The 288,358-nt window shown below is 39.6% G+C and overlaps 1 protein-coding gene and 1 pseudogene across 9 annotated transcripts; one reads left to right on the top strand and one right to left on the bottom strand.

The window, feature by feature from the left end:
• The first annotated feature begins 49,085 nt into the window (after positions 1 to 49,085).
• Positions 49,086 to 285,771, top strand: Ncoa1 (nuclear receptor coactivator 1). Of its 9 annotated transcripts, none has more exons than XM_038318463.1 (23): positions 49,086 to 49,451; positions 111,722 to 111,856; positions 184,457 to 184,615; positions 189,611 to 189,716; positions 195,441 to 195,607; positions 198,693 to 198,790; positions 201,566 to 201,743; positions 209,878 to 210,057; positions 212,982 to 213,077; positions 218,214 to 218,354; positions 228,549 to 228,696; positions 229,910 to 231,236; positions 238,503 to 238,683; positions 250,074 to 250,191; positions 252,259 to 252,427; positions 252,636 to 252,950; positions 256,490 to 256,591; positions 260,704 to 261,106; positions 268,140 to 268,314; positions 272,812 to 272,995; positions 279,420 to 279,509; positions 283,307 to 283,363; positions 283,448 to 283,589. In XM_038318463.1, exons 4-22 carry the CDS (start codon positions 189,628 to 189,630, stop codon positions 283,349 to 283,351), a joined length of 4,206 nt encoding a protein of 1,401 aa, XP_038174391.1. In that variant the 5' UTR covers positions 49,086 to 49,451; positions 111,722 to 111,856; positions 184,457 to 184,615; positions 189,611 to 189,627; the 3' UTR covers positions 283,352 to 283,363; positions 283,448 to 283,589. The 9 variants fall into 9 exon arrangements, with proteins under 9 accessions (XP_038174391.1, XP_038174392.1, XP_038174390.1 ...); XM_038318464.1 differs by having other exon boundaries at positions 283,451 to 283,587; XM_038318462.2 differs by lacking the exon at positions 283,307 to 283,363 and having other exon boundaries at positions 283,451 to 285,771.
• LOC119806638 lies at positions 171,714 to 172,588 on the bottom strand (annotated as a pseudogene).
• Positions 285,772 to 288,358: the final 2,587 nt, after the last annotated feature.

The following is a 288,358-nucleotide window of genomic DNA, read 5'->3' as shown; positions in this document are numbered from 1 at the left end:
TTGAGAGCCAGTACAGTCAAGCTTGGACCCAGCTCTCCAGGCAGATTCTATATTGTAACTGTACCTGATAAACATCCTTCAACTGCTCAGAGATCTGGGGAATATGGCATTTAAATATTTAATTATTAAAAGACTTTTCATAACAAAAAGAGACAGTTGGCTCCTAGCAGCAGCTCTCCACTTCCTCCAAAGGAGATAGAAGACAAATGGACAGACAGAACAACATCCTTCTACAGTTTGCTGCAACTTCCAAGCGCTGGCCACTGGGCAAAATTGCCTTCATCTAAACTGAAGATCTCCAGACAGTAGACAGAATCACTGGAATCGATAGCCTAGCTGCTCAGGTCAAGGTAGGCTTGTCTTCCTACAGACTTCTTAGCCCACAGAATCTTCTGGAGCCTGGCAGACCCTGCGCTAAATAGCAAAAGACAAATACGACTCTCAGCCACCAGGGAGGACCCTGAGGAGTAGCTCTAGGTGCCAATCAAGTAAGTTCTCTGTCGTTTTTAAATCAATAACTCAAGTAAAAGTTTATATTTCTCAAAGATCTCTATGCAGTTTGACAGCTAAGAGGTTTTGTCATTTAAAAGGACAACCTCACCAAACAAATTTCAACAAAATACAAATACAAGTTATTAAACCTACAAGTTATAAAGGAGTGAGGACAAATGCACACTATAAAAATTCTCTTTCACACTGCCTTCCACAGTCATAAAAATACTTTTCATTGTGCAAAAACATCTGTCACAATCATTCTGCTGCTGTCTCAAACTTCTGTTTTTACAAACCCAAAGAATTCTTATGAGTTCCAGGGAGCCAAATTTAAGTATCCACCTTAAACAGGTCAGATACACCCCTCTCAATACCCTGGTCCTAAGACATTTTTTTCCCTAAGCTTAACTTTTTCCTCTCTTCCGCCAATACCTTAAACAGGTGTAAGAGACACCAGACATTTCCATACCACAAAACTGAACAGGAAAAAAGAGACCAGCTACCCCAGGATGTGACCAGCACCCAGCTTTCTGAGGTTTCCCCCAAGATGACACCCACAAATAAGCAGGAAGCAGTCTTGAGAATCCACTGCCCCAATTCCTTTAACCTGTTGTGCCTAACCTCCTGCCTTTTTATTATATAAAAAAAGATGGGAATGTAATGATCTGTCCTGTCCTTTTAAGAGACAAACCACGCCCATCCCCATCTCCCACTCCCATCCACTGAGGCAAGCTGATCTTCAGCTTCAATCCTGAGCCTCTTCCTTTCCATCTCCCTTTCTCAAAGAAGCAGCTTCTGTCTCTCCCTTCTCTCTACTCCCCCCCCCACCCCATTTCTCTGCCCTTCCTCCTTCTCCCCTTCCCTTCCACAACCCACTAAATAAATATCCAACTTTACTCTGCATGGGATGCCTATCCATCTTGGTCTCTCACCTGCCATGTGGCTTCCTGCCTGGGACCCGGCTGCCTTCGTGGCCTGCCGTGGTCTTGGGACCCGCTGCTGTGCTGCCTGCCACTGCTCAGGGACCTTCGGCATGGTCTCACGGCCCCCTGCCCACTGCCACCTTTCTTTCGGGGACCTACAGCATTTTACTTAAGCTATTACAGTAACACCAGATGCACATGGCATAATCTGAGCACTTGTGGGTTGGGGTCAAGAGGATCAGGAATTCAAGGTCATCTTTGCCTGCGTAGTGAGTTTGAGGCTAGTCTTGGCTACAAAAACTCTGCCACCCCACTCCCCAAAATTAAAAAAAAACAGCATAAGTAATTATTTAAAAGTTTAGGTATCTATTGTAGGGAGCTATGAGTTCATACATGGGCTCAGTCCCCAACACTACAAAATAAACAATAAATAAATAAATAAATGTAAAAAATGTATCAATGAAAATGGCAGTTCCACTGGAGAATAGTAAGGCCTGAATCCTTGTCCTTTCTTATAATTGACCTTATGTTGGTCATTTGACCTCTTTGCGATTAATTTTTTTCAAGTATAACTCGGGAGCCTACAATAAATAAAATTAAGTGTTTTTCTATTCTAGGAATAAAAAATCCTTCCTTCAAAGCCTTGTGAATGGGCGGGGATCCTGCTCAGTGATGGAGCACATGTTTATCATATACAAGGCCCAGGCGCAGGAGCTGGGGATGGGGAGGTTGACAGGATGCTTGTGGAGCGATTAGGAGAACTCCTATGAACAGTTTCAACGTCAAATGCCTCGTGTACATTTATGATGGAAAAGAACTGTGGCTTATTCTCCAGCGTGAGCCTCCAAGTAGACGAGATCTGCTTCCCCAATTTATCCAAGAAAAGCACGTCTGCAGATTTGCCTTCAGCCTCCACCTCTCAAAGCCTACAGCTTGCGTGTAGTCTCCTTGACGACTTGAACCCTCATCGATTCCGTTTTCCTTCTTCAGACCGATCCCATGTTGCACCCATTTACCCAGTGAATTCATGCTCTTCTGGCTGCACACTGCGATTCACTGCACGTTTGACTTCCTTTTCCACGGCATTTGCCTGCCGTCTGCAGCTCTTCTTGCTGTCTCCATTTCCCCCCACTCTTCTCAAACACAACCCCAGCACTCACGGGGGCTCCACACACATTTATTAATAAGAAGTATTGTTGGAAAAAGGGGGAATGGTCCGGTTAAAGACTTCAGACCCTGCAGAATAGGCTGAGGCCAGAACTCCTTAACAGAGTGTTTCCCTGGCATGAGTTTGATTCCTCACAACCACAAAACACCAGTAGAAGTTCCCAGTTGTCGCTGGCACAGGGTGCCCTTGACAGTCTAGTCTATCTTGGCTCTAATAGACGATGAAATCGATTCCTTTTCCTTCTACTCCCTCGGGTCTCTCCCCAACCTGGCCCTGGGCGACGCTGACTCTGGAGTTGCATTTCTGTTGCTATCACTTCCTGGAACTGGACTCACGGTTTGAACCTCTCCTGGAAAAAGGATCATGAATCTCTCCTTACATGCTGGCTCCAGCTCACCTTCCTTGGGCCAGGCTCCGGTAATGAAGTCGTCCAGCGCACCTTCCTCGGGCCAGGCTCCGGTAATGAAGTCGGCCAGAGTACTATCTGGGCTATACGCTGGGCCTCTTGGCTGAGAAGGTCCAAACAGTCCCTGTTGGTTTCTTGTGCCCCCCAGAAACAGGGGAGAAAGGAGCACACGATGCCTCTCTAGCTGCCCTGTTTGGCTGGTCTCATCGGCCCACCTCCACTCCTCCCCCTCTCCCCCTCTCGCTATCCCCATTCTCCTCCTCTCTCTGGCCGAAGTCCCTGGCAGCTTGACTTTTCCTCCCTCTGTTAGCCGCCTCTGCTTCGTGCCCACCCAGCTGTAGCTCTCACCCACCTTTCTGATTCTGGTTAGTTCCTTTTCTGTTCTCTTCTTGGAGAGCAGATAGGGAACAGGGGCTGATTGTCACTCTTGTGACCCTGATGGCAAGATAGGAGATTCTATACACCCCCCCCCCCACATACACACACCCCATTTTGAGAGCTGGGCATTATTCTAATCATAAGGTGTGGGAAACAGAAGACTTATATCAAATCGCTCATTTAGAAGAAGTGCAGGATCCTGACAGGAATATCCCACACCCTGTGGCCCAGAAGTAGCCTGGAAGGGACTTGGTGGTGCTGGTGCTGGCTGCAATATTAGGGAGCAGTTGAAGCCCTCCCCCCACCAAAGTAGGCCACACACGCTTCACTGCACAGTTCTGAGAGCCCCCACCGGTCTTTCCTACCACACCGCCTCAAGCCGCACATCTAAAGTGAAATGTGGGTGTTTTAATCACTGAAGAGAATCTTAATCGTGCTCCTTCAGCACAGGGCTGCCTCCCCACTGCCAGGAACTGCGGGAAGCCTATTGCTTCCAGTCCTGAACTGGCTCCAGAAGCGTTAGGTGAGGCTCAGTACGATTTTCAGTTGTTATCATATGAGGCCCTTAGAGACGCTTCTCAATTCTAGCAATTAGCCACATAGGGGTCAACCAAGTGTTCGCAGCTCTAATTAACAGCTGTGTTGAATCTGGGACACATACAATTCCTCTGGGCATACACTCCTCCAACAGAAACAGAACCAGAATATCAGGCTCTTTCTTCCTTATCAGAGTCCATGAAGACTGAAAATTATTGCTCAGAGTATTTGCAATTAAAAAAGAAAGAAAGAAAGAAACCTCGGAAAACAGGAAGCAGAGGGGCTTCTGGGTGGAATGCATGGATTTAAAGGCAAAAAGTATATATGATAATCTCTGCCTAATTCTGAAATTACCCAGTGGGCCCAGGAGACTTCGGGAGTGCCGTGGGGGATTAGTTGCCTCTCAGCTCTGCGCCCAGAGCCCAGCTACACCCAGCAGGCTACATGATATCATCAGCACACAAATCAAAGGCTTCTCTCTGGCTTCAGAAGGAAAGGGAACAGGATCCTCTGTGTTGGGAGCTCCGCGCTGAGCGGGAACTACACCGGAGCCTGTTCGAGCTGCTCTCTGGGTATTCTGGCTTCGTGCCCTGCCTGACAGCTGCAGGGGTGCTGTAAGGAATCTGGGGGAGAATTTCCTCTGCAGCCATGACTGAGAACCCAGGATCAAGAGCTTTGCAGACAGAAAAGACATTCCCCCCCCACACACCCCCGCTCCGCCATCTCCACCCTGCAACTAGTCCATCGTTTACTAGGCTCAACAAATAACAGGCAAAATGCCGGACAGCTGGCCCTTTGGCCCTGGATGGAAAAAAAAAAATTATTTCACTGGGATCTAGCTAGCTGGCTTTTCTTTACTAAATGAGAGCAACTGCACAGCATTTAAAAATAAGTTGTTGTTTTAAAGCTAGGATATTTATAAAAACAAAACACAACACAACGTACAGAACAATACCCGTGGCCTCAGATCAGTTCACACTAACTTTGGGCTACACTTGTTTCATGTATTTTTTCTTCGGAGTTTTCATGAATACATTTGAAATGTCTCCTACTTCTCCTGGCCCCAGTCCCCATGCTGAGGTAGTTGATTTGGACTTTTTCCTTTCCTTTTCATCTCCTCCTCCTCCTCCTCCTCCTCCTCCTCCTCCTCCTCCTCCTCCTCCTCCTCCTCCTCCTCCCCCTCCCCCTCCCCCTCCTCCTCCTCCTCCTCCTCCTCCCCCTCCCCCTCCCCCTCCCCCTCCTCCTCCTCCTCCTCCTTCCTCATGCATGTGTTCCTGTGTGTGCATGCTTACACACATGTGGGTGGCGTGCGAGTGCTTGTGGAGACTGGAGGGGGACACCAAGTGGCTTCCTCAACAGCTCTTCACCTTTTTAATTGACACAGTGTCTCTTGCTGAGCTGAGAGCTCACAGTTTACTGATATAACTAGCTAGGATGTCTCCACATCCTCCAAGCTCGAATTATAGGTGGGAGCCACACCCACCCCGGTTACATGTGTTCTGGGGATCTGATTCAGTTCTCACATGTGTGGGGCAAGTGGCTTATCCATCTCCCCAAGCCAGGTTGGTTTGGACCTTCCCAGGTATTTGCAATGAAAGGCATATATCACAACTGTTTATGGGTGCATCCAGAAGCAATGACGTTAGACTCGGGTTTGGAAATGTCAACAAGTGTATACATTATTCTGTTCCTCTGCTTTTGTAACACATTTTTATTTCTCAGAATTAACCACATTAATCCAAGCAAACCTAGCACAATTATTCTAACTTAAAAAGCCACTTTTATTATATGACTGGAAGTATTTGTCCATTCTTTTATTGACATACATTCATAATGTTCTTGAAGAGGAATCACCAACATTGCTGCCAAGATTAGCCCTCCTCCCTGTCTCTCTTGGGGAGACAAATGAGAGATTTTTTTTATCTCTAGGGCAAAGAGTCTCAGAGTTTTTCTCCTGTGATCCCTCCACACTGTCAAAATTATTCAAGACTCCACATAGCTTTGTTTGTATAGATTGTGTCTGTTGGTTCAAAATCAAAACTGCGAAAGGAAACTATTTTAAAACCCACTGCCAAGTCACAATAAGAAAGTCCATGTTTATGAATGAAAAAGAGCTATCTTCCTTATCGAAAAATTAAGCGAAAAGAGGGGCATTGCTCTGCATTTTCACAAGTCTCTCCCTTGCAGAGTGAGAGTCAGAGGCTTCTCATCTCTGCGTCTGTGCCCAGGCTGTGGCAGCATGTTGTCTGACAGATGTGCAGCTGGAAAAGGGAGGCAGACCCTAACAGCCTCACTTCATTAGGGCTATTCTCCATCAAAGACTCTACATCCAAATTCAACAGATTACAGTTTCTAAAGGTTACCTTGCGCAGACTCTGAAATCACGCAAGCATCCCTACGTGTTGTCACATAAACCTGTTGGTCCTTCTGGCTCATCTGAAAACACTCATTTACTGATATACGTGTCTCTTAGGATGCCGACAGGCTTCGTTATGTAATGTCAGAGTGCACACTTATTTATATCACTTCTGATTTCATAATCAAAGTTATTTTAAAAAATTGTGAAGATCGTGGTGATGGATATAACTTTCCCGAAATTCCGGGTTTTGCCTGAAAGCTCAACATTCATGGTCGGCAACAGATGCAGCTGGTCTCCATCCCTGAGTAACAGGGCTCACTTTGTTCATTTTTTTTTTTTTTAAGAAATGCCTGCCAAATTCCCAAGTCTGAATAACCATGGTTTGTGAGTCTTTCTTTCAAGTGAAAATGGTATGCCCTGAAAAAAAAAAATTGTGGCAACTTCAGCTCATAGTTCAAAACAACTCTCAAGCGTTTTTCTTTGAAAGACCACTATCAAGCCTTGGCAGGCAGAAGTTCTATGCAGGTTTCCAATTTCATTAATCCTAATATTAAAAAGATGTGCATTCAAGACAATTCCTGAGACCTAATAATATTTATTAACAATCTTGTTGCTTTATTTCTAAACTGAATTATTATTGTTGTTGTTGTATTGCTTTGTGTGCAAGACAGTAAGAATATACTAATGCAGAAAACAGTTAGTGGCATGGCCTTGCTTTAAGGTCAAGTACTAACAGTATCAGCCACCATTTCTTTTGCATTGGAAGAACAGCTAAAAAGCACATTGAAAAAGGCAAATATTATAGAGTGGAATTCTTGCAGCCTAGGAGATGTATGTACATTCACAGAGACTTTCAGTGTTGGGGATTGAAGCCAGGGGCCCTTGCATGTTGTAGATGATTTCTCTATCACTCCACTGGATCCCTTGACGTGTGTGTGTGTGTGTGTGTGTGTGTGTGTGTGTGTGTGTGTGTGTGTGTGTGCATGTATGTGACAGCACCTGGCTGTGTAGCTCAGGCTAATCTTGAGTTTACTAGATAACCTATGCTGGTTGCAGATTTGCCTCTCTCCTGCATAAACTGCCAGCTGCAGGGATTACATGCATGTCCTTCCACACTTGGCTAGTTGGACTAGGTGACTGGTCTTTTAAAAGAAGACGTGAAGTTGGAAAGGGGACATGTAGGGTGGAGATAGGGGGAGTTGGAGAGGCAGTGGGGGAAGATATAATAATATACATTGTGAGCAGAAGGAGGGAGAACATGAGAAAGAAAGTCAGGACCGTGAGGGGTGCGTTCACCCATGGAGACGGTGGGACAGAACTAAAGAGAGATCACCAACTCCAGTTGGAATGGGACTGATGGAACATGCGACCAAACCGGACTCTCTGAATGTGGCCGACTGTGGGGGCTGACTGAGAAGCCAAGGACAATGGCACTGGGCTTTGATTCTTCTGCATGGACGGGCTCTGTGGGAGCCTTCTCAGCTTGGTTGATCATCTTCCTGGACCTGAGGGGAGTTGGGAGGACCTTGGTCTTAACATAGAGTAGGGAACCCTGATGGCTCCTTGGCCTGGAGAGGGAGGGGAGGTATGGGTGGAGAGGAGGGGAGGGAAGGGGGAGGAGGAGGGAAGGAGATGGAAATTTTTAAATATAAAAAAATAAACCATGAAAAAAAAACAAACAACAAAAAACCAAAAAAAATATACATTGTGTGCACATATGAAATCTTGAGGCGTAAATAGAAATATTTTAAAAAGTCTGTATTTTTCATACATATTTTTTGTCTTTTGTTAGATTGATACCTCAGAGGTTTCTTTCTACAGTTAATAGAATATTATATTTTATTAACTGCATTTTTCATTTGCTTGTTCTTTTTCTTATTGTTGTTTTGGTGGTTTGTTTTTGTTTTTGTTTTTGAGACAGGGTCTCTCTGTGTAGCCCTGGCTGTCCTGGAACTCACTCTGTAGACCAGGTTGGCCTCACACTCTGCCTGCCTCCACCTCTTGAGTGCTGGGATTGCAGGCATGCACCACCACTGCCTGGTTCATTTGCTTGTTCTTCATATACAATAATGCTATGAATTTTGTATATTTATATGTAGAAACTATACGGAACTCTCTTTTTAGTTTTAATAATGCATTGTCTTGGATTTTCTGTATAGATAATCACTTAGGTTATTACAGCTGGTTTCACGGGAGCTTTCTGGTTTCTGATCTGTTGTGTAAGGCTAGACGTTGTCACCCCTGGTGGGGATGAAGTTTAGTTTGTAAAATACTGGCCTGGCATGCCTGACATCCGGGATGTGATCCCTAGCATCGCATGAGCTAGATGTGGTAGCACTTGCCTATAATCCCAATACTCAGATGGAGGCTGAGTCAAGGTCACCACTGACTTCATAGGAAGCCTGGGCTATGTAATACTCTGTCTGTAATAAAATAAATAAAATAAAACAAGATAGAAAGTTATCACCCAAGTCCATAAGAGAAAAGGTCAATCAAGCTGAAAATTAAGTATATATAAACAGATATCAATATTAGTTAATTATTATATTCATATAATTAACATGAATTAACCAACACATCATTTTATAATCATATAATAATCAATTGCTTATACAATTGATATAACTAATATAAATATCAAGTATTGTAATAATATACATACTAATCCAACATAGAACTGAGGTCGCAGGGCAAACCAATCCCCTCTACATTGAGAACTAGAAAGCAGACTGAGAATGTTATAGCCTACCGAAGCAGAAGTCTAGAAACAGGAACTTCCCTAGGAACCAGCACTAGGGTTGGAATATCTAGGCTGAACTTGAGTTGTTGGGGGCTCGGTGTGTCAGAGAGTGCAGTTTTAGGGGCTTCTTTACACTTTCACGAGTTTTAACTTTCAGAACCCCCTACATTCACATTCTCATGGTGAATACTAGGGAAAACTCCCCATTTGCTTGAGGCTGGGAGAAATGGAAAGTAACCCTTTGTTTTTTTGTTTTGGTTTGGTTTTTTTGTTTGTTTCTCTTCCTCCTCCTCTTCTTCTTTTTAAAAGCCCACAGTATTTTGTTCTTCCTGCTCAAGGGAAACTGCTTTACTGGAAGCTATCTAGTGAAGACTTAACTAAAGACTATGTCGGGGTCTGGGAATTACTCTCAGCTTCTACAAGGGGAAGGATGGAGAGAGAAACACCTAAGTCCACTGCCTGTCACCTTCCTTTCTTACAAGAGTAGAGCAGGGTAACAACAAACAAAGAAAACAAATCCTCATGAAGGCCACAGCCCAGAGGTAAAGGTTTATTAAAAGCCAAATACCTTGATTTTCAAAAGTTTTTTTAAATTTATTTGTTCATCTAGTTCTCTCTCTCTCTCTCTCTCTCTCTCTCTCTCTCTGTGTGTGTGTGTGTGTGTGTGTGTCTGTCTCTGTGTGTGTGTGTGCGCGTGCGCCCGCGTGCACGTGTGTTTGTAGGAGGATGCTCTCACCCCATGGCTTGCATGTGGAGGTCAGAGGACAGCGTATGAAATCTGCTCTCTCCTTCCACTGCGGATATTACTCGGGTCCTCAGGCTCGCTTACACTCTTTACTTGTTAAGCCGTCTGTCTGCCCCTTCCTGGCAAATCTAACAGCCCTCTTCTCCTCTTTTTATCACTGTATCTCTTGGATCCCTTTCAAAGATTAGAGAAAATAAGTGAAGGAATTCACTTGTGTGTCTCAGACCTCATTTAAGGACCCTAGATTAGAGAAACCTCAAGCCAACAGGAGGCAGACACAAGGACACAAGAAGACATTTTAGTAGAAATACTGACAGCCACAGCCAACAGTAAATAGGGCCTAACCCCAACCAGATAATATAAAACCTAACTCGAGTGACCTATTAATTTCGGTTTCTTGTATCCAGTCTGTATCATGTCTGGTTTTCACCGAAAGGTTTCAAGGAATAGCAAAAGAATAAAACCACATTCCAGAGGGCCCCCCAAAACATCAAAACCAGGCTCTGCTAAGGCAGTGGTGGTGGTGGTCTCATCATCCTGGGGGTTTTCATCTTCAGCAGCTGGCTACCATGCCGTGATATCCTGGGATGATGTCATTACATAGCTTCTGTTTTCAGAGCAGTTGTAACTGGACCTTATGATAGTGGCCGCCTTTTCTCTCTGAACTTAAAAACGTTTCTAACATTTGACTATTGAGTCTATATCCCCACCCCCAGGCTCAGGAAAGTCTCTGTGTCTTTCCACTTAGCTAAGAGTTGTGTGTTTTCTAGAATCATGAATGGTTGTTAAATTTTATTGAATGCTCTTCCTGTATCCTCAGAGAAGGTCACATGGCTGGCTTCTTTTATTAATGTGCTGGGATGAGATTACAGAATTTTTTTTCCTTCTGGTAATTAATCATTGCATGATAAGTCCAAATTGGCTTGATTAAAAAGTCCCACATATCTGGATTTGAATTGTTTAGGACTTTTCCTTTATATACTTATGGCTTTGCCCATGATTGATTTATATTTTTCTTTCTTGTGCAGTCATTGCCTGGTTTTACTATTGAGGATATACTAGTCTCATAAAATGAATTTTCCATTTTTTAGTTCATTTTCTGGAAATGAACTTGACTGTAAAATCACATGAGCCTCGTGTTTTCTTTGTGGTAGATTTAACTATTATTCCTCTTTCGCTTATGATCATAGGTCTAGTATAGTTCCTGCTTCGTAGGTTAGATATTTGTGTGTAAATGTGTGTGTGTATGCTATATCAGTGAAAGAATTTTTATTGTGTTATAGCTTAATTTTTGTTTTCTTTACAGTATTGTTTATTTGAGCCTTCTCTTGTTTTGTTTTGTTTTTTAATCATAGATCAAGCTTATCATAGGCTGGTCTACTATGTTTAGATATCACCAATTATAAGTTATTTTGTGTACTTAAAGTATATAAGAGTGGCTAAAAATAGGTAAAATATAGTCCCTTAGTTTTGTCAAAGATCTGCATCGTTACATTTTCTGATTTTTATATAATGGATTTCTGTCATTTTCTTTCTTTTTTATTTTTATTTCTTAATTTTTAAAAAACTTTTTGAGATAGGGTTTCTCTGTGTAACTTTGGAGCCTATCCTGGAACTCACAGGGTCAGTCTGGCCTTGAACTCATAGAGATCTGCCTGTCTCTGCCTCCTGAGGACTTCTGTCATTTTCTTTATTGTTCCTTCTGCTTTTTAGCACCGCCATTCATTTTCTAATGCCTATAGTAGTGCATTAACTTGAATTTTTGATTTTACAGTCAAGTTCATTTCCAGAAAATTAAAACACCCATACCTGTGGATCGGTAGGTGCCCCTTCTCTACTCCCTGTTTCTGAACTGGTTAAGGCTGAATGATCAAAGCATGTTTTAAAATTTTCAAGCATTGTAAAAATGTTGTTGGGTGTGGGCCGAATACACTTTTATTCCCAGTCAGAAGCAAAGAATCTCTGAGTTCAAGGCCAACCTGATCTATTTAGCCAGTTCTAGGCCAGCCAAGGTTACATAGTGAGACCCTTTCTCAAAATAACCAAGAAAAACAATTGTTATTTATTTTTACCTTCTCCACATTATACTCCAGAAATATGATGTGTGGTTCTTAAATATTTGTGCAGAGTTCCTTTAAGAGGTGGGGCATAGTCCATGAACGTCCTTGTCTCTCTGCCTTCTCACAAATGATTTGAGAAATGAAGCCATTTGTGGTTGTTGGATGTAGGTGTGACGTTACTCAGAGACATAATCTCACAGCACCTCTCCCCCTTGCTCCAGCTCCTACAATCTTTACTCTCAGGACTCAGGAGACAGAGGCAGAAAGATCTCTGTGAGTTCAAGGCTACCCAGGGCTACACAAGATCAAATTTGTCTAAAAAAAGGAACAAGAGCTCACACAAAGGTGAGCCCAGCACTTGGGATGACAAGACTTTAATCCCAGCACTAGGGAGTTGGAGACAGAAGAGTCGTGGCTGGGCAGGGAGAGGAATATAAAGGGGAAGAGACAGGAACTCAATGGTGTGTGGAGTCTGAGGATTCCTGGAGACAGCATCTCTCTCTTTCGGTCTGAAGATTTGGTAGAGGTAAAAGATCTCTCTAGTGATTGGCTGCTTTGCTTTTCTGATCTTCAGCTTGAATCCCAATGTCTGTCTCTGGGTTCTTATTATTCGTGCTACACACCTCTAATTATTTTTTAAATATTATTACTGCTATTTATGTAAGTGATATTTGTATACATTTAATCTATTTGTTTGATAGCTTATCTCTTGGGGTTTTTTTCTATCACATAGTTTGGTAAGCTCAGAAGCAAAGCTACCATATTGTTTGGTCCCTGACATCAATATAATAGAACCAGTTGAAGAACAAGGATGGTGAATGGCAAGTGGCATAGAAGAAGCAAATAGGCCAACACAGATTCTGGAGAACTGTTAGCTCTTGAGAGGTCAATCTATAAATGGTTTACCATATTGTTATAAGCATGACTCAGTTAGACAAAGTTCATGGAAGGACCAAATGGCCAGTCCACCCCCTCAATTCCCAGCATGTTATTAATAGGAATCAGGACTCACATGAGTCCACCTCGTCCTTCTGAAGTTCACAGAGCAAACATGCCACTTACGGAGCTGCCTATTATGCAGGCCTGGTTTTCCTTCTATAAACCAGGCAACAGGATAGATGTGTTTCTAGTTGTACACCCAACTGTATCCCCAACCAGTTTTAAAAATAAACTTTTAATTTTAGAATAGGTTTAGATTTATAGAATAGTTGCAAAGCTAGTTTGGAGAGCTGCAATAGCTCCAGCTCCTTCCTGTTTTCTCTACCTACCTTTTTTTTTTTTTTTTTTAGATTGGGGCTTACTATGTAGCCATGGCTGTCCTGGAACTCACTATGTAGACCAGACTGGTCTTGAACTCACAGAGATTTGCCTGCCTCTGTCTCTGCCTCTGCTTCCCTCTACCCACTCTTAATACTTCCTATTGCCCCATGCCTTTATTTCTAAGATGGACTGATGCTTTTTTCATTTGAGTGGGATTTGAAGCTTCCACAGAGCACAGCATTGAGCCGTTCCCTTGCACCTACTCAGCTCCAAATGTGTTGAACTACTTAGGAAAATAAACTTTCTAAACGACTACATTTTCTGCAAAAACTCTTTCACGAACACTTATAATTTTCTCTAAGCAGCTTTTGTCGCTTTGAGCTAGAATCCTGAGCTAAGTTGAGTTTAACGTTCTTGAAAGTCATTGTTTCTGAATTATTTACCAGTGTTCTCATTAGAGCAAGCATAGGAAGCCAAGAACTGAATTGTTTCTTTTTTTTTTCCTTCCCTGGTTTCTTTTCTAAATCAGGTCACGAAAATGGATGCTATTTCTTTAAATAATATAACCAAGTTGATCCCTGGATTACAATTAGGTTACGTCACTTGCTTATGAGCTGCTTTTCATTAAGACTTGCAGTGGGCAATGGTGCTTTACCTCCTAAAGCAAAGCTGCAGAGAACAATCCTACTAAAAAGCCAGAACACATGGGGTGGCAGCGGCAGGGACCGCAATAATTTGGGCACGGGACTGAGTTCCATGTAGGAGGCTCCTTTTCTCTTTAAGTCCTTTAACCAGCCTTTGTCCTGCCACACCCCCTGGTTCTAAATACATTGGAAACACACATGCTGAGGGCCCACACCGAGAGGGAAGATTGGGGTGGCCGCTTCGCAGGAAGCCCAGCAACAAGAAGCTCCCCAGGGAGGGCACTATCAAGTTTCTGCAGAACTATGGCTCTGCTTCATTCCTTGCAGAACACAAATTACTAGGAAACATTTAAAAGTGTGGCCAAGGGAGGTCACAAGAATCCCAGCTCCTCCACATAGCTACATCTTTGCAAATAGACATCTTTGTTGCTACAGTAAGCAAAGCATCCACTGTCATCAGGTCAAGTACAAAACAAGAAGTTTCAGTCCATGGAATCTGAAGATTCTCCATCCTGATTCATCAAAACACATAGCCGTGTATTCTTAAAAATGGAGACGGGCCTGGGCAGTGTTGGTAATGGAGGCAGAAGCAGGAAGATCTCTGAGTTCCAGGCCAGCCTGGTCTACAAAGTGAGTTCCAGGATAGTCAGGGCTACACAGAGAAACCCTATCTAAAAAGGAGGGGAGGGGCAGGGAACTGAGGGAGATGCTCAGCGGATCAAGTGCTTTCTGCTCAAACCTGAGGACCTGAGTTGGGTCCCTATCCCCCACAGAAAACTCCTGGCAAACTGCAGTTGTAGGGCTGGTGCTGGGATGCAGAGGCTGGAGGATGTGAGTGTGGGAGCTTGCTGACCAACCAGTCTCGTGAGAGCCTGTCTCAGAACAAAGCAAAAACTATAGGCAGTTGTGGAGGAAGACAGTGGATACCCACTTATCAGCTACAAACACACACATGGGCACACCACGCACTTATGCACAACAAACAAATATAGACAGAAGACCCATGTTCTCATGTTGTGCATGGCTACTGTGCAGATACTCACTGTAGGATTAGGCCATTTTTCTTAAAACCACCTCAGGCCAGGTGTGAATGACTTATGTCTGTAATCCCAGCACTTGAGAGGGTGAGGCAGGAGGATTGTTGTGAGTTTGTGCTAGTTTAGGTGACACAGTGAAACCCTTCTTCAAACAAACACAAAGCAAATGAAACCCCACACTAACAAAGATCAAAAATTAAAGAGAAAAATAAATCACAATGTCACATAGAAAATCGTAAGAACCAGAATTTGAAGTTGTCTGAGAGTAATCCAGGTGGCCACCAGAAGGGACGAGACAAACAAAGAAAGACTCACGAGCCGGCAGTGAGAAGCAACATTCCACCAGATGCAAAACACTTCTTTGAAATGGGATAACATCACATAGCACTTAACATGGGAATCAAGAACAGTTCAATGAACGTGGGCCACTTAACGTCCTTAAAGGAACACCTATAATTTATTTTAGGAGAACAGCCACAAGAATTATTCCTCTAAGTGGATAAATCCATGCTTGCTTCTTAATTTTTGATAAATAGGAAATTTGAAAATTCCTAAAGCAGAGATGGATATTTTATACAGTTGTATAAGATGTGGGTGAAAGTTATTTCTTTTAACTCATGGCTAAGCTGAAAACTTACACCCATCATTTAACTACCCAATAAGCATCTTAATTTAAGAAGCAGACTTTAACAATCGGTACAACCAATGTAAATGCGAACTGAATGCTTGAATGCAAAGTAGTTCATTAATTCTAATGGTGTTTGCACATTAATCTTGGCCTCAACACTCCAAAACTTGCCTAGCCCCATTGGTTGCTGGGGAGTCTTTGATTCTTGTGTGTGTGTCCAATTTACTAATGAATCTTGGTGTCATTTTGGGGCTGAACCAAGTCCATCTGAACGGGTCCGGGCAGCTGGGGAAGGGCACCCACAGGATGCTGATTAGGGTTGGAAGGACACCAGCACAGAGATGACTCAGAAGAGCTCAAAGCGTGCAGTAAGTCAGAGCAAACGTCCCCTACCCTCCCCCAGCAGCAGAGAACAGGAAAGGAAGGGAAGAAGTAGAGGGAAGTTTAAGAGGGAAAAGTGTCAAAAGAACTCAACACACAGTCCCTCCCTGTGGTCCCTGGGACCCCAAATGCTGTGGTCCAAACCTGTTCCTGAAGAGGCCCAGTCCAGAGGCCACAGTCTAAGTGAGGGCCAGGGGAAAACCCAGAGAGTGTGAGCCCCAATTCTAACTTTAACATGATGAAAATCAAAAAATAGAGGGGCTAGCAGTTGACACTGTGGTCTGTAATCACCCGCAATGCAATTTGGGATATCTTTGGGTGATCACGAGAGCTCCAGGATGCATTGTGGAAAGAGCATGGGGTCTAAGGTTCCTGCAACTAAAGTTTAAATTTAAATCCTTTCTCTGTCCCTTGAGCGAGTGCTGTCACGGAGTATCCTTCCTTTACGTAGAGGGAAGAACTCCCTTCATCATCAGGGTAGTTTAGGCAGTTGCGGCGGGAGGGGAGGGAGGTTAGGTGGAGTACTGCAGATTGCTAAACCAGATTGCATGGTACAGCAGTCCCCCTCTATCAGCGGTTCCACTGTCTATGGTTTCAGGTACCCAAGGTCAATCTCAGTCCAAAACTTTAAGTAGAAGAATTCCAGAAATAAATTCATAAGTTTTAAATTGCATGCTGTTCTGAGTGGCATGGTGAAATTAGCACTGTGCCAGTCTATTACACACGGATGTGAATCAGTCTTTTGTTAACTTGTATCCACACTGTGTTTGTCACCTGCCTGTTGACTGGTCATTAACTTAGCCATTCCTGCGAGCAGATTGACTGTGGCGGTATCAAGAAACCGCTTCTATTCAAGAAGCCTTTATTTTACTTAATAATGAACAAAGTGCAAAACTGGAGTTGCTAGCATTTGAGTAGGCCGGAAAAAGTTGTAAAGTGTTTCCTTTAAGTAAAGGGTGAATGTTCTCAACCTTGTTGTAAGCTGGGGAGAAAGTTTACTATCTGGGCTTTCAGGTATTCATTGGGGGTCCTGGGACTGCTGATTTGCAGCTGATAGGAGGGTACCATAGTGTTGCTTACCTCAACAGTGGACCTGACATCGTTGGTAATTAGTAAAAAGTAAATATGAGTGACAATCCCACTAGACCATCCAGCAAGGGTTCCTCTTGGTGCCTGCTTGACATGTTTTCCAGGCACACTTTCTTTAGACTCCACCTGTCATCTTCCAGAGATCAAGAGAGTCTGTTTCTTAATCTGGGAATGGTTTATATCCAATGAAGGAAGATTAGGGTAGCTCACACTGGTAATCCTAGCACTTGGGAGGCTAAGCAGAAAAATCTGGAATTCAAAGCCAGGCCCAGTTATATAGTGAATTTGAGGTTGGACTGGACTACCCACACACACACACACACACACACACACACACACACTCACACACACACACACACAAAATCTCAATAAAATAAAATAAAATGCTAAAGGAGGCCAAGCCTATTGTCACGCACCTTTAATCCCAGCTCTCACATGACTGAGGTAGGAGGAGCTCTGAAAGTTTGAGGCCAGCCTGGACTACAGAGCGAGTCCCAAGCCAGCTATGAGTACATGGTAAAATCATGTCCCCAAAGGAAACAATAACAAAGGAGAAAGAAGAACAGCAGCAGAAATATCTAAGTGTTCAAAGGTCTCTTCAAGGGTAGGGATACAGCTTAGGGGTAAGGTGCTTAGCCAACACAGACAAAGCCCCAGGTTCAGTCCTTAGTACCACACACAAGATCACTCCAATACATACAACCTTCACAAAACTGCTTCTGCCAGCCAACACTCTACCACTGAAGATTAATGTCTTGGTGATGAGAAAGCCTAAGGCCTTGGGGTTCCATTTCAGTATGAGATCCTTTTCTCTAGAGAGGGAGGAAAAGCAAGCCCGCTCGGCATTCTTTTTGGCAAGTTTACGTTGAAAGCCCATCCTCTGCACCGCTTTGTTCTGGTTGACTCAACAGAAGACCGTTCAGCTCTGGCACAGATGCCCATCTCAAGCCTACTGTCACGCAGAAGGGAATGGCCACCCAGACGGTGTGGGTCACTAGGAAGAGAATTGTGAGGATAGGTGTCATGAGGCCATCTTGCTAATTTTTGCAATTCTCACAGGGCCTATTGTCCTGTCACACAAGAATGATGATAATAATAATGATAATGATGGCGGCAATAATGTAATTGCGACATCCTGAGTGCTTACAGTGTCCCCAACGCTGTGCTGAAGAGCTCTGTGCTTTCATACGCGGCTCCGTTTCACAACAGCTCTGTCTGGTTGCTTCTTTTATTAAACTAGATCACAGGCAGGGGACTGGAGGTGGAATTTTTCTCTGGTAGAGGCAGAAAACCTTTATTTGCTTGACTCTCTGAACTTCAGCATCATTTAAAAGTTGGAGCACCAAAAACGGAAGGGAAAAATTTGTCCCCAGATATTGCTAGATCCGGTTCAAAGGGGAAAGAAAAAAAGAAGAGTTGGGCATCTAACTGATATACTAAATACCTTAGCATACAGAATTTCATTTGGTCGCTTGTCATTTCACAGGTGAAGAAAAGGAAGGCCTAACTCTAAAGTCCTACCTTCTTTCCATCCCACGGAAGCTGCACTGGCTTTGCCGCTCAAATCATTTACAAACCTTAGGGTTCCTAACAGTAAAAAGGGATTAAGATGCCACTTTTGCCTCAGAATCATTGAAAAATCATGGGAAATGATTGAGGAGGTCTGCAAAATTGAAGCAGGCAGGTGGGAGCAATGAATCCAGTTCAAACGGAGTAGCACGAGGCAGCAATGGTTCAAAATCTCAATTGTCTTTGCATCTGTTTGAGCAAAATGCTGGGGAGACAGAGAAACGTTTGGTTATTGCCTGGGTGATCCATGGAAGAGTCTGTGGAGAAAATAGCACTTCAGCTAACTCTTTAGAACAAAGAGGATTTCATTAGGTTAAGAAAAAAAGGAGAGAGAAGTAGACTAGGGAAGAGGGTGTTGTAGGGGGGGGGCCAGCAGAGGCAAAAGGGTGGAGACATGAAGGGTTATGATAAATAAGTCCAAGACAATAGAAGAGGAAGAAAAAGACCAGAGACCCCATAGGCCCCTGGGACTGGCAGACAACAAGTCTGGGGTTACTGGACCAGACTGAGAAGGACCTTGAATGCTATGCTAAGTCCTTTGGACTCAATTCTGCAGGCACTTGGGAGCCACCAAGGGTGACTACCCCAAGTATCCATAAGGACAAAGAGTCTGAACAGGGCCCTTTGCCATTCTGTTCTTGTGATGATTGCAAAGTCCCATGTTCAGAACATCACAGTCTGTTGCCATGGAAATAGTAATGGGCCTCACTATGGGAATAAATTAGCCTCATCATTATACCTTTTTTTCCAAGGAACTCAGAGTGTTTGTTGTATGTGTTTTCTTTTTCTTCTTCTTCTTCTTTTCTTTTCTTTTCTTTCTTTTTTTTTTTTTTAAATAGAAGCACCAGATGGTGGTTAAGGGAAAGAAGAAAGCCTGAAGACTCTTGAATTAAAGGAGATTTCAAAGGAATGGAAGGAAAAACACAAGTTGAATTTCGAAAGGTTTAATCAAAACAGATGGCAGAATATCTCAGCCTGAGGGAAGGGGAAAAGTGTCTGGGAACCCATCTGATTCAGGAGCTTCCTTGTCCTGGCTTCCTGGGTCCCTGGCTGCTCCTCTCTGCAGGCTGAGTGACACTCAGGCTGGTTAATGAGGAAGGGAAGGGGTGTGTGTGTGTGTGTGTGTGTGTGTGTGTGTGTGTGTGTATACATAGATGCCAGATAACATATATGTGCCAGACTTAAGAATTAATGTTCTTGAAATGTATTCTAAATTAAAATGACAGTAAATATTGATCTGTTACGCATATTATTTTTACTTTCAAATTAACTTTAGGGAAAGTAACCAGGTACTGGAGAGACTGCTTAGCAATCGAGAGCACTGCCTACCGTTCTCAGAGGTTCCTGGTTCTATTCCCAGCACACACATGGTGGCTGACAACCGTTAGTCACTCCATTCCACGAGATCTGACATCCTCTTCTGGACCCCATGCATACTGCATGCATGCAATGCAGAGGCACACACACAGGCAAAACACCCATGCTCATAAAGATAAAATTTAAAAACCAGAAAAGAAAGATAACCAATAGAATATTTTATCACTGTCATATAATTATCTCTGCTGTGTCTACTCTGGGGGACAGAGAAGGGAACTATTGTGTTTATCTACTGCATATATACTTTTTTCTATGCCAACCGATTGTCATTCAGCCCCAGAATAGGCTATCCCTGTAAGGAAGACATCATTATCGTTGTTACAGAGGAAGATGAGGTCCACAGAGACCTCATACACTGTCTAGTAAGTGATGTGTATGTCTCAGAGCCCTGATGGAACTGACTCACTCAGCATCTTTCTAAAGTTCCTAAAGAATCTGGCTCTACCATTGCAAAACGGGAAGAACCTGGGTGAGTCGTTCTGCCTCCCTAGGCCCCGTGGATTGGAGAAAAGCAGCGTCTTCTCTGTTGGTCTTCCTTCAGAAGTGTGGGCATGGGTGGGGGATGAATACAAATACCGATAAGCTCTCTGTGGTGCAAACATTCCATGTGTCTTTTTCGAGGCCCCGGTCTTGCCAGGCTATCTGTATTATTTTGAAAGGCCAAATTAGTGTGTCAAAGACAAAACTAGTTGGTTTATAAGGAAGCGATCATAAAATATAAAATGTGGGGAGACGTTAGGGCACTGAGATGCCAGAGTGATTACATTCATACAACAAGGATTTAATGAATGTCTACTGAATGCGATGCACTGGAACAATTGGTAGGGATCTTAACATAAACATAACAGCCTAGCTATTGCATAGAAAATGTATAGTCAGGCAAGAATTTCTGTCTGGAAGTGACATTCGAAATGAGGTTTTAGCTGTCATCCTCTATGAAGGCTGCTTCCTAATTTTATATCTTAGAGCATTATATTGCTTTTAACCTGCTCCGACAAATGTATCTTAAGCATCTGTCTCCATTCTCAAGTCTTCTCCCTCCATATACTGCCTCTTGGCTTCCTGGAGACTTCTGAGGTTCAGATATGAACCCCAAAGTAGATTGCTCAGAGGGGAAAAATACTGCTTGAGTTTGAATCTTTTATCGTTCTGCCTTTTATGGGCTGCGCTACTTCATGGAAACGCGCTGTTGGCTGATAACCCAACTGTCTGCTGCAGATGGTGGAGCCACTGTGAGTGGGAAGGGAAAGCGAGAGGGCGAGCGAGGCAGCTGCAAAGCAAGGGAGAAGCAGAAAAGGCGGCTGCAGAGAGCCCAGCTCCCCATTTGTCTCTCTTTACCTTCGGGATGAGGAACTCTTCTCCAACCTGTCTCAGCATAAAAGGTCATTTTTTCCCCATAAGAAAAGCTGTACCTTTAGTTTTACACAAACACACACACACACACACACACACTCACTCACACACACACACACACATACACTTTCTCTTAAAATACTGGTTTAATTGGCTCACTGATTTGCCTTCTGCAGTTCTGGGCAAAACTAAATTCTACTAAAGCATAGTGACTCAGAAATCTGTTAGCCAGTGTCCTTGGGTGAGGGGCTTGGTGGGATGGAAGCTGAAATAGAAGTAGAAAGACACATCCCCAATAAGGCATAAGACCAGGGGGTTATAACAAAGACAAAACCATAAGCAAACAGGGCTGTGGAAACCTGGACAAAACAGAAGGAGTTGGGGGCAGGGAAGAAGGCGGTGGCTAGAAAGAAAGAAGACAGAGAAGGTTCTGTAGAGTTCATGGAGATCCTAGGTTTGTTTCAAGGTGTGGCTAAAAGAACGTAAGAAAGGAGAGCCATGGTGATGGAAAGAAGTACTTGCATTTGATGTTGGGTATTGCGGGAGATTTGTTTGCTCTACCCCCCGAAACTGTCGATAAACTGAGGCTTGATTCAGAGGATGGAGTCCACACTCAGCTGACCAGAATAAACTGTGGAGGGTTTTTTTTCCTCTTTTTTTTGGCAGACTCAGATGTGGAGAGGGACACAGCGAGGAAGGAGTTCAGGTTAGGAGTTTCGCTGGCCTTTTTGGATTTTGGAAAAGCAGAGAGGAGGCTCAGCTGGGCTTTTCTTTGGTGCTTTTTGCATCTACCAGGTTCCCACCCTGCTATCTGACTCCAGAGTTTTCATTAATAACAGAATAATTTAGATAATTGTTACAGTTGAGGCGAGGTCAAGGGAAAGGCGGGACCCAGAATGCCAATCATTGTATACAGTACATGGTCCACTCAGACAAGGGCCAGAGTCAAGGGGAACTAAAGAATTTCATTTGGTCTTTGTCAGGTTCGAGTTGTATTTGATTTCAGAAGTCTGAAATTCAGAGGAGAGGTTTGGGTGGAGTGATAAACTAGGGAGTTGTCCAAACCTTTTTTTTAAAAGGTCTATTTTAGTTTTAAATTGTGTGAGTGTGTGTGTGTTAGTATGTGAATGTTGGTGTGTGTGTGTATGTGTGTGTGTGCGTGCACACGTGCGCGTGCATCTGTATCTGTGTGTTAGGATCATGCTGTTAGCCAAGGCTGGTCTCAGACTTCAGATCCTTTGGCCTCAGCCCTGTAGAATGCTAAGGTTACAGTGGTGTACCTATATGCCTAGGTGCTACCACTACTAGTTTTTGTTACCGTTGTTGCTATTACTTCTTGCTGAGGTTAAAGGCTTGCTTCCATTCATTTATACTTGATCCAAGAAGTGATTGCTCCATTCATTTATGTAAAACCAGCTTAGCATCCTAAACAGCCTCATAAAAATCCCCTGTGATGATACTCCGGTGCCCTGGGAAAGCCCAGGGCGCTACCTCCCACCTGTCGCTGGAAACGGCTGGCTCTGTCCTACAAGCTCCAGCTCCTGTTCCTTTGCCCAGCACCTGCCTATTTCTGCTCTCTGCCCAGATCCTTTGGCCCCATTCTTCCGTGGGACTCTCTGTTTGTCACACCTCCCAGCTCTGCTCATGGATGCTATCTTTCCCTTGGCTCCATCAATTACACCCACAGGCCAATCTTGCCTCATCTCTGAGATTAGTCTTGGCTCCTGGGTCTCTAAAACAAGTATGAGTCCCTGGATACTCGCCTGTCTAAGAGGAGAGTTCAGGCAATATCCTGTTTCTGTCTATGTATGTATGTATGTATGTATGTATGTATGTGTATGTGTGTGTATTACTGTGTCCATTATGTATGTATGTATGTATGTATGTATGTATGTTTAGTATGTCCATGTTTGTATGTGTATATATAGTATCTCCTTTGCATCAAGCATCCTCTTTATGCTCTTCTCCTTCCTCCAGACTTGGGCTGACCCAGCTACTACATGATTTTCATTCCATTGACTTGTGGCCTCTAAGCTTTCTTTTCAGCTCTCTCTTTTAACTTTTCCTGTAGACTTTAATGCTATAGAGATGACCTGGTGGTTAAGAGCACTGGCTGCTTTTCCAGAGGGCCTGGGTTGGATTTTCAGCACACACATGGTAGTTTACAACTATACCTCCAGTCCCAGAAAATCTGAAGACATACATGCAGATAAAAGACCCGTACATATAAAAGCAATGTCAAAAGCCCACATTACTGCCTTCTTGTTTGCAGTGGTCCCTTTTCTCAAAGACTATTTGCATTTCATTTCTATGTATTGCTTTCTCCACACCATACCTAAGTTATCCCTAGTTTCAATGTTAAAGAAAAGTTTAAGGCTCACCATTAATCTTTTGACATCAAGGTGTCTTCCCAAAGCTCATAAATTCTAAGTCTGATGAGTGTCCGCAAATTTCGCAAATACTGCTGGCGGGAATCCTATTGTTCCTCTCTTGTCAAGTACATGTGACCTTCGGAAGAAATATATCTATTGGATTTTATTTGTTTGTTTTGTTTTGTTTTTAGACTCTCTGTAGCCCTGGCTGGTTTGGAGCTACCTGTCAATCTAGTATGTCCTCAAACTAGGGCTCCTCCTACAGCTCTTCCAGTTGTGGGGACTGTGGGCATTCACCGCTACACCCAGTTACCTATTGGCTATTGGTGGTCAGCCTTCATTCATAGTGCCCAGTATCCATGCTGACCAGACAGTTAATATTTTAAAGAGCTATTCTGGTTAAAATATCGATTTTTTTTTTATAGCAGATCCGCATTGGGAATGAGAGCCTTTTAACTCCAATAACCTGCCTGAAAATTCATAGAACCTAAACGTTGCTCCATAAAACTTTTGGTGGCCCACTGATCTCTGTCGTCTACCTAAAAACAGTGAGATGAGATTTAGGACAGCAGGGGGAAAAATTCCCAAACAGTATCCATATAGGTCTTCCTTGTTGAAGAGTTACGAAGCTTATACAAGTCGGGGGCTGGAGTTCTCTGTAGCTACGTCCAGTGATTTTTTTCAGTCAGGAAAACTGTGGACCTTGGGAAAAAAATAAGATTCAGGATCAGGGGAGTGGGCACTTTGAGAAAAACATATTTACTAGTAGAGCATACATTTGGAAAATAGTGAGGCTTTTTGTCTTCACGGTGTGAAATGTGAAATAAGGAAAGTAAAGCTGTCCACGTGTAGAAAATAAGTCCCAGCAGAGAAAAATTCTCAAGACGTGCCCTCTGAACCTCAGTGGGGAAAAAAAATGCAGTTTTCCTTCAGCATACATGTATGCGTGCCTATGATTAAGACAACAGCCTGCCCTAGTAAGTAATCTTATTTTTAAAAATGTTTTTATGACTATTTAAACTTACTTCTTTGAAAGCATTTCACTGAGGTGATGCAGCTGATAATGTTAGGGAGTTAAGTTTATCCCAAACCAAACTGTTGGTCCTGTTCTGGACGTTCAGACGCACTTCTCCGTAAGGTCGGGACGTTCAGACGCACTTCTCCATAAGGTCGGGACGTTCAGACGCACTTCTCCGTAAGGTCGGGACGTTCAGACGCACTTCTCCATAAGGACACTACCATCGCTTTGGTTTCTTGCGCTTTAGCTTGCAGGGGCAAGGAGGAAGCGGGCAGCACCATTCACAGCAGTGTGGGAATATTTGATTATGTACCACCCACAACAAATGGGAGGTGCACGATTCCAGCGCTCTAGTCTTCTCTTATTTATTTATCTTACTTTAGTTCTACCACCTACCCTCCAACAACCTCTTAAGGGCTGATGAGTCAATTGTTTATTCCTTTGTTTTCCTGTGGCTAGCCTTGACACCCTGTTGCTCACCTGCCTCCAAGAGAAGCTCAGTCCCCAACTTACTTGGGACCTCACCCTCCAAATTCAGGATGGGTCACATTCCATTCAGCCTTTTGAAATTCCGAGTTGATACCCTCCACCCATCAGCATCTCTTGCAACTATCCTCTTGCTGGCCTTCCTCTTAGCCTAGTTTTAAAGTAAATTCCCTTCTTAAAGCTTCTTTCTAATCTTTTCTCCTATGTCCTTATCACTCAGTCCCTTTATTCTTCTTGTCCTTTTCTTTTCTTCCTAGGAGGGTTGGAGGCCTGGGCAAGAAAGTCTGCTAAATCCATGAAACAATTACACAAGTCAAATTTTAACCTAATCTGATAGGTGATTGTTTTTTTTTTTTTTTTTCTGGCATAAGCCAATAAAATTCATTTCAGTATTTCGAACTGATGGGCAGAAGCAAGGTATATGTATCTTCTAGCCTCTTAATGGGCACAGTTGCTAAGTCTATGTATTCTAATTATTGGGGAAGGAAAAGCAGAACAAGGGTGTTCAGAGGACGGGTTGGAGTGTCGAAGCTAACACTCCACAGTGGCTTGTGACCTTGAGCCAGCTACTACCTCATTAGGTCTTAGATTCTCATCAGCCAATAATGCTGGCTTCACAGACACAGTGCAAATAAAAAAAAGGAAGAGTGTAGATAATAGAAAGCCTGGATCCCAGGAAGTGCTTAGTAAAGTGGCGCCATTGCTGGATACTATACCTCTGGGGTTGAGGCCCAGACAGGGTTCACACCTTCCAGGGTAGGGGTCTGAGAGTTAGAAATATTCGATAGGAGGAACAGAGATAAGAAAGAAATACAGAGCCATAGGATAGAACTGGAGGGCAATCCAGTGAATACTGAATTCACCTGCACTGATTTTCCATATGCTTTAAACCCCCATCCCAAAAACGGGAGGAGAAGGCAAAAGATTGCTTTAACATGACACAAAGGACAAACAGAGCAATCACTTGCTTCAGTACTTGAAACATCAAGCCACTATATTCTGAGTTAAGCATTCTGTTGTTTTAGGCAGGACATGCAGCCACTCCCTATGTCAAATGTCCTGTCATATCCTTGAAGGAGCAGCAGGAGTAGTCTTGAATTCTCTAACCTTTGGTCAAGGTGGAGCAGATTCATTTCTGTGGGTCATCTTAATATCCAAAACACCAAGTAACCACACCGTAGGTCAGGATATCTTGTTTGTAGCCAGACCTGAAGTCAGACCTCTTGTCAGTAACTTTGAAAGAGCAAGAGTAGGCGTAAACTCTTTGACCTTCAGCCAAGGTGGAGCAGACCCTCTTCTGTGGGCCCCTACAATGAAGCTGAAAATGGCAGGCTGTCTCTTTGGCACCAGAACACATCTTTTTTGGCTTATGACTTTGTGGCTTCTCTCTGCTCTCCTTTTTTTTCTCTACTGGCCATTTTCTTCTGCTTTATCATTTTCTCCCATGTCTCTTAAACTTTGGTTGGTAACTTAGCTTTCCTTCTGTTTAAGTCATGACTGTTGTGTTTCTTAGTCCAAAAAAATCCAAGGAATGGTTTTTTGATTTGCCTCATTCACCTGTCTGCATATGACTGTTCAGTTCTGGTCACACTCTTTCTTCAGCCCCTCTATATTTGGTTATTTTTTAATATTTATTTATTTATTTATTATGTATACAATATTCTGTCTGTGTGTGTCTGCAGACCAGAAGAGGGCAGCAGACCTCATTACAGATGGTTGCCATGTGGTTGCCGGGAAATGAACTCATGACCTTTGGAAGAGCAGGCAATGCTCTTAACCACCGAGCCATCTCTCCAGCCCCTTGGTTATGTTTGAAAAGAAATATGGTTTAACATCTCCAGTGAACACATTCAAAAAGAAATATTTGGGAGAGATGGTAAAAAAAAATGGTATTGAACCTCAACTTTGACATACCTGTAATGAGTCTGTCCTGTCCCTTTAAGAGACAAGCCCTGCCCACTCCCTCCCCCATCCACTGAGGCAAGCAGATCTTCCTTCCACTTCCAGCCTGAGCTCCTTTCCTTTCCATCTCTCTCCCGAAGAGGTAGCTTCTGCCTTTCTCCCTTCTCCCCTCAGCCCCGTTTCTCTTTCTCTCTCTCTGCTCTTCTCCCTTCTTCCTTTACCCCTTTCCTCTCCATAGCCCACCAAATAAATACCCACTTTCTCTGCATGGTGTGTCTCTATCTCTTAGCAGCCAAGAGGCTCCCACCCACTTTGTGGCTCCCTGCCTGGGTCTGGCTGCTTTTGTGGCCCACCATGGTCTTTTTTTTTTTTTAAATATTTATTTATTTATTATGTATACAATATTCTCTCTGCATGTATGCCTGAAGGCCAGAAGAGGGCACCAGACCTCATTATAGATGGTTGTGAGCCACCATGTGGTTGCTGGGAATTGAACTCAGGACCTTTGGAAGAGCAGGCGATGCTCTTAACCTCTGAGCCATCTCTCCAGCCCCCCCACCATGGTCTTGTGGCATGCTGCCCACTGCTGCCACTCAGGAACCTACAGCGTTTTATTGTTACCATAATATTTGGCGCTACAGCCACTCAAGGGACAGTGCCATTTTATTTTTGCCATAACATTGGTGCTGTGGCTTGGCCAGGCTCTGTCCACATTCTCTCCCACTCGCAGGTGGGTTGTTTGAGGAAACGCTGGACTCCAGAACCAGGTTTCTTCACAACATCTCTGTGTTGTATCTGCCTAAACACCAACCTCTACACACACCAGCAACTTCGATGGTAAGTTTTCCCGTTCCAGTAAGCTAACCACAGCCTTCATAGCTACGGCTGAGCCCTTCGCTGACATTCACCTCTGGTTGCTTTCCATAGTTAAAAACGTGACTGGACAACCCAGGGTTGGTCCTCCCGCACTAGCACTGCACATGCTGAGCAGTGTGTTCACTTTGGGGCCTGGGGGTTCCTTGAATTTTTCTTTCTCCTTTCATTTCTTTTTTTTTTTCTTTTCTTTCTTTTGGACCATTCATAAGTGGTCCCCACCGTGAGAGACTGCTTGGAGTGACCTCTAGCCTCTGGCTTCTGAGTCGCCCAGACCAGAGCCAGTCAGGCTTTAACACCCTGCCTGTAGAGAGAAGATATCCTTCTATTGGCCCTGTGATGTTTGTTCATTGTTTTTGCAGGTTTTCATGTTTCCAGCAATGGTATAAACCCTCAAACTATCAACCACCTGCCTGTGAATGCTCTGCCAGTGTCCCACAGGCTCCACTTTTCCTTAAACCGTCCCTGCCACCGCTACTGTGCCGACAAGATTAGTTGGATCCACAAGGCAGCTGTTTTCAGTTCCATTCTTTGCTCCCCACCATGGCTTGTGGCGCAGCAGCTTGGCAACATGGTGGGTCACACCTCTAGGTCTCTCTTGTCATCGTGTTTAAAACTCCCATGGCTCAAAAGAACATGGCTTCTCCATACAACATGTGACCACCACCATCTTGGCTGAGGTCAGGTGACCTTACCACCATCTTAACTGAGAACCAGGTCAGGTGACCAAGTTCCACCATCTTTACTGAGGTATTCCTGTCTGGTTCTCTGGTACTGAGTCTGTTTCATGTGTGTTTTGTGCAGTGGCATGCCTTTGGTAGGGCCCACTTCACTCAATTCCTGTTCACTCTGTGTGTGTGTATGTGTGTATACATGTAACTTAAATGCACCTATGTTTCCTGTTAAATGTTTTAATTGTCTGTTCATTGTATCTCATTTTAGACTACAAAAGCAGTAAGTCTCGTGTTTTAAACTGGTCTGTACTTCGAAGTCTCTTACAAAAATACTTTATATTTAATTCAACCCTGCTTTAAAATATATTGAGCTGTTCTCCACTATCGTCAGTTCCACTGTTAAGCTTTACTGCAAACAGCTGTTTCCTTCTTTGTCTTTCACAAGTACAAATATCACCTGTTAAGTTGAGAGCCAGTACAGTCAAGCTCGGACCCAGCTCTTCAGGCAGATTCTAAACTGTAGTTATAACTCATCTATACCCAGTAAACAGCCCTCAACTGCTCAGAGATCTGGGGAATATGGCATTTAAATGTTTAATTATTAAGACTTTTTATAACAAAAAGAGACAGGTTGGCTCCTAGTAGCAGCTCTCTACTTCCTCCAAAGAAGACAGAAGACAGGTGGGCACAAAACAACTTCCATCCACAATTCCCAGGAGCTATTAGTTGCCAATGTTTGATCAGAACCTTCAGCTTGCTCCTGCAGCTGAGAAGTCCCCATTCCTTTCTCTCCAAACCCCGCCTACACTGAGAATCTCCAAACAAAGAGAAGGCACCAAAAAGCCCAGTTCTGCATTCTTGGCAGCTACAGTGCTTCCTCCCCTGAAGTCGCTAGCAGACAAAGACCCTGCCTAAAGCAGTCAGTTGTGGTTGACAGTCATCACCCTCTGCCTACAAATTATATAATCTCCCTGCTTTCATTTTTAGGGGCAGATTCTCCAGTCTCTATCTCTGGGACTGGAGAACCCATCCAGGAATTGCTTTGCTCAAATAAACCTGTTGTTATACTTTTTCACTTCGGTGTAATCTGGTTTATTGTATCATCAGAGAAACCTATTATGGGTGGCGGGGGCTAGCCAATAGCTCCTCAGCTCGAGGTGGGACTTTGTGCCCACCTCCTGTCTCCATGCTGGGATCTGGTCTGGCTTGAGTCTACACAGGTCTTATGTATCTGCATTGCTTCTTAATTTCCCTTTTTATTCTTGGCTGTTTGAGTCAGTTTCTTCTCTGTGTAGCCCTGTACGTACTTTGTTTGTTTGTTTGTTTGTTTTTCGAGACAGGGTTTCCCTTTGTAACAGTCCTACACGTCTTGTTACTAGCTATTATAGTCCAGGCTGTCCTTGAATGCAGAGGTCTGCCTGCCTCAGCCTCCTGAGTGCTGGGATTAAAGACCACCACTGCCCAGTTGCTTTATCTTTTTCTATTTTTGCCTAATGCCATTATCACCATCAATTCAGTGTTACTTCCTTGGGCTGCTTCACGGTGTGTTGTTCTGCCAAACGTGCAAAGATCTTGATGAGTGAGACCCTAGCTGTACCCAAGTTTTCATTGCATAGGAAGAAAATCACTAAGACTGTTACTTGGGTGCCCTTGTATACCTACTCTACCATGCAAGTGCGTGCAAGCTTTGGTTCTGGTTTAGTCACATCCCAAATCATATCAGGAAGCTGAAGACCTGGCTCCTTAAAAATGTTTCCTTTATATACATCATGGTTCTGAGTCTTCCAGTTCGTGTTTCCTTTCCTACATCTCTGTTATCATCACATTCTTTGTGCTGGTAATCCAGCATTTTGGTGTATGTGCCATTATTTTTCCTGGATTCCTTGCTGACAGCGATGGTCCTGGTGAGCTGTGCTTTACTTTCTTGCATAGTATCTTATATGCTTGAGAAGCATAGGAAGGAGTTAAATAGAGGTACTTTACAAAAGAGGAAACTGAGTCAGAGGACAAGTGAGTTGCTCAAAGTGATGGGGACAGCCTTCTAGCCCTCATCCCAGTGCTTTAAGCTGGAGGTAGGACCCTGTGTTATGGTAAAAATAAAACGGCACCCTTCCCTGAGTGGCTGCAGCAAGCAGTGGCCATGGGGAGCTTCCTTGGTAAAACACCGCAGTTCCTGAGTGGCCCATGGGCCATGAGGGCCAGCGGGTCCCAGGCAGAGAGCTGTGAAGTAGGTGAGAGATAGAGCCATGCCATGTGGAGAAAGTGGGTATTTATTTAGTGGGTTATGGAAGGGAAAGTGGGTGAGAGGAGAAGGAGGAAGAGCAGAGAGAGAGAGAGAAAGAGAAACAGAGAGGGGGGAGAAGGAAGAGAGGCAGAAGCTGCCTCTTTGGGAGAAAGACTGAAAGGAAGGAACTCAGGCTGGAAATGGAAGGAAGATATGCTTGCTCCAGCAGATGGGGAAGGGAATGGGTGGAGCTGTCTCTTAAGGGACAGGACAGACCCTTACACCCTGTATCTCAAGTTTATAACATCATGATTGTTTCTGTCTTTTTTTTCCCATCATGCCCCATATCTAACCCATCCAAAGGTGCTCTGGATTTTTCTTCTACAAAGTCTCACCCTTGCCATTATCAAAGCAGTCAAAGAATGACCTTCTTGGTTCGGCTCCTCAAATTCTCATCCTTAGTCAACCTGAGTTCCTCTTGTTTCCCATATTTCTATTCTTTTCTGCTATAATTCATCCAGAAGGTGTGAGTTGCTCTATTTGGTCTATATTTCTCTTTTATGTTTCCTTCTCTCTTCTCCATGTACATGTCAGGGTATAACATTACCTCCCCATCAGGACATCCATGGGGCTCATACAGTAGCTCTGAGGATAGTTGGCACTCCCAGTGAACGGTAAATATCAAGAATAATTGGAAACAAAATGTGTAAATATGTTTCTTTTGTGATATCACTCCTTGGTGACCTATATCAGCTTCCTTTTGTGAAAAATTAAAGTTTCTCAGATCCTGTTTCCAAGACTGTCTATTAACTGAAAATGTTGACATTGTCCTGGTTATCAAGGCATTCCAGCATGTAAACTGTCCCAAGATTGCAAAATGCAAGTGTGCATATAGCCAGGGCACTCCTTTTAGGAGAACAGATGATGTATCTACCAACTTGGGTAATGGCAGAAGTGGCCCAACAGTTTCAAAGGAACAAACACTTATTGTATATCTCCTTGATACCATCAACAGTTCTGGGTTTTTTGTTTTAATTGAATGCCAGCATCAGCTCAGCAAAGACTAAAGGGTACAGTGGAATTCAGGCAATCTTGGCTCACCTGCCTAATCTTGATTTTTCTCAGGGTTCCTAAAGATCTAGAAATATATAGACAATTTGGGGGAGAATCTCTTTGCTTGAAGAATCAAGGGTGCCTCAAGAAAGAACTCATTCTAAGAACAATGGGGCAAATTTGCGCAAAAGCAGCAAGGCCGTGATGAATACTGGAAACTACAGTGTTTGTAGATTTCTACTTTAGTTTCGAGGGATTAAACAAAAGAATATATACAGGCATAAACCAAGCAATTGGAAAGCTATTAAAGAAAGTACTATGACCTGAGACACCCTTGTGGGGTAGCTTATGTGGCTGAGCGTAGACTGGGAAGCACTGGAGGGAGTGTGGAAGCAGAAAACCCCAGTGACTGAGAAGCACAAAGATAGTCTCAGCTGAGCTCTTGACCACTGGGCAACAGGCTTCACCCCAGGGTTCCAAAGACAGAAAACAGGAAAACGGCAGACTCCAACTGCCGGAGTCTAGCAGTTGCTTGGCTGAGTGTAGTTATGTAGGAATTTATAAAGTTTTTGAGGTGCCAAGGTGCCAATTTATAAAAGTTGAGGTACTCAAACGCAGGACCTCACTCAAAATAAGCAAATGCTCTATGACATTCAGCTCCAGCGTAAAGAGAGCAATCTAAAAACGAGAGAGAGAGAGAGAGAGAGAGAGAGAGAGAGAGAGAGAGAGAGAGAGAAACCGAGACCCAGAGAAAAGAGACAGATGCAGAGAGATGACAGAGATGGAGAACACAAACCACGGTTTCCCAGGTTGCTAGAACCCATTCTCAGAAACGTTTGGAAAGAAACCAAAGAGAAACATTTCACAAACACAGCAGAAGAGAAAGACAGAACAAGAGAAATGATTACTATTGCTATTTTGGTTGGAAAATTTTCAGCTGCTCCCCATCCTTGAACTTGGCACAGTCAGGGAAGCAGGTCACAACCAACATTATTTTCAGTGTATGCTGAGAAACAGGCCCAATGCTAAGTAACTTGTCTAAATTTATACAATTAGGAAATGGCAGGGCTGTAATTAAGATCTAGTTATGATAGTTTATTTAACAGGTGTGTGTGTAGTTTATATGTGTGTACGTGTGCTCATGTATGTGCTTCATACGGAAGCCAGAGGTTGACATCAGTGTGCTTCTCAGTTGCTTCCCCCCTCCCTTTTTTTGAGGCAAGGTCTCTCACTGAACACAGAACTCACTGATTTGACTCAACAAGATGGCCAGCTGGCTCCATGCCTACTTCTCCCTCCCCAGTGCTAGGATTACAGACACATGTAGCTATTCCTGGCATTTTGTATGGGTGCCAGACATCCAAACTCAGGTCTTCTTCACTTTACTGACTGAGCCATCTCCCAACAAACATCCCTGCTACATTTCTAGTGTAAGAGACAGTATGAATAGAAACTGTTTCTGCCCAAATAAACCTACCCCCATGGCAGAGACTGATAACTGTTCACCAAAATTCACAGTCTCCTGGACTACATTTCCCAGTTTCCCTTGCAGTTATATCCCCAGTGTGGAAATGATGACTGCAACTCTTTGGGTCTGGCCCATAGGAACCTCCCTCCCATGTCATGTTTTTGTGTGATGAGATTACCAATATAACCTTGGAAGCCACATGTGCAAACAGTGGGGTTGTTTCCTCTGGAAGCACATGGGTTTAGCTGTTCTGTGATCGAGAATCAAACTAAATTGTGTTTGGGAATTTTCGCATTTAGGCACATACGCTTTGCACAGCTAACTATAATTTCAAAAATTCTACCATGCGAATGCCCGCCCTCCTGGAATAATTGTTTTCTAACCAAAAGAATTAAAGGTAAAGTTTTGCTTCTGTTTAAACTGCTTTTTGGTAACAGTAAAAAGTGACACATTCGTCTGCTGGCCTGAATGGGCCACGCAAGCACAAGCAGCATTGCCCACTTGCCGGATAGAGTCCACAAAAGGGGTCATTCTCTGCAAATCTGATTCCATGTTAAACATCCCATTTTCAAAAGGCTTCACTAACACAGGCTATATCAATTATTGTGAAGTAGCATTTTAAATTTTCTCCATCAATTTTTTTGTATTTTTAATTTTTTCAGACTTTTTGGAAGATAGTTGCTAGTCATTGATCTCACTCAGAGACCTCAAAAATTAGTGTGATTTTTGGGCATCTAATATGGGCTTTTAATGGACTTTTCAATAACAAAATTCTACTGTCCACCTCCGACATAAAGGTTGTTCATGTATTGGTATTGGGTGGCCAATAACGTTGACTCCAGGAATATTCATGTTGAGTTGTAAAGAACAGATACAAGGCCAGGTGGTGGTGCAAACCTTTAATCCCAGAACTCGGGAGACAGAGAGAGATAGGTGGTTTTCTCTGAGTTCGAGGCCAGCCTGGACTACAGAGCAAGTTCCAATACAGGCTCCAAAGCTACAGAGAAACCTGTCTCGAAAGAACAAAAATAGAAGTAAAAGAACAGGTACAAGAAGTGAAGGTAGGGCCAAAGAGTTTGCATGTTGCTATGACTACGATCCTTGAAGTCACTTTGGTGCTGCCCCACAGAAGTCAAATGATCCACCAGATCTTTTATTCTCTCGTCTGCTCTGTGTCCTTCCAGTGAGTTATGTATGTGTGTACATATTCATGTGATTGGACATACATGCACGGGCAGCTGTGCATGTGCACATGTGTGTTTATATGTGATGATTAGAAGGTATCATTCCTTGAGTTCCTTCTACCTTTTGTTTGAGACGGGGTCTCTCAGTGGCCTGGAACTTCACCAAGCAGGCTTGACTAGCTGGTCGGACATATTCCAAGGACTATGTATCTCCACTTCCCATCTTGCCATTGTTGAGATTTCAAGTGCATACCACTGTGCCTGGCTTTTGTGTAGGTTTTGGAGATCTGAACTCAGATCGTCACACCTTTTAGGCAAATAATTTACCAACTGAGCCATTTCCCTAGCCTTCGTTTGTTTATTTGTTTTTTAGACAGGGTTTCACTATCATCCCAGGCTGGCTTTGAACTTACTATGAAGCTAAGGATGACTTTGAATGTCTGGTCCTCCTGCTGCCAACCATGTCTGGTTGCATGTAAGACCAGGGGCATATCTCAGGACTTTGTACATGCTAGGCAAGCACTCTATGAACTGAGCTACATCCCAAACCCAAGGTTGGTTTCTAAACCTCAGTAATCCTCCTGCCTCAGTCCTTCTAATGCTGCGATTTCAGGTATGTGCTACCATGCCTAGGTAATACACTATTTTTTAATTTCATTAATGAATTTGTTTTCATTGGTTTCCACCAAAGAATTCCACACTAGACTTTAAGCTTTCAAGATCAGAAATTCTGTTTTATTAGTTCATCAGGCATTACTGGGCTGTGTAAAAGTGACCTACATGGGCCATATTCAGAGGAATTTGATATATGAACCATGATATTCATTTGTTCCTTTATTCTAAGAGACAGTTGAAGGACAAAAGCACTTGTTTTTCAGAGGGCGTTTGCTTCATACTTACCATTTATTGAATAAACATTGCTTGTTAGACATTTTTGTGAACAAGGATAAATCAAAGTAGGTATTTCCAAAAACATCTTTCTAATTTCCAGATCATGTCTCAATATGCTAGTCCTATGGTGCCGCTTAGTTCACTTTTCTGAAAGACGATTTTGTTGGCCCGTGGTCAACAACCTTCACAGTGACCCTTCGTTATCAATGCATTGTCCAAAAGGCTTTTTTTTTTCTCTAATGCCATCCTCCTTGTCTCTAGCCAAGACATTTATGGAGGCTTTGGGATACATTCCAGGGTGTCGGGGGTGGCTCTGGGTATGACAGAGTATCAGTAAAGTGGCCCCCACTTTCCTGTTCTACACCAGCTCCTCTGAGTCTGACTAATTGCTTCGTCTCTAGTTCTGCCTGTTTCCTTTCCCCTGATCCTAGCCCTGCCCTAATTTGCTGTCTCAGTTATCCTCAACCCTCCATTTTGCAAATCCATCTGCCGGGCTTTCCTCACCTCCTCTTGCCCTGTCTCAGCTGCTGGATCAAGCTGGATAAACTCACCAAAGTTCCTTAGTTGCAGAAGGGAGTGAGGGACACGTGTCCTTGGAGCCTTTTCATCCCCGCATTTCTTCTCATTCCAGGGACTCCATCAGGGAGAGATGGGGTTGGTTCTTAGGGCAAGCATCCTTTTAGAGGCCTGTTCATGGAATGTAGTCACATGCTCAGATGCTGGAAGCTAGCTCTTCAACCTGGGGGAGGGCCTCTTTCCATTCTCTAATGGTATGGAACGCTGGTCCACTGTAGTCCTACAGGATAAACCCACATTCCCTGGAAGTCAAGATGGTTCTAGAATTACCTGTGAGTTTCTGAGAAACCCATTTCTGGATTTTCACAGGCCTACCTTAGAGATATTTTAAGTTTTATAACACAAAATATAATGTAGGCCCAGAGAGGTTCTTAATCTCACAAACCATTAAATAGAACTGTTTTATCTTTGCAGTTGGTTTCAGTCTTTCAAAAATAGAAATGGGGACAGAAAACTCAAATGATTGTACTCTTAGCTCCTAACGCTACTGTCAGTTTGCCATTTCTTTGTATTTTAATAAAAAAAGTTTGGATTTATGCGTATGAGTGTTTGGTCTGCATGGATGTGTGTGTGTGACATATGCATGCCTAGTGCCCTTGGAGGTCAAAAGACAGTATTGGAGCCCCTGGAACTGGAATTAGGGATGGTTGTAAACTACCACGTAGGTGTTGGGAACTGCTGACCCCAGGACCTCTGAAAGAGCAACAAGTACTATCAATCTCTGAGTCATCTCTCCAGCCCCAGTCCATTACGTCCTAAAGCTTAGTTTTTCCTCCAGTGTCCCTCCATGCCATGTGCATTTCTGACCTGTGGCTAAAAGTCTTTTTAAGAATTTGATCCATTAGGTACTTGTTTGGGATGGTTGGCTGATGGTGAGGATACTTGCAGGCTAGTGAAAATAACTGGCATTAATGAAGGTCAGACCTCGTACGGGTGCTTCTGGCTTAAGAGCCAGATGAGTCAAGGAAGACGGAGATTGGGCAAGCAGCCAGTTTGGGGGGCTGCCAGTGCCTGGAGGACAAAGCCAAAGGAATAGCGAGTCTCTTTTCTAATGGAGAGGGAAGCATTAGGCTAAGGTCTTGTGGGGAAGAAGTTCCTCTGCAGGCATGCAAGGTTTCTTTATACATTCTTTCTTTCACCCTGTAAAACCTTGTACTGGGTTTGCTGAGATAGCTTGATGACACAAGATTGATCCCCAGAACCTACATAAGGGAAGCTGGGTGTGGTGGAGCATGTTTGTATCCTAATCCTGGGGAGATGGAGATGGGACAGTTCCTGGGTTTGCTGGCCAACCAGCCAACCTGGCCTACATCCCGGCCAGTGAGAGACACTGTCTCAAATAAAACCCAAGGTTATCCTCTGGCTTCTATAAACACATGTGTGCACGCACAAGCACACACACACACACACACACACACACACACACATACACACACACCCCAAGTCTTCCACACTGTAAGTCTCTGAGCCTCAGCGTAATTAGCAGCCATGACCTGACACTTTAGGCAGATGCAGCTGCCTACACTGGTCAGTTTAGAGCTATTTTGCCGCCAGGCTTCTGGATCACACTAATCATTACATAATTTGAATATCATCCCTGTATCAAACACACATGCGGGGGGAGTTAACCTTTTTGTTAAGGTCACTAACTTCTGTTATACACATAAAGATTTGCATGATAGATTCCACTTCACATTTAGAACCCAGGATGATAAATAGCAGTATGCTGTAATGTACAGTTACCACTAACATCAGCACTGATGTCACCAGAACTGTCCATTTCTCTACATGACAGCCACTACTGACAGTTTGTCTTGGTTTCCTGGATGCCATCCAGGATATTGGCCAAGGAAGCCAAAGTAGGCATCTGCACGATAGTTCAGCCTCCTTTTCCTCTTGCCCCACCCTCTGCCCCTTCTTTAATTTAGGTCTAAATTTTTGCTACTGAGTGCATAGATACACCACTGGAACATTTCTTTTTCATTTGCTCAGTCATTTACTCATCCAAGAAATACGAAAGACTTCCTACTATGTGCCAAGGACCAAATGCAGTGTCAGGCAGATCCTGAAATGCTCCTTATCCTTATGGAGTTTTGAGTCAAAGGCGTTGCACATGGTAGAAAGGTCTAGAAGGTCCTGTTCCTACTTACAGTTTTTCTCCTATCTTCTTCTATTTCTTGAAGTCATTCTTTGGTGAATTCTCATTCTTGCAATTTGGGTTGTTTCTAGTATTTTCCCTCTGCCCTCCCACCTGCTCATGTTTTACACATACTACATGATAATCCTCTTGCCTCCATTTAACTTTTTAAAGGATTTATTTTATTTTACAGAATGAGTGTTTTGCTTGCATGTATGTATGTATAGCACATGTGTCCCGGGGCCCGCAGGGATCAGAAGAGGGCATCAGATTCCCTGGAACTGGAGTGTGTCTTAAGCCGTCTCACCATCTCCATTTCATCCTTGTTTATCATCTTTCCCCCATCAATGGACGTTACAAGGGACTCAGCCGGGGTTCCTCACTGCCTAGTCACTTTATTTTCGTTTGTTTGTTTGTTTGTTTGTTTGTTTTCTGAGACAAGGTTTCTCTGTAGCTTTGGGGCCTGTCCCGGAACTAGCTCTTGTAGACCAGGCTGGCCTCGAACTCACAGAGATCCGCCTGTCTCTGTCTCCTGAGTGCTGGGATTAAAGGCTCGCTGCCTGTTCACTTCTTAACCACTTGAAATCTTGCTGCCACACCTCTATCTCTGGTTGGCTGGTGGCACTTTTTGTGTATATACATTTGTGCTGATGGCAGGTATTTTCCGGTCACCTTAGTTCCACCTTAGCTACGGAGAAGGGGTCTTGTGCTCTATCTGAAGCCCCCTGCCTTACTTAGGCCTGCTGGTGAGCAAACTCCAGACATTTGCCTGTCTCAGTCTCCCTGTTCCTAGGGGTATAGGCATGCGCCACCACAGGCATGGCTGTTGACATGGATGCTGGGGATCCAAATTCGGGGCTTTAGGCTTGGGTAGCAAGCACTTCATTAACTGAGCCATCTTCTGGCCCCTGGCCTGGTGATTTTATTGCACTTGGGCTTGCCTTTGTTTAGTTAACTGAGGTTCTGGCTTTTCATTTTGATGGGGAGCAGCAGGTAAGCACCACATTTTAAGCTTGAAACATTGTCCCTGAAAGCCTTTCCCTAGATTCACCTTAGGGGCTGGGGAGTGGGGGACGTTTCTTGAGGAAGCAGCTAGCTAACTAGCCATTTGACACTGGATAACTTTCTAAGTTCTCTTAACATGAGTGAGCTGTAACAATAGGTCCTTCCAACCTTAAGTTTAGGAGCTTTTGTGAATATAGGAAGTACAATCCAATTAGATGAGGAAAGAATAAGGGAGCATGTGCCCTAGAGTCTTGAGATTCTGGAAATAGGAGAAAAGCAAAAAAGCGGGCAAACTCTGGCTTAGCTCATGGAGAAAAGATAATCAGGAGAGAAGAGACAGGGAGAACAAGGATAGGCAGTGTGAAAGGGCAGGAGAGTGAAACTAACTCTTCTTAGAACCGTTGCTGCACATCCTCATTTAATGAGAAGTCAGATGCAGGCTCTGTATTTGTGAACCCAGGATACACTGAGCTTGAGGCATATCCTTGATGGCTGCTTGCTTTGTGAGCGAAAACACAGACATCGCTCTCCTCCCTTCTTAAAAGCAGTTTAATGATCATTGACATCACAAAAAGGCTAGAACATCTGTCCGTAGCAACACCACTTGGCATTAAAAATATGACTCACTTACATTTAATTAATGCACAACATCGGGAACTGTGCATGGGTGAAATTAAGATTAGGATGGAGAGAAGAGAGGGGACGGGGGTGGACACAGGTAACAACAGCCTCATTCCCTAAGCATCTAGAGCTAAGAATCCCCAAATATTAGATGCAAGGCAAGGTGGAGGAGGCACCTTGGGTCAGGGGGCATAAGCAGTGAGGCTTTCTCCTCAAATAGCTAATTATTCCTAACTTGCTTCTCAGGCTGTATTTTATTAAATGGTGGCTGAGACTTTTAGATACAGATCAGCCTGAGGCTGCAAAATTCCCTCACCCTGCTCTCCACCACCCCAGCACCCAGGACTGTGGGCAGCAGTGCTTACAACCTGAGAAGTTGAGGCAATGGGCAGTGTATGTGCCTGGACAGAATGAAAAGACATCACACCGTGTACATAGGACATAACATGTACATGGTACATAACGCTTTGTACATTGGTACACAACACTTTGTATATAGTACATAACACCTTGTGCATGGTACATAACACCTGTGCATGGTACATAAAACACCTTGTGCATGGTACATTACACATTGTCCATGGTACATTACACATTGTCCATGATATATAACACCTTGTGCACAGCACATAACACCTTGTGCATGGTACCTAACACCTTGTGCATGGCACATAACACCTTGTGCATGGTCCATGAAATACCTTGTGCATGGTACCTAACACCTTGTGCATGGCACAACCACCAATCATTTGGTTAGTTGAATGCATCCGACTTCCCCACTCAAAGAAGAGAGCTCCTAGGGCAGATAAGCTCTCTTTTCAGTCTTCTTACTTTTCAACTTTTATTCTTATTTTACGTTTGTTGAGTGTTGTGCCTGCATGGCGTGTGTGCAGTGCCTGCAGAGGCCAGAAGAGGGCATCAGACCATCTGGGACTGGGTTACAGATGGTTGTGAGCCTTCATGTGGGTGCTAGGAATAGAGCCCAGGTGCTCTGGAAGAGCAGCCAGTTCTCATAACCACTATGCCATCTCTCCAGACCTCTCTTTCCACTTTTTAATCATAGGAATCAGGCATTTAGTCTGTGAAAAGGGAACTAAATAATATTATTAGATTTTATTCAGCTTAGGACTGGTGGGAAGTTCTGAGTAATTAACACATTGAATTTCGCTAGCACTATGTTTGTGCTTTATACATCCTGTTTTTCTGATGAATTTTCTTTATTTACTTTTTCAGTTATCCATTTCTCCTGTAGTATAAATTATTAAGGACAGAGATCTTGTCTATTGCATCTAACACTTAGAATAGTATTTGGAATAATTTTAGATTAGGTTTTAATAATGTTGATTGAATGGTCACATGACTGAATCTCTGGGTAAAATATCTACTTATAGTTATTAGGTTTCAAGACTCAGTGCCTGCCAGTGCCTTAGGGATTGGGGAATTAAAGCTAGCACAGCTGAGCTTCTCTGGTTTCTCATATCTTTTCTTTACCTAAATAGTACAGTTTGGGTAGCTCTGGTAGGGGAGAGAGAAAAGCATGCCTTCCCTTCCCTCACCACCCTAAGACAGCAAGCTTTTGCCAGCACACAGCTACCCACAAAGTCCCACTGCTGCCTGCTTGAATCTCATGCTGTCTGTATGTCAGGAGGGTCCCAGAAGTGTGGTCAGTCCTATGTAAGCGATGAGGGCTCTAATAGGGAGTACTAATGGGCATCACAGTGAGATCTCACACGTTCCAGTATCAGCAGCTGTTAGGTAGGCCCATCTTGGTGGAAAGCTCATAGTCATCCCTGATATGCAGAAACACAGAAGAACATATTGGCTTATCAGCACCACTTAGCAGCAGCAGTACAGAAAGGGCACAAGCATGGCTTCTCCTACAGAAAGCCAAGTCTAGTGGAGACAAGGCAGTTGGTTTTGTGCTGGATGCAGCAAGCCCTGCCCTCCAAGCTCTGCAGGCAGTGGTGAAAGAGGCATGGCTCCCAGCAACCACTCCTGTTGTTTTCAGGAAAGTTCCCTGAGCCCTCCCTGGTGGACTCTGCTTTTGTTTTGTGACACATTGCTTTCAGGATCCCCATCTCCACAAATTGGGAAGAAGCCATCCACTTGATTAAGTCCACGAGGAACTTAAGGCAGACAGGTCACTTTACCTTCTGGCTCAAATGAGTGATCGGTATATGACTTTATAACATCTTGGAAGAATACGTCCCAAGAATTCAGAAGCAAGAATGGAGGAGAAAGTATCTAAAATCAACAAAATAGAATATGACAACCCTTAGAAACTAAGAAGTTTGAGACAGATGTATATAACATATGTGTAGGTATGTGTGTGAAAAAAGAAGGTAGATAATAGAATAGTTAATACACAGACTACACGTTTGATCACTGACTTGTAGAATATATGCATATTTATGTACTGATAAAGGGTTCTCTAGTTCTAATCAGTGTTTATCTCAAGAACACTACTTGCATGTAATGGGTACTCAGTAATCTTTATTGAACAAAGGAAGGAGCCGGAAGTAAATTTAGAAAAATGCTTGGAATTCATACTCCTCAGATTTCCTTTACCATAAATCTGTTAAATGCAAAACAAATAACTTTCATAAAGAGATTAACTTTTTGATTTCAGGTTCAGGAAAGGAAAAAATCAAAACATTAACATGTGGTGTTTGGAGTCCTACAGGGAATTTCAATTTTCACTTATCAACTTAATGAATTTAGTTGCTCCCAATTTTCTTCAGTACCCAGGGAGGAATGATTTGTCTCAAAGATTACCCCAAGATAGCAGGTTACAAACTTAAGGGAATGAATCTTGTTGAAATTCCAGGCACTACGGTAAGGTTTGTGTCTGGGAGAGGGGGTATGCCTGGCATTTCCCAAAGCCCGCAACGCAGGCTGCTGCCAATCCGATCCTCCCACTTGTACAACTGACTTTGGCATCTAGACTTCAAATTTGAGCTGCAGCCACTACAGCAAGTCTGATTGAAGGCTGCATATGTTAAGGAGGTATGCTTGTGTTTCACATCACTAATACCCAGAAACACACTATCTTATAATCTCAGCAGAATGCAAGGAAACCACCCATTGCAGCACACTTTGAGTAATACAAAAATTAAAAAAAAACCCCAAATGTTCACCACAGAGAAGATAATCTCCACAAATCACGAGTAAAACCTGAAAAGAGGTTGATGTGGTATGACGTGCTTGTCATTTTAAGGTAGGAACGTTGCCAGGTCAAAGACAGCCTGGGCTACACAGAGAAAGATTCTGTCTCTTAATACCAGCTAGATATGGTGGTATATGCTTGAGATCCCAGATTCAAGAGGTGGATGGAGGCAGGAGGATTGCTGCAAATTTGTAGCTTGGTTACATGGCAAGAGGCTGTCTCAAACAACTAAAAAGAACAAAACCAAAGCAAACAGCAACAGCAAAAATCAAGGACTGAGGATTTGGCTCAGCGGTAGGCATATGCCTATCAAAGCATAAACACCACTGATGGCAGCCCCACATGAGTTTTATGGCTTCACTACCTTCTAAATTGAGATTTGTATGCAGGGATGAAGTCCTTCTTCAGAGAAACAAGACAGTTATTTAGACTAGAGAGGGGAAGAAGCCATTCAGTCAGCAAAGGAAGCCTGTCATTTAAACATGTGCCTGCCTACAGTGCTGCTGTGTTCAAGACTGAAGAGAGCTGTGCCACACACTGGGGGAGAATTCACTAGAATTCACCACACAGAGCAAGACAGTGTTGCTAATCACGTAGCCCTGGGAAGTGATTGGGCTACCACAGAACCCAAGAACATAAAAAAAAAAAAAAAAAAAATCAAAACTGCTGGATAACATACAGGAAGTTGTAATAGCTAACCACCAAGACGGGGGGTGGGTGGGGAATGGTCAGTGATCCTAGTTTTTGATAATAAGCATCGACACAGTAAGCTGTTTATCTGTCTTTTAAAGAAATCAACCTCAAGGGTAAATAACTTTACTGACCAAATATGATTAAGGTCATTCTAGAACTGAGAGAAACGCTAGGAAATGTACAAGAAAATGAGTTTCGGGTGAGGCCGAATCCGTTTGATTTACTAATGTTACCAAGTCAATCATTCAAACGGTCAAACCTTCCTAAGTGTCCAAATGAAATGCTACACATATGTAATATCTGATCTACTTAACAATATTAGAAATATAGCCCTTGGCAGAGTTTAGAAACAGGCCAAAAAAAAAAAAAAAAAAAAGCAGAGTATTGATAGGCTTAAAGTCAATCAAGCAAAGCAGTTTGTAAAAGGGTCAACTCCCCCACCGCCCCCAACATTGGACTATAAAGTAGATTCAGGGTCCTGTTGTTCAGAAATAATAAAGTTAAGATGAATGTATCTCAAAATCCTGTTTATAAAGTGCTGCACCTGGGTTGTACATCGAGGCTTTATCCCTGTCCAAAAAAAAAAAAAAAAAAAAAAAAAGCTGAGATACTGCTATAATTACAAACACCAAGGTTTTTGATATCTATGATTTTAGAGAACAATGTTTCTGAGTGAATAGGAAAGCAGCAGCCACTTGGGAAGGGAGTGATTATAACATATACAGCTGCAGTATGTCCTCAGAAGACACCACAGCCTGCTAACTCCGCAGCTGGCTTCATCTGTGCCCATTATCCCAGCCTGATGAGTAGCTGGGTAGACTTTCACCTTCTCTGTTGGAGCTAAATTTTACTTTCCCATGGCAATCCTAAATGCCAAACGCTGTATGAAGTATCTGGCAGATATTTCATTTAATCTTCACAACAGCCTTTGAAGTGAGAGCTAGCCTCCTATTTTACTGATGGGGACAACGAGGCTTGGAGACTCTGAAATGGTTACTCCGAGGTCACAAACTAGTGACTGCCATGGCCATCTCAAATCTGGATCTGTCCAGCTTTAACCACAGCCGTTCATCCTTCCTTTGTCCTCCTGCTTCTCCTCTTCCTTTTACTTAAAACATTTTCCCCTTCATTTTGTTTTTTTTTTCAGACAAGTTCTCACCTTATAGCTCAGGCTGGCCTAAAATTTGCTATGTAGCCCAGGTTGGCCTCAAATTTGGAATTTGTCAGCCTCTCAAGTGATATATTACAGGTGTTAGCAGCCACACGTATCTCTAAACCTACTCTTTTTAACAACTATACTTCAATCCAAGATAGAAATTAAAGATCATCTGATATAAAATAGATAAAATCCAGAGCAGGTTACCTGTGGGGAAGTAGAAGGCTCATGTACTATAAATCATAGTTGGGGATAATTTTTCTGGAGATCAGTTTGGCATATAATGAACATTTTTAATTTAGCAATTAACCTGTGAATTTAAGAAAATAATTTCTGAACTGTATAGAGGCACATAATTATAGAATTATTAAAAAAATAAGCACACAAACCCTGAAACATTGTAAACAAACTTTTGTAACATTGTGTAAATGCATCCCATTCAACCATTAATGATGAAATTATATTGTGCAGCAAAAGATACCAGAGCACCAATAAACATTTATAGTGTGATTTTATTTTTGTACATAAAATTGAATAATAAGAGTGGGGGATCTAGCTCAGTTGGTATATTGCTTGCCTTATATGCATGAGGTTCTGGCTCCATTCCCAGGATGTGGGGGGCAGGGCATGCAAAATCACCACAACAAAATTGAATAGATATACAGCATTTATATGTGTAAATATACTTAAGTATGCAAAATATGTGGAAAGGTATTCACTATAATTTTATTTGGCTCACCATTTTTTCCCTTTATTTCATTTGTTTACTTTTGTGTGTGGTGTACACGTAGATTTAAGCATGCAGGCATGCCTGTGTGTGCAGTGTGGAGGCCAGAACAAGAGTCAGGTGTTTTCCTCTGTAACTGTCTTATTGTCTTGAGACAGGTCTCTCAGTGATCCAGAAGCTCACCGTTTTGGTTAGACTGGCCAGACAGCAAGCTCCCGAGATCTGCTGATCTCTGTTCCCCAGTACTGAAGCTACAGGAACACAGTTTTTGTTTGTTTGTTGATTTTGTTTTGTTTATTTTTTTTGAGGAGGGGCAATGTTCTTATCTATTCAACCATCTCTCCAGTCCTCTTTAGTTTGGAAGTAAGCGCCCTTGGTGAGAGCAGATGGAGCCGGAGAGAAGCTGATTCGGACAAGAGAAAAGGCAAACATTCATAAGAGACCAGAGAAGACATAACTGTTAGCAAGTGATAACGAAGGGGCAAAGTCAGGGGGCTTGCTTAGTGATTTCACACCAGGGGAAGATTTGTCTTTAGCACCCGTGTATAACTATAGCAATATAAATACCACTTAAGTTACATTCATAATTCAGCAAAATCTCAGCACTTGCTGGACAAGGTGGCACACACCTGTGTTTCCAGAACTTGTGAGGCAGAGGCCAGAGGAGTCAGACTTTGAGACCAGTCTGTGCCATGTAGCAAGGTAATGTCTAAATAAACAAGAAAATAACTGTAAAACAAAACAAAACAAAATCACAAGGCTGTGTAGCCTGAAAATGACTTAAAGATATATATTTTAAAATTTTAATTTATTTTATGTAAATTAAAATATGCCTGCATCTATGTCTGTGTACCACACTTGTGCCTAGTGCCCAAAGAGGCAAGAAGAGGGTGTCAGATACCCTGGGAATAGAGTTATAGACAGCTGTGAGCAATCATATGGGTACTGAGAATTGAACCTGGGTCCTTTGGGAGAGCAATCAATGCTCTTAACCACTGAGTCTTTGCTCCAGCCTGACACACAAACCAAATCAACTTATATGAGAGAAGGGGAAGGAAAAACAATTTAAAAATTGAAGACAATGAGATTTGCAAGACTTTATGCCATTGTGTAAAAAAAAAAAAAAAAAAAAAAAGAAGGAACAGCTACCTGGGTGTGGTTGTAGCAGAGCAGGTGAATCTCTGTGAGTTTGAGGCCAACCTGATCTACAGATCAAGTTCCAGGATAGCCAGGGCTACACAGAGAAACCCTATCTCTTAAAACAAACCAAAACAAAAGAACAGCAAGGGGTTGGGAAGATGGATAAAATATCTAACACAAAGCCCAGGGGTAGGGTGGGGAATGGGCATGTGTGTGGGGGGGAGGTTGTGGCAGGGGCCTTTAATACCAGCTCTTCGGAGGAAGTGAGCTCAAGGCCAGCCTGGTTCCCCCCCCCCCCCCCAAATCTCAAAGTTGATTTGGTCTGTTCCAGGACAGGCACCAAAGCTACAAAAAACAAACCACCACCACCAACAACAACAACAAAACCTAACACATAAGCACTACAAGGACCTGAGTTCCAATCTCCAGGACCCATCTAAAAGCTGATTTCAATCTGTAACCCCACCTCTGTCAGATTTAAGGTTGGAGGCACAAACTGGTCGGTTTTCAGAACTCCATGGGGAGCCAGTCTAGCCAACTGGTGAGTTCCAGGTTCAATGAAAAATATCCTCAAAAAATAAGGTGGACCTACAAGAGCTTGCTGTCAACCAAACCTGACGGATCTCAGTTTGATCTCTGGGGCAAACAAACATGGTGGAAGAGAGAGAACCAGCTCCAGCAAGTTGTCACCTGGCCTCCACACGCATATGCATGAGCATGCGTCCTAGCTACACACACACACACACACACACACACACACACACACACACACTGTAATTTAAAATAAAAAAAACCCTAAGGTGAAGCAGCACTCTAGAGAAACATACCAGACGTTGGGGCACACTTGCACACACCCACATGAACAATACATGCCTCCACCACACACACAGGAGAAGACAAGAATAGTGCTAGAGGATCAAAGTTCAGAGAACAGGTGGAAAGAAGGATGATGAGCAAGACAGGAGAAGAGGAGGATAGAAAAAGGAGCGGCTAGAAGCAACCAGAAGAATAAAAGAAGAGAAGGCTGATCTATTCGTGGCATCTGCCTGCCAGCAGTTACTGGAGTACAGTGGAGATAGGGGTATTGCATACACTTGGCTCGTTGGTAAGCATCAGAGGCCAGGACAAGGCACTTTGCATAGTCTGGATTGTACTAGACCAGGAAACAGGCCCCATAGAAGGAGACGAGACTGATGGAGATCTTCAGGCATTTCAGCAACTACTGAGAATATGGATTGTGCAGGTGGCTAGAGATGAGGGCAAGAGCTAGTCAAATATGCTTGTCTTTGATAAGAATCAACCGAATGCATGCATAGAAGGATGACTGTATAAATGAAGGCAGAGTGTGGTCTAGGGGTTGCTTTATGAGCGTGACCAAGTCAGGAAGATGAAGGCAGCGTATGGCGTATGGCGGTACCTGCTTTATGTAAGCCATCACAGGCTGTCTCAGAGAGGTGCCAGGGAGGTAGGTGTGTTTAAACGCTGTCAGGTTTGAGTCAGGAGAAGGGACGAGGAGGACTTAAGGCTTTACAACAGGCTGCTTTGATGCGTCAAATGCAGGATGAGGAACAGCAGAAGAGGGTAGCTTAGTAGGTAAAGACTGCTAAATGAGGACAAGAACTCTGGAAAGGGAAGATAGCGCCCCTTTCACCCGCAGCACTTCTGCCGCCAGGGAGAGAGAAGTGTTACATTGATTACCAGGCTTGGGATAGGGGTCGCAAGGACCTGTTCTGTGGCTGCTTGATTCCTCTGGGGACAAGGTACACTACTTTTGAATGTAGCACTTCCATTGTAGAGTAAGATAGGGAGGTAGAAAAGAAGAAAGATGTGGGCCCCCTCGAGAGGAAAGATTTGTAGATGACAGACAGGCGTTTTAGTCAACTCAGGGAACTGCAGAGCCAGACAGTGTCAGTCAGATCTTTTCATATGAAAAAAAAATCTTTCTTTACCCTTGTCTAAGAAATCATCTAAGCAAACCACCTCTCAATTTTACAGAAAAATAAACAAACAAACAAACAATCAAAACAAAAAAAAAAAAACGAGGGATATCTCTCACTCAAAGTATTACAACCCACGAGTGGAGACAGGCCCAGGTCAGACTCCTCGCGATCCACAGGACCCCTGGTCGCTCCCCCAACCTTCCCGAAACGATAAAGAACAGCGGGAGGCTGCAGGTCCCGCGGCCCGCCTGGTGGCACCCTGGGGTTCGAGGCTTCCTGGCTGCGGGCAGAGGACCGCCCCGAGGGGAGGGTCCCTGCGGGAAGAGTTCGGGCCTCCTTTCTCACACTTCCTTAGGACACCGGCCCCGGTGCGCCTGCAGCCGGTAGAGGGCGCGGAGCGGCTCCACGCTGAGCGGTGCCAGCGGGGTCGCGCTGCCCGGGGCGCGCCGTCGGAGCCGGAGGGCAGCGGGGCTCGGGGCCGGGCCCGCAGAGGGGGCAGGGGCGAGGGCGGGGCCGCGAGTGGGTGGGGCGGGGCGCGAGGGCGGGGCGCCGCGGGCGGGGCCCGGGGGGCGGGGCCGCGAGCGGGGGGCGGCGGCGGCGGCGGCGGCGGCGGCGGCCGTGGAGGAGGAGAACATGGCGGCCGCGGAGAGCGGCTGAAATGCCTGTTCTTCAGGCCGGGCGAGCGGGAGACTGACGCGATTCACCTCGTCCTGTCGTCCGTCGGTTAGAGCGCGGCCTCAAACGCCTCGGTTGCAGTTCTCCGCCGTTCCCTCAGGCACAGCCTGCGCCGGGGTGGTTCTGCATCCCCCTGAAGTGGGGGGGGGGACTCCTGCTCCGGAGGAGGGGGCCGGAGAGCCGCTGCGGCGGCGGGCGGGCCGCCTGGGCCCCGGGGACTGGTGCCCGGCCGGAGGAGCGGCGGAGTCCACGGCGGCGGCGCCACAGTCGCGAGCGAGCGCGGCGCCAGGGAGCACGGCCCTGAGGCGGCGGCGGCGGAGGCAGGTGAGTGGCAGTGGCGGCGGCGGCGGCGGCGGCGGCGGCGGGAGCCTCGCGGTGGGTGCAGCTGTCACGAGCAGCGCGGCCGCGGCGGCCCTAGGGGGCGGGGAGCAGCTGGTGCCCTCCGCCCAGGCTCCCCTTTCTCTGGGACCCATCTCTCGCTGCCACTTTTCCCCGAGTTCCCCTGCTGGCCTGGCGCGGCTGCAGGGGGCGGAGGTCGCAGCTGTCACGGCACCAGCTGGGGGCTGCTCCCGGGCGGGCGGGCGGGCGGGCGGGCGACGCGCTGCAGAGCGCCGTCCCTGCGGCGCACTCCAGTTGCCCTAGTTAGCGGAGTGCGAGCATCCGCGGAGGGCGCGCGGCCGCGGGCCGGGTGGGGAGCGGGCGCCCCGAGCCGCCGCCGAAAGGGGGAGCCGGAAGTAGGCGCGGGCGCCCCTCGGCCCCGACCAGCAAGCACGGTGACCTTGGCCAGCCCGTCAGCCTCTCTGAGTCTTGTTCGCCCCGGGACAGAGAAATGGGGGCGACCTAGGCATGCCTTTCTGCGCGTGCAGCTTTCGACGGCCCCTTTGCCTAGCGCTGCTGCACTTGCCTTTCTCCTCCTGGAACTAGGGCTTCCGAGGTAGGAATGGGCGGATAAAGGAAATTTTCTTCTTGAGGCTGGGATTTGGTCCCCTTGCAGGGTTCTGCTGAAAGGACCTAGAAGGGGAACGAACACACGTTAGCCAAACGATTGGGGGTAGATCTGGTTAGTGGTCAGTGATGGAACTTGAGCTCTCCATAGTCGCTCGGAAAAGACCCAGAGAAACTGGACACCGGGGTCCCCAGTCCTTACTACTCCTCTGCGGTGACTCGATTTTATTTTATTTGTATATGCATTTTTTTTTTAAATCAGGCACTCCTATGGGCCAGGCACCCTCTAGTCTGACGATGATAGAGGGAGGCAGAGGGATTGACAATACACCCGTGTGTGACTAGCTGAGGTGCTGTGGCCAAAGAGTTTGATAGGGGAGGAAAACTTTAAGCTGGGGAGTTATCTGTTAACCTCTCTGGCTGGGCTGGTCGTCGTTCCTTATAGAGACACTCTAGAGGCGAGGCAGGTGTCCTTGTGGAAAAGGTGACTCCCCACCCCCCCTTTTGTCTTTTGAAACATTAAGTTTTTCGTGTGAAGGATGATGCTGGCCGGTAAGGAGTTCGTGGGTGAATCGCAGCCCCAGCACCCTGTGTGACTGACAAGAGGAATCTCTGGTGATGATTTTTGAGGCGTGATGCTTCCACTTCAACCATGAAGAAATCGTTTTAAGTGTCTGTGCAAGACAGGGCTGCAGTGAAGCCTAGGTTATGTTGTAGATTCCTAGGAGTGGAATTCAAGGGTTAAATTTGTTTGAGGTTTGCTTCCTCTTCTGGAATTGGTTGGAGGTTAGTCTTGGAGAGAAAAAAAGTTGGCCAAAGGGGCCTCTGCTCCAGCTTCACAGAAGCTATGAAGTAGGAAGGGGTCGGATTTCTTCACGTTGGGAATAAGGTGAAAAGAAAGGATTTGCGTATTTGCTTGGGTCTTTGGCTCTCGAGCTAGAAATAGTTTTGGGTTAAAGGTAGCCGTGGGATTTGATTCAGTTTCATAAATGGGCATTCCCGAGTTAATTTGTTGTAAAGTAGGCTTCTACTTCACCTCCCGTGCTTTGCAGCAAGATCCGAGTTGCTTCTGTGACCTGAAGTTGGCAAGGTTTTCTCTCCATTTCTTATTCAGACTTCAGGAGTTTGGAGAGGAGAGAGAGAGAGAGGCCTGTAACTTGTAAGCATCGGTATTTGGTTTGATTTTTGCAGACATTTTACGTTAATCTATTATACATATTTAATCCACACTGAACTTTGGTTTATAGATGCTAAGCTTGAATTTTTACATAATTTACAGTTAATCTCTTCCTTATTTCTGAGAAAATTTATAGGGCTATGTCTATAAAATTGCTTTTTTATGTGTGGTTTAAGCCAAGGGAATGTTTTTAGAGCTACAATTTTGGGTAAGCGGTTTTACTGAAAGAAAAAAGAAAAGCTCTATGGAACTAATGATGATTGTTCACTTAAACTGGGATTATATAGACAATGCATTTTTCTCCTTCTTTCTGCCAACATTTGTTTTCATTTCTCCCTCAATTCCAGGATTTCATTTCTAGAAATCTGGGCTGGAAACAGAAGCAGCAGTTTGTATAATCCCAAGAACTTGCTTATGCCAGGAAGCTTTGGGGCACCATGAAATAGGTGTGATGTAAAGGGGAAGACATTTGGTTGACTGCTTCAGGAGTCCAGGGCCACTCTGTATTTTTGCTGAATTTTCTGCAGATGTGTTGATCTTTTGGTGGGCAGAAGATTAGGTTGCTATGGTGCTGACTGGTGTATACTGTGAAAATGCTGGCAAAATTTCATGCTTCTAACTCTATAGGGAAGGATGGTAAACAAGTCTAAATAACTTAACAATGCTGTTCCCAGGATGGAATGTTCTCTGCATGTCCTCCTGATTCTGCTAATCCTGAGAGCCATCTTCAGCAGGACTAAATGTTGAGCGAGTGCTGAGGGTGCTGGAGAGGTGCTGAGAGGTGGAGTGGGAGAGAGACGATATCGGACATCCCTGGAAAAACCCTTTCTCCAGTCAGACTGTATTCCGGGTTGCAGTTCTGATCGTTTCCCAAGGATATGTAGCTCTCCTTGTTCAGCTGTCATCAGTTTCACACGCCTTTTCTGGGGCAACCCTGCCTCTGTTCTGTTTCCGTTTGCTTCAGAATCTTTAAGGAGTCCAGTTGTTGGATGTTGTGTTGCGTGTTTTACAGAGCTTAAGCTATGGCCATCTTGGGTTTCAGGACGAGTGTGGAAGGTCAGCCTGAGCACATAAGACTCAGTAGAATCTCTAAGTGATGGATTGAGGAGATCCCTAGGATGCTTATTATTGTCTTGGCATTGATAACCACAGTCACTCTCAGGGGCCAGCTATCACTTTTCTGGCAGAGGTCCACAGTCCTTGTGGTGGGTGCTTCTCCACATTCCCTGCAAATGCTAGCTGCTGTGAGATGGGCATGCGATCGGATAAAATACTCCAGTTTCAGGAGTTGGACGACAGAGCCCTGTACCGGGTGTGGATTACAGAACTGTACAGATTGTCTCTACTTTTATAATGCTCCTCATTCATATAGACTAGACCATAGGAATGAAGTTCTTTATTGCTTCTGTCACGTTAACCAATCAGTCACCCTTTTCCCACTGACCATTGAGGATAGGTCTTGTGATCTCTGGTTTTTTCTTACCCTTGGAAGTAATGTTGAGGCATTTTTAGTTAGACTGTGTTCCTATTCCTTATTATATGGTGTTGAGTCATACTGGCCTTGTGCCAGCTGGGCACTATATATTTACTTAATTTAAGGATATACAACTTTTCCCCCCATAACCTAGTATAGTTTTGGAAATGGTTTGTGAGTGTGTGGTATTTGAGTTACTACAGAGCATAGAAATAATTATCTTATACTGTCACTGGACATATAGCATAATACAGGAAGCCATTATTAAACACTTATGTCAGTGTGTAAATCTTGTTCTGCTAGTGCGAGTAAAGAAGGTAGCATCTCTGTTTCCTCCCTGAACCCACCCATGGCAGAATGTTTTTTATTTACTTTCTTATTTATTTTGTGATAAGGAGTGGTGAACCCAGGATTTTCTCAATGCTAGGCAAGCCATCTTCCACTCGGCTGAGCCCCCAATTCTTTCTCATCTTGACTGGGGCATTTGTGCTGAGTTGCCCAGACTGGTTTCAAACTTTGAATCCTCCTGCCTCAGCCTTGTAGTATTGGTATTATAGAGGTGTATCAGTGTGCTCAGCTCACAGAACAGTACTTCCGAGCGTCTTTGAAGTGACAGGCTTTCTTAGTGTACTTGTCATATTTAATGATAAGTGGCTTATACCAAAATAGACACGGTCATTCTGTAAAGTGTTTGGGAAGAAGACTTGAAACTAATCAGTCTAGTTACGCTCACCTTAGTTATAATCTGCCCTGTTGCCCCCACATACCATATTTCGGTGAGGAAGGGTGGGTATTGATATTATTGAGTGCCCTTGAGTCCTGCTGCTAGGAGCAGAGATGAACCTGATAAAATCAGGTGCCAGAATAGAGGTGTGATCCACCAGCAGAGTCAGAATCGTATTAACGCAGATTATCCAAGTTCCCACAGTGATGCCTTCAAAAACATTTATTTATTTGTGTGTGTGTGTGTGTGTGTGTGTGTGTGTGTGTGTGGTCACATTCATGCTGTGGCAAACATGTTTTAAGTCAGAGGACAACTTTTGGGAGTCAGTTCTGTCCTACCATGTGAGTCTCGGAGATTGAACCCAGGTCATCAGCCTTTTCAGCAAGCACCTTTACCCACCAAAAATTCTCACCAACAGCCCTGCTGCTTTATTTTTAATTTTTTTGTAGCTTTTCACCCATTGGTTTGTAACTTTGAGACAATTTTAAAGGTTGTTTTAGAAGTCGAACTTTGACTCTAGTCAGAGGCGGGGTTGGCTCATGGCTCTTCCAGATTCCTAGTTCATGTAACCTTAGGTATTTAATTAAATTAAACCCTAGGTTTTCATATTTAAAAATGTACTGATATCATTGTGCTTTTAAAATTAAGCTCCATAGCATTGTTCACTATGATCTGGCAGGTAGTAAGGCATTAACACTAGTTGGCAAATGGACATTCCACTCCTAACCCATCACCGTGTCTGATTCTTTTCTTCACTCTTTTTTTTTTGACTATTCTCTTTTTTTTTCTTGTTGAATAATCTGGTCCCTGGTCGTTTGTATGTGCAGTAATAGGAGTTGCTGTGAGGGTTCGAGTGAACTGTTGGTCAGATTTCACTTTTCCTTTTGTACTACAGTTCTAATCTGCAGATTTAGAGCTATTTGCCTGCATGCATTTGCTTCTCTAATTTATTCTACACATAGCTACTGAAAAAAAAACCCTTTCTAAATGTCATTTGGTGTTTTTAGTGAAGATTCTACAAATTTATCAAACCCTAAGACATTTAAATGGAGTCTCTTACTTCCCATTCCAGAAAATTTGCTGTAGATAGCATGCAGAAATGCTTTAGAACTGTGCAAATGCTGCCTGCGTGAAGACAGTATTAGATTCTTCCAGAGTCTCGTTCAGGGTTATAGAAAGACCTGATTTTAAACACAGTCATCCAGAGGCATCTTGCTTCTCAGCTTCCATGTTTCCTTTTCTTTTATGTTCTCATGATCTCCAGAAACAGTGTCAAAGCCAGTATAGTCTACAGTTGATTTCCACTCCCTTGGCCTCAGTGACTGTTCTATACACTCCATTCTTTCTTTCCCTGCCTCTCTCCACCTCCTTCATTCCCTCTTAATTGCTCTGGTAAATCCTTGAGATTGAATGAACCACAGCACTCAGAGTAGAAGATACTTAAGGGTTATTTAGAATAACCTCCTTAATATTATAGAGGAGATGACTAAGTCCAGGCCCCAGCTTCTGGCTACTGAGATTTACAATTTTAGGAATTCTAGTAAACTTTGAAGTAATCTATGAGGTAAGGAAGGAAGGAATATAGTTTGCCCACTGTTATTCTTGTGTCAGCCAGCCATTTATAGAGAATATTCAAAAGGGCTTAGTGGCAGAGTGCTTGTCTAGCTTACATGGGACCTATGTCCACTCCCCATTTCTGGTGGGGGTGAAGAGGGAAAATAAAAAAAAATTGTTTCTGTATTGACTATGTGCATATTTTTCTTGCCATTATTCTCTAAATAATACAGTATGATAAATCTAAAAGCCTTGATATTGTATAGGGTTCTATAAGTCATCTAGTAGTGCTTTAAAGAGAATAGGGTTAAGAGTAGAGGTTACATGAAAGCATTGTGCCATTTTATAGATGGCACTTGAACATGGATTTTGGTATCTCCACAGGTTTCTGGATTCAGTCTCTCACAAATATTGAGAGTCAAATTAATTTTAACCAGGAAGTAATTAATACCATTTCCCCTCAAAAATTTAAAAAAAAATATTTGGAGAGGAATACTTGCTTTTCTTGTATTGCTCATTCAGAATCAGCAAATATTTATTGAGTATTGTCTCTAAGCCAGGTATTATGCTAGCTCTACAAACTACATTTTATAAACGAGGAAATAAGGTTCAGGGAAGTTGAGTGGCTGGTGTAAGATCACACAGCTTGGGTGCTAAGAATGGCATTTGAGCCTAGGACAGCCAACTAGAAGTCACATTCATACCTTTAAACTGGCATCTACCCAAGAGTATTTGCCACACTCTGTAGCCCTCTTTCTGGATTTTCCTTGGGTTCTGTATAGATGCTGTAGAGACTCCTGCAGCTTTCTTTCTTTCTGGTAACCCTGCAGACAGCAGGCACTTAATAAAAGTGTCGCTTTAAGATTCTTGTGCTTTTGGTCTCACCTTTGTACTTTAGTAATGTTGATTCTTTTGTACTTCTGTCCAGGGAAGCTTATCTTTGAATGGCTGGTTTTGGAATCTTAGCAACAAAATTCTGCCTCTTAAGTTTTGATATTGTTTAAATAAAGCTTAAGGTATTTTCTTTCATGTGAAATAAATTGATCATTATTTGTGTTTGCAGTGTGTTTTGAATGGTCACTCTGACCATGTTAATATATTGTATCTTAAAATTTTGGTTTGCCTATATGGTTGAAATATTTATATATTTCTATTATCAATCATAGATTTCATTGTTTGTGTATATATATTTAAATATATCACACCATTTGATCAGATAGTTGAAGGATAAAATGTCCTTGGTTTTTGTAATGTATAATATTGACTTTACATTGGCAAGTTTGATTGGAGGAAATCAGGGAAAAGTTACTTGTTCTACAAATTTCCAGTTATACTCCTTTTCTACCTTAGATGGTTGAGGAAGTCTGTAATTGATTCTGAGTAGCTACTTGGCTATCCACTGAAGCTATAGTTACACGAGTACATTGTTCAAGGTGCTGTGCTGTTAAAAGATAAGGAAGTGAAACGATAAGATACAGATACTATTCTTAAGGCGATTATGACCTAGGAGAAGTGATAAGACAACACAAATACCTGTCACAGTTAAATGTGATGAGTGCTGTGAGAAGCTTGCTGGGAGAGTTGTGGACTGGGGGGTCCAGGAAGAGAGAGCAGTTCCCTTGTTTGAGAGCAGTTCAAGGCAGATTTAATGATGGACTTGGTGGTGAATGAGCACTGAAACCCTTGGACCTGATTTCCGTGAGGGTGGGATGAGGAGAGCATTGTATTTAGAAAGACTGAATTGAAGAGAAGCAAGGGCAGGAAAGCTTGGGTTTGATGGATGTAATGAAGGGAACTGTGTGAAGACGAGTGTCGGTGACCTGTGTGGGAGCAGGAAGTAGACATCAAGTCTTGTGATGCTGAATGGCTTTCAGTGGGAGGAGATAGTGGGGACAGTATGTAGTAAGTAAGATCTGGGTGAGAATGAGAAATGTCAATTTTCTGAATTTATGTGGATCTTTTCTTGGCACGTTTTTATTCCCCAAATTTTATATTTTCATAATTTTTGAAATGATTCCATATGTAAGGCTTATCACGCTGGGAACTTATTCACTAATTTTTATGTATATTAAAAAATGGATCATTTGGGGTTTTTGACTAGGAGTTAGAATAAAATCTTCATACTACCTTAAATTGTTTTTATTTTTTTTTAAAGCAGCAGCTATTCTTCCAGGTTGTGCATTATTATTTCACATTTTAAAAAATATTATTTTATTTTTTTGTATGTGGGCGTTTTTGCCTGCATGTATGTCTGTGTGCAGCCACCCAAAACATGCATGCCTGGGGCACTCAAAGGCTAGAAGGGGGTTGGAAATGGAGTTACCGATAGTTGGAAATGGAGTTACCGATAGTTTTTACCTGCTATGTGGGTACTGGGAATTGAACTAGGGTTCCTCTGGAAGATACCTCAGTGTTCTTAACCAATGATCTGAAGTCTCTCCAGCCCTTAGTTTACTGGTCTTCTCTTTTCTTTTTTCTTTTATTTTCCTTTCCTTTCATTTTTCCTGTCTGTCTGTCTGTCTGTCTATCTATGTACCTTTTTATTTTAGTGTTTTGAGACAGAGTCTCACTGTATAGTCCTGACTGGCCTGGAACTTAACTTTGTAGACCAAGCTGGCTTGAACTCAAGAGATTCTGATGTCTCTGCCTCCTGAGTGCTAGGACTAAAGGCCGTGCTACATAACACACTGGCTTCATTTGACACTTTTAAGCTTGTGCAGTAGTGTTTTTTTTAATTCAAAAATGACCTCTCCTTATATAAAGACACCTGACTGTATAAGTGATACTGGTCATACAAGTGAGAAACCCCCAGCTCTCAATATTTCATGATTTATACCCTACTGTGTTCCAAAAAGGATTTAAGAGTTAGGGTATATCATTAAGTTTTAGAACCTTGGTGCACTCAGAGGCCATCTTGGGTGGTTGAGATGATTCAGTAAGTAGATATGCTTGTTGTCAAACCTGATAACCTGAGTTCAGTCCCTGGGACCCACACAGTAGAAGAAGAGAACCAATTCTCCCAAATTATCTTCTGACCTCCACTTGATACTGTGACATAGACAAACACATACACACGTACATAAATACATGTAGTTTGAAATAAGAGGCTTGGACCTTGTTATAGCTCTGTGTACTCAGTTGATCAGTTGATGCCCTTAGCCAGGTGTACGTTGAGAGAATGGTGGTGAAGACAGCTGTGCTCACAGAATGTGCTGTGCTTTGTGTCTTTTGCCAAATTGGTATATTTTTTAGGTATGATTTCAGTGTAGTTGGAGTACCTTTAAAGGCAGTTGTCCCGGTGTAATCAGTTGTAAGGCACAGTGTCTCTAAAATCAGATCTGCAGCATATTGTTTGGGAGATGGGAGGAGCATTAGGGATCTGTGAGCAAGTTCTTTCACTTTTAGTCTTTTGTGATTTTGTGCAGTTTAGGGAGCTTGTGTAAAGAGAATCTTAGATTTTTTATTTTATGTGGTAGATAGACTCCTGACACCACTTTGAATTGCAGTAGAGAGTCACCATGCAGCTCTGTAGTTCATAGAGATTGACTGGTTACCTTAAAGCAAAAGATTTAAGAGTTGTCTAACTTAATAATGACTTTGTCCACAAAAAGACAAATACAATTTGCTGATTTTGTATCACATTTTCCATGATACATGGTTGTATGTGGTATGCAGTCCATCAAATAAGCACACTGAATCTGCTCCTTTTTGGTAGTGGCGCTTTCTTAACAGGGACTCAAAAACTAATTACTTTTTGGAAGGAAATAGAGTTCAGTGCTGTGGAGAGAGGATATTGAAGATGGTGTTTGGAAGCATTTCTAGCCTGTTGGAGTTAATTGCTGGTAATGATGAGTGTTAATTTGAAGAACTTTTTACACGAACCCTTGAATTCATGAACGAAGTTTTCTAACCTGTATAAAAACCTTGTAAAAAGAGACATTTCAGTGGGTTTGAGCCCATCTGCTGAAAATATAAAAAGGTAATTTCATCTGATTAGCTTGTAAGAACAACTGATTGCCATCAGGAAATATGGAAATGCAGTAGCTGATTTTCAGCAAAAAGCCTTTGCATAAATGGTGAGTGGAATTGCAATTGAATATCATGTTTTATTCAGTGAAGCCAGTAATGGAGTTCTTCTTTGGGTTTTTATTCATCTTTGCAAAGTATGTTTTTCAGCTGTGCTAACCATTAAAACCAAGCAAAATAGTTATTTATTACAAAAATGTACTGTATTTATGGCTAGATCCTCAAGCTGTAGTATTAAAGAAAGTACGAAAGCAAGACTAAAAACAACAACAACAAAAACCCATGTTTAGTTGTAGTACTGTCAAAAATTAGTGGAATTGATAATAGCATTTATTAGAAATGGTACATAGTTTATGACTCAATGAGTAAAGTAATTGTTTAAAAATTGGTAGATTGTTATAATTGAAGATTCTTAAATTCATATTTTGTATATATTTTATAAAGCACATAATTTATCAGTTTGCTATGTAGTATATATGTATCATAAATAGACATGTGATTTGCTATCAAAAATTTAAAGTCATGGCATATATGATAAAAATAGTTACTACATAGCAAAGGTTCTTAACTTGGAGTTCATGGGTTAATACTTTTAGATTGGTGTTAGTCTGTAAACACTTTATAAGTAGAACCTTGTGAGCTTATAATTTCTCTGGGAGAGGGTCTACAGATTTCACCAAATTCCAGAAAGTATCCATCATCTCCTCTAATGTTGAGGACAGGGGCCTCAATAACACCATTCATCCAGTTTTACCCTCTTGCCAAGTTTAATGGCTATATCTGATGTCATTATTCAAGCCCGCAGTATGACTGGTTTTGCAGTTTTTCCATTTTGCAATAGATGTGATTGCAAATGCCTTTGGCCTTTACAGGTGTTTGAGTTCTGTTTGTTGCACAACTGCCTGGCTCTACATTATTTGGTTTCTTTTATATATGATTTCCCCTTCAGGTCCTCCCCCAATTTTACAAAAGTATGGATGAGGCTCTAAGTGTGTGTGTGTGTGTGTGTGTGTGTTTGTGTGTTTGTGTGTGTGTGTGTGTGTCTGTGTGTGTGTGTGTCTGTGTGTGTGTGTGTGTGTGTCTGTGTGTGTGTGTGTGTCTGTGTGTGTGTATGAGTTGGGATCCATAATTGCTTCCTTGCTTCCTTAAATACCCATTAGCACCTGAATCTCAGCAATGTTAGACTCTGATTTTACACACTAAAAACTGAGTTCTGTGGGCTTATCTAGTTCCTTCTTTCCCACTCTAATTTTAATCCATGCTTAATTACTAAAGTAGTATTAAAGTGGTCCTGTAATCCATAGTGAATTCCTCCTTTGATTATTTCTTTATTTTCAGAATGTTTATTTAGGTCCAGAGAGATGGTTCAGCAGTTAAAAGCACTGGTTGCTCTTACAGAGGACTCAGGTTTGGTTCCCAGCACCTTCATGGTAGCTCACAGCTGTCTATAGCTCTTGTTCCTGGAAAATCAGTGCCTTCTCCTGGCCTCCACTAAGTACCGAACATGCACACAGTACACTTACTTGCAGGTAAAACACTCATACACATAAAATAAAACTAAATCTTAAATAAAAAGTTATTTTTGTGTTGTATGCCATATGTGTACATATGGTATATGTGGCACATTGTGCCTGTGCTTACATGTTGTAAGAGGAGGGCCCGCTTGTTCATTCTGGCTGCCCGGCTAGCTTAGCCCCGAAATAACCACACAGAAACTATATTAATTAAATTAGTTTCTTATTGGCTAACTCTTATATTTATTTAACCCATTTCTATTAATCTGTATATCGCCACATGGCAGTGGCTTACTGGGTAAAATTCCCAGCATCTATCTTCGGCAGATCTATGGCTTCTCTCACTCTGCCCTTCTTCATCCCAGCATATAGCCTAGCGCCCCCCTCCCCCCACCTAGTTCTGTTCTTCTCTGCCTTAGGCTCAAAGTAGTTCTTTATTAACCAATGAAAGCAACACATAGACAGAAGGACCTCCTACACCAACATGTGGTCAGAGGACTACATCTAGGAGTTGGTTTTCTCCAGGAATGGAACTCAGGTCATCAGACTCGGCAACAAGTACTTTTACTCAATGAGCCATCTTGCAGCCCCTCCTTTAGTTTTTGCTTAATTCTATTGTAAAATCACATCCTTATATTTTGGGGGCATGTGCTTAGTGTTCCTGTATGTGAGTATATGTATATGTGAACACATGCATCTATGCATGTGTGTGAGTGCAGTGTGTACATGTAGAGGCCAGAAGCCTGAAGTTGATGTCTGGTATTCTTCTTAATCAACCTCCATTTCCTTATAAATTGAGACAGGGTTTCTCAGAGTACTTGGCCAACCTAGCTTTCTTCGTAGGCCTCCATGCCAACCTGGTATTTACATGGGTGCTGAGGATTTTGGCATGGATGCTTGTGCTTTTACCTGCTGACCCATCTCCCTAGCCCCATCATGCTAATTTTTACTTTTGTTAGCTTTGCTAAAAGCCTTCCATGGTCCTCATTGTTGCACAGCCTAGCATTTGAAGCTTGCCATTGTGTGGCACCACTCTCTTCTCTGGCTTTATTGTCAGTCTCCACAATCGAATGTATGAAATGAAATTGTTGGCTTATTGTCCCCTCAATATGCTCTTTCTTTTTTGTTTTTGTACTATTTTCCCTCATTCTAATGTGTACTCCTGGAATTATACCTATTCTTTAGAACTTCACCCAGATTTATCAGTTCCTGTTAATTTAAAACATAAAAGTAATATATTTCTTCTGTGAACTCTTCTTATGCTTCTCACTCTTTTGATATTATATATGCAAACACACATATACTGTATGAATTTTTTGTCACTTATATGTTCTGTTATCCATATTATGGTATGAGTAAAAAGGTTCATGTTTTACATTTTGTCCCCTGTAATTCTTAGACTCAAAATTTTTAGCAAATGACATTGATTAACTCATAGTTCTACTTACAAATATATTCAAAGTGTGTGTGTGTTTCTGGAATACTCATAGATAATATATTCTCGGGATTCTTTTTATTGGTCTCAGGATATTTAGTAAATTGAAAATTGAATATTATTTGGAGAACATGTTTATGGTGTAGCCATTGACTATAAGGATGATGCTGAACTGTCTGGAAGAGCTGTATGTGGTAATTAACACATGCTGCTGCTTAGAAGACTGAGATGGGAGGATTTTAAGTTTGAGGCTAGTCTGGACAACTAAGCAAAACCTTATTTCAATATTTTATAAAAGGTGGCAATGGCTAGGGATATAGCTCACTGGCAGAGGACTTGCTTAAGCATGTGTTAGGCCTTGGGTTCAATAGCTAGAAGTGCTGTTCAAAACTTGAAAAGCTAAGAAAAAGAAATCTGAGATAGCCTGGTAAGTTAATATTCTTAGTATAGAGCTCCCCTGTCATAGACTGAACAAACAAACTCATGTTCCTTTCTGCCTCTGCTCTTAGAGATATGGGAGTAAAGTGCTCTAAGATCTTGATCATTACTGCTTTTTAGTTTGGTTTTAAACCACATTCTTCACACAAGAAGGAATCTTCTCATTGAACACCCGTTGGTGCTATGAGGAACCATAAAGTTATTCTCCAAGTTCATGTCCATCAAGAAGATTATCATCAGGCATGGCATGACCCAGTGGTTAAAAGTAAAGTGCTGGTTTCTCTTCCAGATGACCTGGGTTCAATTTCCAGTACTCATATGGTGACTTACAACCATATGGGACTCCAGCTCCAGTGGCTCTGATGCCTTCTTCTAGCCATCATGGGCACCAGACACATTCATGGTGCACAGACATAGATGCAGATAAGCAAATCTTTAAGGATAAAAAGATTATAATCTTTATAAGGCAGTCTCTTTTGTTTGAAATTTTACAGAAATGAAAAATAATATAAAACAGTGCAAAAGTGTTACATGGAAGTATATATTTCAACATACATTTTAAGCACTTCTTTGAAAATGATTATTGGGTTGTTTCTGTTTTAAGTTGTACCCTTTCTTTCTAACCCACTTGTAAATTTCACAGGGGAGAGATGATTTTCATACTATTTTGTACTTTAGTGCTTTCATAGTTCTCTACTCAAAGGTATGTTTATAAAGCTGTTACTGATGGTGTTTGGAGCCCAGCATTTTTTTTTGTTTGGATAGACATCCTGGAGGAGGTGGACTTATGTTAGAATATATAGAATCTGGAATGATGCTTTAAACATAGTTCCATGGTACATGAAAAGGGAGTTAAGCATATAATGGAGGTTTGGTATATTTCCTGAAACATGAAATAACTTCTTTAGTTATTGTGGCTTTTCCCAAAGTCACATGTTACCTCTCAAAGTAGTCATAGAGCCCTGTATAAGGGGCTAGGAAATAATGACAAAACCCATAAATGAACAGAACGTTGCTTTGCCTCACCATAGAACTAATTTTTCTTCCTTCCTTCCTTCCTTCCTTCCTTCCTTCCTTCCTTCCTTCCTTCCTTCCTTTCTTCTCTCTCTCTCTCTCTCTCTCTCTCTCTTCTCTTTCTTTCATTTTTTTTTGATTTTTTGAGATAGAGTTTCTCTGTGTAACAGCCCTAGCTATCTTGGAACTAGCTCTGTAGACCATGCTAGCCTCAAACTCCCAGAGGCCTGCCTGCCTCCCAAGTGGGATTAAAGACGTGCACCACAACTGCCTACTAAAGAACTAATTTTCTTTATTGAGGTGAATATCAAAATGGGGAGGCCCTGTTGGGAGTTATTGAACAACAGTCAGCCCTTTATATGTGGGTAAATTGAACTTTAAACAAAAGATTTATTTATTTTAATTTTATGTGTATGAGTGTTTTGCTTGTCTTGTGTGTATAGACACCTTGTGATTGCCTTGGTGCCTGCAGAGGCTAGAAAAGGTCATTGGATACCATGAAATTGGAGTTATAGATGGTTGGGAGCCATAATGTGGGTATTAGGAAAACCATCTGAGTGCTCTGGAAGAGAAACCAGTGCTGTTATCCTCTGAGCTCTTTCTACAGTTTCTAAATACAACTTTTTATTGTTAGATTTCTTTGTAATAGGAGTTTGTAGGTGCTGAATGATAATCTTCAGATCAATTAAAGGACAAATTTACTAGTGTCTCTATTATAGTGTTATATAAAATAATAAGCTTTAGTTTGTTGTTGTAGACTGAATATTTGAAACTTGCAGAAGGTGAATATTTGCTTTGGTATAAATGCTTCAAAACTTTCCTACTTAGAGGACTTGGTTGGTAAGATTATAGGATGAGAAAAACAAGAATAAAGGGCTTTGGGATACCAGTGGAGACTTTTTGATGTCTGAGAAGTTTTCTGTAGTATTTCTGGAGGTCTTCACTTACCTGCTATCAATACTGATAATTAATTTAAGTCTGTATTTCTTTTTTATTTGCCTTTCTAATGATTGCTTTGATAAGGAATCTTGGGGAGTTATTAAATTTAGCCCATGTATGTAGAACTAGATCACCACATCAGTTACTGTTCCAGTGCCAGGAAGAGACACCATGACCAAGATAACTTATAAAAAAAAAGACATTTTTTGGGGATCACAGTTCCAGAGAGTTAGTCCAGGACCATTATGGAGGGAGTATGGTGGCAGGCAGGTGGCAGGCAGGTGGCAGGCAGGCAGGTGGTCACTGGAGCAGTAGCTAAGAGCTTACATCTTTTCTGAAAGTTGGAGGCAGAGAGATGTTGTAGGAGACCTGTTGTTGGTTCCTGGCTGCTCAGCCCTGAAATAAACACACAGAAACTATATTATTCAAATCACTGCTAGGCCCATTAGCTCTAGCTTCTTATTGGCTAACTCATATATCTTAATTTAACCCATTCCTATTAATCTGTGTATTGCCATATGGCTGTGGCTTACCAGATAAAGTTCCATCTGTCTATCTCCATTAGGGGCTACATGGCTTCTCCCTGACTCAGCCCTTCTTCCTCCCAGCATTCTGTTTAGTTTTCCCTGCCTACCAAAGTTCTGCCCCATCAACAGACCAAGGCAGTTTCTTTATTCATTAATGGTAATCACAGCATATAGAGGGAAATCCCACATCAGAGAGAAAGCTAATTATAATGGCATGGGCTTTTGAAACCTCAAAACCCATTCTCGGTGATACACTTCCTCCAACAAGGCCACACCTCCTAATCCTTATCAAACAGTTCCACCAATTGGGGACTACGCATTCAAGTATGAGCCTAGAGGAGCCATCCTCATTCAAATCACCATGGACGCATAGATCTTTATAGGTGAGGAAACTATAAATATATTTTTTCATTAGTTGTATTTCTAAAGTTATCAGTCCTTCACTTTTTGGAACTTGGGCTTTATTTTTACCACATTATAATACTTTCTAACTTTTTTTTTTTTTTTTTTTTTGTTTTTCGAGACAGGGTTTCTCTGTAGCTTTGGAGCCTGTCCTGGAACTAGCTCTTGTAGACCAGGCTGGTCTCGAACTCACAGAGATCCGCCTGCCTCTGCCTCCCGAGTGCTGGGATTAAAGGCGTGCGCCACCGCCGCCCGGCTTACTTTCTAACCTTTTGAGCAAAAAAAGTAAGCTATGTATATATATAAATAATACTTGACTGCATTCTAATAGTAAGTTCAAATAAGTGAAAGTACATAGAATTAGGAAGTGAAATTGTAGTAAAATTACATAACATATGTTAATATATTCTCTTAGTACCTATTCTCTATTTTTTTATTTTAGGTGGTAACATGATCTTTCATAATATCCCATTCCCTTGGACATATTCATTGTTGCAGAATGGATGGCTATATGAGTAAAACAGTTTTAGTGTAATTGCCTGTGATTCAAAATCACTTAGGATGAGGGAGCCAGGCTTATTTCATTGGAGTTGCTGAACTGAACGAAGACAGACGAGTGCCATGAGGGTTACACTTCTGCTGTATGAAAGAATGAGGCTGTTAGTTTTCCATCATTTTGACAAAATAAAGGAGAATATCATCTCAAAGGAGGAAATGTTTAGTTTGACTTGTGGTGTTAGACCTTAGTCTTTTGTCTGTTCTTTCTAGGCTGCTGTGAGTCAGAGGGTCATGACCTCAGGGGTCATATAGCAGAGCAGAGCTGGACACTGAATGGCACCCAGAAAGCAGAAAAAGAGGAAGGGTCCTGGGACAAAGGCATGTCTCTTAGTGACCTGTCTCTTCCAACTAGGTTCTGCCTAACGTTGAACATTTCAGATCTGTACACTACAAGAGGCCAGCACACAGACTGACTGAACCAGAGATTCCCTCATACACACTCACCCTTTTATATACTTTTGTGTGCATAAGCATAGAGAATCTTTGGAGCCTTTGGATCCTGTAGAACCTTAAATAAGACTTACCCATTAAATTTTCAGTTAAATGAGCTATTTGGTTGCTTAATTTGCATGTGCTAGTGTGAATTGGGTGTCTGGCTTTTGGAATCAAAAGACTCTTGACTGCTCTAGATTCCTGTTGTTACATACGTTGCTCACATATTCACAAACACATACACATTCAGTCAGACACACAAAAAATACCTTATAAGTTATTGGCCTTTTTTTTTTACATCCATAAGTATTTTTGTATGCTAGAATATGGAGAAGTCATTTTATCTTTTCAATGACTACCTAACTTTACAATTGAATGTATATTATGTTATTATTTAACCAACACCCTTTTGATGAACAATAAGATAAAGTTTTGTTTTGAATACCTGCTTTTTAGAAATGTTTACTTAATTTGTATGCCTTTGTTATATGTGTTGGGCACATATGTGTGCTGGCATGCTCTTGGAAGTCAGAGGACAACTTGTTGGAGTCAGTTCTCTCCTTGTCAGTCTCCACCTGGAATATCAGGTCCTCAGGCTTGGCATCAGTCTCCTTTACCAGCTGAGCCATGTTGCCTTCCCAAGATAAACAGTGTTTCTGTTGCAAAATACATTTCAGTAAACTTGTATTTGTTTCATATGTATGAGAACATTCCCATGGGGCTATTGGATATATACATATAAAACCTGATGTTCATTCAAATTGTATCCCCAAAGGCTACATTAATTTACATTCCCACTCCCAAATGTAATAACAGCTGCTTTCCTCACCTCTGTTAGCTCTGCGTGTTATCAGCCATCTCTAGTTGTACATATCTGCTGGTTGAAAATGGTAGTTTGTAGTGCCTTGACCATTGGGAAAGCTGATAATCTTAGCAAATATTTATTGTATTTTGGGTTTTACCTAATAAAGTTCTACTATTCATATTTGTTCACTGTCCTCTTGACCTGTTTGCCCTTTTTAAAAATTGTTTCTTTCATAGCCTTAATATACTAATGTTGTAGTTATGCTTACACCAACTAGGGATGGCTTTGGAAGACGGCTATTTCGTTCTTTTAGAGGAAAATGAAATCTACTTCAAAGCTCTTATGAATTTTTACATACATCTCTGAATATTTAGTTAACATGTTTAATAGCTAGATATCTGCAGAAGTCAGTTAAATAGCCCATAGATGCTTTAACTGAGTTAATTTTACAGTTGTGCTGAATTTTTGAAACTCTTTGAAAATTTTCAGTGTCAAAATTTTATGACCATTCCAGCCAAACCTGGTAGTCTCAGGATTTAGGAGGCGAAAGCAGGGGAATTGCCAGGTGGAGGCTAGCCTGAGCTATACAGTGAGTTCAAGGCCACTCTACATAACTAATGAGAATCTGTCTTAAACATAAACCAAGGGTTAAGGATGTAGCCTAGTGGTAGAACATTTTCTAGTATGTACAAGGTCCTGTGTTCAATTCCTAGCAACACTTTGTGTTGTTGAATGTTGTGAATGAACTGATTGCTAGTTAATTGGTAACTACTCAGTCAGAATTGTTTTCAGAGGTGAGCTGCTGCCATTTACTTTCTTGGCTATCAGCTTTGAAAGGTAGATTGACTGACTGCTTTGATATGTTATTGATTTCTTAATTTTTATAAGGAAATATTATTCCTAACTTGATTGACTATGAAATACACACACACACACACACACACACACACACACGCGCGCGCGCGCGCACGCATGTGTGCTCATGTTATCAGTTAGCTTCGCTCAGCAAGTGTATATCTGCTTTCAGTGCTGTTACTTACTTTTTAAAAAATACTCCTAGTAATCAGAATTATCATTTCTTGGAGAATTACTGAAAACATACTCAATACATTGCTTTAAAGCCAATCAATTTTTGCCTGGATCAAATCAGAATATCTGAGAACTATTCATGTTGGCTACATTGTTTTAGAGGAGTAAAATTGCTCTTACAGACCTTTCTTTAGTATAATGCAATCAACATTTATTGAGAGTCATTAAAACAAACAGCATTGTGAAATTCACTACTCTTACTGTGGAGTTCTTGTGGAGGCATTATCTCCTTTATCACAGTGCCCTTGTTAGTGTTGTTACTACTGCTACTACGGGAACTATAAACAGCTGATCTGGAGGACTGACACTCAACACAAATGAGCTAATATTTGATAGACAAATAGTACTTCTAGATGAAGGCAGATGCTCATGTCATTGCCTTATTGGTGAGGATGAATGATTGAAGAGTTAGGCTGTGGTCTCTGGAGCTCGAGTTCCTGAACATGACTTCTGGCTCTGCTGCTTCCTGGTTACAGGTAGCTTCACCTGTTGGTGCTTTAGCTTTTCATCTATTGATGGTAATGGGAATTGTAACTGCTTCCACCAAGATGAGAGCATTTTCTGAGTTTCCATAGGAAAAGGCTTAACACAGGCCTGACTTGGGGGGGGGTGTCCAATGAAGATGAACTATTGTTTTTTCTTTCCCCTCTATTGCTTTTCAGTATCGCTAATATTAGAACCCTTGTAGAAAATTGGTGCCAGGAAAAGCTGTCTTTCCTTTGGTCAGCTTGTGTATATTACATAGTCATCACAACTCTTGAAACTGATGGTATTTCTCTCTAGAAGGGAGCCCAGGTATCCTATGGTCTGGGAATTTGGGACGCATGGTTTATATAGTAATTTTACTGTTGATTCAATCTTAATATTCTTCCTTCATTTTCTTTCTCTTTTCCCAATTTAATTTCTTTCTTTCTATTTATTAGATACCTTTGTGTAAATGTGACCAAATACCTGACAGAAGCCATTTTGATAAAGATTTATTTTGACTTATGATCTCATAGGTTCCATCCATGGTTGTTTGGCTATTGTGGCAGTGGGTATATGTGGCAGAGGAGAGTTACTCATCTCATGGCAGACAGTCAGCAGAGAGAGGAAAAAGACTAGGGACCCAGGGTGACTTTCAAAGTCATACCCCAGTGACCTGCTCCCTCCATCTATATCCACCCACAAAGTTTCCACAGCCTCGAAAAGCAGCACCACCAGCTGAAGACAAGTCATTTCCAACACCAGTCTGTTGCACACACTTCATATTGAAACCATCACAAATTGTAATGCACCCTGGGAGCTGTCTCAGATATCTGGGGGATAGTATGGAAATGACTGCTTTTATTATAATTCATGCCCATATTGAGATGTCACATTAATTTTCATTATTTTCTCCTTAAGATGACTACTTCTTGATAAGTAGGAAATTTCCATCTTCCATCACAGTGGATAGATAGACTGCTTCTAGATCAGTTCCTGTTATAGTTTATCCTGTAGAAAGGGTGAAGATTTTTAAGCTTCAGTTATGTACATGTTCCTTTGTGACTTCTCTTGTATTTTATTGTTTTATCCTTTGATCTTTACGTCAGCCATCTCTTACAGATTTGGGGGTGAGACTCATTTTAAAAACTTGTAAATCGCCAGGCAGTGGTGGCCTTTAATCCCAGCACTTAGAGGCAGAGGCTGGCAGTTGAAGGATAGCCTGGACTACAGAGCAAGTTCCAGGACAGCTAGGGCTATGCAGAGGAATCCTGTCTTCAAAAACCAAAACCAACCAACCAATTCAACAAACAAAATGACAACAACAACAAAAAAAACAACTTGTAAATCTTTGTAAATACTCTCTGGAAAAAGAATTTTATATTAGGTCATAGCATAGGCAGTATGAAGGTTACGTGCTGTTAATCTTTTTTTTTAAATGTCAATTTGTTGATTTACAAAGAAATTTTCTAAAGTCTAAATATTCCTAAATGTTCTGGTTATGTCACTAGTGTATTTGTTTCCTCGGGAAGATGAACATGAGGTTGCACTATCTCCTGGTTTTTGGGGAGAGTTAAGAACACTTAAATCCCTGTCCTCCTCCCTCACTTGTAGTTTTATCTTTTGAAGAACCTGGGTGATTTGTAGTCTGGGTTTTGATTTAGTTTACTGTGCTGCCGTGCCCCCTGAGTTTACCATGCTGCCGTGCCCCGTGAGTTTTATGTAAGTTGATATTTTGGTGTAAAAATATGGCTAAGGTTTAATTTAGGGGAGAGGGGTACAAGACATATTCTGGCTATCCTTTTATGTGTTAGCAGTTTTTACAATTGCTGTTGGTTTTGATTCTTAAGATACTAAAAAGATCACTATAGTGTTTAGCTGAAAAAGGGGGAGACAATGTATGGTAATGGTAGCATACATTGTAGAGATGGGAATGCCACGGACTGTTGGAGGGGAAAAGCAATGTTGTCAGGAATGGAAGAATACCTAGTTTGGTCTTGGCTTCCTGAGCAGAGCTGTTTGTCCTTGCATAATTAACACAAGGGTGGCAGCAGCTAATACTCACTAGTACGTACTTTATACCAGGTTCTGTGCAAAGTAATTTATGTATGTCATATAATCTCATTTTTAAACTACTTTACAAGTTAGACATTATCATCTTTTTTTGTTCTTCAGAAAGGTTAGGCAAAGTGTCCAAAGCCACGCCACTAAGAAGTTGGGTATCAGAGGCCTCCAGCCCTGCTCCACACCATCATGTGCTGGTGACCACTTTGTTCTTTCATGTTTACAAAATGGGTACAAGCATAGCTGCTGCATCGGCCTCGCGGAATTAATGGTATGTTGTTTGTGAAAATGCCTTGAAAAATGGGTTGATGTTAAAATGAGATGCAACTGAGCTGACAAGTAAAGGAAGATAGCCTTTGTCTCTAAGGGAATGAAGATTCTGGAAGAAAGAAAACCTCTAGTCATTTTCTAACATCTTTTCCCATAACTGTTGCTGTTGAAATATGGGAGAGTTTTTCTTTTGCTAAAAACAAGAATGGTAGAGATTTTATAGGTGGTAAACATCACATGTCAGGGGTTGCCTAAAACTCCCTTGTGAACTGTGGCACCAATTACTCCAGGAGCCAATTACATAGGCCCAATAAAGATATGCTTAAGAGAGAATGAGTAGAGTCACTATTAATCTCTTTTTCTAAAAGGACAGACCACTAATATTTGCATATATAATAGATAAGACAGAAAGAACTCTGTGCTGTCACTTACTATAAGTCAGTAGTGAGTACATGGGACTGGTGGGAAAAGGTCTGTGACTGTGGCCAGGCTCAGGGTAGAGAGCCTGATGATTAGTTACAGATATGCAGAGTGATGGATATGTGCTTTGTTTTCTTGCTGCTGTTTGGTAACAGGTGTACTACAATGTTCCAGCACATAACTGGGATCGTTGGGTTTTAGTTAATTGTTTCTTGCAGTTCTTCCATTACTCTGTAAGTCATATAGCCTGATGCCACTTACTGTGGTGAAATAGCTAGGATTTCACTATGATATTCCCCAAAGAGCTTTCTTCTTTATTTGTTTTAATCTTTACTTAAAAAATTAGATTTATTTATTTTATTTTATATGTATGAGTCTCTTGCCTGCATGCATGTATGTGCATCATGTGAATGCCTGGGGCCCACAGAGGCCAGAAGAGGGCATTGAGTCACCTGGAACTGGAATTGCAAATGGTTGTGAGTCACCATGTAGGTGCTGGGAAACTGAATCCCCATCTTCTGCAAGAGCAGCAAGTGCTCTAATCTGCTAAGTCAGCTTTCTAGCTCATTTTCTATTTGGGTATTTGTTGAGATAGGGTCTGACTTTGTACCCCTGATTGACCTGAACCTCATATGAGATCTACCTGCCTCTAAGTGCTTGGATTAAAGGCGTGCACCGCCAAGCTTGGCTCCTCTTTATTTTTGTTGAGATATAATTCATATACCATAACCCACACTATGAGGGACTAAAGTTTGATGGCCATTGGTGTTTTCTCAGCATTATACAATTATTACTACTACTTAATAATACTAGATTATTTTATTATCTCAGAAGTTCTATGCCCTGGAGAAGTTGCTCCTTGTTCTCCATTTCTGAGTCCTTGGCAGCCACTAATATACCTCATATCTCTGTGGATTTCCCTATTAGCAACGTTTTATATAGTTGGCACTGTACAATGAGTGAGTGACCTTTTCTGTCAGTTTCTTTTGACTTTATACTTTCATTGTTCATTCATATTAAAGCAGATATTTGTTGTTTGTTTTATGGCCAAATGATATTTTATTATATTCCATTTAAAATATTTAAAAATTTTATTTATTTTATGTGTAAATGTATTTTGTCTGCATGCATGTTCGTGTACCGTGTGCATGACTGGTGCCCAGGAATGCCAGAAGAGGGTGTGAGATCCCCAGGAACTAGAGTTACAGATGCTTGTGAGCCTCCATATGGGTTTTGGGAATCAAACATTGGTCCTCTGAAAGAACGAACAGCCAGTGCTCTTAACTACTAAGCCATCTCTCCAGCTCTTCCCTTTTTACTATCACTGTAACCAGTTTTTAGGATAAACTCCTATAGCCACAAAAAGCCATGCTTGTCACCTGTCCCCAGTATTTAAAAGGCAAGTAATTGTGAAAAGTGGAGAAAGATTTATTCTGTGGCCACATTGTGAAGAGGCACAGATAAAGGAACCTAATGACTCCAAGTCTAGCTTTGGGGTACCAGTTGAGCTTTAGGCTTAAATGAAAGAAGAATTTGGGCAAGAGTCAGGGTGTAGGCTGATTGATGATTATCTCAGTTCTGCTTGCTCAACGTGATCCATAGAAGTCCTATTGCTGTCGTTTGTGAGAATCAGTCTGGTTCCTACAAGATCGTTTCTAGCCCATGATACAGCCTTGCCTTTGTGGATAATTCATCTGTATTCAGAGTGCACGCATGTGTGCATTTGCATGTGCGTGTGTGTGTGTGTGACTTAGAGACACTCTAAGTTTTCTAAGAGATTTTTCTGCTTTTGGAATCTTAAGGTGGCCCCGAAGGAAAGGTTAAGGACAATGACTGATTTCTGAGTCTTCAGCCAAAGTAAGGAAAGTGACAAACACAAAATGAAGGGCGATGTCAGGCTTTCATCTGTTTTTAGTTTCCTTCTGGGCCCATTTGGGAGCCAGTGCATCTCAGTAAAAGCAGCTGCTATATAGCCATTTGATTATGAATAATGCTGCTGTGATATTCTTGTACAGGTTTTTACATGGGCATATGATTTTGCTTTTATTGACTGTAATAGAACTGGAATTATGGATCATATGGCAACGCTGTGTTTAACATTTTTGAGAAGTGTGAAGGTGTTTTCTAAATGACTGAAGCGTTTCAGGAGTGGAGAGGGCTTCTGAGTCTCCATATCCCCACAAGCTCACATTTGACTTTCGGTTGCATCTGTCCTGGTGACATAGTAGTGTAAATCTGATTTTGACTTCTGAATTGAAGTTGAACAGCTTTTCAGATGTCTCTTGACCACTTGTACATCTTTCATGAGCAAATCTCAGTTCAGATCTTTTGCCCATTTTTTGAGTTGTTTTTTATTACTGAATTATGCATATTCTTCATCTATTCTGATTGTAAATCTCACAACAGATACATGGTCTTCAAATATCTTCTCTCTTCTGAGTGTCTCTTTAAAAATTTCTTAGTAGTATCCCTTGATAAACAAAGATTTACGTTTTGGTAGAACAAAATTAATTTTTTTCTTGTTGTGTTTTTCATGTCATGGCTAAGAAACCATTGCCTAATCTAGATTCAGTGTTTACACTTATGTCTTTGTGCTAGCTCAAGTTATTTTTGCTATGCAATGTAAGATAAATCTCAATTATTTTGCAGTAAGATACATTATCTCCCAAATATACATATCAACAGCACTTTGTGAATCACCTTGCTTGGCAATATTTTAATTGCTTTATGATTCTGCTAATTTGTTAGTTTCTTCTCTATTCCCTCGTATTGAGTGTCTTGTTATTGAGGTTTTTGTTTTGTTTTTTTTTTTTCCCGAGGCCATATTAACCTTTGCACTTAAAGAACGTGAGGATTCTGAGTAAGTGTCGATGATGCAGCCTAGCCTGTTAGTAGAGTCGAGTCCTGTCTGATAAACGGCCTTTAAACTCCCTGGGCACTTGCTCATGAGTGTATATGGTACTGTATGAGTATATAGTACTGAGGCTAAGAGACTGCAGTTAGTCAAATATTATTTCATAAATAGTGTTTCAGAAAGAACAGAGGGCTAGGAGCCCTTGTGTCCATAGTTGCAATCAGTTGTTTTCCCCTGTGGAGTGCCTTAACTTTCAGAAAGAACCTTATGTCCACTAGTATAGTAGGAGAAATGGAATTCTTAAAGCAGTGGGTTTAATTTTTAAGAATTTGATGGTTGGAAAGTTCATTTTTTTTTCCAGCTGGAATCTGTCCTTGGTACTGAGTACTCATTTCATCAGTGTCCCTTTAAATCTCTAAGCCCCAGATTAAACTCAGCACTTCACTTAGGCCAGCTAGTACAAAGTACTGTCAGCCAATAGCTCTTTTATTTTCCTTTTTATATGGTTCAGAATTAAGCTGTTTTGAGGAACTTGGGGGCTATTTGGAGTTTTTTAAATCAATGAAATCCTTTTCTAAACTAAGAATTAATGTGTCCTATTCCTTTGAAATACCAGACTTATTATGAAAGTTGCTTTGTGACTATGTGTTTTCTAGACCTTTTCTCTTATGTGGCTATGGCCAGTTATAGCCACATATGCCCCACACGCCTTGCAGCTGAGTTTTAATAACACTGTTTTTCAGTACTGTTGGGTGATTAAATGAGGTGATTTGTATCTGTATTTGTACATAACTTTAGCACAAACAAATGGAATTAAGACTGTAAAAACAGCTGTTGGCCACAGGTGGTTCTTTGCTGACTTTACTTATTCTTGGTCAGGCCTTAACTGTTTATTAAACAGCATCCATATATTTTAAACATGAAGCAAAAAACAAGGGGTAGTTTATCACTTATCTCATACGCCTTTCATGAAATTCATGTGAAACCTTAACAGTTTGTCCTAATTTGGGGAACTGTGGGAGAGGTACCAGTCCGTTTCCTGGAAAAACTGTATCATGAATGTTTTTGTCTCCATGCGTAATATAGTTAATTGTTTTGTATGTTTTAAGCTTTAGGTATATACTGTTGTAATATGCATTTTCCTCATTATTTCCCCTCTGTGATTTGTTTCATGGTTATACCACAATTTACCTATCTATTCTCTTACTACATTTTGTAGGTAGTCTTCAATGTTGTATTATTAGACAGAGGCACAGAGAACATTCAGTCAGAGACATTTTCAATTAAATATGCATTCCTTTCTATAGAGTATGTGTGTGAGAGAGTAAGCGAAAGAGAACAAGTAAGAAAAATTGTGTGTATTTGTAGCGATTAGGAATCTCTGGCTGAGCCATGTGGTGGTGGCACACACCATTGATCATAGGATAGAGGCAGGAGGATCTCTGAGTTTGAGGCCAGCCTGGTCTACAGAGTGAATTCCAGGACAGCCAGGGCTACACAGAGAAGAAACTCTGTCTAGATAAAAAAAAAACAAAAAACAAAAAACAAAAACAAAAACATTGGCTGATGGGAAAAATATAATATCCACCTCTTAAGCTATAGGAAATAATTTGACATTATTTTAAGGTTAGTTTTTTATTCTTATTTTAATTATATATATGTGAGTGTCTGAGGATATGTTTATCCACAAAGTCCAGGAGAAGGTATCAGATCCCCTGGAGCTGGAGTTATTAGCAGTTGTGAGCTACTCTCTGTGAGTTTTAGGAATTGAACTTGCGTCCTCTATAAGAGCAGTACATGCTGTTAGCCATGGAACCATCTCTTCAGGCCCTCATTATTTTAATAAAGCATCTAATCCACACTGTCAGTGTGAATTTTTCTCCTTTCATATTTTCACCCCAAATTTGCATTTTGAAAAATAAGATTTTGGGAGTTCTAGATGTTAGTAGTTTCTCTGGCTAGCTCTGGAAGAACTTGGTATAGTGATGAAACATTTATACTAACAAATGCACAGGCTTCTAGCGCTGTGTGGCTCAAGGCCTATCACTGATGAATTATGGCATAAGGCCCATTGTATTCTTTTTAACTAGTTTAGCTGAAAGTAACAAATCTTTATTTCTTGACAACAGTCCAGTCTTATACATATTGCTAATAGTTTACATTGCTTGCAATTTCTTTGATTAAGCTTTATCTAGAGCAAATAAGGGAACAGGATTCTAGCCCCTGGCAGTAATGTCTTCAAATGAGTATTATTCATATCATTAAATATGAAACTTGGTAATATATATAATGCTAAGTTTATATGGCTTAAGTTTTAAACATTGAAAGATACCTAAGGTGATTTCATGGCAAATAAATATGTCTAAATGTAGTATGATGAGTGTCTAGTGAATCTACAGGATTAATACAATGATAGCTACCATCTGTAAATTAAAGGTAGGGATGCTCAAATGCTACAAATTTAAAGTCAATTTTGTTATACTGTATATATGTTTTAACTCTTGTTTAAAGGACTTTTGTATAATGATGCAAATCTAAGGTCATTTTTGTTATAATATACTGTATATATATTTTTACTCTTGTTTAAAAGACTTGTATATTGATTCAAATTTAAGGTCATTTTTGTTATTACATACTGTATATCTATTTCTATTCTTGTTTGAGGTGTTATGCTTATGCAGTTTATTTAAAAATGCAATGTATAAATAAGAAATGAGGTTAGTTAATTTATAATAATCAATCGTAGTAACATTAGGTGTGTTTTCTGGATTAAATAGGTATATTTTAGGTATGTGGTCTTCAAACCTTTCAAAGACCTACAGAATATGACATTTAAACTGTTTTGTTAATTTAGGGCTTTTCATAACAGTTAGACCATCTGCTCCTGGCAGTCCCAATTTACTTCAGAGATGATCGACATGGAAGAAACTCCTTATGGAGTCTGCTTTCAATGTGGCAAGGCGAGTAGCCATTTGGCCAAGAAGCTGCTCTTTCTTGGACTGTTTGGCAGTATGTTGTATAAACTGGACATGCAGGTCCCACAGAAAAGTGACTGTTGAACTTTGCCAAAACAAGGTGGGATGATCCTTCAGGGTTCCTGCTTCACAGAAGAAACTGCTAGACATTCTGCAGGACACAGAAGAGAGTGACTGACAAACATTGCAAATATAGTTGGAACAGTTTTTCAAATTTCCTTCTCCAATGTAAAGTCTGCCAGATACTATGGGCCTGTAGGCTAAAGATGGATGCCCCAGTGTTAAAAAGGAACTTTGTGTGACTGTCCAGGCAACCAGATATCTGTATCATTTTTAGAATCTTAGAAGTTGCTTGCAATGCATCCCCTGTTTACTGAGGTAATGTTAATTCCCTCTGGGGTCTTGGATGGAGTTGAAGATTAGTTAGTTATATTTGCAGTTTTCTTTAATTGTGAAAGAAAGTAAGTTAGGTATAAAACTTTGGATTCACTGATAGGTAATGTAGGATTTTCTCTGAATTCATTAAATGCAAATGGACTGAGAATAGTAGATTTTTACTTGATAACTTTTTCTTGTGTCTAGCTTTTTTATGTTAAAACCTTTCATTTTTATTTAGACAAAAGGGGAAAATGTAGAATATTATTTTAAAGTGTGTGACTTTTGTTTATGTTGCATTTGTTTAACTCTGTGAAGCTGTGATTCTTTGCCTGTCTAAAATACCTGATGGTCTAATAAAGAGATAAATGCCCAGTAGCGAGTCAGGAGTAAGGATAGGTGGGGCTGGCAGGCAGAGAGGATAAATAGAAGGAGAAATGAGGAAGAGAGCAAGCAATGGGAGAAGAAGGGGAAGAGAGCATCAGGGGCCAGACACCCAGGAACCCAACCATCCATCGAGTAAGAGTAAAAGTAAGATATACTTAAGTAAGAAAAGGAAGAGGCCCAGAGGCCAAAGGTTGTTGGGATAATTTAAGTTAAGAAAAAACTGGCAAAAAAAAAAACCAAGCCAACCTAAGGTCAGGCATTCATAACTAAGAATAAGCCTCCAGGTCTGATTTATTTGAGAGCTGCATGGTGGGACCCCCAAAAGCCAAAAGAGCCCATAAGAGTAAAAATTAACAACAAACACTCATAGGGTCCTGACAGATTTAGAAGCAAGTTTTTTTAACCAGAAGTAAGGGTGTTTAGCACATTTTGACCTTTGAACTCCAGGCAAAAGAAGGAAGCAGAAAAAGCGAATTAGAAATTGTTCAAGTCTTAAATTCTCAAAGCCACCTCCACTGACACACTTCCTCCAATCAGGTGCCTTAGGCAGGCAAAGCAATATGTCTTTACATCATTAAACAAATGCAATAAAGAAATATAATACATCTTTACGTAGTTAAATATTCCACAACATAAACAAATGTTACACACCTTTACATAGTTAAAGTAATATTCCACAATATATGGGCAGTAGGCTGAGCCTTGATTTGTGTGTTGTAAAGATTCCGGTGTCATGGACTGTAGCCCAGAACAGGATGTGATTTTTTTCCTCTCTTTGTTACTAGTGGGTTATTGTTTTAATTGAGAAAAAGAACTGAGACAAAGATCATTAAATTGCCACTGCTACTAACTAATGCAAACAAATGCCTATCATGAAATGTCAGTAAATACTTATATTAATGTACATTAAAACTTGTCTTGACTCACTTCAATTCTCATTCGAATAGTTGACCTTTTTGTCTTTCCTACTTGTTAATGTCTTCTTTTCTACTTTTTTCTCTTCCTACCTCTGATTTACTCATCGCTCAAAAATTACTTCTATAATTGTATCTCATTGTACTTTCCTCTTCCTGTCTAGATTCCCTTTTCATTTTATGTACATATATATTATATGTATTACTGTTTTTTTCTACACACCTCCCTTAACTATGTATGTGTATGTGCACCTCCACACACACCTCACACACCATTTTGCTGGGTTTCATGGTGTATTAGCATCTGAATTTGAATGATAAATGAATTTGAAGTCTAGTATGTATTCTATTCATTTGATACAGGCTCCATGCTTTTCCATTGGCTTCAACTCATGTTATTTATGTATTAAATGGTTTTGTTTGTTTGTTTGTTTGTTTTTGCTTTGGCTTTTGTAAGAATTTCAGTTTGTGACCCTTCAGCTATTGAGGGTCCCTCCTCTGCTATGCTGTGGGATCCCTTCTACTCATTACTTTCTGTCTTTGCACACTACCCACCATCTTCTAGACTTAGTGTGTACCAGTCTCCTCTGAGTCTGTGCATTCGTTTTGTATTCAAGGCTACACTTTGCATCTTTTCTCAGCCAGGTTCTCCTTGGACTTCCTTCATTTGGAGCTGAGGTCTTTCTCATATCCGTGAGGGTCTTCCCATACTGAGAAGGCGATGACACTACCCGAAGATCAAAGATGACCCAAGGAGATAGGGAAAGAACTTTGTGTTTCCATATCAAAATACTAACTATGGGTGAAATGTCACTACTCTTCAGACTATTCTATATGCAAATATATAAAGGGTAATCCCAATCAAATTCAAACATTTTTATAATTGGTAAGCTAACAAGATTCAGATAGAAATTCAAAGGACCCAGATTAGCCAAAACTATTTTGAAAAGGAAGAAAAGGCTATAGGACTTACGCTACCTTTTCCCATCAAGCTTCCAACAGTTTGGTGCTGGGAATCCACATGCCAGTACTGGACTTTGAACCATACATTAAATCATATTAAAAATAACAAGAACAACAAAAATTCAAAGCTCTAAATGAATCATAGAACTAAACATATTGCTTAAAACTATAACATTATAGAAAATGCATACCATAAAATCTTTGTTCTTTTACTTTGTGAGTAGGTACAGATTTCTTATATCAAAGGCATAGTCACTGATGCACTGGGTCTTGTTGGTTAAGGACCTCTGCCTTGGAAGGTGCTATGGAGATATCCAGATGCAGAAGAATGACTCTAGATCATTCCCTCACCTCATACAAATCAACTACAGATGTATCTTAAACACCTTGATGTAAGACTCAAGACTCTGAAACTGTTAGAAAAAAAAGGTAGGAAAATACTTTGAGATATAAGGACTTTCTGAATAGAATTCTGGTCACTCAGGATATAAAGCTAGCAACTGACAAATGGGATTTCATGAAACCAAAAAGCTTCTCTACAACAAAGGTAAATAGTTAATTGAGCAAAGATAGCCTACGGAATGGGAGGGGAAAAACTGATTACTTATGTAACAAGTTCACGCAGGTCTACAATTAGGCAAATAACAAATGCTAATGAAGATGTGGACAGAAGCCCTCCTGCACCGCCGGCAGGTCCATATGTATTAATATAGCTAGTTACTGTGTAAGCCACTATGGATTTTTCTCAAAAACCTGCAATAGGTCAACCATATGACCCAGCTACACCATTTGTAGATACTAACCCAGAGGACAGTAATCAGCATATCACAGAGATATTTGCATATCAGTATTTATTTTTTTCCTCATTTTTTTATTCAAGATTTCCATCTCCTCCCCTCCTCCTCCCCCTTCCCTCCCCTCCCTTCCACCGATACCCCCACTCCACCCCTCTCCAAAGACAAAGAGCCATCAGGGTTCCCTTCACTATGTTAAGTCCAAGGTCCTCCCAGTTCCCCCTAAGTCCAGGAAGGTGAGCAACCAAACTGACAAGGCTCACAGTGAGCCCGTCCATGCTGTAGAGTTCATGTTCATTGCCATTGTCCTTGGTTTCTCAGTCCTCCTCCACCGTCAGCCACATTCAGAGAGTCCGGTTTGGTCCCCTGTTCCATCAGTCCCATTCCGACTGGACTTGGTGGTCTCCCGTTAGATCTGTCCCACCGACTCAATGGGTAAAAGCACACCTCGCGGTCCTGGCTTCCTTGCTCATGATCTCCCTCCTTTTGCTCCTCATCAGGACCTTGAGAGCTCAGTCTGGTGCTCCTATGTGGGGCTCTATCATTTTCTCCATCCAATGCCAGGTGAAGGTTCTATGGTGATATGCAGTATTTATTGCAGAATCTTCACAAAATAAGTGCTCAAACCAACCTAGGTGTTGGACAAAAGGGAATAGGTAAAAAAATGTGATATGCACAATGGAAAAAATGTTTAGTCATAAGAAAAGTTATTTTGCTTGTAGGACAATAGATGCAGCTGGGGATAGTCATATTAAGCAAATGAAGCCAGACTCAGACAAATATGCTTTTCTCATTTGGGATTCCTAGGTTGAACAATCACACATGTGTAGATGCTATGAAAGGAGAAGCAAAACTGTCAAAGAGAGCAGAGGACTAATGAGATGGAAAGGAACAAGAAGGGGGGGATAAAGGGCTGTGAGGGGATAGGATACGTGTATAGTACATACTTGGATGAAAATGTCCTTAGATACCATATACCATGTACAATGAACATGCACAATGGAAACTGCTCTTTAACACTTGATTGGTCAAGGTTTTTATCAGATGCAGTGTAATCACCTGTACAAGGACCATTGGAAGCCATTTTCTACAGCTGTACTTACTTTTGGAGATTCTCTACTCAGTATGCAGGGATGCCAGTGTTAGAAACCAGACTTTTCAAAGGATTTGAAATCTCAGTATTAGAGGGAGGAGAAAAGTTTATAAAACTTCATTTGTGAGACTGACTCCATACAGCTTAAGCTTAAGGTACACTTTCATAAAAATATCTTCACTCACAGTGGTGATTTTAAAATTTTCTTTGTGTTGCCTGAAATTCTGTTCATTAAGCATTATCTTGGGGATGCCTCTGAGGGTCTAAGGATGTAGTTCATTAGAATGCTTGCTTAACATGTATGAAACCCTAAGTCTTATTCCCAGCAGTACACTGCCTTCTATCCACACACAGTAAAAATATGTGCCTTTAGTTAGGCTGTTTATATATTTTTTAAATTGTTCAAATTGTCTATTTTGCTTAAAACTTATTGTGTGTGTGTGTGTGTGTTGTCTGTATGTATGTCTGTGCAGCATTATACGTGCAGTGCCCTTGAAGGTCAGAAGAGGTTTGACCTCCTGAGTCTGCAGTTACAAATAGTTCCAAGCCAGCATGTGGGTCCTGGGAATTGAACCTGGATCCTTTAAAGAGCAGCCAATGCTTTTTAACCATTGAGCCATCTCTCCAGCCCCCCTCCCCTTCTTTTTTAAGCTTCGCAGTGGGGCTGTAATTGGAGTGAGAAATGTAATTTTGGAAATTTACCATGGGGGACAGAGAAATGGGCAGCAAGAGTATGGCTAGAGTTTAGTCCTGTGGTCTAGGGAGCCTCAGAGATTCTGAGATTGGTATACTGGGGAATGTGGAATAGGGAATGGTGTCCACATGACGCCATAAAACAGTCCCATACCAGTTCAGAAGAATGGGTAATAAAAGGGTTATTTATTTAAGAGGAAAACTTACAGATCACCATCCTAAACAACAGTCCTCTGAGCACAAACTGGAACAGAGTCTAGCAGCCCTAATGAGAGCTGGAAGCAAGAGAGCAGGTGCATGGTTCCCACTGCTTTTTAAAGTATAAGAGACCATGCCCCAGTGGGCTGGTATCTTAAAGGCAATTGGCTGAAGGAGCAGAATGTGCTCCCACAGCATCCATAAGAGAGGAATATTAAAGGCCTGTTTTTATTTAAAAAAAAAAAAAAGACTAGACTAGGATTGTACTTTGGGGAACGACAATTGCGGAAAGTAAAAACTTTTTCATCAAGTCCTTGTTTAATGATCCCTTCTCATTTGTTCAAACCTCAGTTTTCTTTAGTGTATGTAATCTCTCTCTCTCTCTCTCTCTCTCTCTCTCTCTCTAATTTGGGAGACTGGTTGTAAGAATGAGGATTAGGTTGAATCTGAAACAGATAAAAAGCAGATTAAAACAGACTCAGATGTTATTAGTGTTGTAGTAGAGGGTTTGTGAAGTCAGCTTTTGTAGATTTGCCTGCCAGCTGTACGACACACAGCATTTGTTTTATGGGTAGATGCTCATAAGATGCTAATAAATGACTGACATGCAGTTAAAGTAGGATATAATTTGTCCTGGAGGACAGGAATTTCAGAGTAAGGACAAGAATTAAGGAAACAGTCTGCTGTGGAAGAGACTTTGCTTTTAATTTATCTCACTTCTGTTTGGTTATCTCTAGTTATATGAAAATAACTGCCTCAAGGTATGGTCTTCCTGGTATTAGGGAATCCTGGTAACCCCCATGCCTCACTGTCTCATCTACTCACAGGTCTTTGAGCTAGTTACCCTGAGGTTGTGTAGGGAAAGTCTGGGTACACTTATGTGGGTCAGGACTTGGCTATTTGATGATGACTCTGGGTTCTGCGTTTTTTGAAGAGAGCTATTCTGTTTCCTTTACGCTCTTTGATGCAGGTGCATTTCACTAGGCTGATTGTATCCTGTGTCGTTGTTTTCAGATGCCTGGAAACACTTTCAACTGTTCTTTAATTTGTAACTCTTTTAAATTGTCTTATTTAGAACCTTGCAGATCGAATCTCATAGTTCATAACAGAATGATTATTTAATCAGTGTGATTAAGATTGTCTAAATTTATAATCCATGCTTTTTCCCTAATAGATCTACTCCATGTTTTATTTGCATTAATCATCTCTTTGATCATATAAATACCTGTAGATAAGCCAATCAGCCAATTAGCCTACCTACCTGCTTTTGTAATTGGCCACTAAGTCAGGTAGTTAGTTCTTCCTGTCTTCATTTTAAAGCAAGAATAGAGGACAGTGGCTATCCTCAATGAGCCTTGTGCTTTAAAGGTAAAAAACTGGGCACTGACACTTATTAGTAAAGTATCCTTGGACTAGTGATTATTTAAGAATCTTAATCCCTCATTACTGATATTGTGAGGTTTCCATGAAATAATCATTAGAAAATACTTCACACTATGGTTTCTTTATTCATAGTAATGTTTTATTGACCTTTAATCTTTTGACTTCTATTTCCTCATCCATAACCACATTTTATTCTTTCTTTCTGTATTTTGGCTTTTTAAAATTATAAATGAAGTTATACAGTATTTTTTCTGTGTTTGGCTTATTTTATTTAGTACATTGCCCTCTGGGTTCTTCCATGTGTGGCAAATGGTAAAAATGTCTGCCTTTTTGGAGACTGAATCGTGTTTCACCATAGAGATGTATAGATTTTCCGTTGTCTGTTGGTGGATCCTTAGATTATTTCTATATCTTGTCTACTATGATAATGTCGCAGTGAGCACTGAGAATGCAGAGATCTTTCTGAGGCAATTTCATATCCTCTGGGCATATACATAGGGGAAGGGGGATTACTGAATCATTACCCACTTGTTTTCAATAAATATTGCCTGTGGCACCCTCACCAATAGACACTTGAAGCCTTCATACACTGTTTTGCTTTTCCTATACATGAAGATCTAATGAGAAAACAGCTTGTGATTATGCACACACAGTAAAAGACTAAAAATTGAAACTAAGAAAACAGAAAATCATATTAGAAATACAAATGTAGCTTGTCTCTTTTGAAAGAGTCAAGACAAGTGCCTTTATATCTGGATTGTAGTTTCTATGTGTCACTGAAAGTATGGTAAGTAAAATGAGAAGGGGAGACTGCCATAATTCTTTCCTAGATTTCCCCATTGTTGCACAGTTTTCCTTAACGGTCCCAGTTCTACCCACCAGAGTACAGGGTTCCCTTTTCTTCATACCCTCAAAAGCATTTATCTCTTGGATCTCAATAATTGTTACCTCTTGTTTCTGTATGCTGTCTGTCTCAAGGAGTGTACAGTCATGATATCTTAGTGGTTTTGTTTGTAGTTTTGATGAGTAGTGATGTTCAGCGTCTTTTCATTCATGTCCTTTGCCCACTTTAAAAATTTTGCCTTTGGGTTATGTGGAGTTTGTGAAATCATATTATTATACTTTTAAAATTCATACATTTATGCAACATATACTGATTATATCTATATACCAGGACTTCCCTCCAATTCCCTCTATTGTTTCTTATCCTTCCTCCCACTGTGGTTACCTGTAGAAGACCTGCACAAGTTACCAGATTGTTCTTAATGTCAAATCCTTATCAGATATGTGGTTTACAAATACTTTCCAATGCATAGGTTAGTTTTTTAATTTTGTTGAGTGCTTCTTTGCTTGAGTTTTGGTGTGATAGTCAAAAAGTTATTCTCAATGCCAAAGATATATCTCCATGTTTTAATCCAAGAGTTTTATGTATCTTTAGTGCTTTAATTCATTTTGAGTTGATTTCTGCGTATAATGTAACATTTGAATTCAGTTTTACTGGTGAAAATGCTAAATTTATTTATTATCATTATCATTTTAGGGTAGGACCTTACTATGTAACCTAAGCTGGCCTCTAACTCTTTCACTTCTGTCTCTGTTGTACTGAGATTATAGGCCTGTGCCTTCATGCTCAGCTAAAAAAGTTGCTACAAATAAACATTAATTAGTTGTAATGGCATAAATAAGAATCTTCCCATACAGAGACTACAGCAAGCTTATGTACTGTTCTTAATTTCGATCTAGCTTGTTTTTAACCCAGTGACCTGTCCTTCGATTATTTGCTTTATATCATCTGACTTACTTAGCTTTGTGTTGTCGATAGGTTCAGTGAACAAGCTTTTAGATTATTGCAAGTCACTAAAAGACACTTAACAGAGTATCTTGGGATGGAGCTGGAGGCAGAGCATAAGGTCCTTCCCGTTCACTGGTTGATTCCGAGTCACCCTCCAGGACTTTGCAGGGCACAAGTTTTCTAACCTTTATGATTTATCTTTGTTTACCTCTCTATAAAGACTCTTGAACGCTGATGTCAAATGTATATTCTCTTTGGTATTTTCTTGATTATTCTTTGAAAATTTACAGATATTAATCTTATAAAAAAGATTGGCCATATTTAGCAAATGAACCTGAACTTAGATATTTTTTTCTAGTGGCAAAGTATAGATACGTTTTAGTTTTAGTGCATTTAAGATTTTAAAAATGGTTTTAAATTCCTTATTAACATTATTTTTAGTTCTCTGTACAATACACCATGAATTTTTCTTTCTTAGAAAATACTTTGATCAAGTGAGAGCCAAGATTATAAAATGTATCATGTACAACCCAGTGTTTCCATTTTAGAATTAACAATAGCTCCCACCCCAGCTTATTTCTAAGTCTTTCAGCTATAAACAAGCAGAATATCTGAATGACTGTTGGGCAGTTGACTTAAGTTTAAAAAAATTCATCAGTTTGCTTACTATTAAGACCTAGAGGTGGATAAACATATTATTCATTTATTTACTTAGAGATGTACTTAGTGAGATGCCTCTTTTGGGATCAATACTGCAAACTTTTAGCTAATTCAAAGGGAGATGAAGGTGTCTCATGTGTAGAAAAGTCTTTTTCTAATATTTCATCCTTTCACAATACTTGAGTATGTGTTTCAGATTTGTGCCTTATGTCCATCTTGCCTTGTAGGTTGTTTATAGGTTACTTTATCCTGTGGCGTGTCATTATTTTAAATCTAGTTTTTAGTTTGTTTCTCCATTCTTGTGGTCTAGAAATTGAATTTGGGCACTAGTTTGCTAGGTGACTATTCGTTTCAGCCACATCCATAGCCTTTTTTGGTTTTTACACAGCTAACTCTCTACCTCTTCTTCTGTGTGCACATTAAACATAGTACAGTATGTAGTGACGTCCCAGTCACTGTCACAGGCTCACTGCTTCAGGTTCTTTTTATTTTGTTCTCTACTTCCTTAAAGATGACAAAGTCCAGGGTCCATGTTTATTTGGACTTAGGTGTGTAGCACCTTTAAAAAACTCTCCAGAGCTGCTAGGAAGGGGGAGGACTGAGTGAGATATGTGTTTTCAGTGGGAATAGTGAAGAGAAAAAGTGCTCATAAGTATTTAAAATAGATTTGAAAGGTTTTAGGTTCAAGGGGGACTGCCTTTTTAGTAAGGAATCTATTAGAAGAGATACTAATTTCATAGAGAGACAGCATGCTGTGGGCTCTGTGAGCTTAGAATTGTACAGATATTTCACTGTTGATTCTTTTAGTTTGTGAACATGAGCTGTCTATCCTGCGAGCACGCGTGTCCTCTCCAGTTTCTTATCAGTGCTTCGTTCTTTTCTTTGTAGAGGTTATTTACTTCCAGAGTTCAGTCTTCTTGTTTTTTGTTTTGCTTTGTTTTTGTTTTGAGATAGGGTTTCTCCACATAGCCCTGGCTGTCCTGGAACTCACTCTGTTGACCAGACTGGCCTCAAACTCATAGAGAAATGCCTGTCTCTGCCTCCTAAGTACTGAGATTAAAGGCATGTACCACCATGCCTGGCTGGTTAAGTGGTTTTTTTTTTTGTTTTTTGTTTTTTGGGTTTTTTTTTTTTTGGTATTTTATTTTACTTTATGTTTCTATGACTGTTGTGAATGGTATTGCTTTCTTTATTTTTTTATTTTGTGTATATGGTGTGTGCATGATGCATGTCTACACAGTAATGCTTGTCTGTGCCTGTGTTTGTGGAGGCCAGAGGTCAATGTTGAGTGGTTTTTTTTCCTATTGCTGCCCACCTTATTTGTTGAGACAGACTCTCTCACTGAACCTGGAGCTTGCTATTTAGGCCAAACAGGCTGGCCAGAAGGCTGGAGGGATCTGACTGTCTCTGTGCTGCATCACTGCACACTTCCCAGTGCTGGGATTACTGACAAGCATCACCACCTGGGTTTTTCATGGTTGCTGTGGATCCAAATTCATATTCTCATGTCTGTACAATAAGCACGTTACCCTTTGAGTCATCGCCTCAGCCCCTAGAATCAATTTTTCAGCAATTTTGTTATTGCTGTATTTTTAATACTGATACTTATATTTATTTTATATCTTGAGATTTTACTGAGATTGTTTATTAGATTTGGATGTCATTTTTAGAATTTTAAAATATGAAACTGTCATCTGAAAATAGCTAATATGATTCCCTCCTTTCCCTTTTGATACATTCATTTCTTTTTTTCTTATTCCAGCTAACATCACTTGCACTGCATACAAAAGTGGAATAGTATATTGTTATATATTGATGGTGGACAGCATCATTTTCTTGTTAGAACCAGACTGGAAAGGCTTTTGGGTTTTCCACTCACTTTGGTGTTGGCTGTGGGTTCCTCATCTGTAGTCTTTATTGTGTTGTAGTACTTTCCTTCCACACCCTTCTCCTCCTCCTCCTCTTCCTCCTCCTTCTCCTCTTCTTCTTCTTAAAATAGTGAATTCTTTTGTTGCTTTTTCTGCATATGGTGAGCTGGTCTTGTGGTTTTGTCTCTCTGTTGATGAGATGTATTTACTGACTTGCACATGGTGAATCATCCCAATTGATCTTCATGCATCTTTTTTTTTATGTGCTGTTGATTTCGTTAAGTTCATCAAGTATGTTAGCCTGTAGTTACTTTTTTTTTGTTGTTGTTGTTGTGTGCTTACCTGGTTTAGGTATTAGGATAATGCTGGCCTTGTAGGGTGAGTTTTGAAGAGTTTCCTCCCATTTAATGTTTTCATTTGTTTGTTTTTGAGACAGGGTTTCTCTGTGCAGCCCTGGCTGTCCTGGAACTTGCTCTGTAGACCAGTCTGACCTTGTACTCACAGAGATCCACTTTCCTCTTCCTCCTGAGTGCTGGGATTATAGGCATTTGAGATCATTGCCCAGCCTTCCATTTAATTTTTGTGGCATAATTACATTGTTGTTAGTTCTTCAAAATTTGTTGAAAACATAATTGCATGTTTTTCTTTGCAAATATTTAAAAATATTACTGATTCCGTCTCGTTACTCATTATTTGACCAGGTTTCCTATGGCCATATCATTCATCTTTGTTGCTGTCTGGTTAGGAACTTCTCAGATTTTCTATTTGTTGTCATATACTTGCTTACATTACTTCCTAATTTCTTTTGCATTCCTGTGGTAGAGATCAGAATGTTTCCTTTTCATTTCTGGTTTATTTATGTGCCTGCCTCTTTTCTTGGTGAGTGTAGCTAAAGATTCATCAATTTAATCTTTTCAAAATCTAATTCTTAAAATTTTTTTCCAATTTGTTTTTTATATCTTCTGTATTATTTTAAACTGCATTTGTTTCTGTTCTAAACTTTGTTATTTCTTTTGCTCTACTAATTCTAGGTTTGATTTGTACTTGCTTTCTAGTCTTATGATGGAGGATTCTCATTGGCTAATAAACAAACTGCCTTGGCTTTTTGATAGGGCAAGATTTAGATAGGTGGAGTAGACAGAACAGGAAAAAGGAAGTGAGGTAGATGGCTCAGACAATTGCCCCGCCTCTCCTCTCTGGGACAGTTGCAATGAAGTCAGCCGCCAGGTCAGACATGCTGAATATTTCCCGGTAAGACACCGCTTGTGGTGTTACATAGATTATTAGATATGGGTTAGTCAAGATGTGTGTAAGAGGCTGAAACTAATGGGCCAGACAGTGTTTAAAAGAATACAATTTGTGTGTTGTTATTTCGGGTGTAAAGCTAGCCGGTGGCTGGGAGCCTGGCCTCATGAAAAGCAGGCCTGCCCGCAGCTCCTCACTACAGTCTTACAGTTGCATCATCAGGTAGTTTATGTGAGATATGTTACTCTTATGTAGCCATTTACTGTTACAAACTTACATTTTAAAAAAGACTTAAAAAATTCAATTATGTGTATATATTCGCGCTTATGCACTGTGTGTATACCCATGTGAGTACAGGTACCTGTGGATCCAGAGACCTCATATCCTCCTAGAGCTGGGGTTCCAAGTGGTTGTGCGCTGCCTTACATGGGTCCTGTGAATCGCACTTGTGCTCCTTGCACAGCAGTGCGTGCCCTTAACCACTGAACCATTATCTCCAACCCCATATTTTGTAATAGTGATTTTGCTGTCTTGTTAGTTTTGGTTTCTCTTTTCATTTCTTTCAAGAACATTTTCACTTCCCTTTTGGTTTCTTTATTGACTCAATAGTAAAGAGTGTGTTGTCTAATTCCCATGTGTTCATACATTTCTAAAGTTCCTTTTGTTGATTTCTAGTTGGAGTCCATTGTGGTCTGAGACAATATGTATTATAGTTTCTGAGTTTTGTTGTTGTTTTGCTGCTTTTGTTATTTTGTTTTTGTCTATTATGACTTGTTTTGTGGCTTAACACATGTCCTCTCTTAGGGCATATTCCATGTGCTGATGAGAGGAATGCATATTCTGCAGCCATTAGATGAAATGTCCTATGAATGTCCATTACATCCATTTGTTCTATAGTATAGTTTAACTTTAGTGTTTCATTGCTGATTCTTCTTTTCTCTTTTTGCTGGAATTCTTGAATGATCTCTGTCTACTGATGAAAGTGGAGTGCCATTACTCTATTGTAGCCTACACCTTTATGTTTCATAGGTTTGCTGTACATAATTGGGTGTTCAAGCATTGTATGTATGTATGTATGTGTATATGTATGTATGTATGTATACACACACACACACACATATATATATATATATAATTATTACTTCATGTTGTTGAATTAACCTCTTTCCTGTTGGAAGTTAGAGTCTTCTACTTGAAATCTGTTTTATCTGATAGAAGTATAACCTTTTTTACATCTGATTTCTGTTTGCATAGAATATTCTATTCCCCCACTCACTTGCTTTAAATCTTGTGGGTGTCTCAACTCTTAAGGAGGCAATCACATCACTGGGTTTGGGTACTTTTGTGTATTCAGTTACTCTAAATATGTTAGTAAGTTCAGTCCGTCTAGATTCAGGGTTATTAATACATTAATATAATACTTCTACAATTAGATTTTTCATATTTGTTTTATATGTCATTGTTCCTTTTCTTGCTGTTCATATCTTTGCTTTGGTAGTTTTCTTGATCATTATGGTTTGTTTTCCCTTTATTTTTTCTGCCTGTTCTATTGGTGGGTTACATATAGTTTTGTGTTTTCATGATGGTAGCTACAATCCTTTGGCTTCTGAATTTAGGACTGCCTCAATTGTCTGCTGTAAACAAGTTGTGGTAGTGATGCCCTTCCATTCTGTGTTGGAAAGTGTTGATTCCTGGAGGGTGACTTTTCTGAATATAGTGTCCTTTGTTAGCAAGTTTTTTCTTTCCAGATTATTTTAGCTCCTTTTCTCTGTCCTGTAAGGTTTCTATTGAGATGTCTGTCTAGTGGATACTCCCTTATATTTGAAGTGCTCCTTATTTTAGACTTCCTTGAACTGCACATATTTTTTTATTGATTTTTTTTATTGAGCTCTACATTTTTCTCTGTTCCCTTCCCTGCCTCTCCGCTCCCATTCAACCCTCTCCCAAGGTTTCTCTGTCTCTGTAGCTTTGGTACCTGTCTTGGAACTAGCTCTTGTAGACCAGGCTGCAACTAGAACTCACAGAGATCCGCCTGCCTCTTCCTCCCAAGTGCTGGGATTAACGGCATGCGCCACCACCACCCAGCTAAGATCTTGTCTTTTTTTTTTTACTTCCCAAACTGCACATTTTATAGTTTGACCATAATAAGTAATAGAGGGAATCTTTCTTGGCCATGTTCAATTGAAGATCTCTGAGCATCTTCTATCTGGATGCCTGTATTTTTGTCAAGATTTGGAACATTTGTGCTCTTATCTCATTAAAAAGTTTTTCTTTGTCTTTACCTTCTCTTCTCCTTTGGAAGTATCTATCCATAGTTCAAATATCTGTCTATATAATTATAGTTTATAAATCTCATAGGTTATAGTACTTTTTTCTTTCTTGAAAAAGAAAAGCAACTCTGGACTGGTCCTCTGAATCTTACAGAGAACCTGGGTTAAATTTCCAGTACCCACAGTTCATAACCACCTATAACTCCAGCTCCAGGGGATCCAGTGTCTCTGGTTTCTGTGGGTATCTGCACTTATACATACATAACCACACATACATATTTTAAAAAAATCTTTAAAAGAAACTGAATATGACTGGCTATTTAAGAAGTCTAAATTCAGGCTTACAAATCTGATTTCTGCTTTATTGGGACTGTTGTTGAGATTTGTATGTGGATACCCAGATATTTATGCGCGCGCGCACACACACACACACACACACACACACACACACACACACACACACACATTCTCTCTATTCCTTCACTCTGCTTGCTTATCCTATGCTGTACTTCACATAGTATCTGCTTTTACGTCTAAATCTTGATTCCACTTAAAAGAGAAAATATGTGTTTAGTTCTGCCCATCCCCCATTCCTCTTTATCTCCAAGGTTTGTGTTTGGTTCTTTGTCATCACACCTATTGGGTCTTTTTATGGTCTCTGTTTCTGCTGAGGCTTTCTGTAATCTCTTTTATCTTGTTGAAATGTTGAAACTATTATTTTAAATTCTTTTTAGGTACTTTATGTTTTTTCATTTAGCTTCTGCTGCTGGAGTTGGGGTGTTCTTTTGGAGCCATTTTGACCTTCCTTTTGCATTCTTCTTGTGTCCCCACATTTGCATATCAGGTGGATCTGTTGCCTCACTTTGCCCACTTTTATAAAGTAAGTGACTTTGCTGTAATAGCCTGGCCCCTGGCGATTTTTGTTTGTTTGTTTTCAGGTGGATTCACTGATGCAATCTCCACGTAGTTCTTCAGCTGTAATTACACTGGCGATTCCTATTGGGTGTGGGAGTGTGAGTCAGCAGCCTAGGCTGCAGGGCTGTGTGGGATTGTTCTGTCAGTTATCACGCAGTTCTTTTAGGTGGGGAGTATTTTAACCATTTTGTGTACTATACAACCATTAGTTTTATGGGGGTGCCTTTTCAATTTCTGAGGGGTCCACAGGGGCCAAGACATTCAGACAGACCTAGATTGGCATGGAGGTTCCCAGAGTATCTGTGAGGAGTTGTTGATATCTGAGAAATCCAATGGAACTGTAGCCCTGGTGGACTTAGGTGTGATACACACCAGTGTCCATGACACCTAGCTGACTTTACAGGCTTCAGCCAGTGAAATTGCTCAGAGAAGTCACATTAGCTCCTTCTAGGTTGCCAGTGGGCAGGCTAGACCACTTTGTTACTTTGCTGGGTTTTAGGAGTGCTGTTTCTAAACTCATATTAACAAATGATCTCAGAGTGTCCTGAGAATAGTACAAGACTAGTTAAAGTAGCTGGGGTGTGCTTCTCAGTTGAAAGCTATCATGTTGAAAATTCTATTTTAATTGAAATTCTATATCTTTGCTAGTTTGTTTCTAAGAGGGGAAAGATGATAATCCATTACTAAAAACAGGCCAAAATGTATTTTCATTTTTTGCAAGCTAACAATATGTAAGTTTAGGAACTTTATATTGCTTTTATTATTAGGAGATGCTATTTTATGCTTGTATTTACATTATGTTTTTTAGACAGTGTCCTATTATGTTGCCTTGGTTATCCTGGAGTTCCCTACGTAGACTAGGCTGACCTTAAATTCACAGAGATCCATCCACTTATACCTCCCAAGTATAGAGATTAAAGGTGTATGCAATGTGAATTGAGTCCATTGATATTAAGAGATGTTAATGACGAGCGATTGTTAATTCCTTTTATTTTCCAGTAGTAGTGTTTGTGTTTCCCTTCTTTGGGGTTTGCTGGTGTGAGGCTATCTACTGCCTATGTTTTTGTGGGTGCAGTTAGCTTCCTTGGGTTGGAGTTTTCCTTCTAGTACTTTCTGTAGGGCTGGATTTGTGGATAGGTATTGTTTAAATCTGGTTTTGTCATGGAATATCTTGTATATTATCTATAAAAATAATACAAAACCAAAACCACCCATGTTTAGCTATGTTAGTATAAGAACGGGAACTTTTGGTAATTCAGAAACTGGTAAATTTCTAAAAATAGGATATTCTGTGGGTGATACTTATGTCCAGAGAGGTGGGATGTGAGTAGAAGAAGACAAGTTCCCAGGATAATCACTGGGATGATTATTTCGCACTGCTGCAACATTAGCAACTAAGCTGCTGTGACCACTATACATTTTAACAGATCCAAATAGATGGTCTGCTCCATGGGTGAGATGCTTGTAGCAACCTGGATCTATCCTTCTGGGAAGCACCCAGGGTAACCAGCTATGTTTACATCTATAAGGTCGGATAGCAACCCTGCCTAATGGCATGTTGTGTTCCTCCTCCATTCCTACTGTAACCAGTATGAGCTGAGTGTTACTTCCAGTGGTATCATATTCAGCAGAATGTAACAGGATCCTGAGTACAGAAACAAGCATTTCTCAGTTTTCACTAATGCCAGTACCATAAAGGAGAACCCACAAACAGGGACCTTAGGGTAAAGTAATGTTATAGCAGAGTTCTAAAGTAAACGCAGCTAGTTTTTCTTTATTTATAAGTAGACAAGAGTTTCAAAACAAGAGAAGGCTTTTGTTTAAAAGAGACAATTTGAAATCTGGGAAATGAAAACAGCTGCTGAAACGGAATCTTTTTGGATACAGTGATGTAATAAGATCCTGAACTAAGGTGTTAGTAGTAAGGATAGATATAGAGGAACTAAATAATAGAGATGTTAAAATTTAAATTATGAATATTGAATGTGGGATTGGAAAAGAGAATGGAGAATCCTGAGTATTTCTTAGTTTCTTGATTTTGTGTGGAGAGATTATGTTGCTTGTAGCCTGGTGTTAGGGCAAAGTTAAGCAAGGTTCAGTTTCTGAGGTGAGAATGGCAGATACTATTATCATGGCCTTTAGGTTTAGAGAGATGAGATGATAGACAGCCACACAGAAGTGGAGTCTGCTCAGATGCTGGCGGCAAGTGTGTGGATTTGCTTGTAGATGGATTTAGATGAGATTGGGGAGTCATATGAATGATAGTGGCAGCTTGATAAAGCTCAGGAAGTATGGACAGACTGGAGCAACATGACTGCTGCCATTTGGGAGCTTTGTGGAGAAACAGCTGTCAGCACAGGCAGGAGAGGGAGGAAAAGTTGTAATGGTGAGAGGTAATCCAGAGAAGGGAAGGAGCGGTCAGCAGTGCCTGACTACCAAAGGGTGACTGACTATGCACTTACTAGTGGATTTGGCCACTAAAAGGTGACCAAACAGGAATAGCTCCATGGAGTGGTAGGGAGTGGTGTGCCTCTAAAAGCGGATTACAGGGCATTGACATGGACGTTAACATGGAGGTGACTGTGAGCATATGCTGGGGTCCTTAAGGCTTGTGAGAGTTGGGAGAGCAGCAGTAGGATGCAGAGTTGAAGGGAGAGTGAACTAATATCCACCAGTCCCATTTTTCTCTAGCGTCTGCCTTTCTCTGTTAGCTTCTTACTTTTAACCTACAAACCATAAGACTTTATTTGCTGTTTTACCTCCTCCTGTTTCAATCAAATATATGGCTTGAACAAAAGCTACAATTTTTAGTATTTTGTTCACCTGTTATGTGCTTGTTCTCCTTACGTACTTGAAATGCAAGTCTGTCATGGTCCAGGAGGTTCCCCCTTTCTGTTTTCCATTTAACCACAATATCAAAAAGTACTCAAGAGTCCGTGGGCTTGTAAGCAGCACTAAAACTCTCAAGTTTAAGGAAGGAAGCTTGTGAGTTTGAATCTGGACTACCTCAAAACAAACAAGCAAGCAAGCAAACAAAATCAAGCCAGCACAGTGGCCCACGCCTTTAAGCCCAGTAATCAGTGCCAAAGGCAGGAGGATTTCTGTGAGTTCAAGGCCAGACTGGTCTACAGAGCCAATTTCAGGCCAGCTAGGGCTGTGTAGAGTGACCTTGCCTTACATTTAAAAAAATATTTGAAAACCAGTTATACAGACAAAGTATGAAAGGATTCTGTTTTGTTATAGTATTTGAAAACAAACCTATGTTTTAAAGAGTTAGTAGTTTGATTTAACTTAAGGGAAGACATAGGTAACCTTAAAATGCAAGCGGTCTGTCCTACTTACAGGAAGAATGAACTAAGGAGAACATGTGTTCCAATTTTTTTGGTTTTAATGTGCAGTATCATAATTAAGAGGAACACTGAAAAACTAGAACATTGTTTGAGATGGGATAAAACAATAAGTGGAACCTGCTGGTTACTATCTAATGTCTATTCTCCTTTTCTTTCTTAGTAACATAACTGCCACATTGTGGAATGTCCTGAGTGCAGCTATAGCGTGACACTTCCTAATGTCTATAAACATAGATATAATGTCTTTGGGCAGGGCCTCCAGGAAAGTTCTTTAAAGGGAATGGACTCATCTGTAAAACCTCAGAGGAGTTCTTATTGCTTTATAATTGCTGCAGCTTTGGTGGTAGTTGTTTGTTTGTTTATTGTTTTATTTGTTCATAAGATGATGTTCAACGTTGGATACCATGGAGCAAGGCTAGAGAAAGAAAAAGTAAAATAACCCAGGGTTCGGCATAGCTGTTGAGCTACCAGTCCACCCCAAGTGACGCTGTTTTCCAGACTTCCTATGAGAGAAAAATAAATCTTTCTTCCAACCGTTGGTTTTTGTTCATGTTCAACTGGAGTTGTGACTGTAGCAAGGCTACTTACTGGGGCAGCCTCAGCAGCCTTTTCCATGCAGATGGAGAGGAGGTTGTGGAACCAGCTGATTTGATGTCTCTTAGTTTGATACAAATTAACAAATAAAAAAGTTTAAACATATTGTCAAATAATCCTTGAGAGAGCCTTTCAGAGCTTCCAATTCTGAAAGAATGTAAGCGATTGCCTTTGTAGATGTAAGCAGACAGAAGACTAATAGGAGGGAAATGACTCAGGATCTTAAGGCCCAGTTTGAGTTCTCATAGAAGATGGCCACCTGTTAAATAGTTATAGCACTGGAGCATGTTTTAAAAATGAAATGAATCAAAAACCCAGGTCTTAGATTTAAAGGGAATGTGTTATAACGAGGAGTATTTTGAATACAGGTAAAAACTTTTGGAAAATGACACCATTAATTCTGAACTAAAATTATAGTGATGAGAAGCTTGGACACTTCAGAAAATCATACTAGTGGATTAGGATATTAGTTCAAATGATTTTTCAGAATTATGGTAAGAGGCTGAGATTCTGACAAAAAACATGTCATACACAGTAGACAGACCCAGGGGATCTGCCATATATAAACTGGTGTTTCTTGACAGGAATAGTGTGTTAATTATAAGCACATGCTCAAAGAAAGCAATGAAAAAGTTGTTAAACTGAAGTCTCACCTTTAGAAGAACTCAGCAAGTAAACAATATTAGTAATATGTTAGTCAGACTGCTAAGAGAAAATTCTGCAGTTATTGGTAGGAGTAAGGGGTTGGGGAATGATTTTCAAAAGATAATCAGATTGGTTGTAACCCAATCTTTAATGAAAAAATGCTACACCTTTGGATTAAAGGACTAGCAAGATTCCAGTTGAAAATTTTTGTTTCATGTGGTGGTACATGACTATAAATGTAGTAATCAAGAGGCTAGAGTGGGAGGGATCAGATTTGGATTTCTTACTTGCAGAAGATATGAAGTGAGAAATGGATGATGGTACAGAGGTGATCAGGTGGGTGTCATGCAGAACCTGGAAAGCAATGCCAGGTTAATTGGGCTTTATCTTAACAGGAAAGGGAAGCCATGAACAAATTTTTAATAATGTAGAAGTGCTATAGATAGGATCTAGTTTATTTTATAAAAGATCACTTAAGCTAGAGTGTGAATATATTAGAGCTAGGTGAAATTGGAGGCAGGGAGCTTAATTAAGGGGTTGTTTTACTAATATTTTTGTTCTAGTAATAAATATTTTTAGGTCAGAGGTGATAATTGACTATAGTAGGATCATAAGGATGGAGAGCATACGTAGGTTTAGGTTTTGGTGATTGGTTGTTCGATTGATGCCAAGGCTTTTGCAGGTAAATAGACAATGATGTTATTTCGTAGGTGAACCCTGGAGAAGACTAGGGAAGGAAGATAAGTTTAGTAAGAGTTGCTTATAGGGTAACTTACATTGAGATCTAGTTAATAGTTATTCAGATTTAAAGTTTAGAAGAGAAACTCAGAATAGAAAAAAAATTGGAAAGTGTCTTACTTTTCTATTGTGATGATGAAACACCATGACCAAGGCAGTATATACAGAAAGCTTTCATGGCTTACTGCTTCCGAGGGTGAGAGTTCATGGTGACAGAGTGAAGGAACAGCTGAGAGCTCACATCTTGATTGACATCCATGAGAGAGAGAGCTCACTGGGAATCATATGCGTCTTCTAAAGACCAACATCAGTGACACATCTTCTCCAACAAGGCCTTACTTCCCAATCCTTTCCTAAAAGTTCTGCCAGCTGGGTATCAGTTTTAGAAATTTATGAGCCTGTGGAGGTCATTCACATCCAAGCCACCAGTGTCTAAAGTTATGAGTGTGAAAAATCCACCTGGAGAGTATACAGACAGACAGACTATCTAGGTCATACTGTTGGACAGTACATCTGAAATGAGGATTCTGTTAGTTCAGAAAAGTATGGATATTAGAAACATAAATAACTGGCAACTGGTGGAAGACAGGTTGTGAAATTTTAGGTGAGGGGAAGACTAGAAAGAACCATGTACTAAAGACATTAGTATGGGTGCTTGTTTAGTATAGCCAGCTAAAGAACTGATAGTGGGTATACATGAACAGATGGCTCGTTACCCTCATTCTTTCCTATCTCGTTCAGTAGGGCCTGGAGACAGTGATACCAAGTAGCACTCACACAACACTCAGACTTTGGGGGTTAAAAAATATTCCTTAATATGTTGGGCCATGGTGGTGCACACCTTTAATCTTAATACTCAGGAAGCAGAGGCAGGCGGATCTCTATAAGTTCGAGGCCAACCTGTTCTACAGAGCAAGTGCCAGAACAGGCTACAAAGCTACACAGAGAAACCCTGTCTCAAAAACAAACAAAAAAATCCTTTAATAGAAAATCTAGGGTTTTTGGAGAATGGCAAATTTTAGGCCAGGACAGGGAATACTCCAAATTCTAAAGGGGCTTGGCAGAGGAATGGGGATACTGATCTGAAAAAAGCACCCAGTGACCAAGTGCTGCAACAATTTGAGCAACAAACAAATCAAACCCATAATATTAGATTATAACTCAAGCAAAAATAAATATTCTTGAATTCATATACTAGAAATTAATGATTAAATAAATGATCCAATTTATGTGTCTTCCAATGAAGAATCCCTGGTTTACCCCCAAGGGGCTGGAGTTTAAGTGCGTGCTGCACTGCATGACTGAGAAGGAAAACTCTTTGAACAGATGCTGTTGAACATTACTTAAGCTAAGATCGAGGTACTTTCATGGGATATGTTAAAGAACATAGCTTGTCATGGGAGCAATTCAAGAAGAAATCCAGGAAAGACTTGGGGCCCTAAAGTATATGCCTTTAACTTTGACCAATGTTGCAGAATATTTATTATAATCAGAAACTGACAGTCATTTTGTGTCTAACAAAAGCCCCCTTAAAACATCAGCTATGAGGAAGAGAGTCTAGTGAATCTCTTAATTATGCATGCATTCATCTAGTTTCTTATATTAAGCCTTCAGAGAACAAAAATATCAAGATCATGTCATGTTGGTCTCCTATGACATGAAAATGCCTGTGTGCTCAGTTCTGATTTAATATGTCATCTGTCTGTACAGAACCTCTCTGCAAGAAACATCATTTAAATAATGTGCATTTTCGAAAATTACCTCTGAAGCTAAGTGCACTAAGTTCATTGTTACTTGAGTAACTTGATATAGTCCCGATAGAAATTTCACATGTTTTCTTCTTGTCATCAAATGGAAACTTAGCGCCTGAAATAGATGAATTGAATTTTGACACTCAATATTTGCAATTGCTACTACCATAAGCTTGATAGTATCTGTTTCAATTGCTTAATGACACAGAACAAAAATTAGCCCCAAACTTGATAACTTAAATAGCTTTCTTTCTCTTTCTTTCTTTCTTTCTTTCTTTCTTTCTTTCTTTCTTTCTTTCTTTCTTTTCTTTCTCCTCTCTCTCTCTCTCTCTCTCTCTCTCTCTCTCTCTCTCTCTCTCTCTCCCCTTCCTTTTTTTTTCTTTCTTTCTTTGACAGTTATATGGAACCAGAGTGTGCAGACACCATTTAGCTAGGGGTTCTGCTCTTAGGTGCCTCAGCTGGGGTGACACTTACTCAGTTGCTTGTTGCTCTGGACTGGTCTGTCTGTAACTTCACCCATATGACTGACGCTTCCAGTATCTATACATGGCTTCTCCACAGCGTCGTGATGTTAGATATTCAGACCTCTTACATTGTCTTATGGTTTCCAAGGGGCAGAAGGGGGAAGCTGCTAGTCCTGCCAATTTCTGGAGTTTAAGAACATCATTTCCATCATATCCCCTGGTCATACGCAGGGCCAGCCAGGGTTAAGGGTCTGGGAAATGAAGTCTCATTTTTGCATAGGTCATATAATGTACTTGAAAGGAAGGAATTCATGAGAGTCATCTTTGGAGGAAAGCATGTGGCCTTATCACCAATCATATTATCTAATCTTTTAATTGGACATACAGGGTTTTGATTGATCTTGTGCTTTAATTTGTAATCCTGTTAGAAATTGGATGTTGTAAGTATTAAATAAAAATCATCTTAATTTAAAGGATTTTAAAATCATGCGCGGCCCTGTTACAACCTTTTTAGCCTGGTGTGGTAGCTTACATCTGTAATCCCCGTGTTCGGGAAATGAAGACTTTAAGATTGCAAGTTCAATACTGGGCTACATAGCCAGTTCTAGGCCAGACTAGGCTATAGAAAGAGACCTTGTCTCAAAAAACCAAAAATGAAATAAAGTATGTATATGAAAAGTCTCTTATTATTTTCATTCTGTACAAATTTATCCTGAGTAATTGGAGCTGTGCTATGAGAGTTTATCCTGATATGGAAAGTTAGTGGCACGTTCCCTATTTTCCTAAAGCCCAGCTAAACTTTGTGGAGCACAGTTTATCAAAAATTATCACAATTAAGCTGGGTGTGGTGGCTCATGCCTTTAGTCCTAGCACTTGTGAGGCAGAGGCAGGAGGATTTCTGTGAGTTTAAAGTTAGCCTGGTCTATATAGTGAGCTTCAGGGCAGCCACGTCAATGTAGAAAGAGAGACCCACCCTGTCTCAACAAACAAAACAAAAATTATAATTAAAATATGGGTACTTTAGCTAAGTAATTTTACTTCCTGAGTAACATAGTATTGATGGCAGTGTCAAAATATTTGAAGCAGTACCAGCGAGAGACTAATTAAATTACATACATCATTTAATATTGTGAAATTGTTTAAAGGATTATATATGTGGAGATTATATAAAAATGATATGAGATGAGCTATACTACACAGGAAGCATCTGAGAACGTGGTTTAATGGTAAAGGGCTTGCCTAGTGTTTCCAAGGCATTGGTTGGATCACCAGCATGAAGATGGAGTGGAGGACTAAAACATATCTTACTCTACTGTAAGAATGTGTAAATACTTACCTTTTTCGTAATGATATACGATGTTGTAGTACCCATGTGATCTGCTGAAGTTGAGTAAATGACCTGGGCAGTGTGACATAGCCTCGGGCTACTGTTGACATTCTGAGAACACCTCAAGAAAATTATCTATTCTCTCCATTTCAGAATGGGATGGCATAGAATTTGTTGTACTACTCTGAGTGACATACATTTAAAATTATATAAATTGTTTTGGAATTTTCTATTTAATATTTTGCACTACCATTGATTACAGCAGATAATTCAAACTAGAAAACAAAACCACAGCTAAGGGAGAGTACTGTTCTTCATTTATGCATATTTCCTCGTTTGAACCAGAATATTGAATTAGACATTTAGACAGGAATGGGCAAAGCATTAGTGAGAGAGATTAAACACATGAGTTGTATTATCTAGATTATGTGTTGAGAGTTGTCATCTTTGCATTGTTCAGATATTTCCCTATTACTTTATTGGATACTTATTTTCTTGTTGTGTTAAACAATTCATTGTATTCTAGAAACAGGTTCTTTATCAGATATTTATCTTGCAGATAGTTTATTGCTTAACATTATGTTTTTAGCATAATATCTTCTGAATGGTAGAAATCTATGTTGAGGCCCTTGCTTTAATTTGAGCACCTGACTCATTTAATTTGTTTTATTTCTTTGTCTTTTTTGTTTGCGTGCGTGTGTGCATGCGTGTGTGTGTGTGTGTGTGTGTGTGTGTGTGTGTGTGTTATGCATGTGTGTATGTAGGCTTTGTTAAAAAGTTCTTTGTGTGTGTAGGGTGATGTTGGGAGAATATTTGTTCCTGGTGAGAACTATTAGTCCAAAGTTTTAAAAGATGAAATATCTTTGCCACCTTTAATCCCAACACTCAGGAGACAGAGACTGGTGGATCTCTGAGAGTTTGAGGCTAGCCTGGTCTGAATAGTGTGTTCCATGACTGTAGAAATAACCAGGATAGCGAAGGATAAAACAATTATATTTTATTTATTATAAGGGGAAAACTCAAGAAACAGGAAACGAGAAATCCAAGCACAGCAATGTCCTGTGGGAAAAGGTGTAGAGAGGGTGCACACGGAGGTGCACACCTTTTATCTTGGGTCCCAGCGAAGCCATGGTTCCCCATCAGAGGACAGCCAAAACTATATAGTAAGATCCTGCCTCAAAAACAAAAAACAAAAAAAAAACCAAATTTAAAAAGATGCATGTCTTCAGCATTTCACATCTTGCTTAAAATAATGTCACTCCATATGTCATATGATAGACTTATAGCAAGTTGGTCTCATTTTAATTTTCCATTTTATGCTATAGCACATTTTTTTGTTCACATCATATTTATTTTGTCATAGCCAGAATCTGAAAACAACCCAAAATGCTCCTCTTTTACACCAAAGATAAATGAGAGACAGCATCCTTTACAATAGCCACAAATGCCATAAAATACTTGGAGTAACTTTAACCAAAGAAATGGAAAACTCTGTATGATAATAACTTTAAATCTTTGAAGAAACTTAAGATATCAGAAAATGGAAAGATCTCCTATTCTCTTTGGAAGCTAGAACCAACAAAGCAAAAATGACAGTCTTACTGAAATCAGTCTACAGATTCAATCCAAATGCCCATTAAAATTATAGCAAAATTCTTCACAGATCTTGAAAGAACAATCCTCAACTTCATACGAAAACCAAAAACTCAGGTTACCCTAAACAATCCTAAAATCCTGTACAGTCAGGGAACTTTTGAATGCATTACAATCTCTAACTTTTTTTTCCTTTTTTAAAATTTTTATTATTATTATTATAAATTTTCACCTCCTCCCCTCCTCCCATTTCCCTCCCCTTCCCCCATTTCTCCTTCCCTTCCCTCTCCAGTCCAAAGAGCAGTCAGCAGCTGAGGAGAGGGCGCCTGAACTGGCCCCCTATACTGTAGCCACTCTGATGAATATCTTGTATACCACCAAAGAACCTTCATCTGGCGATGGATGGAGATAGAGACAGAGACGCAGGAGAGAGAACATGAGCAAGGAAATCAGGGCCGCGAGGGGTGCGCTCACCCACTGTGATGGTGGGGCCGATCTAATGGGAACTCACCAAGGCCAGCTGGATTGGGTCTGATGGAGCATGTGATCAAACCGGACTCTCTGAACGTGGCTTACATGGAGGGCTGACTGAGAAGCCAAGGACAATGGCACTGGGTTTTGATTCTACTCCATGTACTGGCTTTGTGGGAACCTAGTCTGTTTGGATGCTCACCTTCATAGACCTGGATGGAGGGGGGAGGACCTTGGACTTACCACAGGGCAGGGTGCCCTGACCACTATAGCACATTTTAAAATTTCTTTATATGTTTTGTACCCTACAGTATATTATACTATGTTTAATTAGTTATAACCTCAAGTGAACAGAAATAAGAGGAGAGCTGGGAAGATTGTTTAGTGGTTAGTTAACCTGGCCTACAATCATGAGAACCAGAGGTCTGATCTCCAGTACCTATATAAATCTTGGATGCTCATGGCAGCTACCTGGAATTTCAGCTTTGGAAGGCAAAGACTCTAGGGTATCCTCAGAGAAAGCTGGCTAGCAAATCTAGCCATATTGGTAAGCTCTGGGTTTGTTTGAGGGGCCTACCTCATTGAATAAAATGGAAGATTGGTGGATAGTGTTTCCCTACATTAGCCTCAGGCCTCCAACATATATGAGTAACAATGTTCATATGCACTTACACACACAAGTATGCCTACATACCTGTAGACATGTACATAAACATGCACATCACTCAAAAATACAAAAATGGGAAAAAGAAAAATAAGAGAAAAATATTTTTATATTTATTTTCCTTTTCCAGCACTCCTCATTTGTTTTTTGTTTTTGTTTTGCACCTGGTATTATGCTCTTGACTGGAGAACTAACTTCCTTTAACATTTCTCATACTTACTGGTCTACTTTTTTATTTTTACTAGATTGTCTAATATTATGGTTATATGAAAGTCTTCTATGGTTTCAACAACTTTATCATTTCTGATTCTGTTGGTAGTTTTATCTCTTAATCTTAGTAGAAGGGTTTTTTATATTTCTTTTAATATTACTTTTTAATGTGTATGTATGGCCTATGGAGGCCAGAAAAAGATGTTGGATCCCTTGAGCTAGAGTTGTAGGTTGTGAGCAGCCTAATGTGGATGCTGAATATTGGACTTCTGCATGAGCAACAAGCACCTTTACCTGCTGAGCCTCGTCTTCTACCCTAAATGTCTGTTTTTCTTGCTGTTGTTCATGCATCCTAAGTTTTTCCTTATGGTGAGTCCTTGCAGAAGGACAGAGGAGATGCGGATATTCTTCTTCTGCAGTTCTCTCTGGTCCTCTGTGCTGTGCCTTGAGTCCATGTGTCAGGAACTGAGCTGGGTTTGGGTTTGCAGTCATTACTTTTAGTTTACCCCTGGCTTTAAGCTTCCTAAACACTATCTTCTGCTCACTGTGTCTAGATCACTGCACACGGCATTGCATGCTGTTTTCCCTCTGTGTTTTGCACCACCTACCTTCCAGCAGTCTTCGCATATCTGTTCCATAGAGGATTGCATTTTATGTGGTTGTCCATCTCCTAATGATCGATATGGCTTCTCTTTGTTCTGATCTGGAATCAATTGCAGTCAGGCATTGAGGTTTGGGCTTTGTCAGCATTCTTGTTCTTGTTCCCTTATGGAAGTCATATTCTACTATTTATTTGTGGTTAGTCCTGGACAGGAACCCCCTACCCTTCCCCTAGTTGTATTAGATGTCTCCTTGTGATTGGTGCAGCATTCCTTGCCCATTACCTTTTCTTGTTCCTCAACCCTAGCAACAGTATTCTTTGTTTCTCACACTGAGTTTTTTCCAAACCACATCCCCTCCCCAGAGGCTTAAGCATTTTGATTTTACTCTCCCTTTAAGCAATGGATTTTTGCCTGGACTGAAGTGAAAGGTTTTCTATTGTTTCTCTAAATTCTAGGCTTTTTCCCCCTTTTGGAGAACAGGCAAGCTTTTAGACCCATTCTAGATTCTTCCTGCATGTTGTTCTAGTAATTCAGGGCTCCTCTGGCCTCCTGTCTTACTCTGTGTATGTATGTACACTGTGTATATACACCTGTGTGCACATGCATGTGGAAGTCAGAGATTGACATGGGGTATCTTTCAGGACTGTTCTCCACTTTTATTTTTTGAGACAGGTTTCACTAATTCTGAAGTTCATTGATTCTGCTTGATTAGCTGAAAAATGAGCTTCAGAAATCTGCTAGTCTTCCCAACCCACTGTGTGAGATTATAGACACATGCCACCATGAAAATTACTGACATGTTTCTTAAGTTCTGGGGACCAGAGCTCAGATCTTGATTCTATGTGCCATGGGTATCTTACTAATTGAAGGTAGCCTTTCCTGTCATATTTCTAATCTTTCTTGGGACACCTGTTTGAGGCACATGGATTGTCTTCCAGTTAAGTCTTTGTGTCTGGGGATCCACAGCTATTCCAAAATGACATACTGGTTTATACTAGATTTTGAAGAATTCATTAGGATTTCAGCTAGGTTCTTATTGAACTGTTGTATATTGACCACTTCTTTTTCTGTGATTTACCAAACAGTTTACAGTCATTTCTTGGAGGAGCTTATCCCTCCAAGGAAAAAAAAATTTACTAGGAATTTTACTAGACTTACTTGGTAAATAATAAATTTACTTGGTTGCTCTATTCTGCACCATTCTTTGTTAGAATAAGAGACTGTGTGTGTGTGTGTGTGTGTGTGTGTGTGTGTGTGTGTGTGTGTGTATCTGTGTGTCTGTATCTGTCTATGTCTGTGTGATCCCCTACCCCCAACCAGGGATGACATGTTTTGTGGCTTTCTGCATCTGTGTAAAAGTGGAATTGCCTAGAGTTCCATTAGCTGCTTTCCTGCTGCTGTGATAGAACACACTGACAAACACACTGACAAAGCACACCTTAAGGAAGAAAAGGCGTCTTTTAGCTTTTGGTTCCAGAGAGATGGAGCTCATTATACTGGGGAAAGTGTAGCATGGTGGCAGGAGCAAGAAAGTGGCTGATCATATTTTCTTCCACACACCTGAAGCAGAAAGAAAAAGCAGTCCCATGGCCAACACATGATGCAGAATGCATTTAGTTCAACTTCTTCAACATCCCCTGTAACCATTAATGGTCTTCACACTGTTCAAAAGGCCAAAAACTCAAAGTGTCTCCTGAGACACAAGGCAATCTCTTAACTATGTCCCCTTGTAAATTAAAAATAAATGAAAAAAATCACATAGTTCCAAAATACAATAATACAAAGTATCATTAGCTTTCCAAAAAGGAATGGAGGACACAATGAGAAAAAAATAGACCAAAGCAAGCCTGAAACCCAGCAGGGCAAGCACTAAATCCTGTCATGTGTCTAGGTCTTGAGTTTTAAAGGGCTTAGATTGCTCTGCCCCTTCAGCTTTGCTATCTAACACTTTTGCCCCCTCTGGACTAGATCAACTCCCAGTAAGCTGTTCTCCTTGGTGCTTATCTTACGGTTCTGGCATCTCCAACATCTTAGTAACTCCACATAATCTAGGCTGCTTCACATTAGCTGATTTTACCAATGGCCTCTTAAGAACTACTCACACAGACTCCAATCCTGCCACACATTGCCTAGCCTCACTGGCTCTCATAAACTGTGGGGAAAGAATCCATGACTCTTCAATCTTGTTTCTTGTCTCTAGAACCATTACCACATAGATGAGACTACCATGTTCATCTGCCAGTTTAAGATGTTCTCTGACCCTCTTGGACAACAGCTACAGAAGCTTCTACACATGGAAACTTGAAAACCTCACTAGGCAGTTGCTTGCTAGGAGCAAGGAATCCCTTGGGTTCTCATCATAAGTTGGAGGCATACTGGTGGGTTTGGCCCTGAGGGTAGCTTTTCTGTTTTTCCAGTGCAGAGCAGGAGGCTCTCTCTAATGGTTAAACTCTTTTTAATTAAATTATATAATTTTACAAAATTTCCCCTCCTCCCCTCCTCACCTCTCACCCTCCCCCTCTCTCTCCAGTCCAAGGAGCAGTCAGGGTTCCCTGCCCTGTGAGAAGTCCAAGTTCCTCCGCCATCCATCCAGGTCTGGGAAGGTGAGGATCCAAACAGACTAGGTTCCCACAAAGCCAGTACATACAGTAGAATCAAAACCCAGTGCCATTGTCCTTGGCTTCTCAGTCAGCCCTCCTTGTCAGCCACGTTCAGAACGTGGTTAAACTCTTGAACCATTACTGCCTCTTTTTAACACACGTCTTGACTACAATCTTCAGCTTCCTCACCAAACTACATCTTTCATGTCTTTATGAGCCACCTGTTGCTGTTTTTTTCATTTTATAGCTGTGGTAGAGTAATCAGTAATAACCAGACCACAGACTCAGCATTATGCTATCTTGAAATTTCCTCTGCCAAAGAAATTAGCCTTCTGTGTTTTAATTTAGCGGATGCAGATTCTCGGGACATGGGCAGAATACAGCTAGGTTTTTTGGTAAACTGTCATATGAAAGGCTTTTAGCCCAATTGCTGATAGAGTCCTTGTTCATATCAGAAACCCCATAAGACAGACCTCCACTGTCTTCATTACCTTCAGCAGTACTGTCTTCAAGGCTCCTATGAGAATGACCACTAAGCTCTGCTCATAACATTCAATAGCTTTGCTAGTCCAAAGTTCCAGAGTCTTTCATATTCTTCTGAAAAACAACATAGGCAGGTTCTTCACAGCAACAAACGCTGCTTCCTGGTACTAGTTTCTGTATTAATTACTTTGCAGCTGCTATGATAAAACACACTGACAAAAGCTACGTAAATGAAGAAAGGATTTATTTTAGCTTATGGTTCCAGAGAGATGAAGTCCATCATGGTAGGAAACTATGGCATGGTGGCAGAAGCAGAAAGTTGACTGATCATATTTTATCTATACATAGGAAGCAGAGAGAAAAAACAGGAAATAGGGCAAAGGCATAAACTCTCAAGGCCCAGCTCCAGTGATGTACTTCCTCTAGCAAGGCTCCACCTCCTAAAGACTACATAAGCTTCCTAATCAGTGCACCAACTGGGACTAAGTGTTCAATCACATGAGCCTGTTGGGAACATTTCTTATTTAAACTATCAGAGAGAGTGCTTGACAAGGTATATGCCATTTCAAATGTCTCTTCTTGCTGATCTTCTACAATGCTTTCATTTTTCTTTATTTGCCTCATTTATGAAAATTTAATCAGGGGGACTACTTCCTTAGCAAAACATTGACTGTCCCCTCCAAGCAGAGCAGAACGTCCCTGACCTTTATCTCTTGTATACTGTGTTTCATTTGTCTCAAGCCCATGGAAATCAACCCTCAGCAAGCGTTACTGATTTCAGATTTTGAGACCTGTTTCTTGGAGGATTATCCCTCTATTCTTCAGTGTGAATAGCAGTTAATAAGTTTCAGATGGACTCATGGAGTCAGCTTGAAAGAAAAAATAAAACGGTATAGAAGGGAACTTGTTTATTAATAGAATAAACATTTTAGGTTTTTAAAATTTATATGTGTTTGGTGCATGTATGTATGTACTTGTGTATATGTACCCATATATGAACACACAGGCAAATGTGTGTGTGCTTGTGGAAGCCAGAGGCCAATGTTGGGTATTTTTCACATTTTTATTTTTCTGAGACATGGTCTCTTCACCAGCCCTGGAGCTCATCAGTTCAGTTAGATGGGCTAGCCTGTCAGCTCTGGAGAGCTGTGACTTCAGCCCTGCTTTTACATGGGTACTGGGGATCTGAACCCAGGTCCCCAATGCTTGTACAGCAAGCTTTTGGTCCACTGGCCCATTTCCCTAAATCCAAATTAAGATTATTGTACATGTATTTTTTAATTTATACATAAATTGTACAGTTATATTAATTTATTTTTGGTTTTTCAAGACAGGGTTTCTCTGTGCAACAGTCCTGGCTGTCCTAGAACTTGGTTTGTAGACCAGGCTGGCCTTGAACTCACAGAGATCCACCTGCCTCTGCACCCTAAGTGCTGGGATTAAAGTTGTATGCCAGCATTACCCTACTATGAGATAGAATTTTTAAATTGTATCTTTTTAACTGATGGATGAAAATATAAAAATTGTACTTATTTGTGGGGCATCAGGTAATTTCCCTCTTCTGTGTGTGTTTGTGTGTGCACACATGTGTGCACATGAGTGTGAAGCACAGAGTAGAACCTCAGCTGTTGTTCCTCAGTTACTGTCCACCTTGTTTTTTGAGATAGGATCTCTCATTGGCCTGAAACTTGCCACATAACCTGAGCTTTCCAACCAGGAAACTTCAGGGGTCCAATGGTGTTGATACATGTTCATTATGTAATGTTTTTGTCAAGTTAAATGTTTATCTCTCCAAACATCATTTCTTTATGGTAAAAACACTTAATTTCTTTCTCCTAGCTTTTTGAAGTATATACTACAATGCTGTACAGTAACACCACTGTATGACAGACCACCAGAATTTCCTATTTCTATCTAGGTTAGTACCTATTGTTCAGTCTCTTCCCGTCGCTCTCTGCTCCTAATCTCTACAGCCTCTGGTCATGACCATTTTATTCTTAACATCTACAAGATCAGCTTTTATATTCCACATGTGAGTGAGATTATGCAGTACTCATCCTTCAGGCTTATGTCAATTAATGTAATTATCTTCAGTTCCAGCCATTTTGTCACAAATGACAGGATTTCAATCTGTTTTATGGCTGAATATATTCCATTGGGTGTGTACACCACATTATCGTTACCCATTCATCAGTTGATGGGCACTTCGGTTGTTCTCATTTCTTGGCTATTATGAATAGTGCTGCAATGAGCATTGGAGTGCAGATGTCTCTTTGATGTACTGATTTCATTTCCTTTGGATATAGATCCAGAAATGGAGTTTCTGGATCATATGGTAGTTCTATTTTTAATTTTTGAGGAATCTCCATACTGTTTTCCATAATGGAGGTAGTAATTTGCATTCCCAACCGCAGTGTACAAGGGTTCCCTTTCTTCCACATCCTCATCAGCACTTGCTGTCTTTTGTCTTTTTGATAGTGCCCATTCTTATTGAAGTGAGATGATATCTCATTGTTATTTTGATTTGCATTTCCCTGCTTATTAGTGATGTGGAAAGCTTTTTTCAGACACTTGCCCATTTGTGTGGAATAAAGGACAGCAGTTGTGGAATAAATAGGGTGGGTGAAAAAGCAGAGAACACTGTGGGCATGAAAATAGGAGAGAAGGTAGTTGTCCAGATGGTTAGTGTTCGAATACAACTGGCTGAACATTAGTCCTGGGAACCACAGAAGGAATTAAATAGCCCAGGGTCCTAAATTGACCCAATAGAGTGATCATCTCTGGAGCATGGTTATCTGTTTGTGGTTTAGAGGGATGTGAATGAAGAGGTGGCTCTTAGGGTTGGTATACAGCTCAGTTAGTTGGCAGGGTTAAATTCTTAGCATGCTGACTTCTCCCTGAGTGATTAAACTAAAGCCATTAGGACTCCCATTTCTTAAGAAAGCTCTCCCTGCAAGGTCCCCACTGCTTGGTGGTAATTCTGAGGCGGAGTAGGGACAGTCAGCATTACCAGTGGCCCAAATATGAATACTAGCCATAATACTGGGTTCTTTGCTAGCCCTAATTTTTTTTTTTTATTCTGGAGCTTCTGTCTTTTTTTCTTGTTTGGTTTTACCTGGGGTAGGGTGTAGAGGATGTTGCTTGGATGACTTCAGCAGTTCTGTGTGGGTGTAGTCTGAGGCCTTTTGATTCTTTGGGACATCAGTGAAAACTCAGTTTGCTGCAGCTTTCCATAAGGGCCTGAACTTTTTTTTTTTTTTTTAAAGCAGTCAACTTCTCATCAACTTTATATATTTCTCTGTTATTCCTGTAATCTTGGATTTAATTTCTTTTCCACCTGCAGTAGTGATACAATGAGAATTGGCATTCTTATCCACTTAGAGCATCTAAGAACCTTTGTGTGCCTAATGGATTTCTGTGGCCTAAATGTGCCTTCTTTCTTCTGCTTTAGGTCTGTCCATACTAATGAAAATGTAACTGGAACTGATCTGATGATAAAACCAAGGACCATTAGACAAGATCACGTGGGAGGAAACCTTGCTTCCTAATGAAGCCACCAACATTCAGAATTTCTCCCTGTTCAAAGGTATTTGAGGCACTATTTTACTTGACTTGCTGGTGGTGATTTCATAATGTTCTATATGTAGATTTGGTAAGTTTAACTGTTCTTACATGTTAGAGGGTTTAGCTTTTTGTTGTTGTTTTTGTTTTTGTTTTGTTTTGTTTTGTTTTTCGAGACAGAGTTTCTCTGTAGCTTTGGAGCCTATCCTGGAACTACCTCTTGTAGACCAGGCTGGCCTCAAACTCACAGCGATCCACCTGCCTCTGCCTCCCGAGTGCTGGGATTAAAGGTGTGTGCCACCGCCGCCCAGCAAGGGTTTAGCTTTTAAAGACCAGTCCACTGTTCCCCATGGCCTGCCTTACTCCACTCTTTAAGAAATAGACTAAAGATTAATTAATACTCAGTAAGCTATACTAGAATTGGAGTAATGTTACCTGAGAATCCTGTGCCTACCTGCATTCCCAGCCTTTAGGAGGCTGAGATAGGGAATCATCATGAAATTTAGGCCATCCTGGCCTCACAGTGAGATCCTGTTTCCACAAAACTAAAAAGAAAGTCAATTTAATGGATATTTGATTATGTCATGATTCTTGACATTAACTGCTAAATCCAGTGTCCTAACAGAGCCTAGTCATTCATAGTGAGGCCTTTAGTAATGATCATAACATGGTTCAGTTAGACACTTTTTTCCTTTTCTCTTAAACTAAGTGTGAAGGATTTTCTAGCCACCAGAAATGTCACTGTTATTCCTGTGGGACCTTTGGATCTGGTGGTCTAGTTTCACTTGGAGGAGAAAGGCAAGATACATAATTAGAGAGTCAAGTGACTTCTAAAACATGAGGTGGATCTCCACTTTAGAGAATAACATAAGACAACTAATCCCCAAAAGGAAATGTAATAGCAAAGGAAATAAACACAACAATAGTTATCTATGTACAAATTAGAAACAGAAGAGAGTTATTTGTGTGTTTTGTTTAAAAATAATTTTTTTCTTTATTTTTTTACATAAATGAAGGGAATGTATATTAGGATAGACAAAGCTGATTGATATCTAGGTCAGAAAAACAAAAGAGCCAGTCACTGGTTCTTCTTATCTCTACCTCAATCCGAAATGGCGATCCTGCCTCCAGGAATCTCAGAATGAGACTGTGTGAGAGCTGTCTCCTCCCATCTTATATTTCTTTCTAGTGCTGGGATTAACGGCGGGCACCACTGTCACCCAGTTTCTGTGACAAACTAGCATGGCTACTGGGATTAAGGATGTGTGTCACCACTGCCTGGTCTGGATGCTGACCAGTGCAGCTCTTTTACTCTCTGAACTTCAGGCCAGCTTTATTTATTAAAATACAAATGAAATATCACTACAGTTGAAGATACAGGTTGCTCAGTTTTTTGTTTACTCTGGGGCCAGCAAGACTAAATACGACATCTGAAACCAATTATGTACAACCATAAAATCATAATTTAGATTCCCTTTCTAAGTAATACAGTTATATTCTACATTAGGACCTTACCAATAGAAAATATTTGGGTGTAGGAAATTATGATCAGTTGAATTTTCTTGCTAATTTGTTGTGGATGGTGGATGCTAAAATTCTCTGTAGTTTAAAATAGGTTGCTTGAATTCTTGTTCAAGAATTTGAATTAGTCAGTTTCAGATACCTCTTCAATATTGCAAAGTCCTGAGGGTAATGTCTGTATTCATATTTACTTTTGCTTTGAAAACAAAGAGAATTGCAAGTTTAATAATACCTTTGAACTGTATGTACCCTCTGATAAGGTTTTAGAGAAGTTTAGAATGTGAGATTGTGGGATTATGTTGCATGGTGGGTTCCAGTTACGTGAAATCAGTAAAACATGAGAGAATGAATTAAGGCCATAGAAAATTATCCAGATTATATGTTCTTTATTACAGTTTTCACAGCTACAATGTTACCTGTTAAAACAGTTTTGTCTGGACTGTGTAAAGAGTTGGAAACAAATTTTGTTAAAGTAGGTGATGGGAGGTCTAGGCCTGTGCTGTGCTACTGCTGTGGTCTGCAGCAAAGGGCACAGGCTTCCAAATGCCTTTCATGGCACCAGGGAAACTGAATTCATACTTCTTAGCTTTTTAATAATTACTGTTTAGACTTCTGCTAAAAGATAAAATATATGTATAAAACAATATAAATGGATTTTGGAATGATATTAATTAAATTATCATTAAAACCAGAGTGCCTTACTACTAAAGTATCTAGAAATTTCCTTTTCATAGCACAAAACATACTACGACTGAGAAGCTTGTAAAACCAGTTTCAAAGTTAATGATAAATATTATGCTTGGAGAGAAAGTAAAATGAGCTTTTAGCAAAAATGTCATATCAAAGCCATCTCATCTGGAGAAGCTGTTACTACCACACACATGCTGTTGGGTATTTTGTTTTTTGGTAGAAGGAAAGCTCTGATATTTTGATAAATATCAAACAATACTTCTTTAGGTGTTACTGGCTAGGACTGAAGGTACAAAGGTTTCTTGTTTGAATTTTGTTTTGGCCGGTTGATTGGTTGATTTATTTTAAAGTCACTTGTAGCCCAGAGAAGTTGCATTTGTTCCTTCAGTTCAAAGAACAAACAACTACCAAAAACTACAAGAAAGGGCATCTTGGATTGTTGAGTAAAAAAGACTGCACTGTGATAGCAACTCATATCCTGTTTCTTCCAAGGAAAAGAATTAGTATTCAGTAATGTATTTCCATCTTGATTCAGCATTGTGAAAATTGAAGCTGTAAGCAGTGTTTGGCCACTAAACCCATATCTTTTCAGAAATTGTAAAGAAATAAGTGGTCAGCAACTATAGAATTATGTTTTGCCATGGTATTGTCTGCTATTGATACAGGTGAAAATGTTTATGCATTATGAATTTGTGTTTTGGTAAAATTGGATAAATATTTATTTATAAGTGATAAATTTATTTTTCTTATTTCAGAGGGCCTGATTTAGTATTTCAAACAGTTTCAATTTATAGCTTTATTAATATCACAAGTCTTGATGTTAAAGAAGAAATATGTGGACTTTGGAAAAATCTGATTTATACCACAGAATAACTCAATCTCTAAGAGTTTAACTATTTTCCTGTATTTGATTATTTTACAAAGTTATCAAAATAGATAAGGGAGTTAAAATTTTTTAGAGTCAAATAACAGTAGGGAAGTTCACTTACCTGAACCTTTGGGATATAGCTAAGGCATTTCTAGGAGGGGAGTTTATAGCTGAGAGGGAGCAGCAGGAGGCTCCCTAAGGCTTGCTCACCAGTCAGTCTAATCAAATTCGTGAGTGTCTGGTTTAGTGAGAGACTGTCCTGTATCCCAAGGTTTACTGTCCAGCCAGCCTAGCTGAAGCTCAGGAACCCAAGCTGTGCATTCAGTGTGAAGCCCTGTCTCAAGGCTGCAGGTCTGAGTGGTTGACAAGATTCAGTGTCTTGCTTTGGCCTCTACATTCGTGTACATGGGCATGCAACTACACATACAAGAGAGAGCCTTTCTCAAAAACTATGGTGCAGAGGTTAAGGAAGCTACCTGCCGTTAATTTTTGACCTCTGTGCACACACACACATGCACATATCCACACAAACATAAATAAAAACTTTAAAAGAAGTTAGAGAGAACTCAAATAACTTTAAATGATTGTACCATAAGACCTTAGAAAAAGAACAAGGCAAAATCCAAATTAGTAGAGAGAAACAAATAATAAAAACCATGCTGAAATTAATGAAATGTAGACTAACAGAACAGTACCAGAATGAATAAAACAAAGTATTTGAAAAAATGATTAACAAACCTGTAGCCAAATTAACCAGAGAGAAAACCTAAGTTAATGACATTAGAGATGGAAAGGGGTCTGTTAGAACATATTCTACTGGATGCAGAGGTCAATTAGAGACCTCTTTGAAAACCTGTAAGCCAAAACACTGGAAAATCTAGACACATATGACTTACTAAAATTAAATCAAGAGGACATATGCATACAACTTGTGATCAGATCTATAACATGCAGCAAAATTGAAGCGATAATAAAGAAATCCCTCAACAAAGAAAAGCACAGGAACAGCTGTATTCACTGTGGCATTCTACACCAGCTGTCTTCACGTGCCTATGGAAGAGACAGTAGCAAAGCTCTTGTGTGAAGTCGGAGTCATCCAGACACTGAAGCAGGACAGGAAAACCAGCAACAAGAAGAGAATATTGTATAGCAGTTTTACTAGTGAGTGTAAGCACAAAAGCTCTCAGTAAAATACTTACAAGCTGAATTCAAGAACACATCAAGAAGATCAGCACCATAACCACGTTGACTTTACTTAAGAGATGCAAGAATAAATCATATATAAACCAGCAATTTAACAACAACAAAACAAAACATAAATACATTTCAGGTCAGAAGTCACAAGATGTTCTCAGTAGATGTAGAAAAGGCATTTAACAAAATTTAACATCCTTCATGATAAAAGTTCTGAAGAAACTAGGAAAGAAGGACTGTATCTCAACTTAATAAATGATTTATATGGCAAACTTTATAGCCAATGTCATACTAAATGCGGAGAAAACAGGAAGCATTTCCTTTAAAGTGGGGGATGAGACAAGGGTGCCCAACTTTTTATGTCCTTATTTAATATAATGTTCTCACAGTCTTTGCTAGAGCACTAAATCAAGTCAAAGAAATAAAAGAGATACAAACAGAAAAGGAAGAAGTCAAATTACCCCATTTGTAAACAGTATAACCCTATACATAAAAGACTATAACAACACTACCATAGATCTCTTAGATCTGATAATTACTTTCAGTGAAGTATCAGGATACATTGACAAAAGAAAATCAGTAACTTTTCAGAATGGCAGTAACAAGCATGCCAAGGAAGAAGGCGGAACAGTCCCAATCACAGAAAACTGGGGATGAGGGAATAGGAGGGAAAGGGAGAAATTGAAGAGAATACCAGAAAATCCAAAGGCTTCCCAAGTTCTTGGATTAGCAGAAATAATATTGTGAAAATAGCTACTTATTTAAAATGATCTAAGATTCAGTACAATTAAAAGTCTAATGATATTCTTCCCAATAGAAAAAGACTGTTCTAAGATTCATATGGTAGTACAAACGAGCATCAATAGCTAAAGCAGTCCTTTGCCGAAAGAACAGTTCTGGAGGTATCACAATAACTAATCTGAAATTATACTACAGAGACATCAGAGCAAAAAACAACATGTTAATGGCACAAAACCAGACATGTAGAACAATGTAATAAAAAATAAAATAAAACCCCCAGGGATAAACCCATATAGCTATAGTCATCTGATTTTTGACAAAGGTTCCCAGACCATACATTGGAGAAAGATAGCTTCTTCAACAAACTGTGTTGGAGTATCTGGTATATCTGCATGTAAAAGCATGAAACCATATTCCTATCTCTGGCCCTGTATAATAATCTACTCAACATGGATATAGGCTTTTATTTAAAATTTGAAACTGAACCTGGTAAGGGAAAATACTTGAAGATATAGGCATAGGACACTCAAAGAGTTCACAACAAAATAGCAAGAATGGACAAATGAGATTGTATCAGAACAAAACAAAAACACGCTGCTACACTGCAGAGGAAAGAGGCATTATGAAGGCTCAGCCACAGAACGGAAGAGAAACTTTCCAGCTATACATCTGACAAGAGATTAGTATCTAGGTAGCCTAAAGAACTCAAAAAATTAAAGAAAATAATCTAATTAATAAATGGTTGAATAGACTGAATAGAAAGTCCCCCAAAGAAGTACAAACGGCCAAGTAAATAAGGAAATGTTCACCATATTGAACCACTAAGAGAACGCAAATCAAAATAATATGGAGGTTCGATCTTATCCCACTACAACTATTGATGATGTGGGGAGCAGGGGTTGTGGAAGGAAACTGTTGGTGGGAATGTAAATTTTTAGTGTAGTCACTATGGAAATCTATAGGGAAGTTTCTCAAAACCTTAAATAGAAGTACATTCAGTTATACCACTCCTGGATGTATACAAAAGGGAATCCAAGTCAGCAGACAGCAAAGAGACTTTCATGTCCATGTTTACTGTGGCACTGTCCACAATAGCCTTAATGATGGAGGCAGCCTAGATGCTCATCAACAGGTGAATGGCATGATGTCATTCGCAGGAAAGTGATGGCCCTGGACCATCATATAAAGTGAAATAAGCCAGGGTCAAAACGACAAATGTCATATGTTTTTTCTCATATGCAGAATCTAGGTTACTCAGATTAAAACATCTAACGTTCAGCTTTACTATAAAATGCTTTAAAGAAAAAGAAAAGAATTCAACAGAATGCTGAAAGTAGACATAAAAAAAATCTTAATGTCTCATTTCACGTTCCACCATAATAGCCAGTTTATTGACACAGGTGATTTTTAATTTGAAATTTTTACTTTAGTAAAAATAAAGAATAAAGAAGAAACAGGCTGAATAAGATTGGTTTGCACCTCAAGCTAATTCTGAATCTGTGATCATAAATATTTTTCAATGAGGCTATTGTTACATGAAAGCACTAGAGTCTGTTAAAGGGTCTTAAGAATTTTTTTGGTATAGGATAGAGACAAACACTCACTGATATAGAACCAGTTAGATGCAGCCACTGATCCATCTGCCTTTATTCAGTAGTTCTGCCCAGGGGTGAAGAGCACCAACCGCAAGCTGTCTCTCTGCCGCCTGCTCAGCTCACACCACCCAAGAGAGCTGAGAGCAAGAGAGACCCTCTTTCTCAGCTTTTAAGCTGTGCCTAGGCAGACAAGACCATGCCCTAGCATTTGCTGCCTCAGAAGTCATTGGCTAAACTTACTGAAATCCCACCACAGGCTATCAAAACAGAACAAAACAAAACAAAAACATTTAGAGCTTTGGCGAAACAATGCAGATGCAGAGTCAGTGGGCCCTAGCTGGTCAAAGATGACTGAGCTTTGGTGAGCATAACAACACAATGATGAGTCACATGGAGCACGTTTCCATGTCCGTTCCTAAGGTGCTGACAAACTGCTAGGCCTAGTTTGAAGTGTACTTTGGAACCAGCCCTAGTTCAGGGTAGCTGAATAGTGGCTGAGAGGAAGTTTCTTTTCCTTGGAGCATTCTCGTTAATAGAAGAAGAAAGGGTGATAGAGCAGAACCCCACCATTTTAGAACAAATGCCTGATCCTAAGCATAGGTCACCAGTGGCTACTAGCATTACAGGAAAATTTAGTGGACATTTACAATGCAACCTTCCTGTGAAGTAACCTTGTTCCCAAATTAAATTTAAACCTGAATCTGATGAAGTCTCTATTTCTAACTGCTAGTTTATGGGAACAGGGTAACTTATGAAATGATACACTGGATATTGTCTGCAAAGTAGAAGTAATGGGAGAACTCCTTGGGTCATAGGCCTTTCCTTTCAGCAAATAAAGTATGAGCAAAAGGAGGAACCAATGAGAAAATAGTAGATTACTGGCAATGTTTGAACTCTTAGATGGTCATATTTTGTCCATAAGTGTCTATGACACAATTGTGGAAATTTGAATACTGGTTGGATATTTGATGTTCAAGAATTGTCCTTAGTTTTAAATATAATAAGTACAGTCATATTTTGACATTCCTGATATTTTGGGGGTCACATTGAAATATTCACAAGTAGAAGGTTTGCCTTGGATCTGCTTCTTTGTTACCCAGGGTACAAAGGAGTCTGTCGTGGAGATAAATGAGATTTGCTATAAGACAGTTGATTGTTTAGGATAGGTGCTTGTGATTTGGGACAATGTACTGATGGAAGGGAGGAGGGTATGACAAAAAAAAAAGGTCCAAAAATTGTTCTTTGTTCAGTTATGTTCATTTAGCAATGAACTGAATTCTTAATTCAAATAATTTCTTGAGTATTCAGTAAAAAAGATATTTCTCACAAAGGACAGATTGACTGTGTAGTATTTATTATTTAAGGCTCTATTCTAAGCACTTTATGCAGATGAACTCACTAGACTCTCACAAGAACTCTGATGAAGAGATGCTAACTGCCAAAAGTTAATTAGCTGCTGTATGTGGAGCTGGGTTTACTTCCAGGGCTTCCAGCCTTGCAGTCTGGTACTTTAGTTTTGCAACTTTCTTTGTAACTTTTTATTCTAAACACTTGCTTTTAATTATTATATTTAATTACTTTTATATTTGTTTTTTCAGTATGCTAGTTGATGAGTCCAATTTTAAAAGACCAGTTTTCGTTTGTAATTTTGATTTTGGAACTTGTCTTAATATTTAGAGAATACAGAAGTCTGTTGAGCTTATTCCTTTATTAATACAAGGAATTTATTAAGAAACTAAGGATTAGTTTAGTATGTAGGAGAAAATCAAAGAGTCAAGTGTGCTATAGCAGCATCTATAGCTTCAAAATGTTTTTCCATTGATCTGTAAGCAGCTTAATTGTGGCTCGTTTTTCTTCAGTTACTTGTTGGTCTTATTGGTCCTGCTTGGTGAATTTCTTTGTGACTGTATATAACATTACACCTCCTCCCCATAACTCCCACACCTGTTACATAATTGCACCCTACTTGACTTTTTTATAAGCTACTTGAGATAAAATAAGTTAATCTACTTACTACACTGTTTAGCACATACAGTATCTATTTAGTAAATATACCTTTCCATTTGAGAAACAACTACTTCATACCACTGTTTAAAAAATGTTTTTTTTTTTCCTTTAGCATTTAAAATTGTAAAAGAAAAATATGTGTTGGTAAATTAGAAAGTCCTAGGCCTGGGCATGTGGGGAAAATATGAAAATATGTGTCATGGTGATTTCAATGCACAAGTGCTCTGCTCTTTCTAAAGAACTTGAATCGTCTTTGACTTTGAGAGAGGTTGACTGATATTACTAACAGAATGGGATGTCTGATAGGTGGTGGAGTGGGGTTACTTCAGGAGAAAATTAACTTTTCCCAGCCTGGTTGCAAAGGGCAACACGAGATGCTGATGTGATAGCTAAGCTCTATGACTGGAGACATATAGACTCTGAGAAAGAAGAATTTTGTTTTCATCTGCAAGAGAAAGAGAGGGGTTACAGTCACAGATAGCTCTTTCCTGAAGTTTCTAGAAAGTGGCTCTTTGATGGCCTAGTGTAGTTGAGGAAAAGTTGTGTTGTGTTTTGTGCACCGTCACCCTCTTCCCTGCAACTCAACTGCACATGTTTCCGTATAGTGATAAATCAAAGAATCTATAAATATAGCTTTAATGGTATTTTTTAAAAATGACATTAAAGCACCTGAAAACTTCAGATTATAAAGAAGAATTTCTTTCATATTCCAAAGTATACAATTAAAATTCTTGAGTGGAAGTGTAGCGCTGAAAGTGAATATAAAAAGGAGACTGTTCCTAGGTCCGTAGGTTTTTGGTAAGATAAGACACTATTGTGAAGGACAAAACTAAAGTTTATGACAGGAGCTTATTCTCTCTCTCTCTTTTTTTAAATAAAAATTTTTAGAGGAAAGATGAAATGCTGTCTTTACAGTGTCTGGACTCTGTGGAAGCCAAAGTCTAATATGCAAGAATAAACATATTCAAGAGGCGTTTAGCTTACCTTCTGTTAGCTGTTAGTTAGTCAAGATATTGAAACAGTTGTTACTTTGAAGATGGCCCTCAGTGAAGAAGTGTAGTTGTGTGATATAGAGTGTGGGCTGGAGTAAGCACAAGAAGAAAGAAAGCTATTGTGAGTGAAACAGAAATCTGATAGGTGATATTTATTGCCATATGTCAGACATTGTGGTAAGACACTTTGCTTTTGATGTTGAGTTTCTGTGTGACATCCAAGTTGCCTCAGAACTCTTAGGCTTAAGCATTGCTCTTGCCTCAGACTTCTGAATAGTTAGGACCACAGACATGTTCCATGCCTCCATGCTTGACGGACACTTCATGTTTTAAGATAACTGTCTCAATTTCCTTATGAGGTATAAGTTATTGTCTCTGTTTTATGTAAGAGGAAACAATTGCATAAAGGCAATTACTTAGAAATTAAACATCTCTGGGTAGACCAGGATTTATCCATTTCTTTGCCTTTGGGTGAAACAGGGTTTAAAATGAGAATTTGATTATCAGAATGTTAAATATTAGTTATTTTTAAATGTAAACAGACTGCAAAGCATTTATATTTTGGAAAACAAAAGCCTTGTCTCACTGGTTTAATTTAAGGCTATGACATGATGGAGCTTCTAGAATATTATTATAGTCACAAATACATTAGTTGTATGGTATCTTATGCTGCTACTCACTAGTCAGACTAAACTATACTTTTTTAGCTTTTAAAAACATTTTATAAATTATATTAATTGCACTGAATAATGGGTCTTATTGTGACATTGCAAACATTAATATCATCCTCTATTAAAGGAAGGATGCTTTATTGATTTGATAATAGTGGTTTTGTTTCTTGTGTTATTTGTGGATTTGTGTGTCTGATTCTGCGGATCAAACCCGAGGCCTCTTGTGTGTAGGTAAGTTCTATACCACTGAACTACACCCCTAGCCTATGGAGTTTGATATGGGATGGCCTTTTAAAATTCTATCACTTTAATTTCCTCAAATATAGGTGAACATGGGACTTGGGTATATCTCAGTAATAAGAGTACTTGCCTAGTATATACAAGGCCCCTTTCTTCAACACCTGCACCACAAAAATATAAAGTAAGATGGAGGTTTAACATAGGAACATATAACTTAATATTAAAATTTTTGAGTTCTAAAAGAATTTTTTTGTTCAAAATCTTTACCTTGCTGGCTCGAAGGCTCCGTAGGTAAAAGTGCTTATAATCAAGCGCAAAGCACTGAGTTTATTTTCCAGGACCCACATGGTTTTGTCAAGATTTATTTTTTTATTTATGTGTATGTGTGTGCCTGCATGTGTTTATGTGTTCCATGTGAATGCAGGTGCCCTTGGAGGTCAGAAGAGGGTGTTAGATGCCCTGGAACTGGAGTTAAAGGCAGTCGTGAGTTGCTTGATGTGGAGGCTGGGACCAAAGACCAAGTCCTCTGCAAGAGCAGTGCTTTCAATTGCTGAGCCATCTCTCCGTCCCTTTATAGATGGATTTAATACTAAGAAAAATTGTAAGCCTTACGGAGTGTAACTGATAGTGCAGTTTTAGTTGCTTAGGAAGTTTCCATTTTAATTTGAGGTTAAAGATGTGTTCCACTTGACTGTGGAACAGAAAAAAAAATCAAAACAGCAACAAAACAAACAAGAACAACTCAGTAAATTCTAGAAAATGAACAAAATTGAAAATATATATTCTTTTTGTAACTGCAACAGAAGTTAAAAAGTTTTTAAACTCTAAAAATTTGGAAAAATCAAATACTTTTTAAAATAACTACTTAGTAGTAGAAAAAACTTGTTATTTAGTAAGCTGGAATAGAGCTCCTGCTAAGACCAGGACTGTGCTTAAAGTCAAATTCATGATCCTAATTGAATTTGCTATTGGTAAAGAAGAACGTAATGTACTCAACACTCAGTTTCAAAATTCAGTAAAATAAACAAACAAAACAACAAAATAAGGAAAGCTGAGTAGAAAAGATACTGATAACAAGACAAACTAAGAACAAAGGAGTGGCAAGACAGAAGTCACAGAAATAAATAGGATTTGCGGTTAAAAAAACAGACAAATTTATAACAGATAGTACCAGGGGAAATTTTGAAAACTAAAAAGAGATTGTACAAATAAATTTTTATAAGAATTTATGGTAGAGAACACTATAAATTTATGTCAATTTATGTAAAATATCTTTAAAGTTACTAGGAAATACTCAAATTGATTACAAGACAAAAAGAAAATCTGTGCAAACTAAAACCATGGTAGGAAGTCTAATGGAATTTTCTTCATAAGTTGATTCTAGGGCTAGATTGTTTTGCCAGTGAATTCTTTTACACTTCCAAGGACTATATAATGTCTATGGTGAGAAATTTGCTACCGATTATAAAAAGATGAAAATATAAGTTAATGCTATAAAATTCTGAAAAACAGAGGATAGTTTTTAATTTTGGGTTTTTTGTTTGTTTGTTTGTTTTTAGGTCTCAAGTAGCACAGGCTGTCCTTTATTTGACTATGTAGCTGAGGCTGACCTTGATTTCCTGATCTTTTTGCCTTCCTCCCCCCCAAGCTCTTTGATTGTAGGTGTGCTCCAGTATACCTAACTCAGTAAGAGATTTTCTTTTTCCGGGGATCTATGTTTTTCCTTGTTAGCTCATTCAAGTAGTCAAGAAAAGTCATCTCTGTATCATGCTGGTGTATGACCATCACAGCGATGAAGTTTCCTGTGGATCTGATACGGAATAACAGGCAAGCAAATAAACAAGATTAGTAATTCTGGGAATGCTCTGAAGACAGTGTGGTGTAGCAGAGTTAATGGCTAGAGGACTCTCTGATGACATTGCTTTTGAGATAAAATATAAAGGCAAAAAGAAAGACTGTATTGTGAGAGGAAAAGAAAAGGAAGTGGGACCATTCTCTACTACAAAGGCACTAATGACACATGAGATGTTGGCTAGTATCTATAAGGGATTTTCTTTGTGTTTTCATATGTACATGTGCGACATGTGCACAAGTGTGTGTGTGTAGGTCAGAGTTGTCAGATATCGTCCTTATTAACCCTCTACATTATTTTTTGAGACAGTGTCTCTCAATGAACCTCTGCTTTACTAATTTTACTAGACAAGATGACCAACAAGACCCAGAGACCCTCTTGTCTCTGCCTCTCCATCATTGGGATTACAGGTGCACACTGACACACCTGGGCATTTATGTGTCTTTTAGGGATCGGAATGCAGTTCCTTGTGCTTGCTTGGCAAACACTTTACTGGGTAGGCTATCTCCTAGCCTCCTTGATGAGTTTTAATAAGTGAGAGTGGCTTACCTGGTCTACATAGTGAGTTCCAGGGCAGCCAGAGCTACATAGAGAGAGCCTGTCTCCAAAAAACAAACAAACAGCAGCAGCAACAACAAAACCCCCAAATGTTGTTCATTTGTCTTACTCAGTTTCCTGGTGGTCTAACCTGAGAGGATACATTGGATTCCTGTTATGCCATCATGGCAGTTTGTGAAAATTCATGATCATCTTTTCCAGTTTCTTTTTCTGTGGGTTAAAATGTGGGCCTAATAAAGAAGCAGAAAATAAGTGACCATTGTAGACCCAGCCTTGATCAAGTCAGTTATACCACCCCATCAAAGGCTCAGGGACCATTGTGTTAGAGGGAACAGGAAGTATGTAAGAACCAGAATATAGGGTGAATGGCTACAAAATGCCATTTACTAGATGTGACATAGCTACTGTAATCATTATCTGCCATCATCTGTAGTTACTGTACTGGACCCATGTAAGACCGGCTGTTATCAACAGTCAGTCGAGAAAGGGGGAGGGGCTCACAGGCCCTACCTACCATCTAAACTATTATTGGCTAGTCAGTAGATTCCGGGAGAGGAGAAATCACTGTCTTTAATTGTCTACCCTCTGCTAAACCCACCATGGGTCATAGCTCCAAACTCATAGTCATTGGTTCTGGTTGATCTTGGTAGGTCATAAAATCAAATGAATAGGAATGAGCTCCCTAGAGAGATTAGTGAAGAGTGGAGAGGGTAGAGTGCTAAGAGGGTAAGAGGTGAGAATGGTCAGTACACAAAAATACACATGTAAAAGTCTAAAAAAAATTAAAATATAAAGTGTGTGGACCTAAGGACGAAAAATCAGAAGAGCAGTTTGGCAAATTTTCAGTACTTCGTGTATTGACTTACCGGTAGCTGAGTAATAGAAATCCCTGGTCTCCTGTGCCTCAAGCCCTGGAATAATAATAACCAAATGATCCAGGACTGGGATGGGATGGAACTCAATGGTAAGCTCTTGATTAACTTGTGCAAGATTCTGGTTCAGTTCCCAGAATGCACACATATGCAAACACACAAATATGACGTTTTGATTTTGGTCAGTTACTATACGGTGTTTGAAAGTTCTTACTATTTTTACTTTTTGGTGAAATAAGACCCATATGTATTAGCTTTTTCCTAAGCCGTTTTTACGTTTCTATTCAATTTTTTGAGATTTTCTTGACTGTGTTTTTGCTGTGTTACCTCACTGGTGGTCAGTCATTTTTCAGTTGGGTTGAATTTTCTTCACTCCTTATGTATTTTTTTTGAATCACAATAATTTGATCTTTGTGCATTGTGTAAGCTGCTTCTTTATTTGTGTTATTCTCAAGCAAGAAATGAATGACTAAATGAACAGCAATAAGTGTAGATAAATATATTCATAAATATGAGTCATTTTTCAATTCTACTATTTATCATAGATGACATAGATTTGATATTGTGGTGATTAGTGCTAATTGTCAATTTGACAGAATCCATAACCACCTGGGAGACAGGCCTCTGAGCATGCTTGTGGGTGGGTATCTTGATTGTGTGTATCTTAAATAGTATGGGAGAATTCATCTAAATTGTGGGCAGATCTTTCCCTGGACAGGGGATTCTAGAATGTGTAAAATGGAGAAAACTAGCTGAGGCCGTGCTTGCATTGGTAATGGATGCAGTGTAATCAACTGCCTCAGACTCCTGCAGCCTTGCCTTCTCTCATGTGATGGACTGACTGAACACAGAGCTGTGAGCTAACCTAATCCCTTCCTTCCTTAAGCTGCTCCTGTCAGGGTGTTGTCTCAAGCAGCAGGAAAGGAAATAGGTTCTAAGTGAAGTCATGGTTGTGATAAACCTGGTCATGTGCTTCTTGGGCCTTTGGAACTGGTTTGTTAGAGGAACGTGGAGAGTTTGGAGTATTGGCTTAGAAAAGCCATTAAATGCTGTAATGTGTTTGCTCACTCATTCTAATGAGACCTTGGAAGACAAGACTGCTGAGGTAAACACAGACAGCAGAGGCCTGCTGCTTGAGGTTTTGGAGGAGAGCAAGGACTCTGTCAGGAACCAGGGTCACTTGTATGATAGTTTGGCAGGGTCTGGTTTTCATTCTGCCCATGTCCTGAGAATGTGAGTAAAATTGAATTTAATAGATAGTTGGCTAAAATTGACAGGAAATCTCAGGACAGATAAGCATTCAGGTTGATTCTGAGAAAGCAGTTGTAATAGGTAAGGAGATAGTATCGTTGGAGGGGAAGCCCTTTCTGCTGCTATGTGACAATATGGAGGTCCTAAGGCTCCAGCTTATTTATATCTAAATTCCTGTGAAGGAAGAAGGCTAAAACTGAAGGGGTCCCTGCATCTCAAGAGCAGCTGCCTATATGACAATGTTTTGTCAGGATGAGCGTTCAGAAGCTGACTGGACTGTGACCCACATATCTAGCTGTAGAGCTAAGTGTTGTGAGTGTGGATGCAAGATCCTGAGGGTTCATGGAGTCTTGCTTGTGCCATGGTTTCAGAAAGCAGCTGAGGCCAGGTGATAAGGAACAGGACTGGAGTCCCTGCAAAAAAAAAAAGGTCTTTGAGAGATGGTTGTGTGAAGCTGTGAGTGTGAAGCCCAAGTTGCAGGAGAGATGTCCGGAGAGTAGAGATGTCAGAACCATGAGAGAGCCACCAAGAAGAATGGAGACATAGAGTGGGTAAAGGAGATCTGCATGGCACTACAGCTGGCAGAACTGGGGGTGGGACCACTCAGGCTCTTTGGAACCTTGCCAATTTTATCACAAGCCCCAGATGTTGGAGATGGAGTTTTAGGATGTGGTGATTGCCTGCTGTGTTTGCACTAGCTTTGATCTGATCGTTCTTTGTTATGTTCTGGAGTCAAAATGCTTACTCACTGCCTCAGCTGCCTCAAGCCCCTGCTGCTGTGCACCCCGAAGGTCTGCCACAATCAGCCCTTCCTACCTTCAGCTGCTTTTCTCACACTCACAGAAAAAGAGACTGAGACACCTATATTTTATTAAAAAGCTAGGCTTAAAAAATATTCAAAAGATTTGTTGACAGCAGTGTATGCTTGTCCATATCATCTTCTCTGGAACCCTAAGATGGAGTTTAGTTCTTTTCCACATCCAGACAAACTGCTTTTCCTCACCTGTGTTTGCTTTCCTAGTCTCTTCACACATTATAATTTTCAGTAATTCGGGAGATTATTGGAATTTATCTGCTTTTCTTTTTTGGCTAAAATCATAGTTACAGTTTTCTATAGAAAAACCATGAATTAAATAGCTTCCTTTTTCAGTCAGCTAGAGACTTCTAACAGATTGATAGCCAGCACTTGGGTGATAATACTTGATAAAATGCAGATTGGTGACATCAGTCTCTTGCAGCTCTGGTAGTTCTGAGAGACTGCACAGTCTTTAGTGCCGTCAGTTGCCCCTGGTTTGCAACAGACAGCTTGCGTCACGATAGCTTTTTACTTTAGTGCTCTGTCATGGTTCATCTTCTGAAAACTGTTTCAATAAATCAGGCTTTCAAATTAAGTTAAAGTTCAACTGCATGTGAGTTCACCTAAACTCTTGACATCTGTGGTCCTGGGTAGACGTAATGAAGGGTAGGGATTCCCTTAGGTTACACACAGGAAACAGTAATATCTTTACAATGCACTCTTTCACCTGTTTACTGGTAATGTTTTTAATTTAATTATCCTTTCTGAGATTCAGCTCCTACATGTGTTAAGAAAAATAATTCTCTTTAGAATTGAGGAGACAATATTTAGGGGCTTAATTAAAATAAGCATAAAATTTGTCAATGGTATAATTGCTTACAATTTAGGATAATCAAAAAGCAGTTAGAAAATTTAGTGTTAGCCTGTCCAGATGTAGATGTTATGGTTAACTTTAAAACTGAAAAGCCAGTCATATCATGCAAAAAGTAGGAATCTAAAATCAGAAAACTGTAAAGTAGTGAGTGCATAAAGAAGTTGTATAATCAAAACTTTGAAAAAGACTTTCCAAATGTGACCTTAAATGATTACTGTTTTATAAAATTTTTTTTAGCAAGTATAGGATATTCCCATTGTGTTATAGACAACATAGAATAAATAGACATAAGGGAAAGAGTTGAACCTCATTGGAAATTAAAACAATAACAATTTTTTTCTTGTTGAACAGCAATAAGATGGCTGTAGGGAACCAAATAGGCACATGTTGTGTTTTGAATTGGAACAGCAAAATGGTAGTGCATGTCTTGGAAGTCATTTACATCCAATGCTATTGATTTAATGATAGTTCTTTTGGGAGCTGACTCTAAGTAAACAATCCAAAGGATGGCAAAGCTGTGCTAGAACTATATTCACAGCAGTATTACTATGATAGTGAAAACTAAAGGTGACCTAATTGGTTAGCAGTGGGAAATTTGATGCCTAATAGTTCATGTTGCTTACATAGAGTGTAAGTACTGTTACAACAGAGATGATATCATTTTTGTTCTCTGCTGCTAAACCAGTGCCAAGAATAGCGTGGAGTACAGTGGTTACTCAACAATTACTTAGTATTGATTTTTAAGATGAACAAATCCAGGGAATAATATGTTTTTTAAACTAAAACATATGGTGAAGCTTTTTTTGCCTGTTTTGTTTTAGATCTCATGTAGCCCAGGCTGGTTTGAAACTCAGTATGTAATCAGAGATAGCCTGAACTTCCAATTTTCCTTGCTCCATCTTTCGAGTGCTGGGATTGTAGGCATGTCCTGCTACACCTGGCTCAGAACCTCTGTTTAAGAAACTTACTAAGAGAGATGGGGAACAAATGTGTAGTTTGGTGGATTTTTTTTTTTTTTTTTTTTTTTTTTAGCAACTTGAAGTACGTTTTAAAAGCATAGAGGGGTCTGGATTATCTGTGAACCTGAAGGTGGGGAAGGCAATACTGCCAGCTGGGACTGACTGGAGTACAGGTAGGAGATGTAGACACAGGTAAGGACTGGCTTCTGAGTAGCTTGCAAATCAGTCTGTTCTTCAGCATAGGAAGTCGTTGATGGTTTAAAAAAAACAGAATTCTATAATTTTTTAAAAAGAGTTCTATAATTCCAAAGGATAATCTGGCTTTGATGTGGACCTCAGACTCACAGAGCTAAATGTGTGTTGGGAACAGACTACTGCTTCCTGTGAGTTGTTTCAGTGCTGACTGTAGAGCTGGGGCCCTCATTTTACACTGTGAATAAAATTCTGACCATCTATGTCTTTGAACAGATACTATCTTTGTTAATTCTAAAAGATGAATTTTGTTGTCGGAAAAGATAGTGTTTTTAGTGTAAAAACCAACGTAAGAATTTTACTGATAACTTACAAAATGTTTCCTGATTAGATAAAACTGTTTTCAGGCTTGTCCATTGACTTTAACCAGCCAGTGTTCCAGTCTTTTCATTTGCTTCCTGCATCTTCTCTCTCTTCACTGAGGACAGAAGAGCACTGGCAACTGTCCTTACTTTGTCAAATATATTGCTAAAACTTGTTTGTAAAATTCTAATACTCTAGTGAAGAATACAATTTTAAATGTTTTTACATTATAAATTGAAGATCAGGCTTAAGAGAAAGGGATCTTGGGATTTTGAAAAAGTAGGCTTGTTTCCCCAGTGCTTAACACGTTAACAGCAGTTGGGTAGTGAAAGTTGACATTTATGAAGCAGGCTGTTGTGCTGAATTAGGATTCTGAAATTTATTTGAAAAGAACTAAGAAGAAATTTTAAAGAAAAACCAATTTGTTTCCAATTATTGTGCAAAACTAATTCCTCATTGTTTATGAAATGGAAAACCATCATGAATTTATCTTTAGATAAACATATGGAGACTTTTAAAATGACATTCTAAAAAGCAGTTGCACAGTGTCTCTAAGCATCCTTGTTAAAATTCAGTATTTTAAAAATTAAATGAAAGCTTTGTGCTTTCTACCAAATGGTGACTTTTTAATTCAATTGACTATTCAGTAAAACTGTTTGACAAGTACCTTAGAAGAATATGTCTGAACACCTAACAAATCTATTGTATTTCTGAGTTAGTTGCTGAGCTGAGGTGTGCAGGTTAGGCTGTGTCTTACCTGACTCATAAGACTGAGCAATTTGCTCATCTAGCATGACTGTTTGCTATGCATGTCAGTTGTTGGGTTTGCACAAATGTGGAGGATTATCTGTTAGTCCTTATGGACTCACGATTGCTTATAAACTGTGTAACAGATTTTGAGGAGAAAGTAGTTGTAATATGTCATGGGAACCTAGAGATTATTGGAGGGGGACAAGGGGAGAGAAGAGCTAGAGCTCTGCAGAGAAAATGCCCAAGCTGGAACTTGAGTAATGAACACTCCCTGGACCCAAGGTATGGGATCCTGAATTTAGATCCCCCCATGGAAAACCCTAGCACACATCTGTAACCTCATTGGGGGTGGCAGTGAAGGAGACAGGAGAATACTTGGAGCTAGCTCTTTGGCTAGTCACCCTAACCAAATCTCCAGGGTTAAAAAACTAAGGCAAAGACATTGGTAAAGACACACAAATTGACTTCTGATATGAATGTGTATGCCCACACAGGCATGTGTACCATGCCCCAACACACACACATACATAGTAGCACACACACGCATACTTGCCTGCAAATGCATGGGCGCACGTGTTCATACACACTTACACTCAATAACACACTCCCTGGAGAAGAGGGAAGAAAGATATTGGCATTTAGAGTGCATCAGGAAGACATATAGAAAGATGTTCTTTCTTTTGCCTCATTAAATGCAAGTATATATGTATTTTGATTTCTTTAATTGTTACATATAGAATAAAACTTCTGTTATCAGCCAAACCACTTCTTAATTGAAGTCATTTAGGACCTTTTCTATATTGAAGCTGAAATTGCCTGGATTGTAAAGACCCATGAAGACTCATTTTGGTGAGATAATAGGAATATTCATGGTAGTAATTACATCGGTGCTTTCTTTTTTTTGCTAAAACTCTTTTCTATACATTTAAATCTGGTATATTTTATTGTGTAGTCACTTTATCTCAATAATATTGATATGGTATGTAAAATCATACCTCTTCCAAATTAACATTTTAAGAACTGAGTTCCCAAGGAAGAAGTTTTCAGTTATCCATCGCCAAATATAAAATTAAGCTTAAATTATATGTCAGAGGCCAGAATATATAAAGTCCAGGCTTTTATGGAACTGACTTTTTAGTGGAGGATATGGGTATTAAAGAGAAAAATATTTAACGTCAGGTAACTGAGTATTAAAAAAAATTAAACAGATTAGTGTGACACCTAGGCTTCTGTGAAAGGGAAGAATTGTCATTTTAGTTAAGGAACCCAAGTAAGTCCTCAGTGAGTCAACTGAGCTCTGGTTCATTGGATATGTTCCTTTAATCTATGGACACTGAACTCCAGTGGCTAGAAGTTGAAGAGCTATGGAGCTTGCAGTTATGGTTATTACACAGAATATAAATGCTGGAAATGAAACGACAGAGTGGGGTGTGGGAGGTGAGAATGTAGTTCAACTCTGTAAAGGGAGTCAGTCAGTAAATACAGTCCATTCCCCCTTCTCTCCTTTAGGAGCTTTGAAGACAAAAATGTTACATTTTCCCTAATTGTTTCTCATTTCTCAAAGGTTGCAATTATTATTATTATTATTATTTTGGTTTTTTTTTCGAGACAGGGTTTCTCTGCAGCTTTAGAGCTTGTCCTGGAGCTAGCTCTTGTAGACCAGGCTGGTCTCGAACTCACAGAGATCCGCCTGCCTCTGCCTCCCAAGTGCTGGGATTAAAGGCATGCGCCACCACCGCCCGGCTGCAATTATTATTTTTATATTCAGATTGGATTGATTGTTTCTATTGATCTGTCTTTAAGTTCACTATTAATTCTTCATATATTTTCATTTGCTATTAAGTTAATCCTGTGAGTTTAATTTTGGATAACAAATTTTTACCTCTAAAATATCCATTTGTTAATATATTCTATTTCATTGCTAAAACTTTGTGTTTTCCCATCTGTTTCAGTTGTTTTCAGAATTTTTTTGGAACATTTTACTGATGCTGCTCTAAAGTTCTTGCCAGATAATTCAGATACCTGTGTCATCTTAGTATTGGTATTTGTTAATTTTCTCACCTAAGTGGAGATTTTCCAGAAATGGTTTCATTTTTTCATAATGAGAATATTACAAAGACAGATTAGGAAAATATGACTAAAGAAGAAAATAAAACCAATAGAGCTGTTTAAGCTTAGTGTTTTTCTCTATAAAGCAGAAATGATACCTACTATTTAGATTTACTGTAAAGATTTTTACTTAAGAACATATGTGTAAGAGATCCATCCCTATCCATAAACATGAGAAATGGTCAGGAAATATTCACTTTGCTTTTCCTTTTTCTGATCATAGCATTTTGAAGTCATTACCTTAACAACATAGCATTTCAAGGGAAAACCACTGCTTAGAAAATCTTAACTTTTTCCCCTACCAATTCTCCAAATCCTGTTCCTTGACAACAGCTTAGCTCTTCCAGGGGAATCAACCCTTCTGTTATTAAACCTCGATGCCTTCCTTATCACAGACCTAGGAAGGCCCTTTTTCTGTCCTTTAGTGAACCCCCTCTCTGTTTCGGATGAGGTGTGGAGGTGCCTTTCCCTTCCACCCAAGAATTGTATAGCAATGGGAAAGGCAGAAGACGGAGAAGAGAAGCAGGGGGAGTGATGACAAATTAGCATGGGGAAGTGACAAACCTAGGAAGTCTTTACAGCTTCTAACGTCTGCTGGGAGCCATGGGCTCTTCCAGAGTTGGTCATTAGAAGCTTTTTAACTTTTATAATGTGTAAATGGGAACATTTTTTTTTCTGAGAAGTTAATGCTTAAGCTGTTTTTGGAAGGATGGGTTGGAAATTACTAAGTGAAAGAGGAAGAGTGTGCCAGGCAGACATACTAAAAGATGTAAAATACTAAAAGAACAGCATCATAGTAATTGAGGTAGTATGCTACTGTTAAGATAAGCACATACAGATGTTTGGAATGTTATAGAGTCCAGAAACCAGTTTGGTGATAAAGAATTGCATTTTTAGGAAGTAGTATTCACATGCAAGAAAATGGAGTGTGATTATATTTCACATCTTACAATATATTAACTCCAAGTACTTTATATATCTAAAAATGTACACCGTGAAACCATAAAGCTTTAGGAAGAAACCTCCATAGCGTGAGGATAGGAAAAAGTTCTTTGACAAGGCACCACAAGTGCAGTCCTTTAAAGAAAATGCCCAGTCAGACTTCATAAAAATATGAGCTTTTTTCTGTAAAAGACACTGTTAGAGAATGAAAATACAATCTCTAGACTGAAAAGTGTTTGCAGATGACAGACTCAGTAAAGGACTCATACAAGATTATACAAACAGCTCTCAAACACGAGAGCAAAGAAACACTCAACTAAAAATGAACAGAGCAGGGGTTTTAGAGATGGCTGTCAGTAAATGCTTTCTATGCAAGCGTGAGAACCTGACTTTGGATCTATAGCATCCATTTAAAGACTGGATATGAGGCTAGAGAGATAGCTCAAGCAGTTAAGAGCACTGGTTGCTCTTTCAGAGGGCCCAGGTTCAATTCTCAGCACCTACATGGCACCTTACAACTGTCAGTAACTCTAGTTCCAGGGGATCTGGCTTCTTGATACAATCTTGCACGTAGGCAAAACACAAGTCCACATAAAAATAAATAAATCTTTAAAAAAATAAAAGACAGGGTGTGCTAATCCCATTGCTTCTGGGTGGAGATCCAGGAGGACTCCTGGAGCTTGTTAAGCAGCCCATCTAACCAAATACATGGTTCTAGGTTCAGCAAGAGACTGTCTCAAAAAACCAGAGGACAATTGAATAATGGTAGTAATTGCCATGTTGGCCTCCACAAATAGAATCTGTACACATATGACATATACAACCAACACATATACATAAAAATAAATAAAACATATTTTATCAAAGGTTGGTAAGTAAGCTCAAATGAAAAGATATTTTAAATCATCAACCCTTGCAGTCTTTCCACTTGCCTAGGGAGGTTCAGATAAAATCCACAATGAGATACTACTAAACAACTACTTACATAACTAATATAGGAAATCATGACAGTACCAGGGTCACCCAAGATACAGAAAAACTGGAATGCTTATACATGACTGGGAACAATGACAAATTTTATATATGTTTAATTATGTCATTAAGTAATACCGGAACCAATTTGCATTCTCAGAGAAGTTGCAAATATAGGACACGATTTTCATACACTCCTCCTTTCCATAGAGTTAACAGCTTAAAAAGCTAAAACAGCACTGGCATGTTATTTTTAATTAAACACTATATCAGTGTTTATGGCAGCTCAGTTCACAATCAAACATGCTGGAAGCAACCCACATGTTTTTGAAAGGATGAAATGATAAATTCGGTGTATTCATAAACTGATGACTAAGCAATGAGAAGGAGCAACTTATTGAAACATGCAGCATTGTGCTGGATGAGGGAAGGTAGCTTCAGGCAGTTGATAACTATGTGGTTCCACTTACCTGTATTCTAGTATTTGACAAAAAAAAAAAACTCTTTTGATGGAGAACAGTTACCAGAGTTGTTTTAGGAGGTATGATTTACAAAGCATGAGGGAGTCTTAGTACGTGGTGGGGGGGTGGGGTGAGTATAGAACTTGTAATTTGCAAATAGTAGTAGTTTTAATATTCTATGCACACATTATATTTATAGAACTCTACCCCAAAGTGGGTTACTGCATGATCACCTACAAAGGACTGTATATAAGAAGAAAATTTGACATATCTGAAAGAGAAGAGCAAAAATGATATGATGTAAAACTAAATAGAAAGGAACTCTGTCTTGTAAGATTTATGAATTGTAAGAGTTTTGAGTTATTGAATGGTCCAAAACAGGTGAATGACCTGCTTAGATTGAATATTTTTTAAAAAATAAGTCTTTACTCATTAATATAGAGAAAGAATTAGTTGGGGAAAGGAGCTAAAGCTATAATAAAAGGATTAGCTTATAAGGTATTTATTTCTTGCATCTTTCAAAATATTTGGGAGAAATCATGGTCCTAAGGTCTAGTATTATGACCATTGTGATGACAGATAAAATTATCATACAGACAGTTTCGTTTCTAATGGTGTGTGTGTGGGGGGGCAGAGTAACCTCAGGAGTTGATCCTCAGTAGTCATCCACACACATAGACATGTGTGTAAGCACATGGAGAAGTGTGTATGCACATGATGTGGGGTGAATGCCACAGTGCAAAGGTCAGGGAACAACTTTATGAAGTTGTTTATTCTTTCCCATTGTGGATTTCAGTATTGAACTCAGGGTTGTGGCAACCATTTTGACAACCCCTATTTTCATGTATTTGACTTTAAAAATCACAACCATCACAGCCTATTCTTTGTTGTTTGTTTATTATTTATTTTTTTCTCAATTTAAAAGTTTATGTGTGTTACTGGGCTGTGGTGGTGCATACCTTTAGTCCCAGCACTCGGGAGGCAGAGGCAGGAGGATCTCTGTGGGTTTGAGGCCAGTCTGGTCTACAAAGCAAGTTCCAGGTCAGCCAGAGCTACACAGAGAAACCCTGCCTCAAAAAAAATCCCCAACAACAATAAAGTTTATGTGTGTGATATTTTGTAAGTATATGGTGTGCATGCCTAGTACCCAAGGAAGCCAGTAGAGGGTGCCAGATCCTCTGGAACTGGAGTTACAGATGGTTGAAAGCTGCCATGTGGGTGCAGGAACTGAATAACCCCTCCCCATACAACACACAAACACACACAATCCTGAGCCATCTCCCCAGCTCCAGCTTATCTGCTGTCTTTTAAGATGCTGTGACCCAGGCTGGCCTTGAACTCACACTACTACTCCTCTGCTTCCTAATGCCAGGATTACAGATATGTGTTACACTCCTTCCCCTTTTTGTATTGTGTTGTAAGGAGGAGCGGAGGGCTGCGTCCAGCCACCCAGCTAGCTTAACTCCCGAAATAATCACATGGAGATCTGTACTAATTAAATTGCTGCCTGGCCCATTAGCTCTAGCCTCTTATTGGCTAACTCTCACATTTTGATTCAACCCGTTTCTAATAATCTGTATGTCACCACGAGGCCATGGCTTACCGGGAAAGATTCAGCATGTCTGACCTGGTAGCTTCATGGCGGGCCCTCTGCCTGCCTTCTTTCTCCCAGTACTCTGTTCTGTCTACTCCACCCACCTAAGGGCTGCCCTATCAAAAGGCCAAGGCAGCTTCTTTATTCAACCAGTGAAATCAACACAAATGCAGAAGGACCTTCTATACCAGTATTGTGTGCTCCATTTGTTATTTTTAAATAAATAAGTGGGATTTAGTAACTAATATTTCATCTAGAGTGTCTAGTGAATATTTGGGTTCAACCATCTTGCCATCCTTGTGGTGTGGGGGTAGGGAGCTTTTTATAAGCCACAACACTGTACTAGTTTGGTTTTTGTTTGTTTGATTGTTTATTGTTTTTGTTTTGAAACAGAGTCTATGTAGCCCAGAGTAGCTGAGGATGACACTGAACTTATCATCCTCCTGCCTCTACCTCCCACATTCTGGTGGTATTGGCATATACCACAATGCCTGGTTTTATGTGATGATGGTGATGTACCAACTGAGCTGCATTCTCAATCCCTGGCTTGGCAGCTTTTAAAAATATTATCTGCACAGTTCTTGAAATGCTATTACACTGGACCTGATTTTGAAAATAGCCTAAAATAGGATAATACACTCCTGCCTGTCTTGAACAGTTATGAATACAAAGTCAACTTTGTTCTTATCCATACTTCTACACTTTCTACTCTCATATTTTGAAATAAATTCAGACATCATGTCATTTGGTCTGTATCTGTAAACACTTCACTACAGATCTGGGAAAGGTGAAGTCTTCTATTTCTATCATTTTTAAGAAATAGCATAATCGGGCAGTGGTGGTATATGCCTTTAGTCCCAGTACTTGGGAGACAGAGGCAGGAGGATCTCTGAATTTGAGGCCAGCCTGATCTACAGATGTAAGAAATAGCATACTCACAATATAATACAATTATTACAGTTAGAGTAGATGTTAATTATTCACTATTTGTATTCAGTGTTCAAAATATAGTCAAATTTATCATTATTTTCCTTTATATCTGATATGTACATTTTAACTTATTTGAAAAACTCTACTTTGCTCAGATACATAAAAGTATTCACTTATGTGTTTACAAAAGTGGGTTAGAAAGCATTGGAAAGTGTATTATCTTACCTGTTTTTGTGTTAATTCATATTATCATGCAAAAAATCTCTAGAGCTTGTCTTTTATTTCTTTACATATAACTTTATATTCATTAACCAACTTTTCAGTTATACTTTTTTCTAATAACCAGATTTAATTCCTACATCAGGGCATTTAATTCATTTGACCCCATTTCCTTTTTTTTTTCCTTTTTGATGGTGTGATGTATAAATCACATTTACTTTTTTTCAAATGGCTTGCCGTTTGTGCCATTATCATTTACTTATTGGATAATCATCTTAGTTAAGGTCTTATTACTGGGATAAAATACCTTGACCAAAAGCAACTTGGGGAGCAAAGGGTTTATTTTATCTTTTAGTTTGTAGTTCATCATACAGGAAGTCAGTGAAGGCAAGGCAAAACCCTGGAGATGGGAACTGATGCAGAGACAGTAAAGTACTGGCTTGCTCCTCAGCTTGCTTGCTGATGCCATCCATGACCACCAACCAGGTGTGGCCCTGCCCCCAGGAGAATGGATCCACCAACATCAATCATCAGTCAAGAACAATGCACCACAGGCTTGCCAACAGAGCAATCTGGTGGGAAAATTTTCTCAATTGAGATCCCTCTTCCAGATGACTATAGCATATGTCAAGTTAACATAAAAACTGGCTAAAACAATAGTCTTGTTGGATAGTTTCATGGAACTAGAGAGAAAAGAGTCTTGGTAACTATTGCAGGTTTTTGTGGAAATCTCTAACAATTAAATCCTAGGTGTAGGGTGAAGCAGAAATAGACCAGGTCTAACAAAGACTGAAAATAAGTTTCACATTAGTTTCATCTCTGGATTGCTTCCTACTGCCAACCAGAAACTAAAACTCTTCTATTAAAAAAATAGTATCATTCATATCTACCTCTTTTTAAATGTTATATTGTCTTACATTACACTACCAGATTCCACATGTACCAAGAGACAAGAAACAAGAGAAAAAAATTAGAGATACACAGATGTATTTGTGGGCCTCAGTCAAAATTAGGTGGCAATGAATCTTTACATGTTTATGTTTTACCCAGTTTGAGGTTATCTGACTTTGTTTTTTGAATTACTTAAGCTTTGTCTGTCTACCTGCCTCTGTGTGTGTGTGTCTGTTTCTATCTGTGTATATGTGATATGTGTGTGTATGTGTCTGTCTGTCTGTCTCTGTCAGTGTGTGTGTGTGAGAGAGAGAGAGTGAGTGTGTGAGTGTGTGTGTGTGTGTGTGTGTGTGTGTGAGAGAGAGAGAGAGAGAGAGAGAGAGAGAGAGAGAGAGAGAGAGAGAAGGTAGAGGGCAATTTTGAACAGTGACTTCTCTCCTCCCACCATCTTGTTGAAGCAGGGTCTCACTTGTTTGCTGTATATTCCAGGCAGCTGGCCTGCTTGCCTGTGTGGGAGTGCTGGGATTACAGATGCGTGCCAACACCTCCAGCTTTTTTATGTGGCTTCTGGGAATTGAATTTAGGTCCGCGTCTTTCCCAATAAATACTCTTACCTACTGAGTCATCTTGCCACCATCTTATATCCCCTGGTATCTTTTTTCCCCCTGGCCAATACTCACTTTTCAGGAGTTAATGGCATAGATCTTTTTCTGTAATCACACAGATCTCAAAGCTCCATATATTTCCTTTCTCTCTGTTGTTAAAATTGGAAAACTTTGTTGTCTTTCAGGCCTGTGAATATTTTCTTTGCCCCCATTCATTAAATCTTGCATTTTAGCTGCTGTAGTTTTCAAGTCTGAAATGCCTCATAGATCCTTCCTTGTCATCTCCCTTACTCTGCTCTTTTTATATACTATTCCTCTGAAGATTGTTCTGTTTTGTTTCAAATATATGAGAAAACCAAAGATATAGAGAAGCAGAGACAACTCATTTCATTATGGCCACTCACAACTCCTTTTCAGATCATTTCTGCATCCCCAACATCTTGGTATTTTTGTCTACAGGTTTCTCTTTTCATCCAGTTATAAATATTCCCAGTTCTGGAGGCTGGAGAAATGGTTCACAGAATGGTTCATGAAGACCCCAGGTGGGCTCCCAGCACCCATGGCAGGTGACTCACAACCACCTGTGACTCCAGCTCCAGAGATATCTGAAGTCTCTTGACACTTTAGGCACATGCACTCACACACGGAGTTAAAAATAATAAAAAATTTTTTAAAAAAATTTGCTGGTTTGTGGTGTGATTTTCATTGGCTACTTGAACATTGTGGGTATTATGTTCTGAGAATCTATAATCTGTTTAATTGTCCTAGTTTAGCTGGATATGGTGGCAAAATCCCTGTACTCCCAGCACTTGGAAGGCTGAAGTAGATTATGAGCTTGAGACTAGACTATGCTATGTAAAGTAATACCCTGTCTCAAAAGCCAAAATTAAACAAACCCCTCATTTAGCTAGCCTTTGTCAGTTCTGCTCCAGCAGAACTTATTACCCAATGGGTAGGAAGTTCAAGTCCCCACTTTGCCTCTCTAATACTCAAGTTAGGAGTTGATTCTTCTTATTTCCTGGTTGAGAGAAGCAGGAGTACCTCATTGCCTCATTAATATTAATATTAATATTCTCCATGTTCCCTTTACTGTGCATTGGTAAAAGGCCTAGCTCAATATTGGGTTACTTCTGACACTAGCCTATGACAGAGAGGGGAATGTCAAGCCTTTATTGACAGCATGCAGAAAGCAGTCTTGTTATCAGCTGGCAGGCACTGATTCACTGCTGGGCTCTGATACTACTCTGGCAGGGAGAACTGGGCTTTCTATTGTAGCCTGAGGAGTGCCTCTCAAACAGCTTCCTTTTGACCTGTGCTGGTAGTGGTAGAATGGAGACCACTGAGTCCCACCGTACCCCCTGCCCAATGTTTTTGTGTTTGGCTAAGTAAAACAGCTTTTGTTTGCATTGTCTTGTACCTGATTGGCAAGGGCAAACAGGATTTGTTTAGATTGGTTGCTTGGTTAGTTGGTGTTTTTAGGGTGTTCTTGCCATCTGGGTGTTTCCAGGTTGCCAAACTTCTTTGGGTCGAATTCTATCATATACAAGGTATATGATATGAGTTTTCTTTGGAAAACTCATAAATATTTCACGTGATTTTTCTTGGATTCTGAGATTCTGTCTGAAATAGATTATGAGAGATTTTTTATGCATATGATAAATATGTCCAGGATTTTTAGTTTTACTTGGAGGGAGAAGTAGGAAACGGCACCTCCTTCCCAGAGGTGCAACTCAGCAAGTACTTTTAAGTTTGTTTTTTTCTCTTTGTTTCTGTGCCTTGTGTGTGCGCGTGCATGTGTGTCTGTCTATCTGTGAGTCTGTGTGTCATGTTGGGGATCAAACCCAGGTCATGATAGAGGCTAGACAAGTATTCTACTGCAGAACTCTACTGCCAGCTCAAGTCATTTTAATTTTCAATTGCTTTGTTTTCATTTTAATTATAACTAAAAATTTTTCTTTTCTCTCTATGTTGCTTGAAATGATAGAATTTTGGTTTTGTGCCTCACTTTTAGTACTTTAATTTTTTTAAATGAAAGTATAGCTCATTGTCTCGAAATTTAAGTTTCCAAATTAATCTTTTATTTTTAAGAATTGTTTTGGGTTAAGAATGATAATTTTTATATTACATTTTATTAAAATACACGCATAAGATATCAGGTTTTGTTTGCTTCAAGAGTAACAAAATTTATATGTTAGTTACATTTTGTATGGTACGGTGCTGGGGGAATCCAACCAGTTACAAATGTCGTTTGTTTGTTTGTTTGTTTCGAGACAGTGTATCTCTGTGTATCTTTGGAGCCTGTCCTGGAACTCACTCTGCAGACCAGGCTGGCTTTGAACTCAGAGATTCGCCTGCCTTTGCCTCCCAAGTACTGAGATTACAGTGGCAAATATCTTAACAAATCAAGAATGACACATTATATCATGCTTGGTTACTATTTTCTAAATTAGATTACATTAATTTTACATGACTAATCCAAGTAGATCCAACTAACTAATATTGTTCTCCTAATTTCAGATTCCCTTTATGGCTTTGTCAGAGAATAAATTAACCTCCTTTTTAAAAAAAAAAAAAAAAAACAAGAATCACTGTTTACTGCCATTACAGATTTAGAAATTAACAGGGCCAGTTTAATGTCATCTCAGTTAGCCTGTCCTGAGCTATACAACGAGGTGGATACCAAGAAGTGTTCTTCTGCTGTCACCTTTTTGGCTACCTGCAGTAGTTTTCAATTTTCTGTCAGATCAGGACCTCTTTGATGATATTCTTAAAGCTGCAGATCTTTTCACAAGCATTCACACATGCCCAGTCACATTTGAACCTCCTCGGCACACGCATACATGTTTGAGCGCACAGAGACAACCATCAATAAAAAAAAAAAGTGAATCTGTTTTGAAAATAGTATACTACTTATTTAGTTATGAAATGTGAGACTAAAATTAAAGATTTCCCTAAATTGTAAAAATTCCCTTAAAGACATCAACATTTCTTGAGGTTCTCACCACTTAATGTAAAATCGTTCCCTAACATGAAAGCTCCTGCTTTTTCTCACTGTTGGCAAATGTCCACTCCTGTTTCATCACCCTGTCACACTGAATGCCCTACAGGCACTCAAATATCAAATGACTGAATTATTTAATAACTCAAAAGGAGAACTAATGTTTGAAAAGAGGCTATTTTGATAAAATCTTTTGCGAAACATTGAACAAGAATGACATGAGTTAGGTGTGTTGGTGCATGCAGTCCTAGTACCCAGGAGGCAGAGGCAGGGCATCTTTGTGAGTCGAGGGCCCTGGTCTGCTTAGCAAGTTCCAGACAGCCCCAGGGTTGCATAGTTAGACCCCCATCTCAAACAAACAAACAAAAAATCATAGGCAACTTTTAAATAAAAACCATTTTGATCATGTTTTTTCTCTTTCCTAACTCCTCCCTGATCCTCCCTACTCACCCAACTTTATGTTCGTCTCTTAGAAAAAAGGAAACAAAAATCCCACAAAAATAAAAAATCAAAGCAAACAGGCAAACTTCATTATGATTTTTTTAAAAAGCCAAAACAAGCAAAATGTAACAAAAAAATTCACAAAGATACACTTGAGTTTGTTTTGTGTTGGTCAACTACTACTAGGTATGGTAGCAAGTGTTGTTGATATACCCAGTGAGCTCACTGGAGAAAACTGATTTCCCTTTGTTGATCGGTATCAACTGTAGGTAGCTTCTTAGTTAGGGGTGGGACCCAGTGTCTTCTTACCCTCTCAGAACTGAGATCCCATCTGGTTTAACCTGTTTAGGTATTGTGCGTGTAGGCAACTTCCTTTTAATACTAGAGTTACCATCTCAGACCATAATTCATAGAGCACTTAGAAAGCAATCTTGTGCTCTTAATTTCTTTTTACCAGTAAGCTTCTCTGTTATGAATCAAATTCAGCAGTCTCCTCACAGAATTATCAGTTGGGTTCATAAGGTATTATCCACTGTAAGAGAACACATCCCCATTGGAGGATTACTCCCAGCTGAGGCATCGGTACTAAAACTATGGGGCTAAGAGATCAAGGACTGTGATGGCTTCTCTGAGAATCACATCATTCTGTCTTAGCCTCATTTTCTGATATTTCAAGAAACATATTCTCAGACTTCTGTTCCCTACTACTTTTTAATTTTATATTGTTTTGAAGCAGTAACCATAGTTACTAACTAGTAGAGGCTCCTCAGGAACTTTAATAACATCAGTCAGTTTTACAGCTGGGAGCAGTGTGATCTAGATAAGAGTATAAGAATAAAGCCACCCCATAACTCAGTTCTTTCATAAGTGAGTGTTTCACATCAAGTAAAATGTTCTGTGTTCTAGCTAAAGTTTTCACTTCATTAAGTCTTTTCTCACGGGGATCCTGCTACCTGTTCTTTACCTAAGCTTACTCTGTCTCTAGCCTTCTCTTCTTTTCTTTCCTCTGTACCTACTTCTTGCCATGTTTTCCTAAGTAAGCGATAGAAATACTTGGCATTTGGGGCTCGGGATAGGAGGTCATGGCTTTGGATTAGTGGGAAAGAAAGGAATGAAGTAGAATTGAAAGCTTGTTACAGGGTAATGAATCTATTTGCCAAGATCAAAAGTTAAGGACTTCAGCTCTTATCAGAAGGCCAGGGTAAGTGATTTCTAGAATGCTTGGATTGCCTTAATGGATGACGATGTTGACAAAGTAAAGGAAGACTTTATTTGTCATTAGCATATAGTATAAGTTGAAGCCCTATATAAACTTATGGCTATAGCACAGTCCCACTTCTAGTGGACTTTTATTTCTCATGACTCTGAGAAATTTAGGGAAAGTGATCATTTTAAAAAGAGTTTTCTATTTTGAAACTATGCCTTCTTAGTTATATAGCTGATTTTTACACATCTTGTTTTGCTTTATATGATCAAGACCAATAGTTGGAAAACTAGTTATGGAACAAAATTGGCTTTCACAGCCTGTGTCTTATAAGTAGTTTTATTGGCACAGAGCCACAGTGCCCGTCAGTGCATGTACAGACTGTAGCTGCTTTCACATTTGGATGGCAAAGCTGAGCTGTTGTACTCTGTAACCTATAATGCCTAAGTATTTACTGTTAGCTCTTTACAGAAGAGAGCCACATCTGCTCTTCATGGACTAGGGGAGGCATAGTGACATTGGAGAAAACATCACCTCTGCTCTACACGACTAGATCAGAGATAGTGACATTGAGAAAGCATTGCTTAGTGTGATAGCTACGTAGAATTGCTGTGACAGATGCCTGGAAAAAGAACTGTGATGGAGGAATTATTTCCTTGCTTCAATGTTTCACAAGATTCAGTCCATAGTTGCTGGGGCAGAACCTCATGGCAAACAGCAGACAGGAAGGGCCACAGGCATTCATTCAGAGACAGGTCCCCAGAGCCCCATCTTCCCATAAGGACGACCTTCCACAGTTTCTGCCACCTCACAGTAGTCTGTTTCTACTTTGAATCCATCAGTAAACTAAACAGTTCATTTTGTCAGAACCCTCACGGTTTAGTGGATTCTGGAAACCCCCAGAACTGTGCTCTGTCTTCCGGGCCTTTCTCAGTTCAGTCATGCTGACAATAAAGATTAGCTGTCACACTTGTATTATATTCTTGTGGTCATTAGAAGAATAGAAGCATAAAAGGAGAGTACTGGGAAATTGAGACAAATGGGTCTTCTTGGTCTTTGTTTATCCTGTCTAAACTCAGGTTGTGAAAAGAAACTGTTAAGTTCAAACATTACATTTTAAAAAGCACTTTGTCATTTTCTATTTCTACATATGTTTAAGTTCATATTCTCACATGGACTTACTCTAGACCCTGCTACTCATTCATCTCCTAACATAAATAAAGACTTACATGAGTATTTTATTTGGAAGTGAGCTTAGTGTTTATTGTGCTGCAACAGCCTCATTTTAGATAGCAAAAATTGAGTCCCTCAGAAGTTGTGCTAACCTGGTGTCACAGCAGCAGGGTAGTGGCAATTCCTGGGAGTAAAGCACTGGATTTACTTGGTTGTTCTAAAATTTTCTCTGGTGATGCATACAAGGGTTTAAACATGAAGTCTTGCCCAGTCTATGTTTAGCTCTAAGTACTACTTAGAAAAGTAAAGAAACAGCTGAGAGAAGAAAAGCACTAAATGTAGACTGTGCTGTAACTCTGTTACTAATACTTCTGCAAGTGTTAGGAAGCACTTCCATCTTTACAATCAGAAGTACAAATGAAAATGTACACTCAGATTCTAGGGTTACTGTAAACTAAGATCTAGAGATACGTGTTTTCTTCTCCCAGCCCTTTCCATACTGTACTTCATGTGAGGGGAATGTACAGTTGTTCAGAACAGAGTGCTGTCTTCACAGTTCCTAAGTAATTTGTAAAGTGCGGCATGGAAGAGCCAGAGTTCACACTGCTGTTAGAAACGTCTATAACTGGGTTTAAATGTTTCCTTCATGTGAATAGAACAAACTGTAATTTGTATTTTATAATGAAAAGTAATTGATTTCTGATTTCACTTACTTTAAAAATCAACTAGGAAAACTAGGTGTATTTTAATGAAAAAAGGCAAAAGATAAATACCAGAAATTATATCCCATTTCTACTTATGTTCCTGGCAAGGTTATTGCTATCACAATTGGTGAAGTGCCTTTTTTCCCTCAAAATTCAGTATTAGAAAGGCCTCACCCTTTATTGCGTCAGAAAATAATTACAGAATTTCTTCTTGCTACTTCCCTGGGGATCCATTTTAAACAAGAGAAATCCTAAGAGAAGCTTGTGCAAAAAATATGCACAGAAACTACACTACATGAGCAGATATTGCCACCTTCCGGGCCAATTCTACACATAATTCAGGAAAAACTTAACACTAGTATTTTTGTTTTTAATTAGCCTCTAAAGAATTGTGTAATTAATCCTTCTTCCCCCACTACAATAACTTTAATTTCTTGATTTTCTTTGCTTGTACATTTGAAAAGTATCTTAATTTTTCATAGGCATATAATGAAAATTCACATCATACCTTAACATACTTAACTAATCTTCATTGTAAATTGGGATGTAATAAGACTGTGTTCTAATGTTAATGTTCATGTTTGGTATTCAATCTTTCAGAAGTGTAAACCATTATCATAATTTAATTATTCTTGTTAGTTTTGTATTTTTATTCAAGTTTTGTCTCTCAAGTAGATTGTCCACATGAAAATAATAGAATTGATCTGTTTGTTTAAAAGTGGACTTCCAAATAAGCGTTTTCACCATTGTTGGCTGATTAGAATAGGAAGTGACATTACATAATCATAATGGCTAAGTTATCGCCCATCTGCACCTTTTGTTTTCTAGCATAGTTTAATTAGCTAAGTTGCAAGTTGATTATCTCTATTGTGAAATGCTTAAGATCAGGAGTGTTAGAAATTTAATATTCAAATATATACAGTAAGATGTGAATATATACACTATGAGTTAAAACACAAAATTCATTTATATTTCATCCATCACCTTACCCTAAAGTCTGAAGATAATGCTGTACAATCTCTGTAGAGCACCTGCATCTTTTTTTTTTTTTATCTCTTATTTTTTTATTTTTTATGTTTTTTTCCCCTCATGGTTTATTTTTTTCACATTTAAAAATTTCCATCTCCTTCTCTCCTCCTCCCCCTTCCCTCCCCTCCTCCTCCCCCTTCCCTCCCCCCCTTCTCCCCCTTCCCTCCCCTCCCCTCCACCCATACCTCCCCTCCCTCCCTCTCAAGGCCGAGGAGCCATCAGAGTTCCCCACTCTATGCTAAGACCAAGGTTCTCCCAACTCCCCCCCGGTCCAGGAAGGTGATCGACCAAGCTGAGAAGGCTTCCACAGAGCCCGTCCATGCAGAAGAACCAGAGCCCAGCACCATTGTCTTTTGCTTCTCAGTCAGCCCCCATTGTTGGCCACATTCAGAGAGACGGGTTTGGTCGCATGATCCATCAGTCCCATTCCAACTGGGGTTGGTGATCTCCCATTAGTTCTGTCCCACCGTCTCCATGAGTGAACGCACCCCTCTAGTTCCTGACTTTCTCCTTCATGTTCTCGCTCCTTCTGCTGCTCATCAGGTCCTTGGGAGCTCAGTCCAGTGCTCCAATGTGGGGCTCAGTCACCTTCCCCATCTGTCGCCAGATGGAGGTTCCCTCACGGTCCTGACTTTCTTTCTCATGTTCTCTCTCCTTCTGCTCCTCATCAGGACCTTGGGAGCTCAATCCGGTGCTCCAATGTGGGGCTCTGTCATTTTCTTCATCTATCGTCAGGTGGAGGTTCTATGGTGATATGCAAGAAATTCATCAGTATGGCTATAGGAACTGGCCTTTTCAGGCTCCCTCTCCTCAGCTGCCCAAGGAACTAACTGGGGGCGTCTCCCTGAAAACCTGGGAACCCCTCTAGGGTCAAGTCTCTTGACAACCCTCAGGTAGCTCCTTAAATTAAGATATATGCTTCCCTGCTCCCATATCCACCCTTCCTATATCCCAAGCACCCCATTCTTCCGAGCTCCCCCCATTCTCCCCTTCACACTTTTCTCTCCCCATCTTCCCTTGGCCCAGTCTCGCCCAACCCTCAAGTTCCCAATTTTGCCTGGCGATCGTGTCTACTTCCAATATCCAGGAGGATTACTATATCTTTTTTTGGGTGTTCACCTTCTTATTATCTTCTCAAGGATCCCAAATTTATAGGTTCGATGTTCTTTAATTGTGGCTAGAAACCGATTATGAGTGAGTACATCCCATGTTCATCTTTTTGGGTCTGGGTTATCTCACTCAGAATAGTGTTTTCTATTTCCATCCATTTGCCTGCAAAATTCAAGATGTCATTGTTTTTTACCGCTGAGTAGTATTCTAGCATGTATATATTCCACAGTTTCTTCATCCATTCTTCCACTGAAGGGCATCTAGGTTGTTTCCAGGATCTGGCTATTACAAATAATGCTGCTATGAACATAGATGAGCATATGCTTTTGTTGTATGATTGGGCATCTCTTGGGTAGATTCCCAATAGTGGAATTGCTGGGTCCTGGGGTAGGTTGATCCCGAATTTCCTGAGAAACCGCCACACTGCTTTCCAAAGTGGTTGCACAAGTGTGCATTCCCACCAGCAATGGATGAGTGTACCCCTTACCCCACAACCTCTCCAGCAAAGGTTATTATTGGTGTTTTGGATTTTAGCCAATCTGACAGGTGTAAGATGATATCTCAAAGTTGTTTTGATTTGCATTTCCCTGATAGCTAGGGAGGTTGAGCATGACCTTAAGTGTCTTTTGGCCATTCGAACTTCTTCTGTTGAGAATTCTCTGTTCAGTTCAGCGCCCCATTTTTTAATTGGGTTAATTGGCATTTTACCGTCTAGTCTCTTGAGTTCCTTATATATTTTAGAGATCAGACCTTTGTCAGTTGCAGGGTTGGTAAAGATCTTTTCCCAGTCAGTAGGCTGCCTTTGTGTCTTAGTGACAATGTCCTTTGCTTTACAGAAGCTGCTCAACTTCAGGAGGTCCCATTTATTCAATGTTGCCCTTAATGTCTGTGCAGCTGGGGTTATGCGCAGGAAACGGTTCCCTGTGCCCATTTGTTGTAGAGTACTTCCCACTTTCTCCTCTATCAAGCTCAATGTATTCAAATTAATATTGAGGTCTTTAATCCATTTGGACTTGAGTTTTGTGCATGGTGATAGATATGGATCCACTTTCATTCTTCTACAGGTTGACATCCAGTTATGCCAGCACCATTTGTTGAAGATGCCCTCTTTCTTCCATTGTGTACTTTTGGCTCCTTTATCAAAGATCAGGTGTTCATAGGTTTGTGGTTTAAGATCCGGGTCTTCTATACGATTCCATTGGTCAACTTCTCTGTTTTTATGCCAGTACCAAGCTGTTTTCAATACTGTAGCTTTGTAATAGAGTTTGAAGTCAGGGATGGTAATGCCTCCAGAAGAACCTTTATTGTATAAGATTTTTTTGGCTATCCTGGGTTTCTTGTTTTTCCATATAAAGTTGATTATTGTCCTCTCAATCTCTGTGAAGAATTTTAATGGGACCTTGATTGGGATTGCATTGAATCGATAGATTGCTTTTGGTAGAATTGCCATTTTTACTATGTTGATCCTCCCAATCCACGAGCAGGGGAGATCCTTCCATTTTCTGGTATCCTCTTCAATTTCTTTCTTCAAAGACTTAAAGTTCTTGTCAAATAAATCCTTCACTTCCTTGGTTAGAGATACTCCCAGATATCTTATGCTATTTGTGGCTATTGTGAAAGGTGATACTTCTCTGATTTCCCTCTCTGCTTCCTTATCCTTTGTGTATAGGAGGGCAACTGATTTTTTGGAGTTGATCTTGTAACCTGCCACGTTACTGAAGGAGTTTATCAGCTGTAGGAGTTCTTTGGTGGAGTTTTTGGGGTCGCTTATGTATACTATCATATCATCTGCAAATAATGAAAGTTTAACTTCTTCCTTTCCAAATTAAATCCCCTTGATTCCCTTATGTTGTCTTATTGCTATTGCTAGAACTTCAAGCACTATATTGAAGAGATAAGGAGAGAGTGGACAGCCTTGTCGTGTTCCTGAATTTAGTGGGATAGCCTTGAGTTTCTCTCCGTTTAATTTGATGTTAGCTGTCGGCTTGCTGTAAATAGCTTTTATTATATTTAGGAATGACCCTTGTATCCCTAATCTCTCCAAGACCTTTATCATAAAAGGGTGCTGAATTTTGTCAAATGCTTTTTCAGCATCTAATGAGATGACCATATGGTTTTTTTCCTTCAGTTTGTTTATATGATGGATTACATTAATAGATTTTCGTATGTTGAACCAGCCCTGCATCTCTGGGATGAAGCCTACTTGATCGTAATGGATAATTTTTCTAATGTGTTCTTGGATTCGGTTTGCCAGTATTTTATTGAGAATTTTTGCGTCCATGTTCATGAGTGAGATTGGCCTGTAATTCTCTTTCTTGGTTGAGTCTTTGTGTGGTTTAGGTATCAGGGTAACTGTAGCTTCATAGAAGGAATTTGGCAGTGACTCTTGTGTTTCTATATTATGAAATACCTTAAGGAGTATAGGTATTAGGTCTTCTTGGAAGTTCTGGTAGAATTCCGCATTGAAACCATCTGGTCCTGGGCTCTTTTTGGTAGGGAGGTTTCTGATAACAGTTTCTAATTCTTCGCGACTAACAGGACGATTTAGAGCATTTACCTGGTCCTGGTTTAAGTTTGGTATATGGTATTTATCTAAAAAACTGTCCATTTCTTTTACATTTTCCAATTTTGTGGCATACAGGCTTTTGTAGTAAGATCTAATGATTCTCTGAATTTCCTCTGTGTCTGTGGTTATGTCCCCCTTTTCATTTCTGATCTTATTAATTTGCATGTTCTCCCTCTGCCGTTTGATTAGTTTGGCTAAGGGTTTGTCAATCTTGTTGATTTTCTCCAAGAACCAGCTTCTTGTTTCATTGATTCTTTGGATTGTTTTCTGTGTTTCTATTTTGTTGATTTCTGCCCTCAGTTTGATTATTTCCAGTCTTCTACTTCTCCTAGGTGAGTCTGCTTCTTTTTTTTCCAGAGCTTTCAGGTGTGCTGTTAAGTCACCAATGAGCGCTTTCTCCGTTTTCTTTAAGTGGGCACTTAGTGCTATGAACTTTCCTCTTAGCACTGCTTTCATTGTGTCCCATAGGTTTGAGTATGTTGTGTCTTTGTTTTCATTAAATTCAAGAAAGACTTTAATTTCTTTCTTTATTTCTTCCTTGACCCAGGTGTGGGTCAGTAGTTGACTGTTCAGTTTCCATGAGTTTGTGGGCTTTCTGGGGGTAGCATTGTTGTTGAATTCTAATTTTAATCCATGATGATCCGATAAGACACAGGTGGTTACTAATATTTTTTTGTAACTGTGGAAGTTTGCTTTGTTACCAAGTATATGGTCAATTTTCGAAAAGGTTCCATGAGCCGCAGAGAAGAAGGTATATTCTTTCCTATTTGGGTGGAATGTTCTATAGATGTCTGTAAAGTCCATTTGGTTCATTACCTCCAATAAGTCTTTCAATTCTCTGTTAGGTTTCTGTCTGATTGACCTGTCCATTGGTGAGAGAGGAGTGTTGAAGTCTCCAACTATTAGTGTGTGTGGTTTGATGGCTGCCTTGAGTTCTAGAAGTGTTTCTTTTACATAAGTGGGAGCTTTTATATTAGGGGCATAGATATTCAGGATTGAGACTTCATTCTGATGGATTTTCCCTGTTATGAGTATAAAGTGTCCCTTTCCATCTCTTCTGATTGATTTTAGTTTGAAGTCAACTTTGTTGGAAATTAGTATGGCCACACCCGCTTGTTTCTTAGGGCCATTTGCTTGATAAACCTTTTCCCAACCCTTTACTCTGAGTAGGTGTCTGTCTTTGTGGTTGAGGTGTGTTTCTTGTAAACAGCAAAATGTTGGATTCTGTTTTCGTATCCAGTCTCTTAGCCTGTGCCTTTTTATAGGTGAATTGAGTCCATTGATATTAAGTGATATTAATGACCAGTGGTTGTTAACTTCAGTCATTTTTAGTAGTAGAGTTTGTGTGTTTCCCTTCTTCTAGTTGTGCTGGTGAAGGGTCGCTAGATGCCTGAGTTATTGTGGGCGTTGTTGGACTCCTTGGTTTGTGATTTTCCTTCTATTACTTTCTGCAAGGCTGGATTTGTGGCTGCGTATTGTTTAAATCTGTTTTTGTCCTGGAATATCTTGTTTTCTCCATCAATGGTGAACGCAAGCTTTGCTGGGTATAATAGTCTAGGCTTGCATCCATGTTCCCTTAGTGTCTGTAGCACATCTATCCAAGCTCTTCTGGCTTTCATGGTTTCCATTGAGAAATCAGGTGTAATTCTGATAGGTTTCCCTTTATATGTTACTTGACCTTTTTCCTTTGCAGCTCTTAATATCTGTTCTTTATTCTGTATGTTTTGTGTTTTGATTATTATATGGCGTGGGGATGCTTTCTTTTGATCCAGTCTATTTGGTGTTCTGTAGGCTTCTTGTACCTTCATAGGAACATCCTTCTTTAGGTTGGGGAAGTTTTCTTCTATAATTTTGTTGAATATGTTTTCTGGGCCTTTGAGATGTAATTCTTCTCCTTCTTCTACCCCAATTATTCTTAGGTTTGGTCTTTTCATGGTGTCCCAGATTTCCTGATTGTTTTGTGTTAAGAATTTGTTAGATTTGTTTAGTTCTTTAATCTGTGAGTTTATTTCCTCTATAGTATCTTCAGAGTCCGAGATTCTTTCTTCCATCTCTTGTATTCGGTTGGAAATACTTGTCTCTGAAGTTTCTGTTCGTTTACTCAGAGTTTCCATTTCCAGTCGTACCTCAGATTGTGTTTTCTTCAATACCTCCATTTCATTTATCAGGTCTTGTACTGTTTCCCTTACCTGTTTGATTGCTTTTTCTTGTTTTTCTTGTTTTTCTTGAGTGTCTTTGAGTGATTTATTTATTTCGTCTACCTTTTTGTTTGTTATCTCCATTTCTTTATGGCAGTTTTTTACCTCCTGTTTAAGGTCCTCTATTATTTTCATAAAGTATTGTTTAAGGTTGGTTTCTTCTATATCTTCTGGGGTAGGGTGTTCAAATCTTGTTGTTTCGGGATGTCTGGCTTGTGGTGATGTCATGTTGCCTTTCATGTTGTTGGAGGAGCTCCTGCATTGACGCCTGCCTATCTCTTCCTTCAAAAGGAGCCCGGAGGCGTTTGGTGTCCTAGACCAATCTTTGCTGTGACTGAAACTGGTTGGATCTCCCCAGTGCCAGAGGAGGACCTATTCTTTGCGTCACAATCTGAAGGAGCCTGCACTCCCTTTGGGTGGGTGGCCTTAGAACAGGAGCAGGACACCTGAGAACACTAGGGAAAACTTGGGAGAGACAGGAGTGGGAGAAGCAGAAGCAAGCCTGCAGAGGGAGCTGGGGGGAGGGGGTCTGTGCTCTCTTCCAGGGCAGGTTGCCCCAGGGTCCACATTCACTCACCAGTTCAGATGGAATGTCAGGGCACAGGATCAGGGATTCCAGGCAGCCCAGGGTCGCAGCCCAGACAAAAGGGCCAAGGTGGGGGCAGGGCGGGATGGAATACCACACAGCGAACCTGGCAGCACAATCTGAAGGAGCCTGCACCCCTCCGCAGGGATCCTCAGACCTGCCTGGAGGCCAGAGTCTGACCCCTTTGGGTGGGTGGCCTTAGAACAGGAGCAGGACACCTGAGAACACTAGGGAAAACTTGGGAGAGACAGGAACGGGAGAAGCAGAAGCAAGCCTGCAGAGGGAGCTGGGGGGAGGGGGTCTGTGCTCTCTAACAGGGCAGGTTGCCCCAGGGTCCACATTCACTCACCAGTTCAGATGGAATGTCAGGGCACAGGATCAGGGATTCCAGGCAGCCCAGGGTAGCAGCCCAGACAAAAGGGCCAAGGTGGGGGCAGGGCGGGATGGAATACCACACAGCGAACCTGGCAGCACAATCTGAAGGAGCCTGCACCCCTCCGCAGGGATCCTCAGACCTGCCTGGAGGCCAGAGTCTGACCCCTTTGGGTGGATGGCCTTAGAACAGGAGCAGGACACCTGAGAACACTAGGGAAAACCTGGGAGAGACAGGAGTGGGAGAAGCAGAAGCAAGCCTGCAGAGGGAGCTGGGGGGAGGGGGTCTGTGCTCTCTTCCAGGGCAGGTTGCCCCAGGGTCCGCATTCACTCACCAGTTCAGATGGAATGTCAGGGCACAGGATCAGGGATTCCAGGCAGCCCAGGGTCGCAGCCCAGACAAAAGGGCGAGCACCTGCATCTTGACTAAGACTCCTCATCATAGGACTGGGTGTGGAATTTCCTACTTTTGCTGTCATGTGGTTGCTCACAGATCGTGAGATTTGAAGCATTAGATTTCAGATTTACGTGTTAGAGATACTTGACTTGTAACACTGTTTAGTTTTGTAAGTCATGATTCTTGTCTATGCCTGTAACAATCTAACTTTCCAGTAGTATGTAGTGGCACATGCCTGCAAATCCCAATTTTGGAGGTGTAGGCAGGAGGATCATTGCAAGTTTATGTCTAACCTGGGTAATTTAGGGAGTCCTTCTATCAAAATAACAGTTTTAAAAGGTGAGGGTGTAGCTTAGTGTTGGAGTGCTTTTCTTTTCTTTTCTTTCTTTCTTGATTTTTTTTATTAAAAATTTCCACCTCCTCCCCCTCCCATTTTTTCCCTCCCCCCCACTCCCCCTCCATCTCCCTCTCTCTCTCTAGTCCAAAGAGCAGTCAGGGTTCCCTGCTGTGTGGGAATTCCAAGGTCCTCCCCCCTTTATCCAGGTCCAGGAAGGTGAGCATCCAAACAGACTAGGCTCCCACAAAGCCAGTACATGCAGTAGGATCAAAACCCAGTGCCATTGTCTTTGGCTTCTCAGTCAGCCCTCATTGTCAGCCTCGTTCAGAGAGTCCTGTTTGATCACATGCTCCATCAGTCCCAGTTCCACTGGCCTTGGTGAGCTCCCATTAGATTGGGGCCCCACCGTCTCAGTGGGTGGGCGCATGGGGTGCTTTTCTTACATGCTGCTTTGTTTTGACCTAATAATACACTCCCAACTGGCTGAATACTATTAAATTTACAGATCACAAATCTTTAAGTTCTGTGCAACTAAGTTTTGTCCCTATGGGAATTATTTTGAGGTAAAATGTTTTTATTGGAGCTTCACAGCTGACCATCACCTAAATTAAAAGCCATTTTTATGGGCCTCTGAAGTTTCATAGTTTTGTTTTGTTTTCTTCTCTAAAATCATGATCATAGAGTTTAGTGTGATCAATGTCCATTTTTACAGATGAGGAGATATAAACTCCTGTAAGTTAAAGATATTGAGACTTTTCATTGTTAAATTGTACAGCATTAGGGAACCCACTGATAACAGTAATCTGTGACATTCTAGTTGATTATATTAGTGTCTTTTTAGCCTTCCAGACTCTGCAAAGAGATTATTGTACTTTTAACATCATACAAAGTTGTTGGTATTTGAATACAAAGCTTTGATGGGCACAGTAGTGATCTCTAATCTTGCCCCAATTATTTTATAAAGTGACATGATAAGTTTCTTAGAGACAGTATGTATGGAGGTGTGGTGCAGAGGATAATCATAGTCTTTATGAGTTTTTAAGAATGCTTTGGCAGTATCCATATTGATTCAAGCTTTTAAGAACAAGGTTATGAGATTTCATCAAGACTTAAGGAATTCATATGTGTGAACATTTCATTTATTCTCTTAAGAAATATTTATAATGTACATACAGTTACTATCTCTACTTCACTGGTTAGGCTTGTCCTGGGGATGTAGCTCAGTGCTGGAGCATGCACACAGCACATTCTGCCTCCTGTGTTTTTCCTTAGCACAGTGCACACTGTGCACTCACATACAAGGAATACTTGTAGAAATGTGTAGTTGGTTTTCTTTTTACTCTTTGGGGGCCTGCTACCCAGCTCCCAAATAAATACACAGAGACTTATTCTTACTTACCAATGCCCAGCCTTAGCTTGGCTTGGTTCTAGCCAGCTTTTCTAACTTAAATTATCCCATTTCTCTTTAACTACATTTTTCCCCTAGTCTTTTTACCTTGTTTATTCTATATATTTTTCTTTCCTCCTTACTCCATGGCTGGTCCCTGATGCGCTTCTCTCCTCCTACTTTTCCTCACTCCTTGCCTTCTTTCCTAGATTTCTCCTATTCTCTCTGCATGCCAACTGCATCTATCTTTTCTCATGCCTCGCTATTGGCCATTCAGCTCTTCATTAGACCAATCAGGTGTTTTAGGCAGACAAAGTAACACAGCTTTACAAAGTTAAACAAATGCAACATAAAAGAATGCAACACATCTTGGCATCATTAAACAAATATTCCACAGCATGAACGAATGTAACACATATTTAACTAATATTCCACAAAAGAAATGGCAAGAGAACTCTGTACAGTAATTTATATATCAATTTCTATAAAATAGTCCTCATGGAGTTATATATAAATACTGTAAACTCATAGACTGTCAGAAGTCAAGGGAATCTCTAATGAATACAAGGCCAGTGGCTTGTAAACATTTTGTTTTTGCTGTCATTGGCTGCTTTCTAATTGAGGCTTAACTCTGGTTTAACCTGGTAGTCTTTTAATGTTTCAATTTAGAGATTGTATTTTATATTGTAAACCTGCCTCCTGGATTTTTACATTTGGTGATATTTGAGAATATAGTTTTAAGCATAAAAGTATAGTAAATTTTAACTCAAAGTAATCTTAAATGAACTTGAATTTTAATCATTTTTCATATTTAGAATGATTTCAAAATAAAGATTTTATGTTGAACATATTTCACATAACTAAATTCTGTTGCCATTTTACAATATTCATTTTTGCATGACATGCTAGAAACATTAGCTGAGGGAGTGTATGTATTTTTCCAATCTCAGTTAATCTGTTAGCTTTTTTAGCTGGAACAAGATTTTTCAATCCTAAATCCTACTTTATGATTCTTTAGCCAATTCAACTCATGCAAAAAAAAAAAAAAAAAAACCAAATGGAATATTCACAATATGATATTTATAGTTTTTACAGCCTATGCTTTTATTTGCTTTTACTTTATACATTCAGGATGTGCAGGTTGTTTGCAAGGATCAGTATATGATGAACAATGTTTTAGAAACATTGAGAAACTGGATTCCATTGGTGTGGGATCCTCAATTGTATGTCTCTGTTCCATGAATAGAACCCTAAGTAGGTATCTGTTATCTCAGTGCTTTACCAAGTCCTTGAAGGATAGTAACATTAAAATCAATTTGAGTCCTCAAATATTTTCTAAATGAGCAAGACAGTTGAAGGACACAAGGACCTATCTTTGGGTCTTTAATCTCTCTAAAAGACTAAACTCTGCAGTACTGTAGAAAATTAAAATCAGTCTCTCCCCTCTCCCTACTCCCTAATCACTTTGGGCAGTGCCACCCCTGGGTGGGTGGTAACTGATAAGTGTGAGCCAGTAAACAGCATTCTTCCATGGTCTCTGCTTCAGTTCCTGTCTCCAGATTCCTGCCTTTAGTTCCTGCCTTGCCTTCTCCCAATGTAAGCTAAGATAAATTCTTCTCCACCCCCCCCCCCACATTAGTTTTGGTCAAGGTTTTATTATGGCAACAGAAAGCAAACTGAGGCAGGTAGCACAGGTGTGAAGTATGCATTAGTCCTAGCTATTAGTATTGCTACTGTTAATACTTAATTCTAGAACTTGGTTCTTCATGTACATATCATCATTCCTCACAGCAACTCTGTAGCTCCACTACTCCCACTTTATAAACTAGCACAGAGAAGACCAACTACCCAAAATCACCGAGCTAGTAGGTAGCAAAGTTGTATTTGGACAGCCATCAGATTCCAGAGCAAGTAGTCTTACCTCTTTTCTCTATGTGTCCAAATAATTCACAGATTAATTTTATTGCTTTCTAACATTGTAAAATGGAGTGAGGAAAAGAAACCTGAGTGGTTACGTACCCGTCCATGTGGATTCAGTATGGATAACAGGAAAGCAGAGTAACAGTCTAGAGATGGCTTCAGCTCATAGGTTGGTTTGCGTGTAAAACCTTTTTTCAGTCTTTTCTAAACAGATCCTCTCATTAGTAAAAGAGAGTAATTATTTTTACTTACAAGGTTTTGAAGAAATGAAACTAAATAGAACCTGAATACATGGCTGGGTATAGAGTAGGTGGTCAGTGTCTTGACTTCTGTGTAGCACAGTGTAATGTTTGGGGAGCAGTAACAATGCTGGGGTGGCAGTTGGGCTAGCTGATGTGCTGCTGGAAGCTGATGCTGGTGCTTCTGAGAATCTTCTTGGTGCCAAGCTCTGTCCTGAGCTTCAGCCTTGGAACGGTGAAGCAAACTTAGCTTTCCTGCTCTCAAGGAGCTTCATTTCCATTGTCTACATGTTCAACAGATGCACAGACAATTACTCTGCTAGATGCTTTAATGAAGTAAGTGTGGGGTACTATGAGGACACATGGGAGAGTTACTCATCCAGCTATGGTAGGTGAAGAACAGGTTCCAGAGGAAGGGTGAGAATATGACTTTAGAGAGTGAACCCAGAGTGGAGACCAAATCAAAATTGGGAGAAATTTGTCATTACTGAAAGGTGTCTGGTTATCTACTATAAACGTCTCAGGGATACTGGAAAAACACACATTTACCAGGTTGGTGTCAGAATATCAGGAACTTGTGTTTAGGTTTTGGCTTTATTATAAGAAAATGAAGATGGCTCTATTTACACAAACATTGAATTTTCTGTCAAATATCATCTTTTGGAATCTGCATGTATTCAGCTGAGACATTGTATTTTATGTCTGAGGAAAAGAGAGTGAGGTGGAAAAAGAAATTATCTTAAGAGGAAAGAAGTGATCATTCACTCATTGGGTGATTAACTGTTGCTTCAGATAACCCTTTCTCTTCATTCTTCTTCACCGGTGATAAAAATCATATAAGTGTCTCATTCACAATGCATGGTTTTGTTGTTGTTTTTTTTGAGACAGGCTTTCTCTGTGTAGCCCTGGTTGTCCTGGAACTCACTCTGTAGACCAGGCTGGCCCCAAACTCAGAGATCCACCTGCCTCTGCCTCCCAAGTGCTGGGATTAAATGTGTGTGTGCCACTACCTCCCAGTCACAGAGCATGGTTTAATTTAATATAGTTTGTTGCTGTTGTATACATTCATATGTTAAGAGTTAAGATTTCTTCCCATCTTTATTTAGTACCCTTTCCCAATAAAATAATTTGTTCAAAACCTCACAGGGAGCTTCTTTTGTCTAAACAGGGATGAGAAAAAAAGGGAAAGAACAGTGAACTTCTTAGAAGGGAAAGGAAGAGGATGTTAAAGATAAGTGGCTGTGGTACTAGGACACCAGGGAACATAGGAATGACAAATAATCTGCCTTTAGGAGCACCCAAAACAAAAAGACCTGTGGGTGCTCTGCTATCACTTGAAGTAAGGGTATACATAGATCTCCCACAGTCTACTTAGGCATCAATATGTGCCACCCACCATTAGATAACAGTGTTTCTCTGCACAAGTCGTTCCTCACTGGACCTGGAGAAGGTGGAGCAGTTGCTGTGGATATTTGGGAAGATTAGGTAGGAAGCAGTTGTTGGAAGACTAAAGTTCTTAAGATGGGGGGATAAGTGATAAAATCAAGTTTGTAAATAAAAGAAAAATCTGGAAAGGATACTTAGGATAGTCTGAAAAAAGGAAATTGGAATTGTAGCCATAGGCATGTTTTCCATGGTGATAAATCTTTATATATAAGGATTAGTGGTGAACTTAAGAAAGAAACATTTTTAGATGCTCTCCCCCCATAAGACTTTATAATGCTATCCCACAAACCTACCATAGAAGACTTGACTCCTGGAGTCTTTATGGCATGGTTGAGTGGGGTGGCAGGAAAACTGAGCATGACAACATGCTGTAGAAGCTCTGGGGTGCACCGACTTCAAGGTGCCTTTGAGGACAAACATTCCTACCTAAATGTTATAATTGTTTGGGCAGGCCCCCCTAAAATGATCTCTCCAATTTTTGTGTCTGCTGGTTTTCTTTTTACATTTTACTCATATACTGTCTTTTCACTTGTTCTTCCAGCTTTCATTGTCCTTCCCCCACAATGCTGCAGTGTTTCTGGAGAACAGGAAATGGGGTGTCCTTTCTTTGCTTTCTTCCTTGGTCATCTCATGTGCTACACTACACTACAGCTTCTATGTTAGTGATCCCAAGAGCTGTAAATCCCCTTCCTTTTAAGTCAGCCACACATTCCTACTTAGATATCCTGTTGCCACCTCATAATTAATGTGTACGTAATTGAATTTATTAGCCTTCCCTCAGACATCTGTTATCTACCATATGCCCAGGCTTGGCTAACTGACATTAATGAGCCTCCCATGCCAGGATCCTTGGTATTTCCAGGAGTGTAAACAAAGTTTCAGCCAGGAGATGGATGCCTCATCACAATGTTATCAGTTTGTTTAAAAAAAAAAAGATTTAATTTATTTTGTGTGATTGAGCATTTTGCCTGGAAGTATATGTACTACTTATATGCCTGCAGAGGTCAGAAGAGGGTGTCGGATCCTCTGGCTTTGGTGTTATGGATATTTGTGAGCCACCAAATGGGTTTTGGGAAATAAAACATGGGTCCTTTGCAAGAATAACAATAGCTCTTAACTGCTGAGCCAACTCTTTTTATAATGTTTTTAATAGGAAAAAATGGAGCAAATTTAACTCCTATACATAATTTAATTAATATGTGTATCATGGTTTTATAATCGTTAAAACTAAAGTATGTATTTGTGAACAGTGTATATGCAGATAGTTGATTAATTCTAGGTTGTACAGTTATGGATGATTTTATTTAATTCTCTCCATTGACCTGTATGCTCCAAAGTTACACAGTAAACATAAACAACCTTTGTGATTTGCACATGCTGATAGACAGTTTCTCTTTGCCACTCCCAGTTCTTGTTGTCCAGTGTCTTGTTTACCCAACTGTTGCTGGGCAATCCTGTGGTCACAACTCTCCATTGCTCAGCTGCTAGGCCATGTTTAAAAATTGTATCTGGTAGAGTTTTTCCTTTGAAGGTAGAGTTAACCTTTCTAGTTAGGTTGATTCATATTTAATCACCAAAGCTATCAAGAGGAAACATGATGTTTGTCCTTGCTGTCCAGACTTTCAGCCAGATGGACTTTAGTCAGCTCAAGAGTTTATATATTCCGATCTTTTTTTATTATTTTATTTTATTACTTTTAAAAAATACCAATCCAAATTCCCACTTCCTCCCCTCCTCCCACTCCCTCCACACACCCTCCCCCTCACCCCCCTCCAATCTTAAGAGAGGGCAAGGCACCCTGCCCTGTGGAAAATCCAAGACCCTCCCCACCCTCTACATCCAGGTTGAGCAAGGTATACATCCAAAGAGAACAGGATCCCAAAAAGCCAGTACACTTTAGTAGAGACAAACCCCAGTGCCCCCTCAGTCTGCCCCAACTGTTAACCACATTGAGAGGGACTAGTTTGATCCCATGCTCGTTCCTTCCCAGTCCAGTTGGAGTTGGTGAGCTCCCATTAGCTCAGACACATTGTCTCAGTGGGTGAACCCCTCATGGTCTTGTCTTCCTTGCGCATACTCTCCCTCCTTCCACTCTTCAACTGGAACTTGGGAGCTCAGTCCAGTGCTCCAGTGTGCATCTCTGCCTCTATTTCCATCTGTTGTTGGATGAAGGTTCTATGGTGATATTTAAGATAATCATCAGTCTGACTACAGGGCAAGGCCAGTTCGGGCACCCTCTCCTCTATTGCTTAGGGTCTTAACTGGGGTAATCCTTTCTGGAAATTTTTCTAGAGCCAGGTTTCTTGCTAACCCCAAAATGGCTCCCTCAATCAAGATATCTCTTTCCTTGCTCTCATATCTGTCCTTCCTCCATTTCAACTCTCCCATTCCCTCAAGCTCTCCCTAACCCTCCCCTTCTCCCCTCCTATTTTCCTTCTCTCCTTCCTTATACCCCCACCCCCATGTTCCCAAATTTTGTCAGGCGATCTTGTCTGCTTCCAGTTTCCAGGTGGATCTATATATGTTTTTTTTGGGGGGGGGGGGCGTTCACCTTAGCTGCTCTAGGATCATGAACTATCACCAACCCCGCATCAGACAAAGGACTGATGTCCAAAATATATAAAGAACTCAAGAAATTAGACCCAATTAAAAATGGGGTACTGAACTAAATAGAGAATTCTCAACAAAAGAATTTCAAATGGTCAAAAGATACTTAAGGACATGTTCAACTTTCTTAACTATCAGGGAAATGCAAATCCAAGCAACTTTGAGATACCATCTTATACCTGTCAGAATGGCTAAAATAAAAAACACTAATGATAGCTTATACTGGAGAGGATGTAGAGTAAGGGGAACATTCGTCCATTGCTGGTGGGAATGCAAACTTGTGCAACCTCTTTGGAAATCAGTGTGGCCGTTTCTCATATACTCCAATCTTAATAAGTTGGTTTTCTCTTCCGTGGTACTTGTATTGGAATCTTAAAGTGTCATCAGCAAGTGTGATATGATTGAGCTACACACCCCGTCCTTAAGTCGGTGTTTACCAGAGCACAAAGAGTTAGGCCAAATTTGGAGAGGGGTGGAAGACAGTGAGGTGGGGGAGAGAAAGGGAGGAAATATGCCTCAAACTCAGGCCTTTGCACTTCTACCCTATATTGTGCCATGACTGTGCCCTTAGTGAGTGTTTGTGGGGTGTTTGCTTGCTTGCTTGCTTTTCTTATTTCTTCTCTGTTCCTGTGAACGATTTCATTTTTTTAAAGAATAGATAGCCAAATAATGAAAACCCATCAATTTTCTTGTCAGTTCTTTTATCAGTACTTGTCAATAAATATACTTGTCACAAGTATATTTATTGACACATGTGATGCTAGTAGTTCCAGAAAATAATTATACTTGCAGTTTTTTTCTTTCATAGAGTTTGTGGTATATCCCAAACGGTCAAATAAGAAAGCATAGATGTTTTGTACTCTCTTTTCATTTATGACTAAGAATTTGATATTATTTGCCACTTATATTTGAGTGAATTTAAGCCTGAAAATAATTTAAACATATATTTTAAACACTTCTATGGTCAGCATTTAACAAGACTCTCTCATAAATTTTTTTTCCTTGTGAATGGCTTAATTGTGTCAACTTAAGCATCATTCCAATAAGCCAATTGTATCCTAAGTGGCAGTTCTCTATGAATTTATTCTTGCCAAGTATTCATTTGAGTGTGTTTTAGACTTAAAATTAGATGCTAAACCTTCTTGAAAAACATGTATGTGAAATTGAAAAAAATAATATTTCAAACTGTTTAAAGTTCTTTGACCTTTTCTTTTTTCTTTTTAATGACCTTGCCATAGTTATTATTATTTTTTTTTATTAAAAATTTCTGCCTCCTCCCTGCCTCCTCCCCGCCTCCCATTTCCCTCCCTTTCCCCCACTCCCCTTCCCCTCCCTCTCCAGTCCAAAGAGCAGTAAGGGTTCCCTGCCCTGTGGGAAGTCCAGGTCTAGGAAGGTGAGCATCCAAACAGGCTAGCCCCCTCCTCCCCCCACAAAGCCAGTATATGTAGTAGTATCAAAATCCAGTGCCATTGTCCTTTGCTTTTCAGCAGCCCTCATTGTCCACCATGTTCAGGGAGTCCGGTTTTATCCCGTGCTTTTTCAGTCCCAGTCCAGCTGGCCTTGGTGAGCTCCTATTAGATCAGCTCCACCATCTCTGTGGGTGCGTGCACCCCTCGCGGTCCTGACTTCCTTGCTCATGTTCTCCCTCCTTCTGCTCCTCATTTGGACCTTGGGAGCTCAGTCCAGTGCTCCAATGTGGGTCTCTGTCTCTATCTCCATCCATCGCCAGATGAAGGTTCTATGGTGATATGCAAGATATTCATCAGTATGGCTATAGGATCTGGCCATTTCCGGCTCCCTCTCCTCAGCTGCCCAAGGAACTAGCTGGGGGCTTCTCCCCGGAAACCTGGGAACCACTCTAGAGTCAAGTTTCTTGCCAACCCTAAAATGGCTCCCTTAATTAAGATATATACTTCCCTGCTCCCATATCCACCCTTCCTATATCCCAACCATCCCATTCCCCCAACCCCATCCTCCCCTTCACACTTTGCTCTCCCCTTTTCCCCTTACCCCCATCCCACCCCACCCCCAAGTTCCCAATATTTGCCCGGCAATCTTGTCTACTTCCAATATCCAGGAGGATAACTATAGGTTTTTCTTTGGGTTCACCTTCTTATTTATCTTCTCTAGGATCATGAATTATAGGCTTGATGTCCTTTATTTATGGCTAGAAACCAATTATGAGTGAGTACATCCCATGTTCATCTTTTTGGGTCTGGGCTACCTCACTCAGAATAGTGTTTTCTATTTCCATCCATTTGCATGCAAAATTCAAAATGTCATTGTTTTTTATCACTGAGTAGTACTCTAATATGTATATATTCCACACTTTCTTTATCCATTCTTCCACTGAAGGGCATCTAGGTTGTTTCCAGGTTCTGGCTATTACAAATAATGCTGCTATGAACATAGTTGAGCAAATGCTTTTGTAATATGATAGAGCATCTCTTGGGTATATTCCCAAAAGTGGAATTGCTGGGTCCTGGGGTAGATTGATCCCAAATTTCCTGAGAAACCACCACACTGATTTCCAAAGTGGTTGCACAAGTTTGCATTCCCACCAGCAATGGATGAGTGTACCCCTTACTCCACAACCTCTCCAGCACAGGCTATCATTGGTGTTTTTGATTTTATCCAATCTGACAGGTGTAAGATGGTATCTCAATGTTGTTTTGATTTGCATTTCCCTGATCGCTAAGGAGGTTGAGCATGACCTTAAGTGTCTTTTGGACCATCATATAAATAAACTGAAAGAAAAAAACCATATGATCATTTCATTAGACGCTGAAAAAGCACTTGACAAAATTCAACACCCTTTTATGATAAAGGTCTTGGAGAGATAAGGGATACAAGGCTTATACCTAAATATAATAAAAAGCTATTTACAGCAAGCTGATAGCTAACATCAAATTAAATGGAGAGAAACTCAAAACCATCCAACTAAATTCAGGAACACGACAAGGCTGTCCACTCTCTCCATATCTCTTCAATATAGTCTTTGACCTTTTCAAGTACTAATATGGCCTTAGACTCAAAAGTCAGCGAAATAATGTGCTTTCAAATTTAATAATAGTAGTGATGACTTTTCTTTGATCCATTCATACTGTCTTTACTACCCATCCAATCTTATACCTGTTCTCATCTGAAAAGTTAGTTTACCAAAGTTCTAGCCCATGAACTTAGCACAGTACAAAGTTAGTGAATCAGAGGCCCAGATCCAGAACTCATCATGGCTTCCTAAACCATCATGTTGCTTTTTATTTTTTATGTTTATTTTTATTACTTTAAATTCTGTACGTGTGTATACACACACGAGTGAAGGTGTTGGATACTCTAGAAGCTGGAGTTACAAGTAGTTGTCAACTATGATGTGACTGCTAAGAACCTAACTCGGGTCCTCTGGAAGAGCAGTACATGCTCTTAACTGATGAGCCATATTTCCATGTTTCCTTGCCTTCCCTAACGTATTGTTTTACAGTGATTCAACTTAACCACTGTGTGCATCCGTGCATGTGTTTGTGTATGTGTAGCAAATTTTATATAATTAAGTTTGTTTAGTTTATACAACAAATAATCATGTTCAAGGTTTTAATAAAGAATGCTCGAGAATATGAAAAACCACTATGGACAAATTTAGTTCTTGATTTAATTGTGTTTTTAATTTTTTTTAAAGTTTTTAAACATTTATTTTGGGTTTTGTGTATGAATATTTGCCTGAATTTATGTGCACCATGTGCATGTAGAAGCCAGAAGAGGGTGTTAGGATACTCTGGACCTGGAACTACAGATGGCTTTGAGCCACTATGTGGGTGCTGAGACTTGAACCTGAGTCCTCTGCAAGAACATCTAGTACTTTTAACTGCTGAACTGTTTTTCTAGCACTTGTTTATGTTAGAGAGTTCTGTTCATTTACTTGTCTTGCATATATAAAATTTTGATTTTTACAAAACAAAAGTTAAGCTAAGATGGGCTTCATTTAAAAAAATAAAGTATTCCTTTTGTCTGAGAAGTCCCTGGCCACCTAGGGGCTCTGATCCTGTACCAGAAGATCCATCAGAGGGCAAGATAGACCTTTGTCTACGAGGTCCCTGGCCAGCAAGTGGAACTGATCCTGTACCAGAAGATCCATCAGGGAGCATTCAGAGGAAGAGATGGGCAGGCGCCAATGCAAGAATCCCTCAAACAATCTGACAAACAACATGAAAACACTGGAATCCAGCGAACTTACAACAGGAAGACTCGAACACCCTAATCAAAAAGAAGTAGAAAATACTGGCTTTATGAAAGTGATAGAGTCCCTTAAACAGGAGGTGAAAAACTCCCTTAAAGAAATGGATGAGAAGAATAACAAAAAGTTTGAAGAAATGAGTAAATCCATAAATGATATCCTAGGAAACCAAGAAAAAACAATCAAACAGATAATGGAAACAGTTCAAGACTTGAAAACTGCAATGAAGAAAACACAAACTGAGGGTCGGCTGGATATGGAAAATCTAGGTAAATGAACAGAGACTACAGAAACAAGTATAACCAACAGAATATAAGAGATAGAAGAAAGAATCTCAGATTCTGAAGACACCATAGAGAAAATAAATGCACTGATAAAAGAAAACAGCAAATCCAACAAATTCTCATCACAAAACATTCAGGAAATCTGGACACAATAAAATGACCAAACCTAAGAATAATAGGGGTAGATGACGGAGAAAAAAAAATTACAGCTCAAAGGCCCAGAAAATATATTCAATAAAATTATAGAAGAAAACTTTTCTAACCTAAAGAAAGATATTCCTATGAAGGTTCAAGAAGCATACATAACACCGAATAGACTGGATCAAAAAAAAGAACATCCCCTCGCCATATAATAATTAAAACACAAAATATACAGAATAAAGAAAGAAAGTTAAGAGCTACAAAGGAAAAAGGTCAAGTAACTTATAAAGGTAAACCTATCAGACTTACACCTGACTTCTCTATGGAAACCATGAAAGCCAGAAGGTCCTGGATAGATGTACTGCAGAAACTAAGAGACCATGGATGCAAGCCCAGACTACTATACCCAGCTAAGCTTTCATTCACTATCAATGGAGAAAACAAACACTCCTCTCTCACCAATGGACAGGTCAATCAGACAGAAGCCTAAGAGAGAAATAAGAGAATTAATGGAGGTAATGAATCAAATGGACTTAACAGACATCTATAGAACATTCCACCCAAATAGGAAAGAATATACCTTCTTCTCTGGAGCTCATGGAACCTTCTCGAAAATTGACCACATACTCGGTAACAAAGCAAACTTCCACACATACAAAAAAATATCAGTAACCACCTGTGTCTTATCGGATCACCATGGAATAAAGTTAGAATTTAATAATAATTCTACCCCCAGGAAGCCTACAAACTCTTGGAAGCTGAACAGTCAACTACTGAACCACCCCTGGGTCAGGGAAGAAATAAAGAAAGAAATTAAAGTCTTCCTTGAATTCAACGAAAATAAAGACACAACATACCCAAACCTATGGGATACTATGAAAGCAGTGCTAAGATGAAAGTTCATTAGCTCTAAGTGCCCACATTAAGAAAACGGAGAAAGCTCACATTAGAGACAATAGCACAGCTGAAAGTTCTAGAAAAAAAGAAGCAGACGCACCCAGGAGGAATAGAAGACTGGAAATAATCAAACTGAGGACTGAAATCAACAAAATAGAAACACAGAAAACAATCCAAAGAATCAATGAAACAAAGAGCTGGTTCTTTGAGAAAGCCAACAAGATTGACAAACCTTTATCCAAATTAATCAAAAGGCAGAGAGAGAATATGCAAATTAACAAGATCAGAAATGAAAAGGGGGACATAACAACAGACACTGAGGAAATCCAGAGAATCATTAGGTCTTACTACAAAAGCTTATATGCCACAAAGTTGGAAAAAATAAAAGATATGGACTTGTTTTTAGATAAGTACCATTTACCAAAATTAAATCAAGACCAGGTGAACAATTTAAATAAACCTATAAGTCATGAGGAAATAGAAGCTGTCATAAAAAACCTCCCAAACAAAAAAAGCCCAGGACCTGGTGGTTTTAATGCAGAATTTTATCAGAACTTCCAGGAAGAGCTGATACCTATACTCCTTAATGTGTTTCACATAATAGAAACAGAAGAGTCATTGCCAAACTCTTTTTACGAAGCTACAGTCACCCTGATTCCAAAACCACACAAAGACCCAACCAAGAAAGAGAATTACAGACCAATCTCACTCGTGAACATCCATGCAAAAATTCTCAATAAAATTCTAGCAAACAGAATCCAAGAACACATTAAAAAAATTATCCATTACGATCAAGTAGGCTTCATCCCAGAGATGCAGGGCTGGTTCAACATACACAAATATATCAGTGTAATCCATCATATAAATAAACTGAAAGAAAAAAACCATATGATCATTTCATTAGATGCGGAAAAAGCATTTGACAAAATTCAACACCCCTTTATGATAAAGGTTTTGGAGAGGTTAGGGATACAAGGATCATACCTAAATATAATAAAAGCAATATATAGCAAGCCAACAGCTAATATCAAATTAAATGGAGAGAAACTCAAAGCCATTCCACTAAATTCAGGAACAAGACAAGGCTGTCCACTCTCACCATATCCCTTCAATATAGTTCTTGAAGTTCTAACAACAGCAATAAGACAACATCAGGAGATCAAGGGGATTCAAATCGGAAAGGAAGAAGTCAAACTTTCTTTATTTGCAGATGATATGATAGTGTACATTAGTGACCCCCAAACCTCTACCAAAGAACTCCTACAGCTGTAAATACCTTCAGTGAAGTGGCAGACTATAAGATCAACTAAAAAAAAAAATCAGTAAAAAAAAAAAAATCAGTAGCCCTCCTATACACAAAGGATAGAGAAGCAGAGAGGAAATTCAGAGAAACTTCACCTTTTACAATAGCCACAAATAGCATAAAGTATTTTGGGGTAACTCTAACCAAGGAAGTGAAAGATCTATTTGACAAGAATGTTAAGGCATTGAAGAAAGAAATTGAAGAGGACACCAGAAAATGGAAAGACCTCCCATGCTCTTGGATGGGTAAGATCAACATAGTAAAAATGGCAATTCTACCAAAGGCAATCTATAAGTTCAACGCAATCCCCATTAAAATCCCAACAAAATTCTTCACAGAGCTTGAGAGAACAATAATCACCTTCATTTTGAAAAACAAAAAATCCGGGATAGCCAAAACAATCTTATACAATAAAGGAACTTCTGGAGGCATTACCATCCCTGACTTCAAACTCTATTACAGAGCTACAGTAAGGAAAACAGCTTGGTACTGGCATAAAAACAGAGAAGTCGACCAATGGAATCAAATAGAAGACCCGGATATTAACCCACAAACCTATGAACACCTGATTTTTGACAAAGGAGCTAAAAGTATACAATGGAAGAAAGAAAGCATCTTCAACAAATGGTGCTGGCATAACTGGTTGTCAATCTGTAGAAGAATGAAAATAGAACCATATCTATCACCATGCACAAAACTCAAGTCCAAATGGATTAAAGATCTCAATATCAATCTGAACACTCTGAATCTGATAGAAGAGAACGTGGGAAATAGTCTACAATATATGGGCACAGGAGACCACTTCCTATGTATAACCCCTGTAGCACAGACTATAAGGGCAACATTGAATAAATGGGACCTCCTAAAACTGAGAAGCTTCTGTAAAGCAAAGGACACTGTCATTAAGACAAAAAGGCAACCTACTGATTGGGAGAAGATCTTCACCAACCCCGCAGCAGACAAAGGTTGATCTCCAAAATATATAAAGAACTCAAGAAACTAGACTTTAAAATGCTAATTAACCCAATTAAAAAAATGGGGTACTGATCTGAACAGAGAATTCTCAACTGAAGAAGTTCCAATGGCCAAAAGACACTTAAGGTCATGCTCAACCTCCTTAGCAATCAGGGAAATGCAAATCAAAACAACTTTGAGATACCATCAGAATGGCTAAAATCAAAAACACCAATGATAACCTTTGCTGGAGAGGATGTGGAGTAAGGGGCACACTCATCCATTGCTGGTGGGAATGCAAACTTGTGCAACCACTTTGGAAATCAGTGTGGTGGTTTCTCGGGAAATTTGGGATCAACCTACCCCAGGATCCAGCAATAGCCCTCCTGGGAATATACCCAAGAGATACTCTATCATACTACAAAAGCATTTGTTCAGCTATGTTCATAGCAACATTATTTGTAATAGCTGGAACCTGGAATCAACCTAGATGCCCCTCAATGGAAGAATGGATAAAGAAAGTGTGAAATACATTAGAAGTACATATTAGAGTACTTCTCAGCGGTAAAAAACAATGACATTTTGAACTTTGCATGCAAATGGGTGGAAATAGAGAACACCATTCTGAGTGAGGTAACCCAGACCCAAAAAGATGACTATGGTATATACTCACTCGTTAGTGGATTCTAGCCATAAATGAAGGACATTGAGCCTATAATTCATGATCCTAGAGAAGCTAAATAGGAAGGTGAACCCCCGCCCAAAAAAAAACCATGTAGTTATCCTCCTGGATATTGGAAGTAGACAAGTTTTCCAGGCGAAAATGGAGAGCTTGGGGGTGGGGGTGGGATAGGGGTATGGGGAGATGGGGAAAGAGAAGTGAGAAGGGGAGGATGGGGAGAACTTGGGGGAATGGGACAGGGGATGGAGGAAGAGTGGATATGGGAGCAGGGAAGTATATATCTTAATTAAGGGAGCCATTTTAGGGTTGGCAAGAGACTGGACTCTAGAGGGGTTTCCAGGTGTCCAAGGAGATGTCCCCAGCTTGCTCCTTGAGCAGCTGAGGACAGGGCACCTGAACTGGCCCTATATTATAGCTACTCTGATGAATATCTATCTTGCATATCACCATAGAACCTTCATCTGGCATTGAATGGAGATAGAGACAGAGACCCACATTGGAGCACTGGACTGAGCTCCCAAGGTCCAAATGAGGAGCAGAAGGAGAGAGAACATGAGCAAGGAAGTCAGGGCCTGGGGGTGTGCCCACCCACTGTGACGGTTTGGCTGATCTAATGGGAACTCACCAAGGCCAGCTGGACTGGGACTGATGGAGCATGTCATCAAACCCGACTCTCTGAACGTGGCTGACAGTGAGGGCTGACTGAGAAACCAAGGACAATGGCATTGGGCTCTGAATCTACTGCATGTGATGGCTTTTGTGAACCCAGTCTGTTTGGATCTTCACCTTCCTAGACCTGGAGGAAGAGGGGAGGACCTTGGACTTCCCACAGGGCAGGGAACCCTGACTGCTCTTTGGACTGGAGAGGGAGGGGAAATGAGGGGAGGGGGAGGGAAATGGGAGGAGGGGAGGAGGTGAAAATTTTTTTTAACAGACTTAATTCAATTTTATTTTCCTTGTATAAAAACCCTTATGTGGTGGCCACAGCTGGAGCCTGGGTCCTCTGAACAGAGACTCTGGTGTGAGTTTTCACAAGATGGTCAGTGAATTCCTGATAAGGAGACTTGGTGAACACAGTCTCTTTCCAGAGGTCAGGGGTCAGGTAGCTGTAGGTCTTAGAGATGGCATCAAAGGTGGCCTTGGCAAAGTTGCCCAGGGTGGCAGTGCAGCCCCTGGTTGATGTGTAGCAGTCATCAATGCCGGCCATCATCAGTAGCTTCTTGGGCACAGGAGCGGAGACTATGCCAGTGCCTCTGGTTGCAGGGATGAGACGCACCAGCACAGAACCACAGCAGCCTGTCACTTTGCACGGAACAGTGTGGAGCTTGCCAATCTTGTTCCCCCAGTAGCCTCTCCGCACAGGGACAATGGAAAGCTTGGCCAAGATGATGGCCCCTCGGATGGCAGTGGCTACCTCCTTGGAGCACTTGACACCGAGACCTACATGACCATTGTAGTCCCCAATAGCGACGAAAGCCTTGAACCTGGTCCGCTGGCCTGCCCTAGTCTGCTTCTGCACAGGCATGATCTTCAGAACCTCATCCTTTAGGGAAGCTCCCAGGAAAAACTCAATAATCTCAGACTCCTTAATGGGCAGGGAGAACAGGTAGATCTCCTCTAGGGACTTGATTTTCATGTCCTTAACCCGGCGGCCCAGCTTGGTGACGGGAATCCACTCCTTGTCTTCAGCTTTACCTCCGCGAGCCCCGCGGCCTTGGCCTCAGCCATGGCCTCGACCAAGGCCCCTCAGACCGCTGTGGCAGAAGCCGCCAAGACCTCCTAATCCTGGGCCCCCCGGGTCCTCCCGCCCCCCCCCCTCCCCGCTGCACCGGCGTCATCCTCCATTTGGTGTTTTCCAGAAGAAGAAGCGAGGTGAAAATTTGTAATAATAATAATAAATATTAAAAAAGAAAATGTTTGAATAAATAAAAACAAAAAACAACAAAAAATGAAATAAAGTATTTATACTAGGATACCACTGAAGGAGATGTCTTTAGTACACTTACAGGATGATATTTAGATAGAAGAGAATGAGATTGGATATATAAAAGTTCACATATCAAAAGAAGTTCAGGTATTGTTATGTATGACTTTTCTAAGGCAGTCTATTAAGTGCTATTCAGGTTGAACCCCAATTTCTCTCTCTGAGTTTTTATTAATTGTGCTTCTGAGGTATCTCTATACGATGAAACTTAGTGGGAAAATGTCCCTATGGTTTATAGGAAGATATGACTACATGATACTTGAAAAGAAATGCTAGCTTTAACACACAGTATCTTTCTTCTGGTTAACTAAACTATATTTTTTGTAGCACCCCAGTTCCTACCTATCTAACCTAAATAATGAATTAGAAGGAGTTATTAACCATGGCTTAGGGGAGTCTGCTCATCCAGCTGGAATACTGCATACAGCAGCAGATTTTGATGAGTCTAGAAAATTGTTCTTTACAGGAGAGATGATGTTCTTAGCTCTCACCCATTTATTCATCTGAACTCTTGGTATTTTCCTGATGAATGATATTCAGGGGAATTGGCTGCTAAATGAAGGAAAAACACACACACACACACACACACACACACACACACACACACAGAGAGAGAGAGAGAGAGAGAGAGAGAGAGAGGGGGAGGGGAGGGGGGAGGGGGGAGGGAGGAGGAAGGGAAGGAGGAGAGAGAGAGAGAATATTCAACACTTTATAGATCAATATTAGAAGACTTTGTTAAGATACTTTTTAGGAAGTAAAGGGATACCTCTGAGGTTTTGAACTGACTCTTAGATTGTATACATAATTAACAGTGAGTAAAGAGGCGTAAAAGAGGAGCAGGAAGACTATGTATAGAGCGGGGACAGTGATCTTGGTCTATCAGTGACCAGATGGTAACGAAGCAGACATTGCTGACCGTGCAGCAGCTACTCAGCCCAGCTGGTGAAGTACAAAATTAGCCGGGAACAGAAGCAGATGAACCGACTGTACCCAGCAAGCTTAGCTTACTGCAATAAAACAGCTGTATGCATTTTTGTGCCATGAAACATTGATCTGATTTCTCTAGCCATTTAGAAAAATGTAAAAGGCATTGATGAGCCCTGCTTAGCCCACAAACAGTAGTCCAGTTATTTGCCCCTGCTTTAGACCAGGGACCTGACGGTAGAGGATGCCAGCACTGGTGCCTGTCTGCTTTGTTCATTTCAGGCATGTCAAAGGAAGAGTTGAGCACACTGACTGCGGGCAGTACGGCTTGTTCATCTTTTTAACTGCTGCTGTGTTAAAATCTCTATTGTTTTATTTTTTTTATTGATTTCTCATTTTAGTTGTTTTATATTTTTTTGCTTTTGTTTTTCATTTTTTAAGAGCAAAACTTAAAAAATTGCTTTAGTTTAAAGAGTTTAAGGCAATATCATCCTCTCCCTCTGTTAATTTTTAACGTGTTACTGTTTGTTTTTCATTATTATTTTTTATTACCTGTTTTAATTTTTTCAAATTCTGTTTTTGCTAATTATTTAGTATGTGTTAATTTTAAACATTTGGAGCTTTGGAATTTTTCTAAATGTTATGTGCTGTCTTTTAATTTATTCCAGTAATGTTTACCATATTCTAGTATCATTTTAAATGTATTTTAATTTCTCAGTATATGTCCTTACTGGTAGAAGGTTTACATGTGCCTGAGAATAGTTTTTTGCAATTGTGTGTTGTTTAAAAAAATGTCTGTCAGGTGTAAGTGGTGTGAAATATGGGCCAGACCTACTGAGTTGTTACTGCGTTTGTTTCTGAGGCATCTTTCCTGCCATCAATTCTTGAGAGAAGGGCTTGAAATTCACCAGACATGCATATCTGAGTTCAGTCCCCTGTCTCATATGAGGGCAGAAGAGAATCAATTCCCAAAGTTATTCTCTGATCTACACATGTGCACTTTGGCAAAGCATGTACCTGCACTTACACACACACACACACACACACAGAGAGAGAGAGAGAGAGAGAGAGAGAGAGAGAGCCATTGAAAAGGAAAATACTCGTACAACATTGTATTTCTTTTTCTTCATTTATTTACATTATATTTGTATTAGTCATATTTTTAAATTCTGTCATTACAGGCTGTGTTAATGGAAGGGCTTGAATTATAGGTATGTGAGTGCAGGTGTGAATTGTTTGTGGAAAACTACTGAAGTCATGATTGACCAGTGATTAGGAGTATGACATTGTGATGCAGACTAAGGACACGGGTCAGATCTGTTGTTGAAGTGCTCAGAGTTGGATTGCTAACAATATGGGATGTACTTAACACGATACAGGTCTGATATACACTAGACAGAAATAGTAGGAGCCGTGTATTTTAGCATCTGCCCATAACCTCAGAACTCAGGAGGAGGAGGCAGGAAGTTCAAGAACAGAGATACAGGGAAATAGTAAGGATATAGTAATGACTTTGAGCAATAGAGATGAGAATTTTGTCGGGCCCACTAAACCTTTATTAATTCACTCATTTATTTATTTATTTATTCATTCATTCATTCATTCATTCATTCATTCTAAATTTTTGAGACAGGGTTACTTGTAGCTTAGGCTAGCCTCAGATTCATCAAGTAGCTGAAGCTGACCATGAACATCTGAGGAAGCTGCCTCTCTACCTTTCAAATGTTAGAGTTACAAGCACGTGCCACCACACCCAGTTTCTGCAGTGCTGAGGACAGAGCTCAGAGCTTCCTGTATGTTAAGCAGACACTCACTAACTGAACTACATCCCCAGTCCCCATGGCACGTTACACTTTGAATATTGCCTGATGTCCAAATGTAAGCAATAAATAAGTAATAAGTTCAAGATTGGAGGAAGATTAGGATCACTGAAATAATTTTGGAGTTAAGTATTTTGTATAGGATCAATACAGCATTTGCCCAATGTGTGTGAGGACGTGGGTCTGATTCCCAATACAGAAGAGAAAAAAATGAATTTTTATGTGTGGTCTCAGCTAAGATGTCGCCTATTCTTAAAAACTTATTAGTCACCCTATCTAAAGTTAAAGGACACTGCCTCTCTTGTTCATGCTATATTTCCCAGAATTTGGTACAGTGCCTGCCACATACTAAGTTCTTACATAGTATTTTATGATTGAACTACTGTTACCAAAAAATGAAGTATACTTAGTAAATTAAATATATAACTTGTTTTAAAAATACCTCACTAATGTTTACCACACTTTTTCCTTGTTTTATTTATTTATTTATTATGTATACAATATTCTGTCTGTGTGTATGCCTGCAGGCCAGAAATGGGCACCAGACCCCATTATAGATGGTTGTGAGCCACCATGTGGTTGCTGGGAATTGAACTCAGGACCTTTGGAAGAGCAGGCAGTGCTCTTAACCTCTGAGCCCTCTCTCCAGCTCTCACCACACATTTTCTTAAAGCCTATGCTTAGCATTCCTCCTCCCACCCCCAAGGACTGTGCATGTTATTGTGTAGAACAGACGGTTAAGTGTGACCATATGTTGACACACCTTGTTACATGACTGGAACTTTTAATTCCATAAAGAATGGAGTTAATTACTAAAGCCTCTATGTATATACAGTGATCATGCCTCTATGTCAACAGATAATCTGTAATTTAGTTGTATGAAAAATGAAATAGAAATACCTACATACAAATAATTTTATGCTTAACTTTAATGAGTATTCTTTGCTACCTTTAAAAGTACAAAGAAGAGCTTTGCATGTAAGACTGTCTTTGTTAATTAACAATATGGTAGAATAGATATAAACTGCATAAATAAAAAAATCAACAATATAAACACATCTAATAAATATATGCTGATTTTAACTATTAACTAAGATGATTTAATCTTTGTTTTCTTTGAGCATTTAATAAAATTTCTTCTAACAAATGTCAAACCTGTATTGATAATTAACATACCTGAATAATGCTTGGGGTGTTTTGTTTGAGACTGGGTTTTATGTAGTCTTTTGTAGCCTATAACTTACTATGTATACCAAGGTGACCTCATAGTCATAGAGATCCACCTGCCTTTGCCTCCCCAGTGCTGGGATTAAAGGTGTGCACCACCAGGACTAGCCCTGTAATAGGGCAGTAGAAAATGAGAATAGCTTGATTTGGGTGATTCTTGACAGCTGCTTCCTAATTTGGCAAAGCTGTTCTTTAGCCAGTAACTAAATCCTTGCAATTTTGGTGTTAGGTTTAGTGTTCAGCTAATTGAATATGGACTCTTAACACCCAGGTGTTTCTCTTACCCTGCCAGAAAAGGAAAGGAGTGGAGAGGAGGAGGAAGGGAAGGGAGATTGCCCTGTACAATAAAACTTCAGAAGTGGGCTTTTTCTAAGGTGTAGAGACTCTCCTGAGTTTCAGTAACTTCCTTAGTTTCCCTTTCTCTCTGTGTTCTTAGATTTAAGATAACCTTGTGGGAGCGTACGGTTTAGTGGAGGAAACAGCAGTAAATACAGTCATACAGCAAATATGTAAATTTAAAATGTGGCAAATTAAAAAAAAAAGTCTGAGGGCACATTCACAGCAGAGGATATATTAGAATAAAGGCCTCATGGTGAGGAAGAAGGACTGGGGAGGACCAAGTGTATAGCGTGAAGGATGCTTTGAGAAATACATGGAAGAGAATGAGCAGAAGTGGGATATCAAATTGTATGTGTGTGCATTTAGGATTTCTTTTTGGACAAACTAAATAGTTTGTTTAAATGTATGTAGTGTGAGAGTGGAAGATAATTCAAGCGTAATATTGTGCACAATTTAGGTTGCAGCAGTTACAGAGGTATAATGATTCTGTGGAGAGAGGGAGGGAGGAAGGGAAGAAGATCAGAAGAGTAGAATGGAAGGATTTAATGAAAAGTTAGTTTTGAGCAAAGTTCAAACAATAGTAATGAACAAACTTGAGAGGACGACAAGATGGCTTTGTGGGTAAAGGTGCATGCCTCCAAGCCTGACAACTTGAGTCTGATCCCTGGATTCACATGGTAGAGGGAGAGACTCTCTAGATGTGAGCTGTGGTATGCATGCATAGTTGTAGACACATAAACACAATAAATAAATATGAAACAGTTAAGGGAGAGGGATGCAGATGCGGGCCTTAAATTGGACTGTAAAAGTAGTAGGGATGGCCTTTTGGGAATAATCTCTAAGGATAAATGTGCTTATTTTATATCTAGACTAATAATGCTGGAATTTACTAGTCTGTGGGTTTCTGTATTTTGTTCCTGCATAAATGTTATAGTGGATGAATAAGTCAATCTTTTTGCCTTAGTAGTTGATATGCAGACTGTTGAATACACAGTTTTGACTGTAAATTTATAATTTGTCTTATTAAAGAGAAGATGAGAAAAGAAATTCAAGATAAAAAAAAGTACTCTAGGAGACTCTGATGTGGGTCTCTGTCTCTATCTTCATCCATCACCGGAGGAAGGTTCTATGAGCAAGGAAGTCAGGACCGCGAGGGGTTGGTCCACCCAACTGAGACAGTGTGCCTGATCTAATGGGAGCTCACCAATCCAGCTGGACTGGGACTGAACGAGCATGTGATCAAACTGGACTTTTAAATGTGGCTGACAATGGGGGCTGACTGAGAAGCCAATGAAAATGGCGCTGGGATTTGTCTCTACTGCATGTACTGGCCTTTTGGAATCCTAGTCTGTTTGGATGCACACCTTCCTAGGCCTGGATGGAGAGGGGAGGGCCTTGGACTTCCCACAGGGCAGGATACCCTGCCCTCTCTTAAGACTGGAGGGGGAGGGAGGAAGGGGGGTGGGGGAGCAGGAGGGGAATGGGAGGAGGGGAGGAGGTGGAAATTTTTGAATGGAAAAATAAATTTTTAAAAAAGTACTCTAGGTTGACTTCTTTGTATACACTTTTTAAAACTTAGATATAGACATCAGTATCTCCCTTGAAGCAGAACGAAAATGAAAAACAAAATATAAAGGCATGTAAGTCTTCTGAAAGGGGAAATATGTGGACAGTTAAAGTAATGTACAGGTCAGGTGAAAACTATGGGAGGGGTGGGGAGACAGCTTAGTGGGTGAGTTTCAGTCTCTTGGACCCCTGCTGAAAGAAAGGAAACAGGAAAGGGAAGGGGAAAGAGAAGGGAATGAAAGAAGGAAAGGGAAGGGGAAAGGAAAGAGAATAAGAAAAGAAAAGGAAAGGAAAAGAAGCCAACTGGCCTCGCTGCTAGTATCTGTGACTCCTAGCACTGGGAGAAGAGAGATAGTGGATCCTAAGAACTCACTGACTAAATTAGGAAAAATAGTGAGCTTCTGGTTCAGTAAGAGATCTGCCTCAAGGCAATAAGGTAGGAAGTGCCTGACATCCTACTCTGGCCTCCCCTGTGCACACAGCCCTACACTCATTTGCATAGACCAGACACATAAATGACATAGAGCACGAACACGGGGACACACACACACACGCACACGCACACACACACACACACACTGGTCTTGTTGGAAATACGATGGTTTACATTATTTATCGGAGGGTTAAACTTAGTTAAAGGTCTACGAAAACTGTTTGAAGTCATTTAAAAATATTGTGTTTCCTCACCTAACACTTCTTAGCAAAGAACAAGTGTTATCCAAGACTAAAAGTATGAGGCCGGGAAATGCATAGTAGTTGGACTACTATGAATCCATACTTTTATTCATATTTCTTTTTTTTTATGTTCCAGGATTTAATCCTTTCTTTTTTTTTCCAGTTTATTTATTTTTTATTAAAAATTGCCATCTCCTCCCCTCCTCCTCCCCCTTCCCTCCCCTCCCCTCCACCCACACCCCCACTCCCTCCCTCTTGAGGCCAAACAGCCATCAGGGTTCTCTACACTATGTTGAGTCCAAGGTCCTCCCAACTCCCCCCAGGTCCAGGAAGGTGAGCAACCAAACTGACAAGGCTCACACAGAGCCCGTCCATGTCGTAGAGACCAAGCCCATTTATTTCTAATACTCCCTCAGTCATAAGAAAGGAGTTTGGGTGCCCATAGGCAGATGTTAATAGTTGAGATCCTGTTCCTTTATATCACTGTTGTGAGGTTTTATTGTAAAATAGTCCAAATTGACTAATTTTTTTTAAACTGCCAGTGGACATTTGGGCTGTTGCCATTTTACCATTATAAAAATTGCTGGGATGAACGTTCTTCACTTTTCTTATTTCTCATGTGCAGAGACTGGCTCACTGTAGAGGTTGCACCACTTACTGAGCATGCTTAGACCAAGTTTTCAGCAAGATTCCCTTAGAGATTTTTCTTTGGCCACAAAACAACAGTTTGCATAAGTTCAAATGTAATAAATTGTATTTTTCTAAAAGTCTTATAGGTTTACACAAATTTTTAAAAGATACTTGACAATTTGTATGAAGCCATAAATCATTTTTCTGGAAAGAGATGGTAAGATTTCCATAAATAAATTTTGTAATCATAAAATTAAGCATTTAAAATAAATAAAAAATAAAAAGAATAAGAAAATGTTACCATTTCATTTTAAAAAGAACTTTAGTTTTAAAATATTCATTTTTACCAAGTTTCTTCTCTACAGAGGTACCAATAAGGCAAGTGAATATATCCTATAGCAAAATCAAACTTTACTTACTTCTGAATTGTAAATTTTAATATTGATGGGTTTATTTCCATTTTTATTTATATCATTTTCAACTTAAATTTAGGGAACCCAACACTTGTGTCATTATTAATAGAAAAGTTGGCAACGTCATTTCTCATGAAGAAGTTTACAGTCTCTTCCAAGAAAAAATTTTTACACTATTTTTCATGTATCTTCTTTCTTAAAATTTATTTGGTATAAAATTAATAAGAATACTATGGGATCATGTTACAATTATGAAAAATGTTACACTTATGGAAAATGTTACAATTGCCACAAAGTGTTAATGGTTTGTTTGTGACAGTTCACTACTGGATAACAGCATTGTCCATCTAAGCTATTAGTTTGAACTCACTGGGAGTTTTTACTTTATTGGTTTCTGCCCTGTGTTGTTAGTTGTCTGTTGCTGTGGAAAAAATACTATGATGAGAGCTGCTTTTGAGGAGAAAGGGTTTATCTTGGTGTATGGTAACAGAGTCCCCCATAGCTAGAGAGGTGTGGTAACTGGTAGGGACAATGTGGCAGCAGGAACAGGAAGCTGGCTGATCTCATTGTATTCAACACAGAGGGAGCAGAAAGAAAAAACAAGAAAAGGGATCAGGCTATACCCTCAAAGCCCTCCACAGGGCCATACTTCCACCTGCCTATGGTTCGTAACCTTCCCCAGTGGGGACCAATTATAATACACAAGCCTGAGGGAGACATTTCTACTCAAGCTAGAGTAGAAAAACCCACATCAAAAAGTATCCTAAGGAAGATACAAATCATCTTATAACAAAGTTAACCTTGAATCCACACTAACTTATTAAAATAATGTAAAAGACATCGTAGTTTAGAAGTTATTAGTAACATGACTTCTGCAGTACTCAGCGATTAATATACCTGGATTAGAGACTCCACTGTTCTTAGGGGTTGGAATTTCTTTTAATTCCTTACAGAAAAAAAATTAGGCAGCAGTTACTTTTGATAACCATCTCATAAATCAGCTGCTGCTAATGGAAAAGAATCATTTTTTTTTTTTACTGCTTTCTCTAAAAGTCACAGTTCGTAGTGCTTGCTGTATGTACAGAGGCATTGTTTCAACCTGTATCCCTTTCTGGTTAAATTATTGCCCAGACCTGCGGTATTTCATAGCCGTTTATTAAAGTTTTCATTTAACCAATAATTTCACTTATTGTTTGTTTTAAAAAGAATGTCAGAATGGTGAATTTTGAAATTGCAGAGCTAAGATGTTTAAGAACATACGAAATAGGGTTTTAAATGTTACAAAATAAAATAACTAATACTAAAAATAATAAAGTTAGAAATAGCATTCAATACTTAATCCAGGTAGACATGATAGTTTGAGCAGGCATTGAGTATTAAAGTCCCTCTCCAAATCACAGTTAAGACAACACAAACAAAAATAAAATCAGTAAAGAGTTTTTAAAGTCATAAATTAGAGAAAGAGGAAAATAGGAGCAACTGTCAACAAAAATTTTAAGGTAAGAAGCAGCCTAAATACTAATAACTATCATATTAAACCTGAGAAAATCCAGTTTTATGTGAAAATTGCTAAGAACCTGTTAAATCTGTACTGGTGATTCTTCAGGGCACTCAGTATAAGAATTTCATTACTCTGGGAAATGGAGAGGTAGTTAAGTGATCAAGAGGACTGGCTAATCTTCCAGAGGACCCAAGTTCAAATCCCAGCACCCACATGGCAGCTAACAGCTATCTGTAGTACAGTCCTTGGGGATCTAATGCCCTCTCCTGGCCTTGGTGGGCATTTCATACAAGTGATGCACATACATGCAAGCAAAATATCCATTGACATAAAATAAAAATACATTCAAAACTTATTGTGTTACTCTGAAAGTGAAAGCAAAAAAAGAGCCCATGATGGCCTAAAAGCTACTTAAATGTAGCGTTTGATGGCCAGCCCTCCTTTACTCTTTGCCATTGAGCTTCTTTCTTATGGGTCTCTAGTCCTGGTTTCCTAACTATTTCCACTGTGCACTCCTTTTTCTCTGAGATGTTTTTGCATGATCTTAGGTAATAAATAGATAAACAAATCAAACATTTGCTGATAATAAATTAAAATTTTTCTAAAACTATTATTTTTCTAAGACAATTTTATGTAAAATAAATGACATCCAGTTACTAAAGACCAAAGCAGTTTTATTCACTAATGAAATATATATGTTTATTTTTACATAAGGAACTAAAAATTAGGCTGGAGAAATGGCTTAGTAGTTAAAAACAAAGAGCAGAGAACTGGGTTCAATTCCCAGCACCCATATGGCAGCTTATAACCGTCTGTAACTCCAGTTCCAGGTGATCCAACCCTCTTCTAACTTCCACAGGCACTACATATTGCACATATGTACATGCAGGCAAAACACACACATAAAACAAATAAATCTTTAAGAAAAGATTAAATAGAGAATGAAATCCTGGTTGAATGTTTGATACTACATCTTTGGCGGTTTTCAAAATTAATCAATATTTTGATTTTTTTTTTTTTTTTAGTTGTCAGTGCTGAGAAAGCTGCTCCACATAAATATGTAGTACAAAATGGCAAAAGCACATTTAGGACCATTTCAGAAATTAATAGAAATTCTAACCCAATCCCAAGCCAAATTTATTTAATTATATTTTAAAAAATATAATTGAAGGAGCTCAAAAGAGTCGTCAATAGTCCAGAGCATTTGCTGCCCTCCCCAAACAGCAAGTGGCTCACAAGTGATTCACAAATGTCTATAACTGGGGATCAGGCACTATCTTCTGACCTCAGTCGGTACACACACACCGGAGGAGGGTGGGAGGGAATAAAATAAAAATATGTCTTAAAAATTTCAAGCCAACCACTTAAACAGCCATTTTCAAATCAATTTTTTCTAATGCTACTACCAAAACTAACACTAATTTGAGACTTAAATGCTGAAGACTAACAGAAAATACTATCTTCATTTTTCATAATTAAGCAATTATATTCTCTAAGAGCAGAAAGGTTTGTATATTCAGTCCAACTCCATGATTCATAGCATGTGGTGATCTGTAATCTGAAGCATTTCAGGCATCACTTAAGTTAGCATTTGTGGTGTGCAGGCACATGTAGTGCAAAGTGTGCATATTGTGTGTTTAGAACCAAAGCTACAGAGATGTCATGAGATGCAACATGAATGAGCAGTGCCAGAAACATTTCAGACACGTCATGTGTTTAATTTCAAATTAATTTTTGGTCTTTGAATGTACAGCAACCTTTTACTGTTGCCAGAATTTCTGTGGTTCCCACATTAAGTTAGATGAGCCAGATGGAGTTGCTAGCTTCAGTTTAAGAATTTGGAGTGTAGATAATTGTGTCAACCAATTTCAAGTTTTCTGTTAGCTTGGATCTGCATCCACTACTGCCTAAAGCCTATTAGATGTGATTTCTCATCTATAGGTTCAGCCTCCCAGCACTTCAACGGAGTCTTGAAAAAGCTCCCTACAGAGAAAGCCTTCCAAGCATGTGTTCCACCCAGTGTGGCTCCCTTCTTTGAAAAACAGTCAGATCTACAATTTGAGTCTGCTTTGATCACTTTCCAATGTCTTCAAACAGTTACTTTTCTATTTTGTCCACAGTTTATAATTCTTATCTGTGAGCAGATTAGTATAGTACAAGAGGATCTATTATTGTTGGAACCAGAACTCAACTAACTTTAAATATGAAAGCATGCAAACTTTTCCAACAAAAATTTTGAAAGTAAAATGTTAAAATACTTTAAAAATAGGAAGAACATTATATAAGTTAAAATAATGAAATAGCTGAAATTGTGAAAAATTATAATTTATAGGTAATGAAAAGGATGAGCATATAAATGCTGCCAGAAATGATTTTTGAAAGCCTTCTCGATGGATCTCTCCGAAGTTGAGCAGAATGTAATTATGCGTTCCATTAGTGGCAAGCTGTCTGAAATAACATCACCAGGAAGGTCTTTGCCTGTAAATTCAGATCTTCTTCCATTGTGTTATGGAAATATTTTTCCATTTGACTTGAAAATTTGCATTTCTCTCATATTGCTGACCTTTATTATTTCTTAAAGAATAAAATGGCAGTCTAACCTCCCATTTGCTTTTTTCTTCTCACTTATTTTAGTTGTTCGTGTAATTGCCCTTAAATGAGGTGAGAGCAAATCGACTAGAGCCATCTCTGGACAGCATTATACTACTCCGTTCCCTCAGAAGCTGCCCTCTGGAGCACTTGATTTGACTATATCTGCTTTGAGGATTCATTATGAACAAGGAAGTCTCCCAGGTAGGGAAGATTTTAAGAACTTTGTCACTATAAAAGTGTGGAGGGAAAACAATTACTGATTGAGCATTATTTTTTTATGGAAGTATGTTCTTGGTCTGGGAAGCTTCTTGGTTATTGTAAAGTAAGTTCTAATATTTATTCCTAAGTGGAAGTGTTGACAAATAAGCAGTGTGTTTAGAATAAACAGTGAGACTATCAATTGAGCAAACAAGTCTAAAGATCTATAACAGGCAGTACAGTTAACAGCAGCACATTGTACTTAGGACTGGATGATAACTGCTCTTGCAACAGCAAAAATAATGTCTCTGTGAGATTATGGGAATTAATTTGCTTCATAATAATACTAGTTCACTATATATTTGTGTCAGGAAACATCATGACTTAAATGTACACAGTAAATATATAAATGCCTTAACATTTATTATAAAAAACTAAGTAAAGCCGGGCGGTGGTGGCGCACAACTTTAACCCCAGCACTCGGGAGGCAGAGGCAGGCGGATCTCTGTGAGTTCAAGACCAGCCTGGTCTACAAGAGCTAGTTCCAGGACAAGCTCCAAAGCCACAGAGAAACCCTGTCTCGAAAAACCAAAAAAAAAAAAAAAAAAAAAAAAACCTAAGTAAAGGCTCTGAATGAGCTAATGAAGATATAAGGAGTCCAGGAAGTATGTGAGAAGATGCTCAGAATTATAAGCAATTAAGGTAGTATAAATCAAAGCCATAATGAGGTGCCATTTTATACCCACTTGGATAAGGGCTTTTACAGAGAAAAATGCTTTTGACAAGAATATAGAATTGGAATCCTCATATATTTTCACCTTAAATTTAGCATTTTCCCAGAAAGTTAGAGTTACTCTATGGCATAGCAGTTTCATTCCCGGGTATATACTCAAGATAATTAAAGCAAATATATAGAAGCTATGCATAAGCATTCATAAAAATGTTGTTGAAAATACTCAGCAGAGGAAATGACTTAAATGTTCACCAACTGACACATGGATAAACAGAACAGTGTATCTCCAAACAGTGGGATATCATTCAGCCATGAAAGGGCAGTGAATATTCTAAAGTCCCCATTCTTTGTTGCCACATGAGAAATCTTTCATTGGCTGTAAAGAATGTAAGGTGTTTGTCTGAGGACTCTAGTTCTGGAAACATTTCTATATTCAAGTTAGCCGGTGTAGGAGTGCTCCATCATGATTGTTCTTCATACAGAGGATCGGTTTGGGGATCTTTGGCTCTTGTGTGCCACCTTCATCTTGTGTGTTTCTTTCTGTGCTCTTTGTCTGCTGGGCACACTAAGGCACGTTCCTGGAGTTGTTTGTTAGCTAACTGGTGCCAGTTTTTAAAATTATCAGTTCTATGCTCAATCTGAGAGACAAATAACAAATTTTTCTTGTAAAAAAAATTGAATTTAAGAGTATGTATGGTCCTGTATCCTGTGCCATCACCCATTTAGTTTAGTCGGGCACAGTTAACCAGAAATAGATGTAGTTTCTGGTTATGGAAATGACTCTTTAGAAATTGCATGAGACTAGGTATAATTTAGCAACCCTTAAAAACTTTTCACTTGGACAGGTTGTCTTCTAAAAATAATATGCAAATTGGCTTTGTTAGCTGCCCCTAGTTATATTCCCTAACAACCAAATATAAGTCAGTCCACATACAGTAGCACTGAAGTTTGTCCCCATTGGAGGCTTTGTATTACGCTGTGTGTTGTTTTATAAATACAAAACAGTTACTACAGGAATAATACCATCAACAAATTATTGGAGATTCTCCTCTGACTCTTTGAATACTAGTTCTTAGTTTTATAGGGCACCTATATGTCTGTTACCTCCTTCCTTCAGAATAATTCAGCAAATATTTAACTTGGGAATCTTGTCTTAGGCCTATTTTAATAAATACATTTAAATATATTTATTTGTTCTTGTGTGAAAATGAAGTGGCATCTTTATTTCTGTGATACTGGGTTAACCTTACTGATGTTTCTTTGAATCTCCATAATAAATAAATAAATAAATAAATAAGATTATTGTTTTATTAGTTATGATAACATCTTCTTAGCTGATAATCTCCATCTAAGTACTAGTCAGGCTCAGCCCTGCTTAGCTTCCGATAGCAAATGAGCTGGGACATGTTGAGGCTGGGGCGGCTATCCACATAACAGGGATTCAGCTATAGAAGCATGTTAACAAGGGCATTGCTCTTCTCTCGGCTTGTGTGAGCCCTCACCTGGCTTTGCCTTCTGTTGTCCTCTGACTTCATGCTTATTCTTCCAACCCTGGTCCCAGCCACAGTTCATTACTGTGTCTCAAAAGAAAAGAAAAAGTTATGTTCTGCCTTCAGTTTTTTGTTGTCATGCTTCCCCCACCCCGAGCTTCCCCTTCACACCCACAAGGTTGTACATTATTTTAAAAATTTATCATTTACATCCCTCAAAATGAAAAGAAACTATCAAAATAATGATTTTACAAATTGCATTCACAGCTGGGTGTCCAGGGCCTGAAAGAGAGGTTATTATATGCACAGAGCTCAATGAACATTAGATGCTCACTTAAACTGGGCTGCTTCCTACACTCAGGTCAATTTTAAAAATTTAAATTTTTTTAAGTTACCTTTGCTAGAGACATAATCATGTAGCTCAGAATTTTATTTAGAGTTTTACTGAAGATGAAACTAAAATTTGTAGTGATGGAGCTGCAGGCAGGTCTGCTTTTCGTCTCACCCGGCTCCCGCATCGTTAGCTTTACACCCGAAATAACAACACACAAACTGTATTCTTTTAAACACTGCCTGGCCTATTACTCACATCTTGACTAACCCATATTGAATAATCTGTGTAACACCACAAAGTGGTGTCTTACCAGGAAATATTCAGCATGTCTGACCTGGCGGCTGGCTTTGTCGCATCTGGCATCTCTCTCAGGAGAGGCATGGCAGTCTGACTAATTTAGGAGAGGCGTGGCATCTGATGAGCCATCTACCTCACTTCCTTCTTCCTGTTCTGTCTACTCCACCCACCTAAGGGCCGGTCTATCAGATGGGCCAGGCAGTTTCTTTATTAATTATCCAATGAAATCATCAGATAGATAGAAGACACACCTACATCAAAAATTAACATCTATAGTGCATTTTTGAATAAGCAGATTGTATATATTGCATTATTTGTTTCTATATAGATTATATGTTGTCTTAGTTTTTATTTGTTTGAAGGGACACCATGACCACAGCAACTCTTATAAAAAAATTTAATTGGGATGGCTCCCTTACAGTTTCAGAGGTTCAGTTCATTATCAATGTGACAGGGAGCATGGCGGCATGCAAGCAGACATGGTGCTGGAGGAATAGCTAAGAATCCTTCATCTTACTGTAAACAGGAAGTTGACTGAGACACTGGGCAGTATCCTGAGCATAGGAAACCTCAAAGCCTGCCCCCACAGTGACACACTTCCTCTTACATTAATCTGGAATCTTTGAAATATTTGGTTCCAAGCTAGGATCATCATTATATCTAAGACTGAAGAAGGAGACAGCAAGAAATCTCTTAAGAAAGAATTGGCAGCCGGGCGGTGGTGGCACACACCTTTAATCCCAGCACTCGGGAGGCAGAGGCAGACGGATCTCTGTGAGTTCGAGGCCAGTCTGGTCTACAAGAGCTAGTTCCAGGCCAGGCTCTAAAAAAGCTGCAGAGAAACCCTGTCTCAAAAAAAAAAAAAAAAAAGAAAAGAAAAGAAAGAAAGAATTGGCAGGACATGGTGTGGTGGGGTACACCTGTATTCACAGCATTCTGGAGGCAGAAGGTAGAAGGGTTGGGACTTTGAAGCCAACCTGGGTTTTATCGCTAATCTCAGGTCAGCCTGGACTGCATCATAACAAAATCCTATCTAAAGAACTAAAGAATACTTTGAGTATTGGATAATTTCAAAACTATACTTCTAATATGGAGAAATTAGAAATATTTCCTTTTGTCTGCATGATTAAAATTTTAGGGATTGTTTATCTAGTGAGAAGATGGCAATAGTCTGATCTTTAGAAGAGAGTGAGAAAGTGAGTTTTAGAACCAGGGGAGGATTAAGTCTTTGTGAGAGGTTGCCATAGTTTTCACTAGTTTTTAAGTGTTCCCAGCTTGACTGTGGATACGCAGTGCTGTGGTGTTTAGTACCGTAGACGTGAGGAAGCCCCAGCCCTTCCCATCTCATGAGTCTGCTCTCCTCTTTGAGGGTGGATGGAGTAGAACATAATGGTAGTGTTTGGCGCTGTCGGGGGTCCAAAGGAAGTGATGACTCCAAGGGTGGGGCTCTGCGCTCCCTTGGATTCCGCAGAGCAGTGATTGGTGCAGACAGATCAGAAACTGGCACGTGTAAAAACCTGGCTGACATGCTAAGGGATGACTCTGTGTTCTCTGGCATCCATACCAAGATCCTAACGTAGACTAAACACTTGATCTTGGTCACTGGATGGTGTAAACACAAGGTTAGGCATGCGTGGAAAGTAGAATTCAAAATCCAAATTGAGCTTATCACTTAAATTTAATCATAGGCATATTGTTCATTTTTCTATGAGTATAAAATCTCCAGCTTCGTGAGAAAAGTAATTTTAAGCTTTTTTGCAAAGTAATGTCTGAATAATCATTCTGAATCTGAACAATAATAATAAATATTTTTCAGGGTCCTGTTTTTTACATTTACACATGGAAGTGATTTTTCTCTTGGTAAAACATATTTCTACTTAATTATCCTGGAAAAATTTTCATCCTGATTGATTATAACATTTTCATAGGGACTGTTAATTTTATTCACTGATTTAGAAAAGTAAGTATAGCAACAAGTGGTTGGAGTCCCCTGTAATGTTAGATGCTGGTGCTGTCATCACCTAGTCACTGTTTAGGTCTGTGCTGTGGTTCTTTTGTTTAGAAGTAACAGGGGGCTTCCCATGCCAGTATTTGGTTAGAGAGCTCGTGAGAGGTTTATTTTTTATTTTACCCTTATTGTTTAGGTGTGAAGTTTGTCAACATGAGTGGCCTTGGGGACAGTTCATCCGACCCTGCAAACCCAGACTCACATAAGAGAAAAGGATCGCCATGTGACACACTGGCATCAAGGTAAGAGTGCACTTCTGTTTCTGGCAGAGCTTTTGTGCCCTTCCCCCAACACTTTGGAGCTTTGTTCCATCTACTCCACTTTGAGTGGCTGCCTGCTTCTGCTTACTTGAAGCATTCTGTGCCCCTCCCAGTCTACGCAGGCTGCTTCTTCCGTTCAACTTGCATCCTCTTTATTTTCACAACTAACCTATAGGTATATTGTAGATACTGTGTTGATCATTACTTCCTTAAAGGGAGGCTGCTCTTCCTCCTACAACTACTAGATCAGTCCCTCCACACTTTATTGCGTGATTGTTTGGTTTTGTCGTTACACACACACACACACACACACACACACACACACACACACCTCTGCCACCAAGACAGGGTTTCTCTGTGTAGTCCTGGTTGTCCTGGAACTTGCTCTGTAGACCAGGCTGGCCTTTAACACAGAGGTCCACCAGCCTCTACCTTTCAAATGCTGGGATTAAAGGTGTGGACCACCACCATGCGGCTCCCCTTTTTATATATCTGTTTTGTACATATTTATGGCTTTGATTCATAACTACAGGCTGTTGCTAGAGTGTATACTCATTGCATGAATTCTTAGTGTCTTAGCTAGACTGTAGGCTTACCATGTAGCATATATGGTAAGAGATGTTATCTGCTCATTCGCCATTGTATCCCTAGTCACGGTGTAATATGTAGCTTTTAACTAGTAAGGACAATAAATCCTGTCAAATGAATAAATAAGTCTATTGAACACCTTTAACTGCTATCTTCGAAGCTAAGAAGTACATTGTTACAATATTTATTTTTAAAATTACTATTTGTGGCATTAACTACTTGCTGTGTTTTTTTAAAATATGACTACATTGAGAAATTAATGCTAAGGGAATCCTGACAAGTGCCAGGTGAAGAAGAAACCTCCACTCAGGGTAAAAGAATTTTCTCAGCTGACAAGAGAAATGTGTAGATTTTATTCCATTCGGCTTCTAGGAGCTAGATTAAGTTGTTTTCAGTTTCTACACTACTGATATTTTGAACCAGAAAATCGTCTGTTGTGGAGGCCTTCATGTGTGTTGTAGGTGTTTAGCACTGTTGCTGCTTATATACCTAAATGCCAGTCGTGTCTTAGTTGTAATAAAGATTATAAACATTCCCAGATGTTCCCCCAGGGACAAGGAATGCAGAATCTCCCCAACTGATGACACTGATCTCCAGAGAAAGGCTGCAGCAGCCCTTCAGCTGTGGATTGCCTGCTTTTCCTGGAGTAGGGAGACAGAATGGGAGGAATGGAAAGAGAGGGGGGAGGAGAAAATGCTGTAAGGATGTAAAATAAATGAATAAATTTAATTAATAATAAAAAATGCTAGGGCTAGAGGCTGGAAAAAGAAAAGTGACTGACCATTCCTCACAGAACAGTTGTCTTAATTACTCAAGCACACGTGTCCAGATGCGAGGATAAAAGTTTATGCCAAGATATGAACCAGATGTGTGTTGTCAAAGTTAGTGCATTGCTTGTTTCTGCCTATAAATTCAGGGTTTTTTTAAAGGAAAACTTAAGAATAAATAAAATTATTGTTTTTTATGTTTGCTTTCTCGTTTGAGGAAATTTTGAGTATATAAGAGCAGAGACTTAAAAAGCTACGTATAACAACCATATAAAATTGATACTATGTTCCTATATTAATATTTTGTTAGTTATATTTGTATTTTTTTCATAATTTCTTTGTTGTTGTTGTTTTGTGCAGGGTTTCATTCTGTAGTCCATACTAGCCTTGAACTTGGATCAGTCCTCCTACATCAACTTGGGGAGCTGGGATTCTAGGCATGCACAACATGCTCATATTGTGTTTTCCAATTGATAGTTATTAATTTTTATGAATTTTAATGGGTATGGGCATCAGTAACATTTCTGCCTATTGTGCTGAACAATCCCTGTTTTTTTAATCATTTATTTGTAAATTACCTTTGTGTATGTGTGTCTGTACATGATAACATCATTACAAATACCAAAATTTTTATTTATTCTTTTTCTCCTCTTTGAATGTTTTGAGATAATTATCTTTATGTTTGCTTAAAAGATATTTGAAAGCACTTACTCCTTCAGGCTTATATGTATGGGCTTCAGTTTTAATAACACATTATCTTTGATATGGAAAATCAGAAATTTATTAGTTTGAAACTGCTTATGTATTAATGCCACCTTGCAATGCTTCCTTTGGTCTTATTATTATATGCTGTCTTCCCGAACAGACTGTGAGCTCATTAATCATAAAGAGCATCTGTTAGGCCTCACAAGGTATTGCCAGCCATGCAGCCAAGCCAAACATGACTGTCTAAAGAGCCCTAGACAGAGTGACTTCTCTGTTACAGGTTCCCGTGCTCAGGTAGCTTGTATCTCTCCAACCCCTCATTTGTTCTGAGAAAATGAAGATTAAAATGCTGGTTTTAAATTGTGGCTATCTATGCTTTATCTTTCCTTAGCGTTTCCAGCTTAACTCAACAGTGTGTATTAAATGCTAACTGTTTAGCAAGAGCCATCTGTATGCTATTGTAAGGATGTAAATGAAGTGAGAGACAGGTCTTCTATCTTCAAGGAACTTGCAGATCTGACCATGCCACTAATTCTTAAATCCTTTGGGTTTCCTATTCTTTTTTTTTTTTTTTTTTTTTTTTTTTTTTTTTTTTTTTTTTTTTTTGGTTTTTCAAGACAGGGTTTCTCTGCAGCTTTGTTAGAGCCTGTCCTGGACCTAGCTCTTGTAGACCATGCTGGCCTCGAACTCACAGAGATCCGCCTGCCTCTGCCTGGGTTTCCTATTTTCTAAAAATAAATAAATAAATAAATCATTCTAATTAAAGTCATTCTAGATGGCATTTATTGAGCTAATAGTACATGCCAAAAACTTAGCAATTCATTTTCATGCCTTATGTTTTTAATCCTCACAAACCCTAGGAGGTCATTTATGTCATTATCCAAGTGGTCAGACAAGGAGATTGAAGCAGAAATGTTAAATTGCTGTCCCTTGTCTGAGATTGGATAGCTAGTCAGTGACCAGACAGGTGACATTGCTGATCTGGCCTACACTTCCTCCTATCCATATACCTCTGTGGTTTGGCCATACTCTTCTATTGTGTGTAGGTTTTGAATTTCATATTTCCACACTCCTTTATACAGTTGATAAAGCCAAGTTAGCTTTCTAGAAAATAAGATCTCCCTACCTCTAACTTGTGCTGTTATTTCTCTGGGATGAAATACCATTTCTGTGTATTTCTATAGTATTGTGGTTTTGTCACCAAGTATAACAAAGGTCTGATTCCTTTTTACTTCCTTTCAAGTGGGAGCTATATATAATTTACTCCAGGGTGCGTTGGAAATATCACATAATTATCTGTCATATGATAAATTTAGGAATGTTTATTGAGTTTGATAGTACATTAACTAAGGAAAGATACAGCAGTCAGTCCTTCCATATCCATAGTATTAAAAGTATTCTGGAAAAAAATGACACCTGAACCAAACATGTGTTGATGTTTTTGTATGGTGTTATTGCCTAAATATAGGATGACAACTAATTATGCAGCATTTGCATTGCATTAGGTATTGTAAATAATACAGAGATGATTTTAAGCATGACGAAAAATTTCCATAGGGTATGCAACTAATATGCCATTTTATAAAGGGTTTGCAAATGCCCAGATTTGGTATCCACAGGAATCCTGAAACTGGCACCATATAAGATTGTGAGTCTAACTGTAATCATGAAAATTTAGCTCAGGATAGCATTAACTAGTGTGTCTGCCACATGCAAGGTAATAAAGGGATTTAGCAAATGAAGATGTTGCTGCAAAGTAGTAAGGAAAGCCTTTTCCCTTTAAGATAGAGTTTCTGTGTCCTCTATTCCTTCAGTTTTAACTCTGAGCATGTCTGCTGTCTTTTTTTTTCTATGTAGTTACTGACTGCTTCATTTAAAGGTGATTTTTATTTCCCCGCTCTGAAATTTGTCATTTTATTGACATCTGTTATTCCTCACTATATATAGCTTCTTATTCCATCTTTCTGTATTGGGACACTTTTCTTTTACTATGTAATGGCTTCAGGCATTTCAGTATTATTCAAAACTTAATGGCAAAAACATGTTTGGTGACTGACCATGGAAGTACATACCTATAATCCCAGCAACCTCAAGGTAGATGGAGGTTGATCACCAGTTCAAGAATAGCCTGGACTGCATAGTAAGACTTTGTCTCAACACAAACCAACAAATGGGAAGTATCAGGAGAGAGGGGGTTTCACCAAGTAAGTCTAAATTGCTCACTCCCTAATTTAAATTGAAATTTAAACCTGTTAAGTTTAAACAGTTCCTGCTCAATACTGAATCTACTAAATGTGTCTGTTATCTGTGAGGTTCTCTAAGGTAAAATCACATGTCCTCAAATACTATCATGTTACAGATAAATCCTTGTGAATATGAAAATATGTTCCTCATTTTATTCATGCCTTGCTTCAGTGCCTCAGAGTGAAGTTTGTCGAGATGCCTTGCTGTGTTCTGTTTAAGTTATTAAGATAGATTTTCTACTAAGCAAAATGGAAGTAATTCCTCAGTAATGAAAGATTTAACAGATAAAGACAGAATGTGTGTTTGCTAGAGTTTTACATTTGATTATGTTTGGGGATATGTACCATTTGAGTACTTTGTTTTATAGCAAATGTAGTAAGTTAGCTGACTGTGTTCCTCTAGCGCACTGTGTGCTAGAATAAGTGCTTTTCTTTTTAAAATCTTCCCAATCCTTAAGAAAAGTAAAGGGTATTTAACTGTTGTTTATTGTAAGGTTTTTAGCAACTGGCTTCTCTCTCTTCTCACCTTTTTCCTACCACTTTTATGTGCAGCCAAATGATTTTAACTGCTGTTTGTAAAACAAAGCTTGTCATGAACGGGCTTTCCTCTTTTATTTGGATAATTGAAAGTTTTAGAGTAATATTTTACCATCTTTGAATGCATTACAGAAAGCAAGTTTCTGCTGTCTTGGTGAAATAAATTAGGGGTAAAGAATGAAAAGAAAAATGGACAGTAATTCTTCCATATATTCAGCAGACTGTTTAAAGTGTTGTCTGTCTAACATTACCCTCTGTTCTTTCTGTTCGCTTTAAGGTGGTCATGTCTGGTTTTGTTCAGAGCTGACAAGAACTATGTGTAGCTTTTGTTTTCTGTTATATCTAAAAAAAAAAGCTATACACCATTGTTCTCTAGTATTTGCTTTTTAGATTGTACTTTGGATCAGTTCTTTTTTTCATAAAGAGCAACTAATGTTCCTATTGAGAGTAAGAATGAAGACCTTATCAGGTTCCTCATTACAATTCGTTCATCTGAATTACTTGAAAATTCACATTCTGTTTCAAACATACAGTAGCCACAAGTATAAGGAGTAGACTTGCTCTCTGTCTGGTTCCTTTAATATCTGGTCGCCATTTGTTATTTGAAAGGTTTATACATCACTGACAAAACCTGTCATAAATCATTCTCTTTATTATATTTTAGCCAGAGTTATTTTGTATACTTGAGTATTTTGCAGTGTCTGAGTTTTAGATTTGATTTTAATTTGATTTTTAAATCTGGTTTTATATTTTAAGTAAAAACAAGATTTCCTTCAAATGTGTGAAAATTAATATCTTTGGTCAGAGAAGGAAATAACATGTTATAAATGCGTGCTAACCAGATTGTTTTTTTGTGTGTGCAACAGTACTGAGAAGAGGCGCAGGGAGCAAGAAAATAAGTATTTAGAAGAACTAGCTGAATTACTATCTGCCAACATCAGTGACATTGACAGCTTGAGTGTAAAACCAGATAAATGCAAGATTTTGAAGAAAACAGTAGATCAGATACAGCTAATGAAGAGAATGGAGCAAGGTAAAAATAAAAGGCCATGTTCTTAGTTGTTATGGTATTGTGACGTATCATCCAACTCTTCCATTATTAAGAACCCTCATTGCTTCATAATTTTATTAGAGAAATATTTTTGTTTAGATAAAATTTTTTATTGAGCCAAACAGCCTTTCTTGGTATTATAAAATGGCTCACTAAATTAACTTGAATACTAGTGAAGTAATTAGCCTGGGAGGTTTTGGAGTCCTGTATTATAGGGCATTGAAGCTGGAGACACAAGTTATGGGGTGGGACCTGAGGCCCTGGCATAGAGCTAATATACAGTAATTCCTTGATGAAAGTCTCTCTGATTTGTCTAAGGAAGCTTGCCTCTCTCTGACTGAGCTTGCAATGGGGGAAATAGTCCTCTGGGGTGGAAAAACCCATTAAATTTTTTGAGGTTCATATTTATAGCACCCATACTTACTGGGAACCCTACACCACTAATCTCCTGGGTTGCCTACCAGAAACAAAGGTAAAGCCCTTTGGGAGAATACTTCTACTCACGGAGTGCTCTAGTCTTTTCAGCGAGTGTGCTGAGGAAATCATCTGTGATGAGTAGGAGCACAAACCCAAGCCTTCACATTAACAGCAATGTGAGGAGTCTACAGACAACTGCTATTTAAAACAGCGCAAATTCCATGACTTAAAGATTAGAAACTGCAGAGCTGTCCAGGGACAGCTGATTTAGCAAAGAGGAGAAAGTGTGCTAGAATCCTGCAGACACCAGCCCTCTCTTACATCTGAGGCTAGAGATGATGGGATTCTTCTGAGGAAACTGATGCAGTCCCAGGGAAGAGATATTCAGGGGTGACCCATGTGAAAACTCAGCTCCTCACTATTTCCAGTTCCTTGTGGATGTCACAGGCATCTTAGAATAGCCAGCGGTTACCCAAAAAAAAAAAAAAAAAAAAAAAAAAAAAAAAAAAAAAAAAAAAGCAGAAAGAAAGGAAATACAGGGGAAGCAGAGATGTGAGGGGACAGCAACAAAACGAAGATGCCAGTCACTTGGGCAGAGGAGACATTGCATTGAACAGCAGGAGCTTTTAGAAGTTAAAATCAGATGCTCAGAAAAATCTTCAGCACATTACTGTGTTTCTTTCCTTTGCCTGTTCATGCTTCCTGCCCCAGCCACTGCAGGCAGCACCCATCAGGTGCCCAGGCTCACTCCTCCCTCCCTAGACACCCGCTGTGTGTGCCACTCTCACCCCTTCCATGGCTTTTCTCAAATACCTTCTCATTTGACAGTGTTCCCAACAGCTTTATATAAAAAATTTAAGTACACCTTTCTTGGTTTCTTTTTCCCACAATACGTTTTACATCTGCCATATAAGTTAATTTTAAGTAATCCCTTAGAAAATAAATTTGACAAGTAAAACAAATAAAAGGAAAAGATAAGAAATTTCTAGGGTTAGTTTAAGACTAGATAGAAGACATTAAATGCCAAGATGGATAAAAAAATTAAAAATAACAAATTAAAAACCCTTTCTTGAAAGTAGAAGGATTTGGTTTGGGCTAGAAACCACTCCTGTAGCTGGACATGGTGGATGGAGCACAGCTGTAACCCTAGCACTTGGGATGTTGAGGCAGGAGGAGAACCCCAAGTCTAACTGGGCCTGTGCTATATAGGAGGACCCTGTCTCAACAAGGGGGGGGAAGCTAGGGGAAGAAGAAGGGAGGTTGGGGCGGGACACACACACTCATACGGGCCCAGCACAGTTAGTAGAGTGCTCATACCCGTGCACAATTAGGTGACGTTAAAACGCCAAGGAGAAAAACCAGAGAGAGGTCTCAAGTACAATGGATTGCTTTCAGAATGAGTTCTAAGTAACACTGAAAACAAGACTTCTAGACCTGTAATTCTGTGTTCATGACAGAATTATGAATGGAAAACAGGGATCTTCTGTTATCCCTTTTTCAAACACTGCCATTGGAGCCTTAGTAGTAATCTAAGAAACAGAGATATAGGCTCTTAACTCAGGGAAACTGGAATCTGAACACAGAAGGACAGGGAAAGGAGACACAGACAATATTGTTGTGTAGACACCTAGCAAAACGTGAGAAACAGTTGCAATTGGAGCACATGGAGAGGGTTCTAGAAGAAATGCTGCTGGGGTCTGATATCTGGCCAAGTAGAGAAGGATTTTCATTATTGGGTTTGGGTTTGGTTGTGTGGCTGTTGTTAGATTGGGGGGAGGGTGTTGTTTTGTTCTGTTTTGGGACAGGGTCTCACTGTGTAGCTCTGCCTGGCCTGGAACTCTATTTAGAACAAGCTGACTTCAAACTCACAGAGGTCTGTCTACCTGCCACTCTCTCCCCAGTGCTAGTACCAAAAGTGTGTGCCATCATACCTGGCCAGAGAAATTTTTAAGCTCAGGAGGGGTGTTTAGGAATGACTTAAATGGCATAGAAATTTTGAAAACTTTAAACTATACACAAAATATAATATATAAAATTATACAGTAAAATAGATAATATGCAAAATATAAAATACATCTGGATTTACTAGTAAAATATATTTATAACCATCATTATGGAGATATTAGATGTTGATTAATATAAAAATGTAAAGACATATCCTGAGAGGATTGTAGAAGGCATAAATGAAATGACTTGAACAAAATGCAGTGTCTTGAACAGAATAATATAGGTAGGTGTCAAGGATTCAGACTCCCCCTGTGGATTTTGCTGCCATTTCTAGGCTATTTCCATCACATGTAATAAATATGGCCGACTTGTCTGCATCCTGCTGGCCAGATTAGGGTAGAGGAAGACAGACAGGACGGCCTCTTTTTTTCTACAGACAGGACCCAGAACTGCCTGTCACTTCTGTTCCCATTCCTTAGGCCATTACCTGACACATCATTATTCCCATCTTCGGTTTTCCCTAAAATTTTAAATGCTTTTCTTTCACATATAGTAATATACATGAACTTAATGAATCTTTAAATTATTATAATTTGCTTTAAAAAATCTTCCTTGTATCAATAGTATAAATCTGTCTTCTTAACTGCTCTGATTATAATGAGCTCTCTTTGGATGTATAGTTTTTAAAGTTTTATTGTTGCAGAGAAATCAACAACTGACGATGATGTGCAGAAGTCTGACATCTCATCCAGCAGTCAAGGGGTGATAGAAAAGGAGTCACTAGGCCCTCTTCTTTTGGAGGTAAGTGTCCTCCCTGGCCCCCTAATGCAGATCTCTGTCTTTACCAATTTAATTTTTCTTTTCTTCATTTGATGTCATACATCCAATTAATAAAATATGAAACAAAATTTTTCTTTAAACTTTTAAAATAGGATTTTATTATAAAGACTGCTTCATGGTTTGTATTAGCCTCTGCTGCTGGATGTTGAATATAGACACTTTGTTTCCAAGTTCATCACCTTAATAAACATTTTCCCTCATATGTGAATATTTAAAAGCACTTATCTGTGTGTACATGCACATGCTTTTTCTCGTGAAAACAAATTGTCTATGTATTTATCAAAATATATGCAAACTAAATATTTTCCTTGTCCTTTCTCAAATCCTTCTTTCTGGAGGAGGCGGGTCTCCCTAACAGACTTGTACACATTTGCACTTATGGTTTAATTACCATAGAGTGCACGTTTTTATATGAAACAAATAGTGTTGCCATCTTAAAGACTTTACTCAAGGAATCTTTACCCCCACTGCAGGATTCTTATTTTGTCTTTAACCTTTGTAAATTCTTCCATTGTTTTTCCTGTGTGGGTACTGTAAAAATATTGGGAATTATGTATTTTATTCTGAAACCCTTGTCACATGACCTTAAGTGGCTATCTCGTTTAAAGCCAGGGGTCTGCAAGAAGTCTTGCCCAATATGGGCCCTGCTGTGAGACCAAAGTGGTTCTTAGAAAGTGGCATCCTGGGCAGATGGGAACGCTCTCAGGTTGATGGTGGTGAACTTAATGGACAAGCGTCTATTTGTTATCAGCTTTGTATGCAGCACGTCATAAGGTCAGCTGTCAGGAGACTCCTCCCCAGGAACACATGTGAGGGAAATTTGTAGAAGAATAATGATAACAAATTGTCTTCATCAGGCACAGTTTAGAAAATAGGAATGTTTGTATATTCGTATTCATAATGCCAGTCCCAAAAACATTCCCTGAATTACTGTCATTTTTTAAGGTTGGGATTGTGGCACATCTTCATCAGTTGAAGGATATTTAGGCTGTTTCCATTTCTTTTTAACTCTTGTGACTACAGCAGCAATGAGTAGGCTGAGCAAATATCTATAGAATAAGATGTTGGATCCTTTGGGTATATGCCAAGGAGTGGTACAGCTGGGTCATATGGTAGATCTATTTAGTTTTTTTGAGAATTTTCCACACTGATTTCCATAGTGGCTGCCCCACTTTGAAATCCCAGCAAGAGTGCATAAGGGCTTCCCTTCCCCTTCCAGCATTTGTTGACCATTGTTTTTTTTACTCTTAGTCATTCTGATTGGGGTAAGGTGAAACCTCAAAGTTGTTTTCATTTGCATTTCCCTCATTTTATTTCTCCTTTTGAGAACTCATTTGAATCTATAGCCCATTTTTTAATGGGGTTGTTTGGTTTGTATATTCTGTAACAAGTTAATTGCATCATTTTCAAATAGCTAAGAAGATTCCAAATAAACAAGATGATACTGTCAACTTCTGTAATCTAGATCTTCCCTAGAAATTTGGAACTGTCTGGACTTCGTGAAGGACCATCATGTTATATGTTTATTAGAGTTGATTTCTTCCATATGTTTTCTATTGCAATCTAAAGGTTCTAACAATTTTTCTGCCTCTAGAAATATTCTGTGCCCCTAGGGGTACATATATCTCCTCTTGGAGCAGCTCTCTATACATAGGAGGCCCTGGGAATTTGGCTTCTGTCCATTCCACTAACTTCTTTGCTACCCGTAGGCCTCACTGTTCTTCTTACTCCTCTGCTCCACACTACTTTTGCCTTGCCATGTGCTCCTCTCTTCCTCCAGTGACTTTCCCTGAGCGCTCTTCCCCTCCTTCGCTATGCTAGCTCTCCCAGAGTTGGGGAGGCTTTGAAAGGTGCTTCTCGTCACCCCCACCACTCCCAAATGAGGCATCCTGTCTGTGTTCAGTGTTTCATGTATATGTGACAACACATTGATCTCTAGTACTTTATTATGTGTGTCCTCTCATTCTTCCACAGGTTCCTCACAGGCAAAGGCCCAGTATTTACCAACATAGTGCAGAGACTTTTTTCAAAACTGAATAAGTCACTTACTTCACATTTGCTACTATAAAAATAATTTCTAGAACTGTAGGGACTGTTTAGTAGGAAAGAGCATATAACTGCTTTTGCGAGAGACCCAGGTTTGATTTCTAGCACCCATGTCAGGCAGGTAGCTCACAACAACCCATAACTTTAGCTATCCAGGGTATCTAATGTCTCTGGCCTCCAACAGTATCTGCACTCATGTGCACAAAACCATACATACACACATGTATACATTATTAAAAATAATAAAAATAAATATTTGGATGAAATTATTTCTGAGAAAAAAGGTTGATATTTTTCATTCATACCTACTGGAATCTTTAGTATAAAGCCCATTTGAAAAATCATTACCTCCCTCCACAAAGAAGCAGTCTACTTTTTTAATGTGATATATATTTATTTCTAATATCTTTTGTGTGGGGGGGGGTTCAAGACAGGGTTTCTCTGTAGCTTTGGAGCCTGTCCTGGAACTAGCTCTTGTAGACCCAGCTGGCCTCGAACTCACAGAGATCCGCCTGCCTCTGCCTCCCGAGTGCTGGGATTAAAGGCGTGCACCACCACTTCCCAGCTCTTATATCTTTTTAATAGAAAAATGTGTTTCCTTTTATCTTTTAGCATCCCAGTGTTTTTAATCAGTGTCTTCATGTCTTAATCCTTTTCTTTTTCTTCCTTCCCCCCCTCCTGGCTTTGCAGGCTTTAGATGGATTTTTCTTTGTTGTGAACTGTGAAGGAAGAATTGTATTTGTGTCAGAAAATGTGACCAGCTATTTGGGATACAATCAGGAGGAATTAATGAATACCAGCGTCTACAGCATACTGCACGTGGGAGATCATGCAGAATTTGTCAAGAATCTGCTACCAAAATCACTAGGTAGAAAGAAAGTAACTTTTTATTTCTAATACTTAGTATTATAATATATACAATTTAATAGTGTAAAATAATATACTTAAAGTATTTCTACAGCTTCAGATATATCAATAGCTCATAAGAATCCGTATCATCAGTGTACTGCCATGTGATGTAACAGTATGGGAGACAGCATGGTTAAGTTACCTTACTGCAAGAAGATTCTACTTAAAGTTCATTTTGTTTTCAGTTTTGATTATATGCAGAAAAGGAGAGCCCTTCTTACTGCCCTGCTCTCAGAATAAAGACAGGAGGAAGAGAAGGGTCAGGAGGGGTATGCTGCTGTATTTTATACTTCCAAAATGTAAGCATTTGGAATATAAGTTTTTCTCAACTCCTTAGTCCAACTATGACTGGATGGCTTGCACACTGTGGAGAAGCCCAGCTGAGAGGATGAACGGCCTTATCTCCAGCTGCTGTTTCACCTGCTAAAATGTGCTGATCCTCAAGGGACATGATTAGACTCACAGCTGCCCTTTGTTCGCTCCTTGAGTTTTGAGACTCCTGCTAGAAAGATTTTCAGGACTCAAGTTCCAATTACTCCTATCGATTGAATTCCTAGTCTCTAAAGTAGATATGTTTTGTCAGTGTACATTTATTTAGTAGAAAATGGAAAGCTTTACATATTTAATTTCCGGATTCAATTTAATTCAGATTTTTCCTGTTTCTCCCATAATTTCTTTTTTTTTTTTAATTTTTTTTCTCATTTTTTTATTAAAAATTTCCATCTCCTCCCCTCCTCCTCCCCCTTCCCTTCCCTCCCTTCCACCCATACCCCCACTCCACCCCTCTCCAAGACAAAGAGCCATCAGGGTTCCCTTCACTATGTTAAGTCCAAGGTCCTCCCAGCTCCTGCTAAGTCCAGGAAGGTGAGCAACCAAACTGACAAGGCTCACAGTGAGCCCGTCCATGCTGTAGAGTTCATGCTCATTGCCGTTGTCCTTAGTTTCTCAGTCCTCCTCCACCGTCAGCCACATTCAGAGAGTCCGGTTTGGTCCCCTGTTCCATCAGTCCCATTCCGACTGGACTTGGTGGTCTCCCGTTAGATCTGTCCCACCGTCTCAATGGGTAAATGCACTCCTCACGGTCCTGACTTCCTTGCTCATAATTTCTTTATTCAACTACCTCTGAAATAAGATTAACATCACACAGATAAATTGATCAAACATGAGTTTTTCTTAGAGACACGGTGTGATAGCAGTTAGGAGGGTCCTCACTACCATTTAGTACCATTTACTGAGGCAGGAGCTCAGGGAAGAGAAACTAAGATCCTTTCGTGTCACTGCAGGTGACACCTGAGTTTCTTCCTCTGGTTCTGCCCTCTAGTTTTTTTTTTTTTTTTTTTTTGGTAGTTCTATACATATTTTTTTTATTTGTTTAATTTCTGAGACCAGGGTTCACTATATAGCCCAGGCTGGCTTTGAACTATATATAGAACCCAGGACAAAATCAAATTTGCAGCACTTCTGCTGAGTGCTAAGATTACAAGCATTCATCAACATATCTAGCTCACCATATATATTTATGTTCAGCTCGTCAGTTTTTTAGGGGAAGTCTAAAAATTTTGATGACATTGTATTGAATCAATAGTACATTTAGAAAGAATAGGTATTTTAACAATATAAAGTTTTACGTGAACTAAAGTAAATTCTCTCAGTCTATTTTTATTTTCTCTAAATCTGGAATTTCTCTAAAGCATGGTGTCCTGAAGGTTCATTTCTGCCATCACAAACAGCAGCGTTTTCTTCAATTTTAAAGCTAAAAATACATTCCATTGTATGTATGTACCTAGATTTCTTTAATGTTCACCTGTTAAAAAACACTGAGGTTGCTCCATGTCTGTTGTAAACAACATTGCATGAGAATAGGAGAGCAACCATCTTTTCAAGATCCTACCCTATACATCTTTCCATTTTGAGCTTGTCTGAGGTTTCATTTCACAAACAAGCAGCATATGAAATACTTTGCAAGAAACAGCATAGTTTATATTGAAGAATGAAAACCTTATTCATATATTAAAAATATTAAGGGCAACAACAGCTAGCATGTTAGAAGTGCAGAAATGTGGCTGCCATAGGACCCTTGATCTTGCAAAAGGCCAGGAAAATAAGGAAGGCAGAAGTCTCAGAGTGCATATTACAAGAAACAACATGTTTCTATGAACTGAGCCTGGGGCAAAGTAGGGAGACAGATTCTTGCTAGGATCTTGGCCAAGTGTCCCATTTTACTTCATGAATATATCTATTTGTGCAGTATTGTGTTTCATCCTCAAAACCAGTTCAGTCATTCTGCAGATCTTGGATGCGGATTTAATTGAGCTAATTCATCTTATTGCCTGAAAAAAAATCATATTCCCACCAGGTAGTAGTGGCACATGCTTTTAATCCCAGGAGAGGCAGAGGCAGGTGGAGTTCTAGAAAGGCTCCAAAGCTACAGAGAAACCCTGTCTCCAAAAAAAGAAAGGAAGGAAGGAAGGAAGGAAGGAAGGAAGGAAGGAAGGAAGGAAGGAAGGAAGGAAGGAAGGAAAAGAAAATTTATATTCCCATCTGTATTAACAAAATATCTGTTGAGTTTAGCAGATTGCCTGGTTGGGAGGAGAGCTGAGGTCATAGAAAACACTGAGCTTTCTTCTGCCCCCTGAAGAAGGGGTTCATTGTTCAAAAGCCACAACATTACTCATCCCAATGTGGTTACTGTAGATATGTTACTATTCAGTTTGCCCCCATCACTGCCAGGAGGTAAATAAGACTGGAGTGTCATCTAATGTCTGATATCATGGTGATTCTGCTCCAACCACCTGTAGGTCCTTGACTAGCCTTTTCCAACTAGCTTCCAACACAACTGGGAGATGTGGCATATCTCTGCGGCGGCATCATTTCCTCATTCCCCCAAAGAAGGAAAGAACAGAAACCTAGGAATGATACAGCCTAACTGTACTGCAAGTACAAGAGAGCACACCCACAAACAGGGCATGCTCAGGAGTCACAGAGTTTATCATCTAGTTCTGCAGTGGCACTTGGTCACCTGTCAGACACCACTGAGAAGAATAAAGCCCAACTGTACTAACTTAGAAAAGATGCTTTTCTAAGAAGCATTGAAGAGAAAATATATTGTTGTTGCATCTATACTTAAAATCTCCATTATCAAAACTATCAAATTATTAGAAAATCAGAAAGCAAAATAAGGTCGAATCATTATGTATGTATACCAGCCTCCAAAAAAAGGTTTCAGAATATAAAGAAAGTTGAAGAATTAAGATCATTATTTACAAATCTGCATATATACATATATATATTTACCTTATATATACATAGTTCACTGCCTTGAATCGAAGATTATATTTTTGTTTTCACTTACATCAAGAAATTTCTAAGGCTAGCATAAAAAGTGTTTTAAAATTGCTTTTCAGTTCATTTGTGTAGAAGACTTCGGTGTCTAAAGTCCCTACTTTCATGCATAATAACTTTACTTATAAAGGGGTAAAATTACATTAGAACACTGAAAAGTGAATATAGTAAGAGGTTCTGTCCATGAAGATGGACAGAGCTGGAGAGCTGGCTCATTTGGAGAAGTGCTTGCCACACAATTCTGAGCTCATCCTCCAGAGCCCATGTAAGGGCATGGGCATGGTGGAGCATGTCTGTTAAACCAAGGCTGGAAAGTCAGAAAGATTCCTGGGACTTGCTGGTTAGCCAGTCTACCACATGGGGGAGGTCTAGGTTTAATAAGAGACTTTGTCAAAAGAAAAAGACAAGATAGGGCACTGTTGAGGCATATACCCATTGTGAACCTCTTGTTTCCACATGCACACACATGCATATACGCACACAGACGTGTGCATACACCACACACACACACACACACATATACAGAAGCCTATATTGTGAAGATTTAATTGTAAAATTTTAATAAGCTGTGACTCAAAGTTTGAAAAAAAATGTAAATAAATTCTCACAGTCCATGGCATTTACAGCTCTAGTGATGCAGACACTATAGAAGTTAAGATCACTGGCCAGGTGGTGGTGGCGCACACCTTTAATCCCAGCACTCAGGAGGCAGAGGCAGGTGTATCTATGTGAGTTTAAGGCCAGCCTGGTCTACAAGAGCTAGTTCCAGAACAGGCTCCAAAGCTACACAGAGAAACCCTGTCTCGGAGGGGGAAAAATTAAGATCATTAAGATCGCTGACATTTTGGTATAAAACAGACATGGGTAATGTGTTCTTCCTCTACCACCTGCTAGCAGTGTAACCTTGAAACACATTTAATTCTTCCTTAGGCCTCATCTTTTATGGGAAGTTTGGAGGGCATTCAAATGATACTTAACCTATCTCCTAGTTGAATTTCCTTTAAGTTCAGTTACTATTACTATTGTTGACTTTATCTAAATGTTTTTGGATTTTTAATTTCATGAGAGATGGATCTATAATTTTGTATCCTTCTCAATTACTTGATATTTTACATGTCTTAGAAATTAATGCCACTGAAGAACATTCTTCTCCTTTCATAACTTGCTCCTTTATCTGATCCCACAAAACTGAGGCAGATGTTTTTACAGAAGTTGTCAGTAAGAAAGTTCAGTTTTCCTTAGTTCTTTTTAGAATTGAGCTTTAAAAATAAGAATATTTAAAATAAAATAAGATTGAACTGAATAACTACTTCTTTATTAAAAAGAATTCTGGGCTGAGCATGCAGCTCAATGATAGAGCACTTGCCTCAAATACACCTGGCAAGCAGTTAGGCCCTGAGTTTAAGTCCCAATACTGAAACAAGAAAAAGCCTTTTTATTGTTTGTTTTTGCAGTATCTTGATTGGATTTTTGTTGCCATTTTTTAAACACTAGTAGTTGCATTTATTCTTTAGAGAGGAATTGTGGTGAGTAAAGAAAGAACAGCTAGTAAAGATTAGACAGCCCCCCGCACACTCAAATAAAACCCTGGCTCTCATCAGCACATCATCTCTAGTCTAGATCTAGCCTTCCCATGTCCAGTGGAGAACACAGAGCCTGTGTTTGTCTTTCCATGAAAGTAAGTTAAGACTTAGCATTTAAAAGATTTGGGTTTTAAAAAAAAAAGCTCTCTTGTAATAATTTAGATAATCCAAAAGAAATATAATTAATATTATGATATATAGAGGATCTAGAAGTACCATCTGAAATATCTACCTGTATGTATTGGAAGAGTCAGTATCTGACTATTATTTATTTAAGAAGTATGCTAGTTAAAATGTAATTTATTGACAGAATTAATTTAGTGGCTATAATTATTAGTTTTCAATATTTTCTACTAGCCAAAAGTTTTTCTTACAGTTTTTCTGCTCCCTTTTCCTCTATTATCCCTGAATCAAGGGAGAAGGGGATTTGATACAGATGTCCCATTAGGACTGAGCACTCCATGGTCCCTTATTTTCTATACATTGACCATTTGTGGGTAACCGTCTACCACAAAAAGAGTTTTCTCTGATGGGGATTGAGAGATGCACTAATCTGTGGGTGTAATAATGTCTTTAGGTGTCAACTTAATATATGTCCATGTAGCAGACTAACAGTAGGTTATCTTCTAGGGCCTGTGACCTACCTACCATAGATTCTTGGCCCCATTAACAGTGCCAGGAATTAGTTCAGTCATATTGAATGGGCCTTAAATCCAATCAGAAAGTGCTTGGTTCGTCTCATAATATTTTTGCCACTATAACACCAGGGGACATATCTTGACAGGCTGGTTGATAATGTTTCTACAGTGTTCATAGCTGAGAAAGACTGATGATTACTTTCCTTCCCTGGTAGTATGCATAGCACCATCCAGGATTATGTAAACTAGCCAGTAGTGGGGAAGCGTCCAGGTTGGTCCCAACTTAGTTAAAAACCAGAGGATTACTACAGCAAAGCAGGGACGCATAGTTGCACATGTGAACTCACAATGACTGTGACTGCATACGCAAGACCCGCATAAGCCCACACCAGATAAATTCCCAGTCTAGAGAGAGGAGGTAGTCGTAAAGTCTCATGGCTGACTAAGGAGCTGGTGGAAATTGGTGGTTGCTGGGGAAAAGAGAGTCAGATTTCTTCAGACATGTAGTCCCTGAGACATGTGCTGAAGATAGTCATATGCCCATGCACATACTGGCAACACTAAGTGGACTTAGTGAAGTTTTATAAAACAAAGAAGAAAGGGGGCTGGAGAGATGGTTCAGTGGTTAAAAGCACCGTTTGCTCTTCTGGAGAACCTGAGTTGAATTCCCAGCACCCACACAGCAGCTCGCAACTGTCTGTAACTCCAGTTCTAGTGGATCTGTCACCCTCTTCAGACTTCTATGTGCACTGCACGCAAGTGGTGCACAGGCATACATATAAGCAAAACACCCATATACATAAAATAATAAAACTATAAACATATATGTAAAATGTCTATGTTTGTATATAAACAAAAGCATGAAATTGGAAGGGAACAGTAGTGAGTAATAGAGAGAATGGAGTGGGTTTAATCAGAACACATTATATGCATGGATGAAATTCTCAAACAATAAAAAAGTTTTTTCTTAAACTTTAGACTAACAGGTTACAAATTAAACTTTAAGGAAGTCCCTTCATCCCACAGCTACCTGTTCTCGTCGTGGCTTTTTATGCCATCTTGATTGTAGCCCCTTCTCTGCCTGTTTTTTTTTTTTCTCTCCTGTTTCTCATTATCTTAACCAAATTAAGCATATATTTAGCTGAATTTCTTCTGCAACATTTAGCAAGTAGATTTTCTTTTCAAGTACATTCAGCAAGCTGAGATCATCCCAGACAGTGACTGGATAATACCATGCAAAACAAGTGGCAAACAAATTCTTAAAGAAAAATTATTTTTTAGTCGTAGGGTCTTACTGACTTTAGTTGGAGAAGAAATCCCTAAAAATGAATAAGTAGGTTAATTTTTACATTAATTTTACTCTGTCTAATTTAGCTTATATGTGTTTCAAAAGTAAGAAAAAGGCCCTCACCATAAATCCACAAATTAGACATATGTATGAACTGTCATCTGTATTTTATTATTTCCTACATTGTTCCCTCAGTGTTAATAGAAACCTTATTTCATCTTTGAAAAAGAGTGGTAACTCGGGCCTGAAATGATGGTCTGTAAAATCTCTAGTTTGATAATGGAATTATAGTCTCTAGGGATTTGGGGTGATTTACTGTAGACTGTATAGTATAATCTTTAGAAATTATACAGTGGATCCTTAATTTTAAAGATGAAGCACTGGAAATCAAATATTAAAAGACCCAAACCTAATGACTTGTGAAAATCAGAACTTAGTGCAAGAGAGTAAGTTTCCATACTTTCTCTTGTCCTTACAGAGTGAAGGGATGGGTAAGGTGAAAGTGGGTCAACAGTGGGAGGGTAGATTTAAAACCCCTCTGGCCACCTGGGAACTCCACAGCTGATAGGACATTGTGGGTAGGAGACTCTGACTCATACAATAGTGCTTTGTACTTGAAATATACGGGCATCTTTCCTAAAACTAAATTTGATTTTCTTATTTCTAAAGGAGATAATGTTTGTTTGTTAGCAATCTTTTGGTACTGCTGATTATCTACCATATTCAAAGTATTGTAACATATAAACTATGCTAGTTAAATTAACCAAGTACAGGAAGATGGCTGTCAGAAATCAGTATGGCTCTTGTCTAAGTCACAGAGTCCTTGAACAAACTTTTAGTCTTCTGCCCCGTGCACAAAGAGCTTGCCATTAGGATTGGCCTTTGATGAGTTCTGCTTAATACTGTAGCTGTGGCCTTAAATTTTCTCACTTGAAATGCAAAGCAAATAAAAAGAGCTAACTGCCACACTAGTAATTTTTAATTTTGTCTTTGTCTCTAAATACTGTTAGTGAAGTGGTGTATCTGCTGTGTGAGCTCTTATATATTTTCTTGGAAATGTTACAATTACTAACTGGTACTTGTGCCTTATTGACTCAGTATATTAGATCTGAGGATGTATGTCAGTCTTTTAATATGAATATCTAATTAGCCAAATGCTTTGAAGTATGTTTTTTTTATATCTTCAGAATTTATGCTGTTCTCACTTTATTCACAAACATATAATCAATTTTGCCTCCCTAGTAAATGGAGTTCCTTGGCCTCAAGAGGCAACACGCCGAAATAGCCATACATTTAACTGCAGGATGCTAATTCACCCTCCAGATGAGCCAGGTACTGAGAACCAAGAAGCTTGCCAGCGCTATGAAGTAATGCAATGTTTCACAGTGTCACAGCCAAAATCAATCCAAGAAGATGGTGAAGGTAAAGCGTCATTTTAAAGTGATTGTTTTATCTTTGGCTTGAAGGAACGGGGGAAATTGATTACACACTACCTTCTTGAGATAATGTTTCTGCTTACTCTATTATATGTCATAACCACAGTCCAATTTTCTACATTTTTTTTGAGACAGGGTCTCACTTTGTAGCTCTGGCTGACCTGGAACTTGCTGTATAGTCAGGGTAACCTCAAACTCACACAGAGATCCATTTACTTCTTCCTCCCAAGTATTGTTATAAAGGTATGTGCCACCAGGCCCAGCCCATTTGGCTTTTTTCACTGTTTGCCCTCATGGCCTTCAACTCCTTATGTAGCCTAGGCTAGGCTTGAACTTAGCACTTATGAGTGCCAGAACTGCAGGAGCATAATTCCATGCCAGAATGTTTTTCCTAATACTATAAACTACACTACAAATATGTCAAATCGCTCCCTTAATAATACCCCTAAAGTTTCAGCTTTATGTCCGCATTCTCACTTAGATGTCAAATAATTCAAACTAATTTGCTGCCTTGAAATAAAATAGGTAACTCCCTGCCCTCAGTTGGAAATGTACCAGATACAGCAGGCTGTTAAATAACCCTGGTGTTTATGAAGTTTCACCTTTAGAATGTAGGAGACATTGGAGGATGACGTTGCAATTTTCAGACTATGCAAAAATCTTATAGAAAGTTTATGAAAAAAATGGAAGCTTTGGTTGAGTTGAGGCTTTAATATGAACATGATGTTAGCATGGATTTCAGTATGTAATGGTGGATGGGTGTGTCATCCATGTAAACATAGATTCAGTTTAGTTTAGGAACATCACAGATGGGGACCTGGAGTAAGGACCAGGGGAGAGAGGAGATAACTCTGTGAGAGGCAGTTCAGCAAATCTGAGCATGGGGCGGAGGTAATGACCAGCAGGAACTTTGCACATATTGCCATTTTATATTATTAGTGTGCAGTAGTATATGTAGCACCTTTAAAAAAATGTGGCATGGGACTCAAAAATGTATATCCTACAAATATAAAGTTCTCTGTTGCCAATCATGATGACATAAACCTGTAATTACTACCATTGGAAATGTAGAGTCATGGGGATTGCAAGTTTTGAGGACTACCTGGTTTACATAGTAATTTCATGGCCAGTCTGAGCTACATAGTAAGATACTTCATGGAGAGTAGGGATGTTTGTTTGTTTGTTTGTTTGTTTGTTTGTTTGTGAGTCCCACCAAGTGAATTCAGATTACTCATGTTGAAATGTAGACCCATACATAGGTTTAAATAGATCACACTCTTTACTGATTCTACTAAATAAGTCTTGCATTACTTATGTCTCTAAAGTTAAATCACATGTCCACCCCAGACTGGGATATATAGTCCCTAACCCTTCTTCCCCTCCAAGAAAATTCTTTGTCAAGAGAAAGGTACTACCACTTCAGACATAAGTCTTGGTTTTGTTATATGATCATTATCTTTATAGTGGTTATGAGAATAATCAGCAGCATGAAATACTGATGCATGTAAGATACTGAAAATAAAACTGTAGTTTAAAAAAAAAAAACATTGTTAAGGGGCTGGAGAGATGTCTCAGGGGTTAAGAGCACTGGCTGTTCTTTCAGAGGACCCGGGTTTAATTCCCAGCACCCACATGACAGCTCACAACTGTCTGTAACTCCAGTTCTAGGAGATCTGACCTCATCATAGAGACATACACACAGATAAAACACCAATTCACATAAAAAATAATAATTAAAAAAACATTGTTAAGGGTGTCTTAGGGTTTCTATTGTGATGAAACACCATGACCAAAATAACTTGGGGAGAAAGGGGTTTACTTGGCTTCCATTTTCTCATTACTGCAGTCCATCATTTAAGGAAGTCAGAACAGAAACTCAAACAGGGCAGAAACCTGGAAGAAAGAGCTGATTCTGAAGGCATGGAGGAATGCTGCTTTACTTTCTTACCCAGGGTGACCTGCCCAGGGTGATCCCACCCACAATGACTGAACCCTCCCATAGCAGTCACTAATTAAGAAAATACCCTACAGACTTGCCTGTATGAGGCATTTTCTTAATTGAGGTTCCCTCCTCTTCAGCGACCCTAGCTTGTGTCAAGCTGACACAGAGCTTGCCAACACAGTGGGGCTAAAGAGATCGCTCCAAAGTTAAGGGCACTGGTTACTCTTTTAGAGGATCCAGGTTTGATTCCCAGCACCCATATGGCTACTCACAACTGTTAATAACTCTGGTTCCAGTGGATCTGGTGCTTTCTGGCTTCTGTAGGCACTGCATGGCCATGACACACAAATATACATGCAGGTAAAGTACTCATACACATTTTTTTAATTAAAAAATGATATTGGGGGCTAGTGGCAGAGCCTGTACTTGGCAAATCTAAGTCCCTTGAGCTTAGTTCATAGCAGTGAAAGTAACAAAAATAAAATTAACAATCGGTGCTGCTTAAGTCCAACCAGACTATTCCCCTGGCTGTTAGCATCTGTCTCTAAGTTTATGTGCAAGTATTCAGTGGCAGGAGCTTTTCCCTGATACACTTTCTGCTTAGAGCTACCAGTTTTGTGTTGCCAGGAATTTTGTTTCTACTATGTTATGATGTTAGCAGTGGTTCTCAACCTGGGAGTCTCAACCCCTTAGGCAAACCTCAGTCTCCAAAAATATTCACATCATGATTCATAACAGAATAAAATTACAGTTATGAAGTAGTAATGGAATAATTTTATGGTTGGGGTCACCACAGCATGAGGAACTGTACTAAAGGGTCCCAGAATTAAGAAGGGTAAGAATCACTGTTAGTGATTCTAATATTATAGTAAATCCTGAGACATGCAATTTTAAAATCAAAACTATTAAGTAATTAAGTAATTGTCTCTATACTTTATTCTTCAATTTTCTCTTCTTGTTTTGGGCAGATTTCCAGTCATGCTTGATTTGTATTGCTCGGCGATTACCTCGGCCTCCAGCTATTACAGGCGTAGAGTCTTTTATGACCAAGCAAGATACTACAGGTATTCAAAAAATTAAAAATTCTCCTTAGATATTAATAATGTAAACTTAGCACTGATGTTATCCAAATGTAATATTCATCCTCTGCTTTCCAGTCTTATATAGAAAGCATTTTAAATAGTCATCCTGATGTTGATATTTAGATGCTATAATTGTTGTCATGGGCATCATGTACTGTACTGTTCATGAATGGTACTGTAGAGACCATTCATATATCTGGACCATCTTTATAATCAAGGAAGAAATTGGAATTTGTAAATATATGTATCTATACATTTGCAAATGGATATAAATATGGTGAGTTCGTTATTCTGCTTAAAAGTATTTGGTGGGTAGAAGACCCGGATCTTAACCCACAAACCTATGAACACCTGATTTTTGATAAAGGAGCCAAAAGTACACAATGGAAGAAAGAGGGCATCTTCAACAAATGGTGCTGGCATAACTGGATGTCAACCTGTAGAAGAATGAAAGTAGATCCATATCTATCACCATGCACAAAACTCAAGTCCAAATGGATTAAAGACCTCAATATTAATCTGAACACACTGAGCCTGATAGAGGAGAAAGTGGGAAGTACCCTACGACATATGGGCACAGGAGACCGTTTCCTACGTATAACCCCAGCAGCACAGACATTAAGGGCAACATTGAATAAATGGGACCTCCTGAAGCTGAGCAGCTTCTGTAAAGCAAAGGACACTGTCACTAAGACACAAAGACAGCCTACTGACTGGGAAAAGGTCTTCACCAACCCCGCAACAGACAAAGGTCTGATCTCCAAAATATATAAGGAACTCAAGAGACTAGACTTTAAAATGCTAATGAACCCATTTAAAAAATGGGGCTCTGAACTGAAAAGTATTTGGTGGGGCCATCCAGAAGGTTCAGTGGGTAAAGGTATTCGCTGCAAGTCTTAATAACCTGAATTTGATACCTGAACCCACATGTAAAAAAGGGAAAACCAGCTCCTATCACAAACAAAGCATACACACACACACACACACACACACACGCACGCACACACACGCTGTCACCCAAATAAATATGGGTAAAATATGTAATGTATTTGATAAGTAAAAATCAATGATAAGAGGTAACCATACCAGTAGGTGTATTCCTATGCCCCAGCTCCTAGATGGGCTGAAGCAATTGCATCACTTGGACCCACACTTTAGGACAAGACTACACAGCATAGCAAGACCTTCTTTCAAACAAGCACAAAGTGAGTGCTATAGTTCCATATTGTAGTGTATTTTTGAGGATCGTTTTTGAAATTATTGTGGTAATTCCAAAAGGTCTTACTTGAGGGTTGAGCTAATATTGAGCCCATAGACCATTAAGTATGAATAGTGCCACATGTCCTAAGTGTTTGCACTGGAAGTGGTCAGTGTGGCAGTGCCTTCTTTACAATGAGCACTCCTGACTCTGGAAACAGATGGACCAGGTCTAACCTTAGTAGGACCCAGAGGTAGGCAGTAGGGCTGCATTGTGTCACAAGGGGGTGCCTGAAAATAATACTTTCTTCTTAAGAGCCCCTTAAGATTTGATTCCCATCTTGCATAAATTGCAGCTGTTGTTTGAAATTCCTTAAGGCTTTTTACTAGCTAATTCACCTTCATAGTGACATTCAGGTTTTCATGTTCCTGCATACTCGAAGGCACATCTCCCAGTCACCACCCTAATTGTAAAACAGAGGTATAGATGGTAGAGATATATTTTTGAGAAGAAATTTTTAAAAATGACTTCAACTGACTTCTTTCTTTGTCCATTTTAATGTACATGGCTTTTTTCCCATTCTGTTTTTGTTTATTTGTTTGTTTTCAAGACAGGGTTTCTCTGTGTAGCCCTGGCTGTCCTGGAACTCATTCTGTAGAGATCCACTTGTGCCTCTGCCTCCAAGTGCTGGGATTAAGGCAGTGCACCCCTGAGCCTATCTTCATTCTTTAAAGATTCTTTTATTTTTAACAACTTTTAGCTCTTAGAAATCTGGTATTCTTGTGTTATGTGTTGTATTCTTTATTTTTAAACAGAAAGTTACAAATGTTTTTTTCTAAAAAGAAAGTGGGAAGAAACTTAGCACAGATATGAAAAAACAGTAAGGAGAGGCTTGGGAGTGGAGAGAAGGCCCCTCCCACCCCTTCCCAGCCTGCCACAGACCATGTTCTCTAACTCTTTTCCAGTCTACCATGGATCATGTTCATTTCCATTTTCTTTCATGAGCCGCGCTGGAAAAATTCAATGAGCCCTTATTGAAAGCCAGAAATATTTTATATGGAAGAAAGGATGTTTCATTGACAATGAAAACTGGTCCTTTGTCAGTAACTGATTAATATAAAAAGAGGGTCAAATAAAGGCTTTATGAGACATAGAATGAAAACCTGTTGAGAAGGATGTTTGTCAGGCTGTGTAGTAAGTATCAGACATGAGAGACTTAGTGAACAAGCCAGTAGTATAGCTCAGTGGGGCAAAGGCACCTGGCACAGCATAGCAGCCCGAGTTCCATCTCCATATCCCAGATAAAGGTAGAAAGAGAGTACTGATACCACTAACTTGTCCCTTGATCTCCTTTCATGCCCCGTGGCACATGCACCTACACACACAAACACATATACACACATTGGTAGTAGGATATTTCGTGGACAGTACTTTTCTACTTATTCTCATTTCTCTAAGTAAACTACTACATGAAATCAGAAGAATTTAAATAGAAATTTCAGCTGCATCTGACTATTATAAATAAATAAAAATAATCATGACCGTTTAAAATAAGAAAATTAACTTCTGGACTTTCCAATAATTGTTCAACTAAAAAGGACTTCAAAAATAACAGATTCCAAAGTCTGGAGAGATGACTCAGCAGTTAAGAGCACTGGCTGCTCTTGTAGAGGACCCAGGTTTGATTCCCAGCACCCACATAGCAGCTCACAACTGTAACTCCAATTCCATGAGATTTGATGCCCTCTTATGGCCTCCAAGGACACCAGGCACACACATGATACTTAGACAAAAAAATGTAGACAAAAAAATCACATACACATAATTTTTGAAAATAAGCAACTTACTTGTTTTCTGAGTGAGAAATGGTAACTGATTGCTGAGAATGAAAATATTTATCCCTAATGAAGTATTCTCCTTTTATACTACATTATCTTCAACCACAGTACTGTCCTTCACTTCTTATACCAAGTTACCAGAGAAATAGACAATAAACTTAAAGCTAGTATTTTATTATATCATAAAGTAGAATTCACTGAATATAACGATGAGGTAAAGTAAATATTAAATACTTAATTTTAATGTTACTTTTTAACTATATGTGGAATGATTTATTTTTGAGACAGGGTTTCTCTGAATAATAGCCCAGACTGTCCTAGAATTCTCTCTGCAGATCAGGATGGCCTCAGACTCATAGAGATTTGCCTGCCTCTGACTCCTGAGTGCTAGGATTAAAGGTGTGCACAATTATGCCTGGCTTCCTGTCCCTTTTTCTTTAAGTCCTCCTTCTGGGTTGGTTGGTTAGTTGGTGGTTGGTTCAACTTCCCTTTGGTAAGCAGAGATACTCTAAACCAAACTCTTCATGTTTCTCTTCTAAGCATAATCATTTAGTTTCATTGCTGAAGACATACTTTCTCTTCCATAACTCCACAATTCCAGACACCCCCCCACATGCACGTATGCACACACCCCCATCCCTTAGTCATTGCCTAAGAAGAGCATTATTGTATATGAAGATGATGTAGCAGGTAAATTGCTGCTATGATAAACTTTTGTGTATGGCATAGTAAGAGACAAAAATTAAATTATTAAAAATTTGTTTATGCTTTCAATTTCAGTGTTCACTAGACTCTCTTAAGACTGTTTTAAGTAACAAAATTCTCTTATTTAATTTTGAACTGGTGTTCTTTCTATCTACATTTATTCCAGGAGTTGAGTGATGAGATCCTCAAGTAGAGTTGGGTACGTTAGATCTCAGACCATTACAAGTTAAAGGAAAGTTAATGAATATTTTATTAATAAGAAAACCAAATTGTGGGAGGAGAAGGGAGTGTGTATTTACTTAAATGGAAAAGCATATACGTTATGTAGGCTTAGCTTGATTATATCAAGAGGAGGAAATGCAATCAGGCATTCATAGGAGAAGAAACATGAATAGTGAAGAAACATGAAATACTCAGCCTTGTTAGTAACTACAGAAATTGAAATCTGGATATCAGTGAGATACCAGTTTTTCACTGAACTATTCCCAAAAAATACAGAAGCTGGTCAAGAGCAAGTGATAGAGAAGATGCTGAGTTAGCAGGGCCGATGGAGTAGGGAAGTGCTGGGGATTGAACTTGGGCTCTTGTGGGTGTGTATAATAAAAATGGTCCCAAAAATATAAGTTAGCCTCTTATTAACTGAAAAATAGCTTGCCAGAATTTTCTCAAAACCAATAGGAAATTTGGACAAATACAGCTATAGCAAATAACTGCTGAATTTTATAAAGCATTGTTCCAATAGTATGATGCCTTGTAAATCTTAAGGTTTTTATTTAGTTGGCTCCAGTCTTCATTGTAGACTTGCCTATAGGAATTAGCTAGAGATAAAAATGGGAAACCTGCTTCTTTCTCATATTCTCTTCACATAGTCATTGGGAAATAGCTTAAGCTAGAATAATATATTTAATTTTTCCTTCTGTTACCTAATAAGTAATGCAGTTAGATGTCAACACACAGAAAGCAGTAAAGAAGAGCAGTGTATAGGAAGTGTAATCAAAGAACAGGTCTGAGGATTTTGAACTGATATGTTTCAACAGCTCCAGATGATTTTGCTGATTTTGTATTTTGGGGAGTTGTTTATTTGTAGTTGTTTGTGACAGGGTCTCATGTAGCCCAGGCTGACTTTAACTAATTATATAGCTAATGATGACCTTGATCTTCTAATTTTGTGTGCCTCTACCTCCCAAATGCTGGGATTACAGACATGTACCACCATGGCCTGTTCAGCAGTACTAGGAATTGACCTCAGACCTTCATGCATTGTAGACAAGCACTGGACCAACTGACCTACATCCTTAGCCTTGATGCGATGTTAATACCTGACTAGAACTAAATCTCAGATACTAATGCAAATGTCAATTTTCATTCTTTGTGCAGGTAAAATCATCTCTATTGATACTAGTTCCCTGAGAGCTGCTGGCAGGACTGGCTGGGAAGATTTAGTAAGAAAATGCATTTATGCTTTTTTCCAACCTCAGGGCAGAGAGCCATCTTATGCCCGACAACTGTTTCAAGAAGGTAAAACTTTTTTCTCAATTTTTTCATTAACCTGTGTGTTACTATTGAGTAACTTTTCTTAGAATTCATAGTTTTGTAAGTATTTTCTCCAAATTACAACTTCTGTAATAAATTTTAGGAAAGGAAGAAATGGGTAAGCAAAGTAACTCATGAGTGGATGCACATCCTAAAGACTAGGATGTCATGTGGCAGTCACTCACTCATTCATTCATTCATTCATTCAGCAGATGTGTCCAGTTCCTTACATGCATAGAACACTATGTATGTAAGGTGCCAAGGATACAGTGGTTGCTAGGAAGCAGGGTTGATCTCACAGTGTTTGAGGAGAATGCAGGGCAGCTAAAATCAGTGTGACCCTATGATAATAGAAGTATAACTATTAAAAAAGTAAAGTCAGACTTGATAATTGGTGAGAGCAAGGGATTTTCTGTTTTTTTTTCTGTCTCTTAAAGATTTTCCCCAGGAAAATAAATGTGTCAGAGAATATCTGGATGGCAGAGATCTCTGTACCATTCATTTTAACTTCGTGCCTGTTGAAGTATGTGTCTTCTGACTTAGATTGAAGTTCTGACATTAATCATACTTACCATATCTAGGAGGTCTGTGGGAGCATAAAACAAGTATATTCCATACCCTTAAGAAGTTAACCAATATTGTCAGGAAAGTAGAGGAAGTTATTTGTGAATCAAGGTCAGAAAGTTCTCAGAGATTTAAAATTAAGGGATTGTTTATATACTTTAAAATATTGACGTATATGGTAGCCTAGTACTCCTTTTTCAATGTAAGCTTTAATTTGATAAATTCTACTAATTGCTAGTCCTAAAATGCAATGAGATGTTTTCATTATTCTCACACCCTTTTTAATTTTGACATTTTTCCCATAACATCTGTCCTCAGATTCCTCATGGTATATCATCCATTACATCATAGGTTAGTTGCTTCCTAATAGGAAGAATTTCTTTTTCCTGAAAGCCATCTGTAGAAATCTCAAAGTTGTAGTTTTTCTGGAACAGAGTTGTAGTTCTCCAGAGGACTCCTTACTGAACTCCATGCTGCTCCTCAAGACTATTTTATTGCAAAGAGCCAAAAATCTATATTATTTTTAACTTTCCCAGGCAGTCCCAATGTGCATCCTGACTTGGAAGGATAATATAGATTATCCTTCTACTAAGTGTGAACTTTTGATTTTATCTACAGTGTTTGACTCTTGAATAGGTTTGGAACTTAGAGCACAGCCTCCACTCATTACTTAATGTGTGAAGTAGTATGTGGGTCTCTTTGATTTTTGTCATAATTTCCAAAGTCAGCCTTCCATAGCATAGCTGAGATTTACCAATAGTTGGTATACATTTCCACTGAGGTGAAACGGCTATTTATTATACAAATGATTAAGCTTCACACAGATATAAAAGAGCCATAGTTTATAAAACATCAGGAGTCTCTGTGAATTAGTTTAATTAAAATCTAATAAGTAGCTAATCTTTCTGCATACAAAGTACAGTAAGTTAGAGGACAGTGCAAAGAAAAGGAATTGTAATCCAGCTCCTTTTCCTCATCACACATTTCTTAATATAATGCCTTCCACTTTTTGAGAAAAAGGACTTCCTTGATAAAAATGACATTAATTTTTTTTTCCTTGAAACTAAGATCACCAAAGTTCATATGAGTCTGGTTCTAGGATTTTAGAGATTAAAGACAATTTGTCAAACAGCATGCCATGGATAAAGTACATCTTCTAGTATTTTGTATTCAATAGATCTATACTGGTAAGAGAGATATAGTCTTTGAAAACATGTGCAACTCACCTGTTAAATTATCTACTGAATTAAAATCTCAGATGAGGGTCCAGATATCTTAACAGACCCTAAAAATAGTGATAAAGTTTAAGAGTTATTCACCTGTCAAAGATGGAGAGTGTAGTAATTTAAACTTGCAGTTTCTCTGCTGCCTGTCACTTAAGGGCAGTGTGAAGCCAGTGAGACATGTTCATGGTAGAATGGCTGTCATCAGACAGACAAAAGATGAGTATGGAGGGGGGAGATTGTAGATTAGTATAGCCATTATAATGAAAAGTATGGCGATTCCTCAAAAAAAATAAATAAAAACAGAACTATCATACAATTTAGGAATCCCAGTTCTGGGTGTATAACCAAAGGGAACAAAATCAGTATAATAGAATGATATCTATTAGTCAAAATATGGAATCAACTTAAGTGCTTATCAATGGGTAAATGGAAATGAAGAAAATATTCATATATACACACACATACACACAATGAAATACTGTAAGGCCATAAAAAAGATGATACTCCTATGATAAACCTGGAGATCATTACAATAATTGAGATAAGCCAAGCACAGAAATACAAGTACCAAATGATCTTATACACATACGGTGTAGAAACAGTAGAATGGTGGCTATGAAAGGCGTAGGTGGCTTATAGGGGGAGGAACTGTTGAGATGATGTTGCTCAAAACATTACAGTTGGATATGTATGAGGGATAAGTCTTAACAGTTCTATTGTGTGCATAAACAGTATAGCTAATGACAATATATAACATTCTTGAGGAACACAGGAAGGAGAATAGATATTAAGTCTTCTCACCATGAAAGTGATAATTGTGATATAGCATATGTCAATTAGCTAGATTAAACCATTCATAATGAATAAGTACTTCAAGGCATAATAATGCATAGTTTAAATGAATAAAATTTTATTTGTCCACCTAAATAAATTTAAATTTAGAAGAATAAAGAGACAAATTTTGCTACTATATCCTTGATTTTGTGTAAATTTTTATAGTGATTACTAGACAATAAAATATTTTCTTCCATCTGTCATCTTTTTCCCTTTCCAATAATTTACTATTTGAAGGTAGCAAAAAAAATCCTAATATTTATTAACAATTTTGTTCTTAGCTTAGTTTTTTGTTTTGTTTTGCTTTTGGCAGCTTTCTACCATGACAATTTATGAAGTGTTTGTTTTGTTTGAAGTTTTTTTGGGGTGGGGAGATAGAGTTAGTGCCAGGAATTGAACCTAAAGCCTCATACATGCTAGGCTAGTGCTTTAGGGCTAGGAAGTACCCGCAGGGTTTTTGTTGTTGTTGTTGTTGTTGTTGTTGTTGTTATTTTTGACCCAGTCTCTCCTATAGCCCAGGTTTGTCTGGAACTAATTATGTGGCTGAGGAAGGCCTTGAATTTCTGACCCTTTTGCCTCTACTACCCAAGTGCTGTGATCACAACAGTAGACTATGACACCCAGCTCATAAAATACTTTCAAAGGATGCTTACTACTTCATCTTCCAGAGTCACATTTGTAACCACAGTTCAGTCTCAGAACACAGGGGAATACTTGCTTCAACCAGATATAACCCATAGTTCTGCACTGAAAATGGAGAAAGTGTATTGCAGGTGGCTGCTTATTTGTTCCCAGCCGCTTAGCCCCAAAATAATCACACAGAAACTGTATTAATTAAATCATTGCTTGGCCCATTAGTTTTAGCTTCTTATTGGCTAACTCTTATATTAATTTAACCCGTTTCTATTAATTTGTATATCACCACGAGGTTGTTACCTACCAGCAAAGTTTCAGCACATCTATCTCCGGCAGCGGCTGCATAGCATCTCCCCAACTCTGCCCTTCTTTCTCCCAGCATACAGCCTAGTTTTTCCCACCTAGTTCTGTTCTTCCCTGCCATAGGCTCAAGGCAGTTCCTTATTCATTAACCAATAAAAGCAACACATAGACAGAAGGGCCTCCCACACCAAAAGTGGATATTAAAACCACCTGAGGAATTTTAAACTAGGAGGAAGATGATGTGAGTAGAAAGAGATTGGCAAAGATTTACAGGTTCTGTTCAGTTCAGACTAATACTTCAAAGAGAAGTTGAGGTTAAGATGCTTCTGGTACCCTGAGCAAGATGGATGCAGGTGACAGTTGTCAAGTCAGACTTCATGGACCTACCATACTACTAAATGAGTCTATAGCCTAAGTTGTTTTCTAACAGAGAAATTAGGAAAATATAAAGCCAAGTTTCACAAGCTTTTAATATCTGTAACCAGGGAACATTGTTTTGTATTTAGCTGAGTTTGATACAGGCTCTGTTTTCCTATTTTAGGAGATTCATGGCATGTTTAGGGTATTTTTTAATATTTATTTATTTATTTATTTATTATGTATGCAACATTCTGTCTGCATGTATGCCTGCAGGCCAGAAGAGGGCACCAGACCCCATTACAGATGGTTGTGAGCCACCATGTAGTTGCTGGGAATTTGAACTCAGGACCTTTGGAAGAGCAGGCAATGCTCTTAACCTCTGAGCCATCTCTCCAGCCCATGTTTAGGGTATTTTAAATTCTTTCATTACTAAGAATACTTATTTTCCACAAAGTGTTTTTTTCTATAGCACATTCATCAGCAGGGTACCAGTAATGGAAAGTGCTAAGGTATCTGTATTTGTATATGCATTATATAACCCACAGAGCAGTTTGTGAAAGCATTATCTACTTACAACTATATAATAGGTCATAATTTCTTTTAAATGTCACTGATGTATTATTACATAAAAATTATCTAGGAAAGCACAGTATATATATATATATATATATATATATATATATATATATATATCATAATTTCACTTTTATATGTCTTTCCAGTTCTATATTAACAAAAGATTAATTTTACCTCAGTGATAGAATTACAAATAATTATATTTATTCCTTGTTCATTTTATTGTTATTTTAACTTTATATTCTTAAAGAACTAGGCATGCTAAATGATGCCTGTAATCCTAGCATATAAGAGACTAAGGAGAGAGGATTGTCACAAGTTTGAAGCCAACCTGGGTTACATAGTGAATTCCTCCAGGCTTGCCTGAGCTACAGAGTGAGAACCTGTCTCAAAAAAGGAAAGAAATCCCAACTCTATGTGTGTATGTGTAATAACACATCTACATACATATATTCCAAGTGAAGTTTAAATTTATAGTATCAGGAAGTTTGGAAGTATCGCCATAATACATAATCCATATTAATGAATATCCAGAATGTTATTTGAGGTTTATGTAGTTAGAATCTTTTTTATTTCGTACTTTATTGAAAATTTTTAGAATATTAACTTACTTGTCTCCTGTAGAAATTTTGATGAACTGAACAAACTTTATTCATTGGTAATTTTAGAATGTTAGAATAACCCGGGGCAGGAGAGAAAATGAACATCCATTTAGGAGTAGGGTTTTTTTTCCTTTACCGAGTAGTAGGTTTTAGGTTTTTGGGTTTTTTTTAATTATTCTTCTACCTAGGGAAACACTAAATAGGTCATGTGCTGCCACACATTTTCTACCTGCTCAGTTAGTTAACATCATAAAGCAAGCTTGGGGCAGGCTATTTCAGTACCAAAATAGGAAAGATTATATTCTGAAATAACTATATTTCTACAGTAGCCTGACCAGGGAAGTATATGTATATGTATTTCCCCTTGTTTGAGGCCTTTTCTAAGATGAAATGAAAGAATGTGAAGACAGTTGTCAAGTTAAAGATTTAGCAGGAGACTTCCTAGACATCTTCAGTTACACCCTTCAGTTACACCCTTCAGTTACACCCTTCAGTTACACCCTTCAGTTAGTTACACCCTTCAGTTACATCCTTCGGTTACACCCTTCAGTTAGTTACACCCTTCAGTTAGTTACACCCTTCAGTTACACCCTTCAGTTAGTTACACCCTTCAGTTACACCCTTCAGTTATACCCTTCAGTTACACCCTTCAGTTACACCCTTCAGTTATACCCTTCAGTTACACCCTTCAGTTAGTTACACCCTTCAGTTAGTTACACCCTTCAGTTAGTTACACCCTTCAGTTACACCCTTCAGTTACACCCTTCAGTTAGTTACACCCTTCAGTTAGTTACACCCTTCAGTTAGTTACACCCTTCAGTTACACCCTTCAGTTACACCCTTCAGTTAGTTACACCCTTCAGTTAGTTACACCCTTCAGTTAGTTACACCCTTCAGTTACACCCTTCAGTTATACCCTTCAGTTACACCCTTCAGTTATACCCTTCAGTTACACCCTTCAGTTATACCCTTCAGTTACACCCTTCAGTTACACCCTTCAGTTACACCCTTCAGTTACACCCTTCAGTTACATCCTTCAGTTACATACACCTTCAGTTTTATCTCTTCCTGCTAAATGTTCTAAGGGGTCAGCAATAGACATGAAGTTAGAAATTAGGCTGGGTTTGGTCACATACCATGTATGTATAATTTATCACTCAGGAAGCTGAGGGAAGTGGATAGTGAGTCTGAAGCCAGCTTGTGAAAATAGTAAGATCCTATCTCAAAACAAAGTTGTAAAGGTGGGAAGAGTCAGAGATAAAAATGTTTGCTGAATAGCTGGTAAACTTTGGTCAGAAGCAAGACTGGGAGGGAGAGAAATGGAATTCCAAACTTAACCTGATTAAAGGGAAGTGATGGAGGACTCTCATTGGTTAATAAAGAAACTGCCTTGGTTTTTTGATAGGGCAGGATTTAGATAGGTGGAGTAGACAGAACAGAATGCTGGGAAGTTAGTCAGACGCCATGCCTCTCCTCTTTGAGACAGACACCATGGAGCCAGCCGCCAGGTCAGACATGCTGAATCTTTCCCGGTAATCCACCACCTTGTGGTGCTACACACATCACTAAATATGGGTTAAAGCAAGATGTGAGAATTAGCTAATAAGAGGCTGAAACTAATGGGCCAGGCAGTGTTTAAATGAATACAGTTTTTGTGTTGTTATTTTGGTTTTTAAGCTAGCTGCGTGGGAGCCAGGCAGGATGAAAAACAGGCCTGCTCGTCCCCACACTACAGAGTGTGGTAGTGAGACACAATTGCTCCTGGCAACACTGATCTATTCCCCAGAGAATATTGAGCACCAAAGACACTCCACGTGGAGCCTTTCTTCTTGGCAGAACTGGCATTTGGGCAAAGAAATGCCCATACCTCAACCACTGACAGAGATACAGAGTATCCATAAATGGATAAAACAGGACTGTCATATCCTGCCCTATCAAAAAGCCAAGGCAATTTCTTTATTAACCAATGAGAGTCCACCATCAGGGAAGTTTTGGTATACAGAATAAATGTTTATACAACCAAATCTGTAATGAGTTATGGCTACCTCACCCTTAATTAAAAATATCAGTAGTGTAATATACACACTGGAAGGTATTAATATAAATGTTGTTTAACAATTGACTAAATGTATGTGATTTGGACCATTTGTACTCTGGAAACTGCTTATTTTTCTTTGTTGGTGATGTAGGAATTAGTCATTCAAACCCTATTGTGTACTAGTGTCCATGCTAGATATTGCCTCATAATGTCACTGGCTCCATTTTAGTGGTGAATGAGCGAATAATGGGCTATGGTTCATGTTCATTAACTCATAGACTTGTAAAGAACAAAGTCAGAAGGTCATGTGTGACTCTGACATCTAGCCTTATACTTCTCTGTTTATGGTGCCTTCCTATTTACTGTCTGTTCATTCGAACAAACAAGCATCAGAATGCTAGTTAACTAGAGAGTCATATTGTGTTTTAAAAAAGTTGAAGTCTTAAGAACTAGGGGTTTTGCGATGGTGGTACACCCCTTTAATCCCAGCCCCTGGAAGGCAGAGGCAAACAGTCTCTGAGTTCAAGTACAGCCTGATCTATAGAGTGAATTCAAGGGCAGCCAGGGATACACAGAGAAACGCTGTCTTGAAAAAAATTAGGGATTTTATAGCTCAGAGGTAGAGTGCTAGCTTAACATGTTTGAGATCTAAGCTGGATCCCCATAACTGGAGAGTAAAGAAAAGAAACTTTATTTATAATTACCTTTTCTTCTCATTTCAAAGAACAGTTCTCAATGAATTATAATCCATGCATTATCATCTATAATAATCTAACTTCAAAACTTTTAAGTATGGTACTTAAAATTATTTCCCAAATTTCAGGGTTTTTTTTTACAGGTTTATGGAGCATAATTAACCAAAAACTATGTTTCTGTAAATACCCTAAGGATTCCATGTTATCCCAAGTCTCTGGCTGTTTCTCATTTATAATTGATATCAATAAGGAATTTCCCCATAATCAATTTCCATTATAAAATTAAATCTTTAGTCCTATAAGAGTAAAAACATAAATGAGATATGTGTTTGAAAACATACATAATATTGAAAATCTGTTCTTTGGAAAGAGTTATGACATTCAATCACATGCCAATACTAGCCTAGTTCCATGAGCTTCAGACTGAAGACCAATCAGCTAGCACTTCTTTATGGCAGAGCAGAAGGTCAGTGCAAAGTAGAACACAAGAGCAGGCTAGAGCACCACCTTACACCAGCTAATAACAAGTGCTTTGTAAAAGCTCTTGGAAGAAACATGTAGGAAGTAAGTAGAAATAATGTTGAAAATGAAAGGAGTCAGTTTGATAGCTACTAGTTCCATGTGGATGACAAGGTCTAAAAATGTGGGTAGTGTGACTGAGGAAGTGAATTTTTCATTATATGTAATTTCAAATGGCCACATGTAGGCTAATGCTGCTGTGTTGAGCAGCTCTGTAAAGTAACCAGTGTTTCCCTGTGTAATAAGGAGATCTGAAAAATGAACAAGATAAAGAAATGGATAAAATGGAGTAAGTAAAACAATGTAAGATGTGTTATCTGTTTTGTCTGGCCTTGTAAAAACTTGTGTAAATAATATATTGTATAATGCCACTTTTCTGCTGAAGTTGTGTTTTTCTAAATATATTATTTAAAAGCTATAAACAGTTGAATGTTAACATAATTGTATAACTGACTATAGCAAAAATTTGCTATACCCTTCCACAGAAGTTATCAGTGTGTATTAAAGATTCTTTTCATCCTTTATTAATTACTGAACTTCTCCATGCACTGTGTTTGGCAAGCATGGCAGTGCCTTAGATGAAAGCGTACAAAGCTTACATCCTCGTTTCTGTACACAGGCAGCTTTATCCTACTGCCAATTCAACAGACTCTTCTGCCTCAGTCAGTACCAGACACCCAAGATAAAAGAGATCATAGCTTCTCTTATCTTGAATAGTATGTAGTATAAAAAATATTAATTGATCATCTAAAATCTCTTCAATGTGATATTTAAAGTGTAATTAAGCAGCCATACTGGCACAGGTTCTTAATCTTAGTACTTAGCAGATTGAGGCAAAAAGAGTATAAGTTTGAGGCCAACTTGGGCTATAGAGCAAATTCTGGGATAGCCCGTGCTACATACAGAGACTTTGTCACAAAAATGAATGTCTTCAAAATATTTTTTACAGGCTTAATTTTAACAGTCACTTGTGATAGTAGTTCTTGTATTTCAGTGGGTATTACCTTTTTAATCTTTATATTGACAATCTATTAAGCCTCAAGATAGAATTCTATGGTGTTACTAAAACAACAATGACTTTTCAGTCCTTCTGTCTTGGAGAGTTTCTCCATATTTCACAAGCATTTACCTCAGTAGCTAGATTCTTGCCTGCTGCTAATAAACAGTTAAGACAGAACTTACATGATATTGTTTATAAAACAATTTACTGACAACCTAGCTCTTGTTCCTTACTAGTAATAATTAATTTTATTTTAATTTTCTTATTAAATTTTAAAAATATATCATCAAAAATAATATAGATATGTGTAATAATTTGTCAGATGGGGCCTGAAGGATTTTCCTCAGTAAATAAAGAACTCTAGAAACCCCTTAAAATAGAGAGGATAACCTCATAGTGTATGAATTATATCTCAGTATTTATAATTTAAACCATAAGCCAGCCAAAGATAATAATAATAAAAAAAAACTTGTTAAGATAAGGTACTATAGGCAAAAAAGCACTTCCCTGTATTTTGAACGGAGACCTACTAGGTTGCGGTTTGTCACAGTCCTAATTTATATCAGGAGGCAGCCGCTCAAATGAGAGTAAGTTAAAACTTGTCAAGTGGTATATTTTAAATGGAGCCCCCATACACACACACACACACACACACACACACACACACACACACACACACCTCTGAACTATTCTTTGAATCACAGCAGGCAGCAATTGAGAAGGCATTTTCAATGAGGTTGTTAGTAGAAATAAGACCTAGTAGCTCTCCTTTGCCCAGCGTTCAAGTGTCAGAATTTTAACTAGGTTTTTCTTTTGTTTGAAACAGTGATGACTCGTGGCACTGCCTCCAGCCCATCCTATAGATTCATATTGAATGATGGGACAATGCTTAGCGCCCACACCAAGTGTAAACTTTGCTACCCTCAAAGTCCTGACATGCAACCTTTCATCATGGGAATTCATATCATCGACAGGTACTACTTATTTGGAGAGAAATTATAAGTTAGGCATAAGAATAGTATGATGAGTATATCCATAATTACTATTAATTATCTATCAGTATATCAACAATGGGTTTAAGTGTTTTGTTACCAAGTAGCTTTGTTGTTCATAAAGGGAGACAGGAAAGGTGGGACTGAAAAAATCATTTTTTAGGGGTGAAAACATAATGGTGCCTAAAAAATTTGCAACATTCTACATGGGCACTTACAGTCTTAGAAGAGATCTCAATGTTTATAGCATTGTTATTTTATTTTCAAGGGTGCTTTATTAGAACATTTATGCCTCTGGAGTTCAAGTTGACAGTTTATCATAGAAGCCTTACTCATTAGTTCAACTCTCAACTTGAAGTCTTTCAATATTCTAATTTGTTCCCTCCCACTAAGTAAAATTTATACTGATACACATAGAAAATTCATGGAATTATTCTTTTATGCTGTTATTTATTTAAAAGTCCTAAGTTATAACTGCATAAAATTTAGCATTAAAAACAAAGACATTTCCCTCACTTCATCTTTTTCCATCTGATGTTTTGCTTATTGGAACATGGTAATGCCAGTCACAAATCTGTTGTCATAGTTACACATTTGATTAAAGAGCTCTGGTAAAACCTGAGTTCAGTATTCCGACTTTTTCTAGTTTTAGTTGAAAATTTTCTTGTGAGTGGAATTAGCACAGTTCTTTTTTCATATTGTGATTTCTCTTTCAAAACATCTGCTATGTCTGCATGTCACCCTTTTTAATTTTTGCATGAGTGACACAGTATTTTCTTACCCAGTCTTCCTCTTTGGAGTTGAAATACTTAAAAGCTGTAACAGGAGAGTCATAAATAAAATAAAGGCATGAGAAGTTTCTCTTTCAAGTGAAATTGTTATTACAATAATAATTGTATTTCTATTGCATATTTTCCCAACACCAAGAAAGATTTATTTTTCACACAACTGAAACTGTCAGTGATCTTAAATCTTAAATCTTAAGCCCATAGGTGCCATTTCTAGGAAGTAGTGCTGCCCTTCACAGAGGTAATGGCAGTTCCCTGGTTTTCCTTAATTTAGGGTGGTGCAGAAACTCTCTACTTGATAGCTTGAAACATTAATGAGGCTAATGGACTTTCTTATTAATGTCATCATGAAGAAATAATAAAAACAAATTAAAATGATTGAATAATAATGTATTTTTCTCCCCTAGGGAGCACAGTGGGCTTTCTCCTCAAGATGACACTAATTCTGGAATGTCAATTCCCCGAATAAACCCCTCAGTCAATCCTGGTATCTCTCCAGCTCATGGTGTGACCCGTTCATCTACGTTGCCACCATCCAACAACAACATGGCCTCTGCCAGAGTAAACCGCCAACAGAGCTCAGACCTTAATAGCAGCAGCAGTCATAGTAATTCTAGCAACAGCCAAGGGAGTTTTGGATGTTCACCTGGAAATCAGATTGTAGCCAATGTTGCCTTAAACCAGGGACAGGCAGGTTCCCAGAGTAGTAATCCCTCTTTGAACCTCAATAATTCTCCTATTGAAGGTACAGGAATTTCCCTCACGCAGTTCATGTCTCCGAGGAGACAGGCTAATTCTGGCTTGGCAGCAAGGGCTAGGATGCCAAACAATTCATTTCCTCCAAATATTCCAACATTAAGCTCCCCAGTTGGCATTACTAGTGGTGCCTGTAATAATAATAACCGACCCTATTCAAATATCCCAGTAACATCTTTACAAGGTATGAATGAAGGACCCAATAACTCTGTTGGCTTCTCTGCCGGTTCTCCAGGCCTTAGGCAGATGAGCTCACAGAATTCACCTAGCAGATTAAGTATGCAACCAGCAAAAGCTGAGTCCAAAGATAACAAAGAGATTGCATCCATTTTAAATGAAATGATCCAATCTGACAACAGTGCTAATGATGGCAAACCTCTGGACTCAGGACTTCTACATAACAATGACAGACTCTCTGATGGAGACAGTAAATACTCTCAAACTAGTCACAAACTAGTACAGCTGTTGACAACAACTGCAGAACAGCAGTTGCGGCATGCCGATATAGACACAAGCTGCAAAGATGTACTTTCTTGCACAGGCACTTCCAGCTCTGCCTCCACTAATCCTTCAGGAGGTACTTGCCCCTCTTCCCACAGTTCTCTGACTGAGCGTCACAAAATTCTACACCGGCTTTTACAGGAGGGCAGTCCCTCAGACATCACCACTTTGTCTGTGGAACCAGAGAAAAAGGACAGTGCGTCAACTTCTGCCGTGTCAGTGCCTGGACAAGCCCCAGGGAATGCCAGCATAAAACTAGAACTGGATGCTTCAAAGAAAAAAGAGTCAAAAGACCATCAGCTCCTGCGCTACCTTTTAGACAAAGATGAGAAAGATTTAAGATCAACTCCAAACCTGAGTCTGGACGATGTAAAGGTCAAAGTGGAAAAGAAAGAACAGATGGATCCTTGTAACACAAACCCAACCCCAATGACCAAACCTGCTCCCGAGGAAGTTAAACTGGAGTCCCAGAGCCAGGTGGGTGATCCTGGCTTCACAGCATGGGCATCTATTATTATTATTATTATTATTATTATTATTATTATTATTATTATTATTTCTATTGAGCTATACATTTTTCTCTGCTCCCTTCCCTTCCTCCCCCTTTCTTCTACCCTGTCTTAATGCTCTCCATGCTCCCAATTTACTCAAGAGAGCTTCTCTTTCCCTCCTTCCTATGTAGATCCATGTATGGTCTCTCTTAGGGTCCTCTTTGTTATCTAGATTCTCTGGGGTTGTGGCCTGTAGGCTGGCTTTTCTTTACTTTTTGTCTAAAAGCCACTTATGAGTTAGTACATATGATAATTGTCATTCTGAGTCTGAGTTACCTCACTCAATATGTTTTCTACATCCATCCATTTGCCTAAAAATTTCAAGATGTCATTATTTTTTTACCACTGTGTAGTACTCCATTATATAAATGTATCACATTTTCTTTATCCATTCTTAGGTTGAGGGTCATCTAGGTTGTTTCCAGGTTCTGGCTATTATGCATAATGCTGCTATGAACATAGTTGAGCACATATCCTTGTAGTATGATTGAGTATTCTTTGGGTATATACCCAAAAGTGGTATTTCTGGGTCTTGAGGTAGAATGTTTTCTAATTTTCTGAGAAATTGCCATACTGATTTCTAAAGTGACTGTACAAGTTTGCATTCCCACCAGCAACAAAAGAGTGTTTCCTTGACCCCACATCCTCTCCAGCAGAAGCTATCATCAGTGTTTTTGTTCTTGGCCATTCTTACAGGTGTAAAATGGAATCTCAGAGTTGTTTTGATTTGTATTTCTCTGATGGCTAAAGATGTTGAACATTTCCTTAAGTGTCTTTCAGCCATTTGAGATTCATCTGTTGAGGGTTCTCTGTTTAGATCTCTACCCCATTTTTTATTGGATTATTTGTTGTTTTGATGTCAAATTTCTTGAGGTTTTTTTTTTTTTTGTATATTTTGGAGACCAATCCTCTATCTGATGTGAGATTGGTGATCTTTTCCCATTCTGTACACTGCCGTTTTAGTTTGTTGACCGTGTCCTTTACTTTACAGAAGAGTCTCATTTTCAGGATGTTCTATTTATTAATCGTTGCTCTCAGTGTCGTGCTACTGGGGATATATTTAGGAAGTTGTCTCCTGTGCCAATGCATTCAAGTGTACTTCCCACTTTCTCTACTGTGAGGTTAAGTGGTTGGTTTTATGTTAAGGTCTTTTTTTTCCATTTGGACTTGAGTTTTGTGCATGGTGATAGATAAGGATCTATTTTCATTCTTCTACATGTTGGTATCCAATTATACCAGTATCATTTGTTGAATATGCTTTCTTTTTTCCATTTTATATTTTTAGCTTTTTGTCAAAAATCAGGTGTTCATAGGTATGTAAATTGATATCCCAGGTCTTTGATTTGATTCCATTGGCCCTCCTGTTTTTATGCCAATACCAGGCTGTTTTCATTACTATAACTTAGTAGTAGAGTTTGAAGTCAGGGATTGTGATGCCTCCAGAAGTTCCTTTATTGTAAAGGATTGTTTGAGCTAACCTGAGTTTTTTGTTTTTCCATATGAAGTTGAGTATTGTTCTTTTGCCAACTGTGAAGAATTTTGCTGGGATTTTGATAGGCAGTGCATTGAACTGTAGATTGCTTTTGGTAAGATTGCCATTTTTACTATGTTAATTATACCTACCCAAGAGTATGAGAGATCTTTCCATTTTCTGGTATCTTATTTAATTTCTTTCTTCAAAGAAAGACCTGTCACATAGGTCTTTCACTTGTTTGGTTAGATTGACCCCCAAGATATTTTATGTTATTTGTGGCTATTGTGAAGGGTGATGTTTCTCTGATTTCTTTTTCTGCCAATTTATCATCTGTATAAAGGGAGGCTACTGATTTTTTTGAGTTAATCTTATATCCTGTTATATTACAGAAGGTGTTAATGAGTTGTAGAAGTTCCTGATAAAATTTTGGGGGTCACTTATGTAAACTATCATATCATTAGCAAATAGTGAGAGTTTGACTTCTTTTCCAATTTGTACCCCTTGATTCCTTTTTGATGTCTTATTGCTCTAGCTAGGACATCAAGTACTATATTGAATAGATATGGAGAGAGTGGACAGCCTTATCTTGTTCCTGATTTCAGTGGAATTGCTGGGAGTTTCTCTCCATTTAGTTTGATGTTGGCTGTTGCTTGCTGTGTATTGCCTTTATTATGTTTAGGTATGTTCCTTGTATCCCTGCTCTCTCCAAGACTTCTTTCATGAAGAGGTGTTCAATTTCTTTGAAGGTTTTTTCAGTATCTAATGAGATGGTCATGTGGTTTTGCTTTCTGTTTGTTTATATGGTAGATTACATTGGTAGATTTTCATATGTTGAACCATCCCTGCATCTCTGGGATGAAGCCTACTTGGTCATAGTGGATAATTTTTCTGGCGTGTTCTTGGATTCGTTTTACCAGTATTTTATTGAGTATTTTTGTGGCGATGTTCATGAGTGAGATTGGTCTGTAATTCTTTTCTTAGTAGTTTCTTTTTGTGGCTTGGGTATCAGAGTAACTGCAGCCTCGTAGAAAGATTTTGACAATTTTCCTTTTGTTTCTATTGTGTCAAACAATTTGAAGAGTATTGGTATTAGTTCTTCTTTGAAAATCTTACAAAATTCTTCACTGAAACCATCTGGACCTGAGGTTTTTTTGGTTGGGAGACTTTTGATGACTGTTTCTATTTCATTTGTTGTTATAGGAAAGGTTATATTTAATTTGTTTATCTGATCTTGATTTAATTTTGGCAAGTGATATTTATCCAGAAAATTGCCCATTTCCTTTAAGTTTTCTAACTTTGTGGAGTACGGGTTTTCAAAGTATAACCTGATGATTCTCTGGATTTCCTCTATGTCTGTTGTTATGTCCCCCTTTTCATTTCTGATTTTGTTTGTCTGAATATTCTCTCTGCCTTTTGGTTAGTTTGGACATAGTTTTGTCTATTTTGTTGATTTTTCTCAAAGAACCAGCCTTGTCTCATCGATTCTTTGTTTTGTTTTCTTTGTTTATATTTTGTTGATTTCAGCTCTTAGCTTGATTATTTCCTGCCGTCTAGTCCTCTTGGGTAAGTTTGCTTCTTTTTGTTCTAGAACTTTCAGGTGTTTTGTTAACTTGCTAGTGTGGGATTTTTCCAGCTTCTTTATGTAGGCATTTAGTGCTATGAACTTTCCTCTTAACACAGCTTTGATTGTGTCCCATAAGTTTGGGTATGCTGTGCGGTCATTTTCATTGAATTTTAGGAACTCTTCAATGTTTTTCTTTATTTCTTCCTTGACCCATTGGTGATTCAGGTGAGCACTGTTTAGTTTTCATGTGTTTGTGGGCTTTCTAAAATTAGTGTTGCTGTTCAATTTTAGATTTAAGGCACGGAAATCCTATAAGATACATGGAGTTATTCCAATTTTTTTGTATGTGTTGAGGTTTGCTTTGTTGCAGAGTATGTGGTCAGTTTTTGAAAAGGTTCCATGAGGTGCTGAGAAGAAGATATATTCTTTTATGTTTAGATAGAATGTTCTATAGACGTCTATTAGGCCCATTAGAGACATAACATCTGTTAGTTCCTGTATTTCTGTTAGGTTTCTGTCTGGCAGACCAGAAGTTCTCCAAAGGACTCTGGGTAACAGCTCATTTGTGGAGCCTCTGATATGAACAAAATAAGAGAAAAATATGAGGACATAGGAAAGGTGACCTTGTTGAAGCATTTTTATAAGGCTGCTTCTGCTGTACTCTGCATCCTCAGCAGAGGACAGGAACTTAGATTCTGGGTAGCAGGTTGTTGCCTTTCCATAACATGTCCTGAGACAGAAGTGAATGAAAAGAAGCCTGTTCACAAGTGTTTGAAACTTCTATGTTTAGGATGTTGTGGAGCAGGTGTGAAAATTAATGGACAGATTCATGTATTGTGCAATTGCTTATAAACCATGAAAGAATTTCAGGAAAAGATGAACCTTCTCTTTGAAGAGCTTTCATGTTACATAGAGGTCTTCAAATTGAATGACACTACATTCTCAGTGCCATTTATTAAGACTCTCTAGTGTGACACAGATTCACACTTACTATGTAAGTGTAAGCCCTTGAGCTTCTTGAAACAGCTTGATTTTCTGCCCTGTCTCTTTGAGTATCTCTTCCTTAACACATTCTACTTCTGGAAAGGTCCTTAACTTTCCTGAGCTAAGCCATGTTCTTCTCATTTTGACTGTTTGCATGTGTGCTCTTTGAAGATAAGACTGCGTCTCCTGTTTTAGTTAAAATAAAACTAATATTTTATTTTTTAAGCAGAAAAAGTTTTAAATATTAAATATATTTAAATATCAAGCTTTAAAATTAAATTTAACAATGTCTTTACAAAGTAATGTTACTGTATATCAGATAATGCTGGTAGGTCTGTCTCAGTGTTCATGTGCATATATTTCTGCTGAGTTTACACTTAGAAGTAGAATTGCACAATCCTAAATTATGCAGAAACTCATTGTTAGTAGTATGTGGTTTTTCTATTGTACAAGAATTCCTTGTAATTGTTCTATATCCTTGGTAATGCTTTGTATTGTCAATCTTTCAAAACAAATCTTTCTAGGATATGTGTTTAACAGCTTATAGTTTTTAGTTCACATTCTCTGATTAATGTCCATTAATCATTTGGATATTTTCTTTTGTACATTGCCTAATCTAGTCATGCCCTTTATTTTAATGTGCTTTCCTCTGTCTGTTGGCTTTTTTAAAAATGTGTTCCTCATATTTTTAAGGGATGATCCTTCAGTAGTTATATATTTGCAGGTGTCTTTACCATGAATTGCTTGTATTTTCATTAATGGTTAGGTGGTTATTATTTTATTTGTCTTGGTTTTTATGAAGTAAAATTTTTATTTTAATGTAGTTGAATTTTTTCATTTTTCCATGATGGCTAATGTTTCTCATACATGCATAATAAAAGCTATGCTTAAAACTGTTCATAAAGCCTTACTTCTGGAAATAGCCCAAAACTCCATTACAGAAAAATGGAAAATTATATTGTGATATGTTCATACAGAGGGACATTACTCAGCAGTGAAAACTAAGGAATTATGGCTGCATATGACAGCATGTGAAATATAACTTTGGAAAGACTAGAGCATTTAAAATAATACATGTAATTCACTTATATACTCCAAAAGATAAAAATTAATTCAATTAAATAATGAAACTGAAATAGGGTAAATATTTTATGCTAATTAATTATCCCACAGTACTCATAGTATAATACTACTCTGAAATAAAGGCCAACTTTCTTTTATATATACCCTCAAACAGAGGTTCTCTATTCTTTTAAATTCCTGGGCTTTCTGATATCTCTCAAGTTTACACACTTTAAATTTTTTTCCATACTTATTTTTAAAAAGAAAACAAACACTCTTTTTTCATTTTACATACCAATCCCAGTTCCCACTCCTTACCCTCCTCCCATTCCCTTCATCTAACCCATCCACTCCTCAGAGAGGGTAAGGCACATTGCTTTGAGGAAGATCCAAGGTCCTCCCTACTATATCTAGGTTGATCAAGGTATCCACCCAAGCACAGTAAGTTCTCAAAAAGCCAGTACAAGCAGTAGGGATAAATCCTGGTGCCCCTGCCAGTAGCCCCGCAGTCTGCCCCAGCCATACAACTGTCACCCACATTCAGAGGGACTAGTTTGGACCTATGCTGTTTCCTTCGCTGTCCGGCTGGAGTTGGTGAACTCCCATTAGCTGAGGTAAACTGTTTCAGTGGGTGTACCCATCATGGTCTTGATCTCTTTGCTCTTTTCTCACTCCTCCCACCCTTCAACTGGACTTTGGGAGCTCAGTCCAGTGTTCCAATGCAGGTCTCTGCCTCTGTTTCCATCAGTTGCTGGATGGAGATTCTATGGTGACATTGAAGATATTCATCAGTCTGATTACAGGGCAAGTGAAGATGGACCCCCTCTCCTCTATTGTTTACCCTCTTAGCTGGGGTCTTCCTTGTTTATTCTCTAGAGCCAGGTTTCTTGCTAGCCTCATAATGGCTCCCTCAATCAAAACATCTCTCTTCTTGCTCTCATCTCTGTCCTCCATCTCTACCATCCTGCTCCCTCAAGTTCTCCTCATCCCCCCTCATCTTCCCCTTCTACCCTCCCTACTCCTCCTACTCCCATGTTCCCTGTTTTGTCAGGCAATCTTGTCTGTTTCCCCTTTCCAGGTAGATTTATGTATGTTTTTCTTAGGGTTCACCTTGTTACTTAGCTTCTCTAGGATCATGAACTGTAGGCTCAATATCTTTTGCTTTACAGCTAGTATCCACACGCAAACTTATACAACCACTTTGGAAATCAGTATGAAGGTTTCTTAGAAAATTGGGAATCAACCTACCTCAGAACCTAGCAATACCACTCTTGAGCATTATACCCAAAGGATGCTCAATCATACTACAAGGACATTTGTTCAACTATGTTCATAGCAACATTATTTGTAATAGCCAGAACCTGGAAACAACATAGATGCCCCTCAACTGAAGAACGGATAAAGAAAATGTGGCACATTTGCACATTAGAGTGCTACTCAGCAGAAAAAAAAAGACACCTTGAAATTTGCATGCAAATGGATAGAACTAGAAAAAATTATCCTGAGTGAGGTAACCCAGACCCCAGAAAGATGAGCATGGTATGTACTTACTCACAAACTTCTTGTTATATTTTAAAATGATATAATCGTATGCATTTAAAGTATTACAGTATTTTGAAAACTAGGACAGGAAAAAAAAAACACCACAATGCATCACAGCACAGCTATCTTCATATCTTCCAGCCCAAGTTTTTCTCTTCTATTCACACTTCTACCAAGCTGTATTAGATAATTTGTTATTACATTCTGCTGTATTTTAATATCATTTCATAGAGTCTAAATTTTCCCCAGTAGAATAGATAGATTATGTAATTTCTTTTTGTTATTGTATTTTTTTATTTTCAAGACATGGTTTTTCTGTGTAGTCCTGACTATCCTGGAACTCACTTTGTAGACCAGGCTGACCTCCCACTCAGTGATCCACCTGCCTCTGCCTCCCAAGTACAGAGATTGGAGGCGTGTGCCACCACATCAGGCCAGATCATGTGATTTTAATAAAGCTCCACTCCTCTCCCTTCTTAAATCAGCCTCTGTCACATTTGATTTCATTCTCCACCTGCAGATGAGAATATAAAATTCGTTCCTTCCAACTTTGTTTCTCTTCTCAGTTCGCAGCTGACCTTGACCAGTTTGATCAGTTACTGCCCACACTGGAGAAGGCAGCGCAATTGCCCAGCTTGTGTGAGACAGACCGGATGGATGGTACGGTCACTGGTGTCAACATCAAGTCAGAGATGCTGCCAGCGTCCCTTCAGCCCACCACTGCCAGATCTGCTCCCAGGCTGAACAGTATGTGCTGGGGTCAACATCTCATTTCAAGTGTTTAGTAGAACTGTGGGTTAGCATGTTATCTTGCACCATGATTGCAGAAACTGTTTGTCTATTAAGAATGAAACATCTTTTCATTATGCAACACTAAACATTAAACAGTTATCTTTAGACATAAGAACTTAACTCATCATTCATTTCCATTTAGACTGGTTCTGATGTGTTCCAGAGTAGCCTCGAATTCACTTTGTAGCTGAGGATGACCTTGAACTCCTAACCCTCCTACCTTCATCTTTCAGTACTAGAATTACAGTTTGCATTGATCTTGTCTGTTTCTAATGTAGTAAAATCCCTGTCCTACTGCAATTGATGTTATAGTGAGTGGTTGACTGTAAGGAAAGTGATTTGTGTTTTCATCCAGAGCTTCCCATAATAACACTCAGAAACACAATATTGTGTCAGATCATGTTTTTCAAATATAAGTCTCTATGTCATGATTTATGGGCTGGTGGTCCAAAAAGACCCTGCCCGGCATGATATCACACTCAATGCACTCTGGAGGAAGAGGCAGGCAAATCTCTGAGTTTGAGGTCAGCTTGGTCTACAAAGCAAGTTCCAAGACATCCAGGACTACACAGAGAAACCTTGTCTTGAAAAACCAAAAGGAAAACAAAGAAGAAGGAGGAGGAGAAATAAAGAAAAAAATCAGAAGAAACAAAGTGTGCAATAAAAACATACAGTGAGTTCATTGGTGCCTGAAATAACACAGCTGGAAAGGTAAAGATAACATTGTCATGGGAAGAAGAAAAATAACAAGAAATATCTCTTGGAAATGTTATGTACCAATTAAAAAGTTAGAGGGCAGAGTCAGGAAGATCACCACAAGTTCAAGGCCAGGTTGGCATGTAGTGAGTTCCAGGCCAGCAAGACTACATAGTGAAACTCTGTCAGGCAGGAAAAAAATAAATGTCAGTATGGATGGGTATATGGATATCCCTATATATAGGTAGGTGGGAAAGTAGATGATAGATAGATAGATAGATAGATAGATAGATAGATAGATAGATGGAAATGTGAAAAAAGATTTTAAAAAATGGAAAACACAGAACAAAAATTTAAAGAAATTGCAAGACCTACCAAAGAGGGCCAGTATATTAGTAACTATAAATAAACAAGTAGAAGAAAATGGGAGGAAGGGAAGATATGCCAAACAAAAATAGGGGAAATTTTCTGGAACTAATTGAGGATGATTCTCCAGATTCAAAGGCTTCAACAGCTGCCTAACACAGAAAGTTCTCTCAGTACACCTTGTCATTGTCTAATTCAAGAACATGATACATACTCTCAATACTCTTATTTTTACAGCCAGGTAATCCCAGCACTAGGAGGGCAAGAGGCAGGCACGTCTGAGTCAACACTTCTTGTTTGGCTTGATTTATAAGAGAAAAAAAAGATATCATAGCCAAATTACCTGGAAACAATTAAAACCAGTGATAAAATGGAAATCTTTAAGACAAAGAAAAATGACACATTGTATCAAATGAGCAACACCAAAAACCTAATTTCTATACCTAGTACCTTAAAATAAAACAAAGATGTAAAAATGATGGAAGAACAAATAAAACAACTGACTTCATATACCAGGATCACTCAGAAATAGGTGAAGTAAAGATTTTTTAAAAAAAAATTTGTTACCATTAGGTTATGCTTCCCACCAAAAAAGGACAGCGAATGGAGATGGGAACTCTCATCTACATAAGTATTGACACGAACCAAGTAGAAGAGAGAGAGAAAACAAGCCTTAGTAACTGGAGGAAAAGAAAGTGTTAAGAATTCATTGTTAGCCAGTAAAATAGCACAGTGAAGGCAAGAGCCAGGAATGGGGCAAAAAAGAAGAAGCAGGGTTAAATAAAAAAGGAAAAGGGAGAGAATGTGAGGAGGGAAGACGATCTTTGTGGTGGTTGTACCTGTCATTGAGGGGGATGTCAGTTCAACCCCTGGCTCTGCCCGGGAGGGGGAGAAATCCAATTATAAAATAAAGGGAAAACATGTAAATGAAATTAAGTAAATTTTTTTTATTTTTTTATTTTTTTTCTCATTTTTTTATTAAAAATTTCCATCTCCTCCCCTCCTCCTCCCCCTTCCCTCCCCTCCCTTCCACCCATACCCCCACTCCCTCTCTCTCCAAGCCAAAGAGCCATCAGGGTTCCCTTCACTATGTTAAGTCCAATAAAAAGTAAAAACTAAAGATTTTTTAAATAGAGTAAAACAGTACTAACAATATTGTGAAGTTAAAAAAAAAAGCAATGATTAAGAACTGAAGAAGTCAGAGCTGGAGGGATGGCTCAGAGGCTAAGAGCGCTGGCTGCTCTTGCACCCTGATGGCTGCTCACAACAGTCAGTAACTCTTATTTAAGGGGTCAGATGCATCTCTTCTTCTGGCCTCGCAAGCACCAGACATGCATCTGGTGCACAAACATATATGCAGGCAAACATTCATATACGTAAAAGTAAACTGTTTTGAAAGAACTGGGAGAGCTCCTGCTATACAGGGTGGTGCTGATCCGCACTGTCTCCTGCAAGGCTGCATTCACTTCAATAGGTTCCCTTCTTTGCAGTACCAGGACCCTCTACTGGCCCCAAAGAGCTTTATGACCTGCTTAGATTCCCCCTGGCACCAGAGCCTCCTTGCCTAGTTTGTCTCCCCACGAGAACCAAAGCAGGCCAGAGATATCTCTCCCAAGAGTTTCAGAACATAAGGAAGACAAAGTACTAAGTCCACACTGGAGAGGCCTGGACACCCTGCCCACCAGTCTCAACTCTTTCAGACCTCTCTCAAAACAGTAGGCTACCCTAATGGATGGAGGAAAGTGTGAGAATCCAGCATCCGCGCAAGGGTCATTTACTGTAACTATCTCATGATCCATCCTTTCTATAGCAGTGCTTTCATTTTGTTTTTAAGTTTCATTCAGTATTAAATTTGCTTGCTCTCTCTTTGCTGTTATTGACATTGCTTGAGTGGTGAATTCTCACTCTTTCAGTATATTCTGGAAGACTTAGAATTTGAAAATTATGGTAGCTAGCATGTTTCTTCAGCTAAAGAAACCTTTTTTCCTGGCATTAAACCTAGATTCTGATTGCAGAGGCCTCATTTCTCAGTTGCTAAGAGGGATAGAGATTGGCAACAAGGAAACTCCTGTGGCAGCATTGGCACCCACTTTGGGAGACTCCCTGGGCTGAACTTCTACCATGAGTCACAGACTCACCATTTTAATCCATGGGCACATTCCAAAGTCAGCTGCACCAGAGCAGAGGTCTGGGGGCAGCTGTTCATTGTCCTTTAATTGTCCCAGCAATAGCCCACGGCCTGTTTCTGAGTAGTCCTAGTGCTCTTCTGAGAAGACCTATTTAGGAAAAATCTTCTCCCCTGTGTCTCAATTTAGTTGAGTTACAGCATCCGTTTTTTTCCATTTGTGCTTTATCCTTCAGACTTCATAATTCTGCTGAGGCTTCTTCCTTCCTTTCCACTGCGGGTTTTTCCCTTTTTATTTTTCTTATTTCACTGATTGTAGTTTTTGTTCTCTTGGTTGTTTGTTTGGAGCTTTCACTGTTGCTTTGGGATGGATCCAGGCTGGCCTCAAGCTCTCAGTTCTCTTCTCCGTCCTTCGGTGTCCTTCTGGACTATCCCCAGATCCTGTCCTTGAGAGTCAATTGAATGTTTGAATATTTGTAAAGTTATTTTTAGCCAAGCGCATTTATTAAAGAAGTAATACCGAGGCTGGAGAGGTGGCTTAATTGGCACTGTGTTTACCTTGCAAACATAAGGACCCAGTCTCAATCCCCAGCACCCACATGAAAATAAAATGCTAGACATGACAACACACGCCTGCAATTCCAGGACAGAGACAAGAGGTTCCCTGGGGCATGCTGGCCAAATCAGCAAGCTCCAAGTTCAACATGAGACCCTGTGAGGCTTTGGGTTGTAGATCTCTGGTCATGAGAAAAACATCGCATGCTTTCTCTGTCTGTTCATGGCCTTGTTGATGTGTCTGCTATAACCTGTAGCACAGCCTTACTCCAGGTCAAGTGGAATGAGTATACATGGTGGGTAACCAGGGATCTCAGCCAAAGGAACTCTTCCTGGGATGTGCCTGCCCCATCTCCTTCACTAAGCGGGTCTGTCTGAGTTCCATTAGTCTAACTTCTGTAGCATTAGGGTCAATGAATACTCATTAGCTGTTCTCATTGAAAGGTCAACAACATACAATCAAGTAAAGTTAGGTTTCATTGGCCACATCCCATTAACACTTCTGCATTCAGAGAAGTTTTCCACTTTGTGCTGAAAAGGAAAGGGGCAATAAATGTAACTCTAAAAGCATAGTGATACAGAAATTCTTGCTGTCATCTAAATTTTAATATGCAAGGAATCAGCTAGGTATCTAACTGAGAGACAGTTTACCCTGGCTGGACCTTCCTGTTTAGTGTGAGACTTAAGCTTTAAATACTGGATGGTGTAGTGACCTTACAAATACAGCTAGTTTTTTGAGAGTGTCACTCTGATAGGAGTAGAACTAAGGCCTAAGAATGCCATATTTTCAATAGGATCTCTTCTCTCTCTCTCTCTCTCTCTCTCTCTCTCTCTCTCTCTCTCTCTCTCTCTCTCTCTCTCTCTCTCTCTCTCTTTCTCTCCCTCCCTCCCTCTCTCTCGACAGGGTTTCTCTGTAGCTTTGAAACCTCTTCTAGAACTAACTCCTATAGACCAGGCTGGCCTTGAACTCACAGAGATCACCTGCCTCCGCCTCGCAAGTACTGGGATTAAAGGCATGTGCCACCTCCGCCCAGCTTCAATGGGATATTTTAAAAGAACAACTGTCCATAATTATTAGTGCTTTCAGTAGAATTAGGGTTTCCCCAGATCTTAAATTTGTAATAAAGTTTTGCAATATTAAAGTAAACAGGTAAATAAGATGGAGAGTACCTACAAGTAATAGTAAACGGGGATGTAGCTCAGCTGGCAGAATGCTTATATAGTATGCACGAAGTCCTGGGTTCTGTCTCTAGCACCGCATAAAACTGATCATGGTAGTACATGCTTGCAATCCTAGGGAGGTAGAGGCAGGAGGATCACATGTACAAGGTAATGATGGGTCAGCCTTGATCTTGATAGCAAATACCTTCACTTGCCTTGCTGAGCTATTCTGCCATGCCAGTAACGTTTGTTTTACTCAAAATTATAATCAAGTTTGCCTATAAAGAGACTTTTTAAAAAGACTGTAGACTGATTAAATAGTTGCGAGGGAATTCCAGACGTATCTGAGTAAGCTGAGCTCCTCCTACAGATCTTTTTACAACTCCCTCAATATATACATTAACTTGTAGATCATTAAAATATAGAACTATAGCTGGGCGGTGGTGGCACACGCCTTTAATCCGAGCACTGGGGAGGCAAGACAGGCGGGTCTTTGTGAGTTCGAGGCCAGCCTGGTCTACAAGAGCTAGTTCCAGGACTGGCTCCAAAGCTACAGAGAAACTCTGTCTCAAAAAAAAAAAACCATGATAATAATCATAAAATATATAGCTATAAAGTAATAAGTTCCTCATGGAATAAGTTTTTAGTATTTAAGATTCATTTCACTTTCTTGTCTTAGAGATTATATATAGTGTGGGTTTTCTAATTTATTTTAGTAATTAAGATATTCACATACTTATAAATGCAAAACAATGCCAATATGTACTATTATCTTTTCATTATAGAAATAATGTCATTATCTTTTGTAAGTCTAAACAGTATATGACAGACTTCTCTTCATCTTCCATGTTTGTACTTTTAAGTTATGTGTGTGTGTGTGTATACATGGCAGGAGGATAACCAGTTACAAGCTAACTTTGGCTACATAAGCAAATTCAAGGCCAGCCAGCCTGAGCTACACACTGAGGAAAAGACATCATACTATGCACATTGGCTGTTTTGACTGCTAACCTTGTTCTTGGATGGCATGCTGTTCATAACTTTACACTCTCATATCTACATGAGGACTAGGGTGACTTAGAGCTGACTGGTGACTGGTACCTTTCACTATTCAGAGCAACTGTAATAAGTAACCTTACATAGGGATGACTATCACTTGGGAGGGTATATCTGAAGTATAAATTCTAAATATAAATATCTAGATCAAAGGATAGATGCATAGGTAGTACTAAATGATTCCTCTCACAAATTATACCACTGATGTTCCTATTTCTATATATCTTTCTCAGTACTTTGAGCTATGCATTTTCGTATCTTTGTAAATATTATGAGGTTTTTTCACAATGTACTTTCAAAGTATATTACTTTTACTCCAAGTTACGTTGACTGTTTTCTTTTTTCATTTTTTATTGATATTTATTGAGCCCTACATTTTTCTCTGCTCCCCTCCCTGCTTCTCCCCTCCCTGCCTCTCCCCTCCTCCCTTCAACCCTCTCCCAAGGTCCCCATGCTCCCAATTTACTCAGGTGATCTTGTCTTTTTCTACTTTCTACTTCCCATGTAGACGTTGACCGTTTTCAATGATCTTAGGCAACCTCTTCTTAGTCTCTGACTGTTTATCTATTTGGTTATTGGACTCTAATTTATGGAAGAATTTATTTACTAAAGAAATCGGCCCTTTTTCTACTTACTGTTTAAAAGACCACGATGATACTCTAACTGCTGTGCAGTTACTGCCAGATGTAACACAAACTGAGCCAGAAGTTTCCTTTTCAACAGCTGAGGGGGATTAGCCGTGAATGTGAGAATGGGAAGCTGTTGGATCAACCACTGGAGCAGTAACCAGGGCAAAAACAGCCTCCTGAAAGATGATGCCTTCTCCTGGCTGTGTAGAAATTTTTTAAATTATTTAATAACCTTTTTCTGGGTTCATTATCACTACAGGGGATACAGAGTTTCTCCTTGGCTAGGTTTTTCATTGATGTGATGTTATGTTGAGCTATTTGCAGAGCCATGTCTGAATGAGGCCAAGGACTTCCTGGACAATGTAGCAAACCTTCATCTGAAAGAACAACATTACATATGTATATTAATGCCCTACTAAATGTCTCAGGGCTCCTTTATTAAACTCCACTTTAGCTGCCTCTCTCCAAAAACTGACCTTTTGTCCTGTTTCACACACACACACACACACACACACACACGCACACACACTCATTCACGTTTGTGGTGAGAAAACAAACTTAACTAAAAATAAGGCTTCCCCGCCCCCCCATGAAACAAAAGAGAAAACTTGTGTGTTTCCTAGACTCTAAGAAATAACTCAGATTTTCTATAAAAGGCAGTTCTAAAGAAGTCTAAAGACTGAAGTGGCCCTAAGATAAAACCAAGTTCCTTTAAGCATAGAACCTATAGAAGTAAAACTTTTGAGTGAATCAGAGTGGTTTTGTTATAGGTTTTATTGTCGTTTGTTTTTATTTATTAATGTTTGCCTGGACATCAAACTCAACACACAAATCTTACTCTCTTTAGTTTTTTTTTTGTGGGGGGGGGGTTCGTTTTGTTTTTAAATATGAGGTAAAACAGGCTGCCCTCCAACTCCAGAACTTCCTGCCTTAGCTTCTCAATGCTGGGCTTAGAGGTGTATGCCACCATGTCTGGCTATGTTTTGAAAATATTTTAACTTATTCTTTTAGAATTTTCCATAAAAACTAGTAAAATAAGATGCTGTGTCCTAATATCGAATTAAGTAAACTAACTGCAGTGCTTGGTGTTGATAGTACAAAGCCATGCACATTTTCTGAAAATAAAACATAATTAACACTTTCTAGGCTTTATTTCTTAAAAGGTTTAGTGCTGGAGATCTGCTGTTAAAGTAGAGCAATGGGACAATTTTAGAGAGCCTGTGGCCACTGTCCTGATTTAGGTAGTGATAGAAATCAAGTGATTAGTTTACCATCATCATTGCTTTAGTTATATTGTTTATTGTGTCTTTCAGAATCCTACAGAATTTGATTTTTATATCATTTGTCACAGTTAGACTTAAGTTTAGTTAAAGGTTGTAGTTACATGCATTTACATGAAGTAAATGTCAGGCTGGATAGTTGGCTCAGCTGTTAAGAGCACTTGTTGCTCTTTCAAAAGACCCAGGCTTGATTTCTAGCATGTACATGTCAGCACAGTCATAAGTAACTAGTTACTGAAGATCTGGCAACCTTTTCTGGCCTCCAAAGGCACCTGGCACATAGACAGTGTATCTTAGACACTATTCCATTGCTGTGAGAAGCCACCACGAGCAAGACAAGCCTGATAAAAGCAGTTAACTGGGGGTTGCTCACAGGTTTAGAGGCAGTCGTGGCACTGGAGCAATATGTAAAAACTTTATGTCCTGGTATGCAGGCAGCAGGCAGAGAGAGAAGGATGGGTGGAGACTGGGCCTGATAGGAGCTTTGAAACCTCAAAGTCCACCCCCATTAATACTACTCCTCTAGCAAGGTCACACCTCCTAATCCTTCCCAAACAGTTCAACTAATTGGGGACCAGACAGTTAAACATATGAGCCTATGTGGGCCATTCTCATTCAGACCACCATCCATATATATATGCAAACAAACACTCATATACATAAAAGTAAATCTTTTTTAAAGTCATCATCAAGCCGGTGAGGTAGTTCAATAGATAAAGAACTTGCTGTGCAAACAAGAGGCTATGTATGCTGTAATCCCAGACCTAGGGCCAGTGAAATGATAAGAGAGGCCCAGAAGGTTTTGGGCCAGCCAGTCTAGCCAAAGTGGGATCGAGGTCCAGTGAGAAATATTATCTTGAAAAATAAGGTGGTGGCCAGGTGTTGGTGGTGCACGCCCTTAATCCCAGTACTCAGGAAGCAGAGTCAGGTGGATCTCTGAGTTCGAGACCAGCCTGGTCTACAGAGTGAGTTCCAGGACAGCAAGGACTGTTTCATAGCGAAACCCTGTCTTTAAAAAAACAGAAAAACAAAACAAACAAAAAAAAAGATAAAGGAAGGGACAGGGAAATAGACAGAGAGGGAAGAAGAGGGGGAGGGAAGAATGGAAGGGGAGAGGGAGGGAGGGAGGGAGGGAGGGAGGGAGGGAGGGAGGGAGGGAGGGAGGGAGGGAGGGAACACTGGATGTTCCTAGAGGTTTCATTCCCAGCATCCACATGTGTCTATAACTCCCATCCCAGAGACCTGACACCTTCTTCTGGCCTCTGAATATAGATGTAAAAATACTCAATAAAATCCTGGCAAACCAAATCCAAGAACACATTTTAAAAAAATCATCCACCAGCTAGGCCTTTAATCTGAGCACTTGGGAGGCAGAGGCAGGTGGATCTCTGTGAGTTTGAGGCCAGCCTGGTCTACAAGAACTAGTTTCCAGGACTGGCTCCAAAGCTACAGAGAAACCTTGTCTCAAAAAAAAAAAAATCAAGTCAGCTTCATTCCAGAGATGTAGGGATAGTTCAACATATGAAAATCTATCAATATAATTCATCACATAAATAAACTGAAAGAAAAAACCATATGATCATCTCATTAAATACTGAAAAAGCATTCGGCAAAATCCAGCACCCCTTTATGATAAAGCTCTTGGAGAGATCAGGAATACAAGGAACATACTAAACATAGTAAAAAGCAATATACAGCAAGCCGACAGCCAATATCAAATTAAATGGAGAGAAACTAAAAGCAATTCCACTAAAATCAGGAACACGACAAGGCTGTCTATTCTCTCCATATCTCTTCAATATAGTTCTTGAAGTTCTAGCTAAAAGATCAAGGGGATTCAAATTGGAAAGGAAGAAGTCAAACTTTAGTTATTTGCAAATATGATATGATATGATGTATATATGAGTGACCCCAAAAATTCTACCAGGGAACTCCTACAGCTGATAAATACTTTCAGTAATGTGGCAGGACGCAAGATCAACTCAAAAAAAATATCAGTAGCCCTCCTATATACAAATGATAAACAAGCTGAGAAAGAAATCAGAGAAACATCACCTTTCACAATAGCCACAAATAACAATACCTTGGGGTAACACTAACCAAGGAAGTGAAAAACCTATTCAACAAAAACTTTTAGTGTTTGATGAAAAAAATTGAAGAAGATATCAGAAAATGGAAAGATCTCCCATGTTCTTGGATAGATTGGATCAACATAATAGAAATGGCAATCCTACCAAAAGCAATCTATAGATTCAATGCAATCCCCATGTCAAAATCCCAACACAATTCCTCATAGACCTTGAAAGAACAATAATCAACTTCATATGGAAAAACAAAAAACCCAGGATAGCCAAAACAATCCTGTACAATAAAGGAACTTCTGGAGGCATCACCACCACATACATCAAACTCTATTATAGAGCTACAGTAATGAAACAGCTTGATATTGGCATAAAAAGAGATGATGACCAATGGAATTGAATCAAAGACCTAAATTTTAATCCACACACCTGTGAACACCTGAATTTTGACAAATAAGCTAAAATTATACAATGGAAAAAAGAAAGCATCTTCAACAAGTAGTTCAGGCATAACTGAATGTCAACATGTAGAAGAATGAAAATAGATCCATATCTATCCCCATGCATAAAACTCAAGTTGAAATAGATTAATATCAATATAAATCTGAATACTTTTTTCTCTTTTACATTATTAGGATCTGTACTAATGTAATTCATTAATCAATGCCTGAGTTTCTGGAATTTAGGTTGGTTTAGTTTTCCCTAGTGTAAATAGTTTAGAGATGGCCATAAAACTTCCAGAAAGCTTCTACGTGGGACTAGAGAAATGAGATGACTTAGTCATCAAGAGCATTGCCTGCCCTTCCTGAGGACCTGAGTTCAGTTTCCAGCATCTGCATGGTGGCTCACAACCATCTGTAACTCCAGTTCCAGAGGATCTGATGCCCTTTTCTGGCCTCCTTGGCCACTGAATGCATGCAGTGCATAGACATAAATGCAAACAAAACAACAATACACATAAAATAATTTTTAAAAGTTATAGATAATTTTTCTGAGGTGCATTTTTCTAAGCTAATTTCTGTAAGGGCTCTGCCTACAAGCTGCAGTGGCCTTTCAGTGTCTCCTCTTGCCTTTTGTGGATCTATTTTGTCTTCTGATTGTTGCACTCATTTCATGGTATATGCTGAAAAAGCAGCTACCCAAAATGATGTTATCTTTAAAATAGTAACTTCTGACAGTGCTTCATTTCCTTTAGTCAGCATGTGTACAGGAAACACCCAATTTGGTTTTGATTCAGACCCTTTTTCTCGTTCGCTTTTTATTATATGTAGACGCCTTCCCTCTGGATCATCGGAATAATATTTTGTGTGGAAGTCTCACTCTCCTGTATAATGTATTACTTCTGAAATGTCACCTGCTCCTCTTTTGTGACAGTGAGCTCTTTCTCTTCAATCAGGATTGCCTGAACTAGAATTAGAAGCAATCGATAACCAGTTTGGACAACCAGGAGCAGGCGATCAGATTCCATGGGCAAATAATACTGTGACGACAATAAATCAGAATAAACCAGACGAGTAAGTGAGACACTTTACATTTTGTACACTATCAGATATCAGCCTCTAAGCCAGGAACTACTCCCCCCAAAACTGGATTCCAGTCTGCACTAGTAATTTTGAGCTATAAATTGATGTGAATGTTTCATTAAAAGGGGGTTGCCAGAGGACATAGTCAAGCAGATTCATTTACAGTGTGATCACGAGGCAGTATACTTTGCAATCACCACAAGACTGATATGGTGTGCAGGTCTCATTTTACATTTCAATGTCTTACATTTCTTTGATTTCCATGTATTCCTGAGACCTAGCCTTCATATACCAGTTATGTTGCCTTTAAAACTTTTAGCTGTGGGTTATTTTGTCCATCATTTGTCTTTGTTTGGAGAAAGAATATGTAAGGAAAGAAAATATATCTGCTCAGTGGTCCATTCTCATTGAAGTTAATTTCTCAATTCACACAGGCATCTGTGTTTTGCAACACAGACTATGTCTCATACATGGCAATCAAAGGAAAAATAAATTTTGAACATCATCTGAACTGTTTTCCTTTACATTTTCTCAAAATAATAACTCTTTGTCATATTGCTCATGTAATTATATTTTTATTATTTTCTATATATGCCTAAGTTTTACTCTTTGGTTAATGTCAGTTTGGATTAGACTGCATGTTGTCTTTATGAATCAATGAACAATTTGATTTTTTGAGCCACTACCTACTAGCTAATATATGAGCTACCAGCATGTAAACAATTTTCAACTTAATTTCTTTTATATGTAATAGTCACTTTATATCATCAAGATAATTTAGTCATCTTTGAAAGCATAAATAAATTTACTGTTTTGACTTTGATTCAGTCATAGTAATTAATGGTATTCACACAATAAATAGAATAAAAATAAATTTGAAGGTCTAGAGAGATGGTTCACTGGGTAAAGTGCTACCACACAAGCATGAAAACCCAAGTGTGGATCCCAGAACCAACATTTAAAAGAAAAGAAAGAAGGAAGGGAAAGAAAGAAGGGATGAAGGAAGAAAGAGAAGGATGGAGGGAGGAAAAAAGAGAGAGCTAGAAAGGACTCTTTTGGGGGAGTTTTCAAGACAGGGTTTCTCTGTGAAACAGTCCTGGCTGTTCTGAAACTCACTTCATGAACCAGGATGGCCTCGAACTCACAGAGATTCGCCTGCCTCTGCCTTTCAAGTGCTGGGATTAGAGGCATGCACCACTACCACCTGGCTTCTTAAGAACTCTTTATGAGAAATGGTTCAGCAGTTAAAAGCACTGTCCTTTCAGAGAACCCAGGTTTGGCTCCCAGCGCTCGTATTAGGTGGCTCCCAACCACCTGCCATTCAGTTCCTAATGATCCACCATCCTTCCCTGGCTTTTCCAGACATCTGCACAATCATGGTGCGCTTACACGTACTCGTTCACAGACATGAACACATAGATGAGTAAATAAATCTTCAAAAAGTATTTCCCATTTCTTAATTATATTTGGTTCGTTTTTTAGGATATTTCTTTAAGCAAACATGAATATGGAAATTTTAAGTTCAGTAGTTGGCAAAAGAATGGAAATTGCAGTCAAGCTATACATTAAATATTATTTTGTACCTAGAAAGATGACTCAGTGGATAAAATGCTTTCTTATGTAAATGTCAGGATTTGAGTTCAGATTCCTAGAACCTATTGAAACCTGGGTGTGCTGGATCTGTAATCCCACTCTGGGAGGCAGAGACAAGATACACTATTGTCTTACCTGCCAGCCAGTTTAGCCAATTCGTGAGCTCCAGTTTCAGTGAGACTGCTTGTCAGAGACTGAAGTGAAGGGATATAGAGAAAGGCATCTAACATCAACCTCTGGCTTCCACGTGTGCACATACGGAGTTATATATCCATACCCACACAAATGCACATACATCCAAGAACATAGTCTCTGAATTCTGCACACTAATTATAGAACATTTCATTGCCAGCATCATAACAGAACTTTCTAAAATCAGATTTGTGCATAAATGTATGTGTTTGCATTTGCACTCTTAAAATTGAATCATTTTTTTCCTGCCTTTCTCATCTTCTGCTGCGACAGCCAATGCATTAGCTCACAATTAGACGAGCTTCTCTGTCCACCAACAACAGTAGAAGGAAGAAACGACGAGAAGGCCCTCCTCGAACAACTGGTGTCCTTCCTCAGTGGCAAAGACGAAACGGAGCTGGCCGAGCTAGACAGAGCGCTGGGGATCGACAAACTTGTCCAGGTGCTTGTTCAGTCTTTGCCTGAGTGACCAGAGTAATTGTAAATCAATGGTCCCTTAGAGTGATGAGCTTCCAAAGAGCATGAATTCAGAATGAACACATTCTAAGACTTTCTAGAGATAACTTGCTCCTAGATGCAAATTTATGTAGACATACATGTCATTGTTGCCAGACATTGTTTATAAAATATTTTGGCTTCTTTTTCAACAGGGAGGTGGATTAGATGTATTGTCCGAGAGGTTCCCACCACAGCAAGCAACGCCCCCTCTGATGATGGAAGAAAGACCCGCGCTCTACCCCCAGCCATACTCATCCCCTTCTCCTACCGCCAGCCTCCCTGGCCCTTTCCAGGGCATGGTCAGGCAGAAGCCTTCCCTGGGGACTATGCCAGTTCAAGTGGCACCTCCCCGAGGCACCTTTTCACCCAGCATGGGCATGCAGCCCCGGCAGACTCTAAACAGACCTCCAGCTGCACCCAACCAGCTGCGACTTCAGCTGCAACAGCGGTTACAGGGGCAGCAGCAGGTGAGTGCTGTCCTCTCAGTTTTTCTTCTCCGAGGGCTTGTGCCAAAGCTCTCTGTGATGAGTCAGTCGCTGCAGTGAAAGTGCCTGGGCCACTCCCAGACCTTGGTAAAAGACTCAAAAAGCTATCCTGGGGGAGGGGGGAGGGGAGAAAGGGTAGGAGGGAGAGCTGTGGTTGGAATGTAAAATAAAATTTTAAAAAATTAAAAAAATCATTTAAAAAAAAGCCATCCTAGGATAGCTAGGATATGAGTAAGAGACCTTTTTATTAAAGAATGCTAATTGTAGCAAAGTACTTTGAAAATTACAGCTTAAAGGCAATATAATTTTGTTTTTTAAAAGATACAAACTAGTTTTAGATTAGATATCACATATTTGCTAAGTTAATAAAGAGAACTGTAGCTTAGTTTATAAAGTAGAACAAGAAATACCATTGGATTGTTGAGACAAAGTAAAATTTGTGTTATTTAAAGTTAATGGGATTAAAATCTAGTGATATTATGAATGAAAGGAAAGATACATTTGTGGGCCTGGGATTTGTGCATGATTTAAATGTCTCATATGACAAGAAATGAATCGATGTAGTGCTATAAATATTTAAGATTGTATTAGCAACAGACAGGGAGGTGACCATCCAGGAGCACAGAGGCAAATGGTATACAGTGCCATGTCTAAGAATCATTACTGGGGCTGTCCGTCATGTATATTTTCTTGAGTTTCTAGAAAAGTATTTGAAGAAATTGCTTAGAACTGTACTAATTCAGGAAGGAAAATAAATAAATGTTAGAAATCTAGGACAGTGGTAGAAGGCATTTCCAGCATGCTCAAGGTCCTCTGTTCAGTCCACACGTCCTAGAAAAAGGAAAGGCAGTGTGGCATAATGGTGGTAAGAGTAACTGGCTCTGAATGTAAAAATAGTCAGACAGTTCCTTTGCCTCCTAAAGAACATATAGATCCAATAAGAGAATTTAAAGCTCTCAGCACAATGCCTGATATAGTGTAGTATTTAATGAGTACTAGCTTTATAAATTATATTCAGCAAATATAATAAACAATGTAAACATATTTCTATTCAATAAACAGAGGGTGTTTATTCAATGATGGAGAGGACAAGGAGAAATGAAATGGGAAGATGTAAAGGATTAATGAAAGGGGAAGGAGTGTGTTTTAAATGCTAGGATAGACTAAAGCACTCAGTGATGAATTAAGAAGTGAGAGAAAGAAATAAAAGTCATAGTCTTAAACTGTACTAAAGAAAAAGGACGTCTTGCTGGACTTGCTGGTTTCTGGTTATTGTTGTAGATGTGGTTTCTGTTTTTGTTTTGCTAGCTTTTCAGACAAGGTCCGTATTGCCCAGGCTGTCCTCAAACTCAGAATTCTCCCACCTCAACCTACCAAGAGCTGAGACCACAGGGGGAGCGTCATCACACCCAGATCTGTCATTTACTTTCAGAAAAGGAAATAATCGTAGAAATGCTGACCATCTTAATTAAGCACACTCGGAGTGCTACTCTAAGTACCCTAAAAGATAAAAATAGTAGATCATAAAAGGAACTTCAGTAATCAAAACTGCCTATGTTTGTGTTTGTGCCTCTCTGACACACTGAATCACACACAAGCAGTGTGCTGAGTGCTAAGTCAGAAGAGTAGAGATATGCTTATGGACTCAGTTTACAAGCAGCTCAAGTTAAGGAAATAGGGCCTGAAGCTAGAGATTCAGTAAGCAAGGCCCAACATGGAATGAGGTAAGGTTCCTGAGTTAATGAAACAATGTTTCATATTCAGTTCAGGGAAAAAAAGCTGGGTTTGCGTCCATTTGTTCCTAAAGTGGCAGGTGGCTAATGAGCAGACTACTGCAAAGAATATCCATGAGATGAGGATGCAGCAGAGGAGAATTCCGGGCTCTGCTTGCTTGAAGGCTCGTTCAAAGTGGGAAGTATTTTCCGACTCAAACAGAATGTTTCTTTCTGTATACTTACGGTCTTGATCTTTTGAGGGTAGTCAGTGCATAGGTTGGGTGCCAAGAGTCCATTTGACTTCTTTTTAAAAGCATCTTTATTTTTAAGCAGTTGTGAATGCTTTATCTTATTCCACTAGGCTTGAAATTTGTATCTTTAACATTTCTATATTGTATCAACTTTTTCTAAAAGTCTTACTTTTTTTCTGATCTGTGTAAGTCAGAAAATAAATGAACCGAGAATTAAGAGGTAAGCTGTTAGGCAATGAGAAACTCAATCACTGCTCCTGGATTTTCATTTTTATAGAACTCTAGTAGGCTTTCTCCTTACATATAGTCCAATAAAACATATCCACAATTATCCATTTGTATAATTTACAAGTTATGAAATATTAAATAAGCATCAGGTAACATATTCCTGAATTTCATGGCATATGTCTATGCTACCAGCTACTCCCAATGCAGGAGGATCATTGGAGCCCAGCACTTTAAAACCAATCTGGGTAACAGTGAGAACCTAGTCTTATAGCTCAGAAGCAGAGTACTTGCATAGCATGTGCAAGAGTCAGAACTCATCACTGCAGCAACAATAATAAAAACAATAATATAATGTAGTATTAATGTTATTGATACTAGCCCTTTGAAGGGATTATTCTTACCAAATTATATTGAGGGAGAAAGTTTAAATCTATAGATTATTTACAATGAACTCTTCCAGGTGTAGTTTATTATTATCTGCTAAGGTAAAGGATTGCCTAGACCTGTGACACCAGCCTGATCTAAACTGCACTTCCATGCCAGTCCCCTGAAGATTATTCTGGGAAATAAATGTTGATAATTGTAAATCAGAAAAAAAGATTTGTGATGAACAAATTGCAGTCTACCCCTTCTTGGAGATGCACAGTGTGCTTTGGCCAATTAAAGGCGCATAAAATTACTGCAGTAAATAAATCTGGTTCACCTTATGTAACCCTCATTTCCAATACGTCCTACAGCACAGTATGCTATTTTCCTGGCACATCTATTAATATCCTGCAGAACAATGTTCTTTAGAACACCAATTTGGGAAATGTGGGTCTAAAGTGATTACTTCTTCTAGTTAAATAAATAATCCATTTTCTCAGAGCATTTGTTTCTTATGTAATTCTCTCTGGCTAATGATATCATGTTGGATTTTCCCCAAGTATATATAAAAATCCAAGTGAGAGTGTTGCCCGGGCCCTTGGCTTTCCGTTTGTCTCTCAGACCTTTGCAGGGCTGTTCTCGGCTTTTCATCTGTGATATTTTAAGATCTAAAGCTGATTCTTTTCATTTAATATCATACTTCCCTGAAGTAACTATTCACATACTTTCAGAAGTACACTAATGTTGTACATGTGTATATTTATGTGTATTTCTTACCTTTAAATGGTTCTGAACGCAACAATTGTCTTATAGAGAGTGGGAGTTATTAGTCTTTTGGCAAATAGAATGGGAGGTGTTACACTAAACCTATACTACTAAAACTTTTCATTAGTAAGTAAAGTTTGTGTCATGCCATGTTTGCCTGTGGAGGTGTCATCCTTTCTTGTCTTTGTTTTCCTAGTTGATGCACCAAAACCGGCAAGCTATCTTGAACCAGTTTGCAGCAACTACTCCTGTTGGCATGAACATGAGGTCAGGCATGCAGCAGCAGATCACACCTCAGGTAAGGCAGAAGCCAGGCATGGGTAAACTTCTCCAGCACAAGCAGTGTTTCTCAGCATTGGCTCGAGTAGTGCTGAAATGGCCTGGGAGATCAGCTTTAAAAGATGTTTGTAGGGTAAATTGCTTCCAGAATGAATTAGTAGGCAATGAATTAGTAGCCTACTTGTCATGCTCTTTCTGCTACTTCACCTAAAGGCAAAGGTTCTGTGTTTCATTTTACTGTTTTTGTTATTGTTTCATGATACTGGATGGTCAAGTAGAAAACTGCACTTTTACCAACATCAGCATTTTCTGGCTTTGTTTGTTTTAATTTCTTTAAAAGATTTTTCTTTTATAAATAATATGACTTTTGATTTATTATTTTACAAATTTGCACATACATGCACACAATATTTTTTGATAATTATCCTCTCTTCTCCCACTCACTTTATATTTTTTTATAAAAAAGCAAAGTTTCTTTTTTCATTTTACATATTAATCCCAGTTCCCACTCCTTCCCCTCCTCCCATTCCCTGCACTTTCCCCTCCACCCCAAAAAGCAATATGTCTTACCCTCTCTGAGGTTTATTTATTTTGAAGATCCTTGTTTATAAACCTAAAGCCATAGAATTTTGCACTTAAAAATAACTGGATGGGGGTCAGTGATGTGACATAGTGGGTAAAGACATTTCCTCAGAGCCTGGCAACCTGAATTTGCTAGAAGGAAAACATCCACTCCACGGAGTTGTCTTCTGACCACTACATATGCAGTATAGCACACATGTACACACAGACACAAGAATACAGTAAACTCTTTTAGAAGAACTGAATGAATCCAAGTGTGATAATCCCAAGCACTTGAGATGAAGCAAAAGAACCCCAAGTTTAAGACCAATCTGGGAATAGCTGGCAAAACTATACAATCCCTGGGGAGTCACTCTTTAAAAAAAAAAAAAGAAGAAGAAAGAAAGAAAAACTGGTTGGCCTTGATGAATGGAATATAGGATTCACTTCCATATTTTTTTAATATTTTTACTTCAGCGACTTAAGTTTTCTTAGACCAAGGTAATGATGTAAATATTGAGAGACAAGAATTGTAAAGAAGAATGATAATCAAACAAAACTCTTCATGGACTGGAGAGATGGCTCAGCAGATACGAGCACTGGCTGTTCTTCCAGACGCCCCATGTTTGATTCCCAGCTTACAGGTCAGGGAATCTGTAACTCCAGTTCCAGAGGATCTGACACTGTTGGCCTCCAGGAATACCTGCACTCACGTACACATCCCATGTGCAGATAGACACACCTTCACATAATTAAAAACTATAAAATAATGGAACTGGAGAGATGGCTTAATGGTAAAAGAGTACCTGCTGCTATTATTCCAAAGGTCCCAAGTTCAATTCCCAGTACTCACATGGCAGTTCACACTTGTCTGATCTATAATGGATTCTAATGCCCTCTTATGGTGTCCAGGCATACATAAAGGCATAGTACATCCATATATGTAAAATACATAAATAAATAAATCTTTAAAAAAAATAATGGGCTAGAGATTAATAATGGCTTTGTGGGTCAGAGCACTGACTGTTCTTCCAGAGGACCCAGATTCAATTTCCAGCATCTACATGGCAGCTCATTGTCTGTAACTCCAGTTCCAGGGAATCTGACACCCTCTTCTGGCCCATGGTACATAGACATACATGAAGGCAGACCACCCATACACATAAAATAAAACTAAGGAATCTTAAAAATAAAATAAAACAAAGCAATAAAAATAATCTTTAAATTCTTCATGAAATGAATCTTGATAAACTTGGAACAAAACCAGGAAGCTACTACTATTAATCAAAGAGGCGGTGCTGATGAGGCTGCTTCTAAAACAGATATGAGCATCTTCATGAGTCCAAATTTGAGTCTCTTCATCTTTTAAGTTATAAACTTAATATTGAATCCCATGTAGGTTGTAAGGAAACAAAACCCCACTTTAGCAATTCACATGATTTCTGTCAGAAAACCATGTTTCAGGGTTTTGCAAAGTGGACAACATCTAGTTGGCAGATTTCATTTTAAGGGATATATATACATATATATATATATGCATGCTTCAATCAGATCCTCTGTCTGAAATGATATCTTCTGAAGAAGGCTTTATTGATATGCCAGGCTGCTTTTCATGTGAGAACTGAAAAGTGATTTCAGCCTAATTCACCACCTCTTTCCTCATCCATAATCGTGTAGCTATTAAGCCACTTATGATAATGCCTAGAGTATTATTATGCTGCATAATGATATAAAATAGCTGTTTCCATTTACTTCTGCTGATGATCTTATTTCTAGTTAATTATTTTCTTTTTAAATGATAATTTGTTAGGCACTGAATCTTCCAATTTGTAGTTTTCCACATTTTAATGGCATTTATAAGTTTTCCTAAGCATAAAGGTAATACCTATTTATTATAAATAATTTGAGAACTACAGAAAAGAATAATAAAGAAAATCAGCATCACTTTCAATCATACTTTATTCATTTAAACAGAGTGCAGCAGTAAAGACAAGGAACGAGGAAGAAGACTGAGACTCTGTAGAGAAACACAAAAGTGCATTAGAAATGGAGGACTCACTGTGTTAGGGTGAACTCAGTCTCACTGTGTTAGGGTGAACTCATAGTCTAGCTGTGTTAGGATGAACTTATAGGCTGTGCTAGGGTGAACTCATAGGCTGTGTTAGGGTGAACTCATAGGCTGTGTTAGGGTGAACTCATAGGCTGTGTTAGGATGAACTCATAGGCTGTGCTAGGATGAACTCATAGGCTGTGCTAGGGTGAACTCATCAAGCACTACTTGGCCTCCCCTTGTTGAGGTGCTCATGTGTCTCAGCAGTGTTCTTGTCCAGCATCATGGAAGTAGTTAACATTTACTATGGGGTTTCTTATGTAGTTCTTTTTGAGATTCATTTTTGAATTTGTGTTTAAACAGCTAATAGATATTATCTTAGCATTTATTAATTACTTGTGGCCTATAAAAATATACTAGGGGGCTGGAGAAATAGCTCAGCAGTTTAGAGCACTGACTGCTCTTGCAAAGAACCCTGGTTTGGTTCTCAGCACCTACCTGGTAGCTCACAACCACCTGTAACTCCAGTTCAAGGGGATCTGACACACTCTTCAGACCTCAGCAAGCTCCTGCATGCATGTGGTACACACATAAAAAACATTTTTAAAAAATAGAATATACTTGATTTATTTTTTCCCTATGATTTTACTTAAGGAATCCTTACTTTCCCTTGTAGCCTGATGGTTGCTACATTTTACTTTGCTCCAAGCTACCAGGCTTTATCCTATAAGCTTTCTAGGATAGGTACATGATTGTAATAATTTTAATAAGTAAGACATTTTTTCTTTTTTTTCCAGTTTATTTATTTTTTATTAAAATTGCCATCTCCTCCCCTCCTCCTCCCCCTTCCCTCCCCTCCCCTCCACCCACACCCCCACTCCCTCCCTCTTGAGGCCAAACAGCCATTAGGGTTCTCTACACTATGTTGAGACCAAGGTCCTCCCAACTCCCCCCAGGTCCAGGAAGGTGAGCAACCGAACTGACAAGGCTCACACAGAGCCCGTCCATGTTGTAGAGACCAAGCCCATCGCCATTTTTCTTGATACGGGAAAGATGGAAGAACAGAATGGTACAAATACAGAACACTGCAGTTGATAGAGGAGCAGGTTGTTGCCCTGAGGGCTCAACAAGATGCTTTTGTTTTCTTTTTTCCATCCTTTTCTTCTCTAATTTTTATTTTATTTTATGTTTTATTTACTTTTGGGGAGTCTACAGGTGTGGAGGGCAGATGTGGATGTGGAATGACTGGGAAATAAGTGGGGTTGGAGTACATGATATAAAATACCCAAAGATTCAATAAAAAATATGTTTTAAAAAATAAATCATCAGCCGGGCGGTGGTGGCGCATGTCTTTAATCCCAGCAGAGGCAGGCAGATCTCTGAGTTCGAGGCCAGCCTGGTCTACAAGAGCTAGTTCCAGGACAGGCTACAGGGAAACCCTGTCTCGAAAAAACCAAAAATAAATAAATAAATAAATAAATCATCAACTTTTTTAAAAAAGATATTTGCCTTCTTTGTAGCCACCTTTGAATGCTCAGATGTTGGCTCAGCGTCAACGGGAATTGTACAGTCAACAGCATCGACAGAGACAGATTATACAGCAGCAAAGAGCCATGCTCATGAGGCACCAAAGTTTTGGGAACAACATCCCTCCTTCATCTGGACTGCCAGTTCAAATGGGGAACCCCCGTCTTCCTCAGGGTGCTCCACAGCAGTTCCCCTACCCACCAAACTATGGTACAAATCCAGGAACCCCACCTGCTTCTACCAGCCCTTTTTCTCAACTGGCAGCAAATCCTGAGGCATCCTTGGCCACCCGCAGCAGCATGGTGAACAGAGGCATGGCAGGAAACATGGGAGGACAGTTTGGCACTGGCATCAATCCTCAGATGCAGCAGAATGTCTTCCAGTATCCAGGATCAGGTACGCGATTCTCACCTGTAGTTGCAGGTCCTGCTTTGCATTTGCCCTGACTTTGGGGCGTGTGCTGGAGAGGAAAGATTTAAGTGGTAAAGTCAGGAAAGGCGGCAGGCTCAATATCATTGAATGGTTGTGTGGTTTCAGACTTTTCTAAGCTTGGTTGCTGACATTAATAAATTTGGGAACTATAAAACTTTTGACATTTTATGCACAAAGCAAACTCACTGTTCTCTCCTGGATCCTATGACATCTATCCAAACAAAGTCCTCAGCTGGCAGGTTTTAGTGCATTAACTCAGTCACTGGATGATTTTGTTTTGATAGTTTATATAGGAATAACCAATATTTACCAAGTATCTCAGACTTCTTATTGATGATACCACTTTTAACTAAATAAGTTGTAACTTCCTCCAGAATGAATATTCTGATTTATAGAAGTTTTTTTCTTTTTTGCTTTCATTGTTTTGTACTCTTTATCCTAGACAATGATCCTTTTTATTTTTATTACTTTGAGATTCTAAAAGGCAGTAGTGATAATACATACTTGATTAATCTATCACGTATCAAGTTTAATGACTAATTCCTGAAAAAGAGAAAACCTTTGATTATATACGTGAACTAAACATGAATTTTAAGGCTGCCTAGAAAAGAATCCCAATAAAAAGCAACTCATGGACATGTGTAGGCAGCATGTGCCCCAGCATCTGAGCTTTATCTGGCACCTACATTTTTCTTTCTTCCAGACCAGCTTTTGGCTTTTTGTTTGTTTTTTTTTAAACAAAACAAAACAAAAAAAAACCTTTACAAAACATAACTTTTCTTTGTAAAGTCAGCATTTATAATATAAGGGAAGCCTAGAAGGTGGATGCACTTGCAAACTGAAGTGAAACGGCAGCCCTCGGTTCTTGGACGATCCGCTTCAAAAGAATACTATAAATTTGTTACTTTTCGAATAACAATGTTTCAAGATGAAGTGTTTCATCTCTGCTCTCTAGACTGTAGAAGTGCTCCGTGTGACAGCAGTCAACTCACAGTGCTTTGAAACCAGGTTTTAAATTGGTGGAATCCAAGTTCCAGAGAAGCTCAACCTTTTTCAGATCTTTCCAGAAAGGAAGATGGAAGTGAGGGATTGCAGGGGAGTACAGGGAATGGCAGGAGGAGATCAGGGCAAGAGAGCAGGGAGGAAGAGAGAGTTGGAAGTGGGGGGAAGGAAGTAGTTTATTGCATTTTAAGGAAACACAGATGCAAGGGCTTTTCAACTATGTTTTATGCTTCTATTTCTGTTGCCAGTAAATTTGACACAACTGAGACCAGAGTTACAACTCTCCCTCAGATTCTTTATTGGCCAAGTTTTTCTTTCTGCTGGATTCTAGATAATAACAGTGTCAGCGTAGGTTAGTCCCATGCTGGTAGGAGAAGTTGAGGGTTGGGAGCTATGCATGTGAAACGGCAGAGAGTGCAGGGCTTCTGCATCTTTCACTCTGTTTTGCTTTGAATTTATAAACTACTTTTTAAAATCCCCTTTTAAAATAATTATAAAACTGAGGTCAGGGGTCTAAAGAGATGGCTCAGTGGTTAAGGGCACTAGCTACTCTTGCAGAGGATCCAGGTTTGGTTCCCACTGGCACATGGTATACATGTATACATGCAGGCAAACACTCATAAACATAAAGTAAAAGAAATCTTTTTTTTATTGTAGGTGTTAAGATTAAAAGGTTAGCACTAAAACAACAAAAACAAAGGCAACCATTCTAACAAACATACTGTATGGAGCAGGAAGAAACAGCAAAACATGGTAATGGGGGCTGAAGATTTAGCACAGTTGGTAATAGTATGCATGAGGCCATAGTACTATGCAAACCAGGCATGGTGATACATACCTGTAGTCCTAACACTTGGAAGGTGGAAGCAGGATCAGAAGGTCAAAGTTGTCTTTAACCACACGTCCCTTACAAAGCCTGTCTGGGTTAAGACCCTGTCTCAAAAAAAAAAAATGCAATGTACTTGGATTTTCTAATTTATGTATTTTTAACTCTGTAGAATAATGTATCTTTTCTCCGCCATAGAATAATGTATCTTTCTCCTCCAGGATTACCTTTTTCTCTCACATATAAAATTAACAATGCAGCCGGGCGGTGGTGGCGCACACCTTTAATACCAGCACTCGGGAGGCAGAGGCAGGCGGATTTCTGAGTTTGAGGCCAGCCTGGTCTACAAGAGCTAGTTCCAGGACAGGCTCTAGAAACTACAGGGAAACCCTGTCTCGAAAAACAAAAAAAAAAAAAAAAAAAAAAAAAAAAAGAAAATAAAATTAACAATGCAACAAATACAAATATTTTAAGACTGCAAGTACCCAGCACTCAGGAGACAGAGGCAGATGGATCTCTGTGAGTTTGAGGCCACCCTGCTCTACAAAGTGTGTTTCAGGACAGTCAGAGCTGTTACACAGAGAAACTTTGTCTCAGAAAAAAAAAAAAACCTGTATGCAAAGAAAAATTTAAATGTAGAATTCATGCAGAAATCATCCACGTAAAAGTGAAAATGATGTCAAATGCAACAATTACCCGCAAGAATCATAAATGAAAGAAAAATTTCTCCATACAATCTAAGTCCAAGTTATTTTCCAGAGTTTGAGTTACATATAGATAAAGAATACATAGCTTTATTTATATCAGGTTTTTGAAAATAATTAAGCATTAAGTGAAATAAAGTTTAGAAACTATACACATTAGTTTTCACAGAAAATTTGAAGTATTTTTAAAATTATAGCCTGTGAAAATATAAAGTGAGTAAATTAAGTACATCTCTAGACAGATTAACCACGTGGCAGCTCACAACTATATGTAACTCTAGCTCCAGGAGATCTGAGGCTCTCTTCTACCCTCTACAGGCACCAGGCATGTTCATGGTGCATATACATACATACAGACACTATATATATATATATATATATATATATATATACATATATATATGCATAAAAATAAATCTTTTTTTAAAAAAAATAAACATGAGTTTCTGAGGAGGACTTGAATGAATTATATTATATTAAATTATTATGAGCTGCTTATGGTATTCTTTTCTTTTCTAGATTTTTATAACTTTGTCTTTAAAGCCTTTAGCTATGGTATACATTTTCTTAGTGAAACAAGTATAAAAAATAAAAACAGTACTAGCATAATCCAACCATTAAAAGAAACACTTTTTAAGGGCTTCTAGTTTAACGTAAGGTAGAGTAGCCAGGGCCATGTTTATTCTTCAATGTGAAAGCAACAATATCAGAAATAAACAGGAAACAGCAGCTGTAGTGGTTGGCAGACTGTGGAAACAGCAGTTGTAGGGATTGGCAGACTGGATACAGCAATTGTAGGGGTTGGCAGACTGTGGATACAGCAGTTGTAGGGGTTGGCAGACTGTGGCAACAGCAGTTGTAGGGGTTGGCAGACTGGATACAGCAGTTCTAGGGCTTGGCAGACTGGAAACAGCAGTTGTAGGGGTTGGCAGACTATGGATACAGCAGTTGTAGAGGTTGGCAAGACTGTGGATACAGCAGTTGTAGGTGTTGGCAGACTGTGGAAACAGCAGTTGTAGGGATTGGCAGACTGGATACAGCAATTGTAGGGGTTGGCAGACTGTGGATACAGCAGTTGTAGGGATTGGCAGACTGTGGAAACAGCAGTTGTAGGGGTTGGCAGACTGGATACAGCAGTTGTAGGGGTTGGCAGACTGGATACAGCAGTTGTAGGGGTTGGCAGACTGTGGAAACAGCAGTTGTAAGGGTTGGCAGACTGTGCAGTAGAGCAGAGTCCAGCTCAAGAGCCTGGGAAAGCCAGTTCTGCACAGAGGGTTTCAAATGACTTCAGTGTGTGCGCATGTGTACATGCATGAACGCACACATGCACACAGAACAGGGCCAGACAGCAAACTTGAAGATTAGAAAGAATAGTATTCAAAGTTCATACAGGGCCACTTTGTCTTCTAGCCAGCCTGAAAATACTCATAATTGATGTTTTGCCTCAGTAATGGGGCAAAATAAGTCCCAACCCAAGCCTCATTCTTGATTTCTCTAGGTACAAGACCCTAAAAGAGCTAAGGTTTTTATATAGGCTAACCATGGCTCAAATAGTAAGCTCAGAAACACTTGATTATTTGACTTTTAAAAATCCAGCTCTTATAAAGGTAGAATTTAGATTATCTGAAGTTTGACTTTTAAAACCATCAGGCATGCAAAAAAAAAAAAAAAAAGGAAAATGTAGTCTGTAACAATGAGAAAAATTAGCCATCAAACCCAACGCAGACTATTTGAGAAGACAAGGGGACCAGAAAGAGAGGGGACAAGAAAGTACAATGACAGAGGTGAATAATATCAAAGCATATTATATACATATGTAAAAATGTCATAGTGTGATCTATTATTTATATAATTCATACATACTAATAAAAACCATACAGATATTAGAATGATTAGAAATATTAGTGTTCCAAATAGGAACTTTAAGAACTTAGAAGCTATGAATGTGTTCTGTGTGTTTATTAAATTATTTTTTTTCTTTTTTCTTTTTTTGGTTTTTCGAGACAGGGTTTCTCTGCAGCTTTTTTTTTTAGAGCCTGTCCTGGAACTAGCTCTTGTAGACCAGGCTGGCCTCGAACTCACAGAGATCCGCCTGCCTCTGCCTCCCAAGTGCTGGGATTAAAGGCGTGCGCCACCACCGCCCGGCTGTGTTTATTAAATTAGAAGGAAGCTTGAGCATATTAAATAGATGTGTGCATAATATCAGTAAAATAGAAATCAAACTTACAGAGGAGGATAGCTGAAAAATATAGTAGATGGGGTGAAAAGCTGATTAAAAAATACATAAAAACGACAGTGAAAGCTATTCAAGATGAAAGAAGAGTGCATATGTGTGGTAGTGGCGCACACCTTTAATCCCAGCACTCAGGGGCAGAAGCAGGTGGACTTCAGTGATTTAAGGCCAGCCTGGTCTACATGGTGAGTTCCAGAACAGCCAGGACTATACAGAGAGGCTTTGTCTCAAAAATCTAATTGTGATAAGGCATGGAGATACGACTCAGCAGTTAAGAGCACCTGGCTACTCTTCCAGAGGATCTGGGTTTGAGTCCCAGCACCCACAACTGTCAGTATCTCCAGTCCCTGGAGATCTGACACCTTCTGGCATTCACGGATATTGCATGCATGTGGTGCACAGACACACATGCAGGCAAAACATCCATGTACATAAAAATAATAAATAAAATGCTCAAAATTTTTAAGAAAAGCAGAGTAAAAAAAATCCTGATGGGCTGGAAAGATGGCTTAGCAGTTAAGAGCACTGACTGCTCTTCCAGAGGACCTGAGTTCAATTCCCAGCAACTTTGTGTGGCTCCCAGCCATCTGTAGTGGGATCTGATGCCCTCTTCTGAATAGAGTGCATGCAGATAGAGCATCATAGATAGAGTAAATAAATAAAATCTTTTTTAAAAAATTTCCTGATAATTCATTTGAAATTGATCCTATAATACATTGTAATTTAAAATTTCAACATGGTTTTTTAGCAAAATTGATAACATCTTACATTATACATTCTAATGTATATAGAGACTTATAGGGACTAGAGTAACCAAAACAGTTTTATATAGGAAAGACAAATTAGACAACTACCTAATTTCAAAGGTTTTACACACACACACACACACAGAGAGAGAGAGAGAGAGAGAGAGAGAGAGAGAGAGAGAGAGAGAGAGAGATCACAAGAACAGAATAAGAAGCCTAAAAATAAACTCCTAGTTTATATCATTTGCTTTTAAGATAGTTGTACGGATATTTGTTAATAAGCATGTTTCTGATTTTAAAAAGGAATGAGCCCTGAGCTGACAAATGCTATACGGAATGATTGACTCCCAAAAGTACGTGCTAAATGAAAGAAGCCAGACACAAAAGGCCAGATGCGATATGTATGATGATATCCCTACGAAGTCTACAGATTTAGCTCCATTGGAAGAATGCTTGTCTGTATTGCAGCAGCCCTGGGTTTCATCTTTATATGGTTGCATAAACACTTATAATCTCAGCATTTCAAAAGGTAGAAACAAGAAAGCCAGAAGTTCAAGGTCATCCTTGACTCCGTAACAAGTTCAAGGCCAGCCTGGAATTCTTCAGACCCTGTCTCGAAAACAAACAAAAACCAGTTTATATAGAGACACAATGCAGATCACTGTTTGCATGAGAGCGGGAATTATCTGTTACAGACACAGGGAAATCAGGTGTGATGCAGAAGCCTAAACTGCTCTGTGATAACGCCTGCACAACTCTGTACATTCACTAGCGTCATTGAGTTTTGTATATCCCATGGTGACATTTGTGTTTATAAATAAAGCTTTTTTAAAGGGGGGAAAGGGAAGCAGAGCACACAAAGAAGCCTAGGAAGGAGTGGCCAATGGCTTTCTGATGGTTTGTCCTTTTACAAGTAGGTTTTTCTTGCCTGATTATTTTCCTATCTCACATTATTTTTATTAGACAAGTAATCTACTATGTATGTTTATTCTTTTTGCATCTGAAAGTTTTTATTAGCACAAAAAGAACAGAAAGAGATCAAATATAGCCCTGCTGTACAAATCAATATCTCAGCAACTAAAAACCCTTCTTCCAAACTTTGTGTTTATTTATCTACTTGTACTAGGATTTCCTAACATATTTTAAAAGACCACTTTTCCTTAATTTTTCCTCTGTTAAAGAAGGCACTTTTTATTTTATTTTTTATTTTTTTTTTATTTTTTATTTTTTGGATTTTCAAGACCAGGTTTCCCTGTAGTTTTTGGTGCCTGTCCTGGAACTAGCTCTTGTAGACCAGGCTGGCTTCAAACTCACAGAGATTCGCCTGCCTCTGCCTCCAAGGTGCTGGGATTAAAGGTGTGCACCACCACCACCCAGCCAGAGAAGGCATTTCTAAATAAATTATAGCAGGTGCTTTTTATTATTATCTTATTATGTTGATACATGCATAGTGTATTTACATCGATTAATATGTGTTAATTTTCAGGACTGGTTCCCCAAGGTGAGGCCAACTTTGCCCCATCTCTAAGCCCTGGAAGCTCCATGGTGCCGATGCCAATCCCTCCTCCTCAGAGCTCTCTGCTCCAACAAACTCCACCCTCTTCTGGGTACCAGTCACCAGACATGAAGGCCTGGCAGCAAGGAACAATGGGAAACAACAAGTAAGGGAATAATTTTTCTGTATGAGCATCCCTGGCGCGCTGCTGCTCATAAGAGAAGCCATACTTCTTGAGGTGACTGTATGTTCACAATCCAGTGGTGTGCTAGAAAGAACCAAGTTTTGTTATCAGCCAAGGAAAATGGGACTGTCAAATGCTTGAATATCAACTCACCATTTAGGTCAATTTGTGTATTTACAGTATGAGGATCTAGTAGCCTCTGGCCTTTTTACCCTAGTCCTTACACACCTGAAGGATGTGGCCCACACTTTTCTAGGACAGATGTACAGTAGATACATTTTTTTCAAAGGGAGTATATTTTATTATCTCATTAGGTACAGAAAAAAATCAAACTTGATATCCACAGTCAGTTCTCCATAAACTATGATTGTAAGAAAATTATTTTATTGAAAATAGAGTAGAAAATTTCTTAAAGCCACACTAGTAAAACGCTGGCATTCATTTGAGCAGAGGGGCTCATAGCCTCACTCTCCTCAGAGTATTGAAAATCTCATATGGCAACCAGCATTCTCGAGGCTTCCTGAGTTACTCTGCCTCACCTCTTCGTGCATGTCTGGATTTTTAGTGGCCTCATCTTACCCGTTTAGCTTATAAAATTACCTCACTAAAGTTTTTTTTTTTTTTAATTCTGAACTTTTCACACATCACTTGATTTTATAAGGATTTTAATTTGGTTGTGTCTTGGTTCTGATGACAGGGAAGCCATTTAGTCTGACAACATAATAAGTAAGGCAGTTAAAGTTGAAAACATAAAACCATATTCTCTTAAAGTTCATGGAAAGGTGAGAGAGGAAATCTTTTGTAAAAGAACTGTGTGGCTCACAGTAAAGACTGTGTATAAATTGGATGGGAGTGGAGCCATCTCTGAAACATGCAAGAAGAATTTAGCCTCCTAATGTGTTCTAATCCCAACTTCCTAAACTCGCTTGTGATTCCCTGCCCCCCATTCTAACTGCTCCCTTCTGTGCATACAGCTACTTTGTCCAGCTCTGTCTGCCGCACACAGCAACACTCTAATGAAACCTAATGACGGCTGCTCCATACTGCAGGCATCTCTGTATTTAATTTAAATGTGTTAGTGGCTAGCAGTATAGCTCAGCAGTGGAGTTCTTGCTTAGATATATATAAGGTAGATTTCCTAGAAACAGAAAGAAAGGACAGAGAGTGGGGAGGAAGTAAAGAAAAAAGAAGAGAATGAAGAAAGAACGATTGGGAAAAAGTTATGCTGACAGGTTCTAACCTGTTCCTCTGTTCCACCTTACAGTTAAATTCTTTAAAAGACTGTGCTCTGTTCACCTCTTCTTCTCCCACGCCCTGTCGAGCCAGTCAGGCACATCTTACCACTACACCAAAATGTTCTTGCCAAGGTAGTTGGTGTCCTCCATATTGTCAGTGGCATTTGACGATGTACTTTCTTCTTTTTTTTTTTTAAGTTATTTTCTTCTTTTGGATTTTGGAACATCTCTCCTGCTCTCTCACTCTTGGTGACTTTCCTCCTTATCTTCTCTTGCCGGAGTCTATCATTTGCTAGATCATTTTCTTGGCCTTCATCATGCAAGCCCAGGAATTCGTCCTAGACCTCTTTCTCATAACTACTGTGTTCCCTTGGTTGTAACATCCAACCTTTTTTTTTTTTCTTGTTTGTTTTGAACTTGCTGTGTAGACCAGGCTGACTTCAAACTATCCACCTGTCTCTGCCTCCCTAGTGTTGAGATTAATGGTGTACACCACCAATGCCTAGCGTAACATCCAATCTAAAGGCAAGCGTTGTGACAAACCTGTGATCTCAGTACTTGGAAAGTAAAGGCAGGAGGATTGGAGTTCAGGTTGTAATTCGTTGCCTAGTGAATACAAGGCCAACAAGAGCTGCATGATACCCTGCCGCTAAAAAGCCATGAGTGTTGAGGCTAGAGGAATCACTGTCTGGCTGTCTGTTGCAGAGTGAGTGGGTTGCTTGTTTGTCCCGGCCACCCAGCTAGCTTAGCCCTGAAATAACCACACAGAAATTGTATTCATTAAAACACTGCTTAGTCCATTAGCTTTAGTTTCTTATTGGCTAATTCTTACATCTTAATTTAACCCATTTCTATTAATCTGTATATGGCCACGTGGCAGTGGCTTACAGGGAAAGATTCAGCATGTCTATCTCTGGTGGCTCCATGGTGGCTCCCTCCTATTCTGCCTTTCTTCCTCCCAGCATTCAGTTCTGTCTTCCCCACCTACCTAAGTTCTGCCCTATCAACTAGGCCAAGGCAGTTTCTTTATTTCATTATCCAATGAAAGCAACACATGGACAGAAGGACCTCCTACACCAGCTGTCAGTAAAGTTCTTGCCTTACAAACACAAGGACCCAAGGTTGAACTCCAGAAACCACATTAAAACGCTGGGCATAGTGGCACATTTTCATAACCCAAGACTGGAGGATCCCTGGAGCTCCCTGACCAGCCATGCTAGTCTAACTGGTGAGCTTCAGGCCAAGGAAGTAGATTATAATCCTGAAGAGGACACCTAGCTGACATGACAAAAACGTGTTTGTGTTTTCAGTCACCCCATCTCTCTCTCCTTCTAGTCTTACTGTGGCAAGTGTCTATATGCCTATACTTATTACGGTCAAGTTTTAATGTGCCCTGAATACCATATGTCCACCTGCCTGACATCTACACTTAGAAATCTAAAGATATCACAAGCCTAACATGACAAAGCTAAGCTGATATTCTTCCTAAAACCTGTTATTCTGCTTTTCTTTGTCTTAATACATGACAATTCCATTATTCTAGTTGCCCAGAAGAAAAATGTTTCTGTTTTCCACATCTCACATCAAATAAATCAACAAATTATATCATTGCCCCACTTAACTACTGCATTTAACATACTATAAGGCAAAATACTATCACTTTTTTCCTGAGACAAAAGACAGATGCCTCCTGTCTCAGCTATAGCCAGAGTTCCAAGGCAAGATGTCAGAACTCTAATAGTTACAACAAACCTATGTGTCCTGGAACAGAACTGTGTCTCAATGTAACACTTTGCTGTGTGGAAAGTTCCAATGCTCAGGACTACTGGAAAGGCCACATCCTGTTGTTGTTTCTTATTGTGTCTTAGTCTTACTTAAACAAGGACCTCTTTGGTTGTTTCTAACCTATGGCATCTTTGGGACCCACTCAAGATTAGTGTCTTCATCTTCCTCTTTCTTTCCTGTGTTGAAGGGTTGACAGATAAGCAGTGCTCCCTAAGTAAACAGTGATCGTTGCCATGAGGTGGACAGGAGTGCAAGGTGCATGAAAATTGGGCTTGAGGTGCCAGTGAACCTAGCTGACCTAGAACAGAGATTAAGGCCACAGGGAGTCCTATCTTCTTCCTTTGATGGAAGAAAGTAAAATGGAATTAAGAACATCTAAAAGAACATAAAGTATAGTTTCAAGTGTAAATGGAAAGAAAATTAAGCCCTAAGCCTTTTTCAGTACAACTGCAGTATCACTGCAGTGCTTAGCACTTATGCGTGTGTTAACTTAGAGAGTGTCACTCCCCACAGAGATGACTTGTGTACCAATTGACAGAAGAACACTAAAGCGAATGTTCTCGTCAGAAAGCAAACATAGATTAATAGATGTATTTAGTACCTTTAGTTGTGGGAACACTGCCTAACAAGCATGCATACTGTGCAGACATTAAAGGTTCATAGATCCATTATTGACTGGTCCTGAAGGCATATAATTTTCAGTGTTTTATAATTAACTTGGGGAGGAAATTGCTACTTTTCTTCAGACATGATGAATAGACTTTTTTTGGCTTGTTGATTTCAGTGTGATTGCCTTAATGGACTGAAGCTATAAATGTCATGGTGTCCTACTTATCACTAAAGAGCTAAGGAATAAATAAGTAACAATGGGGAAATTGTTCTGGGAATCAGTTTTACCAGAAATAACAATTGAGTAATAATCAAAATATTTGGTATTTTTAGATCTTATAAAAGACAATTTTTACACTATTTTCTTTTAGACGTATACATTTGTGTCATTGAGAATTTTCAAGTTTTAATATAAATTTCCAATTTGAATTTACTTGGAATTTATTCCAAATTATTTTAACTACTAAAACACTTATCTTAAATTTGAAATCTTTGGAATAGCAGCAACCCAGAACCTGACCATGAAGAAGGAAGGAAGTCAGTAAAATAAGCCATCTGGAAGATAGCTGCCCTTCTATGTAGCTTCCTAAGAAAAGATCTGAAATTTATCTGTGTTCATCTCTGAGGAAAGAACTCAACATGAGCCCTCTTTATTATTAAACCCATTTGGACAGAATTCAGAATATGCCTGAATTAAGGTCTACTTTATTATATAAGATAGAAGAACTTTACACATATTTAAAAATACAAAATATTTTATTTGGAATTCTATCTAGTGAAAAAAATCCAGTCTCATTAACCCCATGTTCTTGAACAGTACATGTAATCTGAATTATTTTTGAGTTAACAGTGTATTCAGTCAAGCTGTCCAGAACCAGCCCGCACCTGCACAGCCAGGAGTGTACAACAACATGAGCATCACCGTATCCATGGCAGGTGGAAATGCGAATGTTCAGAACTTGAATCCAATGATGGGCCAGATGCAGATGAGCTCTTTGCAGATGCCAGGGATGACTACTGTGTGCTCTGAGCAGGTAAGCAGCATGGCTGGCACCCTTGCTACACGGTGGTTATCACCCAAGCAGAGTCAGGTGTGCCGGCGATTACCAGCAGAACTGTGCTTCTTCTCACCAGTGCTCGTCCTTCACAGATAGAAAGGATGCTCAGTGCTTAGACACGGCTGCTCTGCCAGAGGACCAGGACTTGATTCCCAGCACCCACATGGTGACTCGCAACCATCTGTAACTCCATTTCCAAAGGATCCGACACCCTCCTCTAGCCTCTACATGTATGTGGTGCATAGACATACATATAAGCAAAACACCCATACACATAAAAATTAAAAAATAAGATATAATGGACAGAGGAATGGCTCAATGGGTAAAGGTGCTTGCTGGCCAGCTCTGACTACCTGAGTTCAATCCCTGGGACCCTAGGTACACACATGGTAGAAGGAGAGAACTGATTCTTGCAAGTTATCCTCTGACCCCTCCCCTCCACACATACACAAACTTTGATAAACTTTATAAGGTAGATTTTAGTCTCTCAAGATTGTAGTATTTTCACTTATTGCAAAGTAGTTCATTGGTTCAAAATACCCCTGTATATTCTGAATACATTTTCTTTTATTTGATGCAACATTTTAATTAATTTCTTGAGAATTTTGTATAATTTATTTTGGTTATATTCACCTTCTACCTCCCTACCCCGCCCAACTTGTGCTGACCACATACTTCTGATGTGGGACCATCTAGCAGAGTTTGGTCCACCTACCAGAGGTCAAACTCTTTAAAAAATTGTTTCTCCCTCCCCACAGGACATCAGCTGTCAACAGGTCTTCAGTTAGAGAAGGGGGCTTAGGAGCTAGATTGCTAGAGTATTTCCCACCTTCATCTTGTATATGAGCATAGTGGGCTGTCCTGTCAGGAGCCCTTCCCAACCTCTGGCTTTTAGTCTTTCCCTCTCCTCTTCAGAGCCTCAAGGCCAAGGAGGTTACTACTCCACTGACACTATTCTCTGGACAACTTTTTATGCACAAAGATAGTTCCATGGAACATATATATTAAATTGTTGAGTGAACATATGGGCAATGAATCCATCAAATAATAGAACAGAACAACTACATAAGAGGTAAACCTCTAGAGCTGAGTATGATACATGCCATTAGTTCCAGCATTCATAAGCAAAGGTTGATGGATCTCCATGAATTTGACACCAGCCTGGTCTGCATAGTAAGTTCTCTAGAGCTCTGTCAGAAAGAAAGAAAGAGAGAGAGGGAGGGAGGGAGGGAGGGAGGGAATGAGGGAGGGGAGAGAGAGAGAGAGAGAGAGAGAGAGAGAGAGAGAGAGAGAGAGAGAGAGAGAGAGAGAGAGAAAGAAAGAAAGAAAGAAAGAAACTCCTATAGGATTATTTGTGTATTTATGCATGTCAGATGAAGTCAGTATGTACACATATTTGGCCCGGTCAGGAAAGTTGTTGTGGAGAACTTGCCTTTAAAAATAAAAACAAACAAACAGAGCTGAAGCTAGCCTGATATCCTGGTCAGCAGGGGAGAATGAATATGAATATTGAAAAGCCAGATGTGGTGACACACACTTATAATCCTAGGACTCAAAAGGCTGAGGAAGAAGGATTGCCAGGAGCTCAAGGCTAGCCTGATCTACATAGCAAGTACCAGGCTGGCTAGGTCTACACAAGCAAGACCCTGTCACCAAAAAACAAAATAAAACAAAAAATGTTTAAATAAAAGTCAAGAAAGAATAAGAATTTAGGGCTAGGGTAGAATGTGTGCCTAACATGTGAGAGTCTGGAGTCAGTCCCCAGCAAAGTCAGAACAAAACAGGAGACAATGTGGATTAAAAAGAATATTCCGGATTGGTTAGTAAAGTAAAACCTAGGCAGAAATAGAGGGTGAACGGCTAATGAACATTACTGGGATATTTATATTATAGTTAGGGCAGAATTTATGTGATAGGCCTCTTGTTGGATAATGTATACTAGCCACACATTTGGAGTTTATTCTTGAGCCTCCTGCACATTTCTAGGTGACAGTGATTAAACTGAAAATTAGAATAACTGCCTAGAGTGAGTACTTACATCATTCATATTAGCCACCACAAAGTAGATTATGAACTAAAGTGTTGGCATGAAGCCATTGCTTACAGAAAGTTATATTTAAATATAGCATACACACACACACACACACACACACACATATACTAGCTATCTTTTATATAGATTATATAGATTTCCTTTTTTAAAATCCCTGTTTCCTAGAAATTACATAGTAAACCTAAGGAAAGAGAACCCAATAATTTAATGATCTGTATCATTTTGTTTATTCATTTTGAGATAAGGCCCAGGCTAGCCTACATCTGACTGTGTGAATAAGGATGGCTGAACTCCAGCTCCCCTTCCTGTACCTCCCAAGCACTGGGTGCTTCCATATCCAGCTTGTGGTCTGTGTCTTGTAGCAAAATAAAGGCACAAAATTGACTTATTTTTATCTTTGTTACTATTCAGTTATGAGGATTATTCACTGTATCTATTAGAGTAAAACAAAATATAATGAATTTTTTGGTGTTTTTGTTTTTTGAGACAAGGTGTCTCTGTGTAGCCATGATTGTCTTGGGACTCACTCTGTGAACCAGTCTGGCCTTAAACTCACAGAGATCTGCCTGCCTCTGCCTTCTTAGTACTGGTATTAAAGTACTGGTGCCACCCCTGCCCAACCAAAATAAAATGAATTGGGTAAAAATATATTTACCAGGTGCTCCTTATATAGTTGGATCTTGCCTTTTTGTTCAATTCAACAGTTTTTGCCTTTTAATTAGACTGGTATACAGTCCATGTATGTTTACTGTGGTTATTAATATCACTGAATTTTTTTGTTTTGTTTTTTTGAGACAAGGTCTCGCTATATAGCCTTGCCAGGCCTGGAACTCACTATGTAAACCATCCTGTTATTGAACTCGTAGAGATTCACCTGTCTCTGCCTCTAGGTTAAAGGCTTATACCACTATGCCCCATTGTATGGTTGGGTTTAAATAGCCCATCTGACTTGTTTTTGCTTTGTCCTCTTTTTGCCTTTTTATGTGTATGATGTCATATATAGTATAAGAATCTTGCAGCTGTGTATTTCCATATTCCTTTCCTATACTATTATTTATGTTGTATCTACATACGCTCTATATGCCTCACTATATTGTTGGTATTTTTCTTCAAACAGCAACTGTTTTTAAATTGTAAGTATTTTTCTGTATTTGCCCATGTAGTTATGAGGTTCAGTTTGCTTTGTTCTTTGTGTAAATCCAGTTTATATCTGGTATAATTCCCTTCTTCCTACAGTGTTTATCCTGGTGCAGCTCGGCTGCTGATGCTTTTGACTTTCTATGTCTAAAAAGGTCTTGTTTCTGCTTCATGTTTGGAAGTACTCTCCCTGAGTCCCCGTGTCTTTATAAATTCTGATGAGGGCTTTGTCTCCACTGTCATTTTATTCTCTTGGTAATGGAGTTTAAGAAATTTGATTGTGAAATGCTTTTCTTTGTTTCTTATTCTTGGGGCTTATTTTGATTCTTGGTCCATGAATTTTCATCAAATTTAGGAAATGTGAGTCATTCATAAAATTTTTTTATTTGACACTAACCCTCCCCTCCAGCCACACTTGTAGTAGTTATTTGAAGGGATCCCCATCATTCACTGATGCCCTGGGGCAGAAGGTAGGGGTGATTTTAGCCTGAAGTTCAGTCACTTACACATGCGCGCGCCCACGCACACACACACACACACACACACACACACACGGTGGGTGGGTCATATATCCCAGGCTGACCTCAGTCTCACTACTCAGCCAAGGATGACCTTGAACTTCTAATCTTCATGCCTCTTCAAATATTATGATTACAGGTATGTGCCACCACATCTGTTTTTTTTAATGCAGTGCTGGGTATTGAATCCAAGGATCATGTACACTAGCAAGCACTCTTTCATCTGAGCTACATCTCCAGGCCCCTGTGTGTTCGTTTTAAATACTTTCTACTTCCATAGCTTAAGGTTCACTAATTTTTTTCATTGTCTAACATGTTAATTTTTTCCATTGTGGTTTTCATCTCAAACATTTCAATATCTAGATGTTATATGTGAATCTTTTTACTATTTCAGATCGATGGCATGTCTTTCATCCTTCCTCTGCTTTTTAAGTTGTTGGATCAGCTCTACCCCCAATTGTATATAGGCTCTGAGGATGGAACTCAGTCATCAGGCTTGTGCAGCAAGCACTTTACCTGTTGAGTCATCTCGTTACATGTGTTCTATGAACAACTGAGTCATCTTGTTACATGTGTTCTATGAACAACTGAGTCATCTCATTACATGTGTTAATATGTGTTCTATGAACAACTGAGTCATCTTGCCAGCTCTCTTTCTTTCTTGAGTGAGCCAGGTTTTTAATTTGTTCATTTCTTGATTGTGAAGGATTCTTCAGTTACATCCTTGCATAAGATTCTTTGCCACAAGCCTTAACCACTGTACAACTACAGCAACCATTTTTCAGGGTTTCCCCTCAATCATTTTGCAGAAGCTTACCTGATAGGGGTAGCTTTTTGTTGCCATCAACCTTACTTAGGTTGATTTGGTGCTCAGCACAAAGGGCCTCCACCAACTTGATATATGTTGGCTCATCACAATTGGATGCAAGTATACAGAGATGGGTTTGGTTCTTTTCTGAAGCTTTAGAAACTTCACAATTTATGTGTAGACCATTGTAGATGTCATTAGCCCCTCCTGTAGTCAGTGTTAACACCCATCGCACCTCTACTGGCAATGCTTCCTTGGGTATGGCAGTGAGTTCTATGAGAAGCTGAATCTTGAGCACTCTGAGACTCTACCTTTGTAGGAGCTGGTGATGGCAAAGTAAGAGCTCTTCTTGCTTCTTGAACAAAGGGAATGCAATTATTACAGCTATCTTAAATCAGTCTATCACCTAAACAGTAAATCACCTGAACTGTTTGGGAATTGATTTCAGGTTCATTGGCTTTCATTTTCATTGTGGTTCATAATTATGTTATTTATATGACTGGTAATTTTTCTGTTGAACACAAAAGTATGAAATTTACCATTTATATTCTTTTTTAAAGATATGTTTATTTATTATGCATACAGTGTGCTGCCTGCAAGCTAGCAGAGGGCACCAGGATGCATTCCAGACTATTGGGAGCCACCATGTGGTTGTTGGGAATTGAACTCAGGACGTCTGGAAGAGCAGCCAGTGCTCTTAACCTCTGAGCCATCTCTCCAGCCTCTCTTACTTATATCCCTATAAGTATTTTTGATCTTTGCTATGAGAAATGATTTGGTTCCCTGGAAGTAATTTGAGTCTTTCGGGTCTTTTTATTTGATGGGACAAAAGTAGTATTCATTCTATATCCAATTTTGCTTTTGTAGTAAGGATCTACTGTGTTTCCTGCTACCTCCTGAATCTGACATTTTTCCACTCTGGCTGTTGAAATGGAGACCTGGTCCCAGTCCTGTGTGTTCTTTTGGAATTATCCCATGTCATTTTTTCAGGCAGCTCTTTCCTCTGCATTTTGAGCCACAGACTAGAGGACCTTGAACATTTCTAGACCTGTCTCTTTGCACTTTTCTCCTTTGACATTCTGCTCTGTGGGTTCCAGCAGCCGCTTAACTCAAAGATGCACTCCAGGAATAGAAAACTGTTACAAGAGTGAGTTCCCAGTAGTTTCCCAGATCATGGAGATCAGTGCCCTGCATTGCCTTTGTCTGGTATCTTAAATGCCTTTGTTTCTTACTCTAATTTTTTGGTAGATTCAGACAATGGTATAAATATGATCGTTGCTACTGATTCTTTTTTTGAGATTTATTTTATTTTTAGGTATGTATGTATATTCATGTGTACATGCGTGCAGGTGCATGTACCCCATATAAGTACAATTGCCTGCAGAAGCCAGAGGCATTGGATTCCCCTGAAGCTGGAGTCGGACATGGGCTGAACCACTTGTTAAGAACCAAAGTCAGACCCTCTGCAGGAGTAGCACACCACTTCTCCAGCCCTTTGCTGACTGAGATGGTGAATCAGCTTGAGTGTGTGTCTGTGAGAGGAGAGAGAGACAAGGAAATTAAGACAGACTGAGTCAAAGATACAGAGAAAAAGAATTTTCTATTTATTCAAGTGTCAAATATTAGAATATACAGAAAAGTTTTTAACGCAATGACGTTCACAGGTAAAGACTCCAAGTAACCAGCTAGGTCAGAAACAGGGCAGCACCAGCTCCATCCTCACAGTCTTCACCCATGAGGGAGCCTGTCTGACTATCAATGACAATGTGGTAAATTGGTTAGGTTAGCAGTCCTCTGAGTACTTCTCCGTCCGTTTTTCATTGAAGATGTGGTTTGCAGCTTAAACAACTAGCTTATGATTTGGTCTTTTATTTATTTTAATAGATGAATGATCCAGCACTGAGACACACAGGCCTCTACTGCAACCAGCTCTCATCCACTGACCTTCTCAAAACAGAAGCAGATGGAAACCAGGTCAGTAAGACAGAAAGCCCTAGTGCAGAACTGGCAGAGGCACTCTGGATACATGGAGGACATCACCTAGCATGTGGCTGAGAGCATAATCCCGGAAGTTTACCCTTGTCGGCTTGGCACTGTGGGGATTTTACAGAAATCTCTTGAGCCTCTGTGTAACTACCAGGATGCTTGCTTACAGGGCGTTGAGAGGGTTAAATGAGATAAGCTTTGAAGGATTTAACCAGCTCTTGTGTCAGATAGTGGAGTCACGTGTGACTAAACAATGCTAGAAGTCTGCAGATCAAAAAGGTTGTAATCAAAGATCTCAACATAGCCAATAAATTAAGGCAAAGCAGCATCTGCTGGGTATCGCACCTCCTTAGCAGGGTGTTTCTGAGCAGCACAAATAGCAAGGTGGTCTCTTCTGTACTGGCAGAAATTTGGGCATGGGGTTAATCCACTTTGGCAACTTATTTAGTCTTTGATCTTTTAATATTAGCATAGGTATCATAGTACAAGTCATAAAATATGTACATCACTGTAACATTTATGATTTGCAGGGCACTGTGCTCCCCACTGTGAGCTTTATCTCATTTAACCCTCCAGTGTAACTCTGTGGAGGCTGCAGTCCTTTCCTTCACAGATGAAGAAGTGGAACCTGAGCATCTTTAACTGTGCATTATTCACACAGCTGGGGAGGTTCAGACCCAGATCTTCCCAATACAAAGTCTTCTCAGGGCCTCTTTTAACATGCAACACAGATGCATGCACAGAAATTTTCATGTCACCAAAGGAGCTCCTGCAACAAAAGAAGGCCGACTACCAAGTGCATGCTATAAATAACAAAACCAAGCATTCATGGGAAGAAGAAACGGGGATGGCATACAGCTCAGTGGTAGGACTCTGTCTGCCTCGTGGAAGGTTCTGCGCTTCATCCCAGCCCTGGAAACAGACGAGTAGAGCTAGGATGGTTAGAGAACGCTGACACGGGAGGTGGAGATGGGCTCAGGAGGTGGAGCAGTTCTCAGGCCATGTGAAGGACAAAAGAATGACAGCTGTCATGGCATTTCATTTGTATTTTAATAAATAAAGCTTGCCTGAAGATCAGAAGAGTAAAACAGCCCCACTGGCCAGCCTGACAGACCAGGCAGCAATGACACAGATCTGTAATCCCAGTAGTCACACTAGCTTGCCATAGACACCAGGCGGCAGTGATGCACACCTTTAATCCCAGAACTAGACAGGATTATAAAATGGGAGGAGACAGCTCTCACTCTCAGTCTCATTCTGAGGTTTCCTGGAGGCAGGATCACCATTTTGGACTGAGGTTGAGGTAAGAGCCAGTGGCTGCTTTGCTTTTCTAGCCTTCAGGTTGGACCCCAATTTCTGTCTCTGACTTCATATTAATCGTGCTTCAGACAGTTGCTGGGAGCCAGAGGCAGGGGAATAGTAGTATCTTCACATAGTTATAGGAAGCCAGTCTATTGAGAATTTAAAACTTTGTAATAAGAAATCACAGGAATCAAGAATTATAGTAGATGGCACCAAACGCCTAGATGACTTGACTCCTGAGTTAAGGAATCATGCTCTGTCCTGTAGACAAAGTCATCCCTGAGGGAAACCACTGAGAGCACGCTAGTTTGGCTCTATCCTTGGCTGGAAGAGGTGAAGAAAGGCTTTCTGGGGGATAAGAATGGGAAAGGGGAGTCAGGAGGTTGTGTCTAGACGCTGAGCTGTATTAAGGACATCTGAGTGCTGTGAGGTTAAAGAAAATTTTTAAATGGGCATTCTGTGATGGATATATGGAAGACAGTCTTCATCACTAGAAAATGGAAGTCACCCTTAGAGACACATGTCCCAGGAGGTATGACAAACTACTTAATGGAGCACAAGCACGTTTTAAGGTCCTAGATTCATCAGACAATGCTTGAATTAAAGTCAACCGTGTGCTGGGAACTCAGAGGGTCTGGTGCTGAGTTCTCCATCCTTTCCAGACACCTTTAGGTCTTCACGTGCCTGACTGGGCAGAGGTGGCAGTTTGAAAGTCCCTTGAGATCTGGTCTCAGGCATCCTCATTTTAGGTAACAGTTCTAAGTGGATAACATGAGCTTTGGAGTCTGACTTAATCTTTATAATGTTTTTATATTTATGATTTTATGTACTCTTTTAAAATATTCTTTTCAAAGAACCAATATTTTCTCTCTAGTTTGTTTTATGGTTCCTCTCTTTATCAAGATTGTTTTAAAATACTTAGGGAAGAAAAAACCACCTTAGGTGTTTTCCATCCCAATATTTCATACTTAGAAACAAATAAGCATACAATTTTCTGTGTTGACTTTAAAAACTCAGTGCCTAAAAAGCATCATTGTTTGTGCTCACATGAAGGCCAGTGGCTCAATCTTCTTTTCATTGTAGTCAATCATGGTATCTCTTGTTATCCCCTCATTTCTGTGTTTGCCAAATAGAAACTGGAACGTGAGTTAGCTAGAACTATAGAGATTGGTACACAGGGAGGAAGAACCACAAAGGAGTCCCAGGGTCCAGCTGTGGGAGGCCAGACAGGAGAGAGAAAGGGACACAGAGTAAAGAAGCAGGAAGTGGGCTGGGAGGCTGCTGTGAGAAAAGAAGGCCCCTGGGTCTGAAGGAAAAAAGAAGATAGGAATGGTAGCTTCAGAGCACACCATGGAAGAACATGAAACCAAAGACGGTGTGTGGTAGATTCATGAGCAAGAACTCAAACAAGGAGTCCTGGGAGCACACAGCAGAGCCAGAGGCAGTCTGCTGAGAAGCAGGTGAAAGAGGACCAGAAAAGGAGGAATGCTAGCCTAACTGAAGGTTCCAGGGCTGTCTTCTTCCAGAGAGGAAGTGGAGTGGGCAAGCAAAAAGATTAAGAATAAGTGACCACAGGCCAGCCTGACACAGAAACTTGACGGTTGGGACATTGGCCATTTGCCCAATGAAGGTGATGGAAAACAGCTTGTATTCCGCAGAGGATAGAAAATTTTTTCAGAAAAGCTAGAGATAAATGACAAAAAAAAAAGCTATCACTAGCTTAAATCCTTTACAACCTATTAAACATGAAGCACATTTGCCAAAATTTATAGTCACCTTAGAAAGCATTTCTATTCCTCCTCTGGAGCATTCGGAAGTGTGGCCTTCTAATCAGTTCTATAGACAATGTTTAAAATAAGGCTAGTGGGGAGGACTACTACCTGGCTTTGCTTTCCAGTAGGGGATGCCAGAACTATGCAGCTTTAGACACTTTTAAGGAATAAATTTATTACCACTGGAAGTAATGGGGAAATTCATACTGTTCTCAGCTAATGTTTATTGTTATTTTTAGCTCGCATGTTTAAGGAAATTGCTATGAGGGAAAACCAAATACCAACTTTCTCTGCTAACATTTGTTGTAACTATGAAGCCACTATGTGAAGGCGCTGTATACAGTTTACTGTACTAGTCATCTGGATGATGCCAGCGGTGCCAGTGTTGGTGTAGAGTGTGATGGTTTTATTTTGCTAATACTAGGTTAAAGCTCTTATTTCTCAGTAACATAAAAAGGTCTTTTTCTACTAAAGTCATCCATAGAATGATTTTGAACTAGTTTTCCAATTACCATGTTATTTTTAAAAGCCACTGCTGTATCCACAAACTCTAAACTGGGTTTTCCCCAGCCTTGGTAATATTAGAGAACACACACTGAGTGTAGATGGCAACCCTGTAGGAGGCGTGACCGTTCCAGTTTTGGTTTTATTTTTAAGTGTGAACTTTCCAGAACCCTGAGCAAAATGAGTGCAGCGATTTTCTTTTTGTAGGACAAGAAGACAGAAGAGTTCTTCTCTGTGGTGACTACAGACTAGAGGAATGCTCTAGTGAGTTCCCACTTCAAGTAGTACCACTCATAAGCCGGGGGGGCAAGCCCTTCTGTCTAAACACATCTTTTATTTGTGTTCCAGCAGGTGCAACAGGTTCAGGTGTTTGCTGACGTCCAGTGTACAGTGAATCTGGTAGGCGGGGACCCTTACCTGAACCAGCCTGGTCCACTGGGAACTCAAAAACCCACATCAGGACCACAGACCCCCCAGGCCCAGCAGAAGAGCCTCCTTCAGCAGCTACTGACTGAATAACCACTTTTAAAGGAATGTGAAGTTTAAATAATAGACATGCAGAGATATACAAATATATTATATATTTTTCTGAGATTTTTGATATCTCAATCTGCAGCCATTCTTCAGGTCGTAGCATTTGGAGCAAAAAATAAATAAAAATTTTAAAAAAAGTTCATTTTTGCTGGGAGATTGAGAGATGGTTTTACTTTCTTTGTAAAGGCCTTGGATATTGAAAAGAATAACAAGGCAGAACAGTTGGACAATCTTATTTCTTGAGCCAAAAGTTAATTATTCTTATTTTTATAATCAGTCATTGGCTTCTTTTCTGGATGAAGGCTTTTGGAGGGAAACCAAAATAACAAGTTCCAAGGGGAGATGAAGCCCTGCCTCACCGGCTCAACCCTGTCCCTGCCCTGGAAGAAGAGCCCATGGGGCTTTGCCTGTCTGTCCACCAGAGGCTGTCAAGTTCCTCCCACCAACAGCCACCCCTCCCCGACCCCAGGCAGCTCGTGTGTACAATCAGCTTCTCCAAGCAACTCTGTCTGTTGGCATCAAGAGAATATTTTGCTTCTACATATGCACCCCTTCTCCTTTTTATAAAGATGGATTGAAACCAAGATGCCTCCAGGAAAGAGGATGAAATGAGTATATTCACTGAGGAATCCAAAAAATGCAGTTTGGGGGAAAATGCAATAATTTTTGTTGAGATGGGTGAAAGACAAGAACCGAGTTCTATCAATTATTGTAGATAAAATTTTCTGATTAAGTCTGCGAGGGAAAGCAGCCTGTTCTTTCTGCTTTTACTATGTTAACAGCGAGGTAGCTAAAGTTATTTAAAATAAAATTAAATTTATGATCCGAGTAGCTTATTTTTTCCTTAAATCTCACTGTAAATATATTTTGATTTCTTGTAGAAATTGATTTTGTTCTGTTTAATTTTATGCTTTGATCATCTTGGTTTTTTTAAATTTGTGTGTGAAGTATAATGTTGATTGATTACAATTACACTTCGCTAGTAATTTCATTATCCCAGTGACTGTGAAGCCATGTATGGATTTACTTTGGGACTCACCAAAGTGGCAGTGCCAGAAGGAGCTATTCTAGCTGAGCTAGGGCAGACCACCCCCAGGGTGTCGCAGGCCGCTTGTAGGAAGGGAAATCAGAGCTTGCTCAAAGAAAATCTGCTTTTTCTGTCTCAGAATGACTTTGGGAATTTGAATTTCCATCAGTGCAAATATAAGTTTCTCTGTTCTGCTCTGAGGCTAATTGGTACCATGTTTTCCCGTTGTCTTGTTACTCTGCCACATCCCGTCTCACCCTGGCCCCGAGAAAGGGGGCAGTGAACTGACTCTAGTGCTAGAAGTTCTGCCACAGGCAGGAGAGCTTGAGCAAGGCGTCGCGAGAGAGGCCAAGGGAGCCCTCCAGCACTAACCTTGATCTGCACCTGTGGGCCTGCGGACGACAATACTGACCTTCTGCACCAGCTCCCTCTGCTCACAGAGCAGAGGAAAGGCCATAAGAACCAATGCAGATGAGGAGCATGGACTCAAGACTTCAAGGAAGAAGCCATTTCCCCAGGTCCTTCCTTCTGCATCTCACCACCCCTAATTTCAAATAACTCCATTGAACAGCATCTATTCAGAAACTACAGCATTTTGAAAATGGTGGAAGGGCTCATGTGGTAGCAACTATGAAACAAATAGGACCCTCAGTTGCAAACATTATCTTTTTTTTAGTTTTTCAGAAAATGCATCCCTGATCTCATTCATTTCCAGCTTGAAAGCCCAGCCATATTACTCTAGTTCCTCCCAAACTGCTCTAGGAGGTCGTTTCCATTGTTTGTGATAAGCGTGCAGACTTCAGGAAGTTAACCTCTAACTTCAGCATTCCAGATGAAGTTTCCTGACTCAGTGCTTTTGCATCAGGACCTAGAAGAGAAAAGCAGTAAGGAAAATTGGAGATGCTAACGTCCTCCCCCCATCCCCACTGCACCTTAAAGTATGCATGTCACCTTCGAGGTTTTATAATTGCACTGTTTGTTTTATGTATGTACAGATTAAAATTATTGCTACATTTGAGGAAAATAAAATTGCTTGCTTCTATGTAATTCCTGTCACTCCACAGGAAATTGACTTTTCCAGCTACTGAATAGAATTTGTTTAACAACCTCATGAGCTGCCTCTTCATTTATGCAGGGGTGGAGATGGGTGGGGTGGGGGGTGATTGATGACTCTAGAAAAATTGCCAAAGCCCAGATGATTTCCAATACTAAAGGTCAGTAAAAAAGAAAGGATTGCTATGGCCAGAAATCACTAAAGTCTCTGTAAAAGCAGTGATTAGGGGCTTTGAGGAAATGCCAGTTTAGCTGGGCCATTTGTCTGATACATAAACTCTGTTGTGTCTGAGGCTAGGATACTGTCCAGGCAACTCTAAAGAACCATGGAACAGCATGCCTCTCTCAATGTGCTGATACAGATGTGGAATTTTACTTGAGGATACTGTTTCAGTGTGATAATGCATTTTGTAAAAGTTAAGTACTGGCCGGTGTGATGGCTCAGCAGCTAAGCCTAACAAGAGAACAAAAGCAGGGCGTGTTTCTCACATACATTCCCACATATAGCTACAGACTTGGCATCTGTTCTTTAAAATCATATTTTGAGGTGAAATGATACATTTTATCCATAGGTGGGACAAAAGAAAATTGATGCTTCCTTTAGATGAGGTCGCCCACTGATGTAAAGTTGTCCTGAATGGCAGTGGAGAGAGAAGAGCAATAGAAAGAAGGAAGGAGAAAACTACCTTCTCTGTAGTCTTTCTGGGGAAGATTCCAGCAAAAATAAGTTTTTAGATGCTGTGTCTTAGGTTGACTGAGTAAAAGAAAGATGGTTGTCTGCTTACGTAGCAGTTATGCTAACCCTATGCTGACCTTAATTGCTCTTGCCAGAAGAGCACCTGCACTTGGATACAGTAAACCATCCCTGACCATCCCTCTGCCTCTAAATTTCACTGGCTTAATTGAACCCATATGTTCCTTTTGTTGGAGGTTGAGCCTGTTCTGCCAGCAATGTTGGCTTTCTTTGCGTATTTTATTCTCATTGCTACCCTAACTCTTAAGAACATTGAAAAACTAAAAGCTGTGTCATCATTCTCTTGTTCAATACATTATCCAAGGCTCCAGTAATGAGAAAGGATGAAAACAGAAATGGACCCTACCCTGTGTGACTTACATCCATAGACCCGGGATGGAGAGCAGTTAGATGCAGAACTGGGGGGGAGTGGTGCAGAAGAGAATTCTGTGAGGCAGTGCCTAGAGGTCAGTGCAGGCTTCCTTGCGAAAGAGATGGCATTTGAGGTGAGGTGCTTAAACAGCAGGAGTAGCATTGTGAAGAGGAGCTAGGGCAGTTCTGAGAGGCAGCAGAGGGAAGGCAGAGACAGGAAGAAGCCATAGATAGCTGGCTTCTGAGACTGTTGGCCAGAGCATGACCCACTCATAAGCCCACAGAGTTCTGTCAGCTGGCAGTCCAGAAAGTAGCTGAAGGGGCCGACTCCAGTAGGAACATGTGCTAGGCTTGGAGGTCTCATTTGAAAGTCAATAGCTAAGGTCTACCCATCACTAGCTTTACCCAACCAAAAACATTGCCTTCTGTTCTCTATCTACCCAGCCATAGCTGGTGATGATATTAAAGGTACCCAGAGAAAGTAAATGTGTGCTCTGGCAATTTCTGAAGTGCTGTTAGGACCATTGTCTCAACCTCTGCAGACCATTGAGAGAGTAGTAAACAGGAAAGAGACTCTAACAGGTTACGACACAACAGTTCATCAGTGCGGAGACTCGAAACCCCAGCTTTAAAGATGTGAGCGAGTGTTTTGCCTGTCTTTATGTGTGTGTCATGTGAGTGCCTCTGCCGCAGTGGTCAGAAGGCGGCATTGGATTTCCTGGAAGTGGAGTTAGAGGTAGTTGTGAGCCACCATGGGGATGCTGGGAACTGAACCTGGGTCCTCGGTAAAAGCATTAAGTACTCTTCACCAGTGAGGCATCCCTCCAGCCTCCAGAGCTCCACTTTTTTTTTTTTTTTTTTTTTTTTGGTTTTTCAAGACAGGGTTTCCCTGTAGTTTCCAGAGCCTATCCTGGAACTAGCTCTTGTAGACCAGGCTGGCCTCGAATTCAGAGATCCGCCTGCCTCTGCTTCCTGAGTGCTGGGATTAAAGGCGTGTGCCACCACCGCCAGGCCTAGAGCTCCACTTTTATATCCCAGATTCTAGCTTACTGTCCTGAACTGGATGATTTAAGAGTCTACAAGACTTCCATTTTATGTGTGAACTTAAGCCCGGTTTTCTTCTGTGGAGAATGCTAAGCCCAGCCTTAAAAAGAAGGGCAAGAGGTCAAAGGTGGCAAAGAGAGAACCCGGCCCCTTTTCTGGAGACCCTGAGAATCTCTCCACTTGCTCTTCAAGTAAATGGGGTGAGGGACTCTTTGGCATATAGTTAACAGAGAGTTCCAATGTAGTATGTCTCTATATATCTAAACAGGAAGTGAAAGGTGGATTCCGTGAAACAGTGTCCACCCTTAGGCTTTAAACAATTTTAGAAGGTGAAGGTAAGTTCTAGGCAGATATACTAAGACTGTCTGACAGGATGTGAAGTGTAGCTCAGTTGTAGAGCACTCACCAAGCATGAATGAGAATCTGGTTAGGTCCCCAGCAGTGTGTGTGACCATTGGGATCCTTCCTGGGAAACAGAGTAACTGAAGTCTGTAAG

This window comes from Arvicola amphibius, chromosome 2 (assembly GCF_903992535.2).
Source record: "Arvicola amphibius chromosome 2, mArvAmp1.2, whole genome shotgun sequence".
Classification (NCBI taxonomy): Eukaryota; Metazoa; Chordata; class Mammalia; order Rodentia; family Cricetidae; genus Arvicola; species Arvicola amphibius.
Note: the sequence above shows the minus strand (reverse complement) of the source record. Positions and strands in the feature narration are given on the sequence as shown.

What these genes read in the sequence shown, in the direction of transcription:
- Ncoa1 (XM_038318461.2), top strand. Translation starts at nt 189,628, where the DNA reads ATGAGTGGCCTTGGGGACAGTTCATCCGACCCTGCAAACCCAGACTCA. An exon ending in GGAATTCATATCATCGACAG is followed by an intron (nt 228,697 to 229,909) that starts GTACTACTTATT and finishes TTTCTCCCCTAG; the next exon opens with GGAGCACAGTGGGCTTTCTC. An exon ending in AGCAGCAGATCACACCTCAG is followed by an intron (nt 256,592 to 260,703) that starts GTAAGGCAGAAG and finishes CCTTCTTTGTAG; the next exon opens with CCACCTTTGAATGCTCAGAT.